The 288,358-nt window shown below is 44.6% G+C and overlaps 1 protein-coding gene across 2 annotated transcripts; it reads left to right on the forward strand.

Moving 5' to 3' along the window:
* The first annotated feature begins 57,486 nt into the window (after positions 1–57,486).
* Positions 57,487–182,173, forward strand: PELI2 (pellino E3 ubiquitin protein ligase family member 2). 2 transcript variants are annotated; one of them, XM_039536505.1, is made up of 7 exons: positions 57,617–57,689; positions 60,479–60,599; positions 95,538–95,667; positions 165,137–165,238; positions 176,785–176,982; positions 177,781–177,969; positions 181,564–182,173. In XM_039536505.1, the coding sequence occupies exons 2-7, from the start codon at positions 60,580–60,582 to the stop codon at positions 182,128–182,130; spliced, it is 1,206 nt and encodes a 401-aa protein (XP_039392439.1). In that variant the 5' UTR covers positions 57,617–57,689; positions 60,479–60,579; the 3' UTR covers positions 182,131–182,173. The 2 variants fall into 2 exon arrangements, with proteins under 2 accessions (XP_039392438.1, XP_039392439.1); XM_039536504.1 differs by lacking the exon at positions 60,479–60,599 and having other exon boundaries at positions 57,487–57,689.
* The last annotated feature ends 106,185 nt before the right edge of the window (positions 182,174–288,358 follow it).

Below are 288,358 nucleotides of genomic sequence, written 5' to 3' on the forward strand. Positions count from 1 at the left end.
CTGCTGTTGTAGGGGAGGAGGTCCTAGTAACAATCTTTCATCATGGGGTACTCCAGGCAGCTGAAACAATCTGAGAATGAGAATTACTAATGGTGCTCTGCTCAGAAAAACACATGCATTTATGCAAGCCAGGGGAGCTCTCTGAATGACAGGCGATGCTGACCCCCCCCCCCCCCACACACACACAGGTCTCTTCTACCTAAAGGAAGGAAAAGTTTAAAATAAGATTTTGGACCAGTGCACAATGCTGAATCTCTTTATTCCTAAGAAGCAGGCATCTAGCACCAGGAGCACTCAGTGTCTATTGCTGCTCAGTGAGGCCTACCAGTTGCCATGACAATAGGGGCCATGATCATGCCATCTAGTCCAAAAGCGTATCTTCTCTCTCATCTCCTTCCAATTGCCTGTCCTGGGGACAGAGAAGTAACTACACAATCAGCTCCTCAAAGATAGCCACAGTGGGCTCAATCCAACTCGCATGACAGTCAATGGAACGATTCCCATTAACTTCAGCCTCCACTGACCACTATACCAGAGTTTGTGGGTTTGGGGTGCAGTGCTCAACTCAGTGACGTCTAGTCTATTCCGAGAACTGCTTTGATGGTTTGCCTGTGGTTGACCAGACATCCTGTCTAAAGCCTTGCGCTCTCCTTATCCTCCCTTCTCCTCACCTTGAATACGCCATGTCCTAGTTGCGGGGTTTTCAAAAAGCCTGATACCCACACATTCACCATATTTCGTGGCACTCCCATTCCTGCTGTGCTGCATGGCTGGAGTCAAGTCCAGGAATTGGACTGGGAAACTGAAAGACCTTGGAGAAAATCAGTTCATTGTAAGGAATCAGCCCAACCAGGCTGCTTCTCTCCTGCATGTTTCATGCAGCCTTTGGCATGCGGGTGGTGCAGGCTGTCTTTAATCGCCACCTGGCTTCCTCCATTCGTGCCACTGGTGAGTTGGCCAGGCTCCATTTCTTACAGCAGGTGTAAAAAAGGAGGCGCCTCCCTGAGCTGGAGCTGTTGGAGTGGATGGGGAGGGTGCAGTACAGATGTGCAGCACTCGTTAGCCTGTTTATCAAATCCCAGTGCTGTGTATGCTGAGAAAATCCATGAAAGTGACTGCACTGTGTTCTGGCCCTGTGCTCAGCCTCACTAGGCATGCATACAATATACCCCCTGCCGCACCTGTAGAAAAGTGTCAGAAAGCACCACTAGGGATCCGTACAGTGTCCTTTGTACATTTGCTCCTAGTGACTTCAATAGGTGTTTTGATGGAATAAAGATTACAGGTCCTTGTGGTCACTCCAGTTAAGGCACCTTCCCTATGGTGATTGGTCTAAACAACAGAGTTTTGAGAAATGCAACCCCCCATTTACTGATAAGAAGCAAGATATTTTGACTATGTATTTTTATAGTGGCACTAGATTTTTTCATAGTGTACAAATGGACTTTTTCTGTAACATTTGGCATCAGCATGGGGGTCTTGACCAGGTTGCATTAGTCTTGATATTCCTTGGTGCAGTTTAACTGTTGGCTGAAACAGTGTATTTCTGGCATATGAGTGTATGAGTGTGAGGCCTGCCATAAGGCTATGCTGTATGCGTGACCAGTTTTTTTTCCAATCCAGTAACTACTATCCCTTATTTTCAGAGCATAATAGCCCTATTCTCTCCCTCTTTAGAATATCATTTTAATTGGACTGAAACAGAGGCCTTTATTATCAAAAGAAATAGCTCGCAACCAAGGCGGCACTAATTATTTCACTACAGAGTCTAGAATAATTTAATCACTGTGTTCAGATTATAAAGCCAGTATTATTAATAGAAAGGGACACTCATGGCTTGTTTAACCTCTAAAACTTCTGTGCCTTATAGGAAGATCCTAATGGGGAGCAAGCTATTTTTCAAATTTAATATTGTCCAGGCATGTTGCATGGGGGGGTTGCTTCCTTTTTAAGGTACGTTTGAGGCTAAACAGGTAATAGAGATAGATAAAAGAAAATACTGTTTCATGCAATATGTAATTGCATTGTAGTTAGACAGTGGAACTCATTGTCACTAGAAGTCATTGAGGCCACAACCTCAGTAAGATTAAAAAAGACATTGGACATTAATATAGCTTGCAATATCCAGCATTATAATAGTGGTGATAAAAATTCTGGAAGGGACATTACACTTCATGCTTTAAGGCTTAAGCTTAACTATTCTTGACCTACATGAGTGCAGATTATACTACATCTGCTACTATGGGGTTCCTTCACCTTCTTCTGAAGGAGCTGGTGCTGGTCACTGTCAGCGACAAGAGACTGGAGTAGATGGACCTCAGATCTGATCCAATCTGGCAACTCCTATGATGCTGTTTCCATTCTCTCCTCCCACCTCCATCTTAAATGCTCTCTATCATGATTTAGGGCTGTTTCTGAGTGCACTCCTCTTCTGAGTTTAGGCCTGAGCCTTCACCTGTCTCGGGTGGAATTTTCTGGTTCTCCCATTTTCAAATCTGGTGCTGGGATACAGCCCTGTGTGTACCAACTGTGATTGTCAGCAGGTCCGACTGGACTTGGTACCTGTTCTTCTTACCTTCAGGAACTGTGACCAATGAGTGAATACAGCTAGTGAAAACAGCCTTTCCAAAACAAAGCATTGCTTAATCTCAACAGTAGGAGCAAAGAATTGCCAGAGAAATAGAGTTTTAACCCAATAGAGGGTCTACACATATATCTCTTACCTAAAACATAGGTACGTCTAGTTTATCCTATTCACCCCATGGGGGTTCAGTCTACTTCCCCACAGTTCCTGTCCCTGTCTGGCTTTCCTGTGCTTCAGGGCTCAGCTTTTATCCACACCTAAATTCTTCCTTTCGGTGTATCACTTGAACCTGGTCAAACTGATTTATTCAGGCCATGCGGGGGTGAGGAGGGCAGAGGTAACATATCACAGTTAATAATCCTGGGAGTGTTTGCTGATGAACTCTTACGTGGGTTTTATGCAGTGTCGTTGTAGCCATGTTGGTCCCAGGATATTAGAGAGACAAGTGGGTGAGGTAATATCTTTTATTGGACCAACTTCTGTTGGTGAGAGAGACCAGCTTTCAAGCTGCACAGAACTCTTCTTCAGGTCTCTGTATGGGCTATTGTCCATCTTCCTGGGCAGTTTTCTCACTATTGAATTAACCCTTTGAAATCATATAGTAAGTAATACAATAGCAAACAGATGAACATGGAATCATAGAACCTAGAAGATTAGGATTGGAAGTGACCTCAGAAGGTCATCTAGTCCAATCCCCTGCTCAAAGCAGGACCAACCCCAATTAATCATCCCAGCCAGGGCTTTGTCAAGCCGGGCCTTAAAAACCTCAAAGGATGGAGATTCCACCACCTCCCTAGGGAACCCATTCCAGTTCTTCACCACCCTTCTAGTGAAATAGTATTTCCTAATATCCAACCTAGACCTCCCACACTGCAACTTAAGACCATTGCTCCTTGTTCTGTCATCTGCCACCACTGAGAACACCTGAGCTCCATCCTCTTTGGAACCCACCTTCAGGTAGTAAAAGGCTGCTATCAAATCCCGCCTCACTCTTCTCTTCTGCAGACTAATAAGCCCAGTTCCCTCACCCTCTCCTCATAAGTCATGTGCCCCAGCCCCCTAATTATTTTTGTTGCCTTCCACTGGACTCCCTCCAATTTGTCCACATCCTTTCTGTAGTGGGAGGCCCAAAACTGGATGCAATACTCCAGATGTGGCCTCACCAGGGCCAAATAGAGGGGAATAATCACTTCCCTCAATCTGCTGGCAATGCTCCGACTAATGCAGCCCAAAATGCTGTTAGCCTTCTTGGCAACAAGGGCACACTGTTGACTCATATCCAGCTTCTCGTCCACTGTCACCCCTAGGTCCTTTTCTGCAGAACTGCCACTTAGCCAGTCAGTCCCCAGCAGGGGCGGCTCTAGGAATTTGGCCGCCCCAAGCAGTCATGCCTGCGGGAGGTGCACCGGAGCCGCGGGACCAGCAGACCTCCCGCACGCATGACTGCGGAGGGTCCGCTGGTCCCGCGGCTCCAGTGGACCTCCCGCAGCTGCGGAGGGTTTGCTGGTCCGCGGGACCAGTGATCCATCCGCAGTCGTGCCTGCGGAAGGTCCGCCGGAGCCGGCTGCCGCCCTGCCGGCAAAATGCCGCCCCAAGCGTGCGCTTGGCGTGCTGGGGTCTGGAGCCGGCCCTGGTCTCCAGCCTGTAGCAATGCATGAGACTTTTCCGTCCTAAGTGCAGGACTCTGCACTTGTTCTTGTTGAACCTCATCAGATTTCTTTTGGTGCAATCCTCCAAAAGACTTTCAACAGGCTTTTCTCCAGTTTCATACTGGAGTTCTGACATATAACATATAACATTCACATTCACAGAAATATTTCAGGCATCTTCTATCACCTTCATACTCTCCATTTTCAGTTCCTTTTCTCCTTACTTGTTTCTTACATTCTCTCTCTCTCTCTCTCTCTCTTTGTTTTTTTTTTTAAAAACCTCTTTTCCCTTTTCTTCTCAGAGGCAACTTCTTTCTCCTTCCTTTGTCCCTTCGCTATTCCCCCCATCCCTTCATGCATTCACTTTTGTCTGCCCCTCTCTCCCTCCTCAGTCCTTTCTCCCCTTTCACAGTCCTGTTTTGTTGTCACTCCTGCTTCTCCCTCCCTTGATCCATCATTTTTCCCCCTTTATCTCTCCCCTTTACTCCTGTCCCATCACCCTGCTTTTCTCCCCGGCTTCTCTGGAGTTAATGGTGCTCCCAGGGAGATGAAGCTTTGTCTTTGAAACAATTAATAATGAAAAAGGAGCTCTGTGGAAATAATTCCAACTGTGGAGGTGGGTGGCCTAGGTTATGTTGAAAGGTGATTCCCGTTCTCACAGAAAAGAGCAACTTAACTAACAAACAAACGGTAGAACTTTATTCTTTCCATTACCTGACATTTGAGACAAGGACAGACAGAAAACAGCAAGCAATGTCCTTTAATTAATGACATAAGAGTCTGTGTCCCTGGCCATCTGCCTAGTAACATAGCAGTTGACAGACAGGGTTAGATCTGCTTAAGAGGAAGGTGCAAGAACCCAAGGCATAGGCAGATGTGGGCTAATTTTCCCCCATGATTTGCCCCTTCCTCTTGCTGGTTAGAGGTTGGCTCAAGTCATGAAGCATGAGGTTTAATATCCCATCCAGGATTTTTGTTACCATGATCTATTCCAACTCTGGATATTATTATTATCCATATAAATCCCCAAGCCCTTTTGCAATATACTAATCAGCAGCAGCATGGCACATCAGAGATGGGAGTTTGCCGAGGCTTTGTAGAATAGACAAGGTGTAGAGCCCTTGTCACTTCATCCCAGTAAACACCAAGGGGAGAGCACATTTCACTTGGAGCACATGGCAGTGGAGGAACTGCCTTCAAAATATAATGGGCAGCGGATCTGATGAAAGAAAACGTCACCTTTGACGTGAGGTGGCTGAAGTGTTCCCAGTTCACAGAAAGTAACTATTTACTAGTTTGAAAGTAACTATTACAAAGCCTCTTTTTACTGCACTCTGTCATTTTTCTTTACAGTAGTTTTGCTTTTCCTTTCACTCCATAGGTGCTGGAACTAGGGGTGCTTGGGGTCCGGAGGTATCCCCTGGCTTGAAGTGCATTCCAGTATATGCTGCATTTACAGTTTGGTTCACTGGCTCTTAGCACCCCCAGTATAAAAATTGTTCCAGCTCCCCTGTTTCATTCTTCACTGTATGTAGGTGATTATTATACCGTTTTGGTTGTTTGCATTAATGGTGTTTGTTTATGCCACTATAGGTCCCTATCACCCAAGGACTAACAAGGCTTTTCTTCCTTCAAAGGAAACTTTTTCTATTATCAGTCTTTCCTGCGTATTTTTCTACAGCTAAAAAGACAAAGCAGGGACTGCTTCGTTTCCTTTTCCTCTGGATCCCAGGTCCCTCTCTCAGCCCACACAGCTCCTTTGCTTGTTAATAGCCACTATATTGTCTAGGGGGAGTTTCATGTGCTTGGGCTTTATTTTTTGTTGCTTATTTGTCACTGTCGTAATTGGCAGGAAACTAACTTTTGCATTGGAAGAGGAACGCAGCGATAATAAACTGACCTAATTGTCTGTCCTCCCCCACAAAAGTGGAGGACGTGCTTTGTAGCCTTTATCAGTGTTCTGTGCTTTGCTCACGCTGGGCTAAGCATTGTTTCTTTGCATTGTGTGCCTGGAGAAGTATTTCCTCAGCTTTTTTCCCCTGGAAGCCATTTATTTTTTGATGTATGTAAGAATCCAGTAAAGAACTGGGGGGGAAATAAAAGGGAAACAGGTTCCTTTGATTGGGGATTGGCTTCCTATTGTGGCCTGTTAGAGGGTTGTCTGTCCCCTTTAAGGAAGCCGGCCAGCCTTGTTCCAAGGCATGGTCCCTTTAAGAACAGGTAGTTCTGGGAAGGATCACTAGACCCAGCTGGGAATGGGGTCCAGGTGCTTGACTCATGTGACTGACTGACTGCTGAGGTTATAAAGGAGGGCTCTTAGCTCAGGCAAGGGATTGACACGTGGCAGTGAGAGATCACAGGCCTCCAACCCGGGCCTGTTGGTCCCCAGGCAGTGTGCAGACCATGGCACCCACCCAGCAGCTCATGCCAACCCCTGGAGAAGGGGGCTAGTGAAGCAATAGCTCACAAAGAGACGCACCCATGAAGCCCCTGATTGGGGGAGATGTCCAACCCCACCGATTGGCTGCCATGCACTATGTAAACCAGGAAGAGGCACAGGAAAGTTGCCTGACCAACTAGGTGAATTCCTGGCTGGTTGCGACTATGGACCCTGCCTACTTGCCTGATTCCTGCCTCCCAATCTGTTCTTGCCTCTGTCATCTCAGACCCTTGTCTGCTCCCGGTTCCTGCTTTTCTGCCTTGATCCAGGTCCCTACTCCTATGCACTACTCCTCATGCTGACTCCAGCTTTGACTCTGACCTATGGCTTGGCTCCTGGCTCTGACTCCAGCACTGACCCTGGTTCCAAGCTCCGGGCTCTAATCATTAGGCCTGACCACCCATGCCTCGGTCCCTACAGCAGCCTGATGCTGTCAACCTTTCCATCAATGACGAGAAGTAAATATAAAATCCTGGCTGATGAAACTTGCGACCGACACACAGATTGGCATTGTGGTATATAACGATGAGGACAGGGCAGTCATATGGAGTGATCTGGATCACTTCGTAAGCTGGGCCCATTCAAGCAAAACTTGTTTTTAATACAGCTAAGTGCAAAGTTAGACATCTAGGTACAAAGAATGTTCTATAGGTACAGAATGGGGATCCTGGCGAGCGGTGACAAAAGGATTTAGGGGTCATGGTGGACAAGCTGCTCAACATGAGCTCCCAGAGCAGTGCAGTGCCAACGGGGGCTAATACAATGTTTGGTGTGTAAATGGGGAGTGATGAGTGGGAGGTGATTTTATCTCTGTATATGTGAGATTGATACTGGAATGCTCTGCACAGTTCTGATGTCGGCATTTTTAAAAGAATGTTTGAAAATTGGAGAGGGTGCAGCAAAGAGCCACAAAAGTGACCGAAGGGCTGGAGAAAATGCCTTGACAGTGAGAGACTTCCAGAGCTCTTTGTGTTAAGTTTATCAAAAAGACGATTGAGCAGTGATTAGATTACAGTGTTTATCTATGTTCCCGGGGAGAAAATATTGGGTGCTAAAGGGCTCTTCAACCGAGTGGGGAAAGGCATAAAAAAAACCAGTGGCTGGAAGCTGGAGCCAGACAAACTCAACGCAGAATTGAGGCACAAACGTTTAACAGGGAGGCTATTAGACTTAGACTGTTGGACTAAGCACTGGAACGAGCTACCAAGGGAAGTGATAGATTCTTCCATGTCTTGATGTCTTCAAATCAAGACCAGCTGCCTTTCTGGAAATATGCGTTAGTCAAAGACAAGTTATTGGGCTCAATACAGGAGTACCTGTGTACAATATAAGGAGCTGTGATATACGAGAGGTCAGACTAGATGGCTTTAAAGTTTATGAATCTAGAGTTAGGAAAGACCTGTAGGGAGGGTCTCTTGTGGGAAGCCTGCCAGGATTCAAGCACATCTGCAAGAAGAAGAGCGGTGGAGGCTGCCTCAAGGGAAGAAGGCGTTTGAGCCCAGAGACTGGGTCTGGGAAACTGGGAAGGTCTCTCCAGAATGGGTCTTGCAGAGTTCCCCTGCTCGGAAGGAAGTGGCGAGTACAGACAGAGGCAGTGTCTGAAGCGAGGGTGAACTGGAGACCCCTGCGGAAAGAAGAAGGGCCAAAGGAGCTGCATGGTAATGCATTGGACCCTAAGAGACGGAACATTGTCAAAACTCCTGGCTGGAGAACTAAGAGAGGAACTGAGGAGTAGTGGCATGCTCTGTGCTCACGCTCCCTGCAATATGTTTTGCACAGAGCGGGGTGCACCACTGATAACTGGGGTGTGGAGAGAGGGAAACAAGCCAGCAGTGCCCCATGCCAGCTGCAGGTAGGTTCAATCCACACTTGAGCAGGTAATCACATGGTCTAGCAACACGCTTGCCAGCAAAATGCCCCACCGCTTAGACCGTCAGACATGGAGGGGACATGAGAAAAGCTGGGATCACAAGATGCCAGAAATCTAGGGAGAGAGCCTGTACTCTCAAGATTCCCAGGCCTGTCCTGCTTCCAATGGGTACTCACACTCTTGGGAGCTTATCTTACGCCTGTCACTATAGGGGACCTACAACAAGGTATAGTTTCATATAACAGACTAGCCAGAGATCCAACCTCCCGCCTCCAGATATGGATCTCAAGTTCTGTCGAGCTCAGGAGTAGAGCTGGTTGGAGTATTTTGGACACAATGAAATTTCATCAGAAACATGCTGTGTCGTCGAAGCCGAAACATTTTATGGAGATGTTCAGTTTGGATGAAGAGACCCAGATGCAAGTCCCTACTTTGCCTGAACCAGAGTGAGCAGGGATGAAAATTTCTGTTTGAATCAGGCAGAGCAGGGACTTGCGGCCGGGTCTCGCACATCCCAAGCCGGTGCCCCAATCACATACACAGGTGAGATTTTGACACAATTCCATTTTTGTCTTCATTCCAACACAGAATGAAGATGAATTTTGACACCTCAAAAGTTGCCACAAAATAGAATGTTCATCCTCCGGTCAGCTCTACCCAGTAGTGTTTGATTGTGAGGGCTCTGTTCAGGCCCATCTCTCTTAGACACTAGGGGTATATCTACACTGCACTTAAACACCAGTGGCTAGCCTGGGCCAGCTGACCTAGGTTCACGGGGCTCGGGCTACGGGCTGTTTAATGGCAGTATAGACGTTCGGGTTCAGGCTGGATCCTGCGAGGGGTTGGGTCCCAGAGCCCAGACTCCAGCCTGAGCCCAAACATCTACACTACAATTAAACAGCCCCATAGCCCAAGTCAGCTGACATGGGCCAGATGTGCATATTTAATTGCAATGTAGACATACCCCTTTGCACACTTCCAAAGAATGCTGCCTTCCTCTGCGCAGGCAACTGAGCTAACTTTAAAAATTCCCTGGGCAGGGATTCCTCTCTGGTCTCAGTAGTGGCATATAGAGACTGTAAACTCACCTACACAGACATCTACCTCCCCCGCAAGCCTCAGTTCAGGTGTAAGTCATGGTAGAGCTGAGGGCATAGGTCTCTTGCAGCCTAGGTGAGTTCCCTAACCACTACGCTATTGCCTATTCTAGGTTAGCTTGAGATCTATCTATCTATCTATCTATCTATCTATCTATCTCCCCCCGCCCCCCTGTGATTTACCGGAAATGTCATCCTGGACCTAAGAAACCTTCCAGATGGAAATGTGGTCAAAACTGACCCTTCCCTGCAAAACCTTTTAGTTTTAATGAATTGGCCTTTTCCGACCAAAATAAAGTTTAGTCAGAAAAATTCCCGACCAGCTCTCCCTTGACTTCTCTAACTTATGCAGTGCAGCCCAGAATCTCAAGGATGTCAAGACAACTTAAATCCATCTTTGCCCCACCTTTCCCTGGGGCTACCCCTCCTGGAGACAGAGCTTGGCATTTCAGGCCATTTTGCTTTAGCTCTGCACTGGCCAGGAAGACACAATGTTCTGGTGTGTTTTCTGTAGAAAGAAGCTGCTATAAGGATCTAATTAATGCTGTTCACCTCTAGTGGCATGGCACAACTGAACAGTGGTCAGCAAGGGTAGCTGGTGCCACATGGGTACCAGCTACCCTCTTTAAGCGGCTCATGTACTGCACATCTGGGAGTTCAGACTTAAAATATCTTTGCCCACCCTTCTCCGAAGCATCTTCTGGCCTGTGAGAATGTGAGGCTGGACAAATCAAATTAGAACATCCTCTGGACAAATCAAAGGCTGCTAAGTGGAACTTTTTTAGCCCCAAAACCTTGGTGACTGCAGGCTGAACCCAGTCCAAAGCATAAGCAACATATCTCCAGGAAAATGTCTTCAAGCCTTTGGAAAAGATCAATGCTAATATCACTTAACTTGAAACAACAGTGGGGGGTGGAGGAGCAAATGGTTGCACAGAGACCAGCACAGAAAGCCAGGTGGAAAGATCAGACCACACTATGAAATCCATGAGAGGACAGGAGCAAAGGGGATGAGATAAAGGGAGGAAAAGAACTGAGATGTTAACACCGCTTGAGAGCACTTGGGTCAGCCTCTCCCTGGCCAAAAAGAACATAAAGGAATAAGGCTGGTTCAGATATTACTGTCTTTCTTGACGCTTGGAAGCCTCGTCCTCTAGGACTAGAAAGCAGAGCAGGATATTACAGAGCGTATGCTGGAGAAATCTTTCCAAGAATATGGATGGGGGCAAGTGAATCATCTTTAAACTAGTCAGTTTGAGGGGCAGACAAATAGGCGTAGGTCTGCTCCTGTTCCCAGTGAAGGAAGCAGGAAAGCAGTGCAAGGCCCTGTGTATGGGAAGTGGTACAAAACAACCTCAACAAGAAAGATTATGGACAATGAAACTTGACTCATTGGACTTTCCAGGGGAGGGCCTATCACGTAAGCAGATAGGCATGAATTTATCCCACTGAAGAAAAGCTTTGAGGGGTAAGACACAAACTGTGGGTGCAAGACCAGTACCCCTGGGGCTGTACATAAAAAAAGATGCAGAGAAAGAGAAGTGTTTTTCAAAGTTGGGGAAGCATCATTATCACAGTGTTACAAATGGGGAAAGAGAGAGAGGAAATGACTTACACCCAAGGTTACCTGCAAAGACAGGATCAGAACCCAGAACTTCAGATTCCCAGTCTAGGTAGCCTAAGGCACTGGTCCACACTGCCTAATAGCCATGGAGTTGGCTGCAATTACTGGAGCCTTAAAGATGTGTCCGTCTCTTCATGAGTCATGTATGGTCTTATTACTACTCTTACCTTCCTTTCCCATTCTTCAGTTTAGGCTTGTCTGTTTATGACTCTCTCTTCATTGCGCCTTTTTCATTGTGTGCTCTGTGGGGAACAGACAGCATCTTCCCTTGTTTCAGTGTGGGGCCTAGTGCACGGCGGTGCTGAAAAATAATCTGAATAGCATAATGGTCCCTTCTTTCTATGTGTTTGTACCATACCAAGAACAACGATCCAGATTGGGACTTTTGGCTGCTACTGGAACATAAATATTCGAACTGGAAATAAGATCCAGATTCTTATCAGTGAGGGTAATTAACCACTGGAATTGATTACCAGGGCAGGTGGTAAATTCTTCATCACATGGAGGCTTTCAATCCAGATGGGGTGTCTTTCTAAAAGACATGCTCTAGTTGTTCAACTACACATTGTTGGGCAGGATGCAGGAGTCACTGGCTGAAATTCTCTGGCTGTCAGGAATCAGGGGCTGCAGCAGAGCTGTACATGAATGATCTCTCTCCTGCCATCCATCTCCACCCTCTGACAAACAGAGGCTAGGGACACCATTCCTTACCCATCCTGGCTAATAGCCATTAATGGACTTAACCTCCATGAATTTATCCAGTTCTCTTTTAAACCCTGTTACAGTCCTAGCCTTCACAACCTCCTCAGGCAAGGAGTTCCACAAGTTGACTGTGCGCTGCGTGAAGAAGAACTTCCTTTTATTTGTTTTAAACCTGCTGTCCTTTAATTTCATTTGGTGGCCCCTCGTTCTTATATTATGGGAACAAGTAAATAACTTTTCCTTATTCACTTTCTCCACATCACTCATGATTTTATAGACCTCTATCATATCCCCCCTTAGTCTTCTCTTTTCCAAGCTGAAAAGTCCTACCCTCTTTAATCTCTCCTCATATGGGACCCGTACCAAACCCCTACTCATTTTAGTTGCCATTCTCTGAACCTTTTCTAATGCCAGTATCTCTTTTTTGAGATGAGGAGACCCCACATCTGTACACAGTATTCAAGATGTGGGCGTACCATGGATTTATATAAGGGCAATAAGATATTCTCCATCTTATTCTCTATCCCCTTTTTAATGATTCCTAACTTGCTTCTGATTCTGTTTGCTTTTTTGACTGCCTCTGCACACTGTGTGAACGTCTTCAGAGAACTATCCACGATGACTCCAAGATCTCTTTCCTGATTAGTTGTAACTAAATTAGCCCCCATCATATTGTATGTATAGTTGAGGTTATTTTTTCCAATGTTCATTACTTTACATTTATCCACATTAAATTTCATTTGCCATTTTGTTGCCCAATCCCTTAGTTTTGTGAGATCTTTTTGAAGTTCTTCACAGTCTGCTTTGGTCTTAACTATCTTGAGCAGTTTAGTATCATCTGCAAACGTTGCCACCTCACTGTTTACCCCTTTCTCTAGATCATTTATTAATAAGTTGAACATGATTGATCCCAGGACTGACCTTTGGGGAAAACCACTAGTTACCCCTCTCCATTCTGAAAATTTACCTGTCTTTTGTTCCCTGTCTTTTAACCACTTCTCAGTCCATGAAAGGATTAAATGGGTACGTTTTTTGCCAATGTAAATGTAAAACTGTCCTAAATAAACCTTTAAGGAAGTGGATCATCATCTCTGGTTCTGTAATCAGGCCATTTGCCCTCTCACTTGACCTCGATGCCTCTCTCTTTACTGTGTATGTGTGAAGCTGCACACAAAAACCTGTTGGAATGGGCAGAAGTCTCTCTTCAGCCGTTGAAACCCATGTCATTGGCCATTTCCCTGAAGCCTCAAAGCCGCTGTCTTTTAACCACTGGTTTGTGTGCTCCTGTTTCTCTAATGGGTTGGTATTTGTCAATGCTTTTCCACAATGGGTGCATGGGATATTATTAACAGTGAAGAGAGTGCGGAGTGGTTTTTGTGTGTGGAGAGCAGTCTGTGCTCTCTCGATGAGAGACTTTAATGCTAGAATAGGACTGCAGCTTGGCTAGAGATTCCTAGATACTACACAGTATTCTGTAGAGATAATAACCAGCAATGGCGTGAGTATTTCTTCCTGCTGTGTTCATATCAAACGTTTAGGGTTGCTGTGTAGCTAAACCCTCAGTCATTGAAGTCATGATTCTTGTTTGCACTGTGCAGGGGCTTAAGGTGGCAACATCATTGCCTTCCTATTAATGGGATCACATGACCTTTGGGTTTTTTTCCATGCCTGTCTGATGCCATTTGCAAAAATCAAATAGGATCAGCTCCTGAACTAAAACCCTCCAAGTGCACGAGAACGTCGCACCTTTTCCCTTCCTCCACCCAAATCCCTGCCCTTCAAGGGAAAGCACGTGAGTTTTGCAATATGCTCCTAACAAATTTAGGATTTGTCAGACCAAGGGCAGAGGGAAGTGAGCTCCAGAGCAGAAAGCCCTTCGCTGAAAACTCCCTGTAACAGCCCCATCCAGCTGAAGCCATTAAAATCTCATTTGAAGTTTTGTGAGGTGTGAGAAACGGGAATACAGATTTGTGGCTGCTGACATTTTCAGGGGTGATTATCCATGTGGGACTCTGCTAAACAGAGCAGGGATCATGGCTATTTGGATTTGTACAGTGCCTGTCGCAATGGTCCACTCATTCTGGCTGGGCAGGCTCTGGGTACTGCAGTGATGATAAATAGCTAATAATAATGGTAGTGCTGTCACCGCATGCAGCTTGATTGGGTCTCAGGAGCACAGACACCTGGGATGGCATATAGGGCATTCCAAATGAGTTGTCAGCTGGGACACCAAGGTGGGTGGGATCATCATGGGCCCCGACTTGCCCAGCTGTACCCCCATAGCCTTTTGAGGTCTCAGTATGGTGTGTGAGCCAAATATTGAATCTTGCATAGGATTTGTAAACTGTGGACCTTTGTCATAATCAGCATCCAGATAATGAGACAAAAGGAATGGCTAAACCGACACCCCCCCAATCCTTTGGTACAAGAGATGGGCATACCTAGGAGCTAGTCAATCATAGAATCTCAGGGTTGGAAGGGACCTCAGGAGGTCATCTAGTCCAACCCCCTGCTCAAAGCAGGACCAAACCCAACTAAATCATCCCAGCAAGGGCTTTGTCAAACCTGACCTTAAAAACCTCTAAGGAAGGAGATTCCACCACCTCCCTAGGTAACCCATTCCAGTTCTTCACCACCCTACTAGTGAAAAAGTTTTTCCTAATGTCCAACCTAAACCTCCCGCTCTGCAACTTGAGACCATTACTCCTTGTTCTGTCATCTTCTACCACTGAGAACAGTCTAGATCCATCCTCTTTGGAACCCCCTTTCAGGTAGTTGAAAGCAGCTATCAAATCCCCCCTCATTCTTCTCTTCTGCAGACTAAACAATCCCAGTTCCCTCAGCCTCTCCTCATAAGTCATGTGCTCCAGCCCCCTAATCATTTTTGTTGCCCTCTGCTGGACTCTCTCCAATTTATCCACATCCTTCTTGTAGTGTGGGGCCCAAAACTGGACACAGTACTCCAAATGAGGCCTCACCAGTGCTGAGTAGAGGGGAATGATCACGTCCCTCGATCTGCTGGAAATGCCCCTACTTATACAACCCAAAATGCCATTAGCCTTCTTGGCAACAAAGGCACACTGTTGACTCATATTCAGCTTTTCGTCCACCGTAACCCTTAGATTCTTTTCTGCAGAACTGTTGCCCAGCCATTCGGTCCCTAGTCTGTAGCAGTGCATGGGATTCTTCCGTCCTAAGTGCAGGACTCTGCACTTGTCCTTGTTGAACCTCATCATATTTCTTCTGGCCCAATCCTCTAATTTGTCTAGGTCCCTCTGTATCCTATCCCTACCCTCCAGCGTATCAACCACTCCTCCCAGTTTAGTGTCATCTGCAAACTTGCTAAGGGTGCAGTCCACACCATCCTCCAGATCGTTAATGAAGATATTGAATAAAACCGGCCCCAGCACCGACCCTTGGGGCACTCCACTTGATACCGGCTGCCAACTAGACATGGAACCATTGATCACTACCCGTTGAGCCCGACCATCTAGCCAGTTTTCTATCCACCTTACCGTCCATTCATCCAGCCCATACTTATTTAACTTGCTGGCAAGAATACTGTGGGAAACTGTATCAAAAGCTTTGCTAAAGTCCAGAAATAGCACATCCACTGCTTTCCCCTCATCCACAGAGCCGGTTATCTCGTCATAGAAGGCAATTAGATTAGTCAGGCATGACTTGCCCTTGGTGAATCCATGCTGACTGTTCCTGATCACTTTCCCCTCCTTTAAGTGGTTCAGAATTGATTCCTTGAGGACCTGTTCCATGATTTTTCCAGGGACTGAGGTGAGACTGACTGGCCTGTAGTTCCCTGGATCTTCCTTCTTCCCTTTTTCAAAGATGGGCACTACATTAGCCTTTTTCCAGTCATCCGGGAGTTGCAAGCCAGAGCCTGTCTATCATTATTCCCCCCCATTGTAGAAATGTGTGTTTAAAAATGATCTGCAACATTTGTCACCTTTAGAAGCTGGTTATAGCATCTAATACCCAGAGAACAGAATTTGTTAATATCAATTTGGCCCGTGCCAGCGTCATTCCTATTCAGAAATGAAAATGAAAAGTATCTCGTCTTCCCAAACCCTGCTGTTGATGTTAATACCCTCCGATGTGTTGGATTTAAGTTTCAAAGCCTGAGACAAACAGTGTGTGTTAATCCATTACCACTTTGTGTTGTGATGCTGTCAGATCTCGCAAGCTTGGCTGGGGCACTTGTTGGGTGGGAGAGTTTGGCACAAAATGGTCTTGGTGGTTCAGTAGGTGGCACTCAGTCCCCGGGATCAGTACTGGACAAATATCACAGCATGATGGAAAGGGGCATGGTCCTGCTGGAGCTGCCACTGTTGTCCTGGCCGTAGTAAGTATTTAAGTGCCCATGGCCCTTCTTTTAAGACCCAACTTTACCTCTCATGAAGGGAGCGTGAAAAACCTGCCCTAGCTAATCTTTGTGCCATTGTTCCCCATCTCTCTCCCACCCTTTGTGTCTCTTCTCAGTTAGCTTATGAGCTTGTCAGGGCAGAGACTGTCTCTTACCATGTGTTTGTACAGCGCCTAGCACAATATGGCCCTGATCCAAGTCAGATTCTCTAGCAAGAGCTTCTGCAGCAGGACCAAAATTGCTCTCCTCGCAATACACGTGGAAGGGTTGGCCACACTACAGTTGACACAAGCATACTGGAGGGTGAGCTGGGGCAGTTTGAACATTACAAGACAGACCACACACATAATTTAACCTTTGTTTTTAAACCATGATGGTTGGGGAGGCCGACTCGTGGTTTTTGAACTCCCGGAGGCGGCTGGGAACTGGAATTGAATTCAGATCTCTGGCAGTGAAAGTCCAGAAGCTACTGTGCCTCCTGGGTTCATCTGTGCATGCAACCAAGTGTGAGCTGACCAGGCGAAGAGTAGCATGCACTATGAATGTCAGCTCTTTAAAGGGGCTTATTCACCAGATGGATGAACCATTCATGGCAGCTCTAATTTTTCATTAATACCCATTAGCCTCATTTGTGTCCCACATCTACCTCCCCAGATCCTGTCCCCCTCCCACTCCAGGTGACTATCATGTTCCTAACTCCCCCTTGCTATTGCAATTCACTGTCATGACCCCTGACCTCCTCAAACAGAAATAAATTGCAAAAGTTTAGACCCCTCTATCCAAACAATTTCTTAGCTATTGCTTATCAACTGCAAAGCACACATGCTCACATGCAACGCTGAATCTACAGTCATTGAGAGGAAGGCTGAACATTTGTACCTGATGTACGATACAATATTTTCATCTAAGGACCTCAAAGTGCTTCACAAACATTATTTAGCATCACAGTAGTCCCCAGAGACCTGCTGTGCAAGGGGTTGTATGCATTCACAATGAGAGACAATTCCTGTCCTGAAGAGCTTGCAATCAAAATCAATGAGTCAAAGAATGGGAGAAAGGAAGTATTATCCCCATCTTATTGCTATGGAACAGAAGCACAGTGAGATTACCAGCACTTACCCCCCTGAGCTCACCAGAAGTGTTGCTGTTGATTTCTACTGAAACAGGAACTGGTCCAAGTGACTTGCCCCGTGACACACAGGAAGTTTGTGGCAGGGCCAGGAATTTGAACCTAGGTCTCCTGAGTTCCAGTCCAGTGCCTTAACCGCAACATCATCCTCCTTCTCATGCCTTACAACAGAGATTCGATAGCAGTCACATGAAATCTTACCTCTCCATTTTGGGATGACCAGTTTATTGCAGGAATTACTATGAGTCCCTACAGAAAAAGGGCATTTCCCCACCATCGTGTAACAATACATTCTGTTACTCCAGGTCTAGGTAAGTTTACAGCCACTGTACATTTACTGATCAATAAACCAAGGAGCAGAGAGGCTAAGTGACTGTCCCACAGTAACACTGTGGCCTGGTCTACACTGGGGGGGGCTTCGAACTAAGGTACGCAAGTTTCGCGTAGCTGAACTCGAAGTACCTTAGTTCGAGTTACTTACCCGTCCTCACGGCGCGGGATCGAAGTCCGCGGCTCCCCCGTCGACTCCGCCACCGCCATTCGCGGTGGTGGAGTTCCGGAGTCGACGGGAGCGCGTTCGGAGTTCTATATATCGCGTCTAGATGAGACGCGATATATCGAACTCCGAGAAGTCAATCGCTACCCGCCGACCCGGGCGGGTAGTATGGATGTACCCTGTGATTCAGTGGGGAAAGCCTGGAGTAAAACTTAGGAGTCCCGTGCCCTATCCCACTAGGAATACTTCCTCGTCTTTAAATGACTGTATCTTACAGAGCTGTCAATAACCAAAATAATCCTCCATTTTTCACCATAGCTGGTCCACTGGACTGCATAGCGGCACCAGTGATTGGGCAAAACATCTGCTCGTTCACAGTCCTGTTCAGCTGCTGCTGGAATAGTTCATAGGTTTGGCTAAGCTATCCACAGCCATCTGACCTGGAAGCCAGGCTAGGACTGTCTCCTAAGGGAAGTGGGGAAAGCCCCATTGCTTTGGGACTTAACACTGGAGGGGACCAAGTGCTAGTAAATGTAGAATAGGAAAGAATTCTGCATCGACAGGGAGATATGGATTAGGTGACACCGTTTATTTTCTATCTCATCTGTACAGAACTGCAGATCGTCTATCATGGAATCAGAGGTCAGCGGGGTAGCCGTGTTAGTCTGGATCCGGAGCCTGTGGCATCTTAGAGACTAACAGAAGTATTGGAGCATAAGGTGCCACAGGACTCTGTGTCACATGGAATCAGTATTTTGTTGCTTTCCCCTTACAGGCGAAATCAGGAAGTGATGAGAAAGGTGCATGAAAATTATCATTTAAAAAAAATTAACTGCATTTCTTAGAACCCCAGGAAGGTTTGGCAAAGGCTTAAATAGTTCATCTGGTTGTGTTCTCCCATTGTTATGCAAAACCTGGACGCTCAGATTTTTAAAGGGCATTTTTGGTAGGAAAAAAATGTTAGCATTGCCACTGCCAGGACAGGTAGGTTATACAAAATAGCACAACCCTGCACCGTTGTGGGGGGAACTGCTTGAGCTCATCGTAGCATCTATCAAACTAAAGCCAATCCCCTCCCCCTGTGTCATTATCTTAAATGTTTCCTGTCAGTACATTTTGTTCCTCATTTCTCTTGGTGCATACTGAAGTGGGAGATTTTATAATGATTCAGTGTTCTACTGAGTGGCTTGAAGCAGCAACCTGGGAATCTGCTAAGTAGCCGTGCAGCCCTGAATGTTTTGTACACTATTCGAATTGCAGCACCGTAATTAAAAGACACGCTTCAAATAAGTGATAGAGGGGTGTGTGGGTGCGGGGGGAGGGAGGATTCCAGTGGGGAGAGAGCACAGTGGGGAAGGTGGAGAGTTGGAGTTAAATATCAAAAGGCACAACAAGCTTATTTGAGCAAATAGTATCAAACAATGAGAGCCGATGCAATTACTTTAAAATGCTAGATGTTCTGGTATCACCAAGGGAACTTTCTGTCTGATTAAAAATAATTATTGCTGGCATTGAATCTGTTTGGAATTACTCCACACAATTCATCTCCTATTTCACACTGCTACCATATGCCTAGCTTGATGAGTGGAAAAAGGCTCTTTCATTCTGATAAATTGTGCTTTGTAAATATTTAGAGATGAATGTTCTGGATCACTGAGTGATTTCTTCCCTCCCACTCCCCGATGGAGCCTTAGTTGGAGGCAGACACCATAAGGGACCAGATTAATCCCTAGGATAACTCAGTTGATTTCAGTTGGGTCACTGGATGACTTTGACCCAAGATGACGTCCTAGGGGTATAACTTCTACTGCAGAGTAAGTGGTGGGTGGAAACTATGTGTCCTAAGAATCTTGCTCAGCTGAAAGTGAAAGCACTATGTAAAATGTTTCCTGAATCCCCAATAATGCCATACACGGAGTCGGGTATTTTATGTGGACTGATGCTGTAGAATCTTTCTGCCACTTTGGGGCTCTAGTCAGATGGATTTTCAGTTGGCTTCAGTCTTGGAGATAACAGGGGTATGACAGACACTGTGGAGCTTGCATAAAGACCTATTTCTGTCTTATTAAAGGAATACTTTATAAACACAGTCCCGGCTCTATGCAGTACATATTCAGGATTCCCCTTTCTGTGCTACTATGGGTATTTGCATGCCAATAGGATCTTTGTTTCTCAAGAGTTCACCTGTTCTCACAGCTTTCTTCCCCACACCTGATGCCATAATCCTGTGGGTTGGGACAACTTAAACGTCTCCACTGTGATTGTTCAAACTCCTCTTAGCTGACGTTGAATGAGGTTCTCTAAACTTGCCAACAGTAGATGGCTCAAAGCTCCTCGTCTTTACTGTTTTATTATTTCTGTTGCAGTAATCCTATAGGCCCTGAAACGTGGCACTGGATGCTGTACAGATATATAAAGGAAAATATTCCTGTCTCAATAAATGTATAATCTTAGTTTAAGGCATCATGACAGGTGGGTGCAACAAACAGAAGTGAGAGGGGGTGATGAAGCAACAATATGAATGTGTTTCTGGATAGATGAGTGATGTGCCCCCATTTCTTTCTTCCCAAACCTTCCCCTCTTCCTTCTTCTTTATCACCTATTTTACCAGACTCCGTGTTCTCTAAAATCTCAACTTTGGTATCTCCTTTGATGCCTCTGTCCTTCTCCCTTCTGGACTGTGCTGTCACTAAATCCTGCCAATTCCTCCTCCAACATCTCCAAAATCCCATTTCTTGACTGCTGTCTTTCACCTGGGCTTCTGCAACCTTCTGCTCTCTGGACCTCCAGGGTCCCTGCCTCCTCCCACACCTCCCACCTTCAGTTTATTCCATAGTTTGAACAAGGAAAAAAATGGTGGCACTCTTAAGCTCCACCCACCAATCAAGCTCTGCCCACTGTGCTGCCAAACTGTGGCACCATTCACAGTGGATTGTGTCACTGTTCAAATTACAATCACACGAGCTTTGCCGGGCTCCCAGTGGGGTTCGGATTCATCCTTGGTCAGGGCTGGAGTAGGAATAGGCACATGATTAGGATAGCAGATCCCAGAGTCATGTGACGATGTCACAACCTCAGCTTTCATTTAAAAAAATGTTTCTGACCCTCACCGTTGCAAAGAAAACCTTGAATGTGTGAACTTCCTTCCTCTCACACTTTGTCTGCCTCATCTATTTAGATTGCAAGTTTTCAGGGGCAGGGACTGTCTCTTACTATGTGATTGTACAGCTCCTAGTGTGATGGGGCCTGATTTTGGTTGCAGTCACTGCATTGACAACTTTGTGTGCAGCTTTCATGGCAGTTTCAGCATTACATAACATTAAAGGAAAAAATACTTAGCTATAGGGCAAAGAGTATTGTGCATGAAGAGTCAGTGGGGTCTAATGGTTTTCAAAAGTGGCTCCATTTATTTATTTCACTGGCTGATGGTCCCGACAAAGGGGGGGAAGTGGTTTTTAACAATTGATTGAATGGAGATCTCTATACATGTCATCACTGATCATATGATCAGGGCTGCTTTGGCTTGATGGCACTTGGTGGTACTGTAGGTTATCCTCACTCCAGTGGGCAAAATGGGAGTGTTTGCAGTGTCCATGTACTCTTCCAATCTGGTTTTGTCGAGCCATTTATGAACACAACCCACTGTTACATGGGGTAGTCTTGCATTTTGTACGATAAAGAGCCTCATGTATGTGCCAGATGCCAAATCATGTAATGGAAACCAGACAAAAAGCTGCTCAGTTTTTCTAATAAATGTTTTAAAATGAATTCCGTGCATCTGAAACAGGGCCGGTTCCAGGCACCAGCAAAGGAAGCAGGTGCTTGGGACAGCCAATGGAAAGGGGCGGCATGTCCTGATCTTTGGTGGCAATTCGGCGGCGGGTCCCTTACTCCCTCTCGGAGGGAAGGACCTGCCACCGAATTGCCACTGAAGAATGAAGCGGTGCAGTAGAGTTGCCACCGATCACAGCTTTATCTTTTTTTTTGGTTTCGCCGCATGGGGCGGCAAAAAAGTGGGAGCCGGCCCTGATCTGAAAGGTGCCAGATGAACGTTCCTGGAGAATGAAAGCCTCTATTTATCCAAAGCACAGGCAGTGGGAGTACCAGATTCCCTATGCTATCCAGCAACGTTCTCCTCCCCTGAGCTGGAGGAATCACCTCTCCAGATGAGAAAATGAGTCTCCATGTTCACTGCTTCCTTGGCCCCTCTCCTGACAATGCCACAAGAATGCCAATGAGTGTTAATTAGGGTGATGATGAGTTGATGAGAGTCTTGTTTACACTGCATAGTATCTCACTCCATGAATATTCTTTTTGACGTCAATGCGACTATTTGCAAACATGCTACTCAAAGTGAGTGAAGGTCTCAGTGATGGTGTGTTGTCTTTTGCTCTTCACAAATTGAAAATGATATGAAGAAACCACAGGGGCACAGCTGGGTCCCAAATAACCATGTTGGCTAAATATAAAAAAGATACAGAAACATGGTTTCTGGTGGCTTCTAAAACAGAGAACAGAGTGAGTGCCACCCTCTTTCCAATCAAATCATGTGAATTGGGCATAAACGACATAGGCCTCTGAGCATCCCTCCACTGGTAATGGCTCTAGGTAGTTCCTGACCTGGTGAGTACTTGAACGAGCAACCTAGAGGTGAAAGGCACCAGAGAAGACTAGTGAGATGACACTGAACACGCTATACTCTCCCTTCCCCCGCACAAGACACTTTGAAATGAATGGAATTCTTAGTCTCTGATAGAATGTCCTGTTGCTAGACTTCCTTCCTACACAGGAAATGCATCAGAAAGCTTGAGGTGACTATAATAAAGGGCCCTAGGCCAGAGTCCTCTTCAGTGAGGTACTGCAGTCTGTCCGGTTTATTTTTCTCTTTCTCTTTGTTCCAGGCAAATTAAAAAAGCGGAAGGAGCCCTTGCCCGTCTCACACTGGTGCATACTTTCTGAGAGAGCGCCAATTCAATGTATTTGTTTTGCATTTGATTAAAACACAAGAGCAAACAGTGGGTATTAGTGGATCCATTAGTTTATGATGAGGATACATTTTTAGAATTCCCCAATTGATTTTTCTGGTGAGCAAACCCTGCATTATTTACAACTCTGAGTTTAAATGTAATGTCTGAATCAACAGAGCTTGTTTGCTTTCTAAAATTCAAACAAGGACAACACTGAGCTAATTTCTGGGAGACTGGGATTCTTACACCATATGAGGATTTCTCCCCAGCTCTCTCAAAAGGATGTAACGGCTTGAGGGAATACTTTAAGGGTTTGGCATAATCCTTCCTTGGAAAACCTTTCTCTCTCCATATCTGTACATTTTTATTAATACATATAAGGTAGAAGAAACTGGGCAAGAGTTTAAAAACTAGATAACAGACCAAAAAGGCATGGAGGTGGGTTTTTTAAACAATCAGCTGAGTCATCAGCTCCATGTAGTTAATTATACGTGCTTGCAGCTCCCTAATTAAAGTAATTATTTACCTTAGAAAATGGGGAGTCATGGCTTTTCAGTCACTCTTCAATTAGCAGCACTTTTGTTGCTGCTGCTTTTCACTAGATTCTGGAGTTCAAAGAGAAGGTGGATAAACTGATCTACTCATTAAAGGTGAAGTCCCTGGGGGCTGCAGAAAACCCATTACCACGGTTCTACTGCACAGGGAGCGAGGATGTAATGCTGCCTTAGCTCGCTCAACAGGCCTTTTTATTCTGGGTTTCTACGCCCCTGAACTTGGTACTGCACTTGGGCACTGTGGTGACTGGCAGGTTCTAAAAAACCAGAGAGGAAGGAAATGTGGTGGGTTTCTTCTGCAAGCCATGGGGCGGGCTTACAGCAGCCCACAGAGTGGGGAGGATGTATTGCTGGGCAGGAGTGTGACTAGTGGTTTGCAAATTGCATTGCTCTCCTGGTCCACAAAGACCCTGTTCTTGCCCGTACATTCTGGTAAGAAAGATGCAAAGTGGCTGTGAACCCGCCACTGCAGATCTGTTCCTCATCTGGCTAAGGGCACGGCCAGTTTACCCAGCACTGTACAAAACCAGCAGGGGCGGCTCTAGGCACCAGCAAACCAAGCTGTTGCCTGGGGCGGCCAAATCTAGGGGGCGGCAGGCTGGGCCGGTGGACCTGCCGCAGTCATGCCTGCGGGAGGTCCACCGGAGCCGCGGACGACCGGACCTGCCGCAGGCATGACTGCGGAGGGGGCGCTCGTCCCGCGGCTCGGCTGGACCTCCCGCAGGCATGACTGCGGCAGCTCAAGCGGAGCCGCCGGACCCGCGAACCGTCCGCAGCCGTGCCCGCAGGAGGTCCGCTGTTCCCGCGGCTCCGGTGGAGCTCCCGCAGTCATGCCTGCGGCAGGTCCGCTCGTCCCGGGGCTCCGGTGGACCTGCCACGGGAGCTCAACCGGAGCCGCGGGAAGAGGGGACCCGCCGCGGGACCGAGGAAGGGCGGCGCAGCACACCGCGCTGCCTGGGGCAGCCTATTTTCTAGAGCCGCCCCTGAAAACCAGCATAGGCCATATTAAATGGATCCAAAATTGGCTCACTGATGTATCTCAAAAAGTTGTTGTTATTGGGGGATCATCATCCATTGATGGTATTTCTAGTTGGGTCTTGGAGGAGGGATCTGTTCATGGTCCAGTGTCATTCATTAGCTTTATCAATGATCTGGGGAAAAAAATAGTTGCTACTGGTAGAGTTTGCAGATAATACCAAAACTGATTGAATGACAAATAGGTCAGTTATCTGGATTGCTTGGTAAACTGGCCTCACTGGAACAGCATGTGTTTCAATGAAGCCAAAGCCAGGTCACAAAATGAAGAACAAACAATGTGCAGGTCACACTTACAGGATGGAGGACTGAATCCTGGGAAGAAGAGATTCTTATAACAGCTTAAGGGTCCTGGTGAATAATCAACTGAACATGATCTTCCAGTGCAATTCGGTGGCAAGGAGGGCTAATGCGATCCCTGGATATATAAACCGAGAAATATCAAGTAGGAGTGAGGCATATTCAGCATTAGAGAGACCAATGCTGGAATATCGGTCCTAGTTCTGCTGTCCATATTTCAAAAAGGATGTTGACAAATTACAAAGGGTTCAGAGAGGAGGTACAAGAACGATTTGAGTTCTGGATAATCTGCCTTACAGCGAGAGATTTAAGAAGCTCAATTTTTTTAGTTTATTGATGAGAAGGTGAATAGGTCTGCACCGAAAACAAACCAACCCGCTGCAAGCAGTGAGTCTCCGAGCCCAGGTCAATTGATTCAGACTCACAGGGCTTGCGCTGAGGGACTAAAAATAGCAGAGCAGACAGTCAGGCTCAGGCTGGAGCCCAGGCTCCAAGACCTTCCCTCTTTGCTGGGTCTCAGAGTCTGAGGCTGATCATTTACACTGCTACTTTAAACCCCATAGTGCAAGCCCAAGTAAGTTGATCCAGACTCTGGAGACTTGCTGCAGCAGGTCTTTTCCTCCTGTGTAGACGTACCCTTAGGCACTCTGTATAGCTATGCTTCATGGGTTGCAGCAGGGCTAATTTCTCCCTCCACCCCTGTCACTCTACCCTTACGTGCCTTAACCCTGCCCTTGACAACTCTCTGCTGAGGCGGGGTAGTTCAGTCTCCACAGTCCACCCTGGCTTTGCCTCTTCTGCCAACAGGGAGATCAGTTTGTGGTGGATGCATTGCTTGTTTTATGAGGTGGACACCTGTCCACTAGGAACTGCACTGAGACACACCAGCTGCTCCTTGGGGAATTCTGCACCATTGCGCAATGCAGAATTTTGCAGAAATTAATGTTGTGTCCTTACCAAGAAAAGGCTCCAATTTTTGTGTGCGCGTGTTGTTGATTTAGCAGAAACAAACTACTTTCTTGGGGATTATTTCCCCTCAATGCTTTTTTTAAAAAATGGATTGAAAGGAGACTTCAGGTTCCTGGTATGTTGTAGGGACCAAAGAGACTGCAGCTTGTATCACAGCCAATCAGATCACACAAGAAGCGAAGGCAAGAAATCACTCCTCAGCCCTCCCACTTGATTTAAAGACGACGACAACACTTTCAAAGGTTTGACCAAAGAGATTACAAAAGCAAGTCAAAGCCCTGATTTAAACCATCTTGCTTAAATATTTTTGCGCTCCTTGTGGTTAGCCTCCAGACTCTTACTATGTGATTACGTTAGCATGAAAAAAAATGACTTTTAGAAGCAAAAAGAAAGGCCTGATTCATTGCTGAGGGCAGGTCCTCCCTGCAAACAGGATGCTAGAGTCCCTGCAAAATATTTGCAGGTTTGAAAATGTCCTATAGTAAATACAAACAAGTAAGCATTGTCAGTAAGCAGGGGAAATATTGTAGTGAGGCACCAAACGGACTATTTGCAGGATGTAATTTGTATAAATGTTGTTTTTGTAAAATTCTCTGAATGGCGTGGCTGTGAACAGATGATTGGATTTCTAGATAACAATACAAAGAGGTTCTGTTCTATGCCCTATCTTAAGGGTGGGGGAATAAATGGCTTTTGTTACTTTGCTGCCACATCATCATATTGCTTTAATTGGATCCTTGTTTTACTTCACCTTCCGTCTGAGCAGCCAGCTATATAATCTATATAGTTACCGCTGTATGAAAATAATGTTCTAATTGTGGCTTTGATCTAATAAATAAACTTTGCTTTCAGTACTGTCCCAAATTGTGTACTTCATATACTTCTGCCTTTACAGAATGCTCCTAAGAGAATTTGTTGATTCTTCCTCTTATATTGCTTCTTCCCTTTGGGGTATAAACCCACCTCTAACTAGTAGGGCTTTAGGAATAACTCATCCACTCATAGAATATCAGGGTTGGAAGGGACCATCTTGTCCAACCCCATCCTCAAAGGGGGACCAATTCCCAGACAGATTTTTGCCCTAGATCCCTAAATGGCCCCCTCAAGGATTGAACTCACAAGCCTGGGTTTAACAGGCTCATGCTCAAACCACTGAGCTATCCCTCCCTCTCCTTAGGAAACATCCGCTCAGGAAGTTTCCTCCAATCACCTGCTGCAGGGTTTCTTCTAAAGGTGCTAATACTAGCCCTTGTTGAGATTGCACTCAAGGTTCTTCTAGTCTGAACCAGTATGGCAGTTCCTCTTTTTCCTGTAGCGATGAATCTAGCCCCAACCTCAGATCCAAGGACCTTTGAGCTTTGGAGAAGTTCACATCTGGTTTTAGAGCGGAGTTTCACGGGCAGATCATCTGTATACAGGGCCGGCTCCAGACCCCAGCGCGCCAAGCGCGCGCTTGGGGCGGCATTTTGCCGGCAGGGCGGCAGGCGGCTCCGGCGGACCTTCCACAGTCATGCCTGCGGGAGGTCCACCATAGCCGCGGGACCAGCGGACCTCCCGCAGGCATGACTGCGGAGGGTGCGCTGGTCCCGCGGCTCGGGTGGACCTCCCGCAGGCATGCCTGAGGAAGCTCCACCGGAGCCGCAGGCACGTCTGCAAGAGATCCCCCGGAGCCGCGGGACCGGCGACCGGCAGCGCACCCCCTGCGGCATGCCGCCCTGCTTGGGGCAGCCAAATTCCTAGAGCCGCCCCTGTCTATATAAGGGGATTATTTATTATTCATTTATGTTGCTGCAGTGCCTAGCGTCCTCAGTCAGGCCCCATTTTGTGCTAGGTGTAACCCACACACCTTCTGGGTGTGGTGTTCTGTCCACTCTAGTAGCACCAAGACCACTGAGAGAGAGCTACAATGAGGTGCAGTAGACACTCATGCACAAAGGTCCCTGGTTTGATCCTACATGCTAACAACCAGGGTCTGTCAGTGTTACACAGGCACTGTACAAAGATAGACCAAAATGATACTTCCTGCTTAGGAATCAAAGTCCCACATCTAAACATGGAGTTCAGCTCCTGTTACAAATATTGTGCTTTGGGTCTATTTATAGTCTTGTGTGATGAACGTCATTTGTTCTAGCATGGAGACAGGCCTATGTACAGATGTAGAAGGGGCCTTTTAGCTAAATACCATTTAACTGTGAAATCTCTTGCAGACAGTAAAATCACTTTTGTTCAGTCTGACATCCTCTGGATTCATAAACCTATCGTGCGCCCTACCTAATTGGCTACTTTGTTCTTGATTGAAAAACCCGGTTAAGGTGGAGTCTTTCTATTGGCTTCTATGGACTTTGGAACAGGCCTTTAATCCATATATTTTGCAGGAGGGAATGTGAATGAAGAATTCTGCCATGATATCCACAGCTGATGTCAACATATCCTATTTAAAAACAGAGATGTCCCAAATAGCTCAGTTACTGCAGGCAATGGATATTTTTAACAAAAACATTGACGCAAGTGGATGCTCTCCTCTCTTTACCCAAATGTCTTTGTAAAGGCAGCTAGTCTTCAACAAGCAAATTGTGTGCATCTGGCATCTGTCTGTGAGAGGTGGATTACTACCAAAAATTCCAATTGAAGCTGTGGCTGTGATATCAGCTGGGCCAGATCCAGCTTCTCTTATTCATGTTAAGTACGTTAGCCTTCGAGTAGTCTCCATTTCTTCAGTGGGACTACTTCCAGAGCAAAGTGTTACTCACTGTGAGTACGAGTAGCAGGATCTGGCTCTTAGTAACCCCTTTCCCCCCTTCATTTATTATTTGTATTACAGCACTACCTATAAGTCCCATCTCAGAACAGGGTGCCATTTTGCCAGGCTCTGTACAAACACACAGTGAGAGACAGTCCTTGTCTGGAAGACCTTATAGTCTAAACAGACAAGACCGACAAATGGCGTGAGGCTAAAAAGAGATAGAGAGGTGAAGTGACTTGTCACACAGCATATCAATGGCAGAACAAGGAAATAGAACCCAGGTCTCCTGATTCCCAGCCTAGTGCCCTATCTACCAGGCCAGGCTACCATTGCAGTTTTTTGCCTTCCAAGGCTAGTGATTCAACCATAACAACCTTTAAGTTTGTCAGCTTGTGTCATAACTTCACATTTAAACACCCGGTTTTATTACCAGAGACCAAGAGGAGATAAATTTGTAGGGTTCAGATGGGAAATGGAATGAGACCCAAAAAATCCATGTAACAACATCTGTATTCATATAGAAGGTGGCCAGTGTTATGCAAATCCCTGTGAGGTGTTTATTCATTCTGCCTCGCTGAGCTCAGAATGAGTTCCAGGAAATCCCTGTTTGTGTTTTAACGAGTTTGAAATGAATGCTGATTAGCTGCACAGAATTTTTACAGAATAGCTGCCTGCCTCTGTAAGCACCCACTGTGTCGCCTCCCTGGATGGCGAGTCTGGGCATGGAGGGGACAGCAGGCTCTGCAAGGTTGCCACTGTGAGGGGAAATCCTCAGCCAAAGCAGGGCTGCGTCCTCAGCTGCCTCTTCAATGGATCCGGACCTCAACATCGGGCCCCTGCCCCGGGAGCCTCCACGGCTGCCCCCTCCACACCACCTGAGTCTACTGTATGACCTGCAGCCAGCCTGCCTCCGAACTGTGCCTAGGAAACAGCTGTACATGCTCATGCTCCATACCCTTCGTTTCCTCACCCCCGTGTCCTGCCTCAACACCAAGTAGCAGGCCCTCTTACCACCCGTGGAGGGTGATAAGCCCCAGTGGGCCAACCTGTATTCCACCCTGGTCCCCTGGGGATATTAGTTGGTGACTCCTTCATGGAGCTGTGAGCATGGGCATGTACCTGGCATGGTTCATCCCCCTCCCCAACACTCGTCCTTTCTGTGGCATGAGGGAGACCATGGCACACATCTACCTCAAGTGCGCCAGACTGAAACCCTTCTTCTGGCTCCTCCAGAACTTTCTCCTCAGGTTCTGGCAGCACTTCTCCCCACAACCACCTGATCTACACACACCCCATCCATGGCCCCATGAAGTCACGAGACCTCCTGGCACTGGCCAAGGTAGCTGTCCTCTATAGCAGGAGGAGGATGCGGGACTGGGAGGTGCTCTGCAACTGTGGGGACTATTTCTGCTCCTCCCTGAAGTCACATCTCTCAGCAGAGTTCCTCTGGACCACGTCCACTGATTCCCTGGATGCCTTCGAGGTGCAGTGGGCCCTGTGCAGGGTTCTCTGTCTGGTATCCCGCTCTGGCTGCCTGCTGTTGACCCTCACTCCTTTCCTTGTTTTTTCTCATTTGTTGTCTCCTGAAATTTCTTGAGATCTGGGTCCAGTAGCTCTGCCCCTTAGGCTGTGGGGCAGGGGCCTTTAGATGTGGGTGGGCTTGTGCCCACCCATCCCCCAGAGACTCAATAGGTGCCCTCCCATGGAGCTGAGGCGAATCGCCATTCAGGAATGCGGTAACAACCCAGCTGCACTGACTTACCCTTCCGACAGGCCTGCAGTGACTCAGCCCTTGGGCAGGCAGCAGCAGCCTGTACCTGAGCTGAGCCTGGGTCAGACCCCTAGGCTCAGATATTTCCCCCAACCCTACCACAGCTGCAGCTCAGTCTGTGCAACAGCCCTACCCAGCTGAGAACCCACCTGCTCAGAGACTCCCAGCCAGCTCTCGATCCTGTTCCTAGGTCTGCCGCAGCTTAGCCCAAGCCATGTTCCAGTTTTGTCCTTGCCCTACTCGATCTTGCTCTGGCCCGGTACTGGCCCACTCCAGCCGGCCTTTGCTTCCTGACCCTCAGACTCCGACTACCCAGCTTTGATCTTTGGCCTGTATCCAGACCCTGCCGATGGTACTGATGTGGCTTGTCCCTGGTTTCTGATCACCCAGCTCCAATCCCTGGCTTGCACCTGGACTCCAGCTACAGTGCTGATTCTGAAATAATAGGAGATATACCAATCTCCTAGAACTGGAAGGGACCTTGAAAGGTCATCAAATCCAGCCCCCTGCCTTCACTAGCAGGACCAATTTTTGCCCCAGATCCCTAAGTGGCCTCCTCAAGGATTGAACTCACAACCCTGGGTTTAGTAGGCCAATGCTCAAACCACTGAGCTATCCCTCCCCCTAAGCAAACCTATTCTGGTCCGTAAGCAAACCTATTCTGGTTTGCTTACGGACTCTGGACTCAGTACTGACCCCGGCCTGTTCCCAGGTCTCGAGTCCAGCATCATTCTTGGTCCAGTCCCAACACTATGTCCGGCTTGGACCTCTGCTCCACCCACTAGACCTGACTACCGAGAGGCAGTTCTTGGCAGCCACTCCCTTCTCCCATCATGCCATTGGGCACAGTGTTGGTTCCCACCCCTTTACACTCCATCCGGCAGAGATGTGAGAGAAGATGTCAGTGGCATGTTGTAATGGCCTACACTAAATTACTTTCCCTGGAACGAGGGGGTGGGATCAGGGAGGAAATTCTGACTCAACCTTAGAAAACATTTGCTTTGGATTAGTCTCTGGGAGAAACTCTGGGTCTGATCCGATTTGCTCATCCTACGGAAAAAGCCTCCCACGGCAGGTCTCAGACACTGACCTTATTCCAACCAGTTTCCATGAGAGTCTCTCTCTTCGCAGTCCAGCTGCACCCACATCACCCACCGCGTTGCCACAGATTATCCCACAGAGAAGACTGGCTTCCCTCCCACACAAGTTCCAGCTTATAAACGAACCTTTGGGGTGAATTTTCAGCTCTCAACCTCCACTTGGGCGTGAGCACATGACTGAACTTTGCAAACACCTACTAAAATTCACACACCCATGCAGACGCCTTAGATTGTGGCACATCTGCATAAGCACAAGCGTTTGCTGTTTTCATGCATTTGTGGAGCGGCAGATAGGAATTGCCAGACTGGACCATACTGGTGGTCCATCTAGTTCACTATCCTGTCTTCGGGTGTCTCAAGATGCCTTAAGAGTATTCCCTTGAACTGGAACTTTGGCTGCAGCAGCAATTTTTTTCCCTCCCCTATGCAAACTGGACATATGCGTATTGCCCAGGAGATTTCATTCATGTAGTCTGCACCAAAATGCACTCTCGCACATACAAGCTATGTCTCTAGATCTATTTAGACCATAATCTTTTTGGAGCAGGTACCATCATTTTGTTCTGTGTTGGTACAATGGGGTCTTGGTCTATCACTGGGGTTCTTTGGTGCTATGGTAAGACAAAGCAAGACAATGCTGAATCAGTAGAGGATTCTAATATCCATCTAAGGAAACACAAATTCCATCCTCCAGAATAGGCAGAGCAAACTTATACCAGGCATGTAAAATCTCTCCATAACTGATGTTCCATAATTGCATGGAGGCTAAGGGAGGCAGATGAATCGTGAAGAAAAATAATTTATGGACCAATTATATTGCCCCCCCCTCAAATTACAATGTGCTGAATTGTCATTAAAGAATTATGAGTGTCTAAATAAGTAGAAACCTTAGATGCAGTTAGCTCTTTAAACTTATTGTGGCGATGACTGAATTCTGGGCAATTTGATGTTTCTCTTTGCCATCCAAAGACAAATGCAATAAGCTAAGTCATGTGGCAGGGTTAGATTGAGGGCTGGGTGTATGGTCAAACCACAGCGCCGCCTTGTCCTTGTAGTTCAGGATGAAGGGAAGCACAGTCATTGGAGAGAAGTGTGTAGTGCTATTCTAGACTCAGTGGTTAGCAGAGCTTAACACCATGAAGTGTCCACTTTAATCACATGCTCTGATCCTTGGGGCTGAAATGACTCTGTGCTTTGACTCTCTAGGTTAATGCTCATCTTTCCATTGACACTTATTTAGACACAAAGTGCTGCTTTATATCCTTTTTTTTTAAAAAATTCATCTATGTTCTCAACAGTCCCAGTGCTCCTACGATCAGTGCAAACCATCCACTGTGGTCCGCTGTCCAGCCCAGTTGGGGATGGAGTACCTGGGACTAAGTGTGAAAGAGACCCCTAAGGATGGCTTTAAAAAGGGCGGTGTTACAAACTGATTGAATAGGGTGTGTGACGAGACCAGTAGAGTGGCAGCTGCCCAGAGAGGGAATTTGACACAAGCCCTGATCCTACAGAAATGTAAGCATGTGGGCAGCTTTACTCAGGTGAGTAGTCCCATTGCAAATCAATGGAACTGCTCATTGCAGTAAAAAACATGTGCTAAAGCACCTGCAGGACTGGGACTATATATACTAGTATATAGGGCACTACATTGGGAATCAGGAGTGCTGGATTCTGTTCCCGGCTTGGCCACTGACCTGTTATGTGACCGTGGGCAAGTCACTTGACATCTCTAGACCCCTGTTTCCCTTTCCACCCTTTGTCTCTCATCTGTTTGGATTGTAAGCTCTTGGGGGGCGGGGGTGGACAGGGACTGTGTCTGTGCAGCACCAAGCACCTGGGCCTGCTGGACTCCCTCATATTGAATAGTGCCTAACTTCTCAGTTAACCCTGCTGGTTCCATTGGGACCACTTGCACTGGTGGCAGGATACGGCCCTCGAAACGAGTCATGAGTCATTTGGGATTACACTGAGCAAGAAGTCTTCTCACTGCCCCTCCCAGAGACCTTAAAGCAGCCGCCATCTGCCACTTTAAGATGTAACAGGCTCTCTGGAGTGTACAGCACAGAGCTCACTGTGGTATGAAATCCCTCTGTGTGCCGGCCAACAGGGAGAGCAGGACTGCCAGTGTGGTTTGGGGAGTGGGAGGGGACACTTAGTCACTCGTAACCCAACAAAGAGATTGGGTTTAGTTCCAGCTGTCTCGAAGGTTTGGGGCCAGTTCTTATTTCTTCTGCCTTTGCCAGACATTAGATACTAGACTCAGAGATTTCAAGGCCAGGGACCGTTAGATCATTTTGTCTGGCAGCCTGTGTAACACAGGGCAGAGAATAGCCCCACGGGGTTCCTGCATCCAGACCGTAATTTCTGGTTATGCTAGACCATTAGGAATCTTGGTTTGACGACGTCAAGCAATGGTGAATTCACCACATCCCCGGGAAAGTTGTTCCAATGGCTAATTGCCCTCACTGTAAAAAACAGGAGCCTTATTTCTAGTCTGAATCTAACTTCAGCATCCAGCCACTAACTCTGGTGGTGCCTTTGTCTTGCATACTATGGCTAGTGCCTTTGCAGAGCAGCCCAGTGGTATTTGGCCAGCCAAACATTGTCTGAATGCCCGGCAGTACTCATTTGTCTCAGCTGCATCTAACAGCGGCAGCGCTGAGCTAAGAACACATTCGTTCTGCTCCAAGCAGCTCTCTGGTTGGTACAGAGGAACCAGGGAGCAGGTTAGGAATGTGGGCCGAGGGGTTAAAACACTGAGTCATCACAACCAGAAGAAATCCTAAGGTGATGGGGAAGGGCCTGGGCTGGCCTAACCCTTTTCAGGAGAGGACTAAGAGTCAGAGGAAAGCAGCTGGTACTTGGACTGGGATAGAATTCAGATGCAGAGTGCAGCCCGCCCTCCTGATACTCCTGGAATCAAGTGAGAGGCTCGTTCCTTTTCTATTTTTTTTAAAGTACATTTTTACTCATGGCTGCTGGGCAGTGCGAAAACATGAACCCTACAGGCTCAGAAACCAGAAGGTAAATAAAAGGACTTTCTTACCATTTAAAAGTCAATTTCATGTTTTTGGAGAGCCTGGCTTGTGCTTTTGGAACACTTTGGTCTGGCAGTACTGGATTCAGAGGATTTATCTGCAAGTTAGGACCCTGAAATCCAAATGTCATCGTCAGAAAGAAAGAAAGAAGGAAAGAATCTGCCTATTGCCCCTCCAGGCTGACTATTAAGGATTGTCTTCATTTCCTTCTGCCTCAGTTTACACAGCAGTTAAAATGGAGATCACTGAATGTAACCTCAGGTGCATGCTGTGTGGGTTGTGGGTTCAAAAAAGAATTAGGTAAGTTCATGGAGGATACGTCCATCAATGGCAATTAGCTATGATGTTCAGGGATGCAGCCCCATGCTCTGGGTATCCCTAAACCTCTGACTGCCAGAATCTGGGACTGAATGACAGGGAATGGATCACTCGATAAACTGCCATGTTCTGTTCATTCCCTCTGAAACATCTGGCACTGGCCACAAGACAGGATACTGGGTTAGATTGACCACACTGGGTCAGCTCAACGGTCTTTCTATGTTCTATGTAATGAATTAACATATTTAAAGCATTTGAAATTCTTGGAATTCACCAATGCAAAGTATTATTCTTTTGTTGCTAACATACAACTTTCACAGTACATGTTCCATATCCAGTTTGTTCTTTATCTATATGCACCAGCTATTTCCTGCACAATGGTTACTTGGCTACTTTTACCTTGAGGCTGTGTTACAAGGCCTGTGGTTGCATGTATTTTATATTCTCCTGGAGTTTCCTGCCATAAACTTTTCCTCTCATCCTCCATACTCCCACCTAGTTCTCTCTCTTCCCCCGTGGCTCTCATCTCGCTCTTGCAAAAAGTGTTCTACATCCCTGGGGATATTAATTTATACAGCCCTCTCCATGAATGGCACCAGAACACTGTTAACCAAGTGCATGCATCTGTGCTTATTTAAATACCAGCTTGGAAGCTCCATGGTTTCTGGATGCTAAGTGGTTTTGCAAGCATGTCAAGCATCACATCGCCTGGATTCCTACACAGAGCTTTATTTGAAGCATTTTTCCCCACCCAAGGGAAAAACTGTGGGACATGTTGTTTAATTCTTTGCTGATACGTGGTCCTTGTGAAAAGTGTTGCTCAGTTGAGTCAGGGAAAAGAAAGAAATATTGCAAGTTGCATGTTTGTTACCATCACTCTGGGATTGATGTTCCTGGGAACATCATTACATCAGTACTCTGCTGTGGCACCTAGCCAGTGAGTTAGGAAGTTGCGTTACACTTCCGGTGTGCACATGTGTAATAGGTCTTTCAGGGAGAGATCCTTCTACTGTCTCACTGGAGTATTTTGTTTATGCGGCAGGAGGAATCTCATTAACACTAACTTGAGAGGAACCCAGCCCTGCCAGCTAGAAGACAAATGTAGCCGTGGTGTTGTCATTTGTCAAATAAAGCAAGAGTGACCTTTGCTATCCATTAGGGTGGAATGAAAAGCTTTGGGTCTTAACTTTGTTAAAATGCACACAGCTGTCTTTTTAGATCTCACATCCGTGCATTGATGGGATTAATCAAACTGTGCATTTGGTAGCGCTTAAACAATATTGTTATATAATTCAATCTCCGGGTGTTTTTCAAAACAGCAGGCAGAACTCTGACATTGAAGCCTGCTGCAAGATCGACCCCTCTGTGCTAGGAGACTTAGGAGATTGAAGGACTTCAGCGCTAAGCACCTACCTAATGGTTTTAGATTGTGTTTAATTAGATTCAAGTTATCCTAGCCAGAATTTTAAAAAAATATATAGGGCCAAATCCTCGGCATGCTCTATGGAGGTCAATGGATCTACACTGGTCTGCACCATCGAAGGATCTCAGCTTTTGATTGATTGTTCAAAAGAACACAAGAACATAACGGCCATACTGGATCAGACCAATGGTCCATCTAGCCCAGTATCCTGTCTTCCAACAGTGGCCAATGCCAGGTGCCCCGGAGGGAATGAACAGAACAGGTGATCATCAAGTGATCCATCCCCTGTTGTCCACTCCCAGCTTCTGGCAGTCAGAGGCTAGGGACTCTCAGAGCATGGGGTTGTCTTCCTGCCCATCCTGGCTAATAGCCATTGATAGACCTATCCTCCATTAGTTACAGGCAAAGCCACCAAATGAAGACACATCTCATTTTGAAGGAGTTGTTTCTCATCCTACATTCTGTGCAAGGACTGCTCCTGGTTAGTGCCTCTAGTGATGGTATAGGGAAAACACCAGATGGTATAGGGAAAACCTGGCCAGCCATGGTCTAGCATTAAGGGGTGTAGCAGCTGGCATGTTGTACATAGTCTACTGGGACTCTGCTAGGGCACTGTGACTCTGCACCCCTCCCCCAACCCCCTATCCAGTCAGACCTCGGCCTGAATTTTCAGAAGGGTGTGGTACCCACAACCAGGTGCTTGGCATGTTGGGTGTTAAGCACATTTGAGAATCTGGTGCTTTTGGTAGGTGCCTAAATGGGAGCTGAGCTTTTCTGACAGTCTGGGTCTGGTTGCAGGTGCCGAACACAAGAAAATCTAACCCTGAGCTCCGTTGAAACTGACTCCACAGGCACAGTGGAACTCTTGCCTAGGGGAAATGACTGAATTCAGATGCAGGAGGAAAAACCAAAACACAATTCTGACTCAGAGGTTTCTGACCTCTACAGGAAACAGTCAGCTTCCTTCAACACAGTTGACTGTGCTTTTCTTGAAATCTTGTCCTCCTGTAGCTTCCGTGACTCTTTCCTTTCCTGTTTTTCCTCCCACCTCTCTAATTGCTCCTTCAGCATGTCCTTCAGAGGATCTTCTTCTTCATCTGCCCTCCAACTTTCTGTGGGAGTTACACAGGGCTCCATCCTTGATTCCCTTCTCCCCCCCACCCCATGTTATTTCAGGGTAATCTCATTAGCTAACACAAATTAAACTACCATCTCCATGTGGATGATTTACAGATCTCTCTCTCTCTCTCTCTCTCTCTCTCTCTCTCTCTCTCCTTCTGACCAGGGGCGGCTCCAGGCACCAGCACACCAAGCGTGTGCCTGGGGCGGCAAGGCACGGCGGGCGCTCTGCCGGTCGCCGCGAGGGTGGCAGGCAGGTTGCCTTGGGCAGCATGCCTGCGGATAGTCCGCTGGTCCCTCGTCTTTGGGGGACCTCCCGCAGGCGTGCCTCCGAATCCGCGGGACCAGGGATCTCCCGCAGGCAAGCCGCCGAAGGCAGCCTGCCTGCCGTGCTTGGGGCGGCAAAATACCTAGCGCCGCCCCTGCTCCTGACCTGTCTCTTTCCATCCAAACTAAAATCGCAGCCTGTCTCTCTGACATCTCCTGTCTAGCTGTCAGTTCAAGCTAAACATGGCTAACACTGAGCTCCTAATCTCTCCCTCGCACCCCTCCCTCCCACCCCTCCCAAAGATTGAGAAAGGAATGCCACCACCATCCTGCCTCTCACTCAGGCCCCTAATCTGGGCATCCTCTTTGGCTCAGACCACTCTCGGTCCTCACATCCAGGCAATGTCTAAATCATGCCAATTCCTACAGCAGAACATCTCTCAGATACGGCCTTTCCTATCCATCCAACTCTTCAAACTCCGATCCAGGCTCTCGTCATCTCGATTACTGGCACCTCGTTTGGTCTGGCCTTGAAACAAAGCAATCTTGCCCCACTTCTCTCCATTCAGAATGCTGCCACTGTGATCGTTTCCCTAGGGCATCGCTTTGACCACATCACCCTTCTCTCTGAATCCCTCCACTGGCTCCCCCCTCTTTATCGCAAGCATAACCTACTTGACATCCTTTTCAACGCCTGTCCCTGCCCTGTTTACACCCCCCCCCCCGTCATGACAGAAATGCCTTTGACTGGCCCAGGATGTCAACCTCCTCTACGTGCTCGTTACATTTTCAAACAAGCCCCTTCGTGCTTTATCCCTCACTCTGCTGCAAAATTAACTCCTCCATCAAATCCCTCCTCAAAACTCTCCTCTCTGTTGCCTACACAAAACTGTGACCCTAGTTCGGCCACTCGTGTGCTGAGACCACTGCCAATCAGCAGACCCGTATTGTTTCCTTGTAACCTCCCTCACCGCCAATATAGAGGGGTCTCTTGTCCTGTCCTTAGATTGTGAGCTTTTGGGGGGCAGGGTCCGTCTGTTTGCTCTGTTTTGTACAGCGTCTGGCACTACGGGGTTCTGGTCTGTGACTGGGCTCCTAGGTGCTACAGTAACACACAATCACTAAGATGTTGGCTATAAGAGCCAGGACCCACCTAGTGCATCCTACTCAGCTGTGCCTGCTCTGATAACTAACTAGCTTGGGGGCTGATTCTGTGATCCCAGGAGGAGGCTTCAGAGCAGCTTTGCTGCTGGTTAAAGTGAGCACATCTGAATGGGAGGTAAACTCAGGTAGTGCATGGAGACTCTGCATGAAGCCTTATCTGTTGGGATATGTAAGGGTTAAGTAGAGACCTGGGAAGCCGCTGGTGTGCTGGTATGGTATTAGGGAGTAGAGTCACAAGCAGGCACCGTTTCTTCGCTTAATAGATAAGTGTCATCCCTCGCCCTCCCCTTCAGCTGGTTGGGAATAAATACGTGTTGCAGCTGCATAAGAAATGTAGTTGTCTGAAAAAATACCCTTTGTATAAAAGAAGTGTTATCTCCCCCTCCCTTCTTTCCCAGCGACACAAACGAGCCCTGGGTCATGGCCCCTTCCTCCATCCCCTGAGAAGTGCTGATTAAGGAAGTTTGTAGCAACAAATTATTGCAAAGAAATGTCTTTTCAAGGTAAAAATTCCTGTCTAACATGTGTAATGTTGTGAACACTAGAGAAGGGTGGGTATACTAATTGTGTAGGTGTTACTATTACTCAATAAGGGTTTGTGGGGTGTTGTACCGAATGTAAGCATTTACATATTAACTTAGGGTATGTCTTCACTACCCTGCCGGATCGATGGGCAGCGATCGATCCAGCGGGGATCGATTTATCACATCTAGTCTAGACGTGATAAATCGATCCCCAAGCACTCTCCTGTCGACTCCTGTACTCCAGTGCCACGAGAGGCGCAAGCAGAGTTGATGGGGGAGCGGCAGCAGTTGACTCACTGCAGGGTGTGAAAAATCTGCACCCCACGCAACATGGTTATACCAACCTTCTCCCCAGTGTAGACAGTTCCCTCAATGGGAGGGCTTCTCCTGTCAACATAGCTACCACTTCTTGGGGAGGTGGAGTATCTATGCTGATGGAAGAAGCATTCCCGTCATTGTAGGTAGCACCTTCACTAAGCACTCCAGCGCTGTAAGCATAGACAAGCCCGGAGAGTCCATGTATTCTCACAGGTTACTATTAGACATGGGCTAAGTTTTCAAAATTCAGTCCACACCCCTAACTATCCTGCACATTTGAATGTAGAGTGCTGGTGCTGGATGCTTTAGATATGGCATTTTGGTTCCACTCCTTATAAAGATAGGAGCCTTCTGCAAAATTCAGCTCCCCGTTTGGAATTTAAATAGCCTCAAAGGCCAAGTGCACCTTGTAAATGCTCACCCTTACCTCTGGGGGCACCTCTTGTTCCCAGACACAGCATTGCAGAGGACACTGCCTCTCACACTCCCTCTGGCAACTGCTTCCTCGGCCTCAAAGATAAACCCCAGCTGATCCATTCTCTGGATCTTCTGTGGCTCAGCCCTCTGGCCAAGTCACACATGATTCAGTCCCCTTCTGGGATTCAGACCTAACCCCCCAAAGTCCTTTGCTCCTCCTGGGCTCACCTCCAAACAATAACTCCTTTACCCCTCCTCAGCTTGATTCCAGTTCTTCCCCCTTTATCATGGTGCTGGCCAGTCAGCTTTTTCCCTGCTGGGAGTCTAAGAACTCTCTACCCCAACTTTCCACCCCCGCCCCAAAGACTTCTACCTCATTCCCTGGGTTTCACAACCCCTAGCTCAAAGCTCCTCCTGACTCTAGGATCACCACAGGAGTTAACCCTACTCCTGTGGCTACCCCTAGCCACAGCCAGTCCCAGACTGTCAACTCTTCCACCGGGCCCTTTCCCAGGAGAAGAGAACTCTCCCTAGTTCCTGTTTCCTCCTCAACTGAGCTTGTTCTCTCTCTCTCTCTCAGAACCATATACCACCTAGCCCTGCCGCCTCTGGCCAGGAGGCAATCAGTTAATCAACTCCCAGAGGCAGAGCATCCCTAATTAGGTTTTCCTCTCTTGCCCCACTGATGGGGATTAAGCCCCAGGGCACAGCTAGGGCTGGAGATTTGCTCAGGCCTGTATCTAATAGCTTTAGAAATTGTTCTGTTATAAACAGGGTGGGAAGCTTGAACTGAGGAACAAGCAATAACAAATGTTGACTGCAGAGAAACAAAGTTCCAGGTTTTTGCAACTGGGAAGAGCAGGGGGAACAGAAGCGGGGAACAGAAATACACAAGAACACATGCTCTATATGCAAAAATATCTCTCTGCAGAATCTTTTTTTTAAAACTTCCCCCAGTGAGTTATCAACAACTTTTTACATATTTGTGCAATTCAGTAGCTGCAAGACAGGAATACATTCTCCAGTAACAGGTAATTCTCTTTCCCTAGTAACATCAACAGTAGGATTTCAATGCAACGTGCAAGCAAACCAGCAAAGATTTCATACTGCAGGTATGGGAGGAAGCACAGTGAGTTATTCTTCATCCAGCCCAAGTCAGATGAAATGTAAGATGCACATGTAGGAAGAGATTTTTCAAAGGCACAAAGAACTTTCAGTGGGATTTGGGTACCCACCTGCCCGGGGTCTTTAAAGATCTTCTCCATCCTATACACTTAGAACAAACAATGGTCATAGCCAACAGGTGAGGGTAGCATTTCAGTTCTTAGCAGACATGAGCCTTAGATGCAAGAGTTTGGGGTTTGCAGAAGGGGGAGAGGTTACTTGGATCCTAGAAATTGACTTAGTCCATTGCAAAATTTGTCTTCAGCATCTGAGTTAGCAGAAAATCATTAATCAAGTGATCTTTTCAAGTTTTCACCATTTGGGGCTGAAATTTCTCAGAAACACCTCTTCAGAGTTTGGTGCGGTTGAGAGTTTGAGGCCAAAATGAAGGCTAACCACCATCCTAAACCAGGGCTATCCCCTGCCTCCGCAGTCCACTGCTAACATTCACTGTTTTCTCATTTGCTTCAAAACAGGACCGGAGGCACATTGATAAATGGATTGAAAGGTTTAGTGTCACTCTAGCTAATAGCATAGGCTTTGGTGCCCTGCACAGAGAGGCTGTTTAAAACCTTGGACAATCATAGTAATAGATAATCTCTGCCCCTTCCATGGCCCCAGCGAATGGAGTGGAATAGTTTTTCTTCCTTCTGTAGCGGATGCCACACCTCTGCCAAAAAATAGGCTGGTGCATCAGTTACGCAGCACCAGCAAAACACGCTCTTCTTGACCTCTCTGCACTCAAACGTATTGCTTATACAGGGAGACAGCACAGTCCAGCAGATAGGCCACTGGGCTGGAACTTGGGAGACCTGGGTTATTCTATCCTTGGCTCTGGGCCTGACTCAGCACAGGACCCGAGGGAAGAGAATCAAAGGTGGCTGTAGGACATCCTGCAACACTGGGACAGGCCAGGGGCTGCTTCCCTCCTCCAGCACAATTTAGAGCAGTCTCAAGGTGCATTCCAGTGGCTGCAATGGGGCTGCAGACATTCCGCCAGGCCAGGAGCCCCTCCCACCTGGGTATTCACCCATTCCAGAGGGCAGGAACAGCACAGAGTTGGCCAAAGGGGTGCCAGTTTATGGCCTAGGCTGGGATCTCTGCTTCTTTAGAGCCATCTGCAATTTGTGCCGCTCTTCAATTGCCCTGCATAGGAAGAGCACATTTCTATTAGAGAGACCATCCTTACCCATGATTATAAACTGACGTCTTACTCTTACTGGGAAGTGGTGTTTTAGCAGGGAACACTAGCATTGTGTCGTGTTATATAGGAATGTGTCTGCAGAGGTTCTGTTTATTAGGAGGCTCTCTTGTGGAAAAAAAAACAACTTTTTTTTTTTTTTACATGGAAAGTTTTTACAAGCTTGAATTTGGAAGCTTTCCCAGGTTTGGGAAATAAAAATTCTAAATCTGTCCACGGAGCATTCCCAGAGGAATCTCAAGAACGTGGAAGCATTCTCCCATGAGTTAGTTACAGAGTCTTTCTTATTGCTGCAATTAAAAAAACTCCCCAAACGATATTAGTTCTGCACCCACCCATGTGTTTGAAACAAAGGAAAAGCCTGATCCTGAAATCAACAGGAGACTTTTTTGTTGGCGGAACGTGGAACTCAGGATTTCGCCCCGTAAGAGGAAGAACAAATAGCAGGAAATATCAAACCTATAGTCTTCGGAGCTGGTGGAGCACAAAATGAATGCCAGCAGCACAGCCCTTGTTCCACACGCTGTAGTTTGTACACAAGCCTGTGCCGTCACATGTCTTGCTTTTATAGCTGCTTTGTCGTGCAGCCCATTTGTAGGAATGTGTAACCTGTTTCCTAGCTCTAATGTGATTGAAGCAGGCAAAGGTGTTTCCAATAAAATCAGAGAAAAGGACACGTCTGGCCAAACTCCTCTATATTAAAACCTATGCAGTATGTTAGCCCAAGAGGGGTCATGTTATCCACTTTACTCCTTAGTCCCTCAGGGAAATGATTAACCGAAGTTTTACTTAGCAGAAGGATGTGGAAAATATTTTCTCCTTTGTCCATTAATTTAATAAAATCCAGTAGAATGGCTGGGGGTTTCTGAGACCTGAAAAAGTATGTTGTATTTTAATTAGGGCTGTAATGTGATTAAAAAATTAATCGTGATTAATCACACAATTAAAAAATGAATCACGATTAATCGCATTGTTAATAATAGAATACCATTTATTTAAATATTTTTGGATGTTTTCTACATTTTCAAATATATTCATTTCAATTACAACACAAAATACGAAGTGTACAGTGCTTATTTTATATTTATTTTTGTTTACAAGTATTTGCACTGTAAAAAAACAAAAGAAATAATATTTTTCAATTCACCTAATACAAGTACTGCAGTGCAATCTCTATACCATGAAAGTTGAACTTACAAATGTAGAACTGTAGAATCGCAAGATATTTACGTGCCAGATGCACCAAAGATTCTTATGTCCCTTTATGCAGCAACCACCATTCCAGGGGACATGCGTCCATGTTGATGATAGATTCTGCTCAATAACAATCCAAAGCAGTGCGGACCAACACATGTTCATTTTCATTATCTGAATCAGATGCCACAAGTAGAAGGTTGATTTTCTTTTTTGGTGGTTCAGGTTCTGTAGTTTCCGCTTTGGAGTGTTGCTCTTTTAAGACTTCTGAAAACATGCTTCACACCTCGTCCCTCTCAGATTTTGGAAGGCACTTCAGATTCTTAAACCTTGGGTTGAGTGCTGTAGTTATCTTCAGAAAGCTCACATTGGTACCTTCTTTGCTTTTTGTCAAATCTGCAGTGAAAATGTTCTTAAAATGAACAACATGTGCTGGGTCATCATCCAAGACTGCTATAATATGAAATATATGGCAGAATGCAGGTAAAACAGAGCAGGGGACATACAATTCTCCTCCAAGGAGTTCAGTCACAAATTTAATTAACGTGTTATTTTTTTAACAAGCATCATCAGCATGGAAGCATGTTCTCTGGAATGGTGGCTGAAGCTTGAAGGGGCATACGAATGTTTAGCATATCTGGCATGTAAATACCTTGCAATGCCGGCTACAAAAGAGCCATACAAATACCTGTTCTGACTTTCTGGTGACATTGTAAATAAGATGAAGGCAGCATTATCTCCTGCAAATGTAAACAAACTTGTTTGTCTGAGCAATTGGCTGAACAAGAAGTAGGACTGAGTGGACTTGTAGGTGCTGAAGTTTTACATTGTTTTGTTTTTAAGTGCAGTTATGTAACAAAAAAATCTACATTTTGTAAGTTGCACTTTCACAACAAAGAGATTGCACTACAGTACTTGTATGAGGTGAACTGAAAAATACTAATTTTATCATTTTTACAATGCAAATATTTGTAATAAAAATAATATACACTTTTATTTAAATTACAACACAGAATGCAATATATATGAAAATGTAGAAAAAATCCAAAATATTTAATAAATTTCAATTGGTATTCTACTGTTTAACAGTGCGATTAAAACTGCGATTAATTTTTGAGTTAATTGCATGAGTTAACTGTGATTAATCGACAGCCCTAATTTGAATTTTTCTTCCATATAATAATACAGCATGAAACAATCTTTAATACAATACATTTCATACAAACTACAGCCCTGAAAACTTAAAGGAGTTAAAGAGAGTTAAGTAACAGTGGCAGAGAGCGGACTTTCATCCAGGAAAAGGAGGAAGGATTTGCTGTCCGCTGAAATCTGGGAAAGATGGGAAGTCAATGAGGCAGAGAGACAAAGGAAGGCTCTGCTAGCAGCAGGTGCTGCGGAGGACAGGGCTTGGACACCAACACAAGGGGGTACAGGAAACCAGGACTCGATGAGCATGGTGACGAGCACAGAGATGAGAGAATTTCTGTTTGGGGAGAGGGACAAGAGGCGGTATTATGAAAACTTCTTTTTGCCCATAGAGTGACTTCTCTGTGGTTCTTTTCCTTTTGCTCTCACGGTATGTGCTGGCTGTTACTGCTGGGGGGAGGGATGGCTAGCCCTGAACCATTTTCTAACATGATTGGACAGGCCATGGGTCAAACTGTGCTAGAACACGTTTTGGAAACAGTTTTCAAACGCTGCTCCAGAGTGTATGCCAATGGGGTGTAGGATGGGGTGTATACGCCCCACACTGATGAGCAAGGTGCCAGAGACATCCTGTGTGCAGGGCGAGCTCTGCTCCTCCAGCCCTTTCAATCATGTATGGTAGGAAGGAAGCCTTTAAAAAGGAGAAAACTGCAGGCAGATTGGGGAGGCGATCGTCCTGAGCAGGGAACTGCTGGAGTGACTCCTGAAGCCACATGGGGAATTCCCATCCAGGAAATCTCCACCCATAGCCTATGCAGAGTGCCAGGAACCCAGACAGAGGGAGCCCGATTCAGCAGCCCAGCCAGAAGGTTTCCTTGAAAACTGCTGTGCAGCTGGCCATTAAGTAAGAAGGTACCATTGGCCTGTAGCGGGGTGGTTACCTGCTCCTGCCCTGAGGGGTTTAAAAAGCGGCCTGGGAGGGCTTGAAAGCAGCAGCTCTAAAAGCTGGGCTGATTGGGGAAGCGGCCGCAGCTGGGCCACACCCTAATCAGGCCACAGCTGGCCTGTATAAAAAGGCTGTGAGCCAGGAGCCCAAACAGTCTCCCTCTGCCTGTAGAGAAAGAAGGGCCTGGCTTCAGGGTGCTAGAGACCGGGTACCTGAGTGGAGCAGGGCTGGGGAAAGGCAGAGGAGCTGGGGAGCTCCAGCCTGGAAAGCCCCAGGCTGCGGCCTAGCATAAGGCCAACAGGTACTGGGGGTTGCAGGGGCAGCCCAGGGGTAGGCAAAAGCAGCAGGTCCAAACCCCTTTGCCTATGATGAGTGGCTGATGCTGCAGTCTGCCCCAGTGAGTGGGGGCTAGATGGAGACTGGGCAGTAGCCAAAACTGAGGCAAAGTGGGGATAGTGGGGTGGGGGTTCCCCAGGGAGGGGAGACCCAGATTGGTGGGGTACTGCTGGGGGCAGCACCCCAGTTAAAGGGGCACTGGGGTCTAGGGAGGGACACGGGGGCCAAGAGGCAGGTGGATCACTGGCCGGCAGAGGGTGCTCCTGGCTGGAAAAAGAGCTAATTCCCAGAAGGCACCAGCAGGAGGCGCCACAGGGGTGAGTCTGCACATCTACATGGCCTTTTTCCATCTGAGCTGTCTTCAGGAAGAAGCTATATTTTGGGTGCACTGGGACATTTAACTTTCCTTTTGATCCCTCAGAAGAGACTTAAGAAAACCTGGAAAAGGCAGAGTCCCCCTGGAAAGAAATAAGAAATTGGGGTGTGTGTATATGCCACCCAGTGGAAATAATTGGGTGTGGCCAGGGACTCCCAGAGTCTGGGAGAAAAACTGACCGGGATTCTTTTACAGGATGCTTAAAAAGATTCAAAGTTAATACTCTACTAAAAAAGGCCAGGGCCCACTGGGTCCCTTTGCAACTGCTGTGTGCAGTACTGATGCAAAGCCTGCTGAAGTCAGTGGCAAAACGCCTGTTGGTTTCAACTGGAGCCCTAGTGCGTGTGTCTGATTGCGTAGCAAACAAGACAGAGGTGCGCTGATTTACAGCACAGGGGCTGGCTCTGCAAAAAGAATCTCTTGAAATTCCTTTGGAACACAGAATAGAATGAAATCTGCAAGACAACTCACAGTTGGTCCAAGAGGAAGATTCATATTGCTCTGGTTGGCGCTCCCCCATTGCCAGAGGATTAGGAAAGCTGGTGAACTCTGTGGGAAAACTCGATACTTGTTGCAATCTTAGCAGTGGCTGTTCTCCAGGGCTCAGTGCTGAAATATCACCTCAGAACAATTGAGGGAAGACGACTCAGTCTATCGTCTAATAGCAAATTAAACACAACTTTGTGGATTTGGTGGTTTGCTGCCAAATGCCAATACTGCGCTCCGTATTAATAGATCATGAGAGGATTACTCTCCAGTTTTTTGGCAGGCAGGAGTTCTCTGGCCTTACTTTTGCTTGTGGCAAATTAAAAACATAGCCATTGAATGGTCCGTATTTACTAGTAGAATTTGTATGAGCGATTGCTCCTGCGTATTGTTAAAACGCTAGATTTTTTTAGATGAATAGGCTGGGCAGATGCTGCATAAATATGGTAATTTGGAACTACTCATTTTGGGCAGGAACCTACTCCTTCCCCTTTAAACAGTTTAAATGTGGAGGATGAACAGCCAACTTGACAGGTTTTCACATGAGATTATGCTCTCCCATGAATATGAATTCCCTTGTGAGACTGATGGGTACTGATTCTCATAATGGAAGCTTTGCTTTGAGGAGATTTGTTTAAGCTGTCAGGTTGTTGAACGGATGGTTCCTTAAAATTTGTTTATACCTGTACTGAGCCTGGCATTTAAATGCATGAGTGAAAAGGCTGAAAATAGCAAAGCAAAAGAGAAGGGATTTGGAGTGCTAAATTTAGGAAAGATTTCCCCCACACTGGCTAGCAGGGATTGTGGGTCAGAAAAATAACCAAAGAGAATTCGTAGAAGAGATGCAATAGGAAAACTTCACCCTTGTGTTTCTCATAGAAAAACCACATCTGTTTCAACAACTTTGCTAGCATTAGTCAAGTTATGGGTTTCCCCACTGCTAATAGCACTGGGGACTAAGGCCAGGGAGGGCTCTGACTTCAGGGAAAGGTTGCATCTAGTCATCTTCCTCTTTACTGCTCTCATGGTTGGCTGCAGCTGATGCTAATGATGACTGACTAGCCCAAAAGTGTCTTGATGAAGGAGAGAGGTGAGAGAAAATAAGTTCAGTTCACAATCCTAGTCCCAAGCACGCTTGTGCCTGAAGGTTGATTTGTCCGTTTTTAAACTGTCCATTTTATTTCCATTCCTAGGCCGAAATAGGCCATTCACAGTGAAGCTAATATTTAATTCTCCCACTTTTAGAAACTTTATCTACATCAGTTATACGAAATGCCTAAATTAGCATAAAGCCCAAGCTTTTCAGAAGTGACTAGTGTGTTTTGCATACCTTATTTTTGTGCCCTGCTTGAGTTACTCTAAGGGGCCCAGTTTTCACAAAGTGCTGAGCATCCACTCTCTGAAAATCAGGCCCCTTTAAAGGCCTCTGCAGTCAGGCAACCAAAATCATTAAACACTTTTGAAAATCTTGGCCAATGCTAACAATACATAGCAGATTCCAACCAGGGATCTCAGTGGTTCAGTGGAATTGATCTAATGATGGTCCTCAAATGACAAAGCTACAATAAGATTCTTGAATAGCCAGAATTCCACCATTTACCATCTTCATATAAATGAAGAAAAAAGTTTGAAGTCTGAAAGGGCTTGATTTTCAGCCATGTTGAATGCCTGCAGCTCAAACTGAGTTCCATGGAAGTTCTGGACAGTCACCATTTCTAAAAATTGGGGGGCGGGGTCTTTGGAGTGGAATTTTCATAAGCTCTCAGTGATGGTCTCATTCTGCTCTTGTTAAGTCAAAACTCCCACTGACTGCAATGGGAGCGGAGAGAGGCCAACAGTGAATGATTTTGAAAATCCCACCCTTGATTTTTAAAGTAAAAGAATGGAAGGAAAAAATCAGAAGTGGGAAGGAAAAGGAGGACGCTATGTGAAAGGCTGGATGGACACATATCCCAAGCCTATCTTGAGTATGGTTTGTGTGTGGCTTGCTGTGCTCACTTCACAATTCTCTCAGGATAGACTATTGTCTGATTGGTTAAATTCACAGCAGCCAGTGTTTTGGAGGTGACAAAGATATAAGTGTGTAAACACCAAATCCTCGGGGGAAAAAATGTGAATGGAGCTGACTTGTCATTTGGAGTCTAGTACAGCTGTCGCATTGTACTTCCACCAACTTGCTGACAATGTTCCTTCTAACAGTAGCGCATTTGAAAACAGGAGGGGAAAAGAAAAAGCTTTGTCTGAGTGGCCTTGACAGTGCCAGTCATGTCCTGTGGGCAAAAAGGAGGGGACAGGGGCAACTGTGACGGAGATGAAACCCTTAAGCACCAAGTTCCTATTGATCCATTCATCAACCCGAGCAGCAGGAGACACAGGGGGAATGCACTGACAGATGCTGCAAAGAGTGGACATGAATTTTGCCAGGGGGAAGGATTTATCTGAAGTCCTCTGCTGCAAACTGTGCAGAGAAACCTGGAGTTAAAATATGAATAAATTACTAAAAAACAAACACTTCAGTCTGCTTTAAAGTTTTTATGCAGTGTGAAACAAAGATATAAGAACCTGTTCCCAGTTTCCTTATCTTACCAGAAGCACCACTGATACTCAAGGAAGAATGTTATACATATATATTTCTGGTGGAGAGGAGCAAGACAAAAACACACACAAATATTTAACTACAGCTCCATTCTTAGTCATAATTGGAGACTGTTTCTGTATGGTGAAAATTACCCCTGGCGGATGTCTTGATTTTTGTATGCTTACTCCCCCAAATTATTGATTGGATGCATATTTCAAATGTGAAGATTTATAAGCAGCAATTGCTTGGCAGAGGTCCCAGGTGGTGGTGGTGGGGCAGGTCATCAAGGTTTTGGCTGGCTGCAGATGGAATAAGAAAGCGGTTGAACTGCTGTGCATTGCTAATTAGTAGCAAGTTTGGCCAGTTTGAATGAGGAAGCTTGCAGAGGCTTTGTCCCCATCTGTTCCAAAAATAATGCTAACCAGATATAAAATAACTCATTTCTTACACTGGACCGTCACATCCTGTACTTCCTAGGAAAGGTTTCAGCACATCCTTATCACTAACTATATTGTGTGCCTGGGAATAAGTGTGTTTAAAAGAATACACAAAAAAACTGGTGGTTCTGTATTTTTCTCATGGTAACAATTGTAAGCAGGGAATGTTAGAGACTAAGGCTAACTATTGCGTGTCACTCTGACTCTGAACATTTTTTGTACAAAGCACGTAACACACAATTAACTGAAAATAATTTTAGCCTATAATAAAATTTGCAGGTGAATGTAACTTCAGCTAGATGCATGGGCTTTCTCTCATTTGTTCTGCTTTTGAGGAGTCTTCACTATTAATCATTACTTAGCACCCTAGCCTGCACCATGGAAGTCTACGGGAGTTTTGTCTCTGACTTTAATTGGCACGGGCTCAGATCCTTATGGTCCAAATGTGGATTTATAAAGTTGTTTAGCTTTCATGGAAAATTACCAGAAGCTCTGGTTTGGCATCAGGATTTGTGCTGGGGTTGTTTTTAATGCTAAAAAGCAGCTGGTTATTTTCATTAACAAGTGATTTTTTCCTTCCTCTCCATAACCCAGGAAAGGGGCTTTCTATTTTTCAGTTGGATGTGTGCTATATATGGTCATTAAACCTTCCCTTTGCAATGAACCCATGGTTTTCTTGAAGCATGGAAGGCTTTTCATCCATCTTATCTCTCATCATGGTAGTAACAGAGATGTACACATTCTCCTCTATAAAATTTTGCCTCATAATCTTTCCATAGCATCTACTATTTTCATATAGAACCCTCATTAAGTTAATGTAACTAGTAATTCTCAAATTAATTTTATGCAACTCTTTTTTCTATCTGAAAGATAAGGGTTTTGCTATCTCTTGCAGTAGAACTCCATTGTTTTTTGCTAATTAGGGGTGTGATCCAATGAGGTACTGAGCACCTGCACCTCCTAATTATTTCAGTGGAAGCTGAGAGCATGCTGCATGTCAGAGTTAACCGGAATTGGGGCCTCAAGTCATTATCTTATTGCTGTGAAATACAGTTTTGGCCATACATCTGCTAGACAGTGAAATAATGAAAACTTAGCAGGAGTCGAGATTGATATGAGCACGCCTTTCTGTTGACCAGACTAATGTTTTAATACTTGCCCAAACAGACTATGTATAGTGAAACTGACCATATATAATTCCAAAAGCTCCCAGCCCTAAAGGATACTGAGATAAGTAGTGACAAGTCAGCATGGTCACTGTTATGGGAATTGCAGGCATCCATTCACCTGCTGGAGTAAATGTTTTGTTTCTTGGTACTCCCCTGCCCATTTGTCTGTAGCCATCTGACATCTCTTGTCTTACACTTAGTCACTGCCCTAAAGAGCTGCCAGGCTTTTTTGTTCTGTGTTTGTGCAGCGCATAGCACAAGGGGGTTCTGGTCCCTGATCGGGGCTCCTAGGTGCTATGGCAATACAGATAACTAGTACTAATGTAACTTAACTGTCAGGGCTTGTCAGTTTTGTGTCAAGTGTCCTTTGAAGGCCAAATGCAGATTGCAAAGTATTCAAATAAGACCTAGTGCTGCTTTGTACTCTCTCCTCTAATGGGTAAGTGAGGATAAAGTGATCAGCTGCTAGCTTTTATAGTTGATGAACGCAAACTCCTAAGTAATTTCTAGTCATCCTTCAAGGAAGTTACTGGTTGAAGCAAATAACATGGTGGCAGCTCTTTTATATGTGTGCTGTGACTATTATACCGCACTTTGTATACACACATAAAGACATATAATGAATCAATTGACCATTTCTCTTTATTCTTAGGGTGTTAGACCATGGATGGCACTTGAGTTGCTCAGTAGTCTTTCCATTTTAATCAGTTTGAGGGCCTGATTCATGCAACCACCTAAGTATGTGATTAAAGTTAAACACATGCTTACGTTCTTTACTGAAACACAGCCCTATTGATCATCCTCAATTTAAAATAACTTACCAGGATTTAAAATTAAATTTACTTTATTTGAGGGTGTGGGTTTTTTTATTTAGGAACATTGATTTTTTTTTTAACACTTTTCTGAATATGGTTGGTATCTCCATCCCTTCTTTCTGATCTGCATTGTTTGCATAAACAGCTGCTTGTTATAAATCTAGAAGCAAACTCTCCATCGTACCAGCAATACTGACAGCAAAGGACCACTGTCAAGATGATTTGTAATTTTCAGTAACAAGGAACACTCTTCAACAGATTCTCTTCCCTACTTTGAAAAGTCCCTCACAATCCTGAAGTTGAGACCACGAGATATTTAAAGTTCTTAACAATAATTGAATGCAGCTGTGAGACCATTACTACATTATTTCAACAGTGGAGTTGCATAGAAACACCAGAGACGTGTTGCTTGCTCCAGTTACAAGGAGGAATTTCTATAGCTGTAGAAAATAATTGTACTGTGATTTGATGCTGGAACCCACGTAGGCCATTTAGACATGGAGTACATAACAACACAGCTTCACCACAAAAAATAAGATTAAAAATGTTGGAAGCAGAATTTCCTTAGAGAAAAGGCCCATCAGCCCCAGAAACTACATGTGGTTGTAGGAATGAAAACACACACACACACACACCCCTCTCCCTCCCTCACTGCTTCCTAGCCTGAGAGAGAGAGAAAATGGAATTTCAAGATTAAAAGACAATTATTCCTGCTCACCCTCTTTCCTAGCTCCAGCCCAGTAGCAGAGACAGCATCACATAAGTCACTGTCAAAACAACAGACAAACACATTTAAAAAGAAAAAAAAAAGCATCAATCCCATTCTGAGCACACATGCCCCTCAGGTTAGCCCATAGTCTTCTACCACAAGTATGAAAGTGGATGCCTTTAGCTCCTCTTTTTGGCTAATTTAGCTCAGAACCCTGCAAATATGTTCCTCTTCTGTTGCCAATGCTTCAATCCCAAAGACTGCCCCATGCTTCCCTTTGGACTCTTTCCAGGGCCATAATTTAACACGGCTATGTAGGCCACTATATATTATTTATTAATTGTATTACAATAGTATCTAGAAGCCCCGACCAAAATCTCTGGGTGCTAGGCATTATACAAACAGACAGAGACCTTCCCAAACAGTTTCCAACCCTACCAGATAAGACAGACAAAAGGAGGGAGGGTAAACAGAGGCTTAAGTAATGGAGTGATTTGTCCAAGGTCGCACAGTAGTTCAGCAGCCAAGCCAGGTCTCCTGACTCCCAGTCCAGTACCCCATGCGCAAACAGCCTCTCCTGCATATAAGCTGAGCCAACAAAGCAGTGGTCTTGGCTGTTGATAAGAGGGCTTGGCTGGAGAATGCTTGAAAAGTCTGTCAGTACTATCCACTTACACGACAGGCCCCCCACAGGTAAGCAGGCTGCTCCAGTGCACTAGGAAGAGTCTGTCTTTCCAAACTGTTTTACTGGCATCCTCAAACAAAGCTTCCAAACCATGGGGAAGAAACGCTACAGGTTCTGGGATGAAGGTGCCTGAAATGGGGTGGGGAGGGGGAGGGGAAGGGGCAGGGCCCTTTGTCAGCCAGCAGATCTGGCAGGGCATGGACAGAGTATGCTGTATCCTCTTCAACAGCTGTGCAGTGCAGGGGTTCTAGAACAATTTGCATAGTGGGGGTGCCACTGAATCAAACTGTGAACTGCCTATATGATGGAAACCACATCAAGCCACGGGGTGCTGCTGCACCCCCAGCACCCTAGTTCCAGCACCTATGATGCAGTGAGCACACCAGTGTATGCTGCCTGGAGGATCATGGGGGGGATTCTAGCTCAAATCTGCCAGAATTCCTCCTTGGGTCTCTGGCTGCTGGACAACCCTCCTGCACTCTTAGAGCAGGCTGGAACAGTTTTGACAAGATCTGCTCTTTTATGGGAGCCAAAGCATTTTGTGGAGATGTACTGGGTGCCACGAAGTTTTCATCAGGAAGAATTCTTTGCTCCTGAAGCTTTCTGGTCACTTCTGACGAGCTGGAAACATGAATCGAAAGCTTTGGGTTTTCTATGTGAAACTGGCCATTTCGACACAATTATGTTTTGCAAAAACACTTGTTGCAATGCAAAATGAAAACAAAATGGCAACACCTTGAAAGTGGCCATGAAAGGGAATTGTTGTTGTCTGATCAGCTCCCTGCACCCCTAACTCCCAATGTGCCTGAGTACTCCCATGGAGGCATCTAGCCTATAAGATGAAGCTGTGAGAGGCAGGCGGGCCACTAGCCTGGCTTACAACACCCATATTTGACCCCAGCAGATGCAAGATGTCAAGAGGCTTCCTTCTTTCCACTAACCAGCTCTCTAGAGGCCACAGTTGTAGAGACCTCACAGGTACCTAAACTCTCTGAAACTTTATCAGAAATCTCATAAGGGAAGTGCATTTCTCCTTGCTCGTCTACCCATCCTCTCATCCCTAGATCAGTGCTCGATTACATGCTCTAAAAGGGGCTGTAGTGGGAGAACGCAAAATGCTCATACACATTTGGGTGCCAAGAGAACTTTCTTTGAAAGACTATCCTGTTCCCAGTGAAGTGCAGAGGAGTTTTGCTATTGTCTTAGTGGGAGTAGGACTGGGTTGAATTGTTTTGCATCAGTTCTTGAGAGTTAAGCTAATTTTGTTTAGATTATATAAAAGAGGAGGAGTTAATGCAAACTCCTGTTCACACAGGAGGTAAAGAGGGGAAATGTAGGAAAGCTTGAAGAGGATGCGGCTAGTATGTTGGAATTCTTCACATTGGTTTTTGATTTGGATTTGTTTTCTCTGACAGTGACTTAGTGCCCAGCTTTCCTTGCTGTTTGTGTCAAGCGATAAAGAAGATAAATATATCTGCAATAATTCAGCTCTCTGTCTTTAATAAAATCTTGTCATTTGCTCAAAGCCTCTAAGAAAATTCCAATTGGCTGAATTTCCATTTTAACCTTATCACCAGCAGCGACAGAAGAATATCATTGCTGGGGAAATTAATAGCTAGGGACAATTTCAATGAAGGAAAACCAGGTCTTTCAGTAAGAGAACCAGAACTTAATTAACAACTATTTCAATGGAGTTTAAGCCATTCTGAGGCTGGATGCTGGAATGAGCTATTTTCAGCCCCCCCGTGAAGCTCATTGTGGAATCAAGGCCATCACAATCAGAAACATGGATGGTTACAGTGACTTCATATTCTTACTATGTTCACAGTGGTGTAGGAGCCAAATATTGTGTACATGAGACTTTCCAACTCAACTGAATTGATTTCTATCTAGCCTTGGTTGATTTTGTGCTTTTGATAGGCATCAAATAATGAGAAAATAAAATTAAGCTGAAATCTAATTGGATTTGTCAGGCAAACTCCATACTGTAACAGACTAAGGTACTGTGTACTTATGCAGCAGGAAATAAAAGTCTTTAGAAATAATTGTAAAAAGTATTGGCTCATTTTTCTGCCTCGGTTTCCATTTTTGTGTGAGTGCAGCTAATTGCCTATGATATTAGCTGGGAACTCATTTTGCGCACACACAACCTCAGTTTGGTCATGCACATCAGATAGCTGCTCACCCAAAACTATAGGTGCACAGCCTTTGTGAGTGAGTAAAATAAAATAAAATGGAACCCATCTTGAGAGTGGCTGAAAAATCTGACTCACTGGGCTTGATTCTCAAGGGTGGCCAAGCTCTGGTGCAGGACCCAAGGTGGGGAGACGGGACAAATATGACCTTTATGCTCCCCAGATCCTGCAGCTGACTAGGCCACCCAGCACTAGTCAGAGCAGCCTCCGAGTTGGTCTAACGTCCACTCCTTAATGGCTTATTACAGCAGCCAGGGATTGCTTTAGCAATGCCCTCTTCTGCCCTGGCGCTCCCTACACGGTGGGAACCTCAGTGGGTTGTTTAGGCAGCTTGGCATTCCTTTTGCACCACTGGAGATATGCAAAAGAGTCATAGCAGGAGCCATGATCTGGTGTAGTAAGTTTCACTTATTTATACTAATGACCTACTGTGCTATAACCCCTCTAGTTTTTAGTAATGTGGCTACTCTTTAACCCTAATTTTCAAAGTTCCCCACCATCCAACCTTAAGTTCCCTCCCCAGGATTTCACCATTGTCTTCGGAGAGGCCTCCTGCAGACTACAGAATAGTTGCAATGCTCCTTTCCCGGAAAGGCAGAAGAAACGGACAGCATTTATTCCTATTGCCTGCAATGGGACTCATTTATAATCTGATCACTGGCTTTTATGCAAGACATTTTTTTTAAAAAGGGAAGTTTGAAGGTATTTAAAAAAAAAACCCAAACCCAACTCCCTAAAGAGAAAAAGCTCAGAAGCTCAGGATCATTGTAACATCTGCACAGATCAATGGAGCATAAGTGTCTGCAAAGTGGAAACATGGACTTTTAAACAGTTTTTCTTTAAATTGCCCTTTAATTTTTTTTTAAGCATAAAACAAGAGCTGCTTGAAGAACAAAAGCATGGGATGCTTTTCAAGCCTTTAGAAGATGAAACCAAGCACAAGTGGCTGGAAATGTGGACTTTAAAGTTGCTGATAAATAAAATCCTGAATAGTGTTTCCTTCATCCCACCACCAAACACAACAATAAAAAGACTCTCTGGGGAAAATCTCATAGGTGCCCGTGCTAAAATTTAGAAAATTAAAGACAATGAACATTGGCTTATTCATGAATTTATCCACCCGTTGAGTGTTCAGCCAATTGCCTGCTACTGAGTTAATGTCCTGGCAGTGCAGTGAATATGGTTAGCATAACCATGTCTCCCTGCCATAATATCATCATTACTGCTGTCCTTAATTTGCACACTTCTTGGGAAGAAGTGGGAGGTGTTGGTAAAGAGGGAAGTTTTACTACTTATGAAACAAGATGAAAATGTTGAATGTGCTTCTGTTCATGGATGGCCCCCTCATGTAATGGATTTGTCCTTGACAATTTTGGAGAATTCCATTGTTAGACTGTTCTGGTGCGGGTGAAGAATACACTGATCTAGAACACCTGCTGTAGTGTGTTGTGACTAGAATGCGGAGCTAGAACCCCTGCTCTGACAGGTTGGGACGTGGGAGAGATGCCAGTCTAGAGCCCTTGCTCTGGCACATGTGGGGGGAGGGGCATAATGCTCTAGATCACTCTGGTGTGGAGCGAAGCGCCTGCGAGTCTCAAACCCCTGCCCTGGTGTGGGGTGACCTAGAACACAACTCCAGTGTAAGGCGGACAGACTGCCGACCTAGAACCCACCGCCTATACAGAGCAGATCTAGAGCCCTGCCAGCCTGCCTCTCTCCCTGGCTGCCGATGCTCTAGAACCTCGCGGGTACCCGGGGCCGATCTAGAACCCCATGCTCTGGAGGCCGCGGGGGAGGAGGCTGGGCTGAAGCCAGCGGCCCCTTTAAGAGCTGCCCCGTCTCCTTACTCTATGTTTACATAACAGAGCGGGCTGTACCACTGCCGTCCCCGGAGGGGGGGGGAAGCAGAGCGGGGCGGCTACGCGGCGACTCCCAACCCCCGCCCGCGGGCAGCGCGTGAAGGGGGAGGAGGCGACGGGGAGCTGGGCCAGCCCTAACTCTGCACCTCCCCCCGCCTCCTGACGCGAGTTGGTCTCTTCCCCCCCCCCCCCTCGGCATTAGTGTCTGTTGTCGGGCGCTCGCGGGCTCAGTGCGGGGCGCAGCGCGGAGCCCGCTCCGGACTCCCCCCCCCCGATGGGATTGTAACGGCGGCCGGCGGGCGAGCAGCGGCGGCGGCCCCATGTTTTCCCCCAGCCAGGAGGAGCACTGCGCCCCCAACAAGGAGCCCGTCAAGTACGGGGAGCTGGTGGTGCTGGGGTGAGTGAGCGCGCGGGGGACTGTCCGCGGGGGCGGGGCAGTGAGCGGGGGTGGCTGAGGCGGGGTCGGCGGGCGAGCTGAGGGGAGTCGCGGGGAAGTGGGGTCCTGAGCGCGCGCGGGGGGTGCGATGTCAAACTCCTGAGGGGGAAGGGAATCTCGGGGGGGGGGATGAGGCTCAGGTCCCTGTGAGGACGCTGAGTGGGGAGTGACTGAGGGGAAGGAGCAGCGGGGGGGGGTTCCCCCTTCGCCCCCCGCCCTCCGTGGGATGGCGCAGGGATCTTTGTCTCCTGTTGGGCTGTGAAGGTGAAACTCTAGGGGGCAGGAAGCTCCCCCCCCCCGCTCCGTGCCCCAGCTCTGGGCTGCTGGTGGAGGGTCCGGGGCGGGGGGAGCATCCCTCGTCCCCTGGCCGTGGTGGTGGTGGGGGAGTTCCCTGCTTCCTCGCCTGCCTGGGGGATGTTCTCTACGGGGGGGCAGGGCTGGCTCTCGTGTTGCCCTGGTGGTGCTGCTGGGCTGGTGCATTGCCCTCTTCCTGCTCCAGGTCTAAGGCACAACCTCCATTGGGGAGTGTGTGTGTGTAAGCGAGCCGTGCCCCCGCGTAACTAAAGCACATGCAGTTCCCCAGGAGCTGGCAGCCTCTCGCTCTCTTGTCTGTCTCCCATTAGCCTAATGCGGATCTGTGGGACGGATTTACGCTCCCAGCTTGGCTCAGGCAAGGGCCTGCTGTGGATGGTTAGGGATAATGACTGTGCTGGTTCCATGGACCCTGTTTCTCGGGGGAGCTGGCCACGGCGTGCTGAGCTTTGGGGCCTCTCTGCTGGGCAGGTATCAGCATGTTTGTGTCCCTGTGGCACTGGAGCTGCAGTAGATGGCACCCTAGCAAGGGCTAGCTCTCCCTCAGCAAACACGCAGAGTTCCTGAGCATGCAGCAGGACGAGTGCAAACACACACACCAAAGTTCCTAAACACTGATTATGAAGTGTGCGAAGAGATCCAGCTTACCTTTCTCTGTGCAATCTGCAGTTTGTAGGTGGCAATTGCCTGTAATCATTACACTTCAACAATTAAAAGCTTCCCTTCATCAGCTTACATTTTCTAGTGGCATCTTTGTTCATATGATAGACATTGTCCCTATCTTCCACATTGCAGGGGAGATGATGAAATTAGGGGAGGAGGAAGAGGCATTTACTTACATTCAGATTCTAGTGGAAATGTTTGTTTTTTCAGCTTGATATGGATCTTAAAGTAATCCGCTTGGTATTAATGTTCCTGCCCTGCTGTTAGAGCTTGAAGCTTTTCTGCTGAACATCATAGAAGCTACTGATGAACATAAGGCATGTAAGCCTTATTCACTGAGTGCCCCAGAGAACCCTGTAAGATGCATAAGTTTACAGTTATCAAAATTAAATGCATGTTCAGCAAATGGGGAACATTTTTAGCAAATAAATACATAAAGCTTTAAAACCGACCACGAAGCAGAGTTCCTGAACAAGTAAAGAATTACTGTATTAATAACTTGCCTCCCCAACTACAAATATGTTAAATGCTTACTAGAATGAAGTAGAAAGCTGTAATTATTTTTAGACTAACAATCTCTTATGAAAAGATGTTCTCTTCTGCAAAGCAATTAATTGGATTTTAAAATCCAACAGAAAGGAAAAGCCTTTTAATTTTGCTCTTGTAAGCAGTCTCTATGTCCTATGGGGTGGTTTTAGAAGTGACACAAAATGTGTGTATGGTGACAAAAATAATATATTTAGACATAGTTACTATGGAATGGAGTTCAACTGCTGTAAATGCAACTAGTAATCTTTGAAAAGTGTAAATTGTAGAAAAGCTGTTTATTTCAGCATTTTCAATTGGAAAAATCCATATCAAGCTGTTCAGAGCAGGAAAAGGTGTATTGTTAGTGGTGATGTGGTGAGAATGGAGGATAACTTTAGCTGTGAAACAGTTTGTCTCTCTCACTGTAGAACCATAGTGCAATGTTAAATCCTTAATTTAATTATATTGTATGAACTGATGTGCTGCAGATGCTTTTGTGTTCAGCTAGAAACACATTTCCCTATCTGCTGCTTTGCTATATTTAGCAGTATTTGAAAGTGCATAAGTGTAAAACGTTTGGCTCTGAACTTAATTCGGTAGATTCTGTTCTGCTTTTTAAATAACAGAATGTCGGTGATCTTATTGATTGATATAAACAAATGTCTCATTCTTTAGTGCCATGCATTTCTATTTAATATGAAACTTATAATAATGAGATTTTCAGTAAACATCAAATTGGTTTGAATAGGTTAAGACATCCTATTTTTTGCTTTCCAGATGTACTGAGGTATTTTTATACAAACTGAACATTCTTATGCCTTTTTTGCAAGATGCTAACATCTATGCACAACATTGATTCTGATGTAACCCTTGTTACATTAGGGCCTGTCCACACAACAGAATTTACTCAGGTGGGTAACTCTTCTAATGTGGTAGTGCCTCAACTGTGTCTTGGCATGTTTAGCTTTGCCTTTGTTGACTACATCAAACCATGTTAAAACACATTAGTGTTATTTAGTAGACTAATGGTATGGGGATAGGACAAAGTCAAAAAACTAAATTACTCCATTGTGTACATCTTCCATTTTGTCAGAATTAGAGTTTAAGGCACTAAATTATAAATATATAATCTTCTGCATGCCCATCCCATCCCGCCCCACCCCACTCCACCTCAAATTGAGAACACTTGCTTGCTATAAGTAGTGCCATAAATAGCATAAAGCTTATTTTCTTTTTTCTAATCACAGTGCTGAATCACTGCTGGGAACTCTCAGAACAGTTTGAGCATCTGTTCATCATTCTGAAAAAAATAGGAAAATTCAAAGGTTATTCTGCCTATTACCTTTGTATGAAACCAAAGAATTCCAGGTAACAAGGTTTTTGAATGAGATAATCTAATTTTTGGAGGATTAGGTTTATATTAACACCTCTAAATGACAAAAAAGTCAAGTACCAGAAGTGGCACAATAGGAAGTAGGGCAATTGTCCGGGGTCCCATGCCACAGGGGGCCTCGCGAAGCTAAGTTACATGTTTCAGCCCTGGGTGGCAGGGCTTGGGCTTCAGACAAGGTTCAGAAGTGGAAAAACAGGTTCAAGTATCACATTGGAATGCAAGTACAATATTCCAATGGATTTATTTTATAATTATATGGTAAAAATGAGAAAGTAAGCAATTTTTCAGTAATAGTGTGCTGTGACACTTTTGTATTTTTATGTCTGATTTTGTAAGATGAAACTTGGGAAATGCAGGACAAATCTGACTTCTGAAAGGGGTACAGTAGTCTGGAAAGGTTGAGAACCACTGTTCTAGATGTCCCTAGCCTCTGCTTGCCAGAAGCTAAGAATGAACAACAGGGAATGGATCACTTGATTGCCTGTTCTGTTCATTCCCTCCAAAGCACCTGGCATTGGCTACTGTTGGAAGACAGGATACTGGGTTAGATGGACCATTGGTTTGACCAAGTATGGCTGTTCTTATGTTATGTTCAGGAATAGAACCCAGGTTTCCTGAGTCCCAGTGAACACTCTGTCCACTAGACTACACAGCCTTCTTTACAACCAGGAGAACTGGGTACTTTAAAAAATGGTTTTGGAGCATAATTCTGTGACAAGGGGTGGATTCTGCAGCAAATGTAACCACGGATTGTGTGGGACCTTGTTATTAATTAGAACGTCAGCCTCGTGTTGTGTGATGCTTTTTTGCTTCATAGCTTGAGTCTTTTTATATACACTTTTCACCTCTGTAGAACAGAGTATGTGGCATAGATGCCTTGTCTGAAACTTAGTATTCAAGCAGCTCAGGTTTTGCTATCAGGTTTTATTTAATAGATCACCCTAGGTTTCACATAAGAATCATTCTCTGGCAAATGTCATGGTGGTCAATTGCTTCAACATATTTTAGGGCACTGCTTACTGTATTGGTGAAGAGAAGAGCGTACATGGTTGGTTTGTTCAAAAGTCACTGCTGGAAGGACTCAGTTCTGCAGAAACTGATTTTCTTTTATTTATTACTAGCAGTAGGGTCATTGAGATCTTTGTGGGTGGGCACGTCATGGAAATAGTTTATTATGTGGTATCATGTTCCATGAACTAGACCGGTTAAGAAGACATGGTCCTTGTCTTCTCAAGAGCTTTCAGTGAAATTACCACCATACCGGTGGGCATGATACCTAAATAGAATTGTAGACATGATGCAACAGTGTGTAGTAAAACAGTAGGGAGTGGTTAAAGGAAGGATGACAGTTGCAGCAATAAGATTACATGGTTATTTAGCAAAAGCTGGCACTCAGCATGATAGAGCAAAAGTTTATTTTTTAACTTAGTATAAACAAAATACAGTTTTAACTTGGTTCTTGTAGATGTCATAGGAATAGGATAGAATTTTGCTATATACCTTGTTTATGGCTCTTAGAACCTTGGTCTATGCCTAACAGCTGACCTTATTCAGTGCATTGCTACATCAATATAAAATCCCAGCTAGTGACATAAAATAACATCAATCACTTCAGACTGATTTACTTCTTTCAAGAATATATGTGGATTTTAACTTCCAGCAAAATGTCAAACACCTTGCATGTTTAATACTTGCTAGAAAATGAAGTTGGATGCACTCCAAAAGTAAACTGTAATTCTGACACCCCCTCTCTCACCCCTCCTCCCCCCAGCCAGGGAATGTACAGCCAGCAAGCCCATCACACATAGGGAAGTGGAATAAGTTCCATATTTGGAAAGAAAAAGGAAGACATAGTCTGCATTTACTCAGAAGAAAACAAGTCTGACAAACTTATTTTCTGGGTTCCTTGCCTTCCTATTTACTGCACTCTAGGTAAAGGGCCAAAGTGCTTATCTTTCTGCCAGTGCCAGTAAGATCAGTGGTGCACAGCCTTCTGCGTTCTACTGGACTTCATAAACGTATGGATACTGTAGGAATCCACTGAGCTCCACTGAAAAGTGATGACAGCAGGCATACTGTCAGAATCCTAGCCTCCATTAAGTCTTGAAGCAAAGCACAAAACTTTTGATGTCCCAGTGATCCTTTACTCCCAATTCCTATGAGCATAGGGAATATTATGGAAGTGATACATAGCTAAGATAGTGGAGAAGGTGCATTTTGAGGTCTTCCCACTGGCAGGCTTGTGCAGAGTTCATTATTTTGGAAAGGCCCAGCTTCCTATTTCTTGCCTGGAGACTGCCATGTGGTAGGCCTAGTGGAGAGAGGCAGAGGCTTCTCTTGGAGGTCTTGTCTTGTAGGAAATCTTGATTGGTTGGGAGAAGGGATGCAAATGTCTCTTGTGTTGTAGAGAGAGCTCAAGTTTGTTGACCTGGTCATCCCTACAATGGCCTGTTACAAGAAGGCTGCAGCAGGGATTCAGAAAGCCTTAATGTGGGGATCAGAGTGGTCTTACCGGTATGTACATGTGGTCAAACACTGGCCATGCTCTCTTCCTTGCTCGCTCCCTCCCTCCCTCAAACAAAACTAGATCAAAAGCATTGTGCCCTTAATTAGTAGCAAACCTCCCCAAATAGTAGACTAGTATACAATGACTGATATTTGTCAGATGGGTGAGAGGCAAGCAAATCCATCTCTCATCTGTGCTGACCTCTTCGGAATAAACACCCCTCTGCTGGAGCCTTAATGGCAATTGAGGACCAGTTTTTGGCTGTGGTGTCTAAGGGCTTGCTTGGGCGCGCGCTGGTAGAGGCCTTTCAGCGCTGCTTAGTGGCGCTGCCCACACTGCCGTCCACACCACACCTGCACTCACCTGGCCTGCTGCTGGCCTGGCTGGCTGGCCAGCTTGGGGTGTGCCCGATTGCGGGGGGTGCTCCTGCAGCAGCGTGATCAGCGACACACACCAGCGCTACACACACACAGGGGATACAGGAGAGATATAGGAGCTTTTAACTAAATTACTTCTTTGTTTTGTTTTCTTTCTTTTGTTTTTGTTTCTTTGTTTTTGTTGATGGCTGAACGTTGAACTGCTCTAAAAAAACAAACACTGATCACAACAAACAGAGCTATCTGTACCTGGCTGTGACTAATCTGTATGGAGAAAGGGAGAGAATGTTTTTTTGAGAGAGAGAACAGAGAAACAGTGTTGGGCTGTTTGGCAATTAAGACCAAGGGTTCGTGAACATTTTGATTTTTTTTTTTTCAGGAATTTTCAAACCACCAAAAATCCACTCTCTCTCCTCTCTCTCTCTCTCTCTCTGTCACACCACACCACAGGGTGTGAAAAACAGCGAGGGTGGGAGGAGGTTGGGCAGGCAATTAAGAGTTAAAGAAGAAAGCTCTAAGACAACATTTTTTTTTTTTTTTTTTTCAACTACAACACACAACACACAGTCAAAAATCCACTCTCTCTCTCTTCTCTCTCCCCTCCTCACACACTACACCACCCTCCACCCCTCTTTGAAAAGCACGTTTTTTGCCACTTGAATGCTGGGATAGCTGCCCATAATGCAGCACTCCCAACAACAGCTGCAATGTGGTGGCCACCACCACACAGCGCTGGTAGCTGTGAGTGGGCCACACACAGCGCTGCGCCACTACACAGGATGACCAGCGCTGCAAACCGTAAGTGTAGCCAAGCCCTCTGATATTATAGAAAGACTTATTTAAATGTCTTGACACAATGACACATTCTCTATAGCTATGGCTCCGCTAGGATTTTAACAGGTTTTAAACAATTTTTTTTTTTGGTGTAGACAAGGAAAGTTGTAGGTTTAAAACATTAGCTGATAAATCCTAAGGGTTGTTAGCTCTACCTTCACCAGCTAATGAGTTAAACCTGTAGTTTACCTTATCTACACTAGGATTTTAACACTTTGTTAGTTAACACTTTAGCTAATGCATACAAAAACTGTGTAGACAGCACTTTGAAGTTAAGGCTCTGGCTCTGAAACCCTCCTCATCCTCCTAGCTTCAGAGCCCAAGCTTGGGCCTTAGCTGTAACTTCAAAGGACTGGCTACTCAGCTATATTAGGTCACTAGTGTGAGCCCAGCTAACCCCAAGTCTGTTGACCCATGCTTTTAGGTTGTTTCTTGATAATCTGGATGGGGTGGGGGGATCTGGACTTCTGCTATTTCTGTCATGGAAGCATACTTGCAACTTCTACTAAATGATCCATAATTGTTAGACTATGGTGGGAGATGCGTATCATTCAGCTAAAAGAAATGTTTTTAAATTGCCCAGTGCAGACTCAGTATCACCTTTTTGGAAATCCATTTCACAATAAAAATGGATGTTGAAGTACCTCAGCAACACTGAGGGATTTATGTTAACAAAATGGCTGTTTGAGGTAAGTTGGCTCTTGGTTAGGCATGAACTAATCAGGTCACACTTTTGTAAATGTGACTGTTTCTTGGTAGCAATGGGTACATTTTTTTTTCTTCGGGGAAAGCAGTGAGGAAATCCTCCTTTTTATTTGTACTTATAGAAGTGGTTTATTTCAGGTGCTGACTTCTGTTTTCACAGCCCTGACTGTTGTGGCACTTGGGCACATCACATGTCTTGACTGACTCGAGATAACGATTAATATGCTTTATGAAGAGTGAACTGGTCACATGTATTCATTTGGCATGGGAAAGGTTCTGATACATTACACTGGAGATGGCCAATGCATGGCCTGAGGGCAACATGCTCCTATACAGTACTTGGCATTGCAGTAGGAATGGTCTTCTGTTATGTGCAGCTAGGTTAACTAGTCAGCAAATGTGAAAAATCGGGACAAGGTGGGGGGTAATAGGAGCCTATATAAGAAAAAGATCCAAAAATCAGGACTGTCCCTATAAAATCAGGACATCTGATCACCCTATGTGCAGCATTCTGTACAACAGCTATACCTCCGCTGTAGCAGTCATCTATCTATACGACTGGCTGCTTCAGTGTCCTCATATTACCATGAGACCAGTATGAAGCTGAAATATGGTGCACCGAATGTGGGCGAGGCAAATGAAAAGGCAAGTGAGAAGTTAAGTAGTGACCGATCTACAGTATGTGTTAGAGGGAAGAAGGCCAAGAAATAGTGTGGTCTGGTACCTTAGTGCTGTGATTTCAACTGTTTAATCACTGTTGTATTAAACCACTCTTGCAAAATTCTAGTTGCTAAAGGCAGGAAATGTTTTGCCATCATATCCATCATTTCTCTTTCCCCCCACCCCAGTGAAACAAAGAATCAAGTAGTTGGTAAACTTAGGGCTGGTCCACACTAAGAAGCGGCGTCGAACTAGGGTACGCAAATTCAGCTACGTGAATAGCGTAGCTGAATTCGAAGTACCCTAATTCGAACTACTCACCCGTCCAGATGCCGCGGAATCGAAGTCTGCGGCTCCAAGGTCGACTCCGCCACCGCCGTTTGCAGTGGTGGAGTACCGGAGTCGACCACGGCGCTTCCGGAGTTCGAACTATCGCGTCCAGATTAGACGCGATAGTTCGAACTCCGAGAAGTCGAACTCACCGCGTCGACCCAGCTGGTAAGTGCAGACTAGCCCTTAGTTGGTAAACTTCATGACCGTTTTGCAAGACTCTTGTTCATATTAAAATTGCAGTGATGTGTGTTTAGGAGGCTTGAAATTTAACTTCCAGTCTGATAGGCTTATAGTCCAGTTTATTTCAAAATCTAGTAAGTTTTGTACATTCTGTAATGAAATAACATTCTTTCAACAGGGCGTACTTTCAGTGCTGGCTAATGAGCAGGTAGATTTTTAACAGATGAATTACTTCCCTTTAGGGCATATAAATGTCACCACAGATGACAAAGTGGTACTGACTGAGAAGACCATTAGTTACTGTAAGAAACTAAACAAACTGAAGTGCATTAATAAAGGTTGAAATCTCTTGTTGCATATTATAAATAAACTAGAGACCAAATGTGCAGATTCTTTTCTATATGCTTTGTTTAGTTTGGGCACAGAAGTTAATGGGCTGAAACTTTCATTTAAGCACAGCTGCACTTTTTCACATAGAGCAGCTTGACTTTATTTTGACTCACTAAATGAAGCATTGACTCTTATTGGAATAATAAATATACAGTAATTAATCTCCTGCCTCAATGGGAATTCCCCTTTCATAGATGAGATTGTATTATTGAAAATGATGTTAGCAGCTGAATAATTCTTTCCTCTTTGCATGTTTTATACCATGAATCCATCACTTTGGAATAGATGGATATTTTTATGTTTAAACCTGATGGGCAGATTGGCCAATAAAGTGCTGCAGTGCCTCAAACCACATTGTCCTCCTTTCCAGTTTGTTCTACCTCCAGCAGACAGTAGCTGCAGCGTTCAGTGTTTCAGGGTACTATAAAAAAAAAGGCGCTCTCCTACTCTTCTTGAGAAGACAGAATGTGAGGGAATCTTTCAGGCAGGATTTGGGAATCCTTGCGGCAATTGCATCTTCATTCCCCTGCTAGTTCCCACATCTAAAACTTGCTGTTCTGAACAGGAAGGTAGAACGGTTTCTCTGGTCACTATGAAGTGAGAGCTCTAACTCTAGCTTTTCTCCTACTTTCTCTTAACGTGTGTGTGTGTGTGTTTGAAGTATAAGGCAGTTGGTTTTCAGTATCTGGGAATATTCCCAGGTTAGTCTTTGCTTTGTTTTTTCCCTCCTGCTTTTAAGAAGAATGTACAGCTTTTATCCTTAATCCTGTCTGGGTTAATGAGAACAGTAAATCTGAAACTTGAAAGGGGCCTTTAAACATCACTAACAAGCCAGTTATTTTGGAACTGTGACCTTGCATTTAGAGAATACCAAAAATTTAAGAAAAAAAAATTACAGGTTTTTGATCTTCAGCTTCCACTGATACTCTGACTGTGGATGCAATGTTCTCTTCTCACAGGCAAATCTAAAGTCTGTTTTCACAGTCTTGTTGGACAACTTAAAAGTTCTATACCCTTGGCCTGATTGGCTTTTTTAGGGGAACAGCTCCCATTGATGTCAGCCAGGCCTAACTGCCATTGAAATTCTGAAATCTTCCTCACTTGGCATACATAGTAGTTAATTCTATGATCTAAGGAGGAGGACTAAGCACATCTTTCTTAGAAGCACTTGAAAGATGTGATACACTCCTTTCCCTTACTCTCAGGGGCTGAATATGCTATCTTGGAAGCATTTTCATCCCTTATTGGTTATGGGAGAAAAAGGGACTTAACTTCTGATTCTGCTTCCTGCACCACCTCTAATATGCTAGCACAAAATGCTGCCATTAGACTGCTGACTCAGCCCTGCCTTATCTCCATCTAGAGTTGCATAATCAAACCTCCAGCTGCTTAGGCACTCAAGCATGTATCTACTCTCCTACCAGTTTTGTGAACTGGCAGCACATAGGGCCCAGTGTAATGTTTTAAATGTCTTTCCATGCAAGGATCTCAAGGCACATACCAGGAAAATCACAAAAGGTCAAACAGCACTCCTCCATAAGAAAACACAGGCTGTAAACCATTGCAGGGGTGTAATAGAATCAGGTTTCTGACTACGTAAAGTAGGAGGGCAAAGCTTGAGTAGCTTATACATCACAACTCTCCTCCATAGAATTAAAGTTGTGTAATGGATCTCCATCAGTGTATTGCTATTTAGAATATAAAACTTCTTTTAGGGCAGGAGGAGGATTATACACAGCCTTACTGTACTAGAAATTATTTAAAACCATCATGGTCAGAAGTGACTGGTTTGCATTAACAGAGTGTTATTTTTACATGTATGTATTCAGGGAGTCATGGCAAAAATAAGCTTTCACTACTCTTGTTGGCATTGCAGAGTGAACACAGGCAGCAAGAAGGAAGCTGGATTCTAGTGTTAGCCAAATTCCATTTGCAGAATCTTTATTCAGCCCCAGGCCAGAAAGAACATAGCCCAGCTTCCAAGTTTCAGGCAGAGTTTGCAGGGTTGGCAGTTGCAAAAAAGGCTGTTACTTGTAAACTGAGCATGTCTGGTATGAGTGTAGCTGAGACAGTGAACATGGCACCCAGTGGTGAAATAATATATATGCAGAACTGTATTTTGTGAAATTCCATTTGGGTCAAGTTAGTAGTAAAAAAATTAATGTAGTTGTTACAAACTAATAATCATTTGGAGGATACTTGCATATAATCCTGTGTTGTGTTAACTCTTAGACGTGAAATATAATGGTGGTAATAGCCATTCATCCATTGGAAAGCCTGAGCTCAATCATAGAGTTAGAAGGGACCACAAGGATCATTTAGTCTACCCACCCTGCCAACATGCTGGATTTGTTGTGTCTAAACCATCCAAGATACGTGGCTATTCAGCCTCCTTTTGAAAACTTCCAGGGAAGAAGCTTCCAAAACTTCCTGAGGCAATCTGTGCCATTGTCCTACTGTTCTTACAGTTAGGAAGTTTTTACTGAGATTTAATCTAAATCTTCTATGCTGTAGTGTAGTTTGAACCTATTGCCACTTGTATTCTGTGGCAAAAGAGAACAACTTTTCTCCATCTTTTTTTTATGGCAGCCTTTCATAGACAACCATCATATTCCCCCTCCCCCTTAATCTCTTTCCCAAACTAAACATACTAAACAGGTCCTTCAGGCTTTGCTCATAGTCTTGCATTCTAATCCTTTGATCATCCTTGATGCTCACCTCTGGATCTTTCCAGTTTCTCTACATCCTTTCTATACATTGGTGACCAAAATTGGGCGCAGTACTCCAGCTGAGGCTTAACCAGTGCTGAGTAGAGCGGTACTATTACTTGCTGTTACTTTGCATTCTATGTCTCTGTTAATGCAACCTGAAATTACATTTGCATTTTTTTTTAAATTTTTTGGCAACAGCATCACATTACTGACTAATCTTGAGGTTGTGATCCACCACAACTCCCAGATCCTTCTCAGCAGTGCTGCTGCCAGGCCAGTTTCCCCCCCACTCTGTATTTGTGCATTTGGGGTTTCTTCCTGAAGTGTAGCACCTTACATTTGTCTTTTGTTGAATTTCATTTTGTAGTCTATAGCCCAGTTTTCCAATTTGAGATCCCTCTACATTTTAGCTCTATCCTCAAAAGTATTTGTCATCACAGCTTTGTCATCTGCATACTTGATCAGTATGCTCTCTATATCTATATCCAGGTTATTAATAAAGATATTAAACCACACCTGACCCAATCCCTATGGAACCCCACTGGAGTCCTCCCTCCAATCTGACATCATTCCATTAATAGTTATTCTTTGTTTGCAGCTGTTTAACCAATGATGTATCCATTTAATAGTACTTCTGTCGAGCCCGCATTTCTCCAGCTGGCTTATCAGAATGTCATGTGGGACTGTGTCAGAAGCCTTGCTAAGGTCCAGGTATATTATGTCCACTGCATTCTCCCATTCACCAAATCAGTTGTCCTGTCAAAGAAGGAAATCAAGCTGGTTTGGCATGATTTGTTCATGGTAAATACATGCTGGCTGCTAGTGAGTACCCCATCATCCTTCAGGTATTCGCAAATTGAAGGTTTTATATATTGCTCTAGTAGCTTCCAGGAATTGAAGTCAGGCTGATTGGTCTATAGTTTTGTGGCCCCTCCTTTCCCCCCCCTTTTTAAGATGTCACTACATTAGCCCTTCTCCTGTCATTCATGAGTTTGTCAATAATCTTGCCAGTGGCATCGAGATTTTTTTCCAGCTAATTCCTTCAGTACCTTCGGGTGAATAGCATCCGGCCTCACTTATTTGAATTTATTCAGGTTGGTCAGAAGATCTCTAACATGTTCTTTACTTATCCTGATTTGTACACCTCCCCCTTTGTCTATGGTAACTTTGCTAGTCGTCCGGTCACATGTTGTTTTTTGTGAGAAGACTGAAGCAAAGTAGGCATTGAGCAGCTCTGCCTTCCGATCGCCTTCCATTACTAGCTCACCTTCTCTATTGAGCAGTGGACCCACACTGTCTTTGATCTTTTTTGTTTGTCTGACATATTAACTCATTCTCTGCCTTGGCTTTTCAGATTTTGTCCCTATAGACTTGCACTATTCCCATGTATACTCCTTGGCGACATGCCCCTCCTTCCATTTCCTGTATGTATCCCCTTTGGTTTTTAGGTAGCTAAAAAGCTCCTTGTGCAGCTACATTGGCCTCCTGTGGCTCTTCTTATCTTTCCTCTGCTTCAGAGCCTCTAGTATTACATCTTTTAAGAACTGCCAGCCCCTTTCGACTCCTTTTCTTCCTAATTGGTCTTTCCATGAGACCTTGCCTACTATTTTTCTGAGTTTGTTGAATTCCAAGTTTCTGAAGTCCAGTGTCCTTGTTTTGCCTTTCTCATGTCTTCCTTTCCATAGGATTCGGAGTTCTGTGTATTAATGAAGTGATCGTTGTCTGACAGCCCTTTCTCTTTCCCTCTACACCTGCAATAACGCCTAACACACTGTGCTAAACAAAACCTAAGTGATTATAAGCATGCCTTATGTAGATTTTTTTTTTAAAATGCAGTCTCCCCTCCCTCTTAAATGTTTGTTGCTGTACCACTTCAGTGTAATATTAGATTTAATGCCCTCTCCAGTCATCATTTCCCCTCTTGCCCCATGGGTTTTTATGCAGTGTTCTGTTCTTGCAGACCCTTTTTCATGGAACCTTACTAAAATATGGTGGTAGAGCCTACAAATAAACTAAGGAGCAACTGTCTCCCTGGTCACAGCTGTTGGACATAAGTATACCTTGTGGCATAACATGCTTTGCTTGAATAGTGTAAAACTGAAGTTGTCCTTTATCTTTGGTTTCCTCCTTTAATTTGCTCCAGAGATCTGTCTAGATTCTAAGTATGCTAAAAGTTCAGTTTGAGTCAGTATAACTGCAGGACTAGCTTATTTCCCCTCTCTGGACCACTCTCCAAACCCCAGCCAATTAATACAAGAGAGGCAATTAGTGAGTTCTACCATTTTGCTATCTCTTGTGGTGGGGCACTTAAGATGAAGCTGTTAAACCAACACATCTCTTTTGTAGAAATTTATATTGTCTTTCTGATTTATTTTTCTTGAAATATAATAAGCATGTTTTAGGTGCAGAAAAGGCTTGTGGAGGTCTCAGTGAAATTGCTCTGGAGGTCCCTACTTTAAGATTCATATAACCTGCTTGGGGGTTTTAGAACCATTTGAAGAGTATGTATTTGGAGGAGTGTATGTTGATTAACAATCCAACTTTTCTATTCTGGCTATATGAGATAGCAGATGTTAGGGGTGAACAGTATAGGTAGACTTCAGTTCTGCCATTTGAATATGGCTCTTCTGTTAATCTTTCTAAAAGTATGGAGGTTCAGGAACACGTCAGGGTGTAGCCTTGAATCATAAACAGGTCATGCTTTTATTTCTTGGAATAGAAAGATGTGGTCCTTATTCAAACTTGGCTGCCATTTTGGACCTACTGTCCTTCTGAGGATTCTGCTTTCTTTATCCCCCGGGTCTGAATTGCTACTTGAAGGGGTTATATATCCTACACAGAATATTTATCAATCTGTCACCCTGTGATGTTCTAACTAGGCATATTGAGCCTCTCAGGTTGCAAACTTCAACTGTTCATTCTCTCAAACTAACTTTGACGAATAATCTTTGCCAAGAGGGTGGCAAGCATGGGGCATATCCCCCCTGTACTTTGCTTTGTAAAGATAAGGTTGTGCTGTGTCTCCATTTTTTTTCTTGGTCAAAGTGGTGTCAGACTTCCACCCAAAGAAAACAATATAATCTCCTTTTCCTGCTTCCCCACCTCCTGTTTCCTTGGGCAAGTTAGGCTGTGTGGTCTTGATGTCAAAAGGATCTTGAAGCATTATCTGGACAGACTAAGTTTATTAGAAAAACACTGAGGACTGTCATTCTCAAATTGTAGTCTGCACAGCACTTGGTAATCTGTTGAAAGTTGGCAGTTCACGTGGTGCTATCTTTCATTTTCAGCTGCTTCTATGACAGTGTCTACACGAAGCTTTTTTTCTTAGCGTTTTCTGTTGTTGCCATCTGTTAGCTCTGCTGCTTGTAGCAATGGTGGGAGCTCTGCTTTAGATAAGCTGGAGTGGCTGCCACTCTTTTTTTACCACCTATGGTGTCTTTCTAGCGCTAGCAGAATTTGACATGGAGAGTAAATTGACTCTGACTGTTGGGGGCTTATACATAACCAAGCTCCCACCAGTTATAGTGCAGTGATGGGAATGTAAAGAACAAGCTCAGTATAGAATCAGTGTAACTCTCTACTTACTGTCATAAAGAATGGTAAAAATATTACTTTTTCATATGGAAGCATTTGCTACGGTTGTCTTAGGGCATTAAACTATGAATGGAGGGCAAGGTATTTTGTGAGACAGTCATTTGGTATTGGCTGTGGGCCACGACACAAAAAGCATATACTCACTACGGATTGTCAAAAAAATTCTTAAACTTTTGATGGTTTTCACTATATTAAGTTTTTACAAGTCAAGTGTAAAAGTAGGACAAGAATAAATTTGAAGAGCAACTAGCAAGACACAAACTAACAGCAAATTTTGTTTTAAGTACATCAGAAGCAGGATACCTACCAAACAGTTGGAGGGGCCACTGCATGATCAAAGTGCTAAAGGAGCATTCAGGAAAGACAAGGCCATTGTGGAGAAACTAAATGAACTCTTTGTGTTGGTCTTCATTGCAGAGGATATAGAGGAGACCTTCCCCCCACACTACCTGTTCTTTTTAGGTGACAAATATGAGGAACTGCCCCAGATTGAGGTGTCAGGAGAGGAGGTGGAGTTCGAACAAATTGTTAAATTAAACAGTAGTAAGTCACCAGAACCAGATAGTATTCATCCAAGTTCTGAAGGAACTCACCTGTGGGATGTAACCTATCACTTAAATCACCTTTTGTACAAGATGACTGGAGGATAGCTAATGTAACACTGATTTTAAAAAAAGACTTCAGAGGCAATCTTAGGAATTACAGGCTGGTAAGCCTGACTTCAGTAACAGGAAAGTTGACCGAAACTCTAGTAAAGAACAAAATTAATAAACACCTAGATAAACACATGTTATCCCGTGACTGTTTACTTTGCATAAGTTTGCCTTTGCTGAGGCTTGAGTTCTCTTTTCAAATCTTAGAATTCTTTGAGGAAGTCAATGAGCATTTGGACAAGGGTGATCCAGTGTACTTGGACTTCCAAAATATTTGACCATATCCCTCACCAAAAGTAAACTTAAGCAGAGTAAACAGTCATTGGATAAGAAGGAAAGTCCTCTCATGGGTCTGTAACTGTTTTTTTTTTAAAAAAGGAAATAAAGAGTAGGAATAAATGGTCTCAGTGAAGAGGAGGTAAATAGTGGGGTCCTCCAAGGATCTGTATGGGACCTGTGCTGTTCAACATATTCATAAATGATCTGGAAAAGAGAATGAACAGTGAGATGGCAAAATTTGCAGATGACACAGTTACTCAAAATAGTTAAGTCCAGAGCTGAATATAGAGAGTTACAAAGGGATCTCACTAAACTGGGTGACTGGGGCAACAAATGGGGCAGGTGCATTTCTTAACATTGAATTTCAAAGTAATGCATGTTGGGGTGGGCGGAGAATAATCCTAACTATACATATGATAAGGTCTAAAGTAGCTGTTACCACTCAGGACAAAGATCTTGGAATCATCATGGATAGTTCACTGAAAACATCTGCTCAACGTGTATCGGTAGTCCAAAAAAGCAAAAGGAATGTTAGGAACCATTAGGAAAGGGATAGGTAATAAAACAAAAAATATCATAATGCCACTATATAAATCCATGGTGCACCCGCACCTTGAATACTGCATGCGGTTCTGGTTGCTCCAACTCAGAAAAGTTGTATTAAAATTGGAAAAGCTGCAGAGAAGGGCAACAAAAATTATTATGGGTATGAAACATTTTCCATATGAGGAGAGATTAAGATGAACAGTCCCAGTCTCTTTAGATAAGAGGCAACTGCAGTAGACCTGTCTAGTCTGATATGGCTCCACTAGGCAAGGGGCATGATGGTTCTACTTTTGTACTATCAGGCAGGGCATCCTGGGAAAACTCTTGATGCTGGGCCTTGTTTGTGGATGGATAGATAGGTCTCCAGACCTGTTTATTTGGTAGAACTTGTACACAATCTTTTTATGGGGAATGGGGGAGAGGGTGTGTGGTAATTTTTCTGCCACCCCCACCCCCCCATATAAAGAGGAGTGGAATGGGTCATTCAAGGCTAAGAAACTGATTGTGAATTGAAAAGCAGGAAAGCTTGTTCTCTGAATGAAAACTAAGTCTGAGTATCAGATCTACTGAGTTCTAAAATCTTGAAGGACATGGTAACCAGAAATAATCAGTTTACTTCACTAACTACAAATAATATTTCCTTGTTTAATATATTGGTTGTTTTTAAATGCAGAATCTGTTTTCATACTGTGGGAAGTAGAGCAAAAACTAACAGGGATTGGAAGGGGATTTTAATGCAAACAGGTTTTTTTTGTGAGCCAGAGTTAGGCTAGCTAGCTGTAACCCTAAACGCGAAATTTGTAAAAGCAAGGATTATGTAAGGCAAGTGGGGGGGGGGGGAACTGTAAGAAGTGTTGTGACCAACTTCTGTTGGTGAGAGAGACCAGCTTTCGAGCCACAAGAGAGCTCTGTGTGGCTCAAAAGCTGGTCTCTCTCATCAACAGAAGTTTTTCCAATAAAAGATACTACTGCACCCACCTTGTCTTTACAATATTGTGGGACCAATTGGGCTACAACTACGCTGCATACAATCATTAATTAAAAGCATGCAGGTTCAAAATCTATTGCCTTGGGCAAACTAATCTTCTCTTGTCCTTCCTACGGGTATATTTTTTGTACTTTCATTTTTAGAGGTATTTTGCTTTATCTGCTGTTTTGAATGATCAGTAATGGCAAAAACTACGTATCCTCATTTTTTTCCCCCTAAGCTGTATCAGTACTTGTTTGATCCAACATTTTGGACAACAATTTTAGTTGTATTTAAATAGGTACTTGGTGTCTAGTTCTCAGATGAATAGCCTTTCTCCTATAGCAAGATGGGTGAGTGTGTGTGAGAGAGAGAAAAAGGGAAGGGATGAATTCTCAAGGCACACCACTCCAACACAGGGAATGGCTGGCCAGCCAGCTGTCCCAGGGAGAACAAAGGGCTTGCCTTAATACATACATCACCATCCACTAACATTGCTGGCTGCTGAAACGGGGGTGTACACTGCGGTGAGTGTATTAGTTGGTGGTTGACTGAAAACAGTGAATAAAACTAGCTTCATATTACCCCTAGGTGTTTTTTTTTTTTTTTTGTTCTCGGTTGGAGGAGAGAAGGTGGTTGTCACACATTGCTTGAACAGAATGCTTCATTGTATCCTCTCAGATCCCACATTTGCAATTGAAAAGAGATGAAGTACAAGAAACTACAAAGATTTCATGGCTTTAGAGTATTCTACAAACAAGAGCAGTTATTTTTAATCAGTGGGTGTAATAGAAACTGATTCCAGGGGCTGTTTTCTACTGAAGGTAATCTTTCTTATTCCTCCCATCCTGTGGCCATGGATGGTCTCTAAGAAACGCATATGATGGAGTTGGCTGTCCTGTTCTTGTCTCCTCTAGCTGCAGTGATATACAGGCTTGGTGACCTTGCATTGCATGTTTCATAATGGTTTGGAACAGCCAGATCACATGACTATGCTTCCATTGGAGAAGATCCTACTGCTGTAGCTCTCCACATAAAGCAGCATCCTTTTTGCATTTTCTAGACTCTCTAGCATTACCGTGTTAAGAAAATTGCTTTCTCATAGAATTGCAGTCTTTTTTTGTATAAAATATTTTCCGCAAGAGTATCTCTTAATTACTGCCTCTTGAAGTAAATATTTTTATATTCCTCTTTGTATGGGCAATTGTGCATCTTCATTGCTCTTGTAATAGTATAGTAATGCAGGTCCAGATGAAATAGTTCCAGAATTGATTTTATCTTAATTGTGCAAAAGATTCAAAGTTTTTGTTCTTTGGTTTCACAAGAGCAAAAGTGACAAATTAGCATCCAGAAAATTGAAGTCTTGAGGAGATAAGCTGTGGCAATGCAATTGATAAGCAAAACTAAAAGCTCAGGGAACGAAAGATGTATAGTTTGCCTGTATAATATGGTTCACTTTTTTTAGAGGTGAACTTCAAAATTTCACTCCTGTCAGTACTTTTCATTTTCTAATGTTAAAAATAACATCTAATACTATAACTGAGAATTTTTTTAGTTTTGTTTTTGTGCAGTTGACAGCACTTTGAATAGTCAGTTTCACCATTTTGATTGTACAGTTTCCCTGCCTATATAGTCTTCCAGCAACGGAGGAGAAAAAACACCCACAAAAGTAATATTGGGGTGGAGGGAAGCAATAAAAAGTGGTAAGGTGACTTGGTGGGGCCCGCATAGGATCTGAAACTATTTTTAAATTTAAACGGATTCTTCTTTAATCTTTTAGATTACAGGTTGACTGCCTCCTTTAATTCTTTTCAGACTTGGTCTTCATAAATGTGTATTTAAGAGAATTCATAAATGACTTGAGTCAGTGTTATCCCATGGAAGTGTGTAGTCTTGCAGTAGGGATTGTCATCTGTATTATCTCTAATTTTTTTGGCACAACTCTGTTCAGAAAATACAGATTCAGTGTTTTGTCCAATAAACAGCATATATAACTGCATATAGTTGGGAGAATACACTTAGGGACTGACTCAGTCTTTCTTCCCTTGTTGTTTTTTGTTTTCTCTGGTGTCTTTTTCCTAGTCTGGCTTTCAGCTCAATCCTGCTGACAATAAAGTTGATGAACATGTGGAGAGGCAGTGGGAAAGAAAGGGGATTACCAGGGCCGGCTCCAGACCCCAGCGCGCCAAGCGCACGCTTGGGGCGGCAACCTGCGGGAGGGCGGCAGGCGGCTCCGGTGGACCTCCCGCAGGCATGCCTGCGGACGGTCTGCTGGTCCCGCGGCTCCAGTGGAGCATCTGCAGGCGTGCCTGCGGGAGGTCTACCGGAGCCGTGGGACCAGCGGACCCTCTGCAGGCACGTCTGCAATAGGTCCACCGGAGCCGCGGGACCAGCGACCGCCAGAGCGCCCCCTGCGGCGTGCCGCCCTCCTTGGGGCGGCGCAAATCCTAGAGCCGCCCCTGGGGATTATATACAGTTCAAGCTAGTCTGGTGTACAGCGAGCTGTGCAGATTGCCAGAGTAAGTGAAGCACAGTTGCAGAGACAGCTGGGTGGATATGGATTTATTGGATAAGCAGCAGAGTTCTTAATTATCTAACTCTATTTGTTCTGCATGTCAGAAACTCTAAACGGTAAGGCATTACATACCTGATCTTCCATTGTTATGAGAGGGGGAATACTGTTGAAGGGGCCAGTCAGATTTTATTGGTGTGCTCATAACAGTTGGTAGTATTTTCATAAATGTAGCCTAGAAACTAAGAATTAGCTTAGTGTAATTAACATTTTGTCATAAAAATCTCTCAATTATTAAATATGATTCTTAAAGTGAGGACCTTGGATCTGTTGAAACAGCAGTGGAGCAAAGATTAGCTATTACAAGTTCTTTAGAGAACATGGGGATCCCACAATCACACACGGATATACTTTAAGAAACTGATCTAAAGATGTGCTAGAGTGAACCTTTTCTCTGAGCATTCTTCCCCTTGCAGCATATTCTTTAGGGTCTTATCCATCTATTCCTCTTCTCTTGCCAACATAAGTTATCTAACAGGACGGATTCATCTTTGTTGAAGGGGCTGATGAGCCTTGGTTCCTGATCTCTAATGCACCTCTACCTGGATATAACGCAACCCGATATAACACGAATCCGGATATAATGCGATAAAGCAGTGCTCCGGGAGGGTGGGGCTGCGCACTACGGCGAATCAAAGCAAGTTAGCTATAATGCGGTTTCACCTGTAATGCAGTAAGATTTATTTATTTTTTTGCTCCCGAGGACAGCATTCTATCAGGGTAGAGGTGTAGTTCCTCTTCTCCTCTCTTGAAATCAAGTTGTGGGGTGAGGGGCACAGTCCACCTCCTGTCTGTTATCTCAGAGACCTGAAGAGGTCTAAGGAAAAGGATGAGTGTTTCCCACCCACAATTCAAGAGCAAGCTGGGGTGTTATTCCTTCTCTGCTGACTCACTTGTAGACATCAGATCTCAAATTCTGGATCTGTCTGAAGAGGACGAAATGAGCTCAAAAGGAGAAATACGCCTGAGTCTGCTGCTTTTATTAGGCATTCCTACTGTTATTTCATGAATGTAATATACACCATCATATGCCAGAAATGCCCCTCTGCTATGTCCATCGGCCAAACTGGACAGTCCCTACGTAAAAGGATAAATGGACACAAATCAAATATTAGGAATTGCAGTATACAAAAACCTGTAGGAGAACACTTCAATCTCCCTGGACACACAATAGCAGATTTAAAGGTAGCCATCCTGCAGCAAAAAAACTTCAGGACCAGACTTCAAAGAGAAACTGCTGAGCTTCAGCACATCTGCAAATTTGACACCAAAGATTGTGAATGGCTAGCCAACTACAAAAGCAGTTTCTCCTCCCTTGGTGTTCACACCTCAACTGCTAGAACAGGGCCTCATCCTCCTTGATTGAACTAACCTCGTTATCTGTAGCCTGATTCTTGCTTGCATATTTATACCTGCCTCTGGAAATTTCCACTACATGTGATCCGACGAAGTGGGTATTCACCCAAGAAAGCTCATGCTCCAATACGTCTGTTAGTCTATAACGTGCCACTTTTACAAATCCAGACTAACACGGCTACCCGTCTGATACTTATTTCATGAAGTTATTTAAAGCCAAATTTACTACTTGAGTTTCTCTGGATTTATACTAGCATAACTATTTGAAATGGGCAGTGTCACGCAATCATCAGCATTATGATTAAAAGTAGTTGTATATGGGAATGAACAAATGTGTTACTCTTTAATATCAAAGAAACTCCCGCTCCTATTCTATCTTTCTCCAGTAACTCATTTTGTTTCTTTATAAATTCACCTTTTAAAAGATATAACTCAGGATTAGTATGTTGATTTATGTTGAGCTATTTGCACACCCATAGCCTGTTATAGGACTATGCTGTAGACAGCCACTTTCGATCTCCAAGACTACATCGACTACAGGAGGAGGAAGGAAAAGATTAGCAAAGACAGGCTCATAAACTGTAGAGAACTGACTTTCAAGGAAAGAGAAGAGTTGTGAGTTTTCAAGCAAGGTGACTTCTTTGTGCTAACACTGCATAATCTCCAATTACTAAGGTTGGCTGCACAGTAAGGTTCAGCCTCAACAGCTTGTGCAGTAGTCGGTGAACAGCAGACATTTCAGGGTTTAAAGTACTAGGGTTTTAACATTTTGTAAAGTTTCTTTGCTTAAAGGATCAATAATTAACTTTTAGATTTGGCAGAACAATGTATAATGTAGAATGGCTTTCATTTTTATCACATGCTTATCTTGTTCCTAGGTTTGCTTTTGTCCTCAAAAAGAAGATGGAGTGAGGGGAGAGGATGTCTTCTGTACCTGGGTTTCTTTTATGCCAAAGCAATGAATGTCTTAATCTGTGTGACTTTGGACAATTGACTTGACCTCTCTGTTTCTAGGTATCCCCATATATAAAAGAGGGATACTCAATTACCTGAGTCCCATCTCAACAGTCCTGTAAATGTGAAATAGTCTTCTGTGAAGCACCAAAACAACTTCTTAAAAAACATGAATTCTTCTTCGAGTGATGGCCCCTATATGTGTTCCAAATGTGGGAATGCATGCGCGACATGCAGCAGGGCCGTATGATTGTTGTAGCAGTGTCCGTTGAGCCGCACATGCGTTGTTTGTAGCTTTGTGTTCCAGGCAAGGTTATATGAGGTTGTGCAGGTCAATGCCCCTTCAGTTCTGATGCATGGTTGGAGTTGGTATTCCTGTCCCTCCGTGATTCTGGTTTGGACTGCGAGAGAATTCTTGTTCGTTGTATGTAGTTTTTCTTGTATAGCTAGATTGGTAGCATAGTTAGTCTTCTGTTGCCCCAGTTGCTGCCCATTTACCCCCTCCCCGCTTGCCCAGGGGACTATGCCCTGCATTTCGGAGTTCAAAAACTGTGCTTCATGCCTTTGCTCATTTTTCATGAGCCAGGAGCACCAATGCTGCCTTTACCATGTCAGGGAAACCCATCTTGCTGCGAGATCTATAGATCCATCCCACTGTGGACCTGAGAGGCTTGTCTGCTCTGCCTCAGTAAGATCCCCATGGACGTGGCTCTTCAGCCGTGTGCACAGCGCAATCCGAGACTGGCAGACCCAGCAGTACAGTGCCCTTCACTGGCAGTGAGTGCTCTGCCTAGCATGTCCCGTGCCCTGGATGCAGCAGTACAGCCAGTGCAGGAGAAGCCCAAGCATTAAAGTTGCAAACATGCGTGTGAGCAGCGGAGCAAGTCCCCCTTGTGGACTGCCTCCAACCTGCCACAGCATTCCCTCCTTGAGCTGTGTCAGGTTGCACAAGAAGTTGCGTGTGGACCATGCTGCACCACCGCCTAAGATTCCCCATTCTGAGGAGAAGGCAAAGAGAGAGACACCGGTACTGCTGCCTGACGCACTGGCTCCCCATCCAGACCAGTCTCCAGGGCACATGCTACCCATGCAGCCAGCGTCTGTGCCCGCCAGGCCTATTGGCACTGTGGCTCCTGAACATTTTTAACCCTTTCTTCTGACAGCCCACCTGGATTTCCCTTGCCCGCTCCTCCTGTGTGGGCCTTACCCAGCCCTAGGTCATGCTGTTACCCGTGCACCCTAGGGCACCCTGCCTTTATCCTTCTGTGGGCTCAAGGCATAACCTGGTTAATTTGGCCACCCTTACCCAGTTCATAGGGCTCACGGCCACCCTTATCCAGTCCCTAGGGCTCAGGGCATAATTTTCTGCAGGTTTAGGGGGCCTCTATTAACAGTCACCATGATTTTATACATACGCTAAGCATAGAACGCTCACCGCTCCCAGCGAGGCAGACAAACTTTTCCTGGTGGCCAGTCAGGATCAGATCCAGCTTCCTGCACGATGTGGTTGGCAGGGTGTTGAGGTCTGGCAGCTCTGATCTTGGGCTGTGCCCTGTAGTTAGGTTCCAAAGAACTTCCTTTTGGGCCCCAGTTTATATAGTCAAAGTTGAGTCCTGCTTAGCTCTACCTTAACCAATCATTTAAAACTAAAATACTACAAAACAGTATGTTTCACCAATCACAGCCCATTTTGAAACAGTTCTTTAATCAATTATGCCCCACCACCTTAGTTGATTTAAATCTTTCAAAATTAGTTACACAACAGTCAGAAACAATCTAAGAATCAGACAGAAACCATACAGATAAACAATAGAGAAGTAGGGACCATAAAGACAAAACAATAAAGTAGTATAGAGGTCACAAGCACAACTGTTAAGTGATTCCTTGCCAGACAGGATGCTGTCAAACTAAGTTTTCTTTAAACTTCTTAAGATCAGTTTCTTTATCTGGTGATCATGGGTACTGTTAGGACAGGAGCACCTTCTTAACAGCCTGATATGCTGTTTTGATGCAATTTAGATGGAATGTGCGGATGTGACTTTCTGCTTCTTAGTTCATGGCTGCTGCTGTCCTAATGTGGTTGCTGCTGCTTACTAAAGAAAAAGGCCTCAGACTTATCAGCGGACTGCTCATATCACCATCTTCTCCACTACTGAACATTTTGTCAGACTCTGATGCCTTCTCTGAGGTGGAACCATCCTTTCCCCCTGTTTCCAGGAGAAGCCCGGACTCCTGTGCATGGCCAATGCATCCACCAGGGTATGACCCAGCACCACCAGATTGGTACCAATACCCTTGAGGCCATACCCCCGACCCTTTGGACACACTGGGACCCTTACCACCGACATTACCTGCCTTCTCAGGCCTCATACCCCTCTGCCCAGGCTCCTGCAGCGGAACTGTTGGGCTCAGAGGCAGAGCGGAACTGGAGACTGTACCGCAGGTCCCTACGGCCGCTTCCTCCTCTCCAGATGAAACCCTTATTCCCCCTGTCCTGTTGTCTTCTGATGATCACAAGTAATACGAGGATCTGCTGCAAAGTGTTTCTCTTGACCTGGGCATGCCCAGGGAGGAGGTATGGCAGTATTTGGCTACTGCCTCAGCCTTCCCCAGCCCTGCTGCACTCAGGTATCTAGTCTCAAGCTCTCTCTCCACAGCCAGAGCTGGGCTTCTGGCTTCCTGTGGCTCAGTTTGGGGTGTGGCCTCACCTGCAGCCATCAGCCCAGGCTAAAGGCTGTCTTCTGCTACAGGGACCAACACCAACTGTTGGATATTCTTCAAACCCGAAGGCCATCATGTGTCACGCAGCCCATTAACGATGGTATCCTGCAGTCTGTGCGGGCAGTCTGACACATGCTGGCTTCCTGTGCCACAATGCCCAAACCAGCGGAACACAGGTACTTTGTCCCCTCTGAGTGGGGGCAGACTTCCTCTTTTTCTCACCTGCCCCCCACTTCTTTGGTGGTGCACCCGTTGACTGAGCAGGCACAACAGCACACACACAGATCTATCCCTCTGGACCGGGCAGCCAAACTCCTCAACCTTTTGGGCTGGAAGGTCTACTCCTCAGCAGCATTGCATTTTGGTATTGCCAACTACCAGACTCTGCTAGCAAAGTATGACTTCAGTAACTATGCCAGCCGTACAAAGTTCCTGGATGACCTGTCAGAGGACAAAAAGCAATGTTTCCAAGCCCATGTGGAGGAAGGCCACCTGGCAGCCACGATGAGCCTCCAAATGACCACTGATGCTGTGGATATGTTCTTCTGGTCCCTTGCCATGGGCATAGTCATGTGCTGAAAGTTGTGGCTGCAGTCCTCTGGCTTCCCATGAGGGGTTCAGACCTCCTCTTCGATCAAGACCAGCTGCTCTTGGCACAGATGGATGGGTCTCTTTGCTCCCTGAAGGACGCGAGGATGGACACTTTGATCCCTTGGACCATATGCTGTGGTGCCCAATTGTAGACAGCAGTGACAATCCTTCTGTCCCTGGTCGTATGGACCATATCAGACCCCTATCAACGCTACCGAGAATGCTAGAGAAAATGTTACCGTTCCCAGAGCCTCTGACTCACAGCCTCCACCACGGGTACCTCCTCCACCTTGATCCATCAACAACCCAAGACCCAGTTTTACATGCAAGTCAAAACGGGGAGGGATAGCTCAGTGGTTTGAGCATTGGCCTGCTAAACCCAGGGTTGAGAGTTCAATCCTTGAGGGGGCCATTTAGGGATCTGGGGTAAAAATCTGTCTGGGGATTGGCCCTGCTTTGAGCAGGGGGTTGGATTAGATGTCCTACTGAGGTCCCTTCCGACCCTGGTATTCTATGATTATAACTGTGAGCCTCCTCCCGACAGGGCTGCCCAGAGGGGGGGGGCAAGTGGGGCAATTTGCCCCGGGCCCCGCGAGCCCTGGCCCAGCGGCAGTCTGGATCTTCGGTGGCATTTTGGCGGGGGGGCCCTTCAGTGCTGCCAAAGACGCGGAGCGACTGAAGGGCCCCCTGCTGCCGAAATGCCGAAGACCCAGACAGCCGCCGGGTGAGTACAAACGCTGCAGCTCCCCCACTTTGCCCCAGGCCCCCTGAATCCTCTGGGCAGTCCTGCCTCTCGGTCACCTTTGGGGCCATCTTGCCCTATTTGCTCACAAGATTACCGTGGATCATTGGGTATTGAATATCATATGCCGTGGTTACTCTCTAGATTTTTTTTTTCTCATTTTTTCCCCCCGCACTGGGGCCCCTTTGGGCATCTCTCCAATCATACCCTCCTATGACTAGAGGCAGATGCACTTCCCGTGAAGGGTGCCATAGAACTGGTGCCCTGCCATTTCATGGACAGGGTTTTATTCCATACTTTCTCATCCCCAAAAAGGGTGTGTGTGGGGGGTACTGTCCTATACTCGGTCTCCGCTGCCTAAATACCTTCATCAGAAAATCCGAATTCCATATGGTGATGCATGCATCTATTCCCTCCCTCCTCTAGGGAACCTGGTTTGCAGCTCTTGACATGAAAGATATTCATACTTTCACATTTACATTCACCCGGCCCCCTGCAAATTTCTCTGCTTTTGTGTGGGCAGCAGCCACCACCAATTCAGAGTTTTTCCCTTAAGCATCACAAGAGCACCAAGGGCCTTCACGAAAGTCTTTGCAGTTGTGGTGGCATAAATGCGGTGTCGAGGTGACTCTGTGTACTCTTACCTGGATGACTGGCTTCTGGTCACTCCTTCACACACTGAGCTTATGTTTGCCATTCATGCTCTCCTCGCAATTTTCAGCATCTGTATCAACGAGGAGAAATCGGTGCTTTTACGGACACAGAATTGAGGCACACTCCTATGAAGTTGACCTGTGGTGGCAAATGCCTTCCTCCTGGTGGACTGCTTCGGAACGTTGGCAACTCTAGTGATGGACATCCACTGCAGCCGATGTGCCAGTGTGTGTTCAGCCCACTGTGCGTCTTTCCTATGCCTCTGTTGCATCGCAGAAGAGCAGGAACAGAGTTCAACATTCAATGTGATCCCAAACAGAGATTATTCATTCCCAGCATGCTCTTATATACAGTATGGTAAGCAATCAAACAATTGCTAATTAATTAATTAAACTCACACAGCCACAGCTGTAACCCATAGGGTAATTATCATCCTACACACCTGTCTGACTTATCATCCTGTTCACAATTAGCTGGCCAATGAACACACAATTCCCAGCCCAGAAGCCTAAACAATCTCAGCATCTCACATTCTATTCCCACATCTCCCCCCTTTATTCACAATCAAAAGAAGAGGGAAAAGGAAAAAAGGATAAAAACATTCACCAAACATTTCCAACTTATAACAACATAACACCACAATCTATCACAAGCCAAAATTAAAACTTTATAAAACCAACCCATATAACCATGCAATCCTTAACATATAACCCCAAATAACACCAAACAAAAACAAAGCACAACAAATAAATAGTGCAAACTCTACAGGATTCCCCCCTTCCCAATAGAAACATCCCTCAGATGTCAGGTGGTCAGACTGACACTGAGGGAGGGGGGGTCCTAGAGAAAATACATAACCACATAAAAATCTTAACAATACAACAACAATTCTGGCCAGAAAACATCACAAAACAAAAACACAACTCTTAATAATAATTGCATGGTACACTAAATGCTATGCAACCAGCACAAAATTTCTTGCAAGCATAGCAAAATTATCTCAAACAAATAAATCAGTCACGGAGGATCAAACAGGAAAATATCCACCTGGGACCACTCCAGCAGCAAAATGACAAAATTTCAAATCCTTCCTGATTGTGCAAACTGTTGTATTCTGCTGAGACTCAATTAAATGGTAGCTGCTCACCTCTGAAGACAGCGTAGTTCACAAGATGGAATTTCTTCACAATTTCTTCCCGCAGCTTCTCCACCATTTGTTGCATCGCAGAAGAGCAGGAACAGAGTTCAACATTCAATGTGATCCCAAACAGAGAGTTATTCATTCCCAGCATGCTCTTATATACAGTATGGTAAGCAATCAAACAATTGCTAATTAATTAATTAAACTCACACAGCCACAGCTGTAACCCATAGGGTAATTATCATCCTACACACCTGTCTGACTTATCATCCTGTTCACAATTAGCTGTCACACACAATTCCCAGCCCAGAAGCCTAAACAATCTCAGCATCTCACATTCTATTCCCAAATGCCTCCTTGGCCTATGCCTCCTTGCGTCATTGCCTATGCCTCCAGCTGTGGCTCCTGTCAGTCTTCAGACCCCACAGCATCTGGATGCATTTGAACATGCTATGTGCTCTCTAATGCCCCCACCGCCTGGCAGGATTATGGTGTATTTGACGCAGGCACAAGCAGCAACCTCTACCTCCCTGGTGGACATCTTCTGGTACAATATTTGCCGACCAGTGACAGGGTGTTCCGTACATTCTTTCGCCACCCATTATGCCATCACCCAGGGGGTGTCAGAAGATGCTGCCATCTCTTGCATCCTCACTCCCACCTCCATGCTGATAACTACTTCCTACTCACCCACATTTGGAATATATATATAGGGACCACTACTCGAAGAAGAGGAGGAGGAGGTTACTTACCTGTAACTGGAGGTTCTTCGAGATGTGTGGTTCCTATTTGTATTCCAATACTCGCTCTCCGTCCCCTCTGCTGCGGACGGCACTTCTCAGCAGTAAGAGGGTCACTGAAGGGGCGTTGATTTGCATAGCCTCATATAACCTTGCCTGGAACACAAGGCTATGTACGACGCACGTACATATATATCTCTACACGTACATAAATATATCTACATGTGTACACACACGCGAACCGCACCCCCCCATTTGAGCAATTTCTCTATTAGCCAATATCCACTTCCACTATTGCGTACATAGCCATTAGCATTAAAGATGAGCCACAGTGGGGAAAAGATTACATATATTTTTGCTTTTGTATGTGTTTGAGAGAGAGCAAAACTCTTCCTGGCCTTTAAGTCCTCTGCTTGTTTTTACGCTACAAACATTGAGGCTTTTTCTGTCTTGTGGAGTTTTTAATTTGCTTTGGATTTAAGAATCTATATTTATCATCAACTGCTTTTAAAAAGATAGGCACAATATGTGCGATACACAATATAATTGACTTTGTAGGAGAGCTTTATGAGTAACTTGGGTTGAAGTGACTTTGACATCAGAAACAGTGAAACATCTCAAGTATCAGAGGGATAGCCATGTTGGTCTGGATTTGTAAAAGCAGCAAAGAGTCCTGTGGCACCTTATAGACTAACAGACATATTGGAGCATGAGCTTTCATGGGTGAATACTCACTTCGTTGGATGCATGTAGTGGAAATTTCCAGAGGTAGATATAAATATGCAAGCAAGAATCAGGCTGGAGATAACAAGGTTAGTTCAGTCAGGGAGGATGAGGCCCTCTTCTAGCAGTTGAGGTGTGAACACCAAGGGAGGAGAAACTGCTTTTGTAGTTGGCTAGCCATTCACAGTCTTTGTTTAATCCTGAGCTGACGGTGTCAAATTTGCAGATGTACTGAAGCGCAGCAGTTTCTCTTTGAAGTCTGGTCCTGAAGTTTTTTTGCTGCAGGATGGCTACCTTTAAATCTGCTATTGTGTGTCCAGGGAAATTGAAGTGTTCTCCTACAGGTTTTTGTATATTGCCATTCCTAATATCTGATTTGTGTCTATTTATCCTTTTTCGTAGGGACTGTCCAGTTTGGCCGATGTACATAGCAGAGTGGCATTGCTGGCATATGATGGCATATATTACATTGGTGGACGTGCAGATGAATGAACCGGTGATGGTTATTGAAACTGCAGTGAAGCTACTAGAACAATAGCAGCAAAGGTGTGACTGAAAAATGTTACCTAGGGAGAACAGTGTAGTCAGCAGTACCTTCCATGACTTCTTAGGCCAATCAAGGATTTCGATGGATCCGGAGGTTTCATAGCTTCCAAGGCCAGAAGGTACCATTGTGATCATCTAGTCTGACCTCCTATATAACATAGGCCAGGGAACTTCCCCAAAATAATTCCTTTTTATCTAGAACATATCTTTTTTGAAAGAACATCCAATCTTGATTTAAAAATTGCCAGTGATGGCAAATCCACCACAACCCTTGGTAATTTGTTCCAGTGGCTAAGTATCCCTATTTCCAGTCTGACTTTGTGTCACCACTGGATCATTATACCCTTCTCTGCTAGACTGAAGAGCTCATTATCAAGTATTTATTCCCCAGGTAGGTATGCATAGACTTCAGTCAAGTCACCCCTTAACCGTCTTTTTGTTAAGCTAAATAGATTGAACGCTTTGTCTATCCCTGTAAGCTATGTTTTCTAATACTTTTATCATTCTCATGGTTCTTCTCTGAACCATGTCCAATTTGTCAACATCTTTCTTGAATTGTGAACACCAGAACTGGACACAGTCTGCTTGCAGTGGTTGCACCAGTGCCAGAAGAAAAATAACCTCTCTGCTCCTACTTGAGATTCCCTTGTTTATGCATCCAAGGATTGCATTAGCCCTTGTGGCCCCAGCTTTGCTCTGGAAACTCATGTTCTGCTGATTATCTGCCATGAAATGAACTGCAGGGTCTGCTTGTGTCTAATCTTTATTTTATACAGCTGCTCATCACCATAGTATCTAGAGCACCTTCCCCCTTCTCGGCAGTAGCAAAGTCCCCAGTGGATTAATGGGGTTTCTGGCCTTTTTTAAGGTAGGGTTTTTAGATTTTTTTTTTTGTTTTTGGTTGGTAGTGATTTATTGGGTAGAAGGGGGATGTCAATGAATTAATTACCTTTTGTGTTCACTGAAGTATTACTGTAGCACCCCAGAGTCTTAGTCACGGACCAGGAACCTATTGTGCTAGTGCAGTACAAATACAGAACAAAGATTGACCCCAAAGAATTCAGTCAAGGTAACACAGACCTGTCTCTTGTCTAGGAAGAAGGATGCTACAGTGCATATATGTACTGGACTCTTTCCTCGTATTACAGTTGGTTGCTCTTGACAGTTCAAAGTACAGCTTGAACTTCTGAACGATCAGAAAATGCCTGCTTCACTTGCCTGTATCATCAGAATAACTGCTTGAAAAGTGGAGCAAAGATTTCATTCTTTATTCTCAAGTAACCTTCAAGTTGCTGTGAAAGATTCTGGGTCTTAAAAATCCTTATGGGATTTTACTCTAAGTTCAGGGGCTATTCTTTACATCCTGGGAATTTCACAATTTTAAGGTGTCAAATTTTCTTTTAAAAATAGATTTAAGCTGTACTTTTGCTTCTAACTATAGTACGGATTCTAATATCTAAACTGTATTGTTAAATCTATTCACCTAAATTTGGGTTATTGCTGATTATGCACTATATGCATCTTATGACTTTAAAAACAAACTTTTTTGTATTTGTGGATAATCTAAGCACTATACCCACATGTACAGACACTCTTTTCTCAACCTATGTATTATATAATTTTTTAAAATTTAACTTTAATAAAAATTTTAAATCTGTTCTCTGCTGTAATATCTCTTAAATGGATTCTTTCATTAGTGACCAACGTTGTAGATTGCAAAAAGCATGTGCAGTATCATGGGATAAACTTTCCCTTTAGGATGAAAGGGAAAGCTTGTGTGCTCTATTCAGGCTTGCAAGGCAGCTGTTTGTTTTTAAAAGGCTAGTTCTATTAACGCTTCAAACAAAAACCCCTCCTCTTCCATCCCTAAAAACTATCTATGCTAGTGTCTTTTGTGCAGCCCTCTGCAGTTTGCTATAAAGCATTGACTGGTATTTCACCAAGCAGAGCTCTTAGTTGGAGGAGCATTCAAATAGCGTTCTAGAATGGATTGACTGACTGACTAACTACAGGCTCAGGATTAATGAGTGTTTTGTTGTCATTTGTTTTCTTTTAAGATTATTTCCAAATTGTTCTATAGCAATACTTCTGCTGGTGACCCAGGTGACTTCTGAAACTGGCTTTTTTAGTAGCTTTCACTGGTACAAATGGCTGAAGATAAGGCAGGATTCAAATTTATCCTCAGTTCAAGTGGGCTTTCCTGGGGATTTAGGGTAATATCCTTACTGACAATATACATTCATTTGGATGCCATCCTGCTAATAGAATACAGAAGTACTGAATTACCCGTGTTCCACTACTTGACAACGCTCTCAAATTAGACTAATTTGTTTTCATACACTTAAAAAAACCCCGAAATATTCTTCTGTCTGCTACTTACCTCAAAATATCAATGAAATAAGACATGGTCAATAAATGTATGATACAGTAAAATCTATTTCAGAGGGAGTGATAGGTAAGAAATGCAGTGCTGAAACAATGTTGAGGTTAAGTTTTCTGAAACAAGAACAGGAGTACTTGTGGCACCTTAAAGACTAACAAATTTATTTTAGCATGAGCTTTCGTGAGCTACAGCTCACTTCTTCGGATGCATAGAATGGAACACACAGACAGGAGATATTTATACATACAGAGAACATGAAAAGGTGGAAGTATGCATACCAACAGGAAAAGTCTAATCAATTGAGATGAGCCTTGGCTTCCCTAGCTACAAAGGTAAATATCATTCAGTGTAATCCAAAATGGGGGGAAAATCCTCGGTCTTGTATAATGAAGTTAAAATATTTCCTTGTCGGTATTTTAAAATGTAAATCGGAAGTTCCGGTATTTATTAATATAACCACCAAATAAGGTACTTCTTGTGGGAGTATTTTATTAATCCATTCCCAAAAAAGCAAATAGAGGTGCTGTAGTAAGAGTGCCTCCCAATCAAGCAGAACTCAAAGGGCCTCTTTCAGCCACACCTGTACAAAGCAAGGAAGTTAACCACCATGCTGCGTAGCAGATCTTAAGCAAGTCTCTAACTCTGACTTGCATCCGAAGAAGTGGGTATTCACCCACGAAAGCTCATGCTGCAAAACGTCTGTTAGTCTATAAGGTGCCACAGGATTCTTTGTTGCTTTTACAGATCCAGACTAACACGGCTACCCCTCTGATACTTAACTCTGAATGCTAATTATTGTGTCCAGACTGTATTGCACAGTAATATATGAAGTGGAAATGGAATAAGTTGTCATGTTGAAGAGGGTCACCACTGACACTAAAGTCCTGTCTTTTTGCCTCTGACTTGACTTTGAAAGCTATGTCAAGTACTTCCTCACTATAGAGATTTCAGATCATTCTTTGAGGTAGGGAGAAACCATACATCTATCATGCTAGTTGTTGTGACCTACTGTAACTTCTTGGTCTATCATCTATCTATAGTCCTTTCCAAATTAAACTGGGTAAGGCATTTTGATTTAAGTTTGTGGAGTGACAGAGCGAGGCTTGTACTAAGAAATGTCTCTGTACAAGGTGAAGTTTGTGTCACTAGATTGATGCAAATGACGGAAAGCAAAACTGCTGCTGTTTCTCAATGGAAAATCTATCCGGGAAACTAATTACCAGCTGGCCTATCTTTCTAAAATGCCTTTTGAGGCCCTAAATTGCATAGCATTACTACTATTACATGACTATGTAACACTGCCATGGCACTCTGCATTTTCAGAATATTATACAAGTATTGACTATCACAGTGCCCTTGTGAGGGGTAACTACATAGAATGGAAAGGAGATACAAGTGATACGCCCAAGTGCACGCAGCCAGAGCTAGGAGCTCCAAAGACTTGCAGTTGGTTTCTAGGTACAGTTCAAGGTCTCTAAAGCCTTTGTGTTTGGTCCTGTACATCTGTGGCCTTGTCTACGTTTTCTCCTTCTGAAGCTCGTTTCTACTTGTGTTTACAATGGTGTGAGTGTTGACAGACAGGCTGCCAGCAGAGTTCTTAGCCCATAAGGTTAGATGATGCTGTTTAAAAAGCCAGTGGCAGGTCTGAATCAGCTTTCCCACCATTATTACCACCAAGAAACTTTTAAGCGGAAAAACAGTGTGGATGCACACTTTTCACCCCCCCGCCCCCGAGGCCATCTTTTCTGCATGCTTTACCCGACACTTTAGGACATCTAGGACAGCGTTTTTCAAAATTCGGGTCGCGACCCAGTACTGGGTTGCGGCATGTAAGGCATGTTAAAAGTCTCATCAGCGGTGCTGCCCAGCTAAGGCAGGCTAGTGGCTACCTGTTCCGACACCGCACTACGCCCCGGAAGCAGCCAGCAGGGGGGCCACGGTGCTCCATGCGCTGCCCCCGTCCCGAGCACCAGCTTCACACTCCCATTGGCCAGGAACCAGCCAGTGGGAGCTGGAAGGGGGGGGGGAAGTGCCTTCGGACAAGAACCATGCGGGGCTGCTTGTGCACCTCTGCCTAGGAGCTGTACCTCCTGTTGGCTGCTTCAGGCGCAGCATGGTGCCAAGGCAGGTGGAAAGCCTGTCTCTGTACCCTGGCTACACTGCTGACTAGGAGCCTCTGGAGGTAACTCCCTGTCCCAGCCTAAAGCCCCCTCCTGCACCCAAAACCCTTAAGTCCCAGCTCCATCCTAGAGCCTGCCCCCCTGTCCCAGCCCAGAGCCCTCTCCCATACCCTGCATCCCTCACCCCCACATCCCAAACCCCTCATCCCCAGCTCCGTTGGGTCACAGGCATCAACAATTTTTTTTCAACTGGGTCCCCAGGATTTTTTTTTTTTTTTTTGAAAACCACTTATCTAGCATACTCCAGGCGACATGCACATGAGCAGGGTGTTCTCATTAAAGGTCCTTTAACTCTGGAATTTGCTTCTTCCAAGTTCCAAAGACTAGGTTTGCTGCAAATCACACCTGCTGCAGGCTTTTGGTGGAGTTGAGAGGATTTAGACTTTGTAGGTTGGCTTTTCATGGAGTTTAATAATATGTTTGTATCGTTCACATTTAAGTGTTAATGTGCCTAGATAAATGATATACACATTATATGTAAACTGTTACTTATGGTGAGGAGTGAGGGAGATTCCCTGACATTAAGCACTGATTTAACATTCACGCACACTTAGTAACTGTATTTGATATTCTAGATTGCCAGTCCTGGAGGCAAAATAAAAGCAGCTGCACTAAAATTTGAAGCCTAACATAAATATTTGTCCTTCTTCCTAGTGCAACTCTCTGCTTTTAGGTGCTAAATGGAAACATTTTTCTAGCCCTTTGGCTTCACTATAAATGTCAAAGTTTAAATAATAGATTTTTCTACTTCTTGTACACCTCAATATAGTTATAAGACTCTACAACGCATACCTTGTAAGCTGCTGTTGCATTTTGGAAGGGAATCATTATAAAATAGTTCACTGTCATAAGACAACATCTTTATAGATATACCTTGTATCTTGCCACTAATTTAATTTTTGTGTATTTAAAAAAAAGACATGATTTGGATCTTCGTGAAAACATGCCATCTGTGATCAGGAGAATCCAAGTGAATTACAGGAGCAAAAGAGGTGTGTCTGCAGCTTCATGGATAGAAAATGCTTGCTAAAAATCTCCATTAAAACCTCTCAATCATTCAGAGGTAGGAGTTATTTAACTAATGCAGAAAAGTCACACAAGATAGGAAGCTCAGACAAAATAACCTTTTCCAGCATAACCCTGTAGTGTACTTAAAACACTGAGATGGTTCTTACATGGAAACTGCAGTGTTCCATATCTTTCTCTGTTATCAAGTAGCCCTACTACGATCTGGTACTAAAACATTCAGTTGTTTACATAACAAAACGTTAACTTAAAAATACAAGAGAACATAAAATGATGCTAATTATTCTTTGTGTGATCTCTTAAGGAGTTATTACTGCTACAAGGGTAGCTATTTCCTGTTTGAAAACTTGAGTAGAAAGAGTATTGTCCTGAGGCAAGCTAAAACCCGCCAGCATATTTCACAGGTATTGCTGTCTTGTGTAGATGATGACATTTTATGTGTGCAGTTATATATATTAATGCTAAAAGAACATTTAGACTGCAAAAGTGAGCACTCAAGTTAGGAAATGCCAGAAATATGGTTGCCCGTACAACCTTTTAGTTGGCACCTTGTACATATGCATTATGGTATAGTTTAATTACACGATAGTTTTTTTTCTACAGGACCCTTTTCTCTTTTAATGGGCAGGAACTGATTTATGGAGAGGCATCTCTGTTAATTGCACTGAGGAAAGAGAAACCTGGGGGACATATTTATAAAGCTGATCCTAGTCTGTTCAGAGAGCTAACAGTACTAACAGTTAGCTAACAGAGCTAACATTGTGCACAAGGACTGCAATAAGAATCTTCCTCACCAAAGGATTTGGGAAAGCTAAGCATTTTGAGGCTTGTGCACCCCCAAAGAATCCGTTCCTTGGAGGAAGCTGTATTCTTGCTGACGTTGGATCACCTTCCTCTGGATTAACTAGTACTTTGGGGCTGCTCATTAATGATTTCATTCAAGTGTCTCATTTCACTGATGAGGTGAAGTTTTAAATTTCCAGAATAAATCAAACCTCATTAGACCTCTGGTAGGTTTTGAAGTGCCTAAGTGATTTAGGAGCATAAATCCAATTCTTTCAGTGGGATGTATGTCTAAGACTTAAGAACTTCGGGAAACCATTTCCCCTTCCCCCAGTGGTTTCTGGAGAAGGGAAGGGAAAAACAAATGTTGCAAAAACTTCCAATACTCTGAATGCAATTCTAACTTTTCTGCACTTTTTAAAGTACAGAAATGTTGGGAGTCATAAGGCTAGACTGGTGTTCCAATATAGAGGTGCAGAAATGGTTCCATAGCTCGTAAAACCAGCATTGTCAAAGGGCTAGTCTACACTGGCAATGCTACAGTGCTGCTGCGGCAGCATTTTAATGTGGCTTGTGTGGTCGCGGCAGAGCGCTGGGGGAGAGCTCTCCCAGTGCTCTTAAAAAAAGCACCTCCATGACAGGCGTAGCTACCCCAGTGCTGGTGCACTGTTTACACTGGTACTTTACATCGCTGAAACTTGCTGCACTCGGGGGGGGGGTTTCACACCCTGAGCGAGAAAGTTGCAGTGCTGTAAATTGCCAGTGTAGAGAAGCCCAAAGTTTGGTGCACTCAACTGTCAGCCTTTCTTAGCATGTCACAAAACCTGTTAAGATAAGTGAAAGTGTTAAATTCAGATTCACCAACTTGTTCACACTCTTTAGAAAATTGAAAGCTGTACTTATTGGTTCTATCTCATAAGTAAACTTTCTTGCTCCAGGGTGTGCTGCCCCCTGCTTTGTAATCTTTATGTCGCATGATCTGATAGTTTCATTTCTAGCTCTGCTTCCCTTCCCTGCTGCATGCCAAAGAGTATGGAATAAACATGAACTTCTTGTTTGTTCTTAGGTACAATGGCTCCCTCCCTAATGGTGACAGAGGACGTAGGAAAAGCAGGTTTGCTCTCTATAAACGACCTAAGGCTAATGGAGTCAAACCCAGCACTGTTCATGTGATATCAACGCCCCAAGCATCCAAGGTATGTGGCAATTGGAGAGAGTCTCTGCTTCCTGATAATCTTGGCTGAAGATAAAACTTACTTTTTTTGGGTGGTGGTGTGCTTGTTTTCTTTTTTTTGTCTTGCTGCCATCATTTCGGTTAGGTTAGTGTTTAGACTTGAAATGAACTAGCCTGATTAAAAGTCCTACAGTGTCTTCTCTTTCTAGTGATACTCTTCGTTGTAATTTAAACGTGAACCCTAATTTTGAGCTGAGTAGTTGTTTTCACAACAGATTAATTCATATCTGACCCTGTTGCTTCCATACAAATGGTGTAATTTATCAGTGATAAATCTCCATTTTTGCTATATGAAGCACAGAATAAGAAAGACTGTAACTACCTGTGATGCATACAAATATTTCCCTTCTCTTAGTAACCTGTAATATAATAATTAACACTAGGATGTAAAAAAAAACAGTTTGACTGACACCTCTTCCGAAAGAGAGTTGCCATTTTATTATGCAGAAATTGTTCTTTCTAGGTCTCTAATCACTCTTGACATATTAATGGCTCTGCATATGTGTGCATGTGCATCCAGTGATGTGGGATTTTTTTCTTCAAGTCCATCATAGGTTATGGGAGGGAAGCATAGGTAGCATGAGCTTCCTGGTCAAACAAAATTGACTCTCCTTGGTGGAAAGTTTTGTACTAGTTAGGAAGATATAATTTCTTGGATAATATGGGTAAGATTTATTTTTTAAAGAGCCTCTTTTCTTGCACTATTTATAACAATGGTTGAGAAATCTTAAAACATGGGAAAGGTACATCCCACAGTGAACTATGACTAGTTTTTGTTCTTCGTAATGAATGGTAGACTATATAAATTTTATTCAAAGTGACAAATCTTGATGTCTGTGCTCCATGAATTTTAAACTTGGACTTGTTTAATTCAGGAAATTTCAATACTGTAGACATTCAGCTGCGTATTACCCTTTGTTCAGAGGTCATCTATGGCAATCGTGATGGATTTTGAATGTGTAATTTCTGTTTAAGCACGTTGGAAGAAAATATGGAAGCTTCCCCAGCTTTCTTGAACAAATTGAGGCTAAATGATAAAGTCAAGCAGTGAAGAAGTATATTATAAGAACATACACAAAGTACAAAAGTCTCCATCCTGAAAAGAAACTGGGTAGGTGTATTGGTGGCCATACAAGAAGCCTATCTGGAAAAGACAACAGATTTGAACGGAGAGATGAAGGATGATCAGAACTCTTGCTAATCAAGGGGATGATCTGTGGCCACACAAAATACACTTTGTTGCAAAGGTGAAGATATTGCAAATACAGTAATATTTTTGTGTTTTGTTTTTTTGTTCTCGTTTTTTGTTAGATGTAAGGAGACTATGCTGGAAAATTCAGTTATTTGGTTTAAGGGAGTTAAGAATTTTAGTAACATCAAAATAATGAGACACATATGCGCCAACTTTTCCTGGCCCCGGTGGGTGCTTGAGCCCCTCCCTCCCCCGCTTCTTCGAGCATGCTGCATTCCCCGTCATCCCCTCTCCTTCCCAGCTCTTGCTGTACAAAACAGCTGTTTTGCGGTGCAAGTGCTGGGAGCCAGGGGGAAAAGCGGAGATGCAGCACGTTCAAGGGAGGAGGCGGAGGTGAACTGGGTCCGGGGGGTGGGGGTGAGGTGCTGCCAGTGGGTGCAGAGCACCCACCAATTTTTCCCCATGGGTGCTACAGCCCCAGAGCACCCACACAGTCGGCGTCTATGATGAGGCTTTAGAGGGGACTTAGAAGCTATCCTGATTTAGAAGTTGGAGAGGCAGAACAGGAATCCGTGTATGATGAGGAAATGTGAAGAGAACATTGGTAGACCAAATTCCAGAGAACAGGACAAAACTTGCCAATGCGCTTGATGTGCACTACAAACACACCTGAAGAGATGATTAATAGAAGTAGGGGAACTTAATGGGGACAGGTAAACTTGAATAGTGAACAATCAGTCTTACAGGGCTGAAGTGGACTTGTGTTAAGAAAAAGAATCAGTGCAGAAAAGGCTTCTAGCATGTGGAAGAACATGTAGAAGATGAGCTGTCCAGTTATCTAAAATATATTCAGTATGTTTAAAAAGTCTTAAGTGTTCATATTTGGTTTAGTCAGTAGATGAACAGAATTGAGATTTAAGAAGAAAAAAACTGAGTGCCTTTTACCTGCCTTCTTGGTTTTTAAGCCTTTAGCATATACATGGGGTCACAACCTATGTTTCACCACTATGAGTATTAGAAAGAAAGAATCTCGGCTTTCATTTCTCTCTGTCATGGTTCAGGATGGACTGTACCTTTGACCTGCCTCTCTTCTCTCTCCTCCTGCCCTGTTGGAGCCCTTTTACAAGTAGCACCTTGTACAGGTCCAACACCTGCACTTCTGAGTGAAATCCCATGATTCAACCCACTTTTGAACTGTATCTCCAGGTTATAGTACTCCTGTTTACCAAGTGTCACCGTGCCTCTGTGGGTCACAACTGACCATACCAAATTCAGGACAGCCTGCTGGGGAAAAGGACAGACACACCCCAAAACTGGTGGTTATTCTTCTTTGAGAGATACCAAACCAGCAACAAAAGTAAACTTCTGTTTGACCACACTGGCTAACAAGAAGTCAGAAATGCAGCCTCCTTAGGTATTCCAGTCCTGGATTCAACACCCAGACACTAGATTTAATGATGAGTGGTTATTTAAAACAAATTTCATCGAACAAAAGAGTTCTTCTGATCCCAAAGGAACAGCCACATACCCAGGTCAATATATAACTCAGATCTTACCCAATAATCACACTATTGCCAATCTTTTAGTATCTAATATCTAAAGGTTTATTTATAAAAAGAAAGAAAAATGAGAGTTAAAATTGGCTAAAGGAATCAAATACATACAGTAATTCCAAAGTTCTGGGATCAGGCTTGTAGCAGCGATGGAATAAACTGGTGGTTTGTTAGTCTCTGGTTGCTTCCAAATCATTGGAAAGTCTTCAGTCCTTTGCTGAGAATGTTCCCATTAGTATAAGTTCGTTTTGCCTCTTTCCTGTTCAAACCTCTGGACTATGGAGATGTTTCCAGGGCCTTTTATAGCTTCTGCCAACTGAAGGGAATCCCATTATTCTTACTGTGAAAAATTACAGGGGACAAGTTGGTGTTTGGGGTCACATGGGCAAGTCACATGTCCATGCATACTTCGCATAGTCATAGTAAAGGCCATTACAGGAAAGTCCATTAAGTGTAGATAGGCATTTCCTATGGTCCATTGTGAGTTAAGTGTTGCTTGATGGGCCATTTAACCTGAATAGATCCCTAGATGTGCAGGCTAAATGCCTTGTGGGTGTTACCACAGGAGCAAATATTTGAAATATAGGTACATAGTTAATTTTCATAACTTCAAATACAAAAATGATACATGTATACAAATAGCACAATCATATTCAGCAAATCATAATTCCTCCATAGACATCTTAAATACCATACTTTGTACAAGATTTGTTGCAATTATATAACAGTGGTAGCAAAAATACTCTACATGGCCATATTTTAGGGCTTGGCTACACTTACAAATTTGCAGCGCTGCAGCAGGGTGTGAAAACACATCCTCTCCAGCGCTGCAAATTGCGGCGCTGCAAAGCGCCAGTGTGGTCAAAGTCCCAGCGCTGGGAGCCACTCCCAGCGCTGTACGTTATTCCCCACAGGGAGGTGGAGTACGGACAGCGCTGGGAGAGCTTTCTCCCAGCGCTGGTGCTTTGACTACACTTAGCGCTTCAAGTGTAAGTGTAGCCAAAGCCTTAATCAGATAGCGTTGCACCAACCATGTCTGCTTAGAAGGCCCAACTGGATTTGGTGATTGCCAGTGATTTCCCTTAGGGGGCTGCAATCAGTAGGAGAACAGCTTCTTGAAAACCAAGTATTATTTGTTTATCTAGAGGAACATAGAAATTGGTGACAAGGATTAAAATAACAAAGCATGCTTTAAATATTTTGGGGTTGGGAGTTGCTCAGCTTATGCCATGCACTCTCCCACAGCTGGAGATCTGCCTTTCTGCAGACCTTTCTTGGCTGCTTTTGTAACATTTTCTAAATACTCTGTTTAAAATTTTCATGCCTGAAGGCTCTGTCCCAAGCTAGGAGGTGGTTGTCCGCTATGTGTACAGATGAAACAGCAGAACCTGTACTGTCAGCTTAAGAAGTGCTTGAATATCTATAGCCATTAAGTCTGGTTCCTGCAGATATGCAAAAACCACCTAGGACTGAGTTAACTCTTTGTAGCCTTGTGGCAGACAGCATGATCGTAATCAAATAGACAGAGATACACATTAATCTGATACTTGACATTAATTTTATGAATATTATACAGATATCTCCCATGTTCTTCACGCCCACATATTCATGGGACACTAGGAGCTGGGGCTTTAAGAAAAATACCAAAACTTGCTAATTCTTGCAGCTTTTATGGCAATACTGCTCTTGTGAGATTGGGCTGAATTTAAGAAATGGATGAAGTCATCTAACCTGGTAGCTCTCAACCGTCAGAGTGACCTTCCATTCAGCAGAGAAGCAAAATCTCCCTGAGAAGGGATGCAGCAGTTCCAGCTGCATGTGATCACTGCTGTCACCCAGCCAGTAACACAAGTGGTGAAAAAAACAAAGGGTGTCCTTGTTCTCAGAACCATTCCTTTCCCTTTCCCATTTGCTGATTGGTCTTCATGATACTAACGGACAGGGTGGATGTAGAAATTGAGGGTCCAGCAGGGGCAACTCTTGCTGCCTCATAAAGCTGAGATGAGCGTTTTTTAAGGATCCATTTTTTTCTCAGAATGCTTTAAAATTCACAAGCATACAAAGATTTTTCTTGAAACTTCTTGTGGATTCCCATGGCTTGTAGTAGGGTTAATGGTGCAAATTTAGGGACAAGGTTCTTACATGAATATGTGCCAAGATGGAGGGTGTGACATTTCCCTGGTGTTATCTGGACCCGTGATCCGCTAGGTCACTCCAATCCTTGACTCTGGGAGCTAGCCCTACTCTGCTCTGCTGTGAGAACCCCCACTCCAGGGCTGTTCATGCACAGCCTCTAGCACAGGGGTGGGCAAACTTTTTGGCCCAAGGGCCACATCTGGGTATGGAAATTGTGTGGCGGGCCATGAATGTTCATGAATTTGGGGGTTGGGGTGTGGGAGGGGGTGAGAGCTCTGGCTGGGCATGCAGGCTCTGGGGTGGGGCCAGAAATGAAGAGTTTAGGGTGCAGGAAGGGGCTCTGGGCAGGGACTGAGGGGTTTGGAGGGCAGGAGGGGAATCAGGGCTGGGGTAGGGGATTGGAGCACAGAAGGGGGTTTAGGGGTGCAGGCTCCGGGTGGCACTTACCTCAAGCAGTGGCATGTGCTCTGTGCGCTGCTCCGTCTGCAGGTGCCGCCCCTGCAGTTCCCATTGGTTGCGGTTCTGTCCTATGGGAGCTGCAGAGGTGGTGCCTGGGGTGGGGGCAGCATGCGGAGCCCTGTGGCTGCCCCTACATGTAGGAGGCAGAGGGAGGACATGCCGCTGCTTCTAGGAGCCGTGCAGAGCCACAGCACATGTGGAGCGGGGCAAGCCTCCGACCCTGCTTCCCGGCGGGAGCACTGGAGCGGGGCAAGCCTCTGACCCTGCTCCCTGGCGGGAGCACTGGAGCGGGGCAAGCCCCCGACCCTGCTCCCCGGCGGGAGCTCGAGGGCCAGATTAAAATGTTTGAAGGGCTAGATGCGGCCCCCAGGCCATAGTTTGCCCACCGCTGCTCCAACATGTAAGCTGCTCCCAGCTACGTGAGTGAACACTTCTGGCCAGCTGCTGCTTGGATTATGCAACTGAATGACACTACCCAATATCTCCGGTCCCAGACACAGCCCTAAGAATCTCCGTCTTGCAGTGTCCAGTAATGTCCGCTGGATGTTGCAAGCTTATGAGTTCGTCAATTTAACAAAGAAATTATGTTCCAGGCTTGTTATCCCAAGGGGAGTCCCTGACGCGCTTCAAACCAAACGCACTGCTTCAGGTAGAATAAACAAACACATTTATTAACTACAAAAGATTGATTTTAAGTGGTTATAAGTCAAAGCACAAGAAGTCAGATTTGGTCAAATGAAATAAAAGCAAAACGCATTCTAAGCTGATCTTAACACTTTCAGTGCCCTTACCAACTTAGATGCTTCTCACCACAGGCTGTCCGGTTGCCCTTCAGCCAGGCTCTCCCCTTTGATCAGCGCTTCAGTCGCTTGGTGGTGATGTCTGTAGATGAAGGTGGAAGGGAGAGGAAGAGCCTGGCAAACATCTCTCGCTTTTATCATGTTCTTTCTTCCCTCTTGGCTTTGCTCCCCCTTCAGAGTCAGGTGAGCACTACCTCATTGTAGTCCCAAACTGACCAAGGGAAGTGGGGTGACTCACTTGAGAGTCCAGCAGATCCTTTGTTGCTGCCTAGGCCAGTGTCCTTTGTTCCTGTAGGCTGGCTTTGTCCCATACATGCCCTGATGAGGTGTGACCTGCTCCTGGAGAGTTTTGCCTGGACTTGTTTTAAGCCATGAGGACACATTTTCAGCCTCATAACTATGTACGTGAAATTACAACCTATAACATTACTGTAACAACAATGCTTAGTGCATCATGAGCCTTCTGAAGACAGCCCACATGACACACTTTGCATTGGATACCACACAATTATATTATAAGGATGAACATGGGGGTGCAGGGTGTCACAGAGGGTTAAAAGTCCTGTCTGTAAACTTTCTAATTCTTGCATTGTGGCTGTCATTATTGCATGGATACTATCACGATTGAAAAGTGATCACCCAAATGGATTTGAACTTGGCTTTTGTACAGCACCTACTGAGGCACTGGGCAAACCCTGTTTTAAAATAGTAGGGGTTTTCTCTGGTTCTGTAGGCTGCTGACAGTGACGTTCCACACCAGAGGGAGTGTGACTTGTGCATGTGCTGCAAGATTGGTGCTGTGTTGCAAGCAAGAGTGTATAGAGCCATGCTTGACGTTAGTCACTGGGTAGATCAGTGCAACATATAGCCATTGAACCTGATCATCACCCAAGGAGTGAGTTTAAATTTTGTCCTCAGAATGTCTACTGTGCACACTACTACTCTCTGCTTGCTTTCTTCTTTTAATGGCAGGTCCTTTTGAAAGTTTTGTAAATTTGTAGTCATTTGGTCAGGTGATTTCCAAGATACAGTCCCCACAAAGTATGCTCCTTTTTAATGTTTTCAGATTCTTAGAACTTTTGGTGCAAAGCTAGGACAAAACTAAGGCTGTGACCCTCATAAAACTTAGTGGGACTGTCCCTGAGCTCAGCTATTCAGCTTTACCAAGGACCACTTCAGAAATATTTCAAATTATTATACTATAAAATCTTTAGTAGCTTTTTTTTTTTTTTAAACAGACAGTTCACATCTCTACAAGCTGTTTCCTCAGGAAGTCCTTTGAGTAACACAAACTGAAAAACATACTTGTGTTGACTTAAAGGAACAAGTCCTGCCCCTAATGCCATCTGCCCAAGTCCCCCGGGACAGTTCAATGTATCCATTGCAGTTTTGTATCTGGAATCTGAAGCTGGTACGTTGATGTGGGGCTACTGGGGAAGGAAGACATTCATTTTCATCCAACTGAGAACATCTTATTGCGATGGATGGGCCACCTCATACTGCAGAAATGTGGGCAGAACCCCAGATTTGGGGTAGGAGACTCAAGCACCACTGTTTCTTCTCCCTTTGTATGTCCAGCTGGGGCATGTGCTTGTAGCCGTCCCACATTTCCCACTCCCCAGGGCCCTTCCAAGCTTAACAAGGACATAAAAGCTCCAGGGGGAGATTGGTGCTCAGAGGGGTATGCCCCTCAGTCTCTCTACCACTATTTCCTCAAGCCGGGGAGATGCATTGTCAACGCTATATTAATGAAAACTATGTTTGCCTAGCTCTGTCTCCTGCCCAGTGGCATACCCAGGTTCTAAGAGCAGGGGGAGTGAACACGGGGGAAAAAAGGCACCACCCGCTGCAAAGCAGCGAAGAAAAAGAAAAGAAAAACTCAAGTCTTGCAAAGAACCCACCGCACCGAATTACCTGCCACTGAATTGCTGCTGAAGACCCGGAGCTGCCTGTGGGAAACCCACGCTGGAGCTGCAAGGTAGCAGGCGCCCCCCAGCGAGAACAGGGAGGAGCATCACCAGGCCGCCACAAAGCGAGGGCGGGGGAAGCAGAAGCTGCTGCTGCAAGATGCACGCAGCAGAGCCCGAAGTGAGTGCTGCCAAAGACCCGGATGTGCTGGGAAGCGCCGAGTGAGTGCTCAGGGGAGCAGCCGCACCCCCCACCCCAAGCTATGCTACTGCTCATGCCCTTCCAGGAGATAGAGGGTGACTAAACTTACATAGCTGTTTATCTCCAACTTAAACTCCACCCCTTGAAATTATGCACAGGGACCAAAACACATGTTCAGGTTGGATAGTCCTCTGCACTGTGAAGGGGCTGTAGTGAATACAGATTTGAGGGGGTGTATATGTACAGGAGAATCTCATAGTTATGAACACCTCAGGAATGGAGGAGGTTGTTTGTAGCTCTGAAATGTTTGTAACTCTGAACAAAACATTATGGTTCTTTAAAAAGCTTGCAACTGAACATTGACTTAATACAGCTTTGAAACTTTACTTTGCAGAAGAAAACCGCTGCTTTTAACCATCTTAATTTAAATGGAACAAGCACAGAAACAGTTTCCTTACCACGTCAAATCTTTTTTTTTAAACTTTCCTCTTAGTTTGTTTAACACTGTACTGTGCTGTGTTTGCTTTTTTGTTGTTGTCTCTGCTGCTGCCTGATTGCGTACTTCCCGGTTCCAAATGAGGTGTGTGGTTGACCGGTTGGTTTGTAACTCTGAGGTTCTGCCATATAGACTCATGACCTTAATTCTGTTTCATGGCTCTGAGTTTTAAGTTCATCCACATTTATTTGGGCATAAGCTTTTGTGGGCTAGAACCAACTTCATCAGATGCATGAAGTGAAAAAAACAGGAGCAGGTATAAATACATGAAAGGATGGGAGTTGCTTTACAAAGTGTGAGATCAGTCTAATGAAATAAATCAATTAACAGCAGGATACCAAGGGAAGAAAAATAACTTTTGCAGTGGTAAGAGAGTGGCCCATTGCAGAGAGTTGACAAGGTGATGTGAGTAACAGTAGGGAGAAATTACTATTGGGGAAATTTAAGTTTAGGTTTTGTAATGACCCAGCTACTCCCAGTCTTTATTCAGGCCTAATCTGATGGTATCCAGTTTGCAAATTAATTCCAGTTCTGCAGCTTCAAGTTGGAGTCTGTTTCTGAGGTTTTTGGTTGAAGAATTGCCGCTTTTAGGTCTGTTATTGAGTGATCAGAGAGATTCACATACTAACTATCCAAGTATATACCATCACACATCTTTCTGCTGTGTTTGAAATGATTATAATTTGTCCTTTATAGTGGTTATATAGCACAGTATTTAAGAGGCATATTGTACTGTGACACATCCTATTAATAGGATATTTTAAGTTAACATAGGAGTTTTAGTGTGCAAAAATTCTTAAACTGTGTTTTCTTCTTTATTAAAACCACTTCTGAGTTCAGACTGGCTAGTGAAGTCACTTTTCAAAAGTTTTCATGATAATCTTAAAGCCTAGACCTCATATACAGTATATTCAAACATCTGGGTATCACAATAGTTAACCACCTGCCAAGCTCCCTCTTCTGTATGCCTAAGGCATCTAGTTAGCTAATAGAACAGCTCTCATCCATATTACATTTTATATGCACTACAATAGTAGTGCATATACCAGTTATTACCTTTTATTGTCTTTGTAAAAAGCAAGTGGGAGTTGGTAATTAAAACCTTTTACTGTTCTGAGTACGTAGATTCAGGTAGATACATCAGGTTGAACTTATTCATTTGCACTTTTTTCGAACCCTTATAAAAGAGCTTTTGTGTATTTATAGTGCTGTGTGAGGCAGGGCCTATGGACGTGTGCCAGTGATGCAGTGGATTGCAGCTGGTGATCCTTCTAATGTGAAAAGGACACCCGTTTTTTTTTTTTTTTTTTTAAAACCCTTTTGATGACAGGCTTTTCTGGCATCTAAGAAACCTGAGACTAAATCAGGTACGCTAGCAATAGCTTCTGCGTATCCCATTGTGGGTGGTTCCAGAAACTCAGAGCGAATAAAGAGCAGAGAAACCCTTTTTGTTCCTGATAACTTATAACTTTACACTAAAATTTTTGTTCTGCTCGAGCTCTTCAGCATTGCTATTTGCATTTTTCATTTGTGAGAGACTAATGGAAATTTTCACTGCACAGAATATTAATGAGCAGCCTTCTTCTTCCTTTTCATTTCCTGGATATGAAATGTGTATTCCTGCTTTGTTTGCCCACCCATAGGGATGTTATGAACTGTTGCTCTCCTTCCATGTGAGGGGAAGATGCATTTTACTCTTGCTCTTTCTGCTAGTAATTTAAATCAAACATCTTTTTGCTGAAACACTCGTTTCTGGCCACTCTGCATATAGGAGAGGTGGTTCATTTCACTAATACCAGAGCTAAAGGTAACAGTTAGGCCTAATGGAGCCTGGGCTCTGCATAGACTGACTCATGGTCTTGTAAGCCCCAGTTTGGCAAAGCACTTAAATATGTGCGTAAGTTACAAAGTTAAATGCATGTGTTGCTGAATCAGGGCCTGAGGCCAAGGAGCCACTGGGCAATTTGCTACTACACCTTGGCATTTTACAGAGCTCAGGGTATATTTGAGAGAGACTTTTTTTACAGGGACTTATTCTTCCTGCACCATCAGGTGCGTAAAGCACAAGTCGAATGGCATCAGTCATTTCTGTGCTGGGGTCACTTTTCCAGGTCTTTTTATATTCAGATGTAGTAATGCTGTTCTGAACACTATTGAGCTACAAGTGGATTGAGCTGGCAATATTGCATGATCCAAGAAAAGTTTCAAATTATGCTGACTCTTTGTTGGTTGTTTCAGGCTCTTCTGTAAAGCCCTGCGTGGATATAAAATTTATATCTGCAGATATAAATGGGTATCCATGGAGCTGTAGTGCTCTACCGGGTATCGCAGGAGCAAAAGCAGCAGCCTGGCAGGCTGCCGCCCCCAGGAGCCAGTGCTGTGTGCCAGCAGCTCCTCTGGTGTGGCTGTACTGACCCCACACTGCCCACTGCACTAGTGTGACCAGGGACTGAGGGCGGTGGTACAGGCATGCTGGAGGCACCGCCGGCATAGGGCACTGGCTCCTGGGGGTGGCAGCCTGCCAGGCCGCTGCTTTCACTGCTGTGGTTCCCAGTAGAGCCCTGCAGCTCTGGATACCCGCATCCATGGATATACGTTTTGTATCCGTGCAGGACTCTACTCTTCAGCATAGAAATCAGCTGCTTGTGATTTTCGGTGCTCCTTAAAAATACTGGATCCGCAGCTACTGAGCCCAAACTTCTCTGGCCTGTTGTGTGGCTTGTGAAAAAGCTGCGCATGCTTTCTTTACATTGCTCTAATAGTGAACCTCAAGCATGGTTTGTGGGGACTGTTTCTGTTTTCAGGGGAAGGTGGTGAGGGAGGGTGATCTTGGCAATCTTTGCAGGGAGGCCCAGGAGACTGCAAAGGTGACAATTCTGGTGTATGGACACCTTCCTACTGTAAATGAGACTGAAACCACCAAACTGAATTCTGGCCATTATTGTCTTTGGCTGGATTTGAACTAGTGACCTACAGGCTCTTATTTTAATTAGTACTAAAATTAGTTACTAAATTTAAACCTACATACAGTGAGTTTTTGCTGTGTATTGACTATGCATACACATCTTCACTGTAGATCCAAAACTTGGTTCTATCTGGAACAGTCAAAAATTACTTACACAGAAATTTTCCTGAAGTGTTTATAGTTTAAATATTTTACTTGAACGGTACATTGGCATTCAATGGCTATTCAAAAGCATTGCCTGAGAGTGATGGGACCGTGAAATGGAGCTCTGCGATTTTGTGGTCTAGGTGACACTATTTGCACCCTCCCCCAAATCTATCTTGCTCAATAGATTTTATATAGATAACTTTGTAAGCAAAAATATATTCTTAAGTAATACTTAAAATCTAACTGTAAAGGGGCATCTTTTGTGCACACAAAGTATTTTCAGATGTTTAATTTTAGGGATCTACATGGGACATCATGTGACAATGAGCTGTTTACCACAGTCTAGTAACAGTTTTACCTGCATGTAGCACAGAACTCCCACACATGCTGCTTTGGCAGGCTTACACTAACACATTTGGCTTGCACATTCTCATGTACACAAATGTCCACTTTGAGTCTTCAGTCATTACGATTGTTCTCATACTTGGTACTGTTGGTGCTGCTTGTAACCTTTATTCTCTACTCTGAATGAAAGAAGGGTACATTGGGATTTGGGCCTGGAGTGCCCTTTACTCCACAGAATCTTCTAAAGAGGGGTTTGCATATGATGGGGGATGAAAACATGTGGCCAGCAGCTATATTATTTCCACTTCCAAACACTCAAAAAACCATGAGTAAGGTCCGTGGCCATCTCTTCCTCCCCTCCCAGATATATTTGCCTGACTCAAAGAGCTGGGACTTGGAGGAAAAACACTAAATTATATAAGACTTAAAATAAAAGGATTGGCAGTGGTAGTACTAATCTCCTGGGCCATTCTTGAAGCATGCACATGAGTTCTGTGTTGGAGCTGGGCAGTTACTGCACAACCAAATCACTTGCAAAGTAGGCTAATTTGAGCCAAAAGTATACTGTGAATTAATGGGAAGGAGCTACTCCTAACAGCAAGTATGGCTGGCCCATTCTTTACGGACGAAATTTTGTGTTTTGACATTGCACTAGCAAATAGCTGAGTATTCTGTCAGAATTTGGGCATTAACGTTTGGCTTGTAGAAAAAGGCAAATTACTCTGAACTTCTTCCTTTTTTTTTTTTTAATTTTGGGAGAAGAAAAGAGAAATAGTAAATACCTCCTTACAGGTATGTGATCTGGTTTTCTAGGCACTTCAGTTTCATTTTTACTGGTTTGTGGTGGGTGGAGAAGAGAACATTCTCCTCCTCTTCCAGACTACTTTTTCAAGCTGCGTGCAAAGGGTCTTTCTGATTGCTTGTTCAATTACCTGCAGTCATTCTCTCTGCCTCTTGCCATCACAACAGCAGCATGTACCATTACTGACTAGGTTCCTGCAGTTCTAATCAAGTTTCATGCTGCTACCAGAAAAGTACAAAGTGCAGACGCATAGATATAATTGCTGTTTTTGTGAGACCCTTTCTGTCAATGACTAGGGAAACCGCACAAATGTGGGATTCCCCATGTTGACTTGCACAGTTCAAAACCATTGTGTCTGTGCAGATCAAGAGGAGAGATTGTTAGCAGGCAGTTTCCTCTACATATGTGGTGTGAGTGAACAAAATGGAAAATATTGTTTATAGGGGTAGAAAGGCAAAACTAAAGTGCCTTTAAAAAGAATGCCATTGCAAATGTTTTTTTAGATCCAGGCTGTTTGGCCAGAATTGTGCGCCATCAGCACTTTCATAGTCTTATGAAGCTACCCAGGCAGGCTTTAACTCGTGCCCAATTAATGATAGACATCCCCACAGTTACATGCATACTCATTGGGAATTGGATGTAAAGCTTATGCAATAACTGATCTTTCAAGTAGGGAGCCAGGTTGCGATCTCTTACGTTTTGTCATTATACCTATAGTTAGTGCTAGTCATCTGTTTGTCCCTTTGTATAGCTGAATCCATAAAGGATGGATCTTCATAAAGCTTGAACATTTATCTACTCTAGTTGAATTTTGAGGCTCTCCCTGTTATGTAATCTCTTTGGCTACCCTCCTGTCTAGGATTAGCTAGAAGTCCTCTGGCTCATTTTGTTAGACATTTTGAGGTAGAGAGCATTTCAGGGAAGGGAGCATACCACAGTCCAATTGGAGGATTATGAGGAGACGAAAGAAGCTGTCTTGGGATTCCCTCTCCAATCCGTTCTTTCAGGTGGGGATAGTTTCTCTTAACTAAATCTCTTTGGATCATTTTGAGACAGAGGTGAAAGTTTCAGTGATTACATACGGTGCTGTTCTATCCTGAATGTGGTTTTTGGGTGTGGCTTTAACAGTGGCAAATAAACTGAACTGTCTCAACTTCTGCATATTGTAAAACTCCGTATGTTGTATCTCAAGTTTTAAGCTAACATTTTGAATGCCTCTATTAGCAACTTGTGCCATGCATGCACACAGGGCTAAAGTTGAATTATGGAAAGGAGTGGGGCTTAATCATTTGCAGGTCACACACAAAAACATCCTTGTTGTTAAAATGTATCCTGCCTATATTGCAGCTTGTCTCCTAGGTCTGTCTGTTTAGTATTGAATGTAGGGCTGGAAGGGACCTTAAGAGGTCATTTAATCCCCCCACCCTATGCTGAGGTAGGGCAAAATATATCTAGATCATCTCTTAAAAGTGTTTTGTCTAATCTGTTAAAAAATCTCCAGTGAGGGGGTTCCACAACCTCCCTTGGAAGCCTAGTCCAGAGTTTAACTACCCTTAAAGTTAGAAAGCTTTTCCTAATATCTAACGTAAATCTCCCTTGCTGCAGATTTAACCCATTACTTCTTGTCCTTCCATCAGTGGGCATGGAGAACAATTGATCACTGTCCTCTTTATAACAGCCTTTGTTATCAGGTTCCTCCTCAGTCCTCTTTTCTCAAGATTAAACATGCCTAGTTTTTTTATTTTTTCTTTCCTCCTAGTTCAGGTTTTCCAAATCTGTTACCATTTTTATGGCTGTCCTCTGGATTCCCTCCAGTTCGATCATATCTGCCTTAACACATGGCGCTAAGAACTGGCTACAGTACTCCAACTGAGGCCTCACCAGCACTGAGTAGTGGGATGGTTATCTCCTCTGTCTTACATATGACGTTCCTGTTAATACTCCCCAGAATATTAGCCTTTTTTGCAACTGTATCACATTGACTCATTCAGTTTATGATCCACTATAATCCCCAGACCTTTTTCAGCAGTACTACTGCCTACCCAGTTATTCCCCATTTTGTAGTTTTGTATTGGATTTTTTCCTTCTGAAGTGTAGTACTTTGTATTTGTCTTTATTGAATTTCATCTTGTTCAGTTCTGACCAATTCTCCAATTTGTCAAGGTCATTTTGAATTCTAATCCTGTTTTCCAAAATGCTTGCAACTCCTTCCAGCTATGTGGCCTCTGCAATTTTATATGCATAGTATTCACTCATTATCCAAGTCATTAATGAAAATATTGAATAGTACTGGACCAAGGGCAGACCCCTCTGCGACCCTGCTAGATATGCCTGTGATACTTTCCAGGGGTACCAAGGGTCACGAGACACCTCCTCACTACCTCCCTTAGCATAAGGAACCCTTGTCAGTGCCCGCTGTAGGTCAGCTCCCTAAAACTACTAGCCTGTGGCAATACAGGCATTGACTTCCTGGCCTCCACAAGCCTTGCTTTCTCGTATTGGTTAGTAAAAGACACACATCAACACCCGAATCCTTGGAACATTCCTTGCAGTGTTCAGCCCCTTATCCACTGAACAGTCACAAAATTACCAAGTCTGCTGTTCCTAAAGGAGCAGCACATGCCAGCTTGGAAGTTTCAACTTAGCATCACCACTTTGCTTAACACCACAGCACTTAAATATATTTATAGTGATACAAAAGAATAAGTTCATTATTAAGGAGCAGAGATTCAAATGATTAGTGAGAAAGAATATTAGAAACAAATGGTTAGATACAAAATAAAATCATAGCCACTTTCTGGAACCTAAGCTTAACTAATAAGTTATCCTCTGCCTAAAGAAACTTATATCACCCAAAGTTCTCTCTACCATTTTCAGCCAAGCCTGGCTGAGACCCCTCTTTCAAGAAGAAAATTGGTTGTTGGTTTGCTACATAAGGGAAGGATGACCGGGTGTCCTCTCTGTTCCCCAAATATACTAGAGCAAACCTCTGTGCACCTTGAGATAGAGTTCCCCTCCTCCCCAGCTGTTTGCTGCTGCTTGTTACTTTTCTCTCTGAAGTTTTCACAGGTCTTGATTAGCATTTAGTTCAGACTGGTGAGAGGAGACCCACTGCGAACTGTACAACACCTAGGCCTTGGCTACACTTGTGAGTTACAGCGCAATAAAGCAGCCCCGGGCGCCCTAGCTCACTCCCCGTCCACGCTGGCAAGGCACATAAAGAGCTCCGACTCTGCAGCTACAGCACTGCTGGTACTCCACCTTGGCGAGAGGAATAATGTTTGCTGCGCCCCCGCTGGAGCTCCACGGCGCCAGTGTGAACAAGGTGTTGCATTATTGTGCAGTGATCGACCTCCGGAAACGTCCAATAATCCCCTTAAGTCAAGTGGCCACTCTTGTCATTGTTGAGAAATTGGCTGCAGGAATGTGGAAAAGCCCTTTCAAAGCTCTGTTTCGGAAAAGCCGGCTGCTTGTCAGCTCCGAGAAGAAGCAAACATTTACTGTTTGCTTTGAGTGAGTATGAGAGAGAGGGGCAGGGGGTGGGGGGGAGGAAGGGTGTCTGAACTTACAAGACAGCATGCTGACACACTCTCAGCCCCCCAAAACTGCACTCTCTCTCCCCCCCACATACACATAACATAGTCACTCACTCCTCACCCCCCCCATTTTAAAAGAATGTTGCAGTCACTTGCATGCTGGGATAGCTGCCCATAATGCACCGCTCCCAATGCCACTGCAAGTGCCGCAAATGTGGCCATGCCAATGTGCTTGAAGCTGTCAGTGTGGACAGACTGCAGCACTTTTCCTACTGCGCTCTACAAAGGCGGGTTTTACTTACAGTGCTCTACATCTGCAAGTGTAGCCATGCCCCTAAATTTAAATGTAAACAGCCAGAAGACATTTCTTGTCTGACTGAAAACCTGTTTTTCTTTGAGTGGTTGCAGCCGTGTGCGCATGCTCTGCACCCCAAAGCTGGAGAACTTTGCTTAGCAGTACTTGTCAGGGTGTTACTTGATCCTTCAAGCCCCTCTGAATCCCTTCCTACGGCTATTAAAGGGCAGTGCCACCCGACCCTACCCCCTGCAGTTCCTTCTCACTAACTGCAGCTGGAGTCGGAGAATTCTGTGTGGTATTTTTGCCTCACGCTGTTCTAGGGTTGCCAACTTTAATTGCTTAAAACTGGACCCCATTGCCCCGTCTCTTCCTCCAGATCCCACCCCCCATTGCTCCTCTCCCGTGACTCACCTATACCCTGCAGAGCGGGGCTGGAAGGAGCTGATGTGGAGCCTGCCCGCCTGTCCAATTGGGGCACGGTGGGGCAGGGCATATTGGTCTTTAGAGCGAGGTGTGGGGACCATTTGGGCTCGGCAGGGTTCAGTCCCCAGAGCGAGAGAGCCTAAAAGATTAGATTTAACAGTAAGGAAAAATTATTCAACTTTGTCTTTGCAGAGGTATGTTGCTAATGAGCAGGTACTATTATCAGAATGACTTGTAAATTGGGAAGCTATGTGCAAATTTATGGATAAATTTCCAGAATCTTCCAGGGAAGAGTTTAACACTTTAATTGTGAAAGGTCATCTTGTGGCAAAGACATCACTACTGTCAACATTGGACATGCAGATGCTTCGTCCAGGATTTTGGCCTCAGCTTTAACAATGGGAACAGCTTTGTGGTTACAGAACTCTATTATAATTCCTGAAGTCCAACAAAGCATAGAGGACTTACCTTTGATGGTTGATTTGTTTTGTTTTTGTTTTTGTTTTCTGAAAAAAACAAGATATTACATTCTTTGAAGGACTCTCACGCTATTTTATGTTCATTGTGGGTTTGTACTTCAGTGAGTTATTATTATGGAAGTCCGCAGCAGCAGTACTCCTCACTGTGGTATTTCCAGCATTTGACTTATCCTGCTAGGCAGAAAGATTTCTACAGGAAGGGATACACATCACAGAGAAGAAGGCCTTCCGGTTCCAATTTCATTCAGCCAGCCCATCCTCCATCAGCTTTGGGCAAGCAGCCGATTTAACTCTGTTGTTGAGAGCAACATTCCAATAATTTCCCAACAATAATCCCTTCCATTGGGGACAGGCTCTCTCACTTCTACAGTGCTTGGGAGTCGATAACCATAGACAAATTGATCCTAAGCACTGTAGGATCAGGTTACATTGTCCATTTCTCAGGGACCACCCTCATGAGTCACTGCTCTTAGAGCAGATCCAGACTGCATGCTTCTGGAGCCATAGAGGAGGTTTCTCCTTCAACATCCGGGAAAGGGATTCTTCTCATGGTACTTCCTGATCCCCAAGTCCAAGGAAGGTTAAGATCTAATCTCCATCCCCACAGTCTCAGTAAATATATCAAATACATGAGATTCCACATGGTAACCACCTAAGATTTGCTTTGGATCACGGTGACTGGTTTGCTGCTCTCGATCTTCAAGATGCCTATTTCCAGTGGTGGTCTTCCCAAGACACAGAAAGTTTGAGATTGTAGTGGCAGTTTAGAATTATCAGCTCCCCTTTGGCCTGTCCTCAGATTTTTTTTTTTTTTTTTTTTTTAAATTTGCATCAAGGAAGATATTCCCACAACTGAGCATTTACTAAGTGCTCAGAATCAGTTGGCTGATCACCTCAGCAGGAATTTCTCCCAGAATCACGAGTGGCCTATGAAGAGCAGTGTTCTGAGCTCCATTTCCAGAGAATGGGGTATTCTGATGATCAACCTCTTTGCAAGAAAGGACTCTTGAGGTGGGTCTCATCCAGGCTCTTTAACCGATGCCGCCTTCTTTTGATCTGAGGATCAATGCTGATGTACGCCTTCCCCCGATCCCTCATTTGTCAGGTTATTCTTGTGATTGAAGTTGGATCTTGCCAAACTAATACTCATTAGTATTGGCCAGCTTGGCCAAGACACTGTTGGTTTTCTGATCTTCTCAGTCTGTCTGTCTGACTTGTCCAGTCTTTTCCCTAACCTATGGATTCAACATCACCATCAAATTTGGAATCCAACATTGAGCAGTCTGTACCTCACATGCATGGCTAGATGAGAAGGAAGAACAATGTTCAGGACAAGTTTGAGTTCTGCTTCATAGCAGAAAACCCTCTACTAGGCTTCTTATTTGACCAAGTGGAAGCATTTTTCAGTTTGGTTTGTAGGTTGGGGAATTCAGCTGAGGAATTCTGGACAACTAAGTTCTCAGGTCTCTCAGCTCATTGAGGGTCCATTTAGTGGCAGTCTTGGCAACCATCTTCTGACCCAAGAGAAGTCACTAACTCCACAGTAGTCAAATTTCTAAAAGGTGTTGTCCATCTGTTTCCACCTGGAAAGAAATAGCTCATGGAGGCTCTGTTTGAGCCCCTAAGTAACTTGCTCTCTGTCCCTCCTTTATCAAAAGGCAAAAGTAGTCATTTCACAGTTTCACCTTAATCAAACAATATACTCATCTGTATTCTTTCCTAAGCCACGCTCAAGTGCAGATGAATAGCATCTTCCTACATTCAATGTGAGACAATACTTAGTGTTCTCTCTAGAAATAATTTTGTTCATTATGTTGCCTTTTTATCTCCTGTGCAGATAGGATGAAAGGTCAGGTGGTCTCTGCACATCCATTTTTCCAGAGGGATTGCTTATTGAATTATGACAGTATGTGGGGTAGTGCAGACTGCATCTCCACAGAGGCTGGTGGCTTGCACGATGAGGGCCTAAAAGTGGCTTCTGTTGTATTTCCTGGTGATTGTTTCTGTATTGAACACTTGCTGTGCTGCTACCTGGTCTTCAGTGCATACTTTCACCAAATGCTATTCTATTGCAGCTGCATCCAGATCAGATGCAAACTTTGGAAAAGCAGTCCTGAAATCATTCCTTTTAAATAGACTCTGAGCCCACCTCTTTCCATTTCCATTTGAGTCACCCGAGTAGAGTGCCTGTCTGTAACCACTCGAAGAAAAATTGGAAACTTACCTGTACTGTAACTCTTCAAGATTTGGGTGTAGACATTTATTTCACGAGCCACCCTCCATCCCCTCTGCATTGGGAGTCTCCAGTTCTGATTTTTGGTGCGAAGGAACTGAGTGAGATCAGGTAATAGTTTCCCTTAAATAGTCGTGGAGGGACCTGAGGGCTCGAGTGCTGCCCCGACAGGTACTGCTAAGCAAGTTCTCTAGTTTTTGTGCAGTGGTCACACACACAATTGAGTGGAATACATATCTGCAGCTGCATCTTGAAGAATAGTTACAGTACAAATACACAAGTTTTTTTCATTTTTGCTGGTGGCCAGTCCTTAGACACAGACCATGGGAACATAGTTTTCAGTGAATACACATACCTCCCTACATAATATCCATATGTTTTGCGATGATATTGATGACCAATGTGACACTGGATTTTGAGATTTCACATGACATTCTTTGAACTAGAATGTACATACCAGACCTCTCTGCGTCCCATTCTAAATTGATATTAAGAGGTTTTTGGGTTTCAGTGTCCTCCTGGTTTGACTGCACGAGTCTTTGAGTATGGTTTTTCATTCAGTTATGCACCCACCTTATAGTAATTTCATCTAGACCACATTTCCCTAATTTGCATATTAGAATGTTGTGTGGGACTGTCAAAAACCTTACTAAAGGCTATATCACCTCTTCACTAGGCCAGTAACCTTGTCAAAATAAGAAATTTCCCTCCTTCACCTCATGATCATGAGGATTGTTTAACAGAATATATGGCCCCACCGTAAGAGCTGTGACAATGACTTCATAATGACCTCAAAATGGATTTCTGAAATCTGAGGAAAGTTTACTGTTGTAGCAACAGAGTGAAGAAACATTGCCACAATCAGTTTCCTCTTCAGCTGGTGGTTAGTTAGTTAATCTCTGCCTTTGGCCATATCCCGCTCCTTGACCTATCCCATAGGCACAGGAAGTCTGAAATGCAATGGAGCTGCTGTCACATAATCCAGTGCAATGGAACCACCCCTTATATGCGCGCAAGAGCAGTGCTAGATAAAGTAATGAGGCTAATGTTCCCTCCCCAAAGGTTGCCAAAGAAGCTCTTGTTGAAGTTTCAGCTTCAGTGTTTGGTCTAGACATTGGCTAGTGCTGTAGAATTCACTTGCCATCAGATGGTGCTGTATCTTCAGTCATTTGCCTTGTTCCCATTGGACTTCTTGGTGCTGTGAACAGGATTCTTATGAGTACTCATCTATTCTGAAGCCTTTGTCTTACTAGTCAAATTTGTATCTCAAATCTTCAAAGTTTTGTGCTGAGGCAGGGGCTTTTGGCTTATCAGGTTGGGTCCATTAGATAGCAGGGTTGCCTCCATGTGGCATCACCTCTTACTAAGATAGTGGTTGTTTAAGAGGCACAGTGATTCAATACATTACTCTTCTGCCCAGAGGCGATGTGTGTGGGGGAGATGTAAGGTCACGTGCCCCCACAAATTTGTTGCTTGGCTTTGACTGAGCATGCTCAGTAACACTGCTGAGTCAACTGCCCTCACCCACTATCAGCAAGCCCAGGTAGTCTCTCCTTTTCCCTTGCAACTAAAAAGGCATGGCTAAGTAGAAGAGGAGAACATGACTGTTGTCCAGTTTGAATGAGACTCCTTCCTTTACAAGCCTGTGGAACGCACTGTTCAGTGCATCTCTTAAAGACCTTAATTCTGCAGTCTTTTCTAACAGACCATATGATTAGTGAGGGAACCCACACATATGTATAAGAGCCCTTAAGTACTTGCTAAGCATGTAGATGTTGAGCCATTTGTTCATGTCTTTACCAGACTTGATTCTGTCCATACTAATCACACTCTTGTGACAAGCTTGTATTCAGGTTTCAGGAAGAAAAAGTATCTTTCCCTCTATACTCGGATCAAGTATGGTTTATAGAAGGTGAATAGTCTTAGGCAAATTCTGTTTGCAGATAACTGACTTCCCACTTTTCTGTCACTGAAACTTGGCAATGAAGGTGTAGTCAGCACTGTGGTTAGCATTACGAGATATGTCTTGTATAGGAAGTAGAATGCTGTGCTTCTTGAAAATTAATTCACTCTTTGATTGGCCTCTGCATATTTCCACTCTTGGAATGCACCACTGCTACAGTTTGAACCAGTGGAACGTTTTAGTAGCAGTTTCTTCTGAAGTTTTCTTGTGCCTTCAGTAACAACAAATCAGGCAGTAATCATTCTGTAAAATCAGGTAACTTATTGCGGTTATCAAAAGTACTGAATTACTTTGCACTGTACAAATTATTAGAATCACCTCACCTTACTTCTCCCCCCCCTCAAATTATAGCATCATTTTATAAGTCAATATCACAGACCTCCAGAGTTACATATTAATGCTGTAGGCCATTTGAAAGGTAAAAATCCAGCTACTTTTAGGTATAGTAGCTCTTGAGATAGCAGTAGTAAAATCTGCTTGCAATTGTAGTAAGTATAGAGCAGTGGTTTTCAAGCTTCTTTTCTGGTGACCCAGTTGAAGAAAATTGTTGGTGCCCATGACTCAACAGAGCTGGGGATGAGGGGTTTGGGATGTGGGAGGGGCTCAGGGCTGAGGCAGAGGGTTGGGGTGTGGGGGTGAGGGCTGTAGGGTGGGGCTGGGAATGAGGGGTTCTGAGTATGGGGGCGGGCTCTGGGCTGGGGCAGGGGGTTGGGGTGATGGGGGGGTCAGGGCTCTGGGCTGGAGGTGCAGACTCTGGGGTGGGGCCAGGGATAAGGGTTTTGGGGTGCAGGAAGGGGTTCTGGGTTGCGGGGAGCTCAGGGCTGGGCAGGGGATTGGTCAGCGGTGCAGCGGGGGTGCTAAGGCAGGCTTCCTTCCTGTCCTGGCACTGTGGACCACACTGCCCTGAAAGCGGCCAGCAGCCAGTCTGGCTCCTAGGCGGAGGTGAGAAAGCAGCTCTTGCTGCCTCCCCTGCCCTTCCCTCCATGCCTGGGAGCCGGACCCACTGGCCGCTTCCGGGGCGCAGCGCGGTGTCAGCACAGGTAAGGACTAGTCTTCAGCCAGGCAGCACCGCCGACAGGACTGTTAACAGTACTGGATCTTGACCCGCAGTTTGAAAACCAGTGGTATAGAAGGCAGAGAGGCAATACAGTCATCAGAATCTTGTGCTTTGGAGGGCTCGTGTTGGAACACGACAGCCGTTTATTAGGGTGAGATAGCTACACGGTTAAACATGTAGAGACTCAACATGTTCATAGTTCCAGTTTTGTTAAAAATCTACTGAGTGAAATACATGAATTTTAAATTTTAAGGGTTGGAACAAAACCTTGAAAGTGAGAATTAGTGGATTTTCCGAATCTTCACTATTTGTAGAAAGGAAATGTCTAAAAAGTTAAGGAATCCTAAATGTCGTGACCTTGGTGGTTAAAGCCATATTGTGCCGACTAGAATTAAAGGGAGATGGTCAACTTGAAGTTTTTATATTTTTTTTAATTGACGGTTTTAAAAATTGAATGTCCAGTAGAGCTCTTTAAGTATTATAGTCTGAATTTTGTTGAAGCATTTTCTGGGAGGAGTGGAGGGGCAAGGATTTTTCTGCTCACCTGTTGATAGCTATAGGGACGTTTTCCGCAAGGGAGAAACTGCCTATACAGGTCAACAGTGAAAATGACTATATTTGATAGCACTTTAAATAGAAAGTAAACAAATTGAAGTAATATTTTCCTGACAGTTTATACAAATACCCCTTTGTAGTATCTGGAAAGTGGTGACACAGAACAGCAGCTACAGTAGTTGCAAGGTACATCTTGTCTCAAGGTGGGTATATTAAAATGGTGTTTGCAGGATGGGAGCTCCAAATGAAAGCTCTGGTGGACCCCTGGAAGATATTTTATAACCCCCAGAAATGTACTGGAGCTCCAGTGGCACAATGAGATCTGTACAGGTGGACAGACTTAACAATCTGCCTGCTTGGATCTTGTTGCAGGCTCAGGCCTTAGAACTGTAGAGTCAACTAAAAAAAAAATGAAGGCGGGGGGGGGGGGTATTCAGGCAAACTAATGTCTGTGGTGGTAATGTTAACCATGGGTAGCTGAGTAAATGTTTTTATGAATACTTCATTAAAAGGATACCTTTAAAAAGTGACACTTATGGCCCCCCATGACTTTAGGTGTTAATTATAACACGAATTAAAGTTACTATAACAAAGATCAGAGAAAATAGCTGTGTATGGTCAGTTTCCATAGGCGGTGGGTATAATAGGCCCTAACCCTTCCCCGAGGCACCCACCTCTCGCTGCTTCCTGGCTGAGTCCCTCCTCTTCTCCACTCCACCCTCCCGCTCTGGAGGTCCCTGCTGCTCGCCACGTCCCTCCTCTCCACCCCTCCCCTGCGAAGCCCCCTCCACCAGCCATGTTCCTCCTCTCCTCCATCCTCTCTCCCTCATGAGGCACTCGCTGCGGGAGAGGGAGTGGAGGAGAGGAGAGAAGTGGAGAGCGAGCAGCAGGGGCCTCGCTGGGGACGGGGAGTGGAGGGAGAGACACTGAGGGTACGTCCAGACTACCCGCCGAATTGGCGGGTAGCGATCGATTTTGCGGGGATCGATATATCACGTCTCATCTAGACGTGATATATCGATCCCCGAACGCGCTCCCGTCGACTCCAGAACTCCACCGGAGCGAGTGGCGGTAGCGGAGTCGACAGGGGAGCCGCGGATGTCGATCCTGAGCAGTGAGGACGGGAGGTAAGTCAGGATAAGATACTTCGACTTCAGCTACGGTATTCCCGTAGCTGAAGTTGCGTATCTTACCTCGACACTGCCCCCCAGTGTGGACCAGGCATGAGTGGTGGGAGCCTCGTGGGGGGGGGAGGGGGAGAGGAGAGAAGGAATGAGACAAGTGGGAGTAGGGCTGGAGCGGAGCAGGGGTGGAGTGTGGGTGGGGCCATGGGTGGAAGATGGGTGCCCATGTCACTTTCCCTGTATTTTCCCCCACTGACTACTCAGTGGTAAGTCCCTCTCCCACCTTTTGTTTGTGAGTCTTCTACATAGCAAGAGGAGATAGACATTAAATAGGACAGTGGCATGGAAATTGGCAAGGGGGTTGAGGAGGCAAGTTTTTAATAATTGACTAGATTTCATGGTGTGTGTCTCCTCTGTGGGATAAATTAAGAACTCTTTTTTTAAAAGTCTCTGCTACAGTCTGCTTATTACAGTCCAAGTTATGTTTGTCAGTACTATAGAAAATCTGCCCCTCCCTGTCCTGTTCCTCAGGCTACCGTATTGTTTTGGTTTTGTTTAAAAAGACATTTGCAAGCTCTTGCCTCCTTTGCATGCCTGAACCCACCTAGAGATCTTCCAGCACTGGAGGTCAGAGTAATAAGGAAGTATCTTGGTGGTCCAGATGGGAGACGGACAGGCACAAGGCTGACCCAACCTCAGGCATGGACATTTTCCCCTATTTTGTTTCAAATGAAAAATTTTGGCCTCGGAAGGCTAAATTTTTGAACATTCAGTACTTTACAAGCAAGTATTCTGAAGGAACGTTTTGTTCTCAGGGGCTTTATCATAAAAAGCAAATATAATGTTTCTTGAGTAGTTATAAATAAAACTGCAAGTTAGAGAAATTCTAACAATTGTGTGCTCTGGTGTTATCAGGGAAGTCCAATTATAATAATTGGTTACTGTGATCTTGTTTAAAATTTCTTTGGCTCTCAAGTTTTAGTACCATATCACTTTGTATTGAGATGAATGCCCTGTTGTACTTGGTACTATACATACATAGACAGTCCTTGCCTAAAAGAGCTTAATATCTGTCTAGATAAGACTGCCAAATGGTGAGGAAAAGGAAGAAGTCATATCTTGATTGGCACAGAGGGATTCAGTGAATTGTCTCGGGTTACTCAGGCCATGCCTACACTACAAAATTAAGTTGACTTTATGTAAGTTGACAGCGAGCCTCTGATTGATTTAAGCAAGTCAATTTTGCATCTCCACACTACACTCATTGTGTCAGTGGAGTGCATCCTCGATAGGGCTTGCATCAACGCACGGAGCACTGCACTGTGTGTAGCTATCCCACAGTGCACGTAACCGAGTGGAATTTTGGGTTGGGCTTGCAGTGCCTTATGGGACCGAAAACATTGGTGTGGGTGGTTATGGGAACATGGCGTTAACCTGCCATGATGGACTTACCTCCTTCCCTCCCTGAACTCAAGGGCAAACAAACCAAGCCTTTTTCACAAGCCTGGGTTACCCATGCGGACGCCATAGCATGAAAAACATACCCCACTTAGCTGTACACTGTTGTGAGCATTACAAACACCTTGTGCCTTATCCTACAGTATTTACACAGCTGATACAGGAGCCGCTGTGCGGAACAATGTGATGCCACGCAAGCAGCCCTGCTGGAAGACATATAGAGCGGAGAAATTTGCAGTTGCTGGCGACAGTCACACATCACCTTGACACAGTTGAGCGCCATTTCTGGGCCTGGGAAACAAGCACTGACTGGTGGGGACCGCATTGTTATGCAGCCGTGGGATGACGACCAGTGGCTGCAGAACTTTTGAATGTCTAAGGCCACTTTCCAGAAACTGCGTGAAGAGTTTTCTCCAGCCCTGAAGTGCAGCAATACTAAAATGAGAGCTGCTCTGACAGTGGAGAAGCGAGTGGCAATAGCTCTGTGGAAGCTTGCAACACCAGACTGCTACCGGTCAGTGGGGCATCAATTTGAAGTGGGTAAATCTGTTGTGGGATCTGTTATGATCCAAGTTTGCAGGGTCATTAGCAGACTTCTGCTAAGAAGGGTAGTGACTCTGGGCAATGTGCAGGACGTAGTGGATGGTTTTGCCGCGATGGGTTCCCTATCTGCAGTGGGGCGAAAGACAGAATGTATATCCCTATCTTGGCACCAGACCACCTTGCCAAAGAGTACATAAATTGAAAGGGATGCTTCTCAATGGCGTTGCATGCACTGGTGGATCACAGGGCCGTTTCACCGGCATCAACATGGGATGGTTGGGAAAGGTGCATGACATACGCATCTTTAGGAACACAGGTCTGTTCAGAAAGCTGCTAGCAGGGACTTCCTTTCCAGACAGTAAAATAACCATTAGTGATGTTGAAATGCCAATCATGATCCTGGGAGGCCCGCCTACCCCCTGCTCCCATGGCTCATGAAGTTGTACACGGGCACACTGGACAGCAGTATGGACTGGTTCAACCATAGGCTGAGCAAGTTCAGAATGGCGGTGGAATGTGCCTTTGGATGTTTAAAAGGTTGCTGGCATTGTTTGCTCACTAGGTTAGACCTCAGTTAAAGCAATATCCCCATTGTTATTGCTGCTTGCTGTGTGCTCCGTAATATCTGTGAAACAAAGGGAGAAAAGCTTCTGCCGGGGTGGGGGGTTGAGGCAGATTGCCTGGCAGCCAGTTTTGAGCTGCCAGACACCAGGGCAATAAGAAGAGCACATTGAAGGGGTCTGTGTCTCCGTGAGGCTTTGAAAACCAGTTTCAGCAATGATCCACAGTAATGTGACACTTATCTGTGTTGTTCCTTACCAAACTGTCCCCTCTATTGCATTTTCTCCTCTGTAAACTCCACCCCCACCAACCACTGTGTTGAAATAAATAAAGAGCCTTTTCACCTCAAAGCATTAAGTTCTATGTTGTAAGTTTTACACAGACAGCTCAGAAAAGTAAGATAATCTGCAGCATCTCTTCCTGTGTGGCATGCTCTTGTTCCCTGCATGCTCTCCTGTCCTCCCTGTCCATGTCCAGGTTCCGGACAGTGTAATCCTCCATGCTCTGAGCTCCATTGTGTCACTCTGAAGCATGCATTAACTCACTAAACATATCCTCCTGAGTCATTTTTTTCCATTTTCTAATCTGGGAAAGTCTCTGTCCCAGTGTGGAGAATGCACCAAGTGACCAACAGACAAGGTTTCAGCTGCAAGTAATGCAAAGCACAAGGGTAGCATTGACTGTGCATACATTGTTTCTGATACAAGGTTAATTTTTTAAAATAAATAAATAATAATAATAAAAAAACCCCCTCTCAATACACTTCACTACAAGCTACAATGTAATCACAAACGCTGGTTATTGCAAGAGCTGGTTTGCTGCTTCAGCCATGGTGAGCAAGGCCATGAGGCATGAGATCTTGTGCTGCTGCTTTTGTGAAGACATTCTTGGGATCATAGGTTGGAACTTAAGAAAAGCCCCCTTTCCCTTAGCAGCCTGAATGGTGCTTGAGGACAGGCACCAGTGTAAAGCCCCCCAAATAGTTTGTTTTTTTACAGAAATGGCACCGGGTTCAGGGAGACAAACAGGAAGCTGCCACCCCCTTTTTTCAGTGCTGCTTGCAACACACGGTGATCCCTTCCAATCAAAACCATGGCATGTTTGGGAAAGCATGGTTGTGTGATTCAGATTTCACCAAATGGGCGGTGGATTACTTGTTGAATTGTTTGCAGTTTAAGGGCTAGCATTGAAAACTCCCCGTTTCCCCTTAGGTGACCCTATGCGATATTACTATCCTGAGGGTAACAGAGGCGGCAAGGGAGCAGATGCTGCAAGTATCTGGGTACAAACCTGGTCCTTATGCTGCAATACTGTGTGCTGCAATGATGCCAGCAGAGTTAATAGTGGAGTGGCGTGGGAAAGTGTCCTACTGTGGTGGATGAAATAAGGCAGCCTTTCCCAGAAACCTTCTGTAAAGGATTGCAGAGTACCTCCTTGAAAGTTTCCTAGAGATATCAATGGAGGATTTCCAGGCCCTCCCTGTACACATTCTCCCCCTCCTCGTCAACGATGTCCTCTTCGTTGTTGCTCCATGTTGCCTGGGGCTCCTGGGAGGTATCCATGGAGCATTTTGGGGTAATGGTGGAGTTGCCACTGAGAATTGCATGCAGCTCCTCATAAAAGCAGCATGTCTGTGGGGCAGAGCCAGAACGACTGTTCGTCTCCCTTGTCTTCTGGTACGCTTGCCGAAGCGCCTTTATTTTCATGCAGCAATGCTACATGTCCCTGGTGTAGCCCTTCTCCCTCATGCTCCGTGTGATCTTGGCATAGATGTCAGATTTCTTCTGCTGGATCGGAGCTCTGCCTGTACAGACTCTTCTCCCACCCAGCAATAAGATCCACCACCTCCCTGCATATTCCATGCTGGAGTGTATTTGCCACCTTGAGTCTCCATGATCAGCTGTGCTGGCGAACTCTCCACACTGATCAAACAGGAAATGAAAATTTTAAAGTTCCTGGGGCTTTAACAGGGGAGCAGCTGTTTGCTGTGTACCTGATTGACGTGCTGTGGAGTTGAAAGTGGTCTCCAGAGTGGTGACGGTGGAGCACTGTGGGACACCTCCTGGAGGCCAGTTAATTCAAATAACACAAAGCAATGTCTACGCTATCCCCATGTCGACCTGTGGATGTCTAATCAAGCACTACGCCTCTCGTGGAGGTGGAGTACAGAAGTAGACTTCACAGGCCTCTTAAGTCGGTAAAAGGGACTCGGTAATGCCCCCACATTGACTTAATGCGGCTTATGTCGACCTAAGTTTGTAAATGTAGACCAGGCCCTCAGGTAGTCTGTGGTGGAGCTGAGAATTGAACCCATATATCCCAAACCCTGTTCCAGTGCTTTAACCATAATACCATTCTTCCAGTTGCATACTATGTCTCAGCAAGTGCTTGCTTGACTTGAATATCAAGTGATGGAAATGAATGTCTTTAGATTACTTAACATTTTTGTTAAAGTATATTTTTGTAGTTACCCTGATAATTCTCTTGGGTTTGGGGCAAAATGGGATCTAAAAACAGTTATTGGTGGCACTTTGAGAGAGGATCTGTAACCTTTCATGCCCAGATAAAAAATTGCTGTTGTGGAGCTTGGCTACAGAATCCTTTGTAGTATAACTAATGCACTAGCAGCAGCAAGCCAGTCTGACCTGAGAAAAAATATACCAATAAGTAATGTCTACGCTGGAATAGAAAATCTGCTGAAGGAAACAGACAAGAATTTCCCTATTGCCATCTAGTAGTACATAAGAACGGCCGTACCGGGTCAGACCAAAGGTCCATCTAGCCCAGTATACTGTGTACCGACAGTGGCCAATGATAGGTTCATTCCCTCTGGGGCACCTAACAGGCAGTGATCAAGTGATCTCTCTCCTGCCATCCATCTTCATCCTCTGACAAACAGAGGCTAGGCTAGTACAGTTCCTTTGATGGAAAACATTTTATATCAGATTGCCTTTGTTCCTGCTCTTGATTCACATTTCTTTGCAAATTTAGAGAAGACTGCCCTCTCAAATTTATTATAAAAAAGAGAGAGCTGGAATACATTGCTAATCCCTAGTTTATCTCTCTCTCTCTCTCTCTCTCTTTGAAGAGTTTCCATTTATATCTATGTTTCCTGCTGTTTTGCCTGTTATCAGTTTCATGCCAATTTTCCTCTCATTTCATGGCTCTGCACCCTAGACATTAACCTTTGATGTGGAACTTTTCAAATGCTTTGTAAAATCTAAGATTGCATAACAGTGGCTGCTGCAACTGGCATTGATGTCATCTGAGGATTCCATCATTTTAAGTAAGGATTTCCCCTTCCTGAAATCACTTTGCCTGTTCTGAATCAAGATGTGCTTAACAAGCTATAAAATTAGTCTCTGGTTTTCTGTTACTGCATGGCTCTTGAATTGAGAATCTGTTGTGGAATTCTGTGTAAAGTGCCCATAGAGACTCTAGTAGTTCAGTACTAGTATAAATATAAAAAATTGTACCAGATCAGCGTGAACATCTACCATTTTAGATCAGTAATTTTCTACTTTTGCATCCAGGTGCATATGAATATAACGTGTAACATTAGAACGTAACAAACTGTGCACCTCCCCCTTTGCTATTTAAACTAATGCTAAAAGCAGAAGTGTACAAGGCCTTTCCCCCAGGCAAAAAGGTTGGACTGCTTTTTAAGCACTCTTAAAGAACACATCGTATTAAAATATAACACATGCACCTTTTTATCTCCACAGAAATACCTGCACTATGCAGGTTCTGACAGACCTCATGGCAATGTTCTACCTCCGCAAGCAGGAGTCACTCTCTCTCCTAGCCACTTCATGAGGAAGCGATAGTCCTCTTTGAACTAGTGTCTGGTTAATAGACTATGTCTGGCAAACAGTGTTAATGGCAAGGGAATTTGAGTTGCAGACCACAAGATGAGCATGAATGGTCTCTGAAGCAGTCAGAAGTGGACTGCGCCTCAGAAGATGGTGCTGATCTTCATTAGGTCTCTGCCTTAAGCAGCAATGCAAAATGTCCTCAATTGAGCTTCCTTGTCCTAGAGCACAAACGCAGTAACAGATGCATTCTTGTTGGACTGGTGCAGAGATCTCTGCGTGATTCTAGGAATTCCATTATTTTTGCTGGCAATCAGGAAGATCAAATGGGACATGGTCACTGAGATGACTCCAACATGGGGGGCCAACCAGTATGAACAGATAGATCTCCTGGATCTCTCAATGGATCTCTCAAGGGAGACTCCAGGTAATCTACCAGTGTTTCCAGATCTCCTGTCTCAGGAGCACACTTGTTCTGCTTCACAACTTTTAGTTACTTCATCTCCCATGACACTGTCTGACTTTTAGCAAGGGTGTGAAGTATTTTGCTGAAGTCCAAGAAACTTTCCACATTGAAATGTCAGAAATGTGAAAGTTTTTTTGCTATAGGCAGTAGATGACAAACTGTCTGTTCTACCCCATTTAATATATTTTGGGCTATTTTATTATATCTAAAGTGTCTCTGCCTCTTGCCTAGTCCATGAGTCAAGATGCTCCTCTCTAGAGGCAACTGTTGTACTGATAAGGGCAAAAGCTTCAGTTGTGCCAATGTCACAAGATTCCTCAAAGGGCTGGGTAGTGTCTTTTTAACTGTCTTGATATGGGATCTCTGCTTAGTGCTAACAAAGTTAAAGAATGAAATTCTGGGGAGCACACTGCCTTCTACCTGTTGCTAATACCATTCATAATTTTTGCTGTATCTTCAAGAAAAGGTGAATTGCAGACTTCACTCCTGTGGAATGAGGTGATAGGAGAATCAGCTGTTAAAGTTGTCCTGCACTGTATCCAAATTTTCTACTAAGAGCAGTGTCTGAGTTTTACTTGGGCTAGACTGTTAATCTCTAGGTCTTCTTTCTGAAACCTTCTCAGTATAGGCTGTGATGCTTTCTAGGTGTGGCCAGAACTGAGAGACACCATGATACCCCTTTGCATCAGGAAGAGAGATTTCCTGCTGCTAAATTGTGTGTCAGCTCCATGACTCTCCACTCTGTTAGCCCGCCCAACAAACTCCTCAAAACTCTGCCATTCCTAACTTTGCCTTGCAGGTTAACCATTGGTGTACTTCAGTTCCCAAGCTTTCCAGCAGCATCTGCTTGCAGCCCATGTCACTGGATGCCCACAGAAATACCAAGTCTGCTTTCTCTAAAGAGACAGCATAAACACCAACCGGTTGGCTCACTTGAGGATGCACACCTCACTTTAATATAACAGCACTGGGATGAATTTATGATAAAACAAGAATAATTTTATTAGTAAAGAACTGAGATTAAAGTGTTACCAAGCAGAGATACTAGGAACAGGAAATGGTTACCAATAAAACAAAAAATATAATCACACTTTCTAGCGATTGAAACTGAACAGGTTACAATCCTTGTCTACAGCAGTTTTCTCACCTACAGCCACTTCTTAGTGTTACCCGCCCCACATGGTTGGGGATCCACTGTTCATGGAATGCAAAGAGCACAGACCTCTTTGTTCCCTTAATAATGAATAACAAGATGCCGTTTTGGTTCTCCTTCTATTTCCCAAAGTTCATTGTCTTTGCCTCAAGAGTCAGGATGACCCTGGAGTTCAGACTGTGCTGTGTCCATAGTGCTGACACTATCTATGCTTTCTCATCATCCTCTTGATAACTGGAGTTTACCTCAGATGCAAGTGAACTGCCCATTGTTTCTGATACCACCATGCTCAACTTACATTAGAGACACAGGTGAATAAACATTCCTTTGTCTAGGACAAACTTGTTTATCATCTCTGCCCCCCAAAACATACTTCCAGCACATATTTCCAGCACACATACATAACTCTTTCCACAGTAATGACTGGTGTCACCAGCTTTCATTTGATACTTCACATCACACACTTTACAGATAAATACAGTGACAACAATGTGTTAGTGAATGTGTCAGGCCTGGTAAGAGTTACAGTATAGAGGGCTTCCACCGGTTGTCATTGAAGGGCTCTTAGTCACATTACCGTGCAACAGTTCTCCAAAAAGAGCCTTTCTTTTTTTTTAGTTTAATGTAGCCACCCTACACACACCCATATAATATATCATTAGAAAGCTTGTTTTTATGTATGTTTAGATGAGGTATAATATGGTCCTGTAGGCGAGGTGAAACACTGGGTATCCAAAGTGAGTGTCACTTTTTGCACAGTTAAGAACAACATAAAACATAACATAAGAACGGCCATACTGGGTCCATCCAACCCAGTATCCTGTCTTCCGACAGTGGCCAATGCCAGGTGCTTCAGAGGGCATGAACAGAACAGGTAATTATCAAGTGATCCATCTCGTCACCCATTCCCAGCTTCTGGCAAACAGAGTCTAGGGACACCATCCCTGCCCATCCTGGCTAATAGCCATTGATGAACCTAACCTCCATGAATTTATCTAGTTCTTTTTTGAACCCTGTTAGTCTTTGTCTTCACAACATCCTCTGGCAAAGAGTTCCACCTGTTAACTGTGCGTTGTGTGAAGAAATACTGCCTTTTGTTAGTTTTAAACCTGCTGCCTATTCATTTTATTTGGTGACCCCTAGTTCTTGTGTTATTTATTCCTTTTCATAACACTTCCTTATTCCCCAGTCATGATTATATAGACCTTTTATAGTTCTAGAAACACACTATTTTTCTGCCTTTTTTTCCTTAAGGCTTTTTAAAGTCCTCAAACAGCTAATTTATTTGCTTAAAATTTGGTCAAATTGAATGGCGTATTGCTAACTGCTACACTATTAACTTATTGCGTTTCTGAATGTTTGGCTTTATTAATAGGGTAAGCAAAACATGAATCTAATGCCAGCATCAGAAATGGATTTTCTTGGTCTTGTGCCCTTGGCTTCAAAATATTAGTATAATTTATACTTGGATTCAGTTACTCACAGATTGTTTTTGTGCAGTAGCCTTTCTTTGTAATATAGATAATGAGATCTGATGAGAAAAACAGATTGTTGTCGAATGTTTTTGCAATGTTGAGAGGGATCTGACTTGTTTCATGTTGCATGTCTTTAAGGAAAGGCTGCTTGGAAGGGATGTAAAGGTGTGTGGAAAATGTACAGGCTTAACTACAACATACTCCTAAAAATAGAAATGGGAACTTTACATGAGCACAATTGTGTACGCTGGTAAACGTTTAGCTAAACCAAATTCAGCAATTGGTTGACTTTATTAATAAGTCTTACAGCAGTTCCTAAAGACATCAACCAGGATTGGACCTCAACCAGACACTGTACAAATACACTGTTTCTGCCCTGGGGACAATCTAAATAGACAAAGGTGGCAGGGGAAACAACCACCACAAGGTGAACTGAATTTCTCAGTGTCAGAGTAGGTCAGTGGCAGGGTTGGGAATAGAACCCAGGTCTTCTGAATCAGTCTGGCCCCCCATTTTATTGTGCCTCTAAAATTATAGGTGAACGAGTAGCAGCACCTATATTTAAGTTACCTGATCTTTCCATTCTGTTTTAGTGTTAGACAGGCTCAGGAGTCCCAGCAGAAAAAGGAGAGGGAGATGCACCAGAACATAATGGCTTCTGGCAGCAAACACAGATGCTGCAGACTCTTGTGGACCCAGAGGTTCAACAATCACAAGCTCACCTCTCTTTGCAGTTCATGGAAAATGCCATTATAACACCTCCCCGCTCCCCCACCCCCCAATTCCACCTGGCATCTGGGGCTGCATCCCTGCCATTCCACACAGGAGGACATTAAGGACAGCCATAGCGTCAAGTACACTGATATGTAAGAGCCACAGTTGCTGTATGTGTAGCTAAAATGGACATGAATGTTTTCCCTTTCATAAACTGTTCCAAAAATTTATTAAGCTTTTAATGTATTTGATTTTAACTTGCATGGAATTTTTTCTGCAAAGATTTTGTTACTCAAATTTCTATTGATTTGGAAAATATTTCATATTGATTAATTCCCAACATTTGCTGCAGAATGCCTAGGAGTGCAGAATATACCCACTCACTTCTTGTTGTACAGTGTGACACAACTAATAGGATCAGTGGGGGAAAAAAGTGTAATAATCAAATGTACAAGTGCCACATAACTAATGGGTTAATTGACGGTGCTGTGTTTATAGATGTACACCAAGCACTGCACAATTCCTAACAGGCCCCAAAACAGCAGGGTCAGGTGGAGTACAGTACACGATGCATTTACTGTGGCTCACTGTTAAACTACTGTTTTAAAGCCTCCCTGAGCTGCATAGCTCCATGCTGAGCACCTCTACTAGCCCTTGTGTCTGGCTGCTCAAACTCAGCAGACAGATGCTCCTCTTCCACCTCCATCCTGGTGGCAACTTTTCCCTGTTTGCGTCACAGATATTATGCAGGATACATCAGGCAGCTATAACCATTGGGATGTTGTTGTTTTTTTCCACTGAAATCCAATCTTGTGAGTAAGCAATGCCAGTGTACCTTCAGTCTGCTCATGTGCGCTCATGTACTGGTATAAGGGCCCAGCCAGCTCTGTGCCCTGTCAGTTCCTCCTTGCTGCCTGTGATTGTCACTGGAAGAGCTCCTCTTGTTTTGGCATATTCCTACTCCGTGATCTTAGTTCTTTCCCCTTGTTTCTCTGTACCCAGCACTTTATTTTTCTTAACTTGGACTGTTGTAGATTAGTTGTATGTAGTTAGTTGGCACTTCTTGCTCTGTTATTGGAGTTTTGTCTGCTTCCAATGCCAGGACATGCCTTGGTCCCTGGGTTTCAAGCCCTGTGCCTCCTGCAGCAAGCCCATGCCTGTGAGTGACCCACACTCCAGTTGTCTGAAGTGCCTTTGGAGAGACTCATATCAGGGACCACTGCCAGATCTGTTGGGACTTCAAGCCCCGTAGGAAGGACAGGGAGGTCAGGTTCAAGTCCCTCCTGATGGAGGTGGCATGCTGTCCCTCACTGGAGCCAAGCTGGTCTAACTCAGCTCCCAGTACCTCCGCGTTGGTGCTCCTTCCGCCGTGAGAGTCTCTCAGCACTGTTCTCCTTCACTGGTACCGGGATAAAAACCCCATAAGAAGCAGCTGGCTGAGACAGGACATTAAAGAGAGCCAAGCTTGGGAAGCGCAGTGGAGTACGCCCTGATTTTGGCCACTCCTTTGCCTCCGCTCCAAGTGCAGCACCCTTGACTCCATCTCATATGCAGGCTCCATAGAGTCCAGTTCTGGACCATCCCTCATCACTGTAAGTGTACAGAGACATTTATATTGGCGGGAGCCAAATTTAAGTGAAGACACTTTCATTGCTAGGTCGATGAAAGGCAGCTTATGTCAACTTCACTGTGTAGTGTAGACCAGGCTTGTGTTGTGAATTCTTGCAGTTTGATTAAATTTGCCATGCGCTGTAATTGGCAGAGTTATAGGCGCAGTTAACTTTGGTTTCTAGCTAATGTAGAACCTAATGCAGGACCCCTGGCAGTGGAAAGTTGTCTTTTTTTTTTTTTTAAATGGGAAACTTGGATCAGTGAGTGTATGGATCACTCTGGGTATAACAGCAATGATTCAGGTATGAAAAGGATGAGTTAACATTTTTTTGGACAACAAGGACACATTATTTCACAAAACAAAAATCTATTTTAAACTACAGATTTTGCTTTGTTGGTACTTCTCAATCCATTCTCAAACATCTGTGACACGATTACCACTTTGTAATTTGTGCAAATACTGGCAATACTTTAATCTCCATTTGGCTTTTAGTTTTAACCCTAGTTCAAGTTGCAAGTGGGTTGTAGAGTTAAAGGTCTCTTTAAAAGAAAACTGTCTTCAACATTGTTTTGGGGAATATGTTGGCTTTTTAACCATTTTTAAACGCTTCTGATAAAACTGTAATTCACAAATTTGAAACTCTTTTTAACACCTATTTGTGAATCAATAAAATGAAGAAAATTGACAGTTTACACACACTCTGGGTATATATGTACATTACTAACAAAATAGAAATTACATATAGGAGGGGATTTCTGACAATTTGTGAACTATTCTATATATTTTTCCAAGTCTGCGGGGCTTTGACTTTTCTTCCATTAAGGAGAAAAGTGTAGGATGCATGCTGTGCCTTATAGCTACTATTTCTCAAAACTATCATTTTATTTGTCATATTTCTCCTAATACTAGCTTCCAGCCAGATAGTCAGTCATCTGTGCATCAAATGGCAGAATACCCCTCTGCTGATCCACACTGCCACCGATAAAATTAATCTGTTTCTAGAGCAGGACAGAATTTAAATGATCATTCATGTTGACTGCATGTTTCTCTTGCACTGGAACTACGAACTGTCACTACTTCAGCCTAGCTGATCCTTTAGGATATGTCTACGCGACAGTTAAACACCATTGGTTGGCCCATGTCAGTTGACTTGGGCTCAGGCTCCAGAGCAGTTTAATTGCAGTGTAGATGTTCGGGCTTGGAACCTGGGCTCTGGAACCTTCCCCCTTCCCAGGGTTCCAGAACCTGGGCTTCAGTTTCAGCCTGAACATCTACACTGCAGCTAAACAGTCCTGGAGCCTGAGCCCTGTGAGCCTGAGTCAGCTGACAGGAGCCAGCCATCTGTTTAATTGCAGTGTAGACATAGCCTTAGAGCTTCTTTTATTCTTAGGCTAAGTCTTCAGAGGATAAAAATAAGAAGCCACTCTATGAACATTCCCTGGAAAGCACAGTGTATATAAAAGGAAATTCTCTTGCGTTGAATTGCAAAATTGTACTTCAACACCAGTTACGGCTGGCCCCAGTCCTGCAATGCATTGCATGTGAGCCTGACACTGCACCCTCACAGCCCCACTGAAGTCAGTGTTGCTCCTCCCAGATATATTTCCATTTCTGTTGGGGGTTGGACTAGATGACCTCCTGAGGTCCCTTCCAACGCTGATTTTCTGTGATTTCCCCACACAGTAAAGTACGGGATCAGTCTGTGACTAATTTGCCATCATAAGATACTGCATAGGACAATAGAAAATAGTACAAGTAACATGCTTTAGTAATGTCTATGCTGTTCTGGATAGCTCTGTGCTATCCTAGTATAACCATTAATAGTGTGATTTATATAGCTATGCTAGACGTTTCTTAATTTCCCACTGGTGCACCTGCTGGTGCTGCTCTACCAGTGGTAGCAACAATGGGGAGCTGTCCCAGGATGGCTGTCCCCTTTTAAATGAGGGGGGTCCACCTTCCTGGTGTTCACAATCTGGCCAGTTATAAGTGGTTGATTCTTACAACAGAATTGCAAAGAATGGATGAAATCGACCGTTGCGTTTTAAACAACTGGCTTTTTTATTCAATTGACAAATGTCTCATTTACTGTAACTACATTTTGTAGTCTTTAAAGATATTCAACATGGAACAAAACCATACCATGGAACCATACCAACATTCTAACTGAGCAACACATTATTATTATTATTATTATTATTTTTGGGAAGGTCCTTTCATGGATTCAGAACTGGTTAAAGGACAGGGAACAAAGGGTAGGAATTAATGGTAAATTCTTAGAATGGAGAGGGGTAATTAGTGGTGTTCCCCAAGGGTCAGTCCTAGGACCAATCCTATTCAATTTATTCATAAATGATCTGGAGAAAGGGGTAAACAGTGAGGTGGCAAAGTTTGCAGATGATACTAAACTGCTCAAGATAGTTAAGACCAAAGCAGATTGTGAAGAACTTCAAAAAGATCTCACAAAACTAAGTGATTGGGCAACAAAATGGCAAATGAAATTTAATGTGGATAAATGTAAAGTAATGCACACTGGAAAAAATAACCCCAACTATACATACAACATGATGGGGGCTAATTTAGCTATAACGAGTCAGGAGAAAGATCTTGGCGTCATTGTGGATAGTTCTCTGAAGATGTCCACGCAGTGTGCAGAGGCAGTCAAAAAAGCAAACAGGATGTTAGGAATCATTAAAAAGGGTATAGAAAATAAGACTGAGAATATATTATTGCCCTTATATAAATCCATGGTACCCCCACATCTCGAATACTGTGTACAGATGTGGTCTTCTCACCTCAAAAAAGATATTCTAGCACTAGAAAAGGTTCAGAAAAGGGCAACTAAAATGATTAGGGGTTTGGAGAGGGTCCCATACAAGGAAAGATTAGAGGCTAGGACTCTTCAGCTTGGAAAAGAGAAGACTAAGGGGGGATATGATAGAGGTATATAAAATCATGAGTGATGTGGAGAAAGTGGATAAGGAAGTTATTTACTTATTCCCATAATACAAGAACTAGGGGTCACCAAATGAAATTAATAGGCAGCAGGTTTAAAACAAATAAAAGGAAGTTCTTCTTCACGCAACGCACAGTCAACTTGTGGAACTCCTTACCTGAGGAGGTTGTGAAGGCTAGGACTATAACAATGTTTAAAAGGGGACTGGATAAATTCATGGTGGCTAAGTCCATAAATGGCTATTAGCTAGGATGGGTAAGAATGGTGTCCCTAGCCTCTGTTTGTCAGAGGATGGAGATGGATGGCAGGAGAGAGATCACTTGATCATTGCCTGTTAGTTTCACTCCCTCTGGGGCACCTTGCGTTGGCCACTGTCGGTAGACAGATACTGGGCTAGATGGACCTTTGGTCTGACCCGGTACGGCCATTCTTATGTTCTTATTTATTATTACTACCCAATCATTCAGCTGGTTGTTTTATTGAAGGCAATTAATAATACTGTACAGTATGTTGCAATTTTACACAAAGTATAAGTATATTCTGTTCATGGGATTACTCTTGTGTGCTCTTTTTAAGCAGGTTTCTTTGTATTTTTAGACTTCCTAATCTGCAACTGCTCTAGAAGGTAACTAGGAATTTTTTTCATACTTCAAAGCATTTTAACAAGTAATTGTTGTGTGTGTAGAATTCTATCCTTCCCAGGCCACATACAAAAACCAAAGTTCTAAAGCATTATATCAAGGCCATTTTCTTTTCTTTGTTTGACTGAATCACTAGTTGTCAAGTCAGCACTACAGGTTTGTTGTGATTAGCCAAAAACCCTTATTGAAGGTATGTATGTGTGTACACACACACAAACGTATCTACTGTACAAGAACGCACATCAGTGTTTATAACCAGGTAGTACACATGACTCATGAAGACCATAAACTATTTACAATGTCAAGCTTATATTACAGACTTCTTTATGGACTGTTTAATGTGTGTTGGCAGAAAGTAATGAGGTTTAGTTCTCATCCGATGATTGTATTCGGATTGGCACTTGTACCTGTTATGTGTAACCCAGTAGCTTCTTGAAGAAGTGGTGAAGAAATGGTAACCAACATGTTATAGTAAATTATCAAAATAGCTATCTTCAGTGTACCAAAGCACTGGGATGTTTTATGCTCATTCTCTCTATTCATTCACACACATCTATATTCATTAACATTGCAATTTATTTATGTAAATTAGGGTGATTGGATGGGTGGTTTTCCACAATTTTTCTCATTTTGTAGAACTACATACAAGAAAGGGGAAAGATATCATCAGTACGTAGTGTGGATATAATAGTCACGTGGATTTGGTATTAGGTGGAACTACACATTATAGCAGACTTCAGGGACCTTTGAAGGGAGCTGAAGAAGAGGAAATTCAGATTATTATCTCGGAGATCCTTCTGGTCCCGGGAGGAGGCAAAAACTACTGGAGGCTTTCCTTCAGTAGGTGACGTTGTAGTGTGGGGGAGGAGGGCTGTATGAACAGGACAGACTGTAGCTGTCTTCTCTGTTGGAGACTAGCTGGAGAAGCCAGGCAGTGCAATCAGTTAACACAAGAGGAGGATGCTGAGAAGGCAAATGACGTACAAGCTCAAACTCAGCATGTCATAAGCAAATTGAACCAACGTGAAGAAGAAAAATGTTTCAGTTGCCTATATACCAATGCTAGGAGAAAGCCACCAGTGCTGGCTAGAAGAAAAAGGAATTCTCATTCTCAAGAAATTTTATACAGTCGGCATTACTGAGATGTGGTGGGATGGCTATACCTATAGATCTTTTGCCCACTGGTGTTTAAATTTAAATGAATCTTGAAATAATGGAAATTCCACAAGACTGGAAGAGTGCTCGTCTTGTGCCAATGTACAAAAAAGGCAAATGAGATGACTGGGGTAACAATAGGCTAGTTAGCCTGACATCATTCGTAGGGAAAAACTGCAACGGGATTCAATTAATAAAGGATAGCAATGTAATTAGTCAACATGGTTTTATGGAAAATGGGTCTTGCCAAACAAACCTGATTTTCATTATTTGAGATTGCAAGTTTTGTTGAAAAAGGTAACTGGGTAGATATAATACACTTAGACTGTTTGATGTGTGGTATTCAAACACCTTTCTGATTTTGAAAAATTAAAATGACAGCACATGTTAAATGGATTAAGAATTGGTTAACTGATCTCAAATCATTGAGTGGAGGTGTTTTAGTGGAGCTCCACAGGGGTTGGACCTAGTCATGCTACTACTCAACATTCATCAGTGATGTGGAAGTGAATATCAGCCGTTGCTGTTAAAATTTGCAGATGACACAAAGATGGGTGGAGTGCTTAATAATGGCGGCAGTCATAGAAAGTGATTTGCATCACGTAGTAACCTGAGCCCATTTTTTAAAATGTGTTTGTTTTTATACAGGCAAATGCAAAGTTTTATACATTTAGGAACTAGGAAGGCAGGCTATGCCTACAGAAAGGGGTACTGTATCCTGGAAAGCAGTGATTCTGAAAGGGATTAAAGGATTTAATGGTTATATAGTGGATAAACAACTCAACATGAGTTTCCAGTGCAATGCTGTGGCAAAAAGGGCTGATGGAATCCTTGGTTATATACACAGAATAAAAGTGGAGAGGTGATTTTTTTGCCTTTGTGCCTGGCATTGGTGAAAAAAATGCTGGAATATGACACATCATTCTTGTGTCAACATTTTGAAAAATATGTCAACAAATCGGAGGGGGTGTGGGAAAGGGCCCCAAAAAATGACTTGAGGGCTAGAGAAAATGCCTTACAGTGAGAGACTGAATGAGTTTAATCTATCAGAAAGAAGACTGAGAAGTAACTACTTCCTACTACTTCATAGGAAGAAAATACCAAATACTAAAGAGCTCTTCAGTTCAGCAGCAAAAGATACAACAAGAACTGAAAGCTGAAGCCAGACATGTTCAAATTAGAAATTAGGCAAAAAATTTTAACAGTGAAGGTGATTTAACCACTGAAACAAACTGCCAAGGGGAAGGGGTGGATTCTCAATCTGTCTCTTCAGATCTAGGTTGGATGCCTTTTAAGGAAGTCGTGCGTTAGTCAGAGACCAAGTATCGGGCTCAATACAGGAGTAACTGAGTGTAAGGGTACGTCTTCACTACCCGCCGGATCGGTGGGTAGCAATCGATTTCTCGGAGTTCGATATATCGCGTCTCATCTAGACACGATATATCGAACCCCGAACGCGCTCCCGTCGACTCCGGAACTCCACCGGAGCGAGTGGTGGTAGCGGAGTCGACAGGGTAGCCGCGGACGTCAATCCCGCGCCGTGAGGACGGGTAAGTAATTCGAGCTAAGGTACTTTGACTTCAGCTACGCTATTCACGTAGCTGAAGTTGCGTACCTTAGATCGACACCTCCCCCCCCCCCCCAGTGTAGACCAGGCTTAATTTAATGGCCTGTGATATACAGCAGCTCAGACTAGATCCGTGTTTTTCAGAGTTCGGGTTGTGACCCAATACTGGGTCGCAGCATGTAAGGCACTGGGTCGCTCTGGTCAGCACCGCCAACTGGGACGTTAAAAGTCCCATCGACAGTGCTGCCCAGCTAAGGCAGGCGAGTACCTGCCTGTTCCGACACCGCGCTGCGCCCTGGAAACAGCCAGCAGCAGGTCTGGCTTCCAGGCAGGGGGCCACAGGGCTCCACATGTTGCCCCCTCTCCCAGCACCAGCTCCGCACTCCCATTGGCTTGCGCATCTCCACCTAGGAGCCTGACCTGCTGCTGGCCGCTTCAGGTGCAGCACGGTCTGCGATGCCAGGACAGGCGGGAAGCCTGCCTCTGCACCCCGGCTGTGCCGCTGACCAAGAGCCACGGGCGGTAACCCTGTGCCTCAATCCCCTGCCCCAGCCCTGAGCCCCCCCAAACCTGCATCCCAAACCCCTCATCTCTGGCCCTACCCCAGAGCCTGCACCCCCAGCCAAGAGCCCTGACCCCTTCCCACACTCAAACCCCTTGCCCCAGCCCCGAGCCCCCCAAACCTTGTCCCCCTCCTGTACCTCAAACCCCTCATCCCCTGCCCCAGCCCAGAGCCCCCTCCCACATCCTGAACCCCTCATTCCCAGCCCCACTGCGCCGCCCTCACCCCCGCACCCCAACCCTCTGCCCTAGCCCTGAGTCCCTCCCACACCCCAAACCGTCATCCCCAGTTCCGTTGGGTCGTGGGCATCAACAATTTTCTTCAACTGGGTCCCCAGAAAAAAAGTTTGAAAACCACTGGACTAGGTGATCCAATAGTCCCTTCTGGCCTTAAACTCTAATACACTATTTCAGTTCACAGACTTACCAAATATCTTTACCTGTCTTAATTCTACTTTTGGTGAAACAAAGTTGGGTAACTTGTTACTGCCAAAAGTTGCTGGGAGTGGAGGGGTCAGCAGGGAGAGCAATATTAGCATGTTAATTCAATATCATCTTGAGACAATCCTTGATTTTCACCATTAGTGTCTAGTGCATACATGTGAGACTTGAGATTGGGAAGAAATGAAACTAGAGCACTAGTACAGAATGAAAAATGGATATTCTTGGAGGAATATTAAAGGTGAGGTATGTGTGCCATACATACCAGAGAAACTGCAAGCTAATATCTATGGAGAAAGTAATCCAACACGCACATGTTCTAAGTATAAATGAGAAATCTGGGACACAGTAGTACCAAAAGAGAGATCTAAGGGAGACAGGACAGTTAAGGGTATGTCTTCACTGCCCACCGAATTGGTGAGTAGCGATCGATCCAGCAGGAATCGATTTATCGCGTCTAGTCTAGATGCGATAAATCGAGCAGAGTTGACGGGAGCGGCAGCAGTTGACTCATCATGGTGAAGTCGCATAGCTGAAGTTGTGTAACTTAGATCAATGAGAGACCGCCCCTCTCGCCCCCCCACACACAGTGTAGACCAGGGCTAAGTTAGACATTTGCTATGCAATTTGACCATTCTAGGTTGCATTTGCAGAGGTATCATGTTCAGAGCAAGAAAGTAAAAATATATCTGTTTATGGGTTTGAAATGACTGCAACTGGACCATGTTGTTTCTGGTCCTTCTTTGAATTCTCGTCTATCTTTTTGACAGTAAGGAGGTTGGAGAAGTTGATTTAAATGCTCCCCCTTAACAAAGCAAAATTAACAGTATCCTGAACTGTTCCCTTCCCCACCAAAAAACCAAGACAGTTGAAGTTTAAAAATTCATAGGCAGACAAAATAAAAGTTGGAAAGTTACTTTATGTAAAATTATGGCTAATACTCTATTGCAAACATGGTTATACCAGCTGTCATCACTTTAAATTCAGGTGTTATCTGTATTTGCTGGCCTAATTTAACAATCACTGTGGGACGTCTTGAGTGAAAATAAGTTTAAACCAATTGTCTTACACAGAAGCAGAGAGATCAGGATGAAACCTTTGTTTATAAAAGCTGTTGTAAATTATCTCCTTGTAGAGAGAACTTTTGAAATACCATTTTCAAGATATCTGATTAGGTCAGGGTTGCCAGGAGCCCAGTTTTCGACTTGAAAGCCTAGTAGCAAAGGCAATCTGGCAGTGTCTCGTCAGGCAGGCTCCTTGAGACGATACAGTGAGTAACGCGGGGAGGGAGAAGAGCAAGCGATGGGGACAGGGCCTTGGGGGAAAGATGGAGAAGGGGGTGGGGCCTGGGGAAAGAGGTGGAGCAGTGGCAGGGCCGTTGGGGAGAAGCGGGGGGGGGCCTCAGGGGTCTGGTTACCAGTATTTGGAAAGGTGGAAACCCTAAATTAAGTTTGAGTAAATTAATGAAATCAGAAATTAAACAATGTTGAATAGGCTGTTAAGTAACTGGAAGTCGATGCATTGTATATATTCTGTGCACCATCCTTTCTTTTTTAGCTGCTCCATCTGGTTTAATCAGTCATCCCTAAGCATTGCCTGCTGAGAGCATTGATTGGGGTTCCTATGCACTACTATTTATAACAGGGGTTGTCAAACTGGGGGTCGGGACCCCTCAGGGGGTCACGAGGTTATTACATTGGGGGTTGCAAGCTGTCAGCCTCCATCCCAAACCTCACTTTGCCTCCTGCATTTATAATGGTGTTAAATATATTTAAGTGTTTTTAATTTATAAGGAGGGGGTCACACTCAGCGGTTTGCTATGTGAAGGGGGTCACCAGTACAAAAGTTTGAGCCACTGATTTATAATATAAATAACAATAACCTGTATCACTCCCGAGACATAGGTAAGTAGTAGTATATTCATTGTACAGTTAAACTGGCATAAACAACTAAAGCAGGGGTCGGCAACCTATGGCACGCGTGCCAATTTTTAATGGCACGCGGCTGCCTGCTGGGACTCCGCGTGCCATTAAAAATCCTGCCAATGCGGCAAGCCGCGGGGTCCGCGCTCCCGGGCCGGAGCACCAGCCGAGCGCAGCAAGCCGCCGGCCCCTGCCCCGCCTTCCCCCAGAGCCCTGCTGCCGCGCGCGCAGCGCTCTGGGGGCTGGGGCTCCGTTTGGCTCCGTGGAGAGGTAAAGATGCTCCTCGCTCATCCAGAGCCCTGCTGTTGCGCGCACATCGCTCTGAGGGACGGGGCTGGGCTGCGTGCGTGGCGGCGGCAGGGCTCCGGACGAGCGGGGAGCCTCATGGTAAGGGGGCCGGGGGGGGCAATCAAGGGACCGGGAGCAGAGTGGGTTGGATGGGTGGGTAGGATCCCAGGGGGGTGGTTAGGGGTGGGGGTCTCTGGAGGGGGCAGTCAGGGAGCAGGGGGAGGTTGGATGGGGCATGGGAGTCCTGGGGTCTGTTTGGGGGGTGGATAGGGGTCAGGGCAGTCAGGGGACAGGGAGCAAGGAGGGTCCTGGGGAGGGAGCAGTTAGGGTGGGGAGGGGTCTCTGAAGGGGGTGGTCAGGGGACAAGGAGCTGGGGGGGTTGGATGAGTCGGGAGTTCTAGGGGGGCTGTCAGGAGGCAGGGGTGCGGAGAGGGGTTGAGGCAGGCAGGGAGCCGGGGGGGGGGTGTATGGGTCCAGAGTTCTGGGGGTCCTGTCAGGGGGTGCGGTTAGATAGGCATGGGAGTCCAGGGGGTCTGTCTGGGTGCAGGGGTGTGGATAAAGGTTGGGGCAGTCAGGGGACAGGTAGGGGGTAGGGTCCTAGGGGGGCAGTCAGGGGACAAGGGGCAGGGAGGCTTAGGGGGTGGGGTCCCAGGAGGGGGTAGTCGGGACAAGGAGCAGTGGGGGGTTGGGGATTCTCGGGGGGGGTAGACACCCAGTCCCCCGGCCCCTGCCCTCCGACCCCCGGCCCCTGCCCTGACCCCAGTACCCCCCAGCCCTCTGTTGACTCCTTCACCCCCCCATGACCCCAGCCCTGACTCTGGCACCCCCACCCATACCCCGCCCCCCTCCCGGACACCTGCACCCCCTCACATGCCATCAGCCCTCTGCCCTGACTCTTACACCCCCACCCATCCCCACCCCCACCCTGAGCACCAAACAGGAGTCACATTCCCACCTGCACCCCTCACACCAAATGGGAGCTGCCCAGGTAAGTGTTCCCACACCCAAACCTCCTGCCCCAACCCTGAGCCCCCTCCTTCATTCTAGCTCCTGGCCAGACCCTTCACCCCCAGCCCTGTGCTCAGTGCACTCCCACCCTCAGCTCAGTGCAGAGAGAGGAAGAGAATGGGCCAGAACCAGGGAGAAGGTAGGTACCCACTGTATATGGGCAGGGCCAGGACCCCAGACCGGCAGCGGGCTGAGTGGGTCCAGCAACCAGGATCCCGGCTGGCAGGAGCCGGAGGATGGAACCCCTGAGCGGCAGGGGGCTGAGCCGCTCAACCCACAGCCGGTCTGGGGTCCCTGCTGCCGGCCCCGCACAGCCCGCTGCCGGTCTGGGGTTCTGGCTGCCAGACCCTTCCCAGCTGGGGTCCCGGCCGCTGGTCCCACTCAGCCCACTGCCGGCCTAGGTGAACAGAACCCCAGACCAGCAGTAGGCTGAGCGGGCCGGTGGCGTAAGGTCAACATTTTAATTTAATTTTAAATGAAGCTTCTTAAACGTTTTGAAAACGTTTGTTTATTTTACAATACACCACTAGTTTGTTATATTATATATAGACTTGTAGAGAGAGACCTTCTAAAAAACATTAAAATGTATGACCGGCGCGCGAAACCTTAAATTAGAGTGAATAAATGAAGACTCGGCACAGCACTGCTGGAAGGTTGCCAACCCCTGAACTAAAGGCTTGTCTATATGGAGAGTTAGTGTGTGGCAAGTCAGGGTATGAATCTCTGCGTTTGAAGTGGGAGTACTTCAAGGTGCACTACCTGATTTTTTTTGTGCATGGTAGCAGGATCCACATGGCCAGCTAGTGCATGGCAGGCTAGTGCTCTATAGATTTGCACCGTGACTTGCTGCATGCTAACTCGTTCTGTAGACAAGCTCTAAGTAACTTGCCCAATGTGTGTCAGTGAATCAGTAGCAGAGCTACCAATAGTGCATCGCCTGAGTTAGGGTCTTGGCTTTAATTTGGGGTGGGGTGGGTGGGAAGCTTGTGACTCAGCTTGGCTACATGGAAACTCCCATCTTTTGCTTACATTAAGATATGTTGGTGCAGCAGCACAGGTGCTTGCAATGGTGTAAGTTCTAATTACACTTTAGGCTGCATGACATGGTGCTGAAAATACTTGCGCTCAGTATACATTAGTCCCCATACTGCTGCTCGTGCCTGTGATGGAAAACTGATACAAATATTTGTACTTTGTTTGCTCAGATGAAGTGGAGTAATCCATTTTGAATCTGTGAAATTGAATTAAGGAGGTAGGGACATCAGGGTAGACAATCCGTTTTTTTGTTTTGGTTTGTTTTTAACTAAAAATCTCTTTTAATGTGCAAATAAAATCTGACATTTCTATTCTTCCCATCCTGTATACTTAAATTACTAAAGTGACTGTTTAGGAGTTCTGTTATTTGTATTACACTAGCACCTAGGGGCCCCAGTCATGGACCAGGACCAACTGTGCTAGTCACGGTGTGAACACAGGACAAAAGGCAGTTCTTGCCTCCAAAGTTGACAATCTATTTTTTAATGGGTAGTAAAACTTCTGTTTTTACAGCCTTTTTTCCTGATGGGATGTTTATTGCTTAAAATATTTTTCAATGTTGAAAGACAAATCCAGTGCAAAATTGATAAGCAAATAACCCATGCTCTAGTTGCCCAACATCACCATCTAATAAATATTTAACTTGCATGAGTCAAGAAAGCTGAAATGCTTTGATCAGCCTATACTCGGCCATCGCAGTTTGTAGTTTGACGCGGATGGGCCTTTGGTGCTCTTGAATTCTACCTTTAAGCGCCTAAATATGGATTTTGGAGCCTTTACTGTAGGTAGCTATTTTTTAAAATTTTAGCCTGTGCATTAAAAAGTTCACAATAGTTGTGAAATTTATACTTTCAGTACGTTAGCTATTGTTAACAGTGAAACAATTTTTGTTCTGCAATTGCAAAGATTTTGTTTAAAAAATTTTAATATAAAACTTTGTTGCCAATGTATCAAACTTACGCACATGGTTAATTTTATGCACATGTGTACTTGACTTCAGTGGGGCTATTTGTGTGAATAAGGTTAAGAACCTGTTAGAGCATTTGCAGGATCAGGGTCTTGATATTCACTACTTTGTGGGGAGTGGTTAGCTATAGCAATTTTTTAAAAATCAAAAGACCCGCTAGAGCAGGGCTCTCAAACTCAAATCACCACATGAGGACTAGTATATTGGCCTGAGGGCCGCATCACTGAAACCTTTTCATACAACAATACAAAGTATAGTCAAAAATGAAAAAAAGAGTAATATAGTATGCTATTAAAAGTCAGTGTATTAACTTTTTAAAAACTGTAACGCAAAGAGGGGTTTTAATAAAATATAACACCTGTAACTATTCCTTATGTGATCAGTAATATTGATGATGACCTACACTAACAGTCTATCAACATCGCTGTAATGACAGGAACATTTTAAAGTAACTATTCATACAAAATACATTGCAGCTTTTAACAAACATTCTTCCCAACTACTCACAGCGAAGAATCATACACGCTGAACTTCATTCCTCAGACTGATCATCTAGTCCATGAGGCTCCGCCCCCATTCGAATCCCTTCCCCAAATCCCTGCCCCGGCCCCACCTCTTCTCTGCCTCCTTCCCTCAGTGTGCCCTGTCCCTGTTCCTCCCTCCTCCCTCCTGGAAAGTCCTAAGTGCTGTTTGGCAGGAAGCACTGGCAGGTAGGTGGAGGAGCGGGAACGGGGTGGGTCATGAAGGGAGATTGGCTGCCAGTGAAGTCGGTGCCTATGGCAGGCCGCAGGAAATAACTCCACAGGCCGTGTGTTTGAGACCCCTGCACTAGAGGCATTTTAAAAAAGTAGTTTAAAATTGATAACAAATTAAGGTGTAAAGTTGTAATAGTACAAATTTTTAAATTACAAAACCTCAACCTGATTTAGATTGATGCCTTAGAAATATCAAGTGACTTAAATCATGATTTAATTCAGGGATTTAAATCACTTAAACCTGGGGAACATGACCAAACTCTGCAGACTCTACTGGCCAGTGCCTGCCGAAGGGACTTGCACATGGAAGCAGCAGTTCTGAATAAACGCATTCTGTTGTTCAAATTACATTTTGCTGGGTCTTTGTTTAAAAAAAAAAATCATTCTTCCTCCTACAAAGATCAAGATTGCCTTTACTTCATAATTATAAATAATAGGTACCCTGTGCTTGTAAATGATCTTATTTAGAACAGTTTCTTTGTGTTCTGCAAAAGCACACTCTGTCCTTAGAGTGTTAATATTCTTCTTTGTTAACTGCTGATGTTTGGTGCAACATTAAAGCTAAAACCTAATGGATACATGGTTTTAGGAGAAACTAGAAAACATCCAAAAATAGTCTCTAAACCATTTTGCATTCTGATTATTTTTGGCCTGTGCTGTAAGGTTTTTTGTAACTGGGCTTCCAAGTTTAGGAGTTTATTTTACTGGTCTAGAATATAGAAGAACTTGAGCTCTGTGCTAAAAGGAGATTTTGAAGCAAATATCAGGCTAGCACTTACACTTTAGCGCGCCAAGCATGGCAGCGCTAGCGCTTTGCTCAGCGCTGCTTGGGCTTAGCGCTGCACTTGCAGACTTGCTTGCAGCTGCTGCCTGCCAGCGCTGGGCAGCGCTGGCCTTGCTGCCTGCAGCGCTCTGCTGCTGCTCACTGCAGCTGTGGCTGCAAGCAGCGCGCAGCGCTGGTGTGTTGCTCTGCAGCAATGGCTGTGATCCAGCTGGTTCATCAGTGCTGCACCAGATCCATGGACGCTTCCAGCTTTTAGGAGACACACCCAGAAATTCTTATTTTGTTTAACTTTTTTTTTGTTTTTTTGTTTTTTTTTTTGTTTGTTTTGTTTGTTTTGTTGTCAAAAAAAATCCACTGAAAACAAAAAAAAACAAATCAAAAAAACAAACAAAATCAACAAATGAACAACATGTCAAACATGATCACAGAGAAAGATGAAGAGACAAGAATGAATGTTTGACAGAGAACAGAGGCTTTGTTTGCAGAGTTTTTTTTTGTCATTTAGCATTTTGAACATTTTGTTTTTTTCAATAACACTATTCAACATCTCTCTATCTTCCCGCTCTCTCTCTCCTCTCTTCCCTTCTAAGCATCCTCCTCCTCACCCTCCTCACCCCTCCCTCCACCCTCTTTGAAAAGCATGTTTGTGCAGCTTGTGAATGCTGCATTGTTGCTGCTGCAGCTGCAAATGCACATAATGCAACGCTGCAGCTGTGCTGCAGCTGCAACACCAGCGCCAGCTGTTCCTGTTGTGCTGCTGCACAGCACCACTGCACACGCAGCCCTGCAACTTACACCCAGCGCCAAGCAGCACAAGCTGCAAGCGCTGCAGCAGCAGTGTGGCAACTGCTCCAGGGCACACAAAACGCGCAAAGCCAAAGCGCCAGCGCAAAAGCCCCCAGCGCAGCAGCCAGCTCCAGCGCTGAGGCCGCTGCCCAGCGCTGAGGCAGGGGGAGAGCGCTGGGAGACGCGCCAGCGCTGGCTGCCCAGGCGCTCACAGCGCGCTTAAGCGCTGCCACGCGCGGCGGCAGCGCCAGCGCAAGCGGCGCCAGCGCCTCCCAGCGCGCTCCTCGCACTCCCTGTCCTCGGGTGGGACACAGCAGCGAGCCGCGCGGCTCAGCTGTGGCTGGCTTCACACACACTGGCGCGCGCTAGCCCGCGCAATTGCAGCGCTGGAGAGGGTGTGTTTTCACACCCTGTTGCAGCGCTGCAAATTTGTAAGTGTAGCCAAGCCCTCAGAATACTTTCCTGCAGCAGGTTCCCCTTTGTGCTTTCTGCTGACCCAAGAAAGGGCTAAACTGACTAGTTTATTGCTGTTTGTATTTTATTTCATATATTTATGTGAAATGTAGAATGTTGATAGTAGTTTGTTAATCTCTTACTTAGAGTGGAAGATGCTTGGAAATCCCACTTTAAATTATGTCTAAAGATGAACTGATTTTTTTTAAACTATATATTCAGAGCTCTAATGGTATAGTAGAGATAAGCAGTGTGATGGCTTTTGGATATGCTACATCTAGCGTAGCATGGTAGAAAGTGAAAACCTAGAATTTTAGTTTATATCAATTCTGCATGGGTTGAATATATATATAAGCTAGAGTTTTTAAGAAACTGGATTTTTAAGGAAATAAGATTTATTTCTTTTTTTGCTCTAAATGTTAACATACCACTTTTGAATAAGACTTCACTTTAATTTCGGTATTTTATGCATGTTAAATTCCTAGACTTAATGTTATTGAGTCTTGTGCTAGTATCATAGTATTTTAATATCTTATGAAGCTATATGCAGTGTGGTTGTAGCCATGTCAGTCCCAGGATATTAGAGTGACAAGGTGGGTGAAGTAATATCTTGTATTAGACCAACTTCTGTTGGCGAGAGAGACAAGCTTTCAAAAGACGAATCTGGGAGCTTAAATGTAATTACTCTACTAGACACCAAAAATCATGGACTGAACAGAGACATGGGATTTATGGCTTATTCCAACAATCTGTAGTGCACTAATACCCTCTTTTTGTCCTAAGATTGCAGAAGTGTTAACAGGCCACTGTACCGTGAATATGTGCTAGCTACTTGTGCGAAACAATCTGTTCCGTCTTGCGTTTAGCTGTGATTCTGGGCGTTCCTTTCCCAGTCCTGAAGAAGAGCTGTGTGTGTGTTGAAAGCTTGTTTGTCTCACCAACAAAAGTTGGTCCAGTAAAAGATATTACCTTACCCACCTTTGTCTCTCTTACTATGAAACTGGTGGTTAACAACTTAGAAAAATTGAGATGAGGACCTTGGGCCTTTCTACATTCTTGAGCTACCTTAATTCTTTCTTTTTTTTCTTCAATAATACAATCTCTAAAAAGCAAGGACAAGTGCAATTCCCCCCCCCCCCCCAATTTTTTTTACCAGTTTCCAACCATTAATCCATTATACTGTAGCAATAATTATTCACACCAACTCCTAATACACTCGCTTTCATTGAAACAGTGCTACCATACTAAACACAGTGGAAAATAACACTGTAATACGCAGCTATAGCTTCGATCAGTTTTGTGTAACATGAGTTCATGTGAAAATGTATATGTGCACATCCTGGATACTTGTATGATTGGTCAAAGTTAAATGTGTAGCAGAAGTTCTTTGATAAGATATGAAAATTTTGAGTAATCACTTGGTTGGTGTGTTCATGTGCTTTGTCTTCTGTTTAGAGATACTGAGATTGTGAGCCTGATTCTCTAACATTGGTTTTATGCTATTTTTCCAATGACTTTTTAAAATTGGTTAAATGCCTCTAGGGGTATGATTTGGAGTGACTTTTTCAGAAAGATCAGAAGGTACTATCCTGTGAGGGAGCAGGGAGATACCTAGGAGTACAGTAGCTGGCTGGCAGTGTGATACTGTCTTGCAAGGAATTCACTTTGAAGCCATTGTGGTCTTGTATAAAGAGTTTGCTCCAGAATCTGCCCCAAGTTAATTTCTTCCCGCCCTAAGCGATGCAGTAGTGATCTCCTTGCCCTTTTGCTTATATGTAAAGTGGTATTGACTGGGTATAGAAGATCCAACTCATTTGTGTTTCAGGGAAAGAATCACTGCAATACAGAGCGAAGGAGGAGGGCAGCTAAAATATGGATGGGGGATGCTCTTCTTGCCCAGAGAAAAATAGCACAGTAACAGTTTCTTCTTCTGATTGTCTCATTATCTCTGGCCCTTAAAATTAATAGACAACTTTTTTGGTTCTTTCTGTAAGAAAACTGAAAAGCCCCACACGTGTCTTTCTTAGCTGTACTGATGCATGTTACATCATCTCTGAATTTTTCACCCGCCAGTTTAATTCAACAACTGTTGTATCAGTCTGGTCTGTTTTGAGAGAGTTCTCTTTTAACCCAGTGTGTAATATGAATAGGCTTGGCAGAGTCTGAGCTTTATTTTTCCCCTCTAATTTTGACAGATAGCATTGATGTTTGTTAAACATTTTGAAATTTTTTTGATTTGTTTTAAATGTTCACAATTGTTGGGGCAGACAGTGTATTTAATGGCAGATATTGGCATTCGAAAAGTTAAAGCTTTATAACCATTAAAATATAAATTGTCAACATCACATGTCAAAATACACAAAATAAATATCCTTAAATCAAACTCAAATCAGAAGTTCTCAAGCAGCATTTTTTATCTTGCCTATTTGTAGATTTCAGTTGTCCGTTTGTGTACCAACGGTGAAATCAACATTTATGGACTTTTACGAATAAGAATTAATCCTTGCAAGTCTAAATATAAACTAAGAAATACTGTCAAATTTGGCAGTTATTTAATGACAGGACTAGTTTCAATAGGATTTAAGTTTCATTGATGAATCTGTTGAAGCTGACTTCGTTTTATGAAGATAATTTTCTTCAGTAGTAGGTAACAACATAGAATGCCTTATTCCTAAGATAAAAGCCTTAACAATCTAGTTGAGTTGCTGGGAGTGTGTGAGGAAAAGTTCCTTCACACTTGATATATCAACCGTTCTGTTTTATTAAACTATTTCTGTAAACAATCATTATTTTTGGCAAGGGTAGGTTCATACCTATTTTTATTTCTCATGAGAGATTTTTGGGCAGCTGCTTAACAGGCCTCAGTGTTAAAGTAACTAGAGTCTTTGGCTGTCTTAATATAAAATCACTCTGTCAGATTCAATTTATAGTGTCTGAAAACTGCAGAATGATCTGAAACTTCTCATCTCATTAGTATACTGAGACTGCCTGCCAGTAGTGGTGGGTTTATCAGTGCTCATAGATGTTGCTGATTCACTCGAACACACATTGCTCATGCACAGTTTGTACAAAACCTCCAATGTACTCTGGCAGTAGAAGTCATCTGAGGAACTTATATTGTCACTTCATTTTTTCTTCCCTTTTTTGAGGATTCTGACTGGTGACTTAATGTGAGTGTGTGCCTGGCACATGCTGAGAGGAGGCCATCCATGTTTCTTAAGGACAGTCATGCCCTCATGATGCACTCACTGCTTTGTTCTTGATGTATACTATGCATTAATAGCTATCGGTCTTCTCTGCAGGTTAGTATACCCTATCTATACTGCACTTATTGTAGTAACTCTTGTAGTGGTGCAAAGCTTTGGGCCATATCGTCAAACTACAGCTGTGTATGCCACGGTATTGAGTTTGTAGGTGTGTATCCTTAAAGGGAAAAATCCTGCCCCTCCTGGAGGAGAGACAGGATTATTCTAAGGACAACACTGTCCCTTCAGGAGACCACAGATAAGGCAGTATTTGTCCAGCGAACCTTTACCATATAATGTTCGGGAATCGCTGTATAAAAGAGTACTCCAAAAAAACTGCTTTGTTGCTGTGACGTTATTGATATAAATGGGGACCATATAGAACATGGGTTGCAACCAAGGTCCTGTAAGTAAAAGTAAAATCCTAAATAAAACCAGGTTCTAAGGTGGGAAGGTGGGGTGGTGCTATGCTGGTGTATGTTGTATTGTCTGTGTATCATTTTGTGTTGTAGTTTGTTGTATTTGTATTGTGTATTATGTGTTCTGTATTTTTATGCTGTCTCTGCCAAGCTGATGTCAGCCAGCCATAGCTGGCTTGATGGCAGCCCTGCATGCTGGCCAGCTATGGCCATCCCCATCAGAGAAGACAGAGGAGGAGAGAGCAGACAAAAAGAGGACTCAAAAAAGTATGCAGAAACTTGTCCATGTGTTGTCCAAACAACTTTTTTGCTTGCTTTCCACAAACTAAGACAAAGGAAAAACAGTCTATAAAAGATATATGCCTCATCCTCATCTCCCATCTGGTCTTCAATCCTGCTTCCTGACCTCTGGAGACTTCTGACTGCACTGAAGCACACCACCAGGACTGAGGACCCCCCCCGGATGTGGGGGATGTTCCAGAGACTTAATCTAAACTGCAGTTTTACTCACTGCTAGCTAAGCACTGCTGCAGAACTGAACTACTGTTGTATATAATTTCCATTAATTGATTCCATCTCCTCTCTTCCTTTTTTTTTTTTTACTTAATAATTTTAGATTTTTTTAGGATTCTAAGGAGGACAACAGACAGATTTTTGTGTGTAAGATCTGATGTGTATCTTTGGCTCTGGGGGGGGGTCTTGGTCTTTTGAGAGAATTTTTTTTTTTTTTTTTTTGTTTGTTTTTTCATAATTTTTATCCCCCAGGACAGTGCAGTGGTGGTGTGGTGTGGGACTGGAGGTGTCTAAAGGAAATTGCTTGTGTTGTGTGGTGGTGCCAGTGGGGTGTGACAAAGTCCTTTTTTTTGGCTGGTTTGGTTTGCCTTAGAGGTGGAAAAACCCCAGCCTGGGGCTGTAACTGCCCTGTTTGAGCAATTGGTCCTGATTTGGCACTCTCAGTTGGGTCCCGCCAGAATCGCTCCGTCACAGTTGCCTCTTAAGTCCTGTGGCTATCTGTGGCCTTCTCGCTTACTTGGAGAAAAGGGAAAAAACAAATGTTCATTTAGGAGATGCTTTTTAAGACAATGAGTTACTCAGTTATGAGGCACCTATACAGGTACTGCTAGGCCAAAGGCTTCAGTACACTGGGCGTGGATATACCTAAGTGCTATACACGTTTACATCACATCTTGAAGAACCACTGTTAGTCATTCCCACCAACTGCTCCTTTTTGCATGCGTAGGAGAATTTGGTCTTTGTACAAGCTTGGTGAATAATCCATGCTACAACTGACTGCTGTGCCAAGCCCAGCTATGATGATGCTGAGTTCCTGTGCTGATCAAAGTGATGCAAAGTAGCTGCAGTCAAATTGCCTGTTTCTTTGTGCTAAGGTCCACAGATCCATTACGGTGGCTACTTCAGCCTGCTTGCAAATTCGGGGCAGAACCAGACATGCCAATAGAGTAGCAAGATTTCCCTTCTGCCAGAAGATTCCTGTACAGTAACTCCTCACTTAGCATTTTTCAGGAACGTAACTACAATGTTATGTTTAGTGAATCCAATTTCCCCATAAGAATTAATGTAAATGGGGGGTTTTGGCTTAGGTTCCTGGGAAATTTTTTTTGCCAGACAAGACTTATATATATTCACACACACATATACACCGTATACGTTTTAAACAAACAATTTAATACTGTACACAGCAATGATGATTGTGAAGCTTGGTTGAGATGGTAGAGTCAGAAGGTGGGATATTTCCCAGGGAATGCCTTACTGCTAAATGATGAACTAGCACTCGGCTGAGCCCTCAACGGTTAACACATGGTTGTTAATGTAGCCTCTCACTCTACAGGGCAGCACGGATGGAGAGAGAGGAGACAGCATGGCAGAGAGAGACAGACACGTTACACCCTGTGTATGAGAGAGAGACCCGCATTGCCCCTCTAAGTACACTGCCTTTTTAAGTAGATCAGCAAGCTGAGATAGCAGCTGCTGCCAGCAAGCTCCCTCCGTCATTAGCCCTGTTGTGTGTCTCTCCCCGCTCTGTGGAGAAGGAGTAAAAGGAGCAGGAGGGGGACACCCTGATGGGGGAAGGGCTGCCAGTCCACCCTGGTTCTGAGCCCCCACCAGCTAGCTCCAACGGGCTGCTCTTTCTGCAAACAGTGGACAAAGCAGGCAGCTGCCAAACAACGTTATAAGGGAGCATTGCGCAACTTTAAACGAGCATGTTCTCTAATTGATCAGCAACGAAACAACATTAACTGGGACGATGTTAAGTGAGGAGTTACTGTATATCGTTCACTTTTTGTTGTTTTTTTGTCAGGGGAGGGGGTTGGTTTTATTTGCCTCCTCATCAGCAAGCAGCTCCTCCTCCACTCCTTGGTGCAGAGCTTCACTGAGGGAAAACGCCAAACTTTTGGACTAACAATTCAGTTAAATAATATGTGTGATTCCTAGCTGTGCCCCAGGCTGAATTTGATTTTGGGGGAGCTCATGCCCTCAGCTCTGCTTCCTTTTCTGAGGCATTTGCAGTAGCTTGTGCCCCTGCAGCCTTCAGGGAGTGAGAGGCTGAGAAAGTCGGAGGCCAAAGGAAGGTAGGGAGGATAAAAAAAAAAGTATTAAATAAATTGATTTTATTTAAATTTGATTTTTTTTACTTTAAACTAGAGGGTTTATTTTAAAAATAAACCCTCTAAAAATCTATTTTAAAATAGGTTGTCAGTATTAAAGCCTGAAATTATAATCTATTAACGTCATTTAAAGATGAAACAATATTTAAGCAGTATGTTTGCTGCCAAGTTTTAAAGAAAGTCATACTACTGAATGGGTGGAAGTCACTGGCTAAGCACGTGGAACTAGAGATCATTGAAATGCTAAACCAGCTTTTGATAACAGTAGCCTCTTCTGCAGGTGCAGAGAGTATTCCGTTCATTTTAGTTTATTTAACTAGTTCAGTACAATAATTTGTTCATTCAAGGTTAAGAAACTAATTGGAAGTTGAAAAAGCAGGAAGGCTTCTTTTTCTTTGCCAATCTATGAAGAAAAACTACATGAGCGAGGATGAGATCTATTGGTTCTAAAATCCCAAAGGACCTGGTGACCAGAAACAATCAGTTCAATTCACTAACTACAGATTTTTCCTTTTAATAAATCAGTTTTAAATGTAAATGTTTTGATAAACTTTGACAAAACTACCTCAAATGTGCTAGATACAGAAGAAAAAAAGTTTATCAAAACAATCTGTTTTGTGCATTTTAATTGAATTTGAATTTATATGCTAATAGAGCTAAACATAAATCACAAATAAAATATTAATATCTAGTAAATAAGTAATGCATCCTTCACCATTCTGTAACAAAATAAAATACATCAACATTAAGAATCTGAATAAATGTAAGGCTCCATAATTGCTTAAATAAATGAGTATAGATATAGCGCATCCTCCTGGATAGCAAAAAGAAGCACCAATTTAGTGTAAAGGCTGTATTTAGTTTCAGATCAGTGTGGTGTAATAGTTATCAACCGATGAGAATTAACCTTTCTTTAGGAAAATAACTCAAAAGTACAAATGCAAAACATAATTAAAATTGATTACTTGAATCAAGATTCTCTGTCTGCTGCACTTTGATGTGGTTGCCAGTCTCAAGCCTGGATAAATATTCCTGTGGGGGGGAGAAAAATGAAAAGGGGATAATGGGAGAAAATATAATCCAGATATTGGGTAGACATAGACAGGAGATGTCAAGCTGTCTGGAGGGCTGCAGGAGTGGGAGTACCAACCTGAGGGCAGACTGTGACGAAGCAGGGCAGAAATCACAAATCGGTTATGAGCTCTATACTTAGATTTCACCAGCCAAGTATCAAATGTGAACTCAGCCCTTTAACAGCCTTAACATGCAGTCACAGACAGTCCTCTTGGGTACTCCAATCTATCTTGCCACTTAGGGAAGCTTGCCTTTGTGATAGATGGTCCCTTGCACCAAATATCACAACAGTGCTCTGGTTACTCCCAATCCCAAAGGACCAGTCACTTACCTGAGGTCAAGTGCACCCTAGGTCTCTCACTAAAGACAATGCTTGCAGCCAATCCTATCATAAACTAACTGCAGATTTATTAATTGAGAAAAAGAAATGGATTGTTTACAAGATTAAAAGCAGGTAAACATATACAAATGAGTTAGTCTTATGTTCCAGACAATAATAGAAGTTGCTGTAATGTGCAAGCTCTATATATCCTTTAGGGCTAACCAGGCTAAACAGCTGGGGATCTCTTGCTTATGCCTAGGAATCTTTGCTCCTCTGAGTTCAAGCAACATAGAGATAATTTCTTCTTGACAAAGATTTTTTTCCCCTCCCCATAGAGTTCAAGCTGATAGGACGAGGGCTTGTGCATGTCTCCTCTTCATGTGTGTGGGGCGAACAATCAACAAAGCCTTTTGCCCACTGACGTTCCACAATGGCTTGTCTGGTGTTTGAACCTTCTTTTGTTGGAGAAGAGATTGCACCTGGGTTTACAGTTTCAGAGCAAATTATTTATATAGTTACTGAGCAAACACTTAAACATTACCTTATAACTTGGGATACAGATATTATAAGAAAGATTAATGTATACGGCCACTTATAAGCATTTCATAAAGTTTAAACACTGGGCACATTTTTATAAATCTAATATCTCTCAACAATACTAACACACAGTGAACCAGATTGGTTTCCACTTACGCATCTGTCAGTGTTCAATGAGGTCTAGGGGGCTTGGCATGAGCTGGCAATTGATCTGCCAGCATCACAGGAGAGAGAAGGTCATTTGATAGGATGGAAGGAGAGGAAAAAATGGTTTGGTAGTGGGAAAAGGGGGAAGAGACTAATGCCCTTAACATTTTCTTTCTCTATTTGAAATACTTGGAGAGACAGAGGACAGATCTCCTGACACAGTTAAACCCTAGTGTGTTATGCTGGTGGTCATTCATTTTTATTCAGTGATTTTGTAAACTTCAGCAGTGACCTGCAGGTCTTAAACCCTCATCTCCTCCTATCTCTTGTACACTCAGTTTGTAGCGAATTCTCTCCTCCCTCTATGAGCACTTCAACTAGTTCCACTGTGGATCATATGCTCTTCTTTGGTGTGATAGCTCATAATTCATTCTGTTGGTGATGTCACACCAATCATGAAGAGAGCTGTGTATTTAGAGAAAAGTCAGTCTGAGTTCTTCCAGGAACCGTGTGGAGCCAGGGCAGGCAGGGAGCCTGCCTTAGCCCCGCTGTGCCACCGACTGGACTTTTAGCAGCCTGGATAGCAGTGCTGACCAGAGCCTTCAGTGGCCCTTTTTGACGGGTGGTCCGGTCGAAAACTGGATGCCTGGCAACCCTAATTCTAGCTAATACCAATTGCTTCCATGTACCAGAGGTTTCACTGAAGGATTGTTTTGCAGTCACCAGACTGAGATGGTCTGTAGGGCTATAAATCTGTTTGCGTGCAAACTCAGTCACAGTAGCTATGTCAGGCATGACATTTGAAGGAACTGAGAATCCATTACTTAATCACTGCAATACATTGCCAGGTACCTGAAGTGGTGAGCTTGCCCCATTGAATCGTATGGAGTTTATCGCTGTTCTTCTTAAGTGGATTCTATTACATGAGAAACCACCTGATGATGACTCCAAAGGAATATTTAGTTCAGCAGCTTTGTGTAGTACCCTATAACAGTAGTATCTGTAAATTCAGTCTGAATACTTTTCAGAGTAGCAGCCGTGTTAGTCTGTATCCGCAAAAAGAACAGGAGTACTTGTGGCACCTTAGAGACTAACACATTTATTTCAGCATGAGCTTTCGTGAGCTACAGCTCACTTCTTCGGATGCATAGAATGGAACACACAGGCATGAGATATTTATACATACAGAGAACATGAAAAGGTGGAAGTATGCATACCAACAGGAAGAGTCTAATCAATTGAGATGAGCTATCATCAGGAGGAGAAAAAAAACTTCTGAAGTGATAATTGATGACCCATAGAAGGTGTGAGGAGAACTTAACATAGGGAAATAGATTCAATTAGTGTAATGACCCAACCATTCCCAGTCTCTGTTTAGGCCTGAGTTAATTGTATCTAATTTGCATATTAATTCGAGTTCAGCAGTCTCTCTTTGGAGTCTGTTTTTGAAGTTTTTTTGTTGCAAAACTGCCACCTTCAAGTCTGTCACTGAGTGGTTAGAGAGGTTAAAGTGTTCTCGCACTGGGTTTTGAATGTTATGATTCCTGATGTCAGATTTGTGTCCATTTATTCTTTTGCGTAGAGACTGTCCGGTTTGGCCAATGTACATACTGAATACTGTTCTTTAAGGAAATACAACATTGCCAGAATTACATTCATACAAAAGTAGTTCAAAGTCCCTTTTAGCCACATTTGTCTCTTTGAAAATAGGTTTCCATGTATCGTTTGTACCATGTTGACAGGAAGTCAAATGTAGCCCTGGTGCAAGTTACACCTAGACTGTACATGGCCCGGAAACGGCAAAAATATCTTCCTTTTACAGTGTTTCAAATTGGGGATTTGTTGAATGATTTTAACTATTAGGCTGATTTATCATTTGGTTTTAAAAAATGACCATGAGCTACATTGAAATCTCTTCAGTAAAGGTTGGAGTTAACAAATTTGTGCACAGGTTTTTTTGTCCATTTAATTTTAACACAAATTTGCCTAGTTCTGCAAATATTTCTTGTCATGAAAATGTTTAATAAATGCAACTTTTTAAAAAACCTGGTTTTTGTTTACATTTGCGTTAGTGGCATCTCCTTTCCTTTCCTTTTTCTGTCTGGATTTGCTAACTCTTTGACCGAGGGCAATCTCATGAGTGTTCCAGGATATTCATTTATCTGTTCGTGGGAAAATGTTGACAGCTGAGAGGTTAAATGCTTGGGAGGTGTTAGTGTGGATACCCAGATAACGTGCACAGTAGGCTGAAATTCCGTAAGCTTAAAGACCTTGTTGTAATGCTAATATAAACGCTCACTTGTTCTGTTTATAAGGAAAGCAATAAGGTGAAAAGAAGAGCTGGTATGTGGCTGAATAGGAAGCAGATGGAGAGACTTTTTTTAAACAGCTGTGACTCAGATTTTGGTTGATATCGGTACTTTCCCCCTCCCTCTCCATGCATACAAAGCCCATGAAGTTTCCATGACAATGTTCTCTTGCCAAAGGTTACAACTATTAAGTATAATTTTTTTGTGTCGGCTATCATAAGTCAGTATATATTTCCAGCTTTATTGAAGTCTAGTACTATAGAAGCAATAATTCTGGCTAATTGATGTTTAGTTTTTACATTACTATGGAATAAAAAAGTGAAAACCATCAGTCTTTAGGTACAAATAGTAGGACTATATGAATTGAAAGGAATTTTATTTGAAACCATCTCATAATTGGTAGTGAAATTCCTAGTTTTAAAGGTCAGGAGATTCTGTTCTGATTTGGACAACATTTCATTTGCCATAATTTCCTTTTCCAGTACCAAAATCTCCACTAGCTCTGATTTTTGGATTTATGGCCATTGGGAATATGTTAATCTTACCTTTTTCACCATCCCTCATTCACTAGCTAAAATCTCCTTTCCCTATTTCTCTTTAACACTATGCAAACAAAGGATTCACACTTATCAATTTCATCCTTCAAGTTGGTGTAGTGCCTAGAAAAAAGGGTCCGAAAGAAATAAAAACTTTAGTCATGTGCCCCTCTTTAAAAGTCGTATCAAACTTCAATTGATGCTGCTCCCCTGTGCACTAATACAGAGAATAATATACATTTCAAAATAATAATCTAACCCAAAACAGAATTTTTGTACATCTTTTTTCACCTGTGTCCAAAATGGAAATGCTGATGCAACCATACTAGTGGTTGTGCTACCAATGTTGGGGGCCAGGTTAGTCAGTGGTGTTGGTGGGGTTATTTAACTGAGTACCCCTTGACTAACACACTCTTAATAAGGGCCTGACTTTAATAAATTTATTCTAAAATCCACATGCATGGATAGTGAGATTCTTATAAATATTTGTATGTCACAGGAGGAGTAGGGGTAGGGGAATACTACTTGGGTGTAAACTTGGGGTCATTTAGTCAAGGAATTCCTCAGATATAGGACCGCCTCCCAACAAGGAGCCCATAGTCAAATTGCTTTAAAAAAACATGCATAGCTAGATTGTCTTGACAATGGGTATTCCATCATAGGGGCGAAGACTGTAGGGGAAGAGAACCCATAGGGATGACTGGATTCGTTCATATCTCTTCAGTTCTCCCATGATCTGGAAGGTTTTGCAGAACCCCTTCCCTCTAATCCTCAAAGTGGAATACAGCATCTGGGCTCCACTCCACTCCCCCTTGCTGCATCTGTTTGGTAGATGTGCTCCTCAGAGCCTGTTGGTTTCCACTTCTTTCCTCCACTTGCCCCTGAGAGCAGTATGGGAGTCATGGAGGCACCAGAAAGAGGGCAGAGTTGGTAGCTGAGTAGCAGTGATGTGTTCCTTTAGCCCCCGTACCCAAAGGTATGTACCAGTTGTACCTCCTGCACTACCACCATTTCATCAAAAGGAGGAAATTCACTACCTCAGAACTCAGCATTAAAGTTTAAGATTGACCGGCACTGCCTTGTACCTCTCCAGAAGGTATACATCAGCCCCACCCCACAACCTGAATTCTTCCCTCTGAGAGATGTCCCATCTTGCCCTGATAGACAACACAGCACTCTGCCCTTCCAGACAATATAGAGCACTGCAGGATGCAGCACATGGTATAGTAGGAACAGGGGATGCAAGTAAAACCCATGTCTTACCAGTATGGGGAGGTGGGCACCAGCCAAGGAGGGCAGGTGACCCTCCATGTGACTCCTCACCGCCCAGCCTGGGGTCCCCATGCTCTCCCTGTCCCCATCCCACATCCATCCCATGTTACCCGGGGTGGGGGGGGCTCTGTCCTCCGCCTGAGTCCTGCTGTGCTGGAGACAGGGCAGGGGGGGGGGGTGGCGAGGCTGGAGGCCGGCGGTACAGCCACCAGAGGAGCTCCTGGCATTCTGCTCCTTTCCCCGCTGCCCTTCCCAGCCCTGCCCTTCCAGGCACAGAGCTATGTCTCTGTCCTTGTACTACAGCAGCGGCTCTGCCAGAGACAGGCCTGGGGGAGGCAAAGCTGGGGGCGGTACAGCCGCCAGAGCAACTGCTGGCATTCTGCTGCTGTCTTTCCGGGATGCCGTACCGGCTATAAATAGCTTGCTGGTACGGTGTACTAGAGCGTACCGGCCTACTTGCACAGCTGAGTAGGAAAAACCTTTCAAACTGCGTCCTCACTAAAGCAAACGTTCTATTTAGGGCAGGCTCCGTGAACACTGCATGGTATGTTTACACTGTAGCTGAGAGCAAGCCCTGCAGCCTGATAGGTAAACTTGTGCTTGCCTGGCTCACTGTAGCATGCTAAAAATAGCTGTGTAGATGTTGTGGCTCAGAGTCTGAAGCCCACCCAGCCACATAAGCTGCAGTGCCCCAAGCTGTAATGTCTACACAGCTATTGTTAGTTTGCTAGCGTGAGCCCTGCTAACACAAGTCTGTCTGCTCAGGTTGGGAAGCTTGCTTCCAGCTGCAGTGTAGACGTACCCCAAGGGCTACACCGAGTCTGTGCTCAACCACTTCACCTACTTTTCACAAACCAGAATTGCCCAATGTTAGCACCTCTTGTCCTAAGGATTCCCTCTGGAACAGCACGTGCCCTTGCCTCTGAGCTCTAGTGCACGAACTGCTGCAAATCTCCATGGCAAACAGGCTGCTGTGTTCGACTTGCACAACCAACGTATTTCCCCACAGAAATGAGCCGTCCATGATCTCTTTGGGGGCAGATGCACCTTTCTTCATGTTTCAGCATGCGCTATGGCAACCTGCTGCAAGTACTCCCTGCACCAGTCAATACAGCTGTCCCTAACACAATGTAGGGCAGTTGGAGGGCATGCAGACAAATGAGAGAATACAATTGTGGGACACACCACAGCACGGAAAATGGCACATTACTTAATTACTCCTGATGTCTGCTTATTGTAGGGCAGCCCTGGCAGAAACAAACTTAGCCTACACCCCCCCAAGTAACTCTTGCCAGCTCCCAGGGGCAGAATTAAGGTTGCAGGGCTCATGTGCACCTCTAAGTCTCTCTATTTCCTGGTGTTCAGAGGTTTAACTATAGGTGTGGTTGATGTTCCAGGAGGTGTTGAGGTGCTGCATTAATGAAGTTTTTGGGTAATGAATTAAATCAGATGCCAACTTTTGAAATTTTATCACAGAACTTGTGATATTTAGTGTGTTTTCTCAAAACGCCAGCTCCTGGAGCAGTACAATTACGTCACAGTCTCAACTGTGTTTATTTTTTTAAAATGAAATAAACCATCTTTCGTGGTTTGAAAGCACAAACCTCAAAGGCTCAAAAAAACCCAAAGGCAAATAAAACTAATCAAATTGAAGTAGGTTTGGCTTTAAAATAACAAGATTTAAAACAGTCTCATGACTTTCTGTAGGGTCTTTTGGAAGGCTTTGGGATTTGTCAATACTGTGACATGATTGTAGGAGTAATTTGGGATTGTGTAACTCTTTATTTAATGGTGATGTTAAAACTTTTCATAATCTGGCAGTGAAAGATTGTCACCTGACCATCTTACTTGATTGTTTCCTGTCTTTTCCTCACCCTCACTGTTTCTCTGTCTTTTGTTTCTTAGTGCAAGTTGTTAGAAAGGTAGGGTCTGTACCTTTCTGTGCTTATACAGTGCCCGATACACTGGGTGCTGCTGGAAACAAATGACAGATATTTAATTCTTTGTCTTTACAGTTTTATTTAGTGGCCAATTGCTTTTTAAGGCAAGTAATAAAAATGCATATGAAATTTCTTTGAACTGGAGCGAAGTATGTCGTCTTGTACACTTTTGAACAATTTCTTAGCATTTTGAAAAGCAGTTATGCAGTACCAGGAAATACATTGCTAAATTCATGTTATTTAAACCCAGTTTTTCAATGGAAGGGGGAGAAAAACCCTGCTGACATAACAGATTGGAAAAGGTGCATCCATTGCTAGATACATTACTTCAAATGTGATTTTCATTTCTTAAATGACAGCCTTTGGCAATATTAATGAATGTTTCTAAAGCATAGGTTATGAGGAGTTAATCTAAAAGTCATTTCAGGTAAACCAGCTTCTAAAATAGCTAGTATATGGGTTTAAAATAAGGCATCTACAGTTTAGGTCACCTAGTAAATTGCTATCGGGAATCAACTGAGAGTACTGGAGTTAAAGCCATAATGCATTAGTGAGCGTGTGGTATAGGATTCATTGGAATATGGTGACATTTATGAAGGGCCTAATATTACAGCTCATACATCAAAAAGATTTGTTTTTCTGGTTGCATTAGACTGCTTACTGACTAGTGAGGGCTGTAATCTAATCTAATGGCTGGAGAAATGGAGATAAAAATAACTTATAGGCATGTCCTGGCCTAGTTTTTTTTGGAGAAAGTATTGGTCCAGGTCAGTCTAATAACGATTAGACATGTTAAGGGAGCCAAAATTCTAATTAGATTTATGCAATCTATGCCACATAATTAATACCTGTAAAGATCCATAGTATGTTACAGACGTAGAAAACATTCTTTACGTCGACAGCAATAGAATGGTATGCTGCAAAAAACAAGATCACACTGGTTTAATGGTGTAGGCTAAAAGTTCACTTGATTTTCTCTTTCAGTTATAGACAGCACTATATAAAGTGCCCATTAGCTCTGAGACAGATAGGACTTGTGTTTCCAGAATTGGTTTCAGAGTTGATAATTAATCTTTCCAACCCCATTAATGTTTGTTGTGTGTTTATATACTAAATTGGTCTTAATGTTTGTAAACGTGGTTATGTATATTAAGCTTTGCTGCTTTCTGTGTTTAAAAATTGTATGATTTATATTACATATGCTGGTTTCACTATATTATTTCTACTACAGTAGCACCCACAGACCATAGTCAGGGCTCAGGACCCTATTGTGCTAAGTGTTGTATGTACAAAACGTAAAAGATTGTCCCTGCCCTATACAGTTTACAATCTAAGGCGCAGTCCTGCAGTTTCTGATATGCTGGCAGACTGCTGACTTGTATAGAGCCCCATTGACTTCAGTGACAAGATGGGACCTAAATAGATAACAGGTGACTGCAACAAATGGTGAGACTGTTCTGATCAATGTAAAGTTATAAATGCATGGAACTTCTGTCATTTATTTATACATTATAGCAGTTATAATTATGTGGGATAGATTGCATAAATCTATGGAGGAATTAGCTTGTCAGTGATCACTGTGCATGTATACATTCATAATTAAAAATGGTCCAGTTTTTGTCCATTGAAGCTAAATTCATAAAACAAAACATCATAGCCTGAAATCTTGTAACATCTTTAATGTTGTACATTATATTCCAGGAAACAGAAATATGGCTAAACATCTTCACCTGGAACAATGGGAAACATTTCTTCTTTCTTACAATAGTGTTTGTTTGTTTTTTTTTTTTTTTTTTAAAGGTTTGTCAGTCTGAAATGTTAGACTTTGCTGTTTCCTTGTTTTTTGTGGCTTTCTCAGGCCTTTAATGGTACTCCAAAAAGCTTTTTGGGATTCATTTAAGAAATGAACTCTATTGCTTTGGGATCAGTTAGAATGTCTCAGTGAAATAAAGTCTCTGAAAATTGTTTTATCTGAAGCAATAAAGAAAAGTATACCAAGCTGCTCAATTTAACTATCCCTTTCCATATTGGATACTTGTCATTTTGTAGATCAAGAGAAATACGAATAAATCATTAGTGTGATAGACTATCTCTTTAAACATCGGTTGATATAATTAATTATGCATCATCTTGCAGTGTTGTGACAATGTTGAACTTGGCATTTTTAACACACTTAAATTTCCATTATATTTTTACATGTACTCTGTGCTGCAGAAATTCTATTTATATAGATGCATCTGCGTGCTGAATATTAATTCTGCAGACTATGCGGATCTCAATAACTTGAACCAAACTGTTCTGTCTTTAAAAACTAAAATTCATCTGGAATGAGTTAATGTTGGCTGGTTGGTTGTTTTGTTTTTGAAGATGTAATTATTAGATTCTAATGGTCTTGTGTCACTGATGATAGTTTAGTTGGTATTTCACTTGCCTTAGTACCTCCTTCTGAAAGTTAGAGAGAAATTAACTTCTTAGTACTTTGTGCTTTGATATATGAGGCGGAAAAGTGTTATGAAAATTAAGTATTATTTGCATTGGATATTCCTTAGAAATTATTATGAACGTATATGCAGTTAATGTATTATCCCGTTATCTGCTGGACTTGGTTTTTTCATATTTTTTTATAATGGTTATGTTGTATATTCAATGTAATGCTATTCTGGCAAAATCAGAAAGCTTAAAAATCATTTTGTTTCAAATGAGTTACTACTTTAAACTAAACTAGTATATAAACAGTGAATCACTGATGCTATTTAAGCTTTAGATAATTCTTGCTAAAAATGGAATAAAATCAATTTTTTAATAATAAAAAAAAAGTCTAGTGCAAGTCTGGTGTCTACTTTTTCTTTTTTGTTTGTGTGCAAAGGAAGACAGGGTGGCGGGGTTCTGAGGAGTAGTAATTTTAGGCTCATGATGAAATTTCAAAAACAAATTTGATAGATTGGGGAATCTAAATTTCTCAAATATTAGTTACACTTATAGTCCTAAAATACACAGGGAGCAAAAAGATACAGTTCTTGAATCAGAAAAGCCATTGTAAGAACTAAGGGGTTTTGTTTGTGTGTTGATTTACTCAGCTTTGTAATAGAATGTTTGTAGTACACTGTTCTTTTTCCTGATTATTGTCAGATGTTTATATAGTGAAATTAGTCTGATTATAATGTTTAACAGTAAGCTTATGTGCAATGGAAATATCTTTTTGTTCTCTTATTCAACAGGCCATCAGCTGTAAAGGTCAGCACAGTATCTCTTATACGTTATCCAGAAACCAGACAGTTGTTGTGGAGTATACACATGATAAAGATACAGATATGTTTCAGGTAAGACTCGGCTTATTAAAATAGTATACTTGTTATGCAGCCTCTGCAAGCAACCCCACTTCTACTCTTTTTGTTAAGTGTTACCTTTGTGCTATAGAATTCTTATGACCATATTTAGAGTTGCTCTTCCTATTGAACAGGCTATCTTTTTTAACCAGAGCCAGTATCTGTTAAACATCCTTACCCTTCCGCCACTGTTTATTTTCCATACAGATATCGTAGCAGCTTCAAAAATGGCACATGCAATGTATTTGGGAGCATTAAGAAACACTAAGGCCCAGAATACAACTAGAGTTAAAGGGGTTGGAGTAGAACGGGAGTACTTGGTAGCAGGAGATGGGAGAAGGAAGGGAGAGGCAGGAGCAAAACGGGGGCAGAAGACGGTGGGGCAAGGAATAGGAACATGGGTGAGAACCAGGGATGAGAACTGTGCCTTCAAGGAGGCAGGGGTCCTATGGAAAAAATAATATTTGATCTTGTAATTAAAGACTTCTTCATCATAGAACAAGGATGCTGAATTGAGGATGCACAGTCAGCCTTATTTCTGGCATTGTCTAACTTTTGAGTGCTTGACTTTGCAACAGTAACATTCTCTTAACGTAGGTTATTTTTTAATGTCATTTTTAGGGCTGTCGACTAATCGCAGTTAACTCATGTGATTAACTCAAAAATTAATCACAATTAATTTTTTTAATCGCAGATTTAATCACACTGTTAAATAATAGAATGCCAATTGAAATTTATTAAATATTTTGGATGTTTTTCTAAATTTTCAAATATATTGATTTCAGTTACATCACAGAATACAGAGTGTACACTGCTCACTTTATATTATTTTTATTACAAATATTTGCACTGTAAAAATGATAAACAAAAGAAATAGTATTTTTCAGTTTGCCTCATGCAAGTACTGTAGTGCAATCTCTTTATCGTGAAAGTGCAATTTACAAACATAGATTTTTTGTTTTGTTACATAACTGCACTCAAAAACAAAACAATGTAAAGCTTTAGAGCCTACAAGTCCACTCAGCCCTACTTCTTGTTCAGCCAATTGCTCAGACAAACAAGTTTGTTTACATTTACGGGAGATAATGCTGTCCGCTTCTTATTTACAGTGTCACCTGAAAGTGAGAACAGATATTCACATGACACTTTAGTAGCCAGCATTGCAAGGTATTTACATGCCATATCTGCTAAACATTTGTATGCCCCTTCATGCTTCAGCCACCATTCCAGAGGATATTCTTCCATGCTGATGACGCTCAGTAAAAAAATGTGTTTATTAAATTTGTGACTGAACTTCTTGCGGGAGAATTGTACGTCTCCTGCTCTGCGTTTTACCTGCATTCTGCCATATATTTCATGTTATAGCAGTCTCGGATGATGACCCAGCATGTTGTTCGTTTTAAGAACACTTTCACTGCAGATTGGTACCTACTTTGCGTTTTGTCAAATGTGAGCTTTCTAAACATAGCTACAGCACTCGACCGAAGATTTAAGTATCTGAAGTGCCTTCCAAAATCTGATCGGGACGGGGTTTGGGGCATGCTTTCAGAAGTCTTAAAAGAGCAACACTCCGATGCAGAAACTACAGAACCCGAATCACCAAAAAAGAAAATCAACCTTCTGCTGGTGGCATCTGAGTCAGATGCCGAAAATGAACATGCATTGGTCTGCACTGCTTTGCATCGTTATCAAGCAGAACCCATCATCAGCATGGACGCATGTCCTCCAGAATGGTGGTTGAAGCATGAAGGGACATATGAATCTTTGATGCGTCTGGCATGAAAATATCTTGCAATGCTGGCTACAACAGTGCCATGCGGACGCCTGTTGTCGCTTTCAGGTGACATTGTAAACAAGAAGCAGGCAGCATTATCTCCTGCAAATGTAAACAAACTTGTTTATCTGAGCGATTGGCTGAACAACAAGTAGGAATGAGTGGACTTTGTTTTATTTTTGAATGCAGTTATTTTTTGTACATAATTCTATATTTGTAAGTTCAACTTTCATGATAGAGATTGCACTACAGTACTTGTATGAGGTGAATTTAAAAATACTATTTCTTTTGTTTTTACAGTGCAAATATTTATGATAAAAATATACAGTTAGCACTGTACACTTTGTATTCTGTGTTATAATTGAAATCAACATATTTGAAAATGTGGAAAACATCCAAAAATACTTATATAAATAGTATTCTATTATTAACAGTGTGATTAATTACTTTTTTAATCGCTTGACAGCCCTAGTAATTATATAAAAAATAAAGAATTTCTGTACATAGGGTCACTAGGCTGAGAAAAAAAAAACTTTCACAATCTTTTCTTGTCAAGGCCACACACGTTTATCTTAACAGTAATTAAATCATCCTACTTTGAGTTATTAAATGCCTTTGTTCAGTCTGTAGCACTTAAAAGTGTTCAGCACTTGGTTTTCTTTCTGTTGACACAATGAGGAGAGGAAATGGCCTAACTATCCAAATGTAAATACCCTCTGCTCCAATCATTTTCTATTCTTGCTCCATCTCTAAAGTTCTCCCAGGGGAATCTAGTGATGCATGAATTCTTATTACTTCCATTTAGTGATTAATGAGAAGTGTAGTTTTTGCTATAGTCTTGCTTTCTTAATGTACTTTTGTGCCATAGCAAATTAGCATTGCCCATTATGAATAAATTGAAATGGAAGAATGGGCTTTTCCACGAAAACTAATAAAACAGGAAAATATTAAGGAGATGTACTGTTCTGGGTTTTTGTCCACAGATCCAGCTGTAAGTTACAGTGCCATACAAGTTTTTCCATTTTTATTTTCTCTCACTTTGGTGAATCTCAACAGTGAATTTTTTTATAAACAAAATCAGGCCTTTCTTGACAGCTGGAGCTGGAATTTCCCCACTTTCAATAATAATGCAGAAAAGGCAGAAATGTTCAATATTTCTGTTCTATGTTTGGAAAAAAACAGATTTAGTCATATCCTATACCACTCTTTCCACTGTACTAGGATCACAGTAGGATGTTAAACAGCAGCTCCTAAAGTTAGACCTTTTAAAATCAGCAGGTCAGAATAACACATCCAGGAGTTTTCCAAGATCTAGCTCAAGTGCGCATTGGACTGTTAATGTTGATTTTCAATAAAGAGTACATCTGCACTAAGGCAGTGTGTAGAGTGCAGACACTGTGCACCCAGCTAGCATAGGTATAAATAGCAGTGTGGATGGTGAGAGACAGCTTGGGCGAATAGAGTAGAAAAGAATGCCCTGTGTGCCTGAATTCTTGACTGTATGCCCTACACAGCTTTTTATACACCCAAGCGGTGCCTCCCACATCTACCCTTCTGTTTTTAGCAGTGTACTGTTCTGCTGCTTCCCCACTGCGGAAGCCTTTCCCCATTTACTCCCCACTGCTGGAACCTTTCGTTGCCACAGTGGGGAGCTGCCGAAGCCTTTCACTGCTGCATGTAGCTAAACACTGCAGTGACAAGTGTGGACACAGGCTGTGTTTCACTGCATTGTGTAGCTACACATACCCCATATTGCACCGTAAGTGTAGACATGGCCAAAGTCTTGGAACACTGCGGAAGTTGCAGAACCAGAAGACTGGAAGAAAGCTAATGAAAGGGTAAACGGGATGACCTGGGTAATTACAGGCCTGTAAGCCTGATATTGACCCTGGGCAAGATAATGGAGCTGCTTATATGGGACTTGATTAATAAAGAATTAAAGGAGGTTAAGCTGTAGCCGTGTTGGTCCCAGGATATTTGAGCGAGAAGCTAGGTGAGGTAATATCTTTTCATAGAATATCAGGGTTGCAAGGGACCTCAGGAGTCATCTAGTCCAATCCTCTGCTCAGAGCAGGACCAATCCCCAACTAAATCATCCCAGCCAGGGCTTTGTCAAGCCTGACCTTAAAAACCTCTAAGGAAGGAGATTCCACCACCTCCCTAGGTAACCCATTCCAGTGCTTCACCACCCTCCTAGTGAAAAAGTTTTTCCTAATATCCAAGAAAAGGTTTTCTGTTGGTGAAAGACACACACTTTTGATCTTACACAGAGTGCTTGAACAAGCTTGTCTCTCTCACAAACAAAAGTTGGTCAATAAAAGATATTACCTCACGCACCTTGTCTCTCTAAAGGAGTTTCTTACAGTTAATGCCATCAATATGGATTTATGGAAAATAGATCCTGTCAAACGAACCTGGTATCTTTTTTTGATGAGATTACAAGTTTGGTTGATAAATGTAATAGTATTGACATAATATACTTAGTCTTCTGTAGGGCATTTGACTTGGTACCATGCAACATTTTGATCAAAACACTAGAGAGAGAAAAAATTAACCTGGAATTCATTAAATGGATTAAATGCTGGATAACTGATCAGTCTCAAAATGTAATTGTAAATGGGGTATCATCATTAAGTAGGTTTGTTTTTATCGCTCTCCACGGGTGGTAAGAGGTCCTGCTACTTGGTGTCGGGGCAGGACACAAGGGTTAGGAAGTGAAGGGTATGGAGCATGAGCATGTACAGCTGTTTCCTAGGCACAGTTCAGAGGCAGACCGGCTGCAGGTTACGCAGCCGACTCAGCTGGTGTGGAAGGTGCAGCTGGGGAGGCTCGTAGGACAGGGGTCCAATGTTGAGGTCCGGATCCATTGGAGAGGCAGCTGAGCACACAGCCCTACTTTGGCTGAGGATTTCCCTCACAGTGGCAACCTTGCAGAGCCTGCTGTCCCCTCTGTGACGAGTTCGGTCACAGAGATCCCCTTGGGACTGTCACCTGATGTGCTGAGACTACCTCTGAGCCTGTTTTCTCTGCCAGTTTGGGCCTCCAGAACCCTGCCTTGTTGAGCCAGACACACCAGTCTGCCCCAACACAGACCCAGGGTCTGAACCACATGCCCCAAAGCTGCAGACTTAACTGAAAACAGCTTAAGAAGTGCTCCTGTCTCCAGCATCCAGACACCCAACTCCCAATGGGATCCAAACCCCAAATAAATCCATTTTACTCTGTATAAAGCTTATACAGGGTAAACTCATAAATTGTCCGCCCTCTATAACACTGATAGAGAGAGATGCACAGCTCTTTGCTTGCCCAGGTATTAATTACTTACTCTGGGTTAATTAATAAGTAAAAAGTGATTGTATTAAATATAAAAAGTAGGATTTAAGTGGTTCCAATTAATAACAGACAGAACAAAGTAAGTTACCAAGTAAAACAAACCAAAACATGCAAGTCTAAGCCTAATACATTAAGAAACTGATTACAGATGAAATCTCACCCCCAGAGATGTTCCAATAAGCTTCTTTCACAGACTGGACTCCTTCCTAGTCTGGGTCCAGCAATCACTCATACCCCCGTAGTTACTGTCCTTTGTTCCAGTTTCTTTCAGGCATCTCTTTGGGGTGGAGAGGCCGTCTCTTGAGCCAGCTGAAAACAAAATGGAGAGGCTCCCAGGGCCTTGTATATTCTCTCTTGTGGGCAGAAACCCCTTTGTTCTTCTGTGCAAAGTCACAGCAACAAGATGGAGTTTGTAGCCACCTGGGCAAGTCTCATGTCCATGAATGATTCAGCTTTTTGCAGGCCGACGCCATTGTTTACATTAGTGTTGAAACGTTCCTAGAAAATCTCAGATATAGACTGGCGTCTCCCAAAGTCCATTGTCAGTTTCTTGACTGGGCACTTACTGAGAATAGTCCTTTCTCAAGAAGCTGACCAAATGCTTCACTGAGGCTACTTAGAATCAAACACATTGAGATACAAGTACATAGCCAATATTCATAACTTCAAATACAAAAATGATACACACATACAGACAGCATAATCATAACCAGCAAATTACAACCTTTCCATAGACACCCCATTTGACCTCCTCTATAAAAGACCTGGTGCAAACATAGGACCGTGGTTGCAACAATGATCTATATGGTCATAGTTCATGTCAATAACGTCACACGTACTATAAAGCAATGATGACCCTGAATGTATTTATTGAGTATGAAAGCTTTATTTTTCAGAGTAGAGCAGAACTTCCGATGTTCTGTTTAAAGTAGTAGGGTAAAATTCTCTTCCGTTGTCATTGAGTAAAATTCCATTAAAGTCAATGGGTCAACGGTTGTTTACATCATCAGAGAATTTGGCCCACCATCTTCAAAGATAGGTTTGAGTAGCAGCCGTGTTAGTCTGTATCTGCAAAAAGAACAGGAGTACTTGTGGCACCCTAGAGACTAACACATTTATCTGAGCATAAGCTTTCGTGGGCTACAGCCCACTTCTTCAGATGCATAGAATGGAACATATAGTAAGGAGATATATATACATACAGAACATGAAAAGGTGGAAGTAGCCATATCAACTCTTAAGAGACTAATTTAATTAAGATGAGCAGTTATCAGCAGGAGAAAAAAAACTTTTGTAGTGATAATCGAGATGGCCCATTTCAGACAGTTGACAAGAGGTGTGAGAATACTTAACATGGGGAAATAGATTCAATCTGTGTAATGACTCAGCCATTTCCAGTCTCTATCAATCCTAAATTAATGGTATCTAGTTTGCATATTAATTCAAGGTCAGCTGTTTCTTGTTGGAGTCTGTTTTTGAAGCTTTTTGAATCTTTAAAGAGTGATCTTAAGTAGACACTAGTGGATCAATGAGTGGGTGACTTATTATAGCTTTTAATAACAAATCATGGGCAGTGAGGCTGTCTGACAGGTTATCAGCAGGAAAAGTTATGATTGACTTTCAGGAGTACTTCAGCATTACAGTACAGCAGTGTTTGTAGCCACTAGCATGTTTCATGTATGTGTCCCAAACTATATCCTATAGCTCTCTAAATAAGAGCTCATAAAGTATTAAAACAAAATGGAAGCAACAATCTGCAAACTGATACTTAGTAGCATGACCTTCCAAAAGAAAGACACTGGGTGGGGGAACTAAATCTTTCAGAGAAATGGTAATGAAATCCAGAACCTTTCACCTCTAAATTGGTAGATCAAATCTAGTGTAGGTACAGAGTAATTGTCCTCTGACTCTGTCAAATGACTTAATGGTCAACTTATCTCCTAATGAATAATTGCCCATGTGGCCAAAATCATTACAATTGGTACTGATTAACTTTTTTTTTTGATAGTCTCAAAGGCAAAAGATTTGAATTGGCATGGAGACTGGATAGTGAAGATAGTTCCTGCCACATCCATAAGGACAGTATACTGCTGTTTTAAAGTATCCTAGTCCTGAGTGAATTTAGTGCCTCTAGCAAATGCTGAACTTACTTTTTAAAATGTTGAGAGATTTTTTTTAAATGGCTTTACTGCATTTAATATGTAGAATTATATCTGTGTAACAGAACACTGCATGTCATTTTACAAAGAGAATGGAGTATCAGAATATAAATTTAGTACAAATATATGTTTATCAACGCAAATGTGTTAATCTCAGGATTATCTTTATCCTGTGCCACTAAGCCCGATGGACACAAGAAATAAAAGCTTCAAGCCTAAAGATCTTAATGCTAGTGTCTAAAACAGTTGAGATTCCCTGTTGCCAGGTGATTTGATATGGCTATGCAGAAAGCCAAGAGTTAACACTTGGATTGATGTCATGCTTTCAAGGCCAATAGGACCATTCTTCTGTTGTTGTAACTACCTTAAAAGCTCTAATAGCAATCCAGAGTTAGAGGTTTAACAGCTGGAAGAAATACAGTGGGAAACACTTGTAGTAAGCAAACAACTTACATAGTAGTGTCTGATGTCCCTGTTAGTAGATCTATAAGTGTGTTTTTACATTTTATAGCATTTGATCTCTGCATCAGTATGCAAAATCATAGACTAGAGTGTCTTGATGACTTCAGTATTCATGTGCAATGGATAAGAAAAGGCACAATCTAAGGCCATGGCTACACTTGCAGACGTGCAGCGCTGGGAGTTACAGCTGTGTTCGAACAGCTGAGTAGGGAAAGCACTGGTGTGTGGCCACACTCTCAGCTACCAGCGCTGCAGTGTGGCCACATTTGCAGCATTTGCAGCGCTGTTGGGAGTGGTGCATTATGGGCAGCTATCCCAGCGTTCAAGTGGCAGCAACATGCTTTTCAAAAGAGGGGGGTGGGGTGGAGTGTGACAGGGAGTGGGGGATAGAGAGAGAGTGGATTTTTGGAGCCGAAGCTGTGTCAGCTCTCTGCCTTGCAAAATTTGACCATTTCCTTGACCCCTCATTCACTCTTAACTGCAAATAGCCTGCAGACCAGATAAGCAGCTGCTCCAATGGACTCCCTTCTCCCCCCTGCTGTTTCTCTCCTCAAGCAAACACTAGCTGTAGACATTCATCCTCCTGCCTGCCTCATTCACAGCAAACAAGAGCTGTGTTTGTTTTTTAGATAAGCAGCTCCCGGAGCCCCGAGTTCACAACAAAACAGAGAGGCATCATAACAAAACAAAGAGTAATTTAGTTAAAAGCATTCTGGGATATCTCCTAGTACCCTGGAGGCCAATAACAGCGCTGGTGTGTGGCCACACTTGACGAGCAGCGCTGCATCACCAGCGCTGCACTCGTTATACCCCAAGCAGACCAGGTGTACAGCCAGCGCTGCAGCCAGGGAGTTGCAGCGCTGGATGTGCCTTGCAGATGTGGACAGTTACTAAGTTGCAGTGCTGTAAAGCCTCCACCAGCGCTGCAACTCTCCAGTGTAGCCAAGCCCTAAGATAACTTCTGAGCCTTCAACATGTGCTAAAAGTTTGTTGGGAAATCTGTCAAAGGCTACCACCGAATCAGGACCAAGTTTAACCTTTATATGCAGGTTACTGAGACAGCTGAATTTTTTTCATATTAAAGCAAAATAAAGCTAATTAGCTTCAGCATGACTGAGGTGACCCTCACATTGTTATGGTTTGAATTAAGGTGGAACAGATTCTAAGTCTGTAACACTTTCTGAAGTCAGGTGGGAATTTGACCAATCTGTTGCTACTGTGCAACAATGGTACCTTTTAACAGGAATTCCATAGGGAGGCAAATACAAGTCCATTGGAAATAGGATTTCAAGGGAGATACAATTAATAGAGCATTCTATAATGTTTTTAGTTTGACTTTTTTTTAAGGAGCACAAACTGTGACACATCCAACTTTGTGTACCTAATTTTTACTGTATCTGTTTTGTATATTCTATTAAAAATCTTACTTTCTCTGAAAAGTTGAAGTGAATAGTTTTGGTTAGACCGATTAGTACTTTCATTATTTCTATGTGGTTTTGCTTTAGCAGATTTACTAAATTCTAAAACCAATCTGGAGCTGGGGCAGGGGAATAGCCTCGCTTGCTTTTATATTAATATGTTAAAATGTCAGGCTCAGCATGTATTGGTGGGTTTGCTGCATAGTTTGATGTTGCTACAGGTTCATTTGATAGGGTGAATATTAACAGTGTCATATATTTGCTTAATTCTTGGAGAGCTTTTCTTCTCTATTTGTATAGACAAAGTGGATTTATAGGGGGGGATGTTTTAGAGATTGGCTCTTTTTTACCCGCAGGGATGTTTATGCACATGATGGATCCATATATCTGTTCCCATTGCTTGCCTTTGAAGTGCAAGTAAGCTACACAGATTGTAACCTCCTCACAAAACTTTTTAAAGATCTTCATTGAGAAGTTATTAGCTTATATATAAATAAGGAGGAGTACTTGTGGCACCTTAGAGACTAATACATTTATTTGAGCATAAGCTTTCATGGGCTACAGCCCACTTCATCAGATGCATAGACTGGAACATATAGTAAGAAGATATATATACATACAGAGAACATGAAAAAGTGGAAGTTGCCATACCAACTCTTAGAAGCTAATTAATTAAGATGAGCTATTATCAGCAGGAGGAAAAAAAAACTTTTGTAGTGATAATCAAGATGGCCCATTCCAGACAATTGACAAGAAGGTGTGAGGATACTTAACAAGGGGAAATAGATTCAATATGTGTAATGACCCAGCCACTCCCAGTCTCTATTCAAGCCCAAGTTAATGGCATCTAGTTTGCAAATTAATTCTAGTTCAGCAGTTTCTCGTTAGTCTGTTTTTGAAGCTTCAGAAAAGCTTCAAATTAAATGAGAATTAATTAACTATATGTTACTATATGTTACATTCTGTGCATCTGATGAAGTGAGCTGCAGCCCATGAAAGCTTATGCTCAAATTAAATCTGTTAGTCTCTAAGGTACCACAAGGATTCCTGTTCTTTTTGCGGATACAGACTAAAACGGCTATTACTCTGAAACATTGGCATACAAAATATTTATAATTTTTCTTCTGCTTAGCAGCAGGTCACAAGGCATCTGTTCAGAAGTACTTTAAATTCCTTTTTTTTGTTTCTAACCTGTAACTACCTGATTACTGTCCTGAGTGGTGTAACATTACTTGCATATAGAAGTACTAGTCCCAGCTCAGTGTTGTGTCTGCACCTTTGTTCGATAGTCAGATCCCTTTGTCCATTTTATAATTTGCAATTCCAAATGCACAGTTGTTCCTTGTTTTATAATTGTTTTATAGATGTGGGGAGAAAGGTTTAAATGCTTAGGACTCCTTATGAGAGATTCGTTCTTTATCTCAGCTGCTTTATTTTTCTCAGAGTAAGTGTTTAATACAAAAAGTGTTATTTAAAATGTCTTGCATAAATACATGGGTGGCTCTAGTACAGGTGTAGGCAAGCTATGGCACGCGTGCCGAAGACAGCACGCGAGCTGATTTTCAGTGGCACTCACACTGCCCGGGTCCTGGCCACTGGTCCAGGGGGCTCTGCATTTTAATTTAATTTTAAATGAAGCTTTTAAAACATTTTAAAAACCTTATTTGCTTTACATACAACAATAGTTTAGTTATATATTATAGACTTATAGAAAGAGACCTTCTAAAAACATTAAAATGTATGACTGGCACGCGAAACCTTAAATTAGAGTGAATAAATGAAGACTCGGCGCACCACTTCTGAAAGGTTGCCGACCCCTGTTCTAATGCATCTGGCCAAATGAGTATCCTGTCTTGAGAATCTTATGTATAAGACTTACAAAATGCAATGATATCTAAAATGTGAATTAGACTCTCATTTTCTGTGAAGATATATTTTTTAAACTGCTGTTTTGGTCTAAAAACATGTTTTAATTTCATGGCAATTTTAAAATGACAGTAGAAAGTTCTTTAACTTTTTATTTATCTGAATGTAGGAGTATAGTATTTATTTGCGGGGGGGGAGGGGTGATATACAGCAGTAACCAACATTTTCACACTGTTAGACAAAATCTCCCCTATCCAAAAGTTATGTTTCAGATTTGCCAGTACATACACAGCCACAGCAGTTTTATCAAATGAAAAGCTGTCTTGCTGTGAAAATGGTGAATTTTTGCCAAGGGCAAATATGTAAAATATGACAGTCCAGAGCAGGAGTTTCACCTTCCAGACAGGAGGTTGGCAGAGTGTGGATAATTGATGTGATAAAAATTAACTTTGTGAAAATGGTAGCATTGATGTTTCTGTGAGGTATATTTAGAGAGCTGTATATCAAGTACATTTTGAATTTTTGCAGGTTGGGAGATCAACAGAAAGCCCTATAGACTTTGTAGTAACAGATACAATTTCTGGCAGTCAAAACAATGATGAAACTCAGATCACACAAAGCACCATATCCAGGTTTGCGTGCAGGATTGTCTGCGATAGGAATGCACCGTATACAGCGAGGATTTTTGCAGCAGGATTTGACTCTTCTAAAAACATATTTCTTGGAGTAAGTACTACTGATTGCTATGTTATCTATGAGCAAAAATATCCACTATGCCATATGACTGATTTAAAAAAAAAAACAAAGCACAAGAATTTGCTTATTACAAATTGTGTATATTACCATTGACTTTGGTGCCAAGGTTTATTAAAACCTCAGTAATTCTATTATTTGAAAAATGTATGGAAACTTCAAATTTATTAGCCAAATTTATCGCCACTCTGTGAACTCTTCACGGTGGCTTCTACCTATCTTTAATATCAGAGTTTAAATTAAGTGGCCTCTTTTTTTTGTTTGTTTGTTGAAAAGACTCGCAACAGCTCTTCAGGGCGCAACATGAGTTCTGATGAGGTATTCACCATTAATTAGAATTACAGTGGGGTTGTTTTGGCTATATGAGTGCTAGCTACCAAGAAAAGATATAACAGCCACCCAGTACAAGCCACAGTGAACCCTGTTATTTATATAAACTATAGTGGTTAACAGCATCTTCATGATTTAAGTGTTAGCTGATATGTCTGTAAAGCCAACATAGTGATTGCACAAACAACTCATGTATGACATTTGGTTTATTGAGTTAGAAGTAACAATTTTCTGCAAAAGTTTAAATACTGGTTTAAAATGTGCAGCTAAATCTCTTGCTGCTTTGACAATATTCCCCCACCAGCCTTAGAATTCATCAAGAGTGTTTTTCACCCTTATAAACACTAACTCTGCTGGTGAAATATTCTTGAGTGCCGATCCTCTTGAGGCTTTGAAAGTAAAAGGCTGCCTTCTTTCCCATTGTTGTGGTGTTACATCTAGGAAAAAGCAGCAAAATGGAAAAATCCTGATGGGCACATGGATGGATTAACAACCAATGGCGTTCTGGTCATGCATCCCAAAGGAGGTTTTACCGAAGAATCTAAACCTGGAGTGTGGCGGGAAATCTCTGTCTGTGGTGATGTATATACTCTGCGAGAAACCAGATCTGCTCAACAAAGGGGGAAGCTAGTAAGTTGAAAGTGCACAGTTATTCAAAACCAAAGTACTACTAACATAGGAAAACCTCTGTTTTCTGGTACTGAGAACTGTGATATTAGAGGTGTGAGGTACATGAAGTACAGTATTGTGTCTGAGCATTGTCACACCTAGCACTAGGGCAGGGAATCACTGAAAGAACACCCACACCCACACTCACACCCACACTCACACCCACACCCACACACCAGTCCTGAGAAGCTCAGCTCTACTGCTCCTCCTCCAGCTTCCTAAAGACCCCCAAGAGGCCTGGCTGCCCTTTGATCTGCCACTAGCAGGGAGAGGGAAAGAAAGCAGGGTCCCCATACTACTACCAAGCCTTTAAGGGGAGGGGTTTGCACATCTCAATGTCTATTCTGTTTTTTTTTTTTTGCTACAGTGCTCTCCTTCCCAGCTCCTCATCTGTCTCTTCCTTCCTTTTTTCTAAGGAGGGGCCAGATGTAACTATTCAGCCATCAAGCTGTTAGACTCTGAGGATTGGGGGAAGTGTAGGTACCGTATTTTTCCATGTATAAGACACTACTTTTTCCTAAAACATTAGACTAAAAATTGAGGGTCGTCTTATACACGGAAGTAAGCCGAGGAGAGAACCGCGCGGTCAGGGCCGGCTCTGGCTTTTTTGCCGTCCCAAGCAAAACAAAAAACCTGCGCGGGGGCCAGAGCAGCAAAGTGAGGGGGGGAACAAACCTGCCACTTGGCCGGAGCAGGGAAGGGGCGAGGAGGAACAAACCTGCTGGCTGGAGCAGCGAAGTGTGTGTGTGGGGGGGGCGTGAAACCTGCCCGCCGGTTGGAGCGACGGGTGGGAGGAGGAGGGCGCGTGAAACAAACCTGCCGGCTGGAGCAGCAAAAGGGGGGGGGGGGGGAGGGGCCCGAAACAAACCGCCCGGCCGGCCAGAGCGGCAAAGGGAGGACGCGAAACAAACTGGCCAGCCGGAGCAGTGAAGGGGGGGGGTGTGTGAAACCTGCTGGTCGGTCGGAGCGACGGGGGGGCGCGTGAAACAAACCGCCCGCCCGGCCGGAGCAGCGAAGGGAAGAAAAAACAAAAAAGAAAAAAAAATACCTGCAGGGCAGCGGGTGCAGGGGGACTCCCAGCCCTGCACACCCCGGGCAGCGGAGTGCGCACCCCGGCTACCGGGGCGGGGGGGAGAGACAGAAGGGGGCTGGTCAGGGCTTCCTTAAGGGGGCGCTCGCCCTGCGGCCCCTCCCGCCGCACTGCCTGCTGGGAGGGCTCCGTGCAGCTCGGGTGGGCGGCCAGGGAGGGATGCGGGCTGCCGTGCCGGGCTTGCTGCAGACCTGGCACCACTCCCAGCAGCTCCCCTCCTCCGCGCTGCCGCCCCCTATAGGGCAGCAGGAGCAGCAAACCAAAAAGAAAAAAACCTGCAGGGGCGGCGGAAGCGGCGAAGCGCAAAAAAAATAAAATAAATAAAATAAAAGGATTGGGCAGGATGCCGCCCCAAGCACCAGCTTGCTCAGCTGGTGCCTGGAGCCGGCCCTGCGCGCGGTTGCGAAACTTCCCATACCTTGTCTCTGCAAACAGGCTTCTTCCAATCAAGCTAAGTGTGATGCATAATATCATAGTACTGGTACGTAAGTGTTGCCTAATTACTAAATAAAAATGTGTTCTGTTTTATGTTTAAAATATTGATTTCTGAATTTTGGGTTAGAAAAGTGGGGGTCGTCTTATACATGGGGGCGTCTTATACACGGAAAAATACGGTAATAATTTTCCATCCCCCACTCATCCATTTTCAGCCTCACATTTTTTCTTACTGGGCAACCCATTCTTCCCCTCCTCGCCACTGTATGGCCACACTCGTACTGCGTCTTCCAACTCTGGGGCTCAAGAGATTCTTTTTTTGCACCCTTTCCCTCCCCTCCCTCCATCCCTGACTGTTACGGATTTCTGGGGGAGACGACTGATGCTCCCTGTCTGGGTTGCTTAGGACTGCAGTTCTTAGAAGCAAAAGTCCTCCCCTTCTGAGTAGGCACTTGTTGTTCCCCCAGGTATTCCTACCTCTTGCAATGATTCATTGACTTATTAATTCTAGTTTGGTTGTAACTGATATAAAAAGGGAGAGCACCATATCCTGGGCTATAGGTGCCTTTGCTATATTCAAAAATACAATGACAGAATAGAACTGTACACTGTTACTAAAACACCTTTTAGTGCTGCTGAGGAAAAGCGGCTCTAGAATAAATACGTCTCCTTTTGCACAGATAAGACAATTTGCCTTCTTATTGTAAATAAAATTACATGGCATACTGGTTAGTACTGCTGTGAGCAATATTCTTTGAGTGGCTTCGTAAAAATGAATCCACCAAGTTTGCAATGTGTTCAGTCCATGATACCAAGAAACCTTTCCCTTTTCTGTTTGTAAAGAATTCTCTGACTCCTCATTTGATGAGCTTCTGTTCTGATCACTGAACTTCATACCTGTAGCGCTTGCTGTAAATTACCTTTTATCAATAGATTATTGTATCATTATCTAGGGTTTTTATAGGGATGATTTACTGTTCTTAATCTACAAATTTGGGCTAAATTAATATATCAAGGGTGGTCACTCCTCCTGCCAGCCACACTTATTGAAGTGTTCTGTTTAATATCCAGGATATTTATTTGATATGACAGTACTGGATGTTCCACCCCTTAGCAATATGTAAAGCTGATGCTGGTAAATTATACACTTCTCGCTCCTGAGAAGCAGTCTGTTCTCAGTTAGTGTCGCACACATTTTAATGTGCATTCAGCATGTCAAGGGTGGTACCAACAGCGCACGTTGCCTATATGTTTCTGACATTAAAACAAATTAAAGAAAGCTGCACCAAAGCTGTTGTTTTTTTAAGTATATTCTCTCAATGTTGCATAATCACCTGCTTTCATTCAGAAGAGAAAATGAGAATTTTTAGACAGTAAATCTTATGCTGTGGTTTGTACACAATGACTGTTTATACACTAAGAGCCTGATTTTTCAGAAGAGTGGAGTGCCTTCAGCTTCCATAGACTTCAAAATGAGTAATAGGTGCTCCTCACTTCTGAAAATTGGGGACTAAGATTTAGCTGTCAGTTACTTTTATGCCCTAGTATTAAACTTTACAAAAGTATTTGTGAATTTGGCTAGCATTGATATCTGCAATATAAAATGTCACTTGCCCGCCCAAACAAAGGAAGCAAAATGCAACAGCAAGCTCTAAAGGAGTGATACAGCTGACTATCTGGCACACAACTCAGAATGAAGGAGTGGGAACTTTCTCTAAATCCTGTCAGAACTGTCTGTAAGTAAAACAGACAACCACAGAGAAAATCCATGCTAGAGAGACCCAGGGAAGATCCATACTAGAAGATGAGAAAGAAAGAGACATGGTAGGTAGGAGAGACCCCCCCACATCAAAGGGGTACTGGGGAGGGGAGGATAATTTCCAGAGAGGTTATTTGTAAACAGTCTGAGAATTTTACCAGAGAATTGTGGTAGTGAATAGTATATGTTGAGGAAAAGGAGTCATTCACAGAATTAGCTAAATTGTCTGTAAAAGATCCGTCTCAAATTTATGTCTGTGTTGTACCTCTAGGTAGAAAATGAGACCAACATCCTACAAGATGGCTCTCTCATTGACCTGTGTGGAGCCACTCTTCTGTGGAGAACAGCAGATGGTCTGTTTCACACACCGACTCAGAAACACATTGAAGCTTTGCGACAGGAGATAAATGCCGCTAGGCCACAGTGTCCTGTTGGGCTGAATACTTTAGCGTTTCCCAGCATTAACCGTAAAGATGTGGTAGAAGAGAAACAGCCTTGGGCTTACCTTAGCTGTGGTCACGTTCATGGCTATCACAACTGGGGACATCGCAGTGACACAGAAGCCAATGAGCGCGAGTGTCCTATGTGCAGAACCGTTGGTCCCTATGTGCCTCTTTGGCTTGGTTGCGAGGCAGGGTTTTATGTGGATGCTGGTCCTCCAACTTATGCTTTCACCCCTTGTGGACATGTGTGCTCTGAGAAATCTGCAAAATACTGGTCTCAAATCCCACTGCCTCATGGTACTCATGCATTTCATGCTTCCTGCCCTTTTTGTGCCGCGCAGCTGACTGGGGAGCACAACTGCGTCAAACTAATTTTTCAGGGTCCAATTGACTGATGCCATTTTACAAATGACCACAATAACATTTTCTTTAACAATTTACTGTGAAGATTTTGCCATTAACTCTAGATTTTACCTTTTTATAATACTGTTATTACTGGGGACGTGTGTGGCGGGGGGTAAGGGGCCTGATGGGGGATGAAATGGGGATACATTGATACCTGGAACTTGACAGATATCAGTGGTGTTGCATGCTCATCAGCGGCATATTCATGAAGTCATCTTGATCAAATTGTAGTATGTTTGTAATAATCTTTCTATTAGTACCCTCAATCAGAAAAAAAATGTCAATTTTTTTTTAATCTTGGATTTTTTAATGGAAATTTTTTTCTTCTAAACTTTGACAAGCCTTTAAAAACCTATTTTTTCAAATCTAGAAGGAACATACAGAATGTAATTTGTCTTTAATTTGCAATATAATTAACTTGAATAGTTTCTCAAAGAGCTAATATGGAATGTGTAGGCAAACATAGGTGAATGTTAACTAGACATAACTGTCAATTTGGATCATACATGAAAGGTTAGCTGCATAAATTGTAGCATATAAATGCTATTAAATGACCTGTTATGGTATAATACAGTTGGCCAAAAAGGCATCAAGGATTACTTGAAACTGGGGAATTCCTGTTTGCTTTGATTTCCTTTCAGTGTAGGATATATCCAGTGTTCATGAAATACAGTATATGGTTGATTTTTTTTTAACCTGCATTTTGTGAAATTGAATTACTTTTACACATGTAAAGTTGTTTATACCTTTTAAAGAGAGAGTTTCTGTATGTTTGTAGTCCTGCCTTTGCTTTCTTTCTGCTTAATGTGGCTTGCCCTTGCTGCTCACCTTGCATGCCTGGAACTACTGGGTTAATTAAGATGTAGCAACCCTTTAAGAATTGCATTAATGAAGTGGTAGCACTGCAGCAATAGAAAATAGGTTTAGGTGCTGTTATACAGAATTTATGCACATAAACCTAAATCCAGCAAGGCATTCTAAGCACATGCTTAACTTTAAGCACATCATTAGCCCTTTTGACTTCAGTGGGGCTTAAGTGCTTGACCGGATTGGGGCCATGCTGTCTTCTTTAGAAATCAAAAAGTGATTAAAAATAAGCTACTGGTTTTTTTAAGCTCACTTACATGATACTAGCCAAAATGCTATGAGGAGAGCATCCTTCCATAATTTAACTGTAGTTTTTGTTTGACTTATTACCATCTTTTCTTGCATTTTTGAGAAGTGCTGGAATCTATTTTTATTTAAAATGTTTGCAAATCAAACAGAATTCAAATGTAATCATTAAATACACACAATAGAATAGGTTGTTCATTTGCAGTAGATAATCTGAAATTCCTGATTTTTAAGAGAAGAAATAGGTGTTTACTAGGGAAATAATTAAATCAGAATTTCATGAGAGATCTACCATCCTACTCTGCCAGCTTCATTTGGTTGAGAATAATAATAATTCTTGATCCTTGCTCTCTGTAATCTAGGTATCTGAGGTATCAGTCTATCCAAGTTGAAAAACTTTGGGAGAAAATCGTCAAAAGGTGAAACTGATTATTCAAAACTCAGTTCTGTTAAAGTGATAGCTATATCACTTGAAATTTGCTATATTTGTGCCCTTTGTATAAATAGATAATTTATATGATTTTAATATATTGTGTATATACTTGAATTGGCCTGTTCATATTTTGGTTGTCAAATTGTTTTATAGTTAACCTTATAAACATTTAAAATGTCCCTTGCCTATGGTGGTGGGACATATTATTTTGTCTGCTGCTGTTTAATATAATTTTGCTGTGTAAAAAAGTTTGGCATTTTAATAATTTGAAAATAGCTTTACTTCTATTTTTAAACTTTATTTTCGTTTTGCCGTAAAAGGTAGTGTTCATTCTGCAGCATTCCCTGTACAAATCCCAAATTGTACAGTTTGCTTGTCTGTCTCACTGGTTGGAAAGGGGACAAAACTTGTTAGTATAGAACTATATACTTCTTCCTAGTGCCTTTTCAGTGAGATCCTTTTGTGATTCCATGTTCCAAGGCCTTCCACAAGGCAGCCTTGTGGTTAATGTTCCACCAAGAAGGACAGCCCAACCAGACAGAAAAAAATGCCATTAGCCTTCATTTCTCTGCCATGGTTTGTGGCATAAACATAAGGCTATAACTGTCTCTTCCCTTCCCTAGCTGTCTTCAGTATAAATTCCTCAGGTTCCACTTGCATTCTGCAGCATTTGTTCTACTTAGCATATACCTCATCTGTGAGAAGCAGACTACACCCTGTTATGTTGAACTGTCTCTGTTAGCTAGAGAGCTTTTGTCATGAGAGAGGCCACGAAATCAAACGTTCAGGAAATGTACATTGTTGTCTCAAGGTCACAAGATTTAACGCTTGGCAGTAGAGATTAACAGTGGTAGTCAGAGCCCTAGATTTTGAGACCTTTTGCACTCACAGGACTTCAATATGCTTCGCATCCCTGAGATAGTAACTATTTTGGCAAGTGGCAAGTGTAGTCTCCCCATGTAGTCATAAAAGTTCCCAGGCACCTCCATACCAAGACTCTTTACGTTCCTCCTTCGCCATTATAATCTAGATATGGGAGCTGATGTCCCCACACCTTGCCCAATCACGTACACCTGTACAAAGTGGGTGTCAAATGCTACAGTTTTGCACACTCACCTTGCCGTGGTGTAAATGACTCCTTAGGGTGCAGGACTGTGGAGTTTCAGGCCTGTGATTTTCAGCTGTGGAGGTATCACTTGAAAGACTATGTCCAAACTCTTATTCCCATCAGGCTTGGATTAGCGCAAGAAATGCTGCAAGAAGGGAAATAGTGTCTTACCAGTGATACCAACTTCTAGAAGTTCATTTGTATAAATCCAGGTACTTTCCCACTGACCAGTAGTTGGAATCAGAGGGAGTCTCTTTCTCTTCTCTCTCTCTGTCCCCCCTTCCGCCCCTTCCCATTCCCTTTCATTGCTTTGGAATTAAATTGGGGGGGAGGGGAAATCAGGTTTTCTGAATTAATGAAATTGTTCTGTATCTCTGATACATACATACAAAGGAGTCTGCAGAAAGTTCATCTTTAGACAGAAAACAAATGTTCTTTTATTTCATGATTTAAATGACCATCCCATCAGACCTGTCAGTGCTTTTGCATATCCCTCAACAAAAGTCAGCAATAATAATAGTGTTCCATAAATAATATTTTACCAGTTACTTCATCAGTTTCATTTGAATGAGTCAAAGCTGTTTGAAGCACAGCTCTACTTAAAGTTTTTTTGTTTTTTTTTTAGTCTCTGCTTCTCAGTTCTTGTATGCTGCAGCTCTCCCATTCTCCTTTTTTCAGGCAGTTTTTTGGAAGGAGGGCTAAAGTCTACACTGAAGACTCAGTATTAAGTTGTCTGTTCTTGAATTGTGGTCCAAATTAAGCAAAATCTTTTAGTACAGTAATTCATATTAATCATGCCTCAGTATTTAATTATGAAGTGTGGTACCTTTATGCCTCAGAGTAGCCTGGCATAGATGGTTAGAGGAGAAATTCTTTGGGACATGGGTGGAAAGGAGAAAGCCATTAAGAATAGACTGGCTCTCTTAAGAGCATCAAACCGATTCTGACGCAAAACAGGACATAAACATGTTTATAGCCATTTTGATTTTCATGCCTCTCTTGGTTGATTTTCCAAACTTGTTTAACTTATTACATAGTCAAAAATTGAAGAGAACCCTTTTTGTAGATAGGTCCAACAAAGGTTTGTCTTCACTTCATTAAGAAAAAAACCTTGACACTCTTGTTGCTGCTTTATGGGTTGGGGGAGGGATTTTTTTGTGCTCTTTGTTTCTGACTCTGGAATTTGAGAATCCTGTTTTAGAATATGGCCAGAAAGCAGAGGGGGTGGGAGTGGGATGCTGCCTAATCTTCGTACTTAAATAACTCACTATTTTTGAGAGACTACAAAGTCTCTTTATATAATTATTTTATATATTTACACATACAAACATACTAAAATAGCCAAAACATGACTGTTGATTTGAGCTTTGATAGCTCTCTGTTTGGGGCTGCTGCAGCAGCTAAGTTACTTCCTTGCCCACAATTTTGTAAAGGCTTCCCCATACTACGGGAAATGGAACTTCTTCAAAATAGAGCCCTAAAAGAGAAATCCACTTTTACCTCCGATGTTGATAAGCCTTGACATTAAATTCTAGTGCAGAAGACCAGCCAAAAAGAATTCATCATCTGGCCATCATCATTGCTAATGGAAGGCACTGAAATGCATTCCAGCTTGGTAACAAAGCTGTCTCTGATACAGAACTGCTTTGCCACGTCTCCAGCTTATATTAAAGGTGAGAGCTGCAAATGGCATTTTAAAACAAGATTTGTGCTCCTTTTTGATGCTCTGTGATCGTTACAAGATTGAGAGGATTTACTCCATATGAGCAATGTCAAGTCTGGTCTTCCCCAATTTTGTGGATGACTCAGATGCCAGGTGGGAGCTCTCACCCATTAATTGAAGTACAGAAGTGTTGAACCTAAAACACTTAAGGGAAAGAAAGTTGTCTTTAAGCACTTGAGCTTGAGATATTAAAAAAGCCAAATAGTTTGAAATATTCTGGCTAAAATCTCTTCCTCTCTCTGATGCTCAGTTTACAGCTTCTTGTGGTATTTTAATTCCTCTTGTTCTCCATTCAGATAGTTATAGGGTAGACAGTGCAAGAAAACCAGTGTGTTTTGTGGTGGGGTGGTGTTTTAAAAAAAACAAACCATTTCAAGATTGCTTGATCACAAAGAAGCAAAGAGGGGCACAGACTTCTCTCTTTTGGCAATTATCTTTAATTCCCATTTATAATAGTTTGCATTGTAAGTAGTCCCCAAAGCTGGTACTAGGAAAAGTGAAGGGTAACTTCTCAGGATCGATTTCTGACTTCCTTACACAAACAAAACTTGTACCCAGATTCTTATGCAAGCAAATTTGCATTGATTTCAGCATTAGTTTTGTTCTTGAAAAGACCACAGTATCTGGCCTTTTGTTCTTATAGATGGGGGCTGGGGTGTATAATATTACTTTCAGCGCTAGTTAGAGAAAGACACGCCATCTTTGTTTTTGTTAGCAGCAGAGCAAAAGTATAAATTGCTGGGACACCAAACAGAAGTTACTTTGAAGAAAGCAGTAGCTCTCAAATCACTTTATTTTTAATGGGGCATATTTATACTTTCCAGATGGGCAGTTAACCTTCACCAAGTACCTTGTGTTCCTTTGCATCATGGGTAACTGATGGATAAAGATATGCATTGTGTTTCACTTTCATCAGACACATTGCTAAATAGGCGTCCTTACACCGGCTCTTGTCTTGTAACACAGCTGTAGGAAGTCTCATTTGAATAGCAAGCCCAGTATCAAGGGGAAGTGGCTATGTTTACCTTATACAGTGTTACCAGTTGTTAAATTTTCAGGATATATTTGTAAAACCAATCTTTTATATGCCATGTGAAATGGATTCAAAAATTATTTCTTCACTGTTGTACCTGTGGAAGTACAAGCCATTTTACAGGAAAAACTTCAAAAATATTAAAATGTTATCTCAATATTGACTTTTGAGTCCTTTAATTATTTTTTTTCCTCCAGGTTGTCAGTGAAATGTAACTTTCAGTTCCAAAAAAAGTTACCCAAAGTCAACATAAGAAACCAAAACACCCAGGCTGAGAACTTCTGTGCAGACAAGTTAATGGGGTGTATTCAGTGTGAATGCTCTAAAATTTCAGTTAATCTACGTTTTGTCCCTTGTTTAAATTGAACTTTTCTTGTGCTTTCAATGCTAGCTGCCTTCTTGTGGTGTTAACATCATTGCTAAATAAAAGCAATTTCCAGGAATAACATGCTTTGTGACTTTTAAAATTAATTCCCTTAATGGCAATTTTGATATTTTGTTTGCATCTCTGTATTTGTCCCTTTTTTATATGCACACACAGAATACATAAGCTTCATTTTTTTAAAAATGACCTAAGAATGGTTGTCTGTGTGTGTTTGTTTTTGTTTGAGGGGGAGTGAGAGTGTTAAAGACAATATTGGTACAAGCATGGAAAGGGGAAACAAGAAAACCTGCAACTTTTTCTCAGCATGGCAGTATGACGTTTTCTACCAGGCTTTTTTTAATGGAGAATTATTTTAAATAATTTTCCAGGAGGTCTGATCCTTTAGGAAAACCAGAAGTTTAGATTATCTGTATATAAATGGTTCTATCTGTAACTTAAGGCTAACACCAGTACACATGGGAAAATAGCTTTCTCAGTCTTCTGCCTTTAAACTAGTCATGTGTAGGTAGCTGTTTCATTTGTACTTTTCTCTTTCGAATGCTTCCTTAAAACCCCACTCCTAGGCATCTTCCTTCTCCACAGCCATGCCTGATCTGCCCTGTGTCTTGTTTCTTCTTCTTAAGCCCTGATCTTGCAGATGTTTATGCATGTGAGTAACCTTAAGTGAATGCATAGTCACATACTTGGGTTCTTAAAGTTACTTATGTGTATAAGAATAGGAAGGATTGTGGCCTTCAAAAATTTGAGGCATTTTTAGGCCAGGATTCAGGAAAGCACTTAAGGACATGCATAGGTTTAGTCGTTTTCAGGATAACACATAAGTATATGTTTAAAGTTACATGTGTGTAAGTCTCATTGACGTCAGTGGAATTTAAACACAGGCCTAAAGTTAAGTACATGCTTAATTTCTGGTCAAAATAATGATATTTTCCTGAATTGGGACCTCTATCTATCCATAAAGTGTCTTGAAAACTATAACTGTGCAACACACATTAAACATTAGCAACCCAAGCCTGATCAGGCAGTAGCTCAATGTACCGATAGTAGCACTACTTGCCTTAAAATTGCAGGAGGAAGGAATCCACCAGAGGTGAAAAATAGCTGTGCTGGGCCTGATTGATTAAGGAGTAGTGGTGGTGTCAGTCTGTTTACAATCCTGGTACTGGGTGGGAGGAGGAATTTTTTGGTGGTGGTTCTGTGCTGTGGGGGAGGAGGCGGGGAGAGGTGATGCTAGGAGCCAGGACTGAAGTGGGGAAGGAGAAAAGGGAAGCTCTAGGGCAAATCAGAACGAACAGAAAACATCTGCTACTGCAGGCCTCTGAAGAGTTGCATGTGAATTGGATACTTAGTGGTCTTGCAGATCCTGCTGTGCATTTTTAGGACCACACTGACAGCCTCTGATGGAAGCATACTTTGCCATGTGGGTAACGTTGAGGGGGGTGCAAATTATATGGCTCTTAATTCAGATTCTGAGGCATTGTAGGGTTGTTTGATGTTTTTTATAGACTCAAAGAGGTACTGGTGAAGAGGTGAATGCTTTACGCCCAAGTTTCATTTGGTATAAAACAAAGCACCACAGCTGTTGATTGCAGTATAGAGGAGACTGTTGTACTTAGGTGCAGGAAGATGCATACGCTGGGTTGCTGACTGTTTCTAAAAGTCTTCCAGTCAAGACTTAAAGTTTTGAGAGGGACTTTATAAGAGAACACACTTTTTTCCAAAATGAATATTTCAAAAAACCCTCCAATTAATCTCACACTTACACAAAGTTCCTTTCTGGCTAGAGATCACATGAGTAATTTCAGATGGAAAAGGAACTTATTTGCAAAAGCAATGTGAATTCACTCTCGGCTGTATAATGGAATGTGATTAAAAATACTGACCTGAAGAACACTCTGTGGAGCTCAAAAGCTTGTTTCACCAGCAGAAGTTGGTCCAATAAAAGGTATTTCTGCATCCATCTTGCTACCTAATGCATTTAGAGGGATAGAGACTGTTATTTTAGGTTTAGCGCTGGCCTGCCCAAATCTCGGTGTGGGCAGTTATAGTCTTCCTGCTCCTTACATTCCTCATTTTGATTTGCAAATAGTATCCTTCACTTCCGATCATAAACTGTCATTCCTGCCATTGAGTTCTATAGCTGTAGCATTTCACCTGGTAGGTGGCTGCATTTCAACAGTGATGAAATTATTTCTCTGCACATAGTTTCTACAGTGTGTTGAGACCAACAGTTACTTGACATTCCCTAAGGGATGTTGCTTCCTCTCAAACTGAAGTCCCACCATTGAACCCCGCTCTCCAGAGTTAAGTGTTGCTAAACCACAGCTCTCCCTGGTGCTCTGGTGGAAGGAAAACTGATTTGGCAGCTATAATCGCACTGCTTTTGTTGTTCTCAATCCCCATAGATCCGGTTCTCTTATTTATGTGCCCTTTGTGTCATGTTTTTGTGGCATTGTAATCTTGAAGAGGGCTGAAGTTCTTTATGAGGAGAGACTATCCCCTGCATGCAAAGTATTTTAGAGCGATGTTATGAAGAGGTTTCCATGGTAGATAAAATGAGGCTGTAATCCTGCATTCCTCACCCATCCCAGATACCCCCGATGGCAAGGTGAGGTCCAAGGTGGGGAAGCAGACAGCAGAAGTAAGCCTAGTAAACAGGCCTGCAGTGATGAGACTGGCTGTGCCAGTGTGACAGCATTGTGGTACCTGTGTGTGATGTGTCTCATTAGTCAAGCTGAGAATATGCATTTTGTACATGGATGGGCAACTGGACAACTCTTCAAGCTTCCAGAAAAGGTGAGTCACGCTAGCATTATGCGATAAGTGTGTGTTCCCACCTCCTTACCTTGGGACGGTGCAAATTCTGGCTTGCCCAGGGTGCTCTTTGACTAATGGGTGGCCTGGATACCAGTGGTAGGTGGGGTTGCTACTATGTACTGCTCAACACCGAGAGCAGATAATCTATAGAAGCACGTTGCTCTTAGTCCTTGGGGTGAAACTAAGGGCAACTCTTTCTTCGGGTAGCAGGAATGCAGCTGTTCAACGATGGTGCAGCAAACAGCTGGTGTCCCCCAGCCCTGCCCTCCAGCTGACCAACGATCACGTCATTTGGTGTGAAATTGCCCTTTTGACAGTGGCACTTTTCTAGTTGTCTTTGCTTCACAGCATGAAATCCCCCAGTGGCTGTGAATCGACAGCCCTTTAAAGGGAAGAGAGGAAACTTCAAAAGTGGAGGTGGGGTGAACAAATGTTGTTTGGGGCACGAGCGGCCCCGTCCTCTGGGGGAAAACACTGAGTGCAGATGCACCCAAAGTGTGATCTGGACAGCAGCACGGTGCTGGTTGGAACCCAGGGTGGGGATGGGAAGTCGCCTCTACAGCATGTTGCTATCTATTTTTACCATTGTCTTCCATGTCATGGGTATAGCCCTGGGATCCCTCACTGTGGGAGACGTGCCCATAGACCGACCCAGATTATGCCCTCGTTCCTCTGACAGCACAAGCATCTTCCTCTCTTGCTCTCTCCCTTCTTCCCCCCGCCCCAACCTCCAGGCAAAACTTGCCCTCTAGAGACACGCAGCTGCCGCTGGGGTAGACCTTGGCAGCTGTGTAAGAGCTAAGAGTGAATGCTGGGTCGGATTGCGAGCCTGCGGGGGAGATAGGTAGGATGCAGTTATTCACTGGGAATTTCACTAGGGTGCCAGGGCTAATAGTTATTCTTGTAACGAGATGGGAGCAGCACCCACCTTTCTTCTAAAGGCAAGTTGTTTAAAGTGCCCCTTGTATTAGTCTCCACTCTTATCGTGGGGTGCAGCAGGTTGACAGGAGCAGGCAGCTGGAAACCCGAGCACGTGGGCTGGCCATGGCTGTCCTTTCACCAGAGCACTTGGCACTGAAGGCCAAACCCAGGCCTCTGCTGCAGAACGGTGAAGGTCCCTCGTGCCAGTAAGAGTCTCTGTGCGAGGGGATGTGAAGAGTTGAACAGGGAGCCCAGCTCTGCTAACGGGGCGACTCCCAACCGGGATCGCTGGGAGAATTGCAGGCCTGGGATTCCCTCATGTGCTGCTGCTGCTCCTTATCATCCTCAGCCCACCAGGGTGTGACATGAGCAGCACAGAGATTACTTAGAGCCTGAGGTGTAAGGGCTGCCGAGCAGCAGCCCAGCCAGGCGTGTGCATGGCGGGGCAGTGGGAAGGGTTCAGGCTCTGAGACTGGAGAAGGATGTGGGCCAAATTGCAAAACTAAAGTTACAGATTCAGCTCAGCTGGCTGGTCAAAGCTACGGAGAACATCTGTCACCTCTGAGCTAGCTCTAGCTCATGTCCCCCCTCCTTTCCCTTATCCCCCCCCAGCCACACCCCCACTACGCAGAAAGGGAAAGGATTAAATGGTTACGTTTTTTTCTTATGAGAGAGTCCAGAGGGTGGGGTGCTGGGCTGGGTTAATCGAATCCTTGGTAAAGGCAAACTGAAATCTGGTGCTTTGTGAGTGACTATTTAATTAAATCTGCCAGGATCCCAACCTGCTTCTGAATCTCATCTCTCTGACAAGTGCAGACCCATGTTCTGTTCCCTGCTCCTCCACTCACCTGCTGTGTGATCCTGGACAACTCACTCCTCTGTCCCCTCCTACACTTTGGGTGGTAAGCTCTTCGGAGCAGACACTGTCTCTTATGGTGCCTAGGCACTGTCTCCGTTGGAGTTCACAGCCCCCAGTACGGAAAAGAGTAATAGTAAGAATGTGATGTAGCTCGTGGCTTTGTATTGAAATGATAGAGCCGCCCTATGAGGTAAGCGCAATATAAGCCATAAAGCTAAACGAGAGAGAAGTCTGAAGGAAAGTGCCACAAGCATGAGAGGCAAGAGGACCTGAGTTCGAATGCTGCTCTGCTGCTGACCTAGCGTTAGGCAAGTACTTACCCTTTCTGTCTGTTTCCTCATCTGTGTAATGGGGATAATATTTACCTATGACTGGCAGAAACTTTCTGTTGAAACTGTTTGATGGGAAATCAGCTTTTCAACTAACACTTTCACACCAAGTGTGGGCTTTCCATGTTTTGACAAAAAAAACCTTCCCCCCTCCCCATTTTCATTGAAATGTTCTGAGGGGGAACCCATTTTCCAATTAGCTATATATTAACACCTGTCTCTCCCTGGAATGTTTTGAGGTTTATTTGTCAATGACTGTTTTGAGGTTTATTTGTCAATGACTGTCAATGACTGTGCTTGGATCATATGCAGTGCAAAGGGTTAAATTCCAGGGCCCCCTCATTGTTTGGTAGGTTGTTTATTCCATATGCATGGTGCTCTGGCTCTGATCGCTGCTTTGCTCTGCCAGTTTTCACCAATGGCTAACAGGCCGGGCTGCAGGCTAGCACACTGTGTGGTGACTTGGGTTTGATTGCTCACTCGGGCCAGCAGAGACCGGGAGCATTGTGGAAGGAGGCAATGCTTGGTGCTGTCACTCGCTATCCTTTGACCAGGTTAGGAGCAGCATTCCTGGTCTAGTGCTCCTTGGTTGTGGAAGATCGTTGTAGAGTGGATAGGAGTTGTGCTGTCCATTGAAAGGGAAGCGGGAGGAAGGGCATTAGGTGTTGGATTAGTAGCAGCTGGGGTTTTGAGTACATGGATCTGAAGGGATCCAGGAGCCTCCAGAGGGCAAGAATTGCAAAATTTACAGGAATTGCCTTCTGCACTTGGAAGAACATCCTTCCACCTCCAGACAAATGTAATCCAGATGTTCTATCTCCGCCTTCATTCTGATTGTGCCTCTGCATGATCCACAGTCTGCATGGGCGGGGAGCAATCTCAGAGCAAGGTTGGAAACACCACGTTTTCCAGACAAGTTGGCAGACCTGCTTCCTTTAATCTCCAGAAGGGTCTGATCCTGCATCCAGGGAAGCCAGTGGCAAAACTCTCATTAAAAATGTTGGGTGCATGATTAGTCCTAGGGGAGAAATAAGCTTTATCTGCTCAACAGCTCACCTGTGCACTTCTCCATCAAACATGCAGGCAGAGCAGTGTGTGACCAAATATTAATTGAGGTAAAACAGTCGCTGCTGTTGGACTTCAGGATTCAGGTAACTAAGGCAATGGCTACACTATGAGGCTTTTAGAGACACCCTTGAATGACAAAAGTTTTGCCAACGACGTACCAGTGTAGACAAACCCTAAGAAAAGAAATGTCCAGTGAAGGGTTATCTTCATTTAACAAATCCCCGTGTGCAATGACTCTACCCCTCCTCATTAGCTGAAGGTCTCTGGTGTGTCTACCTCTAGCTGCCAAGAGACAGCACCTCGATATTACAGGGTTTGGCGCTCTAGAAATACCATCTGACATCAGGAATCATAACATTCAAAAACCAGTGGGAGAACACTTCAACCTCTCTAACCACTCAGTGACAGACTTGAAGGTGGCAATTTTGCAACAAAAAAACTTCAAAAACAGACTCCAAAGAGAGACTGCTGAACTCGAATTAATATGCAAATTAGATACAATTGAACTATACAATTAATTAATTCAATACACTAATTGAATCTATTTCCCTATGTTAAGTTCTCCTCACACCTTCTATGGGTCATCTCGATTATCACTTCAAAGGTTGTTTTTTTTTCTCCTGCTGATGATAGCTCATCTCAGCTGATTGGACTCTTACAGTTGGTATGGCTACTTCCACCTTTTCATGTTCTCTGTATGTATAAATATCTCCTGTCTGTGTGTTCCACTCTGTGCATCCGAAGAAGTGAGCTGTAGCCCACGAAAACTTATGTTGAAATAAATGTGTTAGTCTCTAAGGTGCCACAAGTGCTCCTGTTCTTTTTGCGGATACAGACTAACACGGCTGCTACTCTGAAGTGCATATGGATGGATCTCTATCTGGGTTTTTATGTTGTGCCCCTTGCCATGGTATCTGAGTGAGTGGCATGGCTTTTATCTTCTTGTGTTCGCTTCAACTTTATATTTTATTAGAAATATTGCTACTGTAAAAAAAAATAATGAGCGTTAGGCAATTTCCTAGTGCAGCTTAGCTGACTTCAGTGGAACTTGAGCATGTATTTCATGCTTTGATGCATACAGGCCTAAGACTGTCATAACTTCTTAGTCCTCCATTGCATTTGAATGGACCCTCTTTATTTTGGTCTCTTGCCAGTAGCTTTACAGATTCATGAACTGGCGAAAAGATGAAATCTTAAGGAGGACACTTGTCATTGGAGAAAGCTGTTGAGCTTAGGCAGGTTGCAGAGGGTAAAACGTCCAAGCTCTGTAGACAGGCTGCATTTGTGCTGCTTATACACATGTTGTACAGTGTAGAGCTGGTTGAAATTTTTGAACCACCTTTTTTTTTCTCTGACAAAATACAGTTTCATGGAATTCAACATTTTTGTGGGGAAATGTCCAATTTTGATAAACTCCTGTGGGGAAAATTCAAAACGTTTTTCTTTTGAATGAACATTTCGACTTGGTGACATTTTTGTTTTGACATTTCCAAAGCAAAAATGTTTGGAACGTCCCATTCCATGAACGCTTTTGATATTTCAACATTTTTGTCCCAGGCTGGGAGAAAAATATCAGAATTTCTGTTTTCCAACCAACTGTAGAATTGTCAAAGGTTCAAGTAAAATGTGATTCCATGATAGCATCATCAGTTTCAAAGAGCTTGAACTGACCTATGGAGATACTGCGTTTGTCACCAGCAAATCATGCTGGGAATTTCTACTAAGGGCTTGTGTTATTGACAAAAGCTTAATGATGGCAAATGGAAACCAGCTAGGAACTGAATATAGATGATGATGTGTATGCATTTATTAAATGAAGAACACAAGTGATCAAATGGTTCAAGGGACAGATTTTCAGCTGGTGCACATCAATGCAGCTCTGTTGAATTCAATGCAATTACACCAGCTATGTTTAGTGTTAAGAAACAACTCCTAGAATTCTGACAAAACTGCTGTGAAACACAGAGATCTTTAAATGAGGAGAATGAGAAATTAGTGTTTTAATTATTATTTGTACTGCGGTAGCACCTCCAAGAGCATCAGTCATGGACTAGGACCCTATTGTGCTAAGTGCTGTCAGAGGTGTCCCAGGCTTTGGGGCCCCCCATGCTTTGGGGGGCCCTGCGCTTCTGGAATAGGCAGGTGGGCTGGTGGGGAGGGGGAGTGAGGAGGAATCCCCCTACCAACGCCTCCCATCAGTGCCTCCTGCCCGCCGGCGGGCCCCGCCGATCCACGCCTCACCCTACCACCAATAAGCTGTTTCTTCTGGAAGCACTGGGGGGCGAGGAGGGAGGGTGCAGCATGCTCGCAGAACTGGGCGGGGAAGAGGCAGGGCCTTGGGGGAAGGAGTGGAGAGGGGGTGGGGCCTGGGGGGAGCCGGCGGGAGCACCCCCGGCAGATAGAAACTTTGGGCATATGTCCCGGGCCCTGCATCCCAACATATCAGGTGCTACGATGGCGCTGTGCATTTGACTCTCGATAGTGCTGTGCATTTTGATGGATTTCTGGTCATCTTCCATCGCATGACACAAAGTCCTTGCCATCTATCCCTTAATCTGTTTGCTACAACACGGTGTGCACATTTAACTGTAAGCATGGACCACAATTTCAGTTTTGCTTTTGCTTTTATGACAGTGGATCGTTGGTTCATTCATGCAACAGGAAAAAAACAACTCAAGTGAAAAGCAAAGAAGCCGAAACTGATTCAAGTGAAGGACCGCCACCACATATCGTATATGTACTTGTATGGTGGGGGGCGGGGCGTAACCTATTACAGACACAGAGAAGGTGGGCGCACAATCAAATAAGTTTTAGAACCACTGCTCTAAAGCAAACAAATTGAGCTGAAAATGAAGAGAATGGATTGATGCCATAGTCCTGGACCAAGTGAGGCAGTACTGGTCAATGCTTCTACTACCACACTTCTCTGGTAGTCCCCAGTTCCTGCAGACTGTCCAGTGGCATTTAGACTCATAGATTTTAAGGTCAGAAGGGACCATTATGATCATCTAGTCTGACCTCCTGCACAATGCAGGCCACAGAATCTCACCCACTCACTCCTGTAACAAACCCCTAACCTATGTTTGAGTTACTGAAGACCTCAAGCTGCAGAGAATCCTCCAGCAAGTGACCCGTGCCCCATGCTGCAGAGGAAGGTGAAAAACCTCCAGGGCCTCTGCCAATCTGCCCTGGAGGAAAATTCCTTCCCAACCCCAAATATGGCGATCAGTTAAACCCTGAGCATGTGGGCAAGACTCACCAGCCAGCACCCAGGAAAGAATTCTCTGTAGTAACTCAGATCCCACCCCATCTAACATCCCATCACAAAAACAACAGTTTCTAGCCCTTGTGTTTGCAAAGATATTCTTCCAAACACAATGTGACATTGGGGTGTTCTCAAGTCTTCAGACACAGCTACAGCTCTCAGAGGTGTGAATTGCCCCCATGAATCTCAATGAAGGGTTGAGATTTAAATACCGATCCTAGATTCTTGATGCTAGTGACCTCTCGCTGTTTCAAGTTCCATATCAATTTTATTAATCAGATTACGCAAAGCATTTAATATGCTACAAAGAGATCAAACAGAAATTGGCCAGAGCTGATATAATTATTTTCATAGTAATTTTAATTTCAGAAGCCCCATCAAAGAACGACTGAAGCAGCAGCAGTTGGCTGGAATCCTTCTCGGTATTTTTCAAGATGTTCCAAAATGAATTTAAGAAACAAATTTTAAGAAAAAAATGAATTTAACAAACAAACTAAATGGGGGGGGGCAGCTTTTCAGAGCTGCTAAAAAGGTTGTTTCAGGGTTAACACAACTTTGACAGTCAGGGAATATATTCTAGCTGTAGAGATGGCTCTTAAGGCATGAAGAGAGCATTGTGATCATCCCAGGTAAACTTTTCCAATGCACCTAAGAGACTTCAGTGCCTAAATCCCATTTTCAAAAATGCCTTAGGCCCAACAGCTGCTGGTTGAGCTACAGTATATTTGAGAATTGTCTGCATCCGAGCTCCTCAAACATTTGCCATCCAAACTATCTTCAGATAAAAAGTTGTTTTTGACAAAAACTATTTTTTTCACAAAAAATGCTTGCTTTCAGCAGGAGAAAAAAAAGGTTTTAGTTTGAAAACTTTTTGCCTGGATACTGAAAAATTTTGGCCATAAAATGGTAGCGTTTTAGGGGGAGAGGGGTTGTTTGCTTTTGTTTTTGATGAAACATCAAAATTTCTCTTGGAGAACTTTGGTTTTTCATCAGCAAAATTTTACTCAGGGAAAAAACCCTTATTTTCTGCCCAACTCTAGTCTATATGTTGACACTACTGTAGTTGGGAAAATACCTCAGCAATAGTCCCATGAATCCTTATTTGAATAAAAGCCTGAATTCTTTCACTGGGCTTGACTCTGATTTCAGTTCACTTCCATAGTCACGGAAGCCTGTTTTTAAGCCCCTGTAATGCAGTGCCTTGAGTGGGTTCTCAGGAGCTGAGAGGAAACATGCGACCTCTGAATCTACATCTGAAACTACTGCCTGAGCTAAAATACCCTGCTCTGTTAACTCAAAGGCTGCGGCAGATTGAACCTTTGTGCAGCCCAGTTGCTACAGGGGATAGAGCACGCCCTGTGAGTTATTAGAGATGGCGATGGAATGTGAAGTCTGAACTTGAAGTTTCTCCTAGACTCAGAGAGTTTAAGGCCAGAAGGGACCAACAGATAATTTAGTGTCACCAGAAACCTGATTCGAAAAGTTACTGTTTTCTATTCCTGGGATGGAGACAATGCCGCATTAGCTGGGTGTACAGCCCAAACCCACCCTCCTCGCTCAGTGTTTTGGGTGTGAAAGGTTCAGAAGGAATTGTGATAGAACCATCTGCAGTGCAGGGACTGCATGGAGAAATTACCTGGTGAATTATTTTAGTTAAAGCCAAACGGGAAGAGAGACGAAATCCATCAGGACGATGGTTTGCCACTGATACGTTGCTCAGCTCTACTGCAGCTTCCCTTACTGACTGTACAAACAGCGGTTTAGATAGTCGGGATAAGATTCACAAGAGTGCTCACTGTTGACTTCAGTGGGAGCAGGTTTAGGGCAGCACCGAGGGGTAATCGGGGTATGTCTACACTGTGATTAAAAACCCGCAGCTGGCCCGTGTGGGGCTTGGGCTAAGGGTCTGTTTAATTGCAGTCTAGACATCTGGGGTGAGCTTGGGCCGGAGCCTGGACTCTAAGACCCTGTGAGGTGGCAGAGTCCCAGAGCTCAGGCTGAAGCCTGAATGTCTAGACTGCGATTAAACAGCCCCTTAGCCCCGCGAGCTTGAGTCAGCTGGCATGGGGCAGCCATAGGTTTTTAATTGCAGTGTAGACATACCCTGACTGGCCAGTTCTCTATAAGAAGAGCCAGCTCCTAAGAAATGAGAGCGGAGTGCCAGCCCCTGGGTAAGAGAGAGGAATCTGTGATGCCCTCAGCTGATTAAATCCCTTATTGACTGGTGAACTCTGAGGCAGGTTTAGATGGGGTAATTCATTTCCTTCCTGCTCTGCTGTTCACATCTCTCGCTAGCGGGCTGCAGTTTCACTGGCTATGCCGGTTGTCTGGTGCAGCTACAGCTCCTCTTCACTTGTGCGCACACACATTCAGTTCTTTATCTCAAAGAAGGGGGAAATGGCCTGGCTGGCCGAGTCCCAGCATGAGAAGGTGAAGAAATGCCTTTCGCAAGTGGAGCAGGAAAAGAGGATGTGACGCAATAAGCCATAGAACAAAATCGACGCAAAGCGAGCAGAAGGCAGGGGTTTATGTAGCGGCTTTGTGTGTTTGAGGGAGTGATGTTACCCCCCAGACCTAGGGGCAGAGGATACAGTACCTACCACTACAAGCAGGCGTTGCAATTGTATCACAAATCTTGCGATGGTTGGTAAAAACCCCTCGAGGGGAGGAGGCCGAGCAGGGGCAGGCCTCGGGGCGGGGGACCACGGTCTGGGCTCTGGTGGCACCCCCACTTCTAGGGAGCTTCTGGCGCTCAGGCCCAGCCTCCCCAAATGCAGGAGTCACATGCTGCCCATGCCTGGCTCCCAGTTCTATACACACACACTTAGCCCTCGAGGAATTCCACCGTGATTTTAACAATTTCCATCCCACCATCAACCTCAGCCTAGACCAATCCACACAAGCGGTCCATTTCCTAGACACTACTGTGCTAATAAACGATGGTCACATAATTACCACCCTATACCAGAAACCCACTGACCGCTATACATACTTACATGCCTCCAGCTTCCATCCCGGACACACCACACGATCCATTGTCTACTGCCAAGCTCTAAGATACAACTGTATTTGCTCCAATCCCTCAGACAGAGATAAACACCTACAAGATCTCTATCAAGCATTCTTAAACCTACAATACCCACCTGCTGAAGTGAAAAAACAGATTGACAGAGCCAGAAGAGTACCCAGAAGCCACCTACTACAGGACAGGCCTAAAAAAGAAAATAACACCACCACTAGCCATCACCTACAGCCCCCAACTAAAACCTCTCCAGCGCATCATCAAAGATTTACAACCTATCCTTAAAGATGATCCCTCACTCTCACAGATCTTGGGAGACAGGCCAGTCCTCGCTTACAGACAGCCTCCCAACCTGAAGCAAATACTCACCAGCAACCGCACACCATACAACATAAACACTAACCCAGGAACCTATCCTTGCAACAAAGCCCGATGCCAGCTCTGTCCACATATCCATTCAAGTGACACCATCAGAGGACCTAATCACATCAGACATGCCATCAGGGGCTCGTACACCTGCACATCTACCAACGTGATATATGCCATCATGTGCCAGCAATGCCCCTCTGCCATGTACATTGGCCAAACCGGACAGTCTCTACGCAAAAGAATAAATGGACACAAATCTGACATCAGGAATCATAACATTCAAAACCCAGTGGGAGAACACTTCAACCTCTCTAATCACTCAGTGACAGACTTGAAGGTGGCAATTTTGCAACAAAAAAACTTCAAAAACAGACTCCAAAGAGAAACTGCTGAACTTGAATTAATATGCAAACTAGATACTATTAACTGTGGCCTAAACAAAGACTGGGAATGGTTGGGTCATTACACCAATTGAATCTATTTCCCTATGTTAAGTTCTCCTCACACCTTCTATGGGCCATCTTAATTATCACTTCAAAAAGTTTTTTTTTCCTCCTGCTAACGATAGCTCATCTCAATTGATTAGACTCTGCCTGTTGGTATACATACTTCCACCTTTTCATGTTCTCTGTATGTATAAATTTCTCCTGTCTGTGTGTTCCATTCTATGCATCCGAAGAAGTGAGCTGCAGCTCACGAAAGCTCATGCTAAAATAAATTTGTTAGTCTTTAAGGTGCCACAAGTACTCCTGTTCCTTTTGCGGATACAGACTAACACGGCTGCTACTCTGAAACCTTTCCCCAAGATGTTACACTGATTTTACCAATAGCAGCAGGTCAGTTTGGAGTGTGGTTTTTAACTGAAATAGGTAGAGCAGTACAACCTCCCCACCCCCCGGGTAGATGCAGTTATACTCGTCTGGAGGTGCCTTATACTGGTATAGTCTCTTCCCCTATTTCCCCTATCCTGTATTGCCCTAAGCACATTTATTCCAATACAGTTGTGTCCACACTTGGGCGGGAGGTTGTTCTGCTTTAACTAAACGGGTTGTATGTGTAGACAAGGCCCAGAATAGCATGGCTCTTTATGCAAGTGAGGTGGGCCCTGCCCCACCCCTTCTGCCTTTGGCCCCACCCATGGCCCCACCCTGTTCTGCTTCCCCTGCAGCCCTGCCCCCTGTTCACTCCTTGCCAGGCTCCCCGCCCGCTGCAGCACCAAGACCAGAAAAGCTCTGTGCCCCCAGCCTTGGCCTGGGGCCAAGGCAGGGATCGAAAGCTCCTCCAGCCCTGAGGCTGCAAATGGGGGAGATTTTTCAGGGGCCCCAAATTGGCCAGGACCCCTGGTATGGGCCCTGTTAGCTTGTGTGGTAATCTGCCACTGATAAGGCCTGTAGCGTGATGTGGTGCTCCCAGGGAAGAGTTGGCCATAGTGCAGCACCATGGGAAGCTTGCACAGCTGCTGCCATGGCACCATTTCTGTGCACAGGTGAGACCAGTTCCTAAGGATACGTCTTCACTGCAATTATGACCAGCTAACTTGGGCTCACAGGGCTAAAACTGGCAATGTAGACATTTGGGCTCTGGAGCTCTGAAATCCTCCCACCTTGCAGAGTTTCAGAGCTTGGATTCCAGCATGAGCGGAAACATCTACGCTGCAATTTTCAGCCCGACAGCCCATGTTCTGTGAACCTGAGTCAGCTGACCCGGGCCAGCCATGGCTGTGCCGTGGGCCTTTTATCTCAGCGTAGACGCCCCCACAGGTAGGCAAGCAGGCGTCTCTCACAAGTGCTGAAGTCACCTGAAAGGTTGGAAGGTCCCAATAAAGCTAGCTTGAATCATGGCATGCGTAAGTGTCAACTCTGACAGCTGAGAAGTGTCAAGTCTGTGTCGGGCATTTTCATTGTATATGTCATGCTTTCCTTCTATAACCAAGCCCACTTTGCTCTCCCAAAGATTGCCACTCTGTGTTTGCGAAGCTACTGAGGCAATTGGAAAGAGGGAACCAAAGCCAGAATGGATGAGCTTTCAACCACTACTCTGCTGGTACTAAGTACTTTCCAGTGCTGATATTGGGAAAACTGCTACTGTCTCCTACAAATCAATACAGTAAAAACAGGCTGGAGGGAGGGGGTTTTTCCCTGTGACTTTTGGGGAAGAATGAAGGGTTGATCTCCATGAGTTTCGTGACAGTGGAAGAAACCTGGAAATTAAAACAGCACAGCACAGCTTAAAGAGTTTATAGATGTCTTACTGTGTTTGAGTTCCCATGGGTCGGTGAGAGGGTTATGTCTGTTTGGAATTCTCAAGGAAGTATTTGATCTGTTAAAGAGATTACACATTTTTTCAGACATATTTGGGACTCGAGGTCCAAGAGGAAATTCGTAGCTGAAATTCCTGCCTGTGAGAGAGTGACTGTTTCTGTGGGTTTCTCTGACGAGATTTGCGTGACTAATGCTGATTTTAAAAAAAAAATGTGTATGAGTTGTTAATGAAGATGCTATGGGGTTTTTGGATAGGAAAATGGGACAAAGGAATCATATACTAGATGAACAGGATAATCTGATTTGTGAAATCTCTAGTGGCTCAGACTGGCTCAATAGCTGGTTCAATAGTACCTAAATATGAACATATTTATTATGGGCCATGGTTGGTTTATTTGTTGAGCCGTTGGTGCTTCATAGCCCCTGTTTTCATTTCTTAAATATTTGTGTTTATGGTGTCTGGACTGTCTGGAAGACTTACTAGTTGTGTGGTTTCCTTGTTGTTTTTTTTCTTTTGGGTATAGACAGTTTCTTATCAGTCCTCTGTGATAATGCAGCAGTGAACATTATAAATAGAAATGGTCGGTTTTAGTAGCATTGTAGATTAATTTAAAGAGAGTGAAACGGGACAGTGGGGATTTGGGTTTGTAACTTGTCAGATTGACTTTCCAATGTCTAACAACATACAGTTTTCCCAGGAGAAATCTGCATGTCTGGGGGTGTGCTGTCTTCCAGATGAGATGTAAACCTGAGGCCATGTGTGGCCATAAAAAATAAAACTAATAACAACAATCTTGGGATTAAAGCTAGTTAAAACATTTTATATTGCCCCTTCCCCCTCCCCTCCAGCCCCCACCCCCATTCCCAACAAACCAAAAAGTTTTTGTCTAAAATTTTCCACGAGAAACGTCCCGTTTTTGGCAACTGAAAACGTTCAGATTTTAAATTGAAAAATGTTCTGTTTGGGGGGGGGTTTCCATTTTTTCAATGAAAATACAGATATTGTACAAATACAAATATTGTTGAGAGAGTCTCACCCTGCTCTGCTTGTGTAAACAATCCCCATTGTTGCACAGGACAGCCTGCCGTATTACAACCCCTTTTCCCAGAAGTTACCCAGCTTCTTACAGTCAAACTCTACATTCGCCAGTGATCCTCAGCCACCATATCTTACGCAGCACCGGCACATGTCTGAGCTGTCCTATATGTACTGCTCTGTACTGACTGCATGGTCTTTGAGGACGACATCTTCTAATAAATTTCAGTCAGCACTGCTGGCTTCTGGTCCCTTGCTACAGAACTCCTGGTATCATTCGTAGGAGTTCTGTGTATGTCACAGGAGAGCAGAGCCCGAGGAGTTTAGTGTGTGGTTCTGTACAGTACATCTTAAGCATTTCCAGGATCCAATTTTCAGTGCCCCACTGAGGCCACATCTATTTTGTGTATGCAAAACCTTAAGCATGTGCACACGTCCTGAATTGGCTTGCATATATGTCTGTTTACTCACGGGCACATGCAAACTGGACAGTTGCATGCATGCACGTTTGTGCAAATGCAAAATAAGCGTGCACTTGTGCGCACACAGATCAGCTCCTAGACATTATGGCCCTGTGCACATCTTAGGGCCCTGAAGTCAGTTTGTCTATTACAACAATTACATAAGAGTTAGGTTTGTCAGCAGGATAAGGTAAATTAAAGTAGAGCCCGAAGACATTCAGCAGCCAGCATTCACTTTACATGAAAAGAATGCTGAAGTTGCAAAGTGAAGAGCCCAGCCAGGGGGAAGTGGTGAATATTCTAACATGGTGACATACTCTCTCTTAGTCATACGTTTTGAACAATAGAGCCTTGGACAGATATTTGTGGCATCCTGTACTAAAGGCTACTACTGTACATAGGGAAGACTTAGTCACGTACCATTTCTCAACTTACACAGAACAATATCACACACGAGTAAAATATCTAAGTCCCCCCCCTGCCAGTTCCAACCCAAATACTAGCTCACGCATGTGGCCAGCTGGAGGGGTGGAGCCAGCCTCCATCTGCGATTGTCCTGTGACTGTCATGACCTTTATCTGACTTGGAAGAATTGTCTTCAACACGGATGTAACATTGGAGAATAAGGATATCCACTGGTAAATTAGCTGAGATGTATATTTTAAAGGGATATAAACCCCTCATACTTCAGGATATTAAGCAACTGCTAACTGACAGGGGAGGAAGAAAATTCCTCTCTAGGTAGGTTATTCCTTTATTATTATTATTTGTTTCATCACAGTGCCTGATAGGCAGGGAGTGTTCGAGAAGTGCCTGATTAATGACCAAGGTTTGTGTGTGGACCCTGCAGCTTTCAGACAGGGATTGAAGTGGGCTATATTCCCGAGTGCTTCTGTTTGTGTTTAACATGGTGCCTGGGGATAAATCTTCGCGGCTGGTAATATGGGAGATAGGGAAATGTTTTATGTATGGCTCTGACACTGCAGAACTGCTGCGCGGGAGAAAGATGGGGGGAATTTATAGTGCATGCCTGCTCTCATGCTGTTCTCAATGAATATGCAAGAGAGACGCCAAGAGCTGAAGGATTTCTTGGCTCCTCTGGAACCGCATTGGTGGGAGGAAGCTTTTCCGGGCCAGGATCTGATCCTCCAGGGGTTTATGCTGGGTCGTGCCAGCAGGGTGGAGGAGATCATGGTTCTCTGGGGCCAGAAGGGCAGCAGCAGGTGGGGCAGGGTGGGAGTTTGAGCCAGGGGCCTGGCAGGTAAGTGGTGTCTGGGAGAGCAAATAGGGACAGGGATACCATCCAGGGAGCCCAGGAGGGATGCCTGCATAGAGGAGCAGAATGGTGTCTGAGCTGTAGCTTTCTGGATGGGGCAGCGGAGAAGCAGGACTGGAGCATCACACGAGTGCAGAGGATGAGATATCATCCTCTGGCCCAAGAAGGGGGGCAGACCTCTCCCAGGCCCCTGTGTGGATCCGCCCATCATGCACCATGGTATTTCCCACAAACCTGAACCCTAGGACAGGGCCATGGAAAATGCTGTTGGCCAGAGAGCACCCAGCCTCAGGGCAATAGGTCTCATGAGTCCACTGCGCAGGGAATGGCTGGACCATGCCCCCTTCTCCTGGCACCAGCCGGCAGACCTGGCACCCGGTGGGGCAGCCTTTCAAAGGGTAGAACATCGGCTGCCCCGCCAGAAGCATGGTCCTTGCCCCCCTGCTCAGTGCCTTCACCCGGCAGGGTGCCTCCCACTGCCCCCTGGCAGCGCTGCTGGCTTCATAGCCCCGCTTCGGCTCTATGGATCCAAAAGGAATGAGTCCCATGCAGGCTCCCGGTACTCACACTGCTGCTTCCTTTATCCCGTGGTCTGGGTCTCCTGCATTTTGGCCTCAGCGTACTGAGTGCAACGACCCAGGAAGTGAACCCGCAGTGCAGCCAGTTTTACAGCACAACTGAAAATCACAAGTCCCCTAAATGGAGATGGTCAAATGCGATTTTCAAAGAGAACAGAGGGTTAGACTTGCCTGGTGTTCAGTGATTGCAAGAGGGGTCAGGAAGGGCTGCTTTCGCCTGGCTCTGAAGCAGCACCAGGGTGCACTGTGGCTTTTTAACAGGGTCAAACTTTTCCTCAAGTATTAATGTCCTGCTCTTCAAGTAGACGTAATAAAATATTGCTTAGGTGAGCAGTGCTTGGACGCTGGCTTCAGGTTTGCTTTTCTCTTGTAGTTAGTGGCTTGGCCTATTTATTTGAAACTGTTACTACATTGGAGATATTGCTCTCTTTTACCCTTAGCACTACTGTCAGCTTTTTGACACGTGAACTTTATTGGAGTGAAAGTCGATATTTATCTCTCAGGTCTGTTTATTAAACTCTCGCTCTTTTTTCCTCCCCAGTAGACTTTCTTCCTGGACACTTGTCGATTCAAATCAGGTTTAATCAACTCCCCACATCGGACACCGTAAAATTGGATTTCTGAAAGGCCAATAAAGGTGTGCCAGTCTATTGCAGAGTAGACACGGGCTCAGATCTGATCATATCTTGCCTATAGTGGCAAGAAACGCCCCATAGGAAGCCAATCTACTCTGCTCCAGCAAGTTGCTAAAAATGGATGAAATCTCCAATGAATAAATATTGATTATTAATATTGATTTGTATTATTAATGTTCTTCTGCCATAAGTGATCGAGGATAATATATATTGAGGATCTATCTGGGTATTGGTCCTGCTTGGAGCAGGGGGTTGGACTAGATGACCTCCTGAGGTCCCTTCCAACCCTGATATTCTATGATTCTAGAATATATATTACTATCTTGTTATTGCACTGCCCATTAATCATCTTCAAATCCAGCTTCTCCTCTGGTTGGCTACAGCAGCTAGCCAGTCTGTCTACTCCTGGTAGTGCTTTTCCCTATGCTTTGTCATCAGAATGGCCTTTATTTTAGCTTTGGAAAACAGCAAAGCAAGAAGGAATAAAAATAAAGTCTCGGAAGAGCACATAATAGCCTGCATTGTAATTAATACAAAATGGCTGCCTGGCTTTGCAAATGAAAGGGTCTGATACTAAATTCCCTAGTTTGAGTAGCATGTGGTCTCATATGCACAACACTATCCATCACTACAAGATGTCCAAATGTGTGTTATAAGGTAGTTTTTTATTTTTTTTTAAATGAATGATATTACTTTGTCTCATTTTGAGAAATGTGACTGATTAATAAAACACTAACAGCTTGATCCAAAGCACATTTTAGTCAGAGGCAGTCTTTACATTAGTGTCGGTATGATTTGTATCAGAATGCATGTTAAAAGGGCATAGTTAAGGTTATCCGGCCAACCTTAGTGTGGCCATTTCCTAATATATGTTCTTCACTGCACAGCTTTAGTGTTCTCTTCAATCTAGCTTTCTCTCTCTTTTTTTTAAAAGTTTTTTTGATGTGGATTATCATATTTCACCTTGTATATATGACAGGGATTTCTGTAGCCCTAACTCCCAGGCTGATCCTGGCTAGGTGCTGCATAAACTATCAAGAAGGGATTATTTTTTTATTCCTCTTTTGTTAAAAATGTAAATGGCTACTGGTCAGATAGCAAATGTCATTACGGGTGGGAATTTCAGAAGTGCTCAGAGCTGGACTAATTGTGCTCCCCTGAAGTCAATGGTAAAATTTCCAAATGGGAAGGCAGTGTGGACTAGTGGATAAAGCATGGGAGTGAGACTCAGGAGAGCAGGTGTCTGTTCCTGGTTCTGCCCCGGCCTCATGGGTGACCTTGGACAAGTTACTTCATTTCTCCGTGCCTCAGTTTCCCCATCTGTAAAATCATTATTTGTATTCCCGTTGGGCCTAGGAGCCCTAGTCAAGACTAGGACCCTGTTGTGCTTGATGCTGTACGAACACAGAACCAACAGACGGCCGCTGCCCCAAGGAGCTTACAATCCATGTATGAGACTAGAGACAGAAGATAGATACAGGCCGATGGGGGAGTAAAATGATCCCCTTTGTAAAGTGGTTTGAGATCGACTGATGAAAAGAGCTAGGCACTATCATCAGAGTTAGGCCAACATTTGGAAATCCCACCCCTAGAGCAGACTGGAGCTCGGAGTTACAGGGGGTTCACAGATGGGTTTTATAAAATCTCGACATGTTTTTAATCATTTTATTCCATTTGGCCCTTCTTGCTTCAAACAGCGCAGTGGCAAACACTGCAGGCAGAAAAAGAGCACCCAGAAAACAGCCTGTCCCCACAGCCTTCGGTGCGTCCTTTCAAAGGCTTTTCCTGTCACTGTTCTGATGTGTCACCGTTATGGCCCCTTTGTTGTTCCAGCCCGTTAAGCAGCGTACGCGAATTGAAAAACCGCAGGCGGGCGGATGCATCATAATGACAATGCAAATGTGGGGACCGGAAGATAATGCAGCTTTGGAATAGGTTTCCTAAAATAACCACTTTGGAGCATAATAAATTGTGTTCTGTGCCCTGCTTCCACGGTCTTGGGATGTTCAGAAACTACTAAATCAGCTTGGGAGGCCTGTCAGGAGAAGGGTTGCCTCCCTCATGTGTAGCCCCAAGGGCGGGCAAGCAGGCAGGGCATTTCTTACCATGCAGAATACCTACCGGAAGGTGCGGGCTATGGGTTCAGAGGATCATGAGCCAGATATTTCTGTGGTGTGATATAAAGACAAGAGAAGGGAGGAAGGATGGTCTGATAGTTAGGAGGCTGTGCTGGGGCTTGGGGGATCCAGTTTTGAATTCTTGCTCCACCACACAGCCTTCCCCTGCCACCTGGAGCAAGCGGCTCTGTGCCTTGCCTTCCTGTCTCTGACGTAACAGTCATCGTACTTCCTTGTTGTGGGGATGGACACACTTCGGACTGTGAGATGCTCAGATACTCTGGCCACAGGGGCTGTGCCAATTCCTCCATAGATCCTGCAAACACTTCTCTCCTGGCTAATCCCAGGCCCCCAGAAAGCCTCCCGTTGACCCTACCCGCAAGTGCTACTGCAATGACTTGTCGTCGCTTCCTTGAGCGATCACTTACACATGTGCAAACTGGTACCTGATCAGAATGGACAACACAAGGTGCCAAGGAGGTGGCGAATCGGTGCCATCTGCTTCACTGGCATAGTGCTCACTATGGGACGAGCGGTGCGGAGATGCATCAGTTCTGATGAACGTTTCGTTGGGAAGGTTTGTGATAGGAGAGCGATCCCAATAGCCTGGGGATTAGGGCACTCACCTGGGAGAGTCAGGTTCAAGTTCCTACTCTGAATCAGGTGGAGAAGGGATCTGAATGGGCCGCCTGGCTATTCAGGGGTGTCTCCCTTGCGTGCTTTTCCATGACAGCTTTTGAAGTGTCTTGTTGCCATTCCACATCTGAACAAACACAACGTTCGAAACCTTGCCAAATGGAATTGTTTTCCAGACACCCGGCAGCCCCTCTGTTATTTTCTGCACAAGGGATCAGAATTCTGAGGTACAGGCGCTCTAGAAGCACAAATTAGTAGGGTTGCCAACTGTCTAATCACACAACCCCAAACACCTCTGCCACGCCCCTTCCCTGAGGCCCCACCCCTTCTCCGAGTCCCCCTCCGCTCACTCCATCGCCCCCATCCTTCACTCACTCTCCCCCGCCCTCGCTCGCTTTCAACAGGCTAGGGCAGGGGGTTGGGGTACGGGAGGGGGTGCAGGGTGCAAGCTCTGGGAGGGGGTTTGGGTGCAGGAGGAGGCTCAGGACTGGGGCAGTGGGTTGTGGCTTGGGAGGGGTGAGGGATGCAGGCTCCAGCCAGGCAACGCTTACCTCGGGCAGCTCCTGGTCATTGGAGCAGCGGGACTAAGGCAGGCTCCCTGCCTGCCCTGGCCTCGTGCTGCTCCCAGAAGTGGCCAGCGCATCCTGGGGGGGAGGTTCTCCACAAACTGCCCCGCCACGAGCACTGACTGCAGCTCCCATTGGCCAGGAACTGCAGGAGCCTTTCAGTGGCCTAAAATCTCCCGGTTTGGCTTCAGTTGCCTCCAGGAGATAGAGCCCAATTCCAGGAGACTCCTGGCAAAATCGGGAGGGTGGGCAACAAACTAGTAATACCGATAGTACAGGACCTGGTTTAAATTATGATCATAGCTCCATTTGTTGACCCATTTTTATCCTCTTCACCGGGCCTGGTTTGTTTCATGAGACTAGTCCAGAGCCCCAGTGAAATATCATTCAACAACCTCCATAAGGCAAACAATTCTGTACAAGCCCTGATGCCATATTTTAATACCAAAGCTCTTAGTCCCACTCAAGTTTATTGAATTCCAGGGCAGGGCAAAGGTGGCTATTTCAGCTGAACAGATGGGGGCCATCCACAGAAACACATTGTGCCATTGATATGCTGCAAGATCAAATCTGAGCAATTTCTTGGCATCCTGAATGTTTGATAGGTAGGAAAAGAAACTAGATACATTTCACATGCCCACCGTGCAATGTCTGCCGTTCGAAAGACATCAACACGAGACGAGATGACGTGTGACCTAAGCAGTGAAATTGGATTAAAGAAAAGGGTGGAAGAGATGGATGACCAACTTGGGATGGACAAAACAGCTAGTGAAAATCGAAAGGGAAAAGATGACAAGGACACCGAGCTGAGTGCATTACATGAAGTGTTACGTGCTGCCGCGGCTTCCTCAGGGGAGTTCAGAGCAGGGCGAAATGCGGACGAACACGCCTCACTGTCGTCTGTGTCGGTCGCTGTTTAAACATGATGGAGGTTTCTCAGGATGAGGTGAGGATGCAGTGCAGTGATGCAGGATACTCGATGCCGCTGAAATTGCCTTATGGATTGAGAGCAACGCCCACGAGTGTGTTTCATTGACTGGGCTCTGACGGGAAGAAATTTCCCACTGGCACAAGGCCTGCACCCCATTCTGAGGGCTTCAATGAAATGAGACATTTGTGGTCCGTAGGGTTCGTGCTGATCCTCTGCACACAAGTCAATTATACCAACTGTGCAAATGCAGCCGTCAGTATCCCACGATGAATTGCTGGAGCGTCTCACGTAACTGAACTCAGAGTAAAGCCCTTTATAAATAACATCCCTTATAAAGTGAAATGTTTTCATTACAAATCTATTGAAGGTGGAAGAGCCCAGTGGGTTGGGGGGGGGCGGAGTTGGAAGGTGATTGATGGATTGTACGTCCCAACAATGAGGTACGTGCATAACCAGCCGATGAAGTGAGGTCGGGGTGCGCATGCGGCATTAGCATCAGAAAAATATAAGCAAAGTGACTGAACATACTGGCTTAGTGGGAGCAAGGGTAGGGTGACCAGACAGCAAGTGTGAAAAATTGGGATGGGGGTGGGGGGTAATAGGTGCCTATAGAAGAAAAAGTCCCAAATATCGGAACTGTCCCTATAAAATAGGGACATCTGGTCACCCTAAGCAAGGAATAAAATCTGACTGCTCTAAAAATCCAGTGCGTGAGCATGTCAGTCCAGCCAGACCTTGTGGGTGTCCCTCCCAATCCTTAAATGCATTTCTGGACAATCATCCACCGCGCCACTACCATAATTGGGTAAAATAGCCTAGTGCAGGGACTCGCAGTCCCATCCAACTCCGAAGGTGGATCTTCTACTTGTTCTAAGAGACGGCAGCTTAGTCTAGGTTGGGACAAAGGATAAAGATGCAAAATGGCTCAGACCCCTTCGTTTAGGTGCTGGATTTGGATGCCTGAAGTCCATTGGCTGAACTAGGGTGATGTGATATGCCAGGCCTGCAGTGACACTGACAGACGGGCCAGTTTGTGTGTGACCCAGGACAACTTAACAAGAGACACTGAAATGTAACCAAGACACACTACTTGTATGGGAAACTCAAAGAGATGTACAGGACCAGCAGTCATTAACCCACTTATTTCTAGTAATAGAAATCAAGGGAAGATGCTAAGTGTATTTGTCTGTGTTTACGTGTATCTCGTTAGAAGTTTAACAACGTGCTCTCATTAGCTTGTAGCGGCTAAGTCCCCTTTCATGTCTTAATTGCATTATATTATGCATGTGAATGGTTCACTTAACCTTAAGATCAAAGATGTAAGATAATGCAGGAAATTAATATTATTTATATTGTCTTCCGCTAAACTAGCTGTGCTAGAACGAACCACCGGCTAATTGCCTTATGTGAACGAATGCAGATAGTTTACCTGTGTATGCTTTGGAAATAGAAGATTAGCTTCAAAGCAAAAATCTGCTGTGCCTGTTCATTGGGGGAAGGCCCTGCTGTGACGATTGCTGTGAGGAGGCGTATCAGCTCGCTAGAGAACAATAAAGGAAGCTTTGGGCCTGATCCTTTTCATCTCAGATCTGCTTAAACGTCGACTGGGGAGGTCTAAGCCAGAAGACTGAGGTCTCCAGGTGTGCCCTGGATTGCCCTGGAATTCTCATGGAAGAACTCGAACAAACTCTACGCCTGGGCTGCCTATTGGACTATAACCTTTTAAACTGATTCTGGAAAGACTCCTACAGATCAGCAGCCTCGCCACGTCTGCTGTGAAACTGACCTCAGGACTTTACACACATTGGTATGTATATTGATCTTTTAACTATCGCACCTCTCCTTTTTCTGTTTCCTTTTCCTCTGAAACCTTGTAGCGACTAAAGGATTGGCATCTGCCTGATTATTGGGCAAGATTCGAGACTCTCGTTAACCTGGTGGTCAGTGTCTGGTCCTTTGGGTTTGGCGAACTTCACGTTATGATGAGTCTGGTTTTCAGTAACCCCTCACTATATTCGACTTGGCTGGCTAGAAGGGAGGCAAGAACTGGAATGCTTAAAGGGGACCGTATTTGCCTCCTTGGTGACCGGTGTGGTATTACAGAAGCTAGTTTGTTATGGCTTGGTGAATCTAATTATAGAATAACCCACCAGTGTTGGGAGTCATCTGCCCGATTCCTTGCAGTGTGCCCTGAGTGTTGCATTCTCTGTGTGACCCACCCAGTCACACCTGCACTGCCTAAGTTCCACTTAAAGCTGAGTTTTGAGGACTTAATTCACGCTGAGGCCTTGCGCTGGCTGTATGTAGCACTTATGCATATTTGCTCTACTGGGGAGATCGGGGACTCGGCTGACTGGCTCAGAGTCGCCATGGTTCCCTGGGGTGTTCTTGGGGTGATGCAGCTTAATCTAGCCCCCAGAGAGCACATTTCAGCAGGAAGCGTGAGGGAAGCTTGTTTGGATAGTGCTTGTGGTGAGTGTCTCCAAATTTAGAGACCTTCTCTGAGAGGTAGTATGGCCTAGTGGACAGAGCACTGGGCTGGGGCTAAGGAGACCTGAGTTCTCTCCTCAGCCCTGTTACTGCCCTCCTAGGTGCTATTATTGCATCCTTCCCTCCGCCCTGGTGGGCACTGACCAAAGGAATCCCTTCCCACTGACGGGTGTACCCACCCGAACCCCTTTGCCCCTGGACGGAGTGAGTCTCTCTTCTCTGCCTGACACATCAGGGAGCACTTCAGAGAGACCTAACCCTTGGAGCAAAAAAACCCTCCTCCCAGAACGAAGCCAAGACTCTGACCCCTCTTCCACCGACGTCGACGGCTAAGCTGCCACTGACTTCAGCAGGCGCTGGGTTGGGCCGTGGCAGGGAAAACAGGTCTCTTTCACTGTGCCGTTTTCCTGGCTCCCAGAGGCCCAGCCCACAAGATGGTTGTCCTCCACCTCCCCACCCCCCAAGTAACTCTTTCAGCCTGTCTGTCAGGAGCTTGCCAGCCTGCTGAGGTGCATTAGTCGCTCTGGGCTAGTCACTGATCTCCTCCCATGGGAGCTGGGCTGGGCCTTACCTTCTAGCAAGGGGAAGAGATTTCAACCCACTTCCCCCGCTCCCTGAGCAAGGGCATGAACCAGCCTGATGTAGGCCTGCCCCCGTAGCAGATGCTGTCCCCCTGGTGCTAGTTCAGTTGCCCAGGGTGGGGTGTTGCGGGGGGTGGAGACAAGACTCTGCTAATTTCCCATCCCTGCCCTGGGAAGGGAGTAGCGACGCTATGGGGTCTGCTGCCAGGCCAGCACTGCAGGTCGGGAGTAAGGGTGCAGCCCGTCACGCCCCCGCAAGGACGTGTAGGGTGAGTAATGACTTTGCTTCGGGGACTGCAATGAAACCTCCGCGGTGCCCACCTGAGGCTGTGGAGAGCAGCTGGCAGGGCGTTCTCCACAGGGGCTCCTTGGCTTTGGATCGCGCTTCCCCTCCCGGTCCTGATCTGAAGTAGCCCTGGGGGTCAATAAGGCCCATTTGTTTTTCCCGGCCGTGGCGGCAGATCATAACCATCTCCAGCAGAACTTCAGCGGCTGGGTCCTGACCTCTGTTCCTTACTGGGCAACGATCACGGGATCGTCCAGCGGCGTAACTGCATGTTTAAAACGTGCCCTGGCGTGCCGAGGGGAGGACAGCTTCCCCTGCAACGGGTGCAGCAATCCAATCGGACGTCTGTTACCCCAATAGTTAAACAATGACACGCACATCCTAACAGAGCTGGTGCCTCAGCAGGACTCCACTATCGATTTCAACCCCCGAGCCTGGCTCAATCCTGTAGTAACGCACACAAACAATCCCTCTGCTCCCATGATGCTGTAAGTAATAAGGCATCTAATATTAGGCCCTATCATGCCATTGATTTTTATGTTTAAAGCAGACGGCCCCGTTGGATTTAATGGGAACCTCTGCTTAAAAATGGATGGGACAATACAGCTCATTGCCAATTGCTTTGTAATGTATCAGCGCAACTGTTAAAAGAAACAAAGCAAAGTTGGCCCTGTGTTATATCAATTAAACCTTCAGCAGGATTTCCTTAGTGGCATCTGCGGGGGAAGAAAAATCAATCCACACTCCAAATAAGCAGTTGAGGCATGGAGAAAACTCTGGGGTTTTGCCTGAGCAGCCATAAAAACGCAGCCGTGCTGAATAGCGCCTCTTGAAACGTATTTCCTATATGAACAGGCCAGATTGTTGTTCTGAGGCTGAGAAGCCAGCAATACTGGGTATCTTTCTTATTTTTAAACATTGTCATCAGCATCAAAATAATGGACTGGAGCAAAGCGAGAACCTTATATGTGTCACTAGTAGCACCTTAGAGAACTGAATAGTGAAAGATAATGAACTCTTGAATTCAACCAAGAGTGTAAATTCTGTAGGGGAGGGGCTGTTTCTAGACTGCCCAGTGCAATAGGATTCTGAGCTTTGACTGGCGCCTCCAACTGTTACTGTAGCCAGCATCATTCCCTTCACGACTGATTCTCTCCTTTTGCTTCTCGCATTTCGCTCAGCTCAGACCGTGACGTGTTTGTTCACATTCACTCCCATGCCCGTTCAGCTTGCACTAGTGCTGGGGCTTGTTCCCAGCAGTGCAAGAAAATGTTTAGGTTCAAAACGGCTTTTCACTCAAATTTCAGAAATGAAATTTCCCAAACCCATTTCTCCTGCTGTTTGATTTTGTGGTCTCTCTCTCGGTGCCTCTCAGGCAGATTAATACATTAAAATTTGTGCAGCACTTTGAGATTCACCAATGAAAAACATTATATAAGAGCTAAGGATGATGATGATGTCGTCCATGGCAAAGACCCAACAATAATTCATGCAGGAAACTCCAAAGCAGTGGCCTTCATTCCTGCAGTGCCAATAACTTTCTGTACCTTTTATAAATGTTGGTTGCTGATGTAAATAGTCTTCACCGCTGAAAGTCGGGGGAGGGAGAGATTTGAGTGGGCTGTAGGTAACTTTGGGACTAGAATGAGTGACATCCTTGAGAACACAGTGCAGTTGAGAAGTCTGACCTCTGCCCCTTTTTAAATTCAAAATCTCCATAATGAACTCTTTACCGGGGGAAGTAAAAAGAAATTCAGCTGGAGCAGTGAAAAGTATTTAGAAGCGTGATTGCCTCTCCGCAAAACGGTCTTCTAGGATGACACTTTTGGCGATCTTTAAATAGATTTAGGCTCCGATCCTGCAAAGACTTAAGCATGTGCTTAACTTTGATTATGTGAGTAGCCTTGAGTTAAGCATGTGAGTAAGACGTGTAGGATCAATACCTTAGCTGATGTATATTTAGTAACCCTCCAGCTAGATGCCAGTATGTAGCTAGGCAAGTTGCACCATGATTTTGGCTACTTGAACTTTGCCCAATCTATTCAACCATCTCTAATTTTACTCTGACACGGAAAAATAAAATAGATTGGCCAAAACAGATGCATCAAACGAACATAGGTCCAAGTGTTGCAGTTGGATCAATGCAGTCCTTGCACAGCCATTGGACTCGTACCATGCCCCTGTAATACAGATGAAAAACACTGTATCTTTTGAGGCGGAGGAATATCAGCCATTTCCCTAGGAATCAAGCTTAAGAAGATAATGGATTTGTGGGAGTGTCTTCAAATGTCTTGATCACGCAGGAAGCGGCGGGGTGGGAGTTGGGGAAGGGGATAGTGTTTTCCCCAAAAAACTTTGCTCCTTTTAACAACAGCACTACAAAAATAGCTTGGAGGAAACTTTATCTTCAGTTCCATGGCTCTGTCTGGATGAGTCAGAGGTCTTAAACCTTGTGACTTTTCCAGCTTGCTTGAACGTTTCCATGTTTCCCCTTAACAAAGCACTGTGCAATTTAACAGCTGGTAGTAGGAACAACGTATGGGTGCTGGGTTTGAACAAAGCCAGCAGCCTCTGAATCATCCCCAGAAACAGGCGGCTGTGTAGTGATTCAACTCCTCATTTTATTGGCATATCTGGATACTCAAAGCTAAGAAGTCAACGGTACTGAGGGAAAATAATGAACTAAAGAATTTGGAAGGGGAAATTGACTGCCCTTAATAAAAGGTGCACAGGGCATAGTCAGGCATGAATTTGAAAGGCAGTGGATGTGAACTTGCAAATGATGAGACTCTAGTCTCGTTGATCAGATTATCTGATAAATTATTGACTTTCTGGGCAAGGCTGTTGCAGCGTCCATCAAAGTCTTGTTGTACACCCCAGTAAATTAGCAGATCAATAGTTAATGGTACTGCTAGGCAGCTTTAAAACCGAATAACTATCATACCAGGACAGCTAGATCTGCAAAATGCCTAATAAGTGAGCACACCGCGCAGGAGAATTGGACGTCTGTTTATCCAGTGGACGTATTCCAGCATTTACATTCTAGCACACTTTCCTGAAAGCAACACACGCTATCCTCGCTGAGCAGCCCAGAAATCAGCAGCCAGTCTCCTGGCTTTTATTTTTGTCCTGGTCCTTTTCATTTCATTTTATCACCTGAATTCATTCATTAGTGGCAGCTCATATTTCAAAAAAGCAATCAGAACAGAGGGTCGGGGACAGACACTGGTTCAGATGCAGGGTGTTCAAAGGTCAACGCCAAACACGAGTTATGATTGATAGACTTTACCTCTTGTTCCCCTTTCATTGGTTTGGTAATCCCAGAAGTGAGCACCAGGCTTGGTTTAACGTGACCCCTACTGGGTGAAACGGGGGGTAGAAAAATGTCCCTCAGCCTTTTGATCTGTCGACTTGATAACTGTACAGTGTCAAATAGCAGCATTTCTTCTGCCCATGTAAATGCCAGAGCAGGAAACTGAAACCTTGATATAAAAAACAAAATGAAACTTGAGTGAGGAGAAGCTTGTGAACAAGGAGCAGGAAGCAAAGAGGAGTTCATGGTTCTGGGCAGCCGTAATCTACAATGAGTGCACCTACTTTGTACGACAGCCCTGAGCGCTCAGCTTCACAACACAGCCCTGCGTTGCAGCATCAGGGCTCTCCTCCATGTTTCTCGTCCATTTGAGCACTGATGCCTCTTCGTGTTTGTCTTCCAAGTGGGATAATGATGATAATCAATGGCCTGGATTGACTGACTGCCACGGGGGTCGTTGCTTCAAAAGTCTAGGCATTGAGTTTCCCCAATTGTTGGTGGAGACTCTTTGCTGAGTGGCATCCTAACAACTTCCAAGGCCTTTAACTCTCTCAGAGGTTTTTACACCTTCTCGAGCTCGCTGGCTGGCCTCCCAGGCTCTTTGATCTCAGGGGAATTTCCCCACGCTGACATTTTTGCAGCTATTGGCTGCTCTAGTGATGCTTTCAGTTTGATCGGCTCTGCCAGCTCAGTACAGTTGCATCCATTCGAGCCAAGCCGACGGCTGGCAGTGATGATTTTTGTCTCTTCCATCCGTCCGTTTCCCTTTCCCCCCCCACTTTTTCTTTACGAAACCACCTTTTTTTTTTTCTCATTTTTTCCTAATATCTCCCTGAGAGCCCAGCTGACATTAGAACCCCATTGTCCTGGGCACTGAGTGAGAGACTCTCCTTGCTCGGAAGAGCTTACGGTCAAGGCAACCTTTTCAGAAACATTGGGGGGAGGAGGGAGCAACATCGTGTCGGCAGATAGAGCTATTGTATGTGATTGTATTATATCCTGCGTAACCTGGAGGGGGCCAACAGTGGAAGACATAATGGAGCATCTAGACAAAAGAAAAACCTGCCCCCCTTGCCCTCTACCAAACAAAGCTCCTGCTTACAGTCCAAATGCACAAGACAGACTAAGGATGGGAGGGTGAACTGATGCAGAGAACAGAACTCCAAGGTCAGACAGATCTTCTGGCTCCCAGTCCACTGTCCTAGCCCCTGGTTCACACTGCCTCTAGCCTGGCTGGTATTCTCCGCCCTTGGTAATAATAGCCGAGATACCGTGATCAGATGTCATGTTCTTCCTTTGATTTTCTTTGACAAGTAATCTGCTGGTTCAGATCAGCTAGTTTCTCGTTCTGAGGGCCTTGCATATTTGCACCACATTCTTCTCTGGAAGCGCAGAACCGCAGGGCTAGAAGGGACCGCAGGGGTTATCTACTCTAACCCCCTGCCACAATGCAGAATTTGTTGTCTAAACCATCCAAGACACGCGGCTCCAGCCTCCTTTTGAAAACCTCCAGTGAAGGAGATTCCACAACTTCCTGAGGCATCTGTGCCATTGTCCTACTGTTCTTACAGCTAGGAAGTTTTTCCTGAGATTTAATCTAAATCTGCTATGCTGTAGTGTAGTTTGAACCCATTGCCTCTTTTCCTGCTGTCTGTGGCAAAAGAAAACAACTTTTCTCCATCTTTTTATGGCAGCCTTTCAAGTATCTGAAGATCGCTATCATACCCCCCCTTAATCTCCTCTTTTCCAAACTAAACATACCAGGTCCTTCAGCCTTTGCTCACGTGGCTTGCCTTCCATCCCTGGGATCGCAGAAGGCACCACATACAATCATCTCTGTCTGTAACTTCCATTGTCGTTTTCACGCCGGGATTTCATCCTAAATAAGGCTGGTTGGTTTGTTTTCACAGGTGGGGAGCCCCAAAAGCTTTTGCAAATCAGGCCACTTGTTTATCTCTCTACAATACTTCTCTGGCTCCCATTCCCGTAGTACCTAAACCCCTTACAAGCTTCAATGTATTTATCCTCAACCCCCCTGCGAGGGAGTGAAGTTTTAATCTCCCCAGTTCTATTATCAGAGGAGGCCAAATGACTTGCCCAGGAAGCCTGTGGTCAAGCAGGGACTTGACCCCAGCTTTCTCAAGTCATCGGCAATCGCTCTTAACCACTGGACCACCCTTCCGCTCAATGTCTGAATATGGATGTAGGAGCTTAATTTTCGCCATCTGCTTATGAAAACTTGTTCCAGTTCTCCTACGCCCTAGTACTGTACGTAGTGATGCTTCTTTATTGGACTCAGGGCTTGCCATTACTTATCACACAAGTTTATCCATTCCACTATTGCATCGAATACAATGGATTTGCAGCAGCAACCTCCTGCCACTGCTTTTGCGGCTTCAGGTTCTCCTTTAATCTGCTGGCTATAAAAAGGAAGGGAACCAGCAGGCTCTTCAGAAGCATTTAACACTGTCGCTGCAGCGGAACAAGCCTCTCTCTCTGCGTACGTTGGGTCCTTGGATTTCAGGGCGTAATTGTCTCTGGGAAAGACACAGCAAGTCAACCACATAATTAGTTTTTGGTTCAGTGATTAATATAACTCACAAACAGGTAATCTCTGCCGGAACAGGCTTCTTTGCCGCACGTCTAAGGAATGAATGTGGCAGGCGGCTCGTTCCCTTTTAATATTAATATAAATGTTCACCGCTGCCTCTGGGATAAATGAGGCCCCTTGCGTGGAAAGAACACCTCTTGGTTTGGGGAGCTGAAACGCTGTGATGCTGCTGGGAGCTGTTCGATGTCACGTGATCTTAAACCCTGTCCTGGTAATTCCAGTATGTTTACAAAGATACAGCCCAACCATCGCCTGCTGCCTCTGACACGCAGGGGTAACCCCGGCCCTTCTTGCTTTCTTCACCAACGGATCCGTCCAATTTGCTTTCAGCACTCGGCAATAAGCTTGAGGAATTTTATTGGCTTTCTATCCACCATGGCAAGCGAGAGAGACATTCGTAGTTAAGTAATCGGATCACATGCGAATATGAAATCTTAATGGGTCTGTAATCTTGACATACAATAATCCTTGGCATGCTTGTGAACTGCTGCTGTCCCTGTATTCCAGACAGAACCTTGCCATTATCTCACACCAATCACATTTAAGAGAAAATGATGTGCTTTCTTCCTTAGAACAGGTGATTATTCATTTGTATTGAGGTAGTGCCTAGAGGGGCGCGACTGTGCAAGGTGCTGTACATACGTACACAACACAGAGACAGAACCTGCCCTGGAGCCGTTACCATTTGAGGACAAGATTGGACAAAAGGGGGATGCAGCACACGGTGCGAGATGGAAACAGAAGGTAATGACCAGACAATTCTGAGCAGTGTGTCACGTAGTGGGAGTTTATATCCTATTACCCAAAAGGAAATATGTTAAAAGAATGTTACTGTTGCAAAGTAAAGTGCTCAAAGTTGGGCAATGACAGAGTTAAGGCTGCCCATGCAACCTTAATTCAGTCCCTTGTGCATATACAGTGTGATGCTGTATTTGATTACATGAGCGCAGATTAAGAATGGCCATACTGGGTCAGAGCAAAGGTCCATCCAGCCCAGTATCCTGTCTACCAACAGTGACCAATGCCAGGTTCACTCCTTCTGGGGCACCTAACAGGTAATGATCAAGTGATCACTCTCCTGCCATCCATCTCCACCCTCTGACAAACAGAGGCTAGGGACACCATTCCTTACCCATCCTGGCTAATAGCCATTAATGGACTTACAAACTGTGGAAACAACACAGAGGTTATTTCCCCTTATCTCATTCTTGGAAATGAATGAGCCATTTTAGCTGAAAGTTCATCCTCACCCTCCCCACCCCGCAAAAAACTGAGCCTTGGGCAGGCACCAGGCATGGAAAACTTCACCCCCCAACCATTAAAGTTTGGCAAAGTAATCAGCAACTGAAAACAAGGTCTTATAATGGAAAGTGCTGGGCAACTTTAACCTATACGTTGTGCTACCTGGGCTGCATATAATGAAATACGCTTTTTCTTTTCTAAATTGGCTTTTAATGCCATTGATGCTGCCCCAAGGCCTTGTTGATTTACGGCAGACTCTAGTAGGGATAGTGTAGATTGCATTTAAGTGGGTCTGGTCCTTCCTCTCAGAAGGATCCTAAAGAAGCAGCTTGGCTGATTGCTGATCTTCTCCAACATCTCCTGCTGAGGTCTATCTGGTCATCCTTCTTGAGCTGTAGGTATGAGACCACTGGAGGAGAGAGGTGGGTTGGACTGTGTTATAGAATTGTAGGACTGGAAGGGACCTCGAGAGGCCATCTAGTCCAGTCTTCTTCTGCACTCAAGGCAGAAGCACTTATTATCTAAACCATCCCTGACAGGTGTTTGACTTGTTCTTAAAAATCTCCCATGATGGAGAGTTCACAACCTCCCTGGGCAATTTATTCCAGTGCTTAACCACCCTGACAGTTAAGAAGTTTTTTATATCAGTATGTGAATGAGATACAATTCTGTCCACTTCATTAAACCTCAATATTATTACTGAGCTATTTGTAATGTCTAGTAATGCCTAAAGAACCCAGTCAAGATTGGAGACCATTATACCAGGTGCTGAACATCCACACAAAACTGTCCCTGCTCCAAAGACCTTACAATCTAAATAGACAAGCTGGACCAACGGTCAGGAGAAAACAGATATAACATTCAAGCAGCCATCAGGGTGATTGTGACAGAATACACCCCTGTATTCACACCTACACACTATTGTAAGAATCTTTGTATGAAGTATGCCTGGTAAGGTATCATTTGAAAACTCATAATTTGCTGATCAGTATTGTCCTGCTAAAATATGTGTGGCAACAATGTATGTGAAGTTCTAAGATTTCTCTTCATGGTGTTATTAACACATGTTCCATAACCCTGCCCAAATAGAAGTTGGCAAACAGATCTGACAAAGGAATGGGTGCTCTGCTTAATTAGCATTTGAGCAGTAAACAGTCATCAAGCAGGAAGGGAAGACAAAGGAAATTCAAACAGGTGAGAAAACCAGCAGGGAACATCCTTCTGTGTAGACTCTTTGTCTCCTAGTACCCATCTGGAAATGTTTTTTCAAGAGGGGGATTGAAACTATAAAAAGGAGGGACAAATACCCCCAATGGATTCCTCTGCCCCGCCCCCCCCCCGGCCCTCCACCTATTGCATTCACTGCATCTGAAGAGAAAAAGGGAGCAAGTGTTGGATTCTGGAGGAAGGGAGACACCTGAGAGTTTGGTCCGTAATCTGCTGGAGCGTGTGGTGAGACACTTTGCTTGAATCTAACATAGTTTAAGTTAGTAAATGTTTTACCTTTATTACCTTGTAACCATTTCTGACTTTTATGCCTCATTACTTGTATCACTTCAAATCTTTCTCTTTGTAGTTAATAAACTTGTTTGATGGTTTTATCTAATCCAATGTGTGTAAATTGAAATGTCTGAAATAACTATTTGAGGTAATCAGCTGCCATGTTATTCCCTTAATGGACTTAAAATGTTTGTACTGTCTAGGAGAGGGCTTGGCAGTACAGGACACACGTTTCACCCTGCAGTATAACCCAGGCTGGTGAGATCCAACACGTAACCCAGACGTGGCTGGCAGGCTGCAGTTACACACACACACACACACACACACACTCACGGTGCAGCTTGCAGGCCGGAAGGCTGTCTGGGAGCAATCCATGGGGGAGCTACCACAGCGAGGCATTGTAAGGCACCTGGGATTGCAGGGCAGGGGTGACCCGGCTGCTCATTCGTCTGGACTGTACCCTGGTATGTGTCAGTGGTGAGGGGCAAACATCAGGTCAGTGCCCCACTCTTAAAATATATAAATGAGTTGTTTGGTTTATAAATGATCTGTAGCTGGAGAAGGATGGCGATGGTGATGTGGGGGAGGGAAGCGTAGTCATAGCTGGCTAGGAGGGGAAAGACAATGCGAGGGAAGAGGGTGTCACGATGGAGGACAGAAGAGAGGACAGGTAGCGACAGTGAAGGAGCAACACTTGTTAAAGAGGAAGTCTGGTCCCAGAGCAAGGGCATGAGGCGACCTGAGTTCAAGACCCTAATCTGCCACCGACGCCCTGTGTGACCTGGATGCCTCAATTCCCCATCTGTACAATGGGACACCAGCACGTCCCAGCTCAGGGGTGTTGACGACAAATACCTTAAAGATTGTGAGGGGCCATAGACGTGCCTTAGACAGAGTCAATAAAAAGTGATTCTCTCCTTGTGCAGCAATGGGAGCAATTATTAACTCCAGCAGTGCAGCCCATAGGCTTGCCTTCGCTATCGTCACTGCCTTGCTTTTAATTAGCTGTAGCTGCTTTCATTGCATCCAGTTGTAACGCACAAAACCTACAGTGTCCTATAAGACATTAGCTGGAGCATAAGCTAGCATACGTGTGGTTAAATAGACCGTAACCCTTGGCATAGATCAATGGTTCCCTTTAGATTTTAGAAACTAAGGAGAGTTTGCTCTGTAGTAGGAGTTAGAATATTCCAGGCAGTACCACTGCAAGGAACATGGAAGTAATAACCGCAAATCCGCTTAAGCAAGGGGTGACGGATATGCTCATGAGCTGAACTGGTTGTTACACATATCAATATGCTAACCAATAGGAGAAGGGCACCTCAACATTAGTAAGATGAGGAAATACAAAGAGGGACAGGGGAACCCCCCCACACTGAATATGCATTAGATATAGTGGTGCCAGCGTGTCGTATTATAAAAGTTGCATCGCAGCCTGTGGGCAGTAGAGGAGACAGAGATGTAGCCCTTGAAAGGGGCAAGAGTAATGGCCACTGGTGGTGATGGGGAAGGTGATGGCTAACATTTCGGGTCGTCCTGCAAGGGCTGGTGGGAGCTGGTGGATGTGCAGCCGTGCATGATGTCATCTCTTTAGCTTACTGAGCTAGGGTGTTTGTGACTGTGCTAAATGTATTAATAAACTGTTTGGAAATATAGAAGAGTTCCTATAGTGTGAGTGTTGCGACTGTGCACATCGGGGTTCCCAACAATATAGTAACTTTAACAATACGGGGCCTGATCTTGGGACAAGAACCTGTCAACCCTCACAGTGATCAGTGGGAATTCTTAGGTAATCAATAGAATTAATACTCAATCTACAGATCAGACTACAGTAGCTATTAATGCCTAATTATTACAGACACATACATACATACATCAATAGATCTAGCATTCTATATTCATGAAGCCCTGAATGCGCAGACTAAGAGTTTGGTTTCAATGGGTGTGCACGCTGTGCCTTGTGTGTCTCCCCTCATCTCCAGTGTGTAGACAGCCCTGCCTGCTGCTCTTTGCTCCTGATGTTCAACATGGTTGAGTGTAGCCTAATTACGTGGTATTTTATGCAGAGCTGTGATAACCTGGAAAAACCTGCTTAGTCCAGAAGCTCTTTGAGCCTGGTGAGTCATTAAGAGAGATGCTGAATGAGCCTTCTCATCTTTGGAGGGCCCGAGCCTTATTCCTACAGTTCTACGGCTGCTCCCGGCTCTAACAAGCAGGGAACGGCTTTTCCAATTAGCTCCAGTACAACAGTCCATCACTGAAGTCAAAACATAAAGTGAGGGACCATTTCCCCCCCCCCAAATCCTCTTGGCCCTGCTGTTTCTGTAACATGTTTGCAGTCCATGTTCCCTTGTGTGGCTAGTCTGCAATAGATAACAGCCTACTACTGCTACTAGCCGATGGAGTTGCTCCTGTTGCTCAAGTCGTAAAGAGTAGAGCTGGTCAGGAATTTTTCCATTGGAATGGCTTTCCGAGGGAACATGCAGTTTCTGCAAAATCGAAATTTTCTGTGTGTTTTGCCTAACAGAAAATTGAAACAAAATATTTCATTTCAGGTCAAATAATGTTTTAGTTTGTTGAACTAACCCAAAACACTTTATTTCAAGTCAGTTCGCCATTAAACTGCATTTCCCTATTGTGGAGCATTGCCTTATGGGAGATATCTTTCAGGCCTTCATTTTCTCCCATGGATTGGGCTCCCTGTTTAAATAACATCAGTAAGTGCACATTGTCTCTGTTGCACAGATGCAGCAGAGGGTGCAATCAGGCTTCCCTTCTGTGTCAGGCCCCGCACAGTCGCAGTCCCTGAGCTGGACATACTTTCTCTATGAACCCACCCTACCTACCTACCTATGCCCCTCAGCTCCCCAAAGATAATGCCAGGGAGGGGACCGGTCCATCACAGACTGTGATCCAATTTTGTTTCTGCTCCTGTGGAGTTAGTTACAATGAGATCAGAGGAAAAGGATCTCATGTGATGAAATATCATTTCTTCGCCCTACAAGAACTCTGACTCTTGGGTATTTCTAAACATGGACAAGTAGGGCCTGTTTTTCCAAGTGGAAAACACCAGTGCAGAGCAGTTGAGTGCCTAACTTGCCTGTGCAATTACCACAAGTGTGTGTGCAAATCAGATATTTACAAGGGCAAGCAGACGTCTAATTATCTATATGCAAATACCCAATTTACATGTGCAATCATAGTGATTGCATACACAAATCAGGTGCACCCTTGTGCATGCATATTTGATGACTTAATCATGCACATGCATTTACCAAAAATCAGGCTCTTCATATGAATATCTTTAGTAGGCTGAATTTTTATACATATATTGCACATTTTTTACTAACCACAGAAATTATCTTGTCAGTGCATGGTGTTTTATCGAGCGAGGTTCTTACAGAGCCCCATCACCATGCTTTCTGAGCGCTTCCCAAGTATTCAAAAATAGAAATAATAACAGTGTGTGTGTGTCTCTCTCTTTCTCTCTCTCTCTTCCTAGCCTGGCAGGGAAATAGTTTGATTAGTTTATGGATCTTGTTTGTGTGTGAGTGGCTGTGTTGTGTGGGGAGGGGCAGGAGGCTGTGTTGCGTCTATGAAGAAATTACTGTGGGACAACCAAGCTGAAGCAATGCATTTAGTTCTGAAAAAGAGGCCTGTGGCCATCCTTCTTTCTTGTGGCAGGGAGTTCCATAGATCCAGTTCATGTGAAAGTTCTTTCCATGCTCACAAGCATCCCCTGCTGGCTGACAGCTTCCTGTTCCCAGTGGAAGGTTGTCCTGCTCAGGAACGAAGAGGTGATCTCTCGGGCAGCAAGGAACAGTTCAATGGAGGGCTTTGCGTATCAGGGCAGAGACCTGGATTGGATGCTGTGCCCAATGGGAGGCCAGTGCAGAGCACAGACTCACCGGGGGCATGTTCACAGTGACCTGGGGAGCTAAGCAGAGGGGCAGCTGTACTTTGTACTGTCTGGTGTTTTATCAGGGCATGCGGCTCCATTGCTATATATCGTGAGTCTCACGCATCAAGCCAAGATCATCGATGCATGTGGCTCACCACAGCCTGGTAAGAGGAGGAGGCCACGGTCTGTCCAATCAGGCTGGAGTTCAGCAATGGGTATTTGGGCATCCAGTAGCATTCGGGACTCTAATGGTGCCCCGAGATCGCTGTCAGGAAGCAGGGTCTGCAGCAGAGCTAGTCGTCTAGCAACCGAACGAGCACAGCTGGCCCGGAGCAGCTGCCTGATTGGTGGGAAGTGTCAGCAGGCCAGCCCTTAAGCCCAGCAGCAAGTCAGGGGGCTGTTCAAAGCATTTATCCACGGCCTGATAGCTCCTGGGCCTGCTCGTTCCCAGACTTGCTCCTGCCTGGGTTCTGCCTTGCTTCACTCCAGGTAATCCGGTTCTGACCCTTGGCTCCAATTCCTGACTTCAGCTCTGACCTTTGCTCTGGCATCTGGCCTCTGACTCTGGTTCTGACCCTCAGGTCCGACGCTTGCTCCAACCACTAGGCCTGACTCCTGCTCCACCCATTGGGCATGACTGCCTACTGCCCAGTCTCTGACAGCTGCAGACCAGCCTAGCCCTTGGATGGCACGTGCCCTCGGTAAGGGGGTGTTGAGAGGAAGGCAAGTCTTTAGAAGCACTTCCCTCTTCCTAGCAGCATTGCCGGAGGAGCCTAGCCTCTGTTCGGCTGTAGCAGCCGCTCTTCACCCGGGTGCTGACGTTAGCCAGGCAGTGAGGGGGCTGGGAGGTGGTGCTGTCTATGTTTGACGTAAAGCAGCAGATGCTACAGTTCAAGTTCTGAATTTGGGGTGCTGTGATGTCCCAATTCAGCTGTTCGTTCACAGCAGCACCCGCTGCAAAAGCACCTGGCACTAGTTTGCCACTAAAATAATACGTCAAGGGGTCTAATTTTAAGCCACAGCATAAATGAAATTCAGAGGTCGGACTCAGAATCTGTCCCTAGATCGCCCCACTGCGACCAAACGGAGCAGCACTTAAGCAGTACCATTTGCAGCCCTCATACTAGTGCTCTGTCCCAGAAGTCTTTACTTCAGTGGGTTTTGAGGAGGCAACTGTCGTTCATGCCGCATCTGTAGCAATGCCTCTGATGTGCTACGTGCTCTCCAGACATACACGCTGAGATAATCCCTCATCCTTGGTGCGGGTGGCGTCAGGATGGACAGACGGGTAGCCAGACGTTGGGGGAAGGCAACAAACAACGAAAGGGATAGTGTACAGGCAGCCTGGCAGAAGTAGGGTTTAAAGAGCCCTTTAAAGGCAAATGGGTAGGGGCTCTGCAGGGGATTGTAGAGAGATCAAACCCTGCATGGAGGTGACGGAGAGACTGACCAAGGAACGATGGAGTAGAGGGGGGCCACACACGTTCCTGTGTCATGCTGGGCCTGGGCCCTAGCGGGGAGATGGGAGACGACTGATCGTGAGAATTTTTTTTTTTAAGACAGCGCCGTAGTCTGTGTTGTAGCTGTAAAATGTCCACGTGGAACACGCCGCCGTGTCCGAGTCATGGGAGCGTCAACGCACGAACAGCTGCCCGTGAAGCACAGTTGGGTTTGGGCGGTGGGGTGTCTGTGGTTAATATTCTTATTGCTTGAGGCAACAAATCAGCACAGACTCCACTCCGCGTGCTTCTTGCAAAGGCCTGGGAGGCAGCCTGGCGTACTGGGCTGGGACGAGGATTTCAGCCTCATTGAAACCCAGGGCAGAACTCTCACGGGCTGACGTTGTCAGTGCTGGGATTTCAGGCAGGGAGGCAAGAAACCTGGATTCTGTCTGCGTGCCCTCAGGCAACTTGCCTCCCCTTTCAGTGCCTGTGTTTTCTCTCGCACCCCTTTTCTGCCTCGACTGTTTTCACTGTAAGATCTCCAAGCCCAGGGCTGTCTCTCCCTATATATATGTACAGCACCTAGTGCAATAGGGCTGTTCTCAGTTGGGGCCTCTAAAAGTTCCTGTCATTCAAATAATAACAACAGAAGTCCCTAAGAAGAGAGGCTTATGCAGAAAAGCCTGCCGGACAAGGAACTATATGGGGTTTGCACTAATAAACGCATGCTTCATTTTGGCTCTTGGATGGGAGTGGAGAACAGCATCTGTAGCTACAGAATATGAGCAGATGCCCGCTTTCCAGGGCCAGAGGTTATCTGGGCTTCTGTCTCGTGTTGCAGAGTGCTTGGGAGACCCACAGGGAGCACGCTTTTCGGAGGCTACTCTTCCGTTTGCCTGACGGGCACCTAAAGCTCTAACACTAGCCAACATCTAATCTTTTGTAGCCAAGCAAACAAACGGGACACTGGGGAAATGAAGCATTTTTGCAACTGTTAATTCTGCGGTGCACTTCAATCAAAACAAAACAGCAACAGCAATTTGAATATTAGAGGGAAATGGGGAAAGACTTGGATTCTCTCCAGCAGGGGAGCTGGTTGCTACAGCTCAGGCAGATATTCATTGGCTTGGATTTAACATATCGATTAAGCACAGTTCAGTGCATTTAGCTGGTAGGAATCAAAGCACTGGGCTAAACATTAAATTAGCTGTGTTTGTGTTCTTTTCCTTAGAGCAATAAAATAACAAAATAAAAAGTGGGGCTGTTTTACCCACTGCAGCTGCTGGCAAGGATGCGGGATAAAGCAAATACGTCTCCTTGTGTTTTGGGTGGGACCAGATGCATTTTAAAAATTATTTTATGCTTTAATCGGTCTCGAAGCTTCATTATTCCAAGCATTAGAGCGTCTGATCCAGCGGCCTATTTGTTAATGCACTGAAAGCAGCAGCAGATGTGCTATTTTTCATCTGTGACCTGATCAGCTAGCTGATTCGTCTGCTTCCATTTTCATTTTCCTGTCATTGATTTATTAATGATGTCTTACTTATCTGTGCCTCTTTTATAGGGCTTTCTATGGCACAGTCCCCAGAGAAATGCCCTTCCCCCCCACCCCACATCAAAAATCCCTTTTACCGTGTTCTTCCTTGCCGCTCTAGAGATTAGATGCTTTAATCATTTAGTAACTGAAACAAACTCTGTGGCTCGTACAATTTATGGACAATTTGTCTCCTATATATAGAAGGCTGTTTTTTTTCCAATGTTCATTAACAACAGAGATTTGGGGCCAGATTCCTAGCTGCTATAAATCAACATAGCCTGGGAATAATCCATTTGAGATGTGCAGATTATATATTTAGATGTTTTATACCATATGTAGCCCTGCTCGTGCAAGACAAGACAAGAGGCCCATGTTAACAACCAAGATGTTTACATCTAGTATTGTTCAAGGAACTGACTCCTGTTCAGTGGAAAATGCCCTGTGGTTTTGGCTTGGGTTTTGCAAATGTGAAATAACACAAGAACTAGGGGTCACCAAATGAAATTAACAGACAGCAGGTTTAAAACAAACAAAAGGAAGTAAAATCGTCAGACACCTAGAAGAACATAAATTGTTGGGCAAAAGTCAACATGGTTTCTGTAAAGGGGAATCGTGTCTTACTAATCTATTAGAGTTCTTTGAAGGGGTCAACAAACATGTGGACAAGGGGGATCCAGTGGACACATGTACTTAGATTTCCAGAAAGCCTTTGACAAGGTCCCTCACCAAAGGCTCTTACGTAAATTAAGTTGTCATGGGATAAGAGGGAACATCCTTTCATGGATTGAGAAGTGGTTAAAAGACAGGGAGCAATAATGATAAATTTTCAGAATGGAGAGGGGTAAACTAGTGGTGTTCCCCAAGGGTCAGGGCCAATCCTATTCAACTTATTCATAAATGATCTGGAGAAAGGGGTAAACAGTGAGGTGGCCAAGTTTGCAGGTGATACTAAACTGCTCAAGATAGTTAAGACCAAAGCAGACTGCGAAGAACTTCAAAAAGATCTCACAAAACTAAGTGATTGGGCAACAAAATGGCAAATGAAATGTAATGTGGATGAATGTAAAGTAATGCACATTGGGAAAAATAACCCCAACGATACATACAATATGATGGGGGCTAATTTAGCTACAACGAGTCAGGAAAAAGATCTTGGAATCATCGTGGATAGTTCTCTGAAGACGTCCACACAGTGTGCAGTGACAGTTAAAAAAGCAAACCGAATGTTAGGAATCATTAAAAAGGGGATAGAGAATAAGACGGAGAATATCTTATTGCCCTTATATAAATCCATGGTACGCCCACATCTTGAATACTGATGTGGTGTCCTCATCTCAAAAAAGAGATACTGGCATTAGAAAAGGTTCAGAGAAGAGTAGCTAAAATGATTAGGGGTTTGGAACGGGTCCCATGTGAGGAGAGATTAACTAGGCTAGGACTTTTCTGCTTGGAAAAGAGGAGACTAAGGGGAGATATGATAGAGGTCTATAAAATCATGAGTGGTGTGGAGAAAGTGAATAAGGAAAAGTTATTTACTTGTTCCCATAATATAAGAACTAGGGGCCACCAAATGAAATTAATGGGGCAGCAGGTTTAAAACAAATAAAAGGAAGTTCTTCTTCACACAGTGCATAGTCAACTTGTGGAACTCCTTGCCTGAGGAGGTTGTGAAGGCTAGGACTGTAACAGGGTTTAAAAGAGAACTGGATAAATTCATGGAGGTTAAGTCCATGAATGGCTATTAGCCAGGATGGATAAGGAATGGTGTCCCTAGCCTCTGTTTGTCAGAGGGTGGTGATGGATGGATGGATGGCAGGAGAGAGATCACTAGATCACTAGAACCTGTTAGGTTCACTCCCTCTGGGGTACCTGGCATTGGCCATTGTCAGTAAACAGGATACTGGGCTGGATGGACCTTTGGTCTGACCCAGTATGGCCATTCTTATGTTCTTAAAACCATGCTCTGAAGTCAGTGTCTTAGCCTCTGTTTGCCAGAAGCTGGGAATGAGCGACCACCCAGGGACGGATCACCTGAAGCATCATTCCCTCTGAAGCATCTGGCGTGGGCCACTGTCAGAAGAAAAGATATTGGGCTAGATGGACCACTGGTTTGATCCAGTATGGCCCATTCTTATGTTCTTATAAAATATGGTGTGGGGTAGAGTTGCCAGGCATCCAGTTTTTGACTGTAATGCCCAGTCAAAAAGGGACCCTGGTGGCTCTGGTCAGCACACCCAGAGCTCGACATGAGATTTGTCCTGGCACCTGTGTCCAAAAATGCAACTCCTACCAAAGAGCTGGCTAATTCATCACAAAGGGTTCAGCCCTGAAGGTTCACTTGCACCTGCCTCTCCCACTTCCAAGAGTCCTGTCGGAGCGGCCTCCCTCTTGGACCCGAGCCTCTGAGAGTCTTACTTGGAGCCAAAGTAGGAATGGAGGGAGGGGAGAATGGTGGTGACTACCCCCATTTCCTAGTGCCCAGGGGGAAACAAATGGACCTGGGAGAACTTGGGTCTTTGCTCTTTTCGGATTCTTGGTCCCTCCAGATCCCAGGTCTTCCTGCATCTGGACTTTGACTTGGGGTAAGGAAGTGCTGACTTAGGTGCAGAGCCTGACTCTTCCCCAGCGGCGGGACCAGAGAGGCGATCCCTGGTCCTTATGAAACTGGAACCAAAAAAACACCTCCCTTGCAAATGACTTTCTCTCAGGTACTGGGGGTGTGGCCTGGTGACTGACGGCTTGCCAGGCGCTAGATGAAGTCTGACGTCCTGGCTGGATTCTGCTGTCTCTGAAGCCCTGGGCGCCTACACAACGTGCAACTGACAAAACAGTGCAGGCCTAATGGTGAGGACCCATTCGAGAACAAGAAAACAGCTGTTCATGTGAGTGATGTAGCCTTAATATTAAGGGCAGCTGGCAGAAGGATGGGGAGTTTTGTCTCATTGATTTCGTAGTGGAAAAGACCTGAAGATTGTCTCAGGGCTGTAGCTCTTCATAACATGTTACATCAAACCACGGCCCTGTGAGGGAACATGTATGTGGCTCCAACTGTTAGTATTCTAAGGGGGTCTGATTTTCTCAGCCAGGGCACATGTCTACCTACAAGTAAGGATCTGTTCCGATAATCCTCAGGGAAAGTTGCAATTTTGCCCAGAGCACCGACGTAGAGAAATCTTAGAATTGTTGAACGGTGTTCAAGGCTTTGTGCGTGGGCAGTGGGTATCTGGCCCACCCTTCCCACTCCCAGTCCCAGAGCGCTGGAAGGCGGGGCCCCGGTACTGGGGGGGCCCCCAGCCACCCCCTGTCCCTGCCACCCCAGCCTCAGCCCCAGCAGGCTTCCCGGCAGAGGAGCCGTCTGCCTGGGCTGGGGCCAACTAGCAGCAGCAGGAGGGGGCCTCGGGGTGGAGCCTGGGCGTGGCCAGGCAGGGCTATTCTACACGCCGCCCATGGCTTTGTGTTTTGTTTAGAACTAGATTAGGACCCGAGCAACCAAACAAGGTCCCACAGTTCGGGCATGTTCATCTCTGGGATTTCACTGGGATCAGCACTGGCGAGGTAAAGGCTGCCTGCAACACGTGGCTCTGTGTGAGGCTTTCCGCACCCCAAAGCTTAGGGATGTTTGTGCTGCGAGGTTTTTGGCCTTAGCAGATATATCAGTGGGAATGATTGATGTGCAAGCGTTTTAAATGCATATGCCAATGGGAATTGAACTCCATATTGCCGGGTTGGGATTAGGAACATCTCTGGCTTGAGGGCGATCCTGTCTCGTTGGGGGACATGGGTTCTTCTGTGTGTTTGTTCTATCAGGTGTCAATTTCGGTTTGTTCGCCTTCGTCCCTCTTCTCTAAACTGAATGGGGCGGGGTGGCTCACGGCTTCGATCCTGCTCCCTGGCTCTCCGTTAGCGTCTGGTAAAGCAAGGGGGCTGATGTTAGGATTCCTGTGAGGGCTCTGCCGGGCCCGTCTTGCTTTTATAGCCTGTCCTGTTTTTGTTGGTCCTCCTCAGAAAAAAGCTCAGGTTTAGTTCTGCTCTTTATATGAAAAACTCGACTCCTTCCTACTGTTTGGCTGAGAGTTAATCAACCTGAAGGATGCATTGAATGGGGTGGCTGTAACATTTGTGAATATCACGTCATTGGACTGTAGAGTAGATGGAAGTAAGAAGGGAGATCGGTGAGACTAATGGAGGAATAGGGAAGAAAATGAAAGTCCTTACAGCCTTTTAGTTGGGGGAGAAGAAATTGCATTGTGTCATACTAGCTGGAGCTAAGGTTTAATGGTTTGAGAAGAGCACTGGGAGGTGATGATGTAAACCTGGGTGTAACACTGACTCATTGAGTGGCCTCGAGCATGTCACATCACCCATCTGCCTCAGTTTTCCGACCTGTCCAATGGGGATAATGCTTTCTTACTTCATACGGATGCTGTGGGGATTATGTAATCTCTGGATGCTACGTATCATTATTGCATCTATCATGAGAACATGCTGGTTGCTTGCTTTTAATACCACGGGGGTTTTTCCCCTTATTAGTGGTTCATTCATGAATCTCTCTGTGAAAAGATTTTGTTCTGACCCAAACCACATTTTTAAAGTATTTTATTGGCTATAGTTTTATTCCTTTTATCTTCCCATCCCAGTTTCATCTGGCTGTCAGCTGCAGGTTGTCTGTCTCCGTGCCAGCACTGGCTGTTCCATCTGGTCGTTGCCCCCGCACACTAAGTGTCCTGTAACTGTGTGAGGTCCATGCCTCCAAGACCCAAGACTTAACTGCATCTATCCTGGCTTCTCCCACTCCCAGCCATCCCTGCCAACACAGCTGTAGCATCGCTCCTCTGGGCGAAAGACTGGCACCCAGCCCAGCTCAGAGACATCTGCCAATGTTTTTCTGAAGGCCAAACTGTGAGGGGAGGGTGGGACGGGCTGAGGAGAGGTGGGGAAAAGGAGTAAAGAAACAATGCTACTAAAGGACAATTTTGCCCCACGCTGCCCTGCTTAAGAATCCGTACATCACCACCTCTATGTTGTACTGTACTCGGCTGGCATCAGTTTATCTCCCAAATGACCTACCCACTTGGCATCATGCTTTGTAGAGCTGGTCAACATTTTCCGTTGTTTAAAAAATGGTCTTTTCCCCCCCAAAAAGAAACGTTCTGGTTCTGCAATTGGAAAATCTGGCAATTTTTTGGCTTTGAAACCCCCAAAATATTGGTAGGTTTTGAAAAACGAAAGTCCCAAAACATTTAGAAAAAAAGTAACTATTTCCCATGACAAGTTTCCCTTTTTCCACCTAGTCCCAATGCTTTGTTACCGCTCTAGTGGCCAGCCACCCGCCAGTAATGCCCCACACCCTCAACTATATCACCTCTCCTACTGCAGAATATTTGGTAGATGTTTTTCATATTTGTTCATTTGCCTTAAACCCATGCGAACAAGTGGCCTTCGCTCTTCTTTTTTCTTTCGGTGGTACTTCAGGGATAGATGGAGCTGTTCAAACAGAAGATCATTGTGTCAGAAATATGCCAACAATTTTGCTTCTTACTGTAGCAGTTGTTTTTCTTTTAAAATGCCTCTCCTAAGCATTTCCAAGCAAACGCACCATCTGACTGCAAAGTCACAAAATTGATAAAGTGGCTTGGATTATGAAGAGGAACTAATTTTGTCTAAATTTGGACGCTAGCCTGAATTTCCAGCGGAAACACCAAGGGAGAGACTAGTATTGTCTGCAAGATATTTACATAGGAGGTAGATCCTGAGATGGTGTAAACTGGCATAATTCCGTGTCCTTCAGAAGAGCTACAATGATGTACTCCACTGAAGATCTGGGCCAAGAAATGAACCATTTTTGTCTGTGTAAGGTAACCAGATGACAGCCTTGGAATGCTCTGCTTAGCATGGACAGTGGCCATGAAAACTTCTACAGCGTTACTCTGCCATGGACCTCCATCATGAGGGAACATCTGTTTCTAGGGAGCGAGGACTGGTCAGTCTCTGTACGTGTTTAATCCTTTCCCCTTCTGCTAAGGCTGCAGCCGTCTGGGAAGGTTGAGATGGACAACTCATTTCACATAGCCCACCGACCAGCTGTTGAATGGCAACAATGTTTGGTCAGTGTTGACCTAAATCCTATTCACACTAGTTAACAGTTCTGTGTCAAATCCTGAGCCATCCCATCCCAGAAGTGTACCTTGCTTCAGGGGCATAAGGTGCCCGTGCCCCTGCTCTGGTAAGTGCCAATGGCTATTACAGGGATCCATGTTTACCACTGCAATGTCTTTCAGGCTGAACTTGCTCAGTTTACATGTACAAAGATGACTTCTCTAGTTCACAATCCTATATACACCCCGGGATCTGAAAGTCAAGCTGGGTTGTTTCCTCCTCATGCATCATTCCCACTCATCCCGACCCAACTGAGGTGAATTGTAGCTATAATGGAAGTGTATTCCTAGTGTCCTTCATCCCTCGTCCACATGGCCACCCTCCTGAGTGGGGCTGGGGGGTCGCAGGAAGGGTTATCACTGGAGCTGGTCAAAGACTTTTCATCTTTTTTTGACAGAAAATGGTGGTGGTGGGCGTTGTTTTACAAAATGGAATTTTTGTGACAACTACCTTGTTTTGTTGAACATTTACAACTAGGTAAATTACAGGTATCTGGGGAGCTTACCAGAAACACTCCCTGGGTAAACATCAAACATATGGTGCACTGTAACGTCCACATGTTACATATTACAGCATTTCATGCCTGCAGAGCTGCTAGTGTGCAAGGCCTTTTGTCAGGCATTCAGAATCTAGCTGTTACAACTTGCTCCTGAGTGAAAGCAGCCATTTCTAGCCTCAGCTCTCCGGAGTAAATACGTTTCGGAGCACGTCGGTGACCAGTACAACTTAAAACACTGTCTGAGCTGTCCAGGTGTGACCTTTGCCAAAGTCAGAGTGTGGTACAAAGACTGGGCCCATCCGTAATATCTGCATAACTGAGAAAACAGAAAATGTTGTTTTTTTCTCATCTTCTAGGACAGAAAATATTTTGACTGCAAGTGAAATGTTGGGCCATAATGTGGTTTATTGGCCTTGGCTATTGAAAATGTGAAATAGCTGCCTGTCAAAGAAAACTTCATGAAGATTTTTTTTATTCTGCATATGTATGCCTATGCATAACTTTAGTCATGTGAGTTTCAGTTTTTGTAGGATTAGGGTTTTTCTGTAAACTCTGAATATATTCCAATAGTTACACAATATATTAGACCTCTGTTGTTGTTGTTTTTTTTAATGTAAGTACCTTATAAATAATTCACCATTAATCTAGGTTTGAAATTCGCATAATATGCCTGGAGACTTTTGTGATTTAATTTCCTGTGTCTTTCATTTTTCAATGAGTTAGCTTACTTTGTCTGTCTAGCACTCTGAGAGACATAAGGAGACAGAGTCTGATTTTACAGAACATCTCCAAAAAACCAGATGGAAATCACTCCGGATTTACAGCAGTGTCACTGAGATCAGAATCTGCCCCTATATTTCTGTTCTCTTTGAGAATAGGAAAACCCACCAATACAAATGAAAAAATCACTGAGAAATACCTCTTGGACCAATGGCTTCAAAGGTCCTGTTGCATTCTATTGAGCCACACGTGCACGCTTTCTGAGAATGTACGAACATTCATTAAAACAAAAGACGGCGCTCACTGTTCTGGTCTTTTATGTGAATAATGCACCTTTAAAAATATTGAATTACATGTATCGTATGATGCACCCACCTGCTTCCCAGGGGCAGCTAGGACCATTCACACTGGAAATGTCCTAAACACATATTTGCACAGTAGGTGATGTATTGTTTTAGCCCCAGCTGCTTTTATTGTCTGTGCTTATTAAAGCCATCCTAGATGCACGGAGCCTACCTACTTCTCCGGCACAAATGCCTTTTGTCAACGTAGAAGTACAAAACAGAGGTCATCCCCCTCTGGTGCAGAATATAGTCCCCCGTGTCTCCCCAGTAGAAAGGGTTCCCAATATTCTGTCTCAGGGCAAAAATCCAGCTCACTTCCTCACGTCGCATGGGGCCTTACTCCATGAGTTGACCCGTTCAAACCAAAGGAACAATCTGTGGCTTTGTTTGCCTTGTCCCGTTGCTTGGGAGCTGAATCTGCTGAGAAGACAGCTGGGCAAATGGGAGCTGCTCCACTCTTTCGGGGATGGGGAAGCTTGGAAGCAAGGAGACCCAGTTCTAGGCACTTAGGGAGGCCCTGCTGTGCCATGGCAAGGGGGGGAAGCTAAGCCTCTCTGCTGTCCACCTCTCTACTCCAAGTGTGCCCTTCCCTGGGCACCGAGTCCCTGATGATCCCATGGATCTCTCCATGGGAGCCAGTGGAGAGATTCCCAGCAGGAATCTGACTGGCAGCTGCGCCATGGTAACACTTGAAAGGTTTTTCCTCGGTGCACCCTAAAGTTCAGGAGCTTGCCTCTGTCTGCTGCTTCTGGAGAGTGGGGCTGGGAAGCTCATGAATTTCAGGCAAGACTGAAAATACCAGCAAGATCACCTCTCTCAGCCCTTCTGCTTCTAGCCCCAGACGAGGGAGGAAGGGTCAGACTGGCTGGCAGAGCACCCAAGGGTTGGGTTGAGTGTGGGGCAGAGATTTGGCTCAGAATGTATTTGATCGGAACCAGTTTGTCCAGCTTACAACACAGCAGTAAAACTGGTTGCCTAACCCCTGAAGCAGGGACTCTCGGAGCTGTTCAGAGACCAGGACGTTAATTGCACCGACTCTGCTGCCGCTAGCATGCACCAAGTGCAGGAGAGGAAGGAAGCTAACTAGGTGCTGGAAGAGAGATGCAACAAGAGGGATGTGGGAGGGGAGAAAGGGACAATACAAGGAAAGAGGATCTCCCACCCGAAATAGCTTTCCTGTTCGCTAGCAGCCCTCTCCCGCCAGCTAAATTCTCTCTCTCACCCCGTCTTCCCTTAGCGTTTGCTCTGAAAAGCGGATGGAATAACTCCCCTTGCAGTCTCTCCGAATGCACAGTGGTTATTATGGAAGCACCTGGACACCCAGACTAAGCTCAGGGGCCCATGGGGCTGGGATCTCTACACCCCTAATGGAGGGCGTACACAAGGCAAAACAATTGGCCAAGCTCATTCAGCAGGTTGGTGGCAGACTCTGGATAAGGGCCCCGCTCTCCTGAGGCCAAGGTAAGTGCCCGATCCTCTAGACCAGTGGGTCTCAACCACTCCAGACTCCTGTACCCCTGTCACGAGCCCGGCCGCCTGGGGCTGAGGCCTGAACCCTGTAACCTGAACCATGTGACTTAACTTCGTGGGTCCCCCGGTGATGTGGTGCCCCAGGCACTTGCCCTACTTACCACCTCCTAATGCCAGTGCTGCTCTTGCAACCCCCCCAAAGCCATCCCACTACCCGCCTGGAGCACGTGACCCCCAGGTTCAGAAACACTGAGCTAGATGAATTGACATACATCCCCCCCGCCCCCCTCGGCAGCCCTCTGTGTACCCCTGGTGGAGGGCCACTGCTCCAGATCACACAGCTTTCTCGTGATGCCGACCCACTGGGAGTTAGTAGATGGTTCCCAGATCTCCAGCCATTGCTCTAGCACGTGCTGGGAGCTCACTTCACCAGAAGATGCTGTTGGCAGTGGAGGTGGATTATTTTTTCCTCTGGTGCAATATGCAGGGTTTGTTGTAGTAAATTTTACAGCTGACGTCATACTCTGCTTTGCTTCTTTTCCTCAAACCTTTCAAAACCACAGCAAGGGACCACGCAGAGGCATTGTTCTGCAGGGCCGAGTCCCTCCACTCCAATGCTTTTAGCGAAACAAAGCCCCTAAAGGTGCCATTTTCTTGGGTGTGTTGCTTCAGTGCACAATCCCCCTGTGTTTGCTCCCCCCCCACTCACCAGTGGGCTCACCACACCTCCTTAAAGACTCTGTGGTTTGTAACCAGCTTAGAAACGTACGAGCTGCTGAGCAGTTCTGCTGGCTTTGTCTCCTTGAGGAGTTTTGAGTTTCCATCTGGCGTTGTGGCCTAGCTTCAGCATGGCCTATATGGGCTGGGCCAAACACAGCCCTGGTGTAAACTGGCACAATACTATTGAAGTCAAAGTGACCCTCCAGCTGCATCAAGATGTGTGCTTGCTGGGCAGGGTCAAGGTGGTCAGATGAGCCACCATTTTGTCATCGTGGCTTCCTTCTGGTGCTAAGCTTTCATTAAGAGCCTAGGGTCAGTGCTTAATTTGTGCCAGGTCAGAACCCCGGCACCTCTGGGCCTGGCAGTTCACCGCCCCGGCACCTCTGGGCCTGGCAGTTCACCGCCCCAGCACCTCTGGGCTCGCCATGTCAGTTATAAATGTAAAAAAATTGCATAGTAAAGAAATGTGTCACTCAACAGTCTGAAGTGACTGAGATGCGTTAATGGGTGCAAACTCTGATGCCTCATGACAAGTTTAAATATCAACACTGCAGATCAAAGTGCACCAGAAAGGGAGGCAACTCTCTTAAGACCTGCACAACCCCCCGTGAGTGGCATCTAATTTCTGCATGAGCAGGCAGAGCAGCAGGTTTAAAACAAATAAAAGGAAGTTCTTCTTCACACAGCGCACAGTCAACTTGTGGAACTCCTTGCCTGAGGAGGTTGTGAAGGCTAGGCCTATAACAGGGTGTAAAAGAGAACTGTATAAATTCATGGAGGTTAAGGCCCTGAATGTCTATTACCCAGGATGGGTAAGAATGGTGTCCCTAGTCTCTGCTTGTCAGAGGGTGGAGATGGACGGCAGGAGCGAGATCACTTGATCATTACCTGTTAGGTTCACTCCCTCTGGGGTACCTGGCATTGGCCACTGTCGGCAGACAGGATACTGGGCTGGATGGACCTTTGGTCTGACCCAGTATGGCCGTTTTTATGTTCTTGGCTTATGGGCAGTGCTTGGCACAAAACCACTCTTTATTTTTTCTGGGCTGGCCCCTGCCAAGTTCTGCCAACTTTGAGGGGGAATAAACAACTTAGCTACAGTTCAGCTTGACTCTTTCTTTGATTGCCAATCTCAGCATTTAGCATATCGTTCCCTTGTGACTGCAAAAAGACGTGGCAGTGTCGCACTCACCTCGGAGCTGGTCCCTCTAGACAGAATCACATGTTTTTACCGTGGTGTGACCCCACTGATTTTAGTAACGTCTGACCACCACCGCGGTCAGTGAGGTCAGAATCAAACCCTAAGTGCCCGTGCTCCTAAGGGTATCACTTGTTGATTGTTCAATTAAAGAGACTGCCAGGCGTCACCCATGGGGGAAGTGAACACAGGGTATTTCTGAAGGTTTCTGGAAATGGAAGTGTGATTATTATGTGCCCTCCATATTATTTTGACTCCTTTTAAAGCTGGGGCCTTCCACCGTCTCCGCCAGCATGGCACTGTGCCCATTATGCTTTCTGGGCCAGGTTGGCAGATGAAACAGCTTGTCACCTCCGGCGCGAAGCAAGCTGGACCGACAAGCAGGAATTCAGTCCTTTCTACTGTACAACACGTTTGTTGCTAATGGAATTTGTGACCTTTCTGGTTTCCAGTGTTTTCTCTTTCAGCATCTTGCCCTGGCTGTCTCCGGAAATCATACAGAAAAGTCGAGCGTTTTATCGGCTTGCTTAGAATGTCCCCCCAGGCTTAACACATAGGATTGGAAAAATATTGTATTTACATAAGTATGTCTTACAGTGCCCTCTCTTGGAATTACTCGGTATTGCACTGATTTACGTTACTACACCACATGATCTAAAATATCTTCTGAGTTTAAACAGGGCATCTTCCCCAGTTCCCACCAACCTCCCCTTATGAGTCTTATTAGGAGCTCTTGTTTGCTACCTGTTAAGCTCTTACCTCTTAATCTTTCATCAAATTGTGGTCAAGTTCCTGTCTAGCTGCTTTAAGGTCATGGAACATACTGTGATTTTCGAACTCCGGCGCATCTATCAACCCGCTTTCTTAATGAGCATTTTCAGTCTAGTTTTTGGCTTTCAAATAGCACAGAAACAGCCCTTCTGGGAGCAATTAATGGTTTCATGACATTTGTGCATGTGCCCTGCATTACTGTGTAAAGCACTGCAGAGGTTATGTGATCACTTACACAATCTTATTAATGAGTAGGCTGCCCCAACATGTGCCAGTCTGGGACCTGTGAAATGCTGCCTTTCATCAGGAAGAGAGGTAAGGGCTACCCAAAAAAGTCTGTCTCCAGTTCATCCCCTTTTAAAAATAATATTTAAAGAAGCTCCAGAACTACAAACCCTATTCTGCCTACCCCCAATTTCTTGACTTTTCAGTTCTCCAGATCCAAACCTGCCTCACCTGATTTTTGCTCTGTGGTTCCAGGCCTGATCTAAAACATGAAGAGGGCTATTTGCTGCATCTGTTTCAAAGGCAGCCCATGATCACTCAATCGACTCTGCTTTTCTAAGCTTCTCCCTGTAATATGCCCAGCAGATACTGGAAAGCTCATGACAGTTAATCTTCTGAAATGTCTGCCTTTCGAGACTGGAATCTTGTGTGAAGCGCATGTGAGATGTTGGTACCATTGAATCTAAATTCCAAATGCTGGCTCTGGTTCAACCTCAAACCTAGCCTGAATCTTAGCCTAAACCACCACCTCCATTCATCTCTACCTAGCTGGTGGAATCCCATCAAATACTTTCCGTCAGTGCCATTTGCATAGTGGTGAGAGTTTTCTTGCACTTTCCCTGCTCCCAGGAGTTGACTGACGTAATCTACTGAGGAATATTGGGCTTGGGCGGGGTCACTGAGCAGGGGGTGCAGGGACTGGTAGTGTGTGCTGTCTCTGAGCATGTGGGCAAGGCTGGGGAACCAGCTCGCTCAGCCCTCTGCACTTGAGTAGAGTAGAGTTGAGTCATCGTGGATAGTTCTCTGAAGATGTCCACGCAGTGTGCAGAGGCTGTCAAAAAAGCAAACAGGATGTTAGGAATTATTAAAAAGGGGATAGAGAATAAGACTGAGAATATATTATTGCCCTTATATAAATCCATGGTACGCCCACATCTCGAATACTGTGTACAGATGTGGTCTCCTCACCTCAAAAAAGATATTCTAGCACTAGAAAAGGTTCAGAAAAGGGCAACTAAAATGATTAGGGGTTTGGAGAGGGTCCCATACGAGGAAAGATTAGAGGCTAGGACTCTTCAGCTTGGAAAAGAGGAGACTAAGGGGGGATATGATAGAGGTATATAACATCATGAGTGATGTTGAGAAAGTGGATAGGGAAAAGTTATTTACTTTTTCCCATAATACAAGAACTAGGGGTCACCAAATGAAATTAATAGGCAGCAGGTTTAAAACAAATACAAGGAAGTTCTTCTTCACACAGCGCACAGTCAACTTGTGGAACTCCTTACCTGAGGAGGTTGTGAAGGCTAGGACTATAACAATGTTTAAAAGAGAACTGGATAAATTCATGGTGGCTAAGTCCATAAATGGCTATTAGCTAGGATGGGTAAGGAAGGGTGTCCCTAGCCTCTGTTCGTCAGAGGGTGGAGATGGATGGCAGGAGAGAGATCACTTGATCATTGCCTGTTAGGTTCACTCCCTCTGGGGCACCTGGCATTGGCCACTGTCGGTAGACAGATACTGGGCTAGATGGACCTTTGGTCTGACCCAGTACGGCCGTTCTTATGTTCTTATGGTTCTGTCAAAAAAATGCCATCACCAAAACCAAGATGCTTCTAGAATAAACAATAGCTCACTGGGTAAGGGCACTTCAAGTCCCTGCTCTGCCGATGGGGAGAGAGGATTTGAACACAGGTCACCCATAACAGTGCCATAGCAGGCTATTCTGCCTTGGGTTTTCCCCTTCCTTGTCTCCCCCTCCCCCGCCCCCCAGCCTTTATTGGAACAAAAACAAATGTTGGAAATTGTTGCTTTCCAGCCAGCCCGACCCTTGAGTGCTGATGAAGGAAAGCGTGCCGTCTGGCCTAGATACACTATCACTTTGTTCATTTCTAGTCTAGGTTTTTTCTGGCACGCTTATTGGGACAATATAGGACACCGCGTGAAACGGAGCAAGTAGGGATGTACAATGAAAGTAGAGACTCTCACCTGCAAGTTCACTTGATCTTACTGGTCGTGAATTTCTCCACCCAGCCATCCCCGTGGCAGTGAGAGCAAAGAAGTCACGTACTCCTGTCACAAAGTAAAGAAGTAATAGACTATGTGAAAAACAAAAAAGTTGGTCTAAACATGAACATACATTTATATATATTAGGCCACTAAACATCTGGCCAGGGGGATCAATGGACTGGCTATATTCATTAATACAAGATTGCATGGCAGTTTATCCAGCTGGCACCAACAACCTAAGTAGCAATCTACTCTAGTACTTTGCTGGCTGGCTGAAAAGATGAACTGATTCGATCCCCTGGATTCTAGTAGGTTTCTTTTGCAGCGGGCACCACATGGAGTTTGATGCTAAAAGAAACGAACTGGTGCTCGTCAGTTTCCGTCTCCATAAAGTTTCAAAATTCATGCAGATTTCATGACCTGCATGTGGCTGATGCTGAGAATTAACATGTTGGCCTTCCTTGGGGACAAGTAGCTTAAATGAAATTATCGATGTTTGATGCAGATGTTTGGCTAAAGGAATGTTGGTCATGTGCCACAGACTAGTCACGAGAGATTTGCTATAAGAACCTGGATGGATGGATAAAGTCAGACAGGCCCTACCACATTCTGTTGGTGCTATTTAGATGTGCTTCCTCTGCCAAAGATCGTGTGCCATCCTCTTCCTTATCCTAATTAAGCTCCAAGAGTCATGCTTTCAACTGCTGTGCTTCTAAGTATGGGAATATCACCAGGCTGTGATACGGGGTTGCCAACTCTGACTGAAGCTGTTCCGGGAGATTTCTTCTTCCAACATGACGTAATGTCATTTTCTTAAAATATCCTATTCAAATCTCCTGGATTGCTTTCAATAGTCACCGAGAGATCAATGCCGCTTCTGGGAGACTCCAGGCCAATCCTGCAGGATTCACAACCCTACTTTGATGAGAGGTGGTGTGACATTCCCCTCTGAAAATGAGGACTATGGGGGGTTACAGTACGCTCCCCCAGGGTATAGAATGTCACAGGTGGATTTTAGCTCTGAAGTATGCTATTCAACACAGTGTCTTTCTTTTTGGTGCATCATCATTTCAGCAGGCTGGGGAGGAGGAATGAAGGATTACGGTGACTGTAGCAGGGTGGTCACCCGCTCCTGCCCTGAAGGGCTTGAAATCAGCCCTGGGACAGGGCTGAGGCTGCGAGAGGGCTGCTGCTAGGGAGATCAGCAAGCCTCAGCTGATTGGGGAAACAGCCACAGCTGGGGCCATACCCCAACCAGCCCATAGCTGGCCTTATAAAGGCCAGGGAAGCCAGGAGCTGAGGAGGCCTCTCCCTCCAGCTGTTGAGGGAGAAGGGCCTGGTTGTCTGGGAGCTGACAAAGGTACCTAGAGTGGAGCAGGGCTGGGGAGAGGCTACAGGAGCTGGGGAGCTCCAGCTTAGAGAACCCCCAGGCTGAAGGCCTTGATAAAGGCCAAGACAGGTACTGGGGCTACAGAGACGTAGCCTGGGGTAGGCAAAGGCAGCAGGTCCCACCCCGCCTTTGCCAGTGATGAATGGCGTGTACACTGCAGTCGGCCCCAATGAGCGGGGGCTAGATCGAGACCAGGGGGCAGCACCCAACATAAAGGGGCACCAGGGTCTGGGAGGGACATGGGGGCCAGCAGCAAGCAGGACATCAGCCAGCAGAGAGTGCTCCGGAGCTGGAAAAGCTAATTCCCTGGACAACCAGCAGGAGGCACCGCACTGGTGAGTCGTCACCCTGTCACAGTGACAGGCTGGCCAGAAAACAAGAATTCTGTTTCATGAAAAATGTCACGGTTTCAGCATTTGGTTTCATTCCACACTGAGACGAAACTGAGACCTTGCAAAATACCAAAGGGCGAGGTTACGGTTGTCCAGAGAGCAGCTAGAGGTGTGATTCCCAGCTCGCATAGACATGCACATGCTAGTCATCTCACATGAGCGCTTAAAAACAGCAGTGTGACCGAAAGCAGTGGGAGGGGCTAGCGTGGAGGGGGAGACCGTCGGCATGGACTTAGGCAGCTAGCCCAACCCACCGCTGCCACACTGCTAGCTTTTAGATGTGAGCTTGAGCGGAGTTAGTGCGTGTATATCCACCAAGGGGAGGGGGGGTTATACCTCCCAGCTGCTGTGTAGATATGCCCAGAAAAAACATCCCATGGCATAGCCTGGTTGTTATTGCCTGCCTGGGAGCACAGACTTAAACCTGGGTCTCCCAAATCCCAGGGGAGTGACCTAACAAATAGCCTATTGGTGATTCTGGGTGGGTTTCTCCCTCTCCCTCCCTCTATTTTTACCAGCAGTTTCATCCTGGACCTGAGAAACCTTCCCAACCGTAGTCCCCTCGAACCCGACACATTTCTACAAGAAATTGTGGTTTTGACGAGTCTGCATTTCTGACGTAATACACGCTTTGTCAAAATTCCTGACCAGTTCTGCTCCTCTGTGCTGTCTGTGTCCATCTACCGCTTCCTGGACCCTGATGGTCTGTGTGCAATTGCATTCAGGCCCTCAACCGAAACAGAAGTAAAGTTGCTGCTTGAGCAATCTCAGCATGATCATCTGAGTGACCTCCAAGGCCCTTCCACAGTGTGGCCTTGTTCGATAGGAAAGTCTTCCCATGTGACAGTCTAAATACCAGACCAGAAATAATGTGGTAAGTACTGCTTGCCATTTGAATGGGGCTCCGGTGTAGCCTTTAACCCTCATGCATTCCCATAACAGCAGATGTCATGGATCTGACTCATGAAAGCTGTGACATCTGGTGTCCCTGTAATAGATAGATACTGAAGAAAATCAGCGCTGTCATATACTTAGAGTTCCAACTGCAGATATGGGTTTTATCCCTGTAATTAAATTAGGTTGATGGAAGACCCTGATCTTTCCAGTGTTGCTTTGAAGCCAATAACTGGCAAAGAAATATCTAGGCGCTGCTGCCATCTAATGACCAAGCTAAAGACTGCAACAAACTTTGGGGCCAGAATATGATTTTACGCTAAAAGCAGGGAAAAGGGGATTTCTCCCCCCAGGTAAATAAGGCCCCTTTCCCAAACCACCGTAGTAAATGTCCTGGCATCCCATAGCTTGTACCTCACCTAGAGGCACAGCCTAAAAAAGCAAATCGAAGTGGCTGACCAGAGACAATGCACCAGCTAGAGCTTGGAGCACTGTAACCCACAGGTCAATGTATGTTCGGCGTCCCCCTCTGTGCTTGATCCACGTGAGTCTATTACAGCCCCTAGCCACAGACGCTTGCTTTTTAGACCAAGCTCTGGACACTCATGCCTTCAGATCAGGGAGCCCTGGGACTTGTCTAGCATGTGAACTGCCGTCGGCCCGAGACCCAGGCAATGAGCTTTTCTGTAACCTCTCGGTAGTGTATGCTGGGCAGCCCCTTCTGTGCTTGACCCATGCAGGATGTGCATCTGTCACTGCCTCAGCCCCAGAGCCTGTCTCTCTACCTCCAGGTAGAGGGACTCACGGGCTGCAGGCCCCCAGAGTTGGCCACCGTGCTAGCAGACACATTTGCAGTCTGCTCATTCTCTGTTTAAACTGCACCATATTTAAACCCTAATGAGTGACGCCCGGCTTTAGTGCCGAAAACCAACAGTACTGAGGAAACTGCATCCCAACAGGGGCACGCCCATGACTGCCCCTGGCTTTTGTAACCCTTCTGCCAGGTGGATAATTGTAGTGAAAAGGGCCAGGTGCAAAATATCTACAGTCCCTCCCCACTAATAGCTAAACTCTCTTGGGCCTTCACCCAGACACCTGGGAAAATTAAACACCACCACCCCCCTCCCCGGGTGCCCTGACTAGCAACTCTTCCCCTCCTGCAATCACTCCAGGAGTGTGCACAAACAGGGGAAGCTTTATTAGGGGAAAGGGAATGCTGGCAGACTTGGGAAAACTCAGCACTAGAATATATATGCAAATAAAAAGTAAAATACCCCCCCCCAACACACACACAGAGTAACGTGGCAGTAGTACATCTAAACTCCCTACTCACCTGAGGGTGACAGTACCCCAAAGATAACAGCCCTTTGACCGCACCCCGTCACCCAACCCCTCTCACAATTGGTAGTGGAGAGTAGGCGTGGCCTACTGTCTCTATTTCCAGCCCCAAGGGAGCTGCTTACTGGCCCTGCCTGTAGAGGTCGCCACCTAACCCAGTTTAAGGTTCAAATCCAGCTTTATTCAGACACTGAGTAGGCAGGGCCTCCCCAGCATCCCATCATCTCTGCTGCTGCCCTCAGTCTGCATTGTCGCTCACTGTGCAGAGGAGAGAAAAGATCACTTAGGAGTGGACCTTTGACAAAGTCCTCAATGTTTGCAAGTTAGCTCTTTGCCACAAAGGTAGGAACTCTCTTCCCTCTCTGGGAGCCCATGAATCCACTCCATCACCCCCCCACACATCCAAGGTTGTGCATAGTTACAAGACTGCCCAAGAGTCACTAGAAGAATTGTGGGTAGGCAGCTTATGCAAATAAGCTTTCTATGGCTGCATGTTTCCCTTCTCACCAATAGAGGGAGTAGAGCTCTTTCCCCTCTGGAGCTCCAGGCCATAGGGCTTAAGCTTTCATTATTTATTAGTGCTCTTGAAAGCATATCCGGGATAAGGAGACTCTTTCCGGGCCTGTATCCCGCATTGAAAAAGTGCTTTTACAGTTTCACAATCATTTATCCGAAGTCTGGTTGGTGGTTGTCCAATGGTTTCAGTAATGTTTATGGCTTACAACAGAGCCTGTTTTTACTTTGACCAATCTCCTCCCATAAACATCTTAATGGAGCAGCTTCCATCTGGATACAGTTGTCAACACAGTATTTCTTTCTTCAGTCTGGGCTTAGCTCCACTGTGTTTTGATTAGGGCATTGCAAAAGAATGGCCCCAAACTCACATGAGTTTACATTGACTGAGATCTTAGGCTCTTAGTTAATTTTAAAGTATTTCAGTGCTGGTGCTTCCGTGACAACTTTAATTCTCAGAAGTTTTTCTTCCTCTAATCATCCTGAAGCTATTCAGTACTGTCCTCAACAGCATTCTGAATGAGATTAAAAACTGGCTAACTGATGGATCTTAAAACATATGTTGTAATGAGGAATCATCGTTCAATTGCGGCATTTATAGTGCAGCCCTGACGGGATCTGTTTTGGGCTCAATGTCAGGCAATATCTTTACCAGCAATTACTTTGTTTTTTCCAAATCATTGATAAAGTTTGAAGATGACACAAATTGAGGGAGCAGTAAATAGTGAAAAGAATCTGGGATTTGTAGTGAATCACAAGTTGAATATGAGGCAACAATGTGAAGCAGTTGTGAAAAAGGCTAGTATCATTCTGGGCTCTATTAATAGGAGTCTTGTAGGTAAGATACGAGGGGTAACTGTCCTGCTCTACTTGGCACTAGTGAGGCATCAGCTGGAGTACTGTCTCCGATACTGGGTGCCACACTTTAAGAAAGATGTGGACAAATTGGAGAGAGTCCAGAGGTGAGCAACAAAAATGATAAGAAGTTTAGAAAGTCTGACCTCTGAGGAAAGGTTAAAAAAACTGGGCATGTTTAATCTTGAAAGAAGACTGAGGGAGGACCTGATAACAGTCTTCAAATATGCTAAGGGTTGTTATAAAGAGGACAGTGATCAATTGTTCTCCATGTCCACTGGAGATAGGACAAGAGATAATGGGTTTAATCTGCAGCAACGGAGATTTAACTATCAAGGGGGTTAAGATCTGGAATAGGCTTCAGAGGGAGGCTGCAGAATCCTCATCACTGGAAATTTTTAAGAGCGGGTTGGACAAAAACCTGTCCTGGATGGTCTAGGTTTGTTTGGTCCTGCCTCAGTGTAGGGGACTGGACTAGATGACCTCTCAAAGTCCTTTCCAGCCCTGTATTTCTATGACGAGTCAGATCTACAGAATGATCTGGAGTGCATGTTAAGCTGGGCTCACTTGAATAATACAGCTAAGTGCAAGAGTGTATAACCAGGAGTGTAGGTGGGTCTTGTTTAAGGTGGGGAACTGTGTTTAGAAAGGCAGTGACTCCGAAAAGAACGACGAGGTCATGAACATGAGCATGTGGTGCTGCAGTGGCTAAGAAAGCAAATGCAATCCTTGGATGTCTAAGCAGGGGAATAGCGAGTGGCAGCAGGGAGGTGGTATTACCACTGTATACGGCCTTAGTGAGCCCGCTTCTGGAACGCTGTGTCCAGTTCTGACGTCCACACTTTAGTGAGGATGTTGACAAATCAGGAAGGGTTCAGCAAAGAGCTACAGGAATGATCTGAGGTCTAGAAAACCTGCCTTGCAGTGAGAGGCTTAGTTATCAAAGAAAAGCTTAAGAGGTGTGTTAATCACACTGTATAAGTACCTACAAGGGGAGAAGATTTCTGATAGTAGAAGGTTCTTTAAGTTTCAGACAAAGGCATAATAAGCTCCAGTGGCTGGAGGCTGAAGCTAGACCAATTTAGACTAGAAATAAGAAAGGTTTGGGGGTTTTTTTTGCTTGTTTTGTTTTTTACTGTGAGGGCATGTAGCGGGGTGATGACTACCAGGGTTAGAACCAGCCCTGGAAGAGGGCTGGCAGGCTGAGAGAACAGCCCAGGCTGATTGGGGAAACAGCCACAGCTGTGGCCACACCCGAAATGGACTCAGCTGGCCCTATAAAGGGACTGCTGGGCTGAAGCAGTCACAGTCTCCCTCTGCCTGTAGGGGAGATGGGCCTGGCTGCAGGGAGCTGGAGACAGGGTACCTGAGTGGCGCAGGGCTGGGGAAAGGCAGAGGAGTTGGGGAGCTCCAGCCTGGAAAGCCCCAGGCTGCGGCCTAGCACAAGGCCAGCGGGTACTGGGGGTTGCAGAGGACAGCCCAGGGGTAGGCAAAGGCAGCAGGTCCAAACCCAACCTTGCCAGTGATGAGTAGGCTGCAGGGGCGGCTCTACATATTCCGCCGCCCCAAGCAGTCATGCGCGGGAGGCGCCCCGGAGCCCCGGGAGCAGCGGACCTCCCGCGGGCTTGACTGGTGAGGGTCCGCTAGTCGCGTGGCTCGGCTGGACCTCCCGCAGCTGCGGGCGGTTCGCTGGTCCGGCAGCTGCGGTTGAGCTGCCGCAGTCATGCCTGCGGGAGGTCCAGCCGACCCGCGCGACCAGCGAACCGTCCGCAGTCACGCCTGCGGGAGGTCCACTAGAGCCGCGGGAGAAGCGCCCCCTCCGCAGTCATGCCTGCGGCAGGTCCGGTTGTCCCGGGGCTCCGGTGGACCTCCCGCAGGCGTGACTGCGGCAGGTCCGCCAGCCCAATCTGCCGCCCCTGCCGGCAAGTGCCGCCCCACGCGCGTGCTTGTCGCGCTGGGGTCTGGAGCCGGCCCTGGTAGGCTGATACTGCAGTCTGCCCCAGGGCATGGGGGGGCTAGATGATGCCTGGCAGTAGCCTTATACTGAGACAAGGTAGGGACAGTGGGTGGGGGGTTCCCTGGGGAGGGGAGACCCTGAGAGAAAGGGGTTACTGCCAGGGGGCAGCACTCCAGATAAAGGGGCACTGGGTCCTGGGAGGGACACGGGGGCCAAGAGGCAGTGGATCACCAGCCTGCAGAGGGCGCTCTGGAGCTGGAATGAGCTAATTCCCAGAAGTTACCAGCAGGAGGTGCCGCAGGGGTGAGTCCAAACCTTTACAGGGCAGTTTAACCATTGGAACAATTTATGTAGGGATGTGATTGGTTCTGCATCACTTGAAGTCTTTAAATCAAGATGGATTGTCTTTCTAAAAGCTACGCTCTAGCTCAGACAAAAGGTATGGACTGAATGCAGGAGCTACTTGGGGAAATACTCTGGCCTGTGCAGGAGCATACACCTGATGATCGTCATGGTCCCCTACTGGCCTTAAAATTTTTGCATCTGTGACATGGCCATGAATCTCTGTAAGTTCTCCTTGCTTTGGGGTCTTTCCATTGGTGCAATTGGCTCCACTTTTATTGGGTCAGATAGAACTCCTTTGACCCCCCACAGGTGAGTGTCCTGCATAACTAGGCTCACTCAGCCTGATCGGGCACTTGTTCCTGGTGATTTAAGGTTCTTTCCTCTGGCACACGTAGAACAGCTGGCCACTGACAATTCCACCCCATCAACAGCCTCAAAGGTCTGGGGCCTGATGCTTTGCTGCACCTCTTGGGGTAAGGAAGTCGCTTACATTTTCATCTATCAAACAGGGAGCTCAACAGGCAGAGTGTTGCACTTTGTGCATTAGTCAGACCAGGCAAAATCCTGGGCTTCTGGGCATAGCTGAAACTCTCTGACATTTTGAAGCTCACCTGACCTCTCAGTTGTTGGGTGCCTACACCTTGGTTTTATTACAATGCCTGTTAGCTGGTGAGTGCCGTTGCTTAAGAAGGTCTAATTTTACCACCTAGTCAAGTTTAGCTTTTACTTTCACTCTCAGGCCTAATGGGATTTTTTCAAGTCCCTGATTTGGAGCAGGGATTAAACCCACATGCCAGCGGAGTGCCCTGGCTATTCCGGAGTGTGGGGGGGTGTCTGTCTCTCTCTGGTTTTTTGCACAAAATGTCAAAAGGTTCCTGGTTTTGTCCCTACGCGGACTGGGAATTTTTTTCAAGATTTCCAAAATGTTCATAGGATTGATTCTCACGCACACATCAAATGCAAAACCACTGTCATGGGGTGACACTTGTCCTTTATGGGTCTGTCTACATTGAGACTAGACACCCACAGCTGGCCTGTGCCAGCCGACTCCGGCTCAAGAGAGGGCGCGTGGGCCCTAGTGGAAAGGAAACGGGGAGAATACTAGCTTGTCTGGTCTGACCTCCTGCATATCACAGGCCACCCAGAGCCCTCTAGTCTCCTGATCATCCTAAGAGCTCTTCTCTGGATCTGTTCCAGCTTAAATTCATCTCAGTTAGGGGGATGATCACCAGAATAGTTGTATCTAGCTATTATATAGATCTAAGATAGTTAGCTACTATGGAGCATAAGCACCTTTATAGATAGGTATAACTGTGCGCATTGCGAAGAGTTGTGCAGATATAACTATATTGGTTTCTAGTTGGTGTAGTTGAAGTGGTACAAAAACTACTTATATACAAGCCCTTCAATTAAGCTGGTGCAAGTTTGTCTGTGTGAGACAGCTGCCATCTTGGCCAACACTCCAGGGACTGAACTGGCATCCTCCAGAGCTAAAAGCATAAATTGCTACAACTTGAACTAACAAGCCAAGAGACTTTGGTGGGGCTGTAATAGACTCATCTTCTCTGTGGCTCAGGCACAAAGTGGGCCCTGTAACATACACTCACCAGAGGCTCATGTGTACATGTGTTTGACAGATGTAGAAATTTCTTGCGATATCCTGGACAAACCTTATTGAATTAAGTTAAACCCTACTGAATTTAGGTTTAAGAATCTTAGGAGTTCCTTGTATTAAAAATGCAAATATTTATGTATAAAGGGCTTGTCTGTGATTCCACAGGGAGAGAGTGACCACAGTCTTCTGAGAAATGACCAAAGGGGTTGATGAGGCAAATTGTCTCAGGTTGTAACACCTCCAGGAAGGTACCATCACCTGGAAAGCCTTGCATGGACTGGTTCAAATTGGGTTTTGAAGAGACGAAGAAAAATCTTTTGGATAAATAGCCTAAGTTTAAATGGACTCACAGCTGCCTTTCTGATCTAGCAAATAGGACCTTCTGTCCAAGGGGCAATCCTTGTGGAAGGGTTTGAAGGACTGACACCTGCCAGACCCCTGGTTGAACCTGGAGTGATCTCTTGTAAGCTTATTAGCATGTGGGGAGGTTCTTTTATTGTTTTTAGTATGTTTTCTTTGTAACGCTTTTGCCTTAAGAATAAATGTGCTTGCTTAGAAAGAGCTGTGGGATAACTTATAGCTGTGGGTAATTATTCTGTTTCTAGCCTCTGAGGAGAAAGCAAACCAGTCTGCTTAGGCAGTCTGACTTGCTGGGGAATTCACAATGTAGGCAGGGAGCTGTACAGCCTAGAAAATGCCCAGTCAGGAGGAAGAGAGATGTGGGTCTCTGAACAAGAGAGGTGAGGCCTAAGGAGCCAGGAGCCTAGAAATGGATGTCCTGGCTAGACCACCAAGGGGGAATACAGGTGCAGTTACCCTGAACTGTGACACAATATTCCCCTGTGAACCTAAGCAAGGCAAGCTGGAACTGAGCTCCTGTTTACAGGATTGCCCCTGCCTTTTGCTGTAGTGGTTTAGGTGGGAAAGTAGAGATGGTCACAATTTCCCATTCAAACTGTTTTTTGTGGGAAAATGACTTTTTTTCCCAAATGAAAAAGTATTTCAAAGTTTTCTAGTTTTTCATCCAAACCCATTTTTTTTTAAATTAGAATTTTCATTTTGGGGGGTATTTTCAGAGAAATTTTTATGGAATAATATCTTGTCAGAATAAGTGATTCTGTCGAAACTGAAATGCTTTGCAAAATCAGCTTTATTTTGTGGGATTTTCATTCTGGAAGAAAACCTTGGCAGGAAATTCTGACAAGGACATTTTTGGAATGGAATGTTTTTTCCATTGCTTTTTCATTGTGAAATGAATTTTTGTTTCATTTCTTAAACATTGTATTACATTATATATTAATGTAATGCAAAATTATAAAGTCTGAATGAAACCTTTTGACCCAAAACAAACAACAACAACAAATTCCTTCATTGAGAATTTAGAAGCCACATTTGGAAATCTGGACATTCTTGGTGAAATGGAACTTCTATCCTCTTTTTTCCTCCTTTTCCTTTTAATGTCTTGGAATACAGTAGAACACATGCTGTCCAGAGTGGGGGTTTTCTTCACTGTTTCACTTTTCCTTTTACTGCTCTGTAACATTTCCAAAGCTGGAGATGTTTTGAAAAGCTACGGGATGGAAAAGGAGAAATGTGTGTGGAAAATCTAGAAATCATTCATTTTATTGCATCCAGTTGCAAAAAAAAAAATCTAATTTTTTCAAAAATATTTCACCGCATTTCCTGGAAAATGGAAATTACTTTGCGATACCACACTTCTTTGCAGGGGTGAGCATGAGCAGTTGCTTGGCTGGAATTCAACTGATCAAACAGTTGTGGTAATTTCCTACATCAATTTCCACTGTAACATATACAATCCAATAAGCTGATATTAGGGTTTTATGAAGTGCTGGGTAAGCACCTTGGCCAAGCTCCACCTTTCTGAGCTCGCTCCCTCAAATGCATTCAAAGTACAAAGCGGGCTTTGTTTCTGTTGTCTCTTTTATCACAGGATCCTATTCGAAGAGTCACAGGAAGGTCTCCCAGCACCTTGAGAAAGGGCTTTGCCTACCCAGACAGACGCGTTGTCCCATTTTAGTGCATACTAGGCGATGTTGTTTTTCCACAGAGGTATATAGGGACAGACACCGCATAAATCTGTCAGCAAGTTTTACTTAATCCCTCATTCTAGCACAGTATATATGTAGCTTGCATATAGCACTGTTCTCTAATAGTATTAATAATTCCACCTTTTATTTCACATTCAAACACTCTTGAAAGGATCATCCAATTTAAATCACAGCTTCATACAACATCTCTATCCTGCATGTGTCACCACTAGGGGGCAATACATCATCTAATTGCAATGATGAAACCAGTGTCCTTTCACAAAACCACCCATGATGAACTTAAATGGATTTTAAACATTAATATAATAGGCATTTAGGTAGGAACTAGGCGGAGGGAGAGCATTTTTAAACAAGCCAGCAGGTTACAATGGATGTATTTTGAATGCAGGCCTTTGATTGGCTACTAAATTTATTCCAATATCTAGAGCAATGCCAGAATTAAAATTGGTAAACTGACTTGCTGTCTTTTTGAGATGCAAATTCAGATAAAAGCTCATTTTGATAAATGCAGAAGCACTGACCCTAATGATTTGCAGAGTTATTTCTAGGGTGAATGGAGGTTTACTCATTTCAAACCACATCAATCTCCTAAAAGGCAACAGAAGATGTTTTCTTATTTACACTGTCCCAGATGAGGTCTAGAATTGTCACCTTATGGCTAATACAGTAGTTTAGGAAAGGGTCATTGATGTCAAATTGTAGCTTGAGAAATTCCAATGTAGCTCTTCAGCTGGTAAAGATTAGCTTTGTTCCATTGGCACTGAAGATGGGTCCTTTTTTTTTTTTTTTAAAAAGGTAAATAGAAGCTGGTGGATCTATTGGGGAATATCCCATACAGGAGAGAGGACAGGTAATATGCCAAATGTTGCCACCTGCTAATCTACTGTAGAACTAGTTATTTTTGCTGTAAAAATATTTTTCACACTATGCTTCTCCCCCCAACATAATACTTCAACACGCAGAATTTTGAAACCTGATCTTTCATTATTTAGCATGGAAGTGATCACATGCAGCCCCTTGCAGGAAGTGCTACACTAAGCAAAGCATGGTCTTAAATGCTGCTGCGGCGTTTTGTCCTATGCTATCACTTCAAATAGTGATGTGCGATTGGAGCAGGTACCGCATGCTGTGGTGTGTCTGGTGCTTAATAGACTGTGTTGGGTGGCCAGCCAACTCACAGGCGGTGCATTTCAGTGGCCATGATCTGAGTCGCACTCAGATGCTTAGTTGTTTAATTTTACTAAGAGCAACTGCCTGCTTGATCAGCAATGGTATTAGTGCTCCAAATGTGCAGGATATCTGGCACATGAAGTACACTAGCCATCTGGAATGTACTACGGGGCAAATTAAACAACACTGGTAAAAACCTTAATCTTCTTAGTGTATGTGCAATGTGCCTCAGATGGCACATGATCAGGATTCATCATTAATGATGTCCAGCCAATCATTCCTCTCAAGGCTGGGATGGATGGTCCAGTGGTTAGGGTACTAGCCTAGGACCTGGATTCACGTCCTTGCTCTACCACAGTCTTCCTGTGTGACCCTGGGCAAGCCACGCCGCCTCTCTATGCCTCAGTTCCCCATCTGTACAATGGGGATAATAGCACTGCCCTGCCTCAAAGGGTGTTGTGAGGATAAATGCATTAAGGTGCTCAGATACTGCAGGGGTGAGGGGGCCATATGAGCGCCATAGAACCTTACGGTTGTGGCATCACTGCTTGTCCCGCTACTCATAGAATCATAGGAGATCAGGGTTGGAAGAGACCTCAGGAGGTCATCTAGTCCAACCCCCTGCTTAACGCAGGACCAACCCCAACTAAATCATCCCAGCCAGGGCTTTGTCAAGCTGGGCCTTAAAAACCTCTAAGGAATGAGTCCACCATCTCCCTAGGTAACCTATTCCAGTGCTTCACCACCCTCCTAGTGAAATAGTGTTTCCTAATATCCAACCTAGACCTCCCCCACTGCAACTTGAGACCATTGCTCCTTGTTCTGTCATCTTCTACCACTGAGAACAGTCTAGATCCATCCTCTTTGGAGCCTCCTTTCTGGTAGCTGAAAGCAGCTGTCAAATCCTGCCTCACTCTTCTCTTCTGCAGACTAAATAACGCCAATTCCCTCAGCCTCTCCTAATAAATCATGTGCCCCAGCCCCCTAATCATTTTCGTTGCCCTCTGCTGGACTCTCTCCAATTTGTCCACATCTTTCTTGTAGTGTGGGGCCCAAAACTGGATGCAATACTCCGGATGTGGCCTCACCAGTGCCGAATAGAGGGGAATACTTCATTCTGCTCTTGGTCTCAGTAATAATAATAACCTTCATCCATACCACCATCTTCTGTGACCCATCAAAGCCCATACTCTGTCAGACATGGCCGAGTCCTTGTGTGGCTTGGAAAGCAATTGTGGAAGAAACCAGATGTTTCCAGTCCGAGGGGCTGGCGAGTTCTCCTCTGAACATGCTGTTAAGGGTTCCCATGCCTCTAGAGGTGCTGTCGTTCAGATGAAATGTGAACCGGAAGTCCTGAGCACTTGTGGCCCTTGAAGCACCTTGTGACACTCTTGGGGCTAAACGTGAACAGCACGACCCTCACCTGCAGTTGAGAGGTGTCCTCCTACCTCCCCAACTCTCAGCTGGTACGTGGTGGGATACTTGAGTCGTTCGACTTGGCTGTAGCTGATGCGCTACTGAAGGGCAAGGTCAATCTCTGTGCCTACCCCGCGCATTCCTTTCAGTAAGATCTGCACTGAGATCCCCGCATGAACCTCTAGCTCAGGACGTGTTCACTGAGATGTTCCTACTCCCTGGTTGTATCCCAGCTGCTGCAAAACCTGGAACCTGGGCACAAGTGAGGGGTGCCCTGAGGGTTGGATTAACCCCCAGGAACCTCAGGGCAGGGAAGGGGCAAGCTGCTGCTCCTGGACACCTGCTCCAGCACAGGGAGGAATTCTTCCCATTTGGGCTGTGAACAGATTCTTAATGCTACAGAAGGCTGTGTGGTTGCAAATGCCACCCATAGGCCCTTGATGTTGAGGGAGGCTGCATGGCTGTGCCGGCTTCCCATGGTCAATAAATCTTTGCTTCTTTGAAAGGTACCAGTAATGAGGCTAAACGAGGTCCATTTGGACAAGTGACAGTCATATTAGTAATGCCAAAATGTTCTAGCCGCTGTTTGTTTAAACACTCGCCCCTTACTGCCATAATGACGTCTGAATGGAGAAGGAAGCTGATGTCAACTGACCCATCTAGATTCAGGGGTTATGACACTTCTGCTGGGTTAAGCTATGGTTGGGGATCCCCGGCAGAGGCAAATCCCCCATGGAGGTGGTGTGGGGAACCCAAAATTCCTTCTTGGTATATTACCCCAAAGTGGCCAGTGCTGGCAGGAGAGAGCATGTGGCCAGAGGAAGGCTGCAGGACGTGATGTGAGTGTTAATATTTCCCTCCAGGCCAATCTAGAACTGGTGCCTTAACATGGCCTTAGAGGGTCTGGGGTGAAGGACGCTGTCCATTAAAGGCGATGGAAGTCTCTTATTTGTAGCAATTAACGTTTCCATGGAATTCTTCTGGAGGGTGGGCTGAGCCTGGTCTCCGGGCCTTATCCAACTGTGAGTGATTGTGTCCTGTCTGCTCAGATTCCTCCTCAGTTCAGTTCCTTGTGGTATCCCTCTTTATTTTTTTCTCTTAAGCTGTTGTGCAATGTTGCTCTATGCAAGGGGTGGGCAAACTTTTTGGCCTGAAGGCCACATCGGGGAATAGAAATTGTATGGTGGGTCATGAATGCTTGAAAAGTTGGGGTGTGGAAGGGGGTGAGGGCTCTGGTTGGGGGTGTGGGCTCTGGGATAGGGCTGAGGATTAGAGGTTTTGGGTTCAGGAGGGTGCTCTGGGCTGGGACCGAGGGGTTCGGAGGGGGATCAGGGCTGGGGCAGGGGGAGGGGCTCAGGGGTGCACGCTCCGAGCGGCACTTATCTCGAGTGACTCCTGGAAGCAGTGGCATGTCCCTTCTCCGGCTCCTAGGCATGGAGCGGCCCCTGGCCCTTGGAGCGGGACCATGGTGTGGCTTCCGGGAGCCACATGGTGCAGCCCCTGACCCGGCGCCCCGGCTGGAGCAGGGCTGAGCTGTATGGTGTGGCCCCGACCCGGCTCCCCAGTGGGAGCTCACGGGCTGGCTTAAAATGGCTTGTGGGCTGAATCTGGCCTGCAGGCCGTAGTTTGCCCAGCCCTGTTCTATGCGGTGAAATGCCTGATTTACTCCACCCCAGAAGTGACTGTGATTCCCATCCTGTAAAGTCCTTTGGAAAGAAACGGGCTATGTAAAGCTAAAATCAATTTTCATCAGGGTTGTTTTGGTCTGTGAGAAGGGCTCCAAAAACTAGTTTTCCTTTGGTAGTTGTATGTCACTTCACTTTCCATCGCCCCTATTATCTATCTCCTGCAGGATCACCTCTGCACTGGATCCAACAAGAGACTTTGGCCTTGTCTACACCATGGGCTAAATCGGCGCTGCTGCAATCGATGCAGCAGGTATCGATTTAGCAGGTCTGGTGAAGACGCAATAAGTTGATGGGAGAGTGCTCTCCTGTTGAGGTAGAAGCTATCTTGACAGGAGAGCGTCTTCTGTTGACATAGCATGTGTAGACACTGCATTAAGTCGATGTAAGTTGCATCGACTTGAGTTATGCAACTTACATAGCTTAAGTAGCGTAACTTAGATCGATTTAAATCACTAGTGTAGAGTAGGATTTTGAAAGCCTGTTTCTCATTTGCATTACGGCCCCTTTATGCAGCACTGGCACTGTATGGGGTATTAAAGCCAGTGTCAGTTTCTTTTACATACCCACTTTCAGGTCTGTTCTCATTGTGAAAGCAGTGTCAGGGGCTTTCATTGCACGAGAATCAAGCTCTCCCTCTCATGTAGTATTAAACGTGACAACAATAGTTCCAACATTCCTGAAGTCAGCTGGGTCAATATTTTTTTGCTGAAATGTCTTAATCAAATGACTGAAAAATGGCTTTTTGTTAGGCCCGTCAAGCGATTAAAAAAATTAATTGGGATTAATCGCACTTAAACAATAATAGAATACCATTTATTTAAATAGTTTTGAATATTTTCTACATTTTCAAATATTGATTTCAATTACAACACAGAATATAAAGTGTACAGTGCTCACTTTATATTTTATTACAAATATTTGCACTGTAAAATAATAAAAGAAATAGTATTTTTCAATTCACTTTATGTACTGTAGTACAATCGCTTTATCATGAAAGTGCAACTTACAAATATAGATTTTTGTTTGTTTTGTTTTGAGTGCAGTTATGTAACAAACAATGTAAAACTTTAGAGCCTACAAGTCCACTCAGTCCTACTTCTTGTTCAGCCAATCGCTCATGCAAACAATAATCCTGCCCGCTTATTACTGAAATCAGTATATCTGAAAATGTAGAAAAACATCCACAAATATTTAATAAATTTCAATTGGGATTCTAAGAACGTAATAAGAACGGCCGTACTGGGTCAGACCAAAGGTCCATCTAGCCCAGTATCTGTCTACTGACAGTGGCCAATGCCAGGTGCCCCAGACGGAGTGACCCTAACAGGCAATGATCAAGTGATCTCTCTCCTGCCATCCATCTCCATCCTCTGACAAACAGAGGCTAGGGACACATTCTTACCCATCCTGGCTAATAGACATTTTTGGACTTAGCCACCATGAATTTATCCAGTTCCCTTTTAAACATTGTTATAGTCCTATTGTTTAACAGTGCAATTAAAAGTGTGATTAATCATGACTAATTTTTTAATCATGATTAATTTTTTTGAGTTAATTGTGCAGGTTAACTGCGATTAATCAACAGCCCTACTTTTTGTCTACTTAAGTTTCATGACAAAATTCCATTTTCATTTTTTTAAATGTTCAGATTTTTTTCAAATAAACCTTTTCCTCCCCCCCCAACCCTCCCCCCAACAAAAATAAAAACGTTCTGTCATCATTGAATTTTTTTCTGGGGAGAAAGCTCAATTTCCTAACCAGCTGTGTTCTTGAAACTGTAGTTAGGCAAATTATCACTTAATTTCCAAGGGCATTAGAGATTCTAATTTTGATGTCTTTAATGCTTACGTCAATCTTCATCGGAAACTCAGGATTTTCTCTTGAAACCCTCTGTTTCTTTTCAGGGTTCAAGTCCTTTTCCATGTGCCCAGTGGCCTGTTGCCACCAGGGACGGCTCCAGACCCCAGCACGCCAAGCGCGTGCTTGGGGCGGCATGCCACGGGGGGCGCTCTGCCGGTCGCCGGGAGGGCGGCAGGCAGCTCTGGTGGACCTCCCTGCCTGCGGAGGGTCCGCTGGTCCCGTGCGGCTTCGGCGGAGCCGCGGGACCGGCGACCAGCAGAGCGCCTCCCGCGGCATTGGGGCAGTGAAATGTCTAGAGCCGCCCCTGGTTGCCACATTCCACTGCTTCCCTGCATTGTAGCTTTTGGAGAATGAGGCAAAGTAACAACCTTTAAGCATAAATATAAATCAGCGACACGTGAATAGTTTAATTTGTCAGCAATGCCTAATATACAGTAGATCCCTACATACTGTAGCTTAAATCCCTTTACAATCCATTCTCTAACTGATGTAACTCATGATTAGCGAGAAAAATAAATGTCAGATATACAGTGCTGCTTTCGGAATGGGGTTTTCTCCTCCATCGGAGTGGCCCTGAGGGCACATCTTTTCTGTATCACGTAGAACGCAACTTTAAATATGACCCTCTCCACTTTAAAGGGGTGAGGGGGGGAGCTAATCATGTGCAGCTTTTTCCTTTGTCACACTACTGCACGTGTCTACGTGGTGATCACATTCCAAGTGTCGCTGCCCGTGTCTTGCTTTGAGTGGCTGTGCCAGCTTCCAGCTGCTGATAAATTCTTGGCTCTTTGATGGGAATGAAGGGTGCCGCCAACAAGGATTAAAAAGGTGATCTCTGGAAGCGAAAGTCATTCTATTAACTGCAGCCTTTCTTACTCCCCTCTGCCTGACAATGATCTCTTCCTGGAAATGTTCAGCCACTTGTTATTGATCAGTTACCTTGTGTGAGAATGACGCAAATGGCCCCGATCTAGCCAGCAGCTTGTAGAGGCCGGGCTCCTGAAATGGAATGACAGGCTATGCCTATTGCCAGATGGGCACGTGCGGTAGCTCTTTGCTTGTCACTAGCGTTGGGGAGAAGGCCTTGAAAAGGTGAGGGTGGGAGCCCGGATCAGCGAGAAATGCTGATTCATCTTGCTGAAGGACAAAACAGGGTGCTATTTATCTCCTTCTCCCTTTCACTGTGGCCTGGTCTCCTCTTACAACTGAGGCTGACATAGCTACATGGGCCAGAGGTGTGAACAATCCACACACCCCTGAGCGATGTCGGTATGCCAGCCTAACTCCCAGTGTAGACGCAGCTTTGCTGACGGAAGAACGTGTCCGTTGACCTCGCTACCGTTGCTCAGGAAGGTGGCGTTCCTGTCCTGAAACCTGTTGGTGTAGGCTGCGTCTACACTACGGGGTTATGGCGGCATTGCTCTGCTGACGTAGCAATGCTGGTATAGTCCTTGTAGTGCTGATATACCCTAGGAAAGGGGGTAACGTGGCCATGGCTGCCTAGATGGTCGGCAACCTGTGTATCAGAGAGTGGTTAGAGGCCTGAAAAGCTCCATGGAGGGTGAGCAGGTGACCACTTCAATGTCCCTTTATGTGCCCCAGGGCTTTTCTGCTGCACTCCTCATGCTGTGCTGGACTCCCCCACCCATTCACGCTGCATAGTGTGTTGGTCTGTGAGCAGCTCCATTGACTTCATGCCCACACTCACTCGCTTCTCCCCACGGCCCTCCCCAGAGCCTGCCCCTCCTGTCGATTTCAATGGCTCGAGCTGCACAGTAGAGTGAGCGAGGCCGGCAGGATCTAGCCCTCCATGGAGCCTCACGTGGCCGATGAGAGACGCGGCACAGCCAGGCTAGCACAGACAGAGTTAAATGGCTTAGTTCTTTTAACACTGCACAAAGGTCTGTTATAAATACGAGGTGAAACGAGCTCCGAGCTGATTAAACCGGTTTGATATCGCCCCGCCCCCTCCCGTAACAGGACCGTTTGTTGGTTCAAAGTAAATGATGGGCTAAAGTTGAGATGCTGATTATTGCTGAGAATCTCACACCAATGAGGCTGGGAAAAGATTCCCTGGAGGCTCGTGGAACGTCGGTGTGAGCACTGTGTAATCTACCCAATAGGATTGATCCAGGTCAGGCATTAAAGGCTAAAATGGATTAAACAAAAGACATTCCCCTTGTAACAAGACCGGAAAACTTCAAAGCTGGGATTTGTTCTTGTTCTGACAAAGGAAGTGGATTTACAACATGCCTCGGGTTACACCCCTCTGTGGCTTTCAATTTGCTTGACTTGGTACGAAGAGGCAGGACGAGTGTGCCGTGGAGGGGTTCTGGGCTCCAACAGTCCTCTGCAGGACAAGAGCTTTCGGTTTAGAGGGTCAGCTCGGCACTGCTTTTTCCCGTTCTTTTTTTTTTTTCTTCAAAGAAGATTCACGCGGCATCTCATCCCACAATGCTCTGCCACCTTCCAGCCTTTCATCACCCACGTATGGTGACGGGAAGTGGTGTGGTGGAGGGCGGCGCGGTTCTGCTTTGCTTTCGAGTTAAAGGGTTAACGTTCGGAGCTGAGCTTTCCTGAGCGGAAAGACCAAAGGGCACTTGCTTGCTCCTCAGTTCTGCTCCCTGTGTGGACTGGGAGGCAGTTCTGCTGTCTTTAGTGAGTCAAACTCAGCTTTCAATGCGCAGAGCCAGTGTAACCCACACGTCAATGTGATTGAGGCCCCTCTGTGCCTGGGCTATAGAGGATAGGAGTCTGTTACAGCACTAGCTCTGAAGGTTTAGCTCAAGCTATAGCAGCTCCTGCTGTAGCAATTCATATTTTGAGATCTCTGGTTCCACCCCTGGTCCGTCAGCCAAGATGGCAGCCGTCACACCAGCTTTGGAAGAGTAGGCCGGAGCCCGTTCCTTCTCCTGCAACCCCAACAGAGCTGTTAACAAAGCTTCAATCCATTACACCTGGGCAAAGCCGCTGCTTGGATGCAACTGAGGATGCAATTTAGCCAGTAGAATGTTTCTTACTGGTGGTGCATGTGTGCTGGCTGAGGCTGAGTGCTAGGGAGCCAGTGTGGGCTTGGGGGGAGGGATGGAGAGAAAGGGGGTAGGTGCTGGCTGGCTGAGGGTGATGCAGAGGGCTGGGCCTGCTGGGGTCAGGGTGAGGGGAAGTGTGGGTACTGGGTTGGGTGGAGGTGAGACAGGGAAGGTGTGAGTTCTGTACTGAGAGGAAGGGAGGAATAGGGGTACTTGCTGAAGCTGAGAGATGCTCATGGAAGCCAAATAAACCAGCTTCCTGAGCCACCTGTGAACAGCCGCGTGTGGGGTGTGAGGAGGCTGGGTCAGGGTCAGGGTCAGGCACGGATATCACCTGTAGGAAGCCAGTCGCTTGCAGCCCTCCTTGCTCTTGGCAGAGCAAAATGTGTTGTCTTAAAATGCTGCAGCTCTTTTTAAGCCAACCAAGCCAAGAAGTGCTGGGAACCTGCTCCGACCCAATGCTTCCCTTCTCCGGCTGCCACACCCTGCAATATATGACAGCTGATCAGCTTAGAAATGGAAATGCAAACCCCTGTGCTATGGTTCTTGGGTTGGACAGAGCATTCGCCGCCTGTCCACAGAGGTGAAGCATCTGTCAGCCGGCAAGCAATCTAGGCTAGGATAATCCCAATCTCCAGAGGCTGTTTTGATCAATTAAACTGAACTTCAGGTCAAAAATCAAAAGTGTATTAAAAAGAAAAAAAAAATCCTGGCAGGCGACCGTCGGGGAATCGAGCAAGATCCTCTCTGTACTTCGAGCTGAAGGTGTGATTCCCAGCCCGAGGAGACATGCTCCCGCTAGCTCTCAGCAAGCCAGCAGGCTTCAAATACTATAACCACGGTGGCGGGAGGGGGTATGTCCCCATCCCAGACCAGGAGAATGTACTCAGGGTGGCGTGCCCCTCCCACCACAATGGTGAGCTGCCTCAATCAGACCTAGGTCTCTCCCAGCAGGGAATCACACCCCCAGCTCGAAGCGTGGAAACCGCCTCTAAACTCAGGTGCACGTGGTGGTGCCCTGGACTCACCTTGTTGTTGGGATTGGTGCTGGGATTTCATTGCTTTCTGAACTCGCCACTTGTGTGAATTAAAGACCATCATTTGGTGAAATAAGACAACGTGACACCTGCCAGCACTGCATTTTGATGTGGCTGCAACCCAGGAACCTGGTAATATCTCCGGATGCTATTGGTCGGCTATTTTGAACCTGGTAGTGTTGTTATAAGTCACCTCTACGATCTGTAGTGGAACCCATATCATCTGGGGCCCTGATTCAGCAGGATGCTTCAAAGAGCAACTCAGGTGCTTCCAGTTAAGCACATGCTTAAGTAGCTTGTGAATTGGGGCCTGAGTCATTTAAAAGGCGACCAGACCAAACTCCTGAGAATCTACCGCAGGGGACAACCCTACACTGGCCGGGAGATGGAGTTAACCCAGGAGTCTCGGCCAACTCTCCTTTCTAACTCAAACTGCCAGAATGAGGCAAAGGAGGCGTTTTGAATACTTTTTTTTTTTTTCAATGTGACCCTACCTACGCCATTGCTTTGCGAGAGAGGGCCTGAGAAATTTAATCTGGTGTCACTAAGTAATTAGATCTGTTTCTTTGAGAGCATTCCAGACCAAAGGCAGGCGAATTCTATTAGAAAATGAAACCACAATATTGTACAATGCCGAGGCTACTAACTTTCTATTTAATTATCCAGGTAATGTAATTATGCAATCAGCTCTAATCTGATAGCAAGAAGAAAGGTTTCCAGTTCTGCGTAGGGAGAGGACTATTGCAATGAAATGTGACACACTCAATTACTGAAATGTGAAAATGTCTTTGGGAAACTTTCCCATCCATGCACGTATTGGATATTAACCTCAATGATCTTAGCTATGACTAATTTATTTGTGGGCAGAGTAGAATGGATTATTATATAATGACCGATGATGATGATTACTCTGGTTATAGTACACAAGGCTTGGTACCACACTGCAAAAGCCTGGTTCTCTCTATGATTGATTTCCATTTTATATGGACACAAGATTAGGAGTCAGGAAAGAATTAGATCTTTCATAGCTAAAAGAAGATGTATTTTTAATTGCATACTAGAAATGCAGTGGCTGGTGCCCTTGGTCCACGTGAGTAACCAGAAGATCACATTATAAAACACTTTTTTGGCCATTTTCTACATAATTCTTGAAGATTTTTCTATTGCTGTGTGTGGTGGGGTGGCTGCCCCACCCCCATGTGAGAGGGGGCTAGAGTAGGCCAGAGAGGCTGCGCAGGCTGGTAGCCAATCAGGAAAGGGCTTACTGAGAGCCAATCAGGGCCAAGATTAGAGCCAGCCTATGAGGGCTAGGCTGGACCATATATAAAGGCTGCCTAGAAGAGCAGCTGGCATTCTGTCCTAGACCTTCATGGGGGAAGGTCTGTCTCCAGAGCACCAGCGACAGGGCAGGCCAGGCCAGGCTCGGGGGAGTAGAAGGGAACTCTAGCCGCTACCTGCCAGGCTGCAGACCCCGAAGGAAGGGCTAGCCAGTGCAAATGGGCCAAAGGGGGAGTGGCCCAGGGACAGATGGACAAGGGGAGAGGAGGAGGGCAGGGATGCTGCCACTAAAGGGTCCCTGGGTTGAGATCCAGAGTAGTGGGTGGGCCTGGGTCCCCCCCCCCTCCCCCTTGTACTGCACCTGGCCATGCAGTAGGGGGCTGAAACAAACTGCAACCGGCCCTTGTGACAAGGGGCTAGACTTCGGAGGTTGTGGTTGGCCACTGAGGCCAGTGCAAGGACTGTTGCTAACATCCCCCCTGCCCCCCCGGAAGGGGGTGAGGATGGACTAGGGGGCACTGCCGGAGGGCAGTGGCCTGAAGAGGACGCCACCGAGTGGGGAGTAACGTGGGTCCAGACACCAGCGAGGAGCAGATGACGGACAGGACACCACCAGCAGAGGGCGCTCCCCATGAACTGAGCTAATTCCTGGAGTGACCAGCGGGAGGTGCCACGGTGGTGAGTCCCAACCCCGTCACACTATGACACCAAAAATGTGCAGTTACCCTGTACTAGCTGCCTATGTGGAAAGCTATTACAGGCGCTACAGAGCCCACGAAGACTTACTAAATAATTCTTGATATTCGGTGGCAGCAATAACCTGGATCATGTGTGAAGCAGCAGGGGCTAGGGCATCGGTTTGGGACCTGGTTTCTCTTCCCAGCTCTATTACTGAACTCCTCTATGACCTGGAGCAAATCACTTCTCCTGCCCTCTCTATCTTGTCTATTGAGACCATAAGCTCTTTGGGGCTGGACTGCCTCATACTATGAGGCCCTGATTGTTTGCAGGGCCCCAAGGTGTTAATATATTATTGCTGCTAATACACAGTGGATGCTTTTTAGCAAATCATGAAACTTATATATACAGCTCTGGGTACGTGAGCAAGTCTAATTATTCATACACCTGAGAACCTGAGTCGTTCCAAACTGAAAATGAGCAGGTGCTATTACACCTCTGTGTGAAACGACTTCTGCATGTTTAAGTTCAGTAAATCAGGATGCAATAACAGCGCTGTTCAGAAGCATCATGGTGCTTCACAAAATGAAAACCAGCTACAAAACTTGGCAAAGAGCTTCGCCATTTTGTAAAGCTGTAAACATTCCATAAAGGGGGCGGTGCACGGCTCCAGTTTAAAGGTGATTGAAAATGACGAGCTGCATGGACCGAGTTCCTTAGAAGGAGATGACGGCAAAGGTTGGAACTTGCATTTGAAGAGGAGATGAATAAGTGGGGACATGGCCAAGTAAACCCTTCTGTCCCTTTCTAGTAAAGGGCAAAGGGACATCCAGTGAAATCAAATGGCAACAGACTTAAAACTAAGAAGACATAACTTATTAATGCAATGCAAACTTCACCTGGGGAACTCACAGCCACAAGAGACACTGGGCATCAAAAGCTTTGGCAGGATTTTAAAAGGATTAGCCCGATATAACGAGGATGTGTAGATATAGATATCCTCTTCACAGATGAGATCAGTGACCCCTGGATATTCTTGTGCAAGTGCTACTCAGAAACTTTTAAAGAAGAGAAGAAATAGTTCCTCTTTGGTTGCAGAGAGTCGAAGTTGTTGCCTAGACAGCTTTGGTTAATTGCACTAATGTAACCCCACACTACTAGTTGATTAAGATTGATTGATGTTCACTGCTTTGAAGACAGAATGCTATATAAGTGACGAGTATTTGAATTCTCTCTATCTACCTTAGCTGTTGTATACTGTGGATCACTAGTATCTCCCTCCCTCCCATTCCTTCTTATAGGCCCCAAGTCAGGAAATCATGCCTATTCAGCAGAGCGCTTGCATACGTCTTTATGTCCCACTGAGCTTAACCGGGCTTAAGCACATGCTTAAAATTAGGCACAGTGCTTACATGCGTTGCTAAATAGGGATAGGCATGAGCTTAAGTGTCCTCTGGAATTGGGGCCCGTCACAGGCCCCATCTGGCCTTGTTAGCTCCCTATAGGAGGCTCCATGGTCCTGCTACACCCCACCCCAGGAAAGGAGCAGCAAAGGTGGATCCTACAGGTCGGCCTAGAGAGGCCTTATGGAAGCACCCAATCGAAGCCCAGCAGGCTCAGATAAAAGGAGCTGCAGAGCCTTAGCAGATCAGTTCCTGGCTAGGGCCAGAGGGGTTAGGGATGGGGTGGGGTGGGGTAGGGTAGGGTGCGGCACTGTGGCCAAAGGCACTTGAGGGCTCACCAGCACAGGTGCCGATTCCTCCTTGCCCCAGGGGTGCTCAATCCCTGGCCCTGCACCCGCCCCACCCCACCTCTTCCCACCCAGATCTGCCCCCTCCCCTGAGTACATGGGCCAGTCCCTTCACTGGTGTCAACTGCCATAGCTCCATTAACTTCAACAGAAATGTCTATTTACACCAGTGGAGGGTCTGGCCCATTGTTCTTAAGTGACAGTCCTTGATTGTTTATTTTTTCATAATAGTTTGTAGGCCATGCAATGGATGCTCTCTAATCATTAAATAATCCAGAGGGGTCCCCAGCTCCTTGGCAATGCGGACACTCATCCTGTCCTTCTACTTCTGCTGGCCAAAAACCAAAATCAGGAGAATCAGTAAAGTCTACATTGTGACATTCACCAGCTTTCTGTGGCGTATTGTAAACTATGCTTAAAATGACAAGATATCACTTAAGCTTGTAAGGGGTTTCCTGGTCCTGCTTGCAGGCTGCTACGGAAATGTGCAATCCAGATCTTCAGCTTTCGAAGAGCCAGTCTGGAGCAAAGTAGGGGAGTTGTGGCTCTCTGCCTTAGGGAGCAGCCTGCTTCATCTCTCTCTATTGGGTTGTTAGATTTATGGATTCTAAGAAATAAAGTAGCGTTACATTGCAACCTTTCAGGAAGGGTCTGTGTTTTGTTTCTAACACACTGTGTCTGTGCTGCAAACGTAACACTTGCAGCTGTTTTCAAGTAATGGTGAGCCAGGCTGCAATGCCCTCACTTGCACTGAGAAGTACCTGACTGCACAAGTAGCTCCTCCTCTGGGAAGACTCCTGGTGGAAGGAGCTATTTGGGGCATACGTAGAACACTGACTCTTGCTCTCCACCAGCAGTTGTGCCAATAAAACTTTATGGCCTGAATGTTCCCAGAAAGCCAAGGGAGAATGAGCATGGCCAAAGAGAACCCATTTAAAAATGAATACGTGGTTGGGGAGCCTTTTTTGCACCGTTGATCTAACTCTGTTCTTTCTGCTGTCGAGATTGTAGAAAGCCTTGGGCCCTAGATCTGGCAGGGTTCTGTCTCAAACCTAGTGATCTGAGAGGTGGCTAAGGCTCTGAACGAGGTCTTGGGAGATGTGGAGTCGGTCCCTGTTTTCGCCCAACATTTCCTGTGTGACCATGGACAAGTCACTGACTAGACCCTCTTGAGCCTCAGTTTTCCATGTATACAAAGGGGGAAGTAATACTCACTTTCTCCCTCCCTTTGTCTGCTTAGAACGGAAGCTCTTTGGGGGCAGGAACTGACTCCTAATGAGTGTCTATGCAGCACCTAGCGCTACGGAGTTGGCACCACTAGAAACTAATAGAATACCCAGATTAACTGTTTGTAACTTTATGGCAATCCCCAAACTATACACTTAGACTATGTGTTAGACAAGTTCCTTTGCTTTCTCCATCTCTGGATTCTGCATTCAGTATCCAAGAGCAAATGACTAAATATGGAGTTCAACCCTTCCCCTTGAAAGGATGAACACACAGGTGAGTCACTCCCCCTACTCCTGTATATCCTAGGTAGGGTGACCAGATGTCCCGATTTTATAGGGACAGTCCTGATTTTTGGGTCTTTTTCTTATATAGGCTTCTATTACCCCCCACCCCGTCCTGATTTTTCACACTTGCTGTCTGGTCACCCTAATCCTAGGGGACCTTGTGGTGTGCATGTAGCACCTGACATCTCTTGAATCAAACGGCCCGTACGCCTCCTGGATTTTCTAGACTATTTTAAAATCCTGTATTTTTTTTTAAAAATCCTCTTGCCTTGCTTTATTTGCCCTTCCCTTCACTATGTTCTGCTCCTATAAAATAGGCTTATGCACCCTGTGAACTTGGCAAGCTTTTAAAGCGACAGTGTGAGCTTGCTGTCTCCACGGATGAGCTTTCTGGGGCTCTTTCAGCCATGAACCCGTTCAGGTAGGAAAAACGCTTTTCTGATTATTCCATACAGTATCTGAAGCCTTTAATGCTCATATTTGCATTCTTTTTTTCCCTCTGCTCCGTGGAATCAGCTAGCTACTGTTTTAAAATCAGTCAAAGCAAATGAGCTTGTGAGTTCATCTGAGGTAAAGGCTTTGGGAAAGTGCTGTAAGATCAGACTTGGTGCTAAAAGAACAGAGACATGGATGCAGAGCATCACACTTCAGAAGGCAGCAAATAATCCATTGTGGCAGGGAAGTGCCATCTGGAGAAGCCCATTTGGGCTGTTTTTATAGGAACCAAGGTGGTATGACTACATTTGCTAGAGAGTAATTTAAATATTGCTGGTCACGTCACATTGTGGTTGTTTGGAAATAATTATATCCATATCACAGACAGTAAATAATAGATGTGCTTTCACTAACATTTTATTCATGTTCTGTTTTAATATGGCAAACTTAGAAGTAATTTAATCTCCCAGTAAATTGAACTAGTGGGGGGTTCTTCATACAGAAGATTGCAAGTTATTAATTCCAGGCAGTCTTCATCTTGTACAATTAGTCACTGTTTGCAGCTGGAAATGTTTTATTAATTTTCCATAGCAGTTGATTTTCCACAGTTTTCTCAGTTTAAATTAAGCAGTAAGAGCTGCTGTTTCTTCTTAAATAAATTTCCTTTCCACAAAAATACATGCCTCTGGCTATGTCAATTTCCCCATTTGATTAAAGTGCCAGCAGGCAATTAATAACTTAATGCATTTTAAAGTACTTTTGGAAAAGTAATTTGAATAGCCAAACTTGTATATTTGAATTGATTGTTACAGAAGATTTAACACCCGTTCTTAAATCACAGCACCTTGTAAAGGACAAATGAGTTGAAGAAGTAGACACAGTCCCAGAGGACAGCAGTAGAACTGGCTTCTTAAATGGACAATGGTACCTTAGGGTCCTATGTCTTGAAGAGAGATACCCAGCCTTAGAGGGCTAAGGTGTCTAGAGTGAAGGGGGAGATGCATATACTTGACTCTTTTTAAAAAGGGGCTCTGGGGAAAGCAGTGGGAGCTGTGGAAGAAAAGCAATCTTCTCAGCTGGGTCACTCCTCAGTAGAGCTGCACAAGCTGGGACAATGGCAGTGCCAGGCTGGAACCTGGCAAGGGTTTCCAAAGGTGCTCTGCCGTATAGGTACGACAGCTGGGTTTTATGAGGTTTCAAAACATCAAGAAACTCCAGTGTTAACACAAAAAGAACAGGAGCGCTTGTGGCACCTTAGAGACTAACAAATTTATTTGAGCATAAGCTTTCGTGGGCTAAAGCCCACTTCATCAGATGCGTGCAGTGGAAAATACAATAGGAAGATGTGTGTGTGTATATATATAATGTGTGTGTATATGTACAGAGAACATGAAAAAATGGGGGTTGCCATACCAACTCTAATGAGACTAATCAATTAAGGTGGGTTATTACCAGCAGGAGGGGGGGAAAAAAACTTTTGTAGTGATAATCAGGATGGCCCATGTCAAACAGTTGACAAGAAGGTGTGAGTAACAGTAGGGGGAAAATTAGCATGGGGAAATAGTTTTTAGTTTGTGTAATGACTCATCCACTCCAGTCTTTATTCAAGCCTAATTTAATGGTGTCCAGTTTGCAAATTAATCCCAGTTCTGCAGTTTCTCATTGGAGTCTGTTTTTGAAGTTTTTTTTGTTGAGGAATTGAGACTTTTAGGTCTGTAACTGAGTGACCAGGGAGGTTGACCATAGTTCACTTTCCTCCTCTTTCTGAGTAATGAACTAGATCAGGGGGTGGAAAGGAATGCCATCGGTTTACTTCTTTGAGTCCCCCTCACTTCTCCCTCTGTCAAACATGCCCCATGTGGTAGCTACATCCTTTGGCCAGAAGGAACAGACAAGTCGCCCTTGGTGTTTCTAACCACCCACTATAACTTGGGCCATGTCTACACTAGCACTATGTTGGCAAAATTTACATCACTTGGGAGGCTGGTTTTTTTTTGTTTTTTTTGTTTTTTCCACACCTTAGATTGACAAAAGTTTTGCTGACATAAGTGGTTACATAGTGTGATTACACAAGCAATTTTACAGCTGTGCCACTGCAAGCTTAAGTGTAGCCATGGCCTTAGCTGTACTTCTAACCAACAGAAGTAAGAACAGAGAGATTATTATATTTCCCAATTATGCCTAAGGCTTTGGTCAGCAAAGCACTTAAGTAATCCCACTGGTTTCAGTGGGATCACCCCTTTTGCTTAAAGTTAAGCATGTCGTCATAGAATATCAGGGTTGGAAGGGACCTCAGGAGGTCATCTAGTCCAACCCCCTGCTCAAAGCAGGACCAACCCCAACTAAATCATCCCAGCCAGGGCTTTGTCAAGCCGGTCTTAAAAACCGCTAAGGATGGAGAGTCATGTGCTTTGCTAGCTCAAGGCTGAAATGCTTTGCACCTAGCCTCAGTCTATTGTGGGATGCTAGTCTGAGAATAGAACCCCGTTAATTTGTATAGCTAAAGATGTCAGCCTTGACAATTACAGTGGAGTTCTGCGTTCAGAGGCCAAACTTCCTTCTCTCAACCACAGGCTTGCAGGAAGTGTAGAAAGCTTATTTAAAAAAAATAAAATAATGCAAAGACCCAAACCGTCCTGAACTTCATCACCTGTGTCCGTGACTTGGAGTCGGATTATCTTCCTGGCACCGAGCTGCCTTTTTTCTGTCACTCTCTCAGTATAGACCTGGAATGAAGGGCGCAGTCTCAGGAGAAAGGGAGGGGTGATTTATGTTGTGGATATCAGTGTTTCACACATGTAAGAGTGTGGGGTGCCCCAGCTGAGAACTTCAATTCACTTAGTGCAAGATGAAATGGCAGCTGCATTAGATTAATCCTATTTCATGGTTGTTTTTATTAACATTGGCTATTGCTGTTTAACCGAAAGGTCACTGTGACAGACGTAACTTTTATCATTAAGCATCAAAATATCAGAAGTTTTTTCTCTATTTGGAGATGTGGGCGCAGAGAGCAAAAAGGAGCAAAGATAAAGTGCTCAGTACTTAACCAACATACTGCATTTGGGTGCAGTTATCTCATATGCTGTCTTGCATTACAGAACTCTGAAAGAAAGAGGGCCAGATTCTCAGCTAGCATAAATCAGTGATGCTCCATTGAAGCTGATACAGTTATGTCAGGTTGCACCAGTGAACGAATCGGTCCATAATCTCTGATCATCAGGTCTGAATTCTTAGACCTTATTTATGAATATTCTTAACCATGGAGCAGTGTCTACCACCAGTGCTCTTAGTAGTATTGACTTGAAGTAGTTCACTGGATTTCCATGGGACTACTTGTAGAAGTAAAACACTGCTCCTCAAGGTGAGTAAGGGTGACATATCAGGCCCTGTATGCTAAGATAGCAATGTGCATGGAATAGAACATTTTATCAGTCAGGGTTCATGCTATATACTCAATAGGTACAGAAAACCTTTAGTAAGTCACAGCAAATCCTTGTGGGAACTAATTCACGGTTTCACACAACATGTAGAGCAGAGCTTCACACGCCACTGCTGCCTAGACAATCTCATCTCCTTTGTAATTCTCCTGGCGAGAGCAGTGGCAACTGACTTCTGCAGCCTCCTTTTGTATGGCCTGCTGTGTCTCCCTCTGCCCTAAATGACATCCCTTGTCTCTGTTTGATTCTGCCCTTCACTGGCTTCCTCTCCAATTCCACATCAGATTAGTGTTCTTCCTCCTTGCCGTCAAAATCCTGCACCACTCTGACCCCCACCTACATTTCTCCTCTTCTCTCCACCTACCTTAGTGGAAGTGGAATCTTCAGGGGACTCTACACTATCCTCTCCCCACATCCCGGGCATAAGGAACATAGCCAGAATGTCGCTGAACTCTGGCAATTCCTTGATTGCTGCAGTTACCCCTTGGAGACTGCTGCAGCTGGTTGTAATTTAGAACAGTTGAAGGTCTGCTCTAAGTGGTCCCTTGAGACTGGACTAGTGCCCAATGGCCTGAAGATCAGAGCTAGATCAAAGCTCTTTCCCCCCCCCACTCCCCTGAGATGTGCCAGGGGGAGAAGGGCTGGTGTCGAAGATCTGACCCCTTATCCACTTCGATCTTTCCGCTGAGGCCTTTGCTTGACCTTCACAACCCACTTGAGATCATGTTTTCTATCTGTATGGCTACCAGCTTGGTGGGTATATCCTTGCTCTGCACTGAACCCTTAAGATACCACCTGGAGTCCCTACATATCTTATACCTTTCCATACTGCTGTTGGGTCTGTAATAGGGCTGTCAAGCGATTAAAAGAATTTAATCATGATAAATCACACTGTTAAACCATAATAGAATAGCATTTATTTAAATATTTTTGGATGTTCTTATACATTTTCAAATATGTTGATTTCAATTACAACACAATACAAAATATATAGTGCTCACTTTTTATTTTTGATTACAAGTATTTGCACTGTAAAAAAACCAAAAGAAATTCTTTTATTTTTGAACACAGTTTTTTTGTACATAATTCTACATTTTTAAGTTCAACTTTCATGATAAAGAGATTGCACTACAGTACTTGTATTAGGTGAATTGAAAAAGAAAACTATCTAAAATTTTAGAGCCTGCATGTCTACTCAGTCCTACTTCTTGTTCAGCCAATCGCAAAGACAAACAAGTTTGTTTATATTTCCAGGAGATAATGTTGCCCGCTTCTTGTTTACAATGTCACTTGAAAGTGAGAACAGGAGATCGCATGGCACTGTTGTAGCTGGCGTCGCAAGATATTTACTTGCCAGATGCACTAAAGATTCATATGTCCCTTCATCTTCAGCCACCATTCCAGACGACATGCATCCATGCTGATGATGGGTTCTGCTTGATGATAATCCAAAGCAGTGCAGACCAATGCAGGTTCATTTTTATCATGAGTCAGATGCAACCAGCAGAAGCTTGATTTTCTTTTTTGGCAGTTTGGGTTCTGTAGTTTCTGCATCAGTGTTGCTCTTTTCAGACTTCTGAAAGCATGCTCCACATCTCGTCCCTGTCAGATTTTTGGAAGGCACTTCAGATTTTTAAACCTTGGGTCGAGTGCTGTAGCTATCTTTAGAAATTTCACATTGGTATCTTCTTTGTGTTTTGTGAAATCTGCAGTGAAAGTGTTCTTAAAATGAACAACATGTGCTGGGTCATCATCCAAGACTGCTATAACATGAAATATATGGCAGAATATGGGTAAAACAGAGCAAAGGGACATACAATTCGCCCCAATGAGATCAGTCACAAATTTAAATAACACATTTTTTTTTAACAAGCGTCATCATCATGGAAGCATGTTCTCTGGAATGGTGGCTGAAGCATGAAGGGGCATACGACTGTTTAGCAGATCTGGCATGTAAATACCTTGCAATGCTGGCTACTAAAGGGCCATGCAAATGCCTGCTCTCACTTTCTGGGGACATTGTAAATAAGAAGAGGGCAGCATTATGTCCTGTAAATGTAAACAAACTTGTTTGTCTTTGCGATTGGCTGAACAAGAAGTAGGACTGAGTGGACTTGTAGGCTCTGAAGTTTTACATTGTTTTGTTTTTGAGTGCAGTTATGTAACCAAAAAAACCTACATTTGTAAATTGCACTTGCATGACAAAGATTGCACTACAGTACTTGTATGAGATGAACTGAAAAATACTATTTCTTTATCATTTTTACAGTGCAAATATTTGTAATAAAAAAATATACACTTTGATTTCAGTTACAATACAGAATATAACATATGAAAATGTAGAAAAACATTCAAAATATTTAATAAATTTCAATTGGCAATCTACTGTTTAACAGTGCGATTAAGACTGCGATTAATCAAGATTAATTTTTCTGAGTTAATCGCGTGAGTTAACTGCGATTAATCGACAGTCCTAGTCTGTAGCCCATGGAGCTAGCTAAACGGTATTTTATGTAGCAGTCATGCAAGAAACCTACAGGCCTACATCCTGTAAGGCATTAGCTTGAGCAGTTGGCATAAGACTGAGGCCTTAGTATGAGTGAGTTAGCCAACAGTGGCTGAGTTACTGGGGAACTGTGAATATTAGGTTTAGGGGATTTTTGTATAAAATAATACCAGGTAACCACAGGAATATTAACATAAGAACGGCCATAATGGGACAGAACATTGGTCCATCTAGCCCAGTATCCTGTCTTCCAACACCAGCCAATGCCAGGTGCTTCAAATGGAATGAACAGTACAGGGCAATTATCAAGTGATTCATCCAGTCCCAGCATCTGGGAGTCAGAGGCTTAGGGACACTCAGGGCATGGGGTTGCATCCCTGATCATCTTGGTTAACAGCCAGCAATGGAGCTATCCTCCTGAAGGTATCTAATTCTTTTTTGAACCTAGTTATACTTTTGGCCTTCACAACATAACTCTGGCAATGAGTTCCACAGGTTGACTGTGCATTATGTGAAAAAGTACTTTTTGTTTGGTTTTTAAACCTACTACCTATTAATTTCATTGGGTGACCCCTGGTTCTTGTGTTATACAAAGGGGTAGCACTTTCTTATTGGCTTTCTCCACTCCATTAATGACTTAACAGGCCTCTATCATATCCCCCTTAGAAAAGAGATGACTAATCTGAATAGTCCCAGTCTTAATTTCTCCTTGTATGGAAGCTGTGCCATAGCCGTAATGATTTTTGTTGCCCTTCTCTGTACCTTTTCCATTTCTAATATCTCTTCTGAGACTGGGCAGCCAGAACCGCATGCACTATTGAAGGGGTGGGTTTACCATGGTTTTATATAGTGGCATTATGATATTTTCAGTCTTATTATCTATCCCTTCCCTAATGCTTCCTAGCATTCGGTTAGCTTTTTTGACTGCCGCTGCACTTTGAGTGGGTGTTTTCAGAGAACTAGCCACAATGATGCTAAGATCTTTCTTGAGTGGTCACAGCTAATTTAGACCCCATCATTTGGTATGTATAGTTGGGACGTGATCATTCCCATCTTTTCAACATTGGTGAGGCCTCATCTGGAGTACTGTGTCCAGTTTTGGGAAAAATTGAAAAGAGTCCAGTGGAGGGCAACAAAAATTATTAGGGGGCTGGAGCATGTGACTTATGAGGAGAGGCTGAGGGAACTGGGATTGTTTAGTCTGCAGAAGAGAAGAATGAGGGGGGATTTGATAGCTGCTTTCAACTACCTGAAAGGGGATTCCAAAGAGGATGGAGCTAGACTGTTCTCAGTGGTACCAGATGACAGAACAAGGAGTAATGGTCTCAAGTTGCAGTGAGGGAGGTTTAGGTTGGATATTAGGAAAAACTTTTTCACTAGGAGGGTGGTGAAGCACTGGAATGGGTTACCTAGGGAGATGGTGGAATCTCCTTCCATAGAGGTTTTTAAGGTCAGGCTTGACAAAGCCCTGGCTGGGATGATTTAGTTGGGAATTGGTCCTGCTTTGAGCAGGGGGTTGGACTAGATGACTTCTTGAGTTCCCTTCCAATCCTGATACTCTGATTCTATGATTATGTGTTCTAATGTGCATTACTTTGCATTTATCAACATTGAATTTCATCTGCCATTTTATTGCCCAATCACTCAGTTTTGTAAGATCCCTTTGTAACTCTTTCCAGTCTGCTTTGGATTTAACTGTCTTGAGTAATTTTATATCCTCTGCAACCTTGCTGTTTTCCCTTTTTTTTTTCCAGATAATTTATGAATCTAAACAGCACTGGTCCCAGTACAGGTCCCTGCAGGACACCACTATTTACCTCTCCATTCTGAAAACTGACCATTTATTCCTACCCGTTGTTTCCTGTCTTTTTAACCAGTTACTGATCCATGAAAGGACCTTCCCTTTTATCCCATGACTGCCTACTTTGCATAAGAGCCTTTGGTGAGGGAACTTGTCAAAGGCTTTCTGAAAGTCCAAGTACACTATATCCATCAGATCACCCTTGTCCACAGGTTTGTTGACCCCCTCAGAGAATTCTATTAGATTTGTGAGGCGTGATTTCCCTTTACAAAAGCCCAGTTGACTCTTCCCTAACAAATCATGTTCATCTGTGTCTGAGTCTTTGTATAGATTTCAACCAATTTTGCCTAGTACTGAAGTCATGCTCACTGGCCTGTAAGTGCCAGGATCCCCTCTGAAACCTTTTAAAAAAATTTAATCACATTAGCTATCTTCCAGTCATCTGGTACAGAACCTGATTTAAGTGATAGGTTATATACCACAGTTAGAAGTTCTGCAATTTTCATATTTGGGTTCCTTTAGAACTCTATGGTGAATACTATCTGGTCCTGGTGACTTATTACTGTTGAATTTATCGATTTTTGTTTCAAAACTTCCTCCACTGACACTTCAATCTGGGCCAGTTCCTCAGATTTGTCACCTAAAAAGAGTGGCCCAAGTGTGGGAATCTCCTTCACATGGTCTGCAGTGAAGACTGAATTCATCTAGCTTCTCCACAATGGGAAGATACCAGCTTTTGGATATTAGTAGGATAGGAACATCCACAGATGCATAACCACAAACTTGCCTTGGCAACAAATTGACATATGATGATAAACTGAGATCATTAATATACTAACCTATAGGTGAGGACATCCCACCATTAGTGGGGTTAGGAAATGCAAATAGGTAAGAGGGGAGAAACCCTTACTAAATATGCATTAGGCATAGTGGCATCAGTGTAAACACTATAAAAGTTGCATTCCCCACCTGTGTGGTTGGAGAGGGAGAGATGTAGCCATTGGGAGTTGCCAGAATAACAATCACTGAGGATGGTGATGAGGAAGGCGAGGCAGAACAACCTGAAATGTTAGTCAAGGGATAGTGTGAGTGTATGGATGTTCAGGTGTACATTCTGTATTCTCTCTACCCTACCTTGCTGCATTATGGTGTTTGTGACTTTGCTACCTGTATTAATAAAACTCTTACAAATTCAGAAGGGTTTTCCTAAGTGTGGGTGTTTGCAGCCGTGCACAGCGGGGTTCCTACCTGAACAATAATTTTAATAATCCTGGGCCTGATCTTGGGACAAGAACCTATCAAGCCTCAGTGGTAACTGGGAATTCTTAAGTAATTAATACACAATCCATAGCTCGGGCAACAGTTCTGCCTCCTCATACTGCTGCCTTTCTCCACCACCTCTGGGCTATGGACCGTGGGGGAGACCTCCCTCCTCGCTGAACTCTCTTGTGGGATCTTCTTTCCACTAGGGGTTCCCTGTGTTGGAGGCTGCTCCCTGGGGCACATCAGGAGTGTCACAAACTCCTTGAGCCTGCTGGCTTGCTTTGCATGCACATCCTTCATGACAGCAGCTGCACGATGCACTAGGAACATGCCCTAGGCTCTCTGGTTCCTGGTGATTGGTGCCTCTTCCCAGCCCCCATTCCAACCCCTTCCCCAAAGTCCCTGCCCCAACTCCACCCTCTCCATGCCCCTATTGGACTCCTTCCCCAAATCCCGGCCCCGGCCCCATCTCTTCCCCGCCTCCTCCCCTGAGTGCCACATTCCTGCTCCTCCCCCCCCCACTCCCAGCGCATGCTATCGCCGCCAAACAGCTGCTTGGCAGCGGCTGGGTGGGAAATGGTGGGAGGTAGGCAAAGGAGCAGGGAAGCAGTGCACTCAAGGGCGGAGGAGGAGGTGGAGCAGCGGGTGAGGGGAGCTTGGCTGTGGTTTTTTCCCCCCCGCCTCCGTGGGAGCTCCAGCCCTGGAGTACCCATGGAGTTGGCGCCTATGGTATCACCAGATTATGCTACGAAGTTTGAATGTAGCATATTTCACTTAGCATAACAAATGCTCTCATTCTAGTCTCTCTCTGACACACAGTCTTCCACCCTACCAGGAAAACTGAGGCTTTAAGGGGATCCTTCCTCTGGACTTTAACAAATGTAGATGTGCAGAATAAATAGCTCAGATGTTGGCTCCAGTGGAGCTGAAGGCACAAAGCCAGGCTGTAGCATCGCATTCAAAATGTGTGTAAATACCAGGAATTGTGCAAATCACCAGACCCACTAGTGTGTTCCTAGCAAACATCCCCCCCCCCTTCTGGGCTGCTAATGCCTTTGCTAAACTGGAGTTTTGTGTTTCTGAAGCTTCATAACGTGCTTGAGCCCCAGCAAATCTGCAATTGACAAGTATTGATAGGAATGGGGCATGGAACACTGAAGGGTCGTTGGAAAAAATCAGGTGTCATCAGATCACCACAACAGACTGTTACCAGGAAGGGAAGCTAGCCTGTGAACTGCAGCTATAGTTCATAAGTCAAAACAATTTTCCTTTATTTCTTTACTGTTCCATATGAAAACTTAAACCCAGAGACAATCAGAACTAACCATAACAAAACAGCAACAATGGGCCAATGGTCCATGGGCACATGACTTGGAATCAAGATCTGGGTTCACAGTGTTGCCCAGGTAGAAGACACTTCAGGTCATGAGACCTCTCACTCCATTTGCATATGTCAATGTGGGGGTTTTGCAGGTACAAAACTGGGGGCACAAATTTTGGATTTTTTTTTTAATTGGCTTTAAATGCAGAAATCAGTAATAGAAACAAACAAACAAAACCACACTCCATAAGTAAAACCCTCTCAAAGAAATTGATCTCCAGTTGAACTGTAGCAGCCTGAAGGTGAAATCCACCCTCCAGCATCCAGGAGATACACGAGAATTAACGAGCAAATTCTCCTTTCATGCATGCTTTTTCTTAACATTCAGGAGGAGTCACTGCCTGGCCCTGTGCGCTGCATTCCAGACCCCTTACTGCCATCACCTTAGGCTTGGCAGAATTTGATTTTTATTTTTTTAAATAATTTTGAAACATAGTGATGGTTTGGTTTTTAAGCATTTTTTTTCATTTGCATCTATGCATTTTCATAGTTGCAGGAATTTATGGAGGGGGAAGGACCAGATGGTAATTATTTAATGACCAACATTGAAATTCAAAAAGTTAAGGCTTTATAGCCCATAAATTGTAAACCTCAGATGTCAAAATATACAAAGTAAATACCCTTAGACTTTGTTTTAAGTTCTCAATGTGCATTTTCTTGTGGCACCTATAATCGGTAAAAGTTGATTATTGATGGAAATATTTTTAAATGATTTGTTTGTGTAAAGTAAAAGCGACATTGATTAAAATTGAATCCTTCCAAGCTTGCCTAATCTGCACCAGTGCCACAGTTGGAGCAGAGAATCAGGAAGGCCTAACACTCACCCAAATGCCCACTCTGCTGTGTTCAGCAGAAACGGAGTGCAGTGGAGAATCTGACCTGATATCTATAACAATAAATATCTTCCATCTGCGAATCTCAGCTAGCCTTGGAATGATCAATTACTCCAGCCACTCAGCCCCCCTGTGAGACAGGGAAGCAGAATTATCACTATCTTACAACTGAGTAAACTTGAGGTATCCAGTGTTTAAGTGGCTTGACCAAGACCACACAAGGAGACTAGAATGAAGGGCTCAGGTGTCTTATCCACAAGTTCATTCTTCTTTCACTTGGCGGAGAGGGAGAGTACTAGTAAAGAGAGACTTCAATACAATGGGACAGCTCCCCAGTGGGTGCAGATCAGTAACTCCTTTGCGCTATGCCATTTTATACTCCCAGAATGTCTGGCCCATTATTTCACAGGAACACTTATGTAGCCAGCTTGTATAATACCTAACTTTCGCCACTAGATGGTACCAGCAGATGTAACTTGGTTCTGGGCCAGGTAAATATAAACTTCCATCTCACAGAGTGAAAAATATTAGTTCAGGGAGGATATCAGTCACGACTGGTATCTTTCTGTGCTCCCAAATCACTGTTGCCACATCAATTACTTCAGCAGATCTGCAGCCATTTTATAAATTGTCATATGAGCTATGAACGATCAACCCTTCCTACGCCAAATATAGAAATTGGAATCTGGGGGGAGGGCGGGGCTAATCATTTGTTTTTGGCAAGAGCTGGACATTATTTGGTGAAAATGAGAGGTGAAGTTTGCAAAGGGAAAAACAATCACTTTACTGAGAAAGGGGAGAATTTCTATTTTGGCCTAATTCACAAAAAACGAGACTATCACCATTTTCAGTGAATTTCATGATTTGAAAAGATTGGACAAAACTTATTTTTTGTTTGTTTAAAATAGTTTCACCTGCAAATACTCAAGAAGGGACGTTTTAGTGGCTCTAACACAGCTCACAAGAGGGTTAGCTCCTTGGAGAGTTGCTTTGTGTTGGAAATGAGCCTGTAGCAATGCAAGCCAACATTAAGACACAGCTTAAATGACAAGGAGCTGGCATGTTGGCTAATATTTAAAGCAACCTTCATCCATTTTCAGTGGCAAAAGCAGTTGATGATGTCTCTTATTCTGGCTTTCCCAGATGAAGTGTAGAACTGAAATATTTGCAGCCAGAGGATTCCCTCCTACTGTCCCTAGATCAAATACAAACACAAACAGTGGGAGGCTAGCCCGTCTCTGACTGAGAGAATCAATCTAAATGAAACAAACAAAATCCCCACATCTCAAAATAATGAAAACAAAGATATCAAAGTAATAAAATCTGCCAGAACCACAAAGCCAACGTAACTCAGATCTCAGCTGGTTCAAAGAAAGTGTCCATTAACGAGGGATTAACGCAAGGGAAGTACACAGCCAGTCAATAGGAAGTGAAAACATGCCACGCAGTCAAGTAATATCACAGCCCACCATAGGGTTATGCATGAAGGGTGGGTTGGTGAAGTTACAATAAGAGCTACTCCAAAAATCTATCAAACAGAAAAACAAGGATAGCAGTAGAGGAGGCACTGAACTGCTAATACATTAGAAGGAAAAAATACATAGAAGACATTGAATTCTGTGCCAATTTCAATGCTATATCTAATCCTGGACAAATTCTACACAGATCTGTAAATGAACTATAAATCCCCTGAATTATTGTGACTGATGTTGTTCTTTCCTATATTGGCTTACCATCGGTTCTAATTGGATCCAAAGACTTTTTCTGAATTTCACTGAAATCAGTCCTTCTTCAAAAGACAATGAGAACCTCTGGACTTTTTCTTAAAGGGGAGAAAAAGCTCTATAGACTTAAACCTACACATACTGCAGCATGTTTGGGATATATATGTCTAACAGTAAATGCATGTATACATGCTTGTGAACACACACAACTGTACTTCCATTTTTTTCAGGGATTAAAACAAAGCAATGACTTAAAGCTCACATATTCTTGCAACTCTGACTTCTAGTAGAACCTGTGTGCACACACCTGAGGGCAGAATTCATTTGGTCCACAGACAGTACGTTCTGCAAGAGGACGGAAGCAGGTGCAGGAAAGTTCTGTTTTAACTCTTTTATGTAAAGGTTCAGTGTGACAGATTGAATTTTTCCATGTGTTGAGTGGATGGAGAACTCCCCTGATAGCTATTGGTAGACCATTTGACAGGCTTACAAGTGAAATGGAAGTTGATTAAAATGGCTTAAAATCATTCTATCACTTCTCCATTAGTAACACGGGATTTTAAAAACATCTGCTGGGTGACTATGTTCTTCCCTCCTTTCTGAACCATGTCCATTAGTGTAGGAGCCTTGGCGAAATGTCATACTAGCGCTAATGCACATCCTGACAGTTTGTTAAGCTTCTGAAATAATTTGAGTGGAGGAGCTAATAATCCATACTCTTCTTTGGCTATATTTATAAACCTTCTGGGTACTTCTGTTGACAATATGTGGCATTTTACTGGGAACCCATGTAATAGACCACAATCTGTTAAGTGCTGGGTTTTAGACAACTTTGGCTCAGTTCTATTGGTCAGTTACTATGAGCAATTTTTCACCCTCAGTAATCCATGTCGGGTTACACAGGAGGTAATAACAGAAGAAATTTACCCAAACAAAGAAATGATCCTGGATCCAAAAAGCAGCTTGAGCCTGTATACTCAACTTACGGTATATTAATATAAGCCATATTTAGTAGCTGAGTATTTTAAAGCTGTTTATGTATGAGAATGGATAATGGCAATTTGACTGGATGTGCCGTAAGTGCATCACTTGCTTTTCCCACCCCTTGCATGTGATCTCTCAACTGTGTAACCAGTTCTGGTGTCCACAATTCAAGAAGGATGTTGATAAAGGGTTCAGAGAAAAGCCATGAGAACGATTGGAAAACATGCCTTATACTGATAAACTAAATACACTGAGCTCCTTGAGTCTAACAAAAGGAAGTTGGGGGGGGGGTGTGTCACATGATTTCAGTTTTTAAGTACTTACATGGGGAACAAATATTTGGTAATGGGTTCTTCAATCTAGCAGAAAAAGGTATGAAAAGATGCAGTGGCTGGAAGTTGAAGCTAGACAAATTCAGACTAGAAATAAAGGTGCAAATTTTTAACAGTGAGGGGAATTAACTCATTGGAACAATTTACCAGCGGTGGTGGTGGATTCTCCATCACAGGCAACTTCTAAAGCCAAGATGGGATGGTTTTCTCAAAGATCGGCTCTACTTCAGACAAGAATTATTCTCGTGGGAGTTCTCTGGCCTGTGTTGTATAGGAGGTTAGACTAGATGATGAAAATGATCCCATCTTCCCACAGAATCTCTGGATCAACTACATTATTCTAATAAGTTCCATCCTCTGGTTCGCCGTCCATAAAGAAGATCTTCCTGGCTCGACTGGAAACTAGTCCAGGACCTAACCAGTAGGCTTAATCTGAGGTTTTACTGTTACAGATTCACTGCGAATACATTTTCCCAAACCATCACCCATAGCATGGGGAGGGTTAATGTAAGGCATATAGATGTTAAGTATTATCAGTGGATTATGCATATAAATGGATCTCATTTTGTTGGAGTTGGTAATATAGGCCCAGATTCTCAAAGATATTTAGGTACCTAACTGCTATTGAAATAATTGATTTTAATGGGAGTTAGGTACCTAATTACCTCTGTGGATCTGGGCCATGGTCCCTGATTTTCCCTGAACAGATCTCCATGTGAGCATTCTTACTGCTGAGCAGCATCCCATTGAAGTCAACGAGACTCAGCCTGGGAGACTAGATATGTGCATACAAATCCATATATATAGGATCATGGTCTGAGTTATTTTAGGGCCTGAAAATGACACCTGCATTGATGAAAGTTGCTACGTATTGAATATTTACAATGCACTCACACTTATTTCATTTAATAAAAGCCACCATTGTTAAGGAAATCCATCTCCTGCAACAATATGCGCTGGATGAAAAAGTCATATTTAAATACTAACTTACCTGAAAAGGAAGAGCCATTCTGGGCTCTGCCTTCAGTCCCCCGTACTCCTGCTCTTCTCACAGTTTCTACTTGCGCCTCGTTTACTTCTTGAACAGCTGTTGCTTCAGTGTTCTGAGTGCCACACTACACCGTCTTGGGACAATCAGCAAACGATCGCTGGCAAGTTTAGCCAACTTCTTGTCATGCTAAAACCAAACCTTGGGCGAGGAGGTTTGGCTGATGCCACGTCCTCTTGAAAGGAGGTGAAAGCTCGGTAGGAACCAGCTATTTATTATTCAGTGGGGGCAGGGAATAGAAAGAAAAAGGTCCTGTCCTATAGACCAGTTGGTACAGCAGACTGGCATAGACAGGAAGGCTAGGCCAATAGCTGGGATACTAGCCATGGACTTGTGAGAGCTGGGTTCAATTCTCTGCCCCTCAAGGCTTCATGTGTGCCCTAGGGCAAGTGGCTCTACCTCAGTTTCCTATCAGGCCTTTACTCTCTTACCTAGCAGCCTAAATTTGGCCTCCAGGACCTCTCCCCTACCTTTCCCTACATCGTTGGTACCTACGTGTACCTTAGCCACCAGCTTCTCCCCAACACTGCACATAAGTCTGTCTAGATGTCTCATGAGATCCGCAACCTTTGTGACCGGCAGACAATTCCCCATGTGGTTCCCCAGTCATTATAAGCCCAGCTATCTATATTTCTAATAATTGAATCCCCCACTACTATTACCTGGGGCTTCCTAGTAACTGGCGTTTCCTCCCCAGGAGGGGTATCCTTAATGCGAGAGGACACCATGACATCAGCTGGAAGGAGGGTCCCAACTATGGGATGGTTTCCCTGAACATAAGAATGGCCCTAGTGGGTCAGACCAAAGGTCCATCCAGCCCAGTATCCTGTCTTCCGCCAGGTGCCCCAGAGGGAATGAACAAAACAGGTTATCATCAAGTGACCCATCCCATGTCGTTCATTCCCAGCTTCTGGCAAACAGAGGCTAGGGACACCATCCCTGCCCATCCTGGCTAATAGCCATTGATGGACCTATCCTCCATGAATTTATCAAGTTCTTTTTTCTTTTTTTAACCCTGTTATGGTCTTGGACTTCACAACATCCTCTGGCAAGGAGTTCCACAGGTTGACGGGGCGCTGTGTGAAGAAATACTTCCTTTTATTTGTTTTAAACCTGCTGCCTATTAATTTCATTTGGTGACCCCTAGTTCTTGTGTTATGAGAAGTAGTAAACAACACTTCCTTATCTACTTTTTCTATACCAGTCATGATTTTATAGACCTCAGTCATATCTCCCCTTAGCCGTCTCTTTTCCAAGCTGAAAAGTCCCCACTGCTCCATCTTGATGCTTTTCTTCCCTGAGACTTTCCTCCTCCTTAACCGTACAGAGACTGTCAGACTGGGGGTGGGACTGCTCTATTGTACCCTCTGAAAGTCTTCTCTAGTTCCCTTAACTCCTCCGCTTCAGCCTCTCTGGCCTCAAGAGTCTGTACTGTGTCTCTGCGGGTATGTCTACACTGCAATAAACCCCCTGCAGCGGGCTTGGGCTCAGGCTGCAGGGCTGTAAAATTGCAGTGTAGACGCTCAGGCTGGAGCCCAGACTCTGGGACTCCGCAGGCCTGAATCAGCTGACATGGGCCAGCGGCAGGGGTTTTATTGCAATGTTGACAGACCCTGAGGGCCGTGAGCTGCTTGCCCTGCATGCGCACACGTGTACTTCTTCACACAATGAGCAGGCAGCCTGTGGAACTCCTTGCCAGGGGATGTTGTGAAGGCCAAAAGTATAACT

Source organism: Mauremys reevesii, linkage group 4, assembly GCF_016161935.1.
Source record: "Mauremys reevesii isolate NIE-2019 linkage group 4, ASM1616193v1, whole genome shotgun sequence".
Lineage (NCBI taxonomy): Eukaryota > Metazoa > Chordata > Testudines > Geoemydidae > Mauremys > Mauremys reevesii.

Excerpts from the sequence above, each read along its gene's own strand:
- PELI2 (XM_039536504.1), top strand. The coding sequence starts at position 57,613 with ATGTTTTCCCCCAGCCAGGAGGAGCACTGCGCCCCCAACAAGGAGCCC. Across the intron at positions 95,668-165,136 it reads CAACGCCCCAAGCATCCAAG|GCCATCAGCTGTAAAGGTCA; the intron begins GTATGTGGCAAT and ends CTTATTCAACAG. Across the intron at positions 177,970-181,563 it reads CTCAACAAAGGGGGAAGCTA|GTAGAAAATGAGACCAACAT; the intron begins GTAAGTTGAAAG and ends TTGTACCTCTAG.